This window comes from Gallinula chloropus (assembly GCF_964237585.1).
Source record: "Gallinula chloropus genome assembly, chromosome: 6".
Classification (NCBI taxonomy): Eukaryota; Metazoa; Chordata; class Aves; order Gruiformes; family Rallidae; genus Gallinula; species Gallinula chloropus.
This window is the reverse complement of record NC_140091.1, coordinates 2,947,346-3,154,957: the sequence shown is the minus strand read 5'-3', so window position 1 is coordinate 3,154,957 and position 207,612 is coordinate 2,947,346. Positions and strand designations below refer to the sequence as shown.

At 44.0% G+C, this 207,612-nt stretch overlaps 3 protein-coding genes across 3 annotated transcripts; 1 reads left to right on the top strand and 2 right to left on the bottom strand.

Annotated features, from left to right (window-relative positions):
* Nucleotides 1–7,155: 7,155 nt before the first annotated feature.
* TM2D1 (TM2 domain containing 1) lies at nt 7,156–26,314 on the bottom strand. The gene is made up of 7 exons (XM_084266263.1): nt 26,145–26,314; nt 24,929–25,002; nt 22,615–22,723; nt 18,205–18,296; nt 14,742–14,815; nt 13,418–13,536; nt 7,156–7,393 (listed from the first exon to the last, which is right to left on the bottom strand). Exons 1-6 carry the CDS (start codon nt 26,300–26,302, stop codon nt 13,426–13,428), a joined length of 618 nt encoding a protein of 205 aa, XP_084122389.1. The 5' UTR covers nt 26,303–26,314; the 3' UTR covers nt 7,156–7,393; nt 13,418–13,425.
* A 9,178-nt stretch (nt 26,315–35,492) lies between these two features.
* PATJ (PATJ crumbs cell polarity complex component) lies at nt 35,493–183,531 on the top strand (the record flags this gene model as incomplete). The annotated part of the gene is made up of 44 exons (XM_084265931.1): nt 35,493–35,514; nt 35,597–35,763; nt 37,403–37,594; nt 38,995–39,134; nt 40,931–41,129; nt 42,774–42,902; nt 44,656–44,868; nt 47,305–47,407; nt 49,215–49,303; nt 50,539–50,677; nt 50,962–51,084; nt 57,026–57,102; nt 60,148–60,204; nt 61,515–61,649; nt 65,488–65,652; nt 67,328–67,456; nt 82,342–82,551; nt 83,628–83,741; nt 86,634–87,005; nt 88,145–88,265; nt 89,208–89,364; nt 90,642–90,713; nt 91,591–91,768; nt 92,694–92,804; nt 94,232–94,309; nt 97,424–97,529; nt 122,408–122,604; nt 130,682–130,773; nt 139,894–139,966; nt 143,148–143,240; nt 148,227–148,298; nt 149,293–149,410; nt 149,986–150,119; nt 164,363–164,446; nt 166,410–166,603; nt 168,158–168,305; nt 169,420–169,503; nt 172,205–172,322; nt 174,284–174,324; nt 174,604–174,726; nt 176,187–176,291; nt 179,131–179,234; nt 180,917–181,040; nt 182,326–183,531. The coding sequence occupies 44 exons, from the start codon at nt 35,493–35,495 to the stop codon at nt 182,470–182,472; spliced, it is 5,649 nt and encodes a 1,882-aa protein (XP_084122057.1). The 3' UTR covers nt 182,473–183,531.
* Nucleotides 183,532–191,222: 7,691 nt separating this feature from the next.
* On the bottom strand, nt 191,223–202,296 carry KANK4 (KN motif and ankyrin repeat domains 4; the record flags this gene model as incomplete). Its single annotated transcript, XM_084266077.1, has 9 exons — nt 191,223–191,324; nt 192,115–192,315; nt 193,233–193,375; nt 194,994–195,213; nt 195,635–195,722; nt 196,294–196,524; nt 197,871–197,982; nt 198,925–200,856; nt 202,281–202,296. The coding sequence occupies 9 exons, from the start codon at nt 202,294–202,296 to the stop codon at nt 191,223–191,225; spliced, it is 3,045 nt and encodes a 1,014-aa protein (XP_084122203.1).
* Between the last annotated feature and the right edge of the window lie 5,316 nt (nt 202,297–207,612).

Below are 207,612 nucleotides of genomic sequence, written 5' to 3'. Positions count from 1 at the left end.
TGCTGGCTGGTGCAGCTCTGGCTTTTTGCCATCTGGTCAAGCCACGGGTCCTTCCCCACTGCTGCAGGAGGCTGCCCCAGCCAAAGTCCCGTGGTTTAGTCACAGGGAAGGGTAAGGGATGCATGTGGACAGGCAGAGCACTAGCTGGTGTGGCCAGGAATGTTTGAACCCCTGAGTTCAGCAGTTCAGTGTTGTGCTGTTACATGCATCCCAGATGCTTCATTCCTCATCACGAGACATTCCAGCGAGGGCACAGCTGGTTCCTGGTTTGAGGGATTTCTTCTTGGACAGTATGCTGGGAAGTGACTTGAAAGGATGCCACATCACTGTGCTGGAAGAGGACCGTGGGGCAGGTGCAACCTGGAAGAGGTTGGTTTGGTCATTCCAGTTCCAAAACCAGGGTAGGCGTGATGTCAGGGTCGCATCCCCTCCATGAGGAAGGGAGAAGGTGAGCAGAGCTGGCCAGAGTAGCAGTCACTCCCACACACAGCCCTTCAGAACCAGGGTCTTCAAACCAGTGGTGCTCTGGGAAAAGAGCTGATGGAGATAACCAGAGGTTTTGGGTGCTGGAGGCAGCTGGCCTTCACCTTCCTCACCACATGCATAAAAGAGATTGTTATCTTCCATCTGCTACGTACAGCCAGCTTTGTCCACTGTGGAATAGCTTTTAAGGATAGTCTCATCTTTGTTCACCTAGGAGAAAGTAATCGGTCAAATTTAATTCAGAGAGAGATCGGTTAGCGAAGGTTGTGATAGACAGTTAGGTCACCAGCACCTCCTATAAATCGGGGTAGAATTCCCTTCTCTGCCATACACCAGTTTGATGTAGGAAATGGCTCATTTGCAAGCTAAAGGTTTAATTAGGAGAAAAAAAAAAAAGGTCAGCACAGATCAGATGTGAATTGCAAAGTGCTAAAGAAGTTCACTGCAGCAATGCATCTACTGAGAGCCCTGCTGCAGCTCTGCTCCCTCTCTGCCCAGAATACTAACAGCATCCCTCTGAATTCCTCCTATCAACAGAAAATCGTGGATAATACCTGGGATGCTTGAAAACTGTTTGGCACCCACTTTCTTTTTTATGATAATCAAAGGGCTTTGTTAGGACCCAGAGGCTCCCTTACCAATCTCATTAACTGTGGATCCTTCTTTCCAGGTCGGGTTTCCAGAACGTGACACCCTTCGGGTCGCTGTTTCCTCTCCCCTCCATCGCAACATGAGCTTCGCAGAGGGTATTTATGCTCCTCCTCATCAGGGACACAGTCACCATGCAGATTGTGCCAGAAATACCAATAGGATGAAAATTCATGGTGTTTCTTCTGTGCCTCGCTGTATTCTGGATGGTTTTTATGGGTGTGCAAGCTGCAGAAATAAAAGAATCCTGCACAAGCTCCCTTAAAAGCAATGGGAGCAACAGTAATGTGATTACACGAGGTTTTAGCTCATCAGCCAGAGTGCTGAGCTGGCCCCAGGCAGCAGAGCCTCAAGTCAAGCCAGGCCATCGATCTCAGCTCCCAGGGTCGCTGTGGGCAGTGTTTGTTGCAATGACCTTTGGGGTCCTGGGGAGAGAGCTCCAGGGGGGCTCAGTGGCATTCCAAGTGCTACAGGCTCTGTGGGCAGCGGGAGGAATGGCAGCACCATGTGTTGCTTCAGACACTGGGATGTAGTGGGCCAGTAATACACTCTGCCACGCTGGTGCTCCTGCAGACAAGGTGGGAAGCATCATCCCTTCATCCCCATCTTGGGGAGCTCCATGAAGGCTCCATCCTGCTGCCCCATTCCTTGTGTCTCTGGGGGTTCCCACCAGTGGGGAACTGCAGTGGTGCTGCGGGTGAAGCGATGCTGCAGCTGCCCTTTGCTGAGGACTCACCAACAGGCACAGACACAGGTTCCAGCCCGATCTGCCCTGCAGCTGGGGCTGGGAGGACTTCAAGGGGTGGCCAGAATCACCAGGGCTCCAGGCATCCCACACTGTCACCAAGAACACCATGGTTTGGGGCTTCACTATGTGAACAAGTCTGCAGCAGCGCTTGGCAGGATGAAGGCTGGAAATGTCCCGAGATGGCCACCAAGGTGGAGAGAAATGACAACGGCAGCAGGACCTGGCTGGGAGAATGAGAGCGATTTTTCCAGTCACTTCCATTTGCTCCAGTATCACTCAGCCCCCACCCCCAGTCTGATGAGAGATTGCCATTTCGCTTTAAGCGCTGCTATATGAAAAAAAGGCAGATAGCAGATCGGATTGTAAACTGATGTAATTAACCAGGCAGCGTTAATTCCAGCACCTGAGACTCAAGCCCTCCGCGTGGTGTCGGTAACACTCATTTCAATAATTTCAGCAAAGCAAACTGTACCAACAATAGGCGGAGGACGGAGGAGGCTCTTCACCCTTCTGGAGGATCAGGAACTCGCAGCAATCATCAGCCAACGCTTCCAGCTGCCGGGTAAACTGTTAACACTGAAGTAAACACGTCGTGGCTCTGAGGCTGGAAACAGAAGAGCTGTAATTATTTTGAAGTTTTAACTATTGCCCCCATCGCCAGACACAGGGAACGAAGCGACACAGACCCCGACGCATCCAGCTTCCGACGAAGACGTTGTGATGCTCCTCGTGCTGAAACTCAAGTGTGCTTCTAGGACACTTAAGATTCAGGTGCGAGGTGGGAAAAGCATTAACCGTTTCCTCCCAAGGGCAGACAAAATCCGCATCACCTTGGGCAAGCCACCTTCCTGTTAGAAGTGTCGCCTCCATGGAGTCTCCTAAGAGGAGCAAGAGATTCCCTGGCCTTTGCTGAGCGCGTGGGGGAAATTCAGCTGTTCTGACAAGCAGATCATGTTCGATATCATCCGAGCTGACTCGATAGAGATGTCAAACGGGAGCAGATAGCGCCAGTCTGCCTCGCAGTTTAATTGGCTTACACTTCCACATGCCCTGTTTTGCAGTGAGGCCTTCGAGATGCAGTTTCGGACACGTGAGGTGCGCAGGGTTTTATCCTTCACAGTGCCAAAACCAGTGCGGCTCCAGGCACGGGCTGATATCCGGTCGGGTCTGCGGAGCAGTCGTTATTTTAACAGCACTTATTGACTTAGGGTCAAATATCCTTTCCCAACATTTTTTTATTTAAGGAAAGAGCCCGTATGTCACAATCTCATGCCTCATCTAATTGGATAAGTGTTTCCTTTGTCCTTGAAACCAAAAAGTAGACGGCGTATCCAGGAGCTACAGAATGAAAAAGCATCTGCCTTTGGTATTTGGCACGCCTCAATTGAAAAAACCCCGCTGCCTGGACTATAATTTCTTTTTTTTTAAATTCTGACCAGAGCCCTTCAGCTTGGATTCGAGCAGCCAGTCCTGAAGGTCGAGCTCAGGGCACGTAAAACAGCAAATCCTTTGGAACAATATATAGAACATTAATGTTTTACATAAGGCCCGAGTTTGGTGAAGCCAAGTCCAGAGTCATGCTGGAAGCACGGGAACAGCTCGCGTGCTCGCTCCCCTCCAAGCGTTGCTGTAAGCTGCTGCTGGAGCAGAGCTCAGGTCCGCTCTCCCGACGTGCCTCCCCTCCCTCCCTGTCCCACAAATCTAGCGCTCACTATGCACAAAACACTTCCATCTTTAAAAAATAATTGGAAAGGTGCACCCTGAAGTTCACTGGATCGATCCCACTGAATTATTTTATTTAGAAGACACTTCATTGTGTCAGAGATTTAATGGAGAGGTTACGATGCCCAGCCTTCGGAATGTCAATGCATTAAAGCGGAGCGTCGCGGGGAATGTTAAACTCCCCGGTAGCGCACACCCAACAAAACAGCCAGATTTAAGAAATATGGGAAGTATTAGAGAGAGTTTAGATAAGGTGTAGGCTGCCTGGACGAGCAGAACGGGGGACAGAATCCCTCTGCATGTAGCTTGCAAGCAGTGGGATGAGATCTCGCAGCCTCACTACGGCCTCACTATGCCGTTCCCTTCCATCCCTCCCAGCGCTGGCTCCCCAGGCTGTAGCTGTGGAAACACTCATCTTTCTATGTGGGCAGTACTTCCCGGCACACTTGATTAAATACTTTCCCTCGTTATTTATTGCCCATTCAACAACATCTCTGCTGCGCGTACCTTCACTGGGCAAAAGGATCTTTGCTATCAGATGCAGACCTCAGCACGTCTTAGGCCAGAGCAGTTGACTGCAACGATCTCCGTGCAGGGCTGCAGTGAGAAACCTCAGGGTTCTCGGCTTATTGAGCGGCGACTCTGGTAGTGCAGAGTTACCCCACTTCTTTGTGCTTCACGTTTCTTGGTGCAGCGATAGGGCTGTGACACAGAAGATGTTGAAAGGTTTGTTTTCCCTCTCTCTCTCCTTGGGGAACCTCTCTCTTGGGGTGCTGCAGGGAAGAATTGCGATCCGCCGAAGTACTTGGAGGCTGTAAAGTTTCAAGCGAAACGGAAGGGCGGGGGAAGGAATGACAAGTCCTTTTTACTGAAATTCTCTCCCCAAAATGGATTTGGCAGAGCCCGGCTCTGCCGATCTTAAAGCAAGGTTTATCATTTGTGCAGGCTGCTGCCTGAAGGGGGAAAAGATCTTTGAAGTCGCTGAATGATGGAAAGGTCTCCCCCCCCTCCTTCCCCGCTCCTCTCCCTCACACACATATTTTAAGGGTGGAGACTGGGAGATGCTCAACTGCCCTGAGTCAGGAAATTACATGACAAATTAAACAATTATGTGTTTTAGCACTGAGAGCCTGTTTAGCCATTTAGCCCCAAACAGGCATTTCACATGGATTCCACGGGCATTTATACTTCTCCCCATCACCTGTAATTCTACACGGCATCATTTTCCCACACGCCAAGAGCTCCCCTGGTCCCGTCCCTACACCTCAGAGAGATTTCTTTATCATTTAACTTTATTACAGAAGGCACTGCCTGGACACTGTTGGAGTGACAAGGACTATTTCCTTAATTACTGTACATTGATAATAGCATTTACTCTGGCAGCTCCAGTGCTATTCAATCAAGCAAGATTCAATACAAAAAAGCTGATTTGCCAAAAAAGAGATTAGCATAAGTGCCTACAGTCACATTCTATTTTTGAAGGTAAAGCTACTGTGTCTGTGAGCTTTCTTGTGGGAACTTTATAAAGAGAGATTAATCTAGTTTATCTCCTTCAAAGGATATTTGGGGAAATCGCAGAGAGTCACTGTTTTGGGCTCTTTGGGCAAGAATTTTCTATAAACATGTAAAATAAAGAACTGCACAGAAAACACTAATCAGCAGCAGGAAGGTGTAGGGGTTCCCCCCCCTCTTTTACGTGAGCATAGACATTTGTTGTGAAAAAACTCTCAGTTCCCCAGTTTGCTGTTGCTGTTCTTTGTCATTTAATCAAGTGGTGAGCGTAGCTGTTGCACTTTAAAATTAAACGCTATTATTTATGGTAGAACTTGTTCTGGTTAAAACTGCAGACCTCAGCACTCTGAGCGTTTGTAAGCAGAAGGTTAAGCAGGACATTTTAAATGGTAAAGCAAAGGGCTTAATCAAGGCTGAAGAGCAAAATGCAGCGGGATAACAGATATAGTAAATAGGCATTAATCACCATCCAGGCTTAATCCAGGTATTAGGCAGTCTTGGGACTAATACAAAGACTCACTTACATAAGGACTCGTTCTAGCAGCCCTTAAGGAAGCGAAGAACTTTATTCTTGGGAGAAACTTCCCCGCTGTTGAAGGCCAGTGCAATAGCAGGCCTGCATCAGGGCTCTGTAAAATGATCGTCACGCAATTGTTTTGCCTGGAGGGGATTTCTCCAGTTCGGAGGCACGTGGGGGTGTGGTTCAAGGAAGGGAAAATGGAATTGCTGGAGCATAAGGAGCCACTTTTCCATGTGGGGTTTTTTTTTTTTTCCCTGCTTGACACCAACTATTTACTGTGACATCAAAATCCAAGCTAAGCACTTCTTGCCAAGGATGGACGAGATAAAATCACGAAGCCAGTATCATCTCACAGGAGACAGCTCACTGTCTTAGTGACAAATTTAGTGACTACAAATCCAGGCTTAGAACATAGTCCTTCCCTAGTCATAATCCAGCACTTTGCACGCTGGATTTGCGTTTAACTACCGATGAACTAACATTTTAGTTTCAGGAAGATAATAGCACATCCAGAGCTACGAAAGCCACTATACAAAAGTTCTTTTATTAGATGCTTAGAAAGATTAAAGTGCTTCCACGTTTAACTTAACATGAAAAATTCCAAACCTTTACACAAACAGCTATGGCCCACGTACTGACACAGCAGCACACAAACCCCAGCCTCTGGCCCAGGGTGGGTTTTGGCATCCTGCTTGAGCTTGCCTTACCTAGCCATGAAACAGAAAGCCAGGCCCATGATAAGCACGACACAACCTAACCTGAGGAAAGGGGCAGGAGGTGGAAGTGGGGAATGGGGGAGATGGCCAGGGTTTATCTGTTCAATAGCAAAAAAAAATCCACAAACCTTTAATTGTAAATGTAGGAGAAGGACAGTGATGTAACTGTTCCCAGGGAACACTATTCTTATTTTGTAGAGGGAGGTGAGCCAAGATACTTAAGCTCTAGAGAACCTTTAACACAGGAAGCTATTTATCATAACAAGCTTGGTTGATACTGCTCCCATACTGAACCAATTAGATTAGCCTATTTCGTCATACTTCATAACTTGGGATGATAGGTTTCCAAGCATGGTACAGTGCAGTAATTGAATTTTGATCAAACACACATGGCCCATAACCCAGTATGTGAAACTTTCAGAACAGTTCACAGCTTTTAAATATCCAGTCAACATGTTGCCAAAAGTACAGGATGTACTTGATGCAAGTGGGAGAGGAGGGGGGAGCACGAGTCCACGCCGTAACTTGGTACAGCTGTAAAACAAACATTTTTTTGTTCCAATCCTGTTCCTACTTTAGCAAAGGAGCTGGGAGGAAGACAGTGAATGTCAAGTAAGTCGTTTTTCTCCCCAACCCCCACACCCCCCAGGCACACATTTCCCTTTTAACATTCTTAGATTACCACAACCTTTTAAATTCACTATACTGTACTTTCATACTGTATTAGACACACCAGCAATTATGTTTGTTAGCATGACACATCCATTGCTTACACTTAGTTAACAAAATAACTTAAAAGTCGCATGCATCATCCTCTTAATAGGGTTATAATCAATGGGACCATGGAATGAAAGCCCTAAAAATTACCCCCCACCTCTGCATTCCCCAGGCTTCTGCCTCTGCCAACACAATCCATATGGTGGGCAGCCTCGTCAGGCTCAAGGTGAACGCTCAGTCAGTTCTTTGCAGGCAGCGATCTCCTCTTACATGTTCTTGCCATGTTTTCCCCACGGTAAATCCAAGGAACTTTGAAGAAGACTCTGCCTAAAGGAAACAGAATACATGAATAAATTCATTCCTGCGGCTCCACTGGCTGGGGGGGCAAAGCACCCACCACAGAACAGGTTCGTGACATGGAAAACGCTGTGCTGGACTTTCTTTTGAGCTGGTTATGGCTATCCATATCAAAGCTGCTCCCTGGCCCAGAGCTAAGAGTCTGGCACGAGCAAGCAATGGAGCAGGGTATCACCAACCTCTGCATACCATCCTGCCAACTTCTTTCTCAGCTTTGAATGCTCTGACCTGTGAGGCAGCCAGAGGCAGCTCCAGGCATCCCAGCGAACCCGAAAGCAAAGTACCAGGGCAGCCAACACCTTTGTTTTCAGCCAGGTGGTGCAAATGACACAAAGGATGGGAATTGCTGCTGCATCCCTCCAAAGAGGGTAGGGTCTGAGGGTTTACCCAAGCTCTTCTAGTTGGACTTGGTGGATGGCCTGTCTCCAAGCTGTCTCACACCTGCTCTGGTGCACAGTTGTGTAAGAGGCGCAGCCACGGGTTCTAAGGGGAGACACGGTGCTTCTTGGATGTAACAAAACATACATCTCATTTAGTCTTGCTCTTGGTTTGGGACAGGTGTATTGTCTGATCACAGCCATCCCCCTGTCAGAGAGAGAGTGCAGAGGCTGTGCTGGCTCCATCTCCCTCCCCACTCCCCACTAAGTTACAGTGCTGCAGAGGAAAGAAAAAAAAAGGAAGAAAAAGAATTTGTTGTTCAACTTATCAGACTTGGACCAAACCTCAGCTCAAACCAAGGTTAAATGGGCCTGTCCTAAGCCTCTTAAAGATAGGATTTATATAGTAATTACAGTAATGGAAACTGATCTTTATAATTTTTATACTGCCTAAAATTCTGCTGTGTCATATGCATCTGCAGAGCCTGGGAACTGTGCGTGGAGAGAGCACTGCAGTCTTGAAAGCAGCTATTCAAATGTATAATGGAGAATTATCAGAGCATGAGTATGTTCGAGATTGTAATGAAGTACAAAGAGTAAGAATCAGAAATCCTGGGAAAAGCAAGGAGGTTTTCTTTGAGACAAGCAGTATTTTTAAAACACTTTCTTTTGTTGGGAGTTTTTTGGAACTAGATCTTCACCACCCCCAGTGCAGACAGCATTGAGACTGCCCAGTTTGTTCCTGTATTTCCTTTCTTTTCCTTTCTACATTCTGAAGTCTGGAGAGTGAGTGTAGTGCAGAATGCACCTCGGCCAGACAAAATCCTCACATCCACTTTCCAGTTCTCTCTGTCGTGCAAGGAAAAATACCCGAGTGCCAAGTCTCTGCTGTGCGATAAAGAACAACTTCAGAAGATGCGGAGATCTGATAGGGGGTTTGGCTCCACCTTCAGGAAGCAGAACGCAAAGAGACAACAGGGGTTGAAGTTTCATACATACTTTCTGCGGAAACTGAAGCCCACAAACCCTCTCTTATTGACAGCTACGGCTCCCCAACGTGTCTTTGCTTCCTACTAGAAAAGACTCCCTGATATGATGCCGTGATTCAGCACTTGATTCAGCTCCGAGGAGTCCAACCCCTCGCAGAGGTACTGAGAACTTGTGGCAGGACATCCAAAGGCAGCTGATACACGGACAGGCAGAGCTGATACACAAAGCTAAACCCGAAGCAGCTTTCAGGTGAGAAGTGGTGACACAGAGGATGTCACAGAGCTGTATCAGCTACTATCAGCCCTTTACACCGTCAGCACTAAGGATTCCATACAAAGTGCAATTTTCCTGTAACTCACAGGGATTCAAAGGGTTCTCTGGGTAACACAGATGGATCGAGAGGGAGAAAGACGGAAGAGGCTTGATAAAATGTCAGTCTAACAAAACACCTAAGCATACACCTGAAGTTGAGCTATTTTTAATCCTCAGATCCAGGCAGGCAACGCAAACAGAGTAAGCTCTTGTACTGCACCGCTCGGCAGACTGATGCTGGTTGAACTCAGAAGATAGCAGCTGGTTAAAAAGCATCATTTAAAGGGATTAAACTGATGCATTTCGTAAAGAAGCCATATAGTGACCAGTAATAATAATGGAAAGGGACAAGCATTTAAGGGTGAGACTACACTGAGTCTGAACGACTGTGTGATGTATTAGTGAAATAATACCCACAAAAAGTGACAGTCCTACGAGGCAGTGGAAACCTATGGTTGCCTCCAAAACACTGCCTTTGGCATTTCCCAAGCAGGGTGCTTAAGCACCCAACTTTACTGTACTCAACATCATTTTCTGGAGGAAACAGGTTTGAAAACTGCAGAGCAAGCAACAGGGATGGCTCTCAGTGCAGAAATGGACTAAACACCTAATGAATCTACAAATAAAATGAAAAAACAATGAGAAGAGATGCAAGAAGAGTGAATAGACATAGCTGTGTAAGCAAATACAACTGAATATACTCTTGAGGAACGAGGGAAACAATTCTTGATGGGGTGACAACAGATGTTCTCCAAAAAAAAATTCTACCAGAGTATTTCAAACACAAAAATCTTCCTGTGGAGCTAAGAAGTTTTACTGGCAGATGCACAGTGATACATGTTTGGAAACATAATAAAACCTAACACTAAAGGTGTTATCAGGTCCTGAAAGGAGAAGCAGTATCTTCATGTAATGAGCAGTGGGTGGTTGTGGGGAGGGAAACTGTTCGGGGAATGAAACAGGAGTCATGGGAAGTTGCCATGGCAGAGCTGCCATTTAAATCAGAGTTTGTTCTAAAATATCTCTAAATCCACTCCTTTGGAAAATGAGCTCTAAGCACAAGTGAAAGATGCACAGGTTGACCTAACTGAACAAACACAATCCAGAGTAATTTATTAATCCAGTAATAACACCTCAGCACAACCACTTCTGCACTGTGTGAGTGAATGCTGAGTGCCCACAGCTGAATGTTTCTACCAGCTACCTCTCCTTCAGACCACCCTTAAGCACACTGCAGAAAATCCTAAAATGGACCTTAAAAAAAAATGCCCAAAAAGCAAAAGAAAGGACAGTTTTATGGAGTCATTTCTGCAATGACTGAATTGCACTGGTACTTAGGGAAGATTTGGATTTAACTCCTGGCATGGATCTTGCAGCATCTTCAGTGAATAGCTTTATACAGGTTTTTAAAGGCCAGGCACTTCACATTCTTTTTTTAAACTCTGGCCCTTACTTTTTATGTTCTTTATTTTTACAGATACAGAATAATGCTTCTCTGTCTTGCTGGAATGCTGAAAGGATTTCTGAATATCTGCAAGGCCAGCAGATATCATTTTATCTGGGAACAAGGCGGGGGGATGACATAGTACATCATCTAATTATTTTTATTGCTTTGCAACTGTTTTTTGGGAAAACAATTCGGAGAGATGATTATTCCAGTGCAGTCAGAGCAATCAGAACTACCGAAACACTAGGATGGCCAACTTGATTGACAGGAGAAAGCTAATGCAGGCAGCAACACAGAAAATCATCATAGGACAGACATTTTTGATAAATATTACTGTAGCCAATTTATTATTAACACAGTGGGACAGCTTTACATCTTGCATCACACTTTTCACAGCCCTTATGGTAAACATGCCTTATCTGACAATTACAAGATGAAAACAAAGACCTCACTAACTCTCTACTGGCCCTGCAGTACTATCTGCATTCTCAGTTAACCCCCTCTAAACTTCAGCTAGGCAGCTGAACAAGCATCTAGAGACACAGATACGTGTGTTCAGATACAGAATGTAATTCCAACTGCACCCAATACAAGTTCCAAAGGTTACCCCATCTGTGTGATTTCTAAAAGGCTTTGCTGACAAAGGAGTGGAAAGTTGGTAGGACAAGATAGAGGATCAAGTGGAATATCATCTGAAGGGAAAGGGAATTTGGCTAATAAAAGAAAATTGAGCTAAGGCTCAAAATATTGCTCAGTCTGGTCACTCGTGGCTTCAGTCTGACTGCTGAAGCAGCGTGGTCCTGACAAGAGCACACAGTGGCATCACACACCGGAGAGCGTCAGGATGGCAGATTCCCACAGCAGTCTGTATTTCCTGGGTTGGTTGACACACTGCTGCTGTTTCCTACAGAAACACTTGGAATAACAGATCTTTCCCTCTGCTGGCTACTTGGTTTCTGGGACTAACAAACTACCTGATGGACCTCATAGCTAATGGTATTTTCATCTGATTTACACAAAATAGCGCCCGTATTCTTTTACAGATAATGAAGCACAAGATGGACTGCTGAAATCATTAAGTCAAGCCCACTGCTACTTGTACACATGGAGATACATTTTAAAATGAAATCTTGAGAGATGAGATGCCTGAGGCCATTTATTTATTATAACATCCACAGCATCTTCCTTTTTTCACAGCTATACTATCAGCTTCAGCATTACAAATCAAAAAGCAGACAAATCGCTGGGTGATCTTAGCCATGAGATTTTATTTGATTCAAACATTTCTCTTCCATCCACTTGCTGTCTGGTTTTGAAAGTATTTCAGGAAACAAAACTGACATGCACAAAGAGCATTCCGGGAAGGAGAGACAAAAGGGAGATGCAACAAGTATCAGGCAAGTGAGCAAAGGTAACAGAGTGTTCTGATCTCTTAAATCTCCAAGTAAAACACGTGCTAGCAAGGATCCCAAAACTACATCTTTCCTGTGTGAAGGGAAGAATTAATATTAAGCACAAAGTATTTCTTGTGGTTTATTCGCATCGTGTGATCTGTCAGGTTACACTGAACTTGAAAAAAAAACCCAAAACCAAGCCAGGACTTCTTTACAAAGCTTTCTGTGCTTGAGAGAGACTAAAAAAACCACAAATTGCACTTCTGAAAATCAATGTAAGGAACCTCACTCTTTGCAATTCCCTCAAAAACACCATTCGTGGACACAATAGTAACATTTTCGGAGTATCCTTTGAAAAAACAAAGAATAGCCCAAATTTTGGGGAAAAACCTATACTACAGTTTTTATCACGTGGATTTCTTGCTCAGTTACTGCCAGCTTTCCATAGAAGGTCAAGGGAATATCCATGAAGATTCTGTTGATATGCTTCCTGCCTCTGTGTGCATGTACTTCTCTTGAAAGAATCATTTAGCTAAATTTTTGGTTGTTCTAAACACTTTGGTCAGACAACTTTGAAGGACACAGTATTTATTTCACTGAAACACAACTGATCTAAAATAAGAACCTTTTAAGGGCTTAATTAGTGCAAGTAATTCACTCTTTTTTGACACTCTGTAGCTGTAAAACACAAGCACCAATTTCTTTTCAGAAAAAGGGGTGTGTATTTCATTGTGGGTGATTTGAAGGGAAGGAAAAAAAAAATCAAAATAAGCAGAATGATTATTTCTTATTCTAGGCTTAGGACACACCAACCTCCCCCCCTTTTTTGTGATGTGTCTCCTACAGTCCTGGATTTTTATACATCCATATTTCTACTGTTGATCTGTACCTTGTCCAAATTTGGTTTTGAAGCTTTACAGAAATAATTCTTTCAATTAATAGAATTTCATAGAACCCACCAGCACAAGATTTGGGGCCATCTGGATGTTAACTAACAGGGCAGAAAGGAAAGCAGTTTCTGCAGTTTGGGCTATTTCAGTTCATTTACAAACCGCCACACAGAGTTATGAAAACAGACCCCAAGTGTAATCCTGGCCCATCCATGCTAAAACTCATCGATTTCAAGGAACTAAAGATCAGCACAGCTGCTCTGAAGGACTCTCTCCATCTCTGTAACACTCCAAATTACACTTACAGACACACATCAGCACAAACAGCGTAAGTCTGCGCACTGCACAAAGGGTACAACCCAGCCACAAACTACACACTCACAGAAACACAGTGACCACAAAGAAACTTGCTGCTTTGAGGTAAACTCCTTCACTTGAGGAACGGTCACATTTTATCACCTCTGTTCAGGGTACTTTTAATTTTCGGTTCTGATCAAGTGAAATTAATGACTCATCAGCAATTGCAGTGGACGGCTGGATCCATCTGTAAAAAGAAAAGGCACCTACACACTCATGACACTTACTGCCAGGGTTAAGGGTAGGTCTGCATCTTCCTGAAGGTTGCATTGGTTATAGTGAGCCGTGTCAGCCTTGCTCCATAGTAATCTATAATGTAACTAGAGCCATCGGAAGGTCCAACGATCTACAAGAGAGAAAGAACCGAGACTTTTCAATATGAAGTGAAATATACACTTTGTGCTAATGTCTCAATTACTGCTAATTTTCCCATCATAAAATTAGTCATGCTTAATTAGTCAAACAGAAACTAGATTTATTTTGAAGTTATGCTGTAGTTTAACTATTTTAGCAAGCACTGTCTCGGAAGGAACATTTCCCTAGGGCTTCTAATCAACCAAATTACACAGCCAGGCGCTGGTACTAGGTTAAGCCGATGAGGATTTGAGTCACAAAATCAGGCTAACAAATGAGTGGGCTCCAAACCACTTTTCTTGAACAAAGGAGGGTAGGCAGGAGAGAATTAGGCTGATGACAAGTATCTTTGAAATACTGCACAGGTAAGGAAGGGAGGGAAGGAGAGAAGATCGTGGCTTTTTTGTTCTGGAAACACTAAATTGATTTGGGTTCACCAGGGAGATGAATAAGGAGAGATGAAAGGTACTCTCAACTCTGTCTGCAAGTGATCTGAGGCAAGATCACTGCAACAGCACAGAAAGGAATTGGAGAACGTGTATATTTTAAAAGGTATATATACAAAGATGTGTACCTTAATTTTTCTATAAACCCAGATAAACCATTTCTGTACCTGCAGTGCCTTTTAAGTTCATCATAGGTAATTTGTAATTCATGCTAAATGGATGCACTGTAGAGGAAGAATAATTTGTCACTTTCATGATGTCCCAGGATATCACCCCAGCTGGGGACTTAACTGTCACAGCTCTTGGGTGATATGGGACTTGTACTGGGAGAAGAAGCAGGAAAGAAAAAGCAGCAGTGCACTCCTGCATGCTGTATGGACACCCAGATGATGGGCTCCATCCAGAACTTCATGGTTCAGGACACAGCAGCAGATCTCATGCAAAGTCCAATGCTCTGTGTCACGTAGAGAGCTCACAGGTTCTGACAAAGTTAATTAACAGTGTTATAGCTTCTAAGCTATTCATAATGAGCATTTATAGACAGCTCATCTAATTTTTAATTCAAACAACAAATATACTGGTATTTGGCATCCATATTCTGAAACATCAATCTACAAACACAGCTAAAAAAATGCCTTTGTTTTTCAATACACAAGGGCTCTTAAGGCTAAAATGCTATCAAAGAATTAGCAATCATATCAAAGCTTTAACACACACAGATCTGCATCTTATTTTGAAAGTCCTGACTTACCTGCATTGAAATAAGTATGAAATCAATTAGACTACCAATTCCACAAAATCCTACTGTGCAGAACTTTAACAAACCTAAAAAAGGAAAACAAAATTGAACTGTAGCTTTAAGCCAGTTATGATGAAGTTCATAGGTTTCTGGGGGCAATCACACCCCACTGTATCCCCATCCTGCAACATATATATATATATATGCACACAAACACACACCTAGAAGCAGACCTAAAGATCCTTAGTTATCAGGGCAAAAACCACACTACATATCCTTATTTCTACATTCTGAATACACTTTCATAATTTTAAGTATTAACCTTTCTTTTTAACACATTAATGTTCTTAAACAAGGAAAGACAAAAGTCAATAACCAAGTTACTGGAAATTTTCCTTTCTTTAACTGAGGCAGACAGAAATAATCCCAACTTGAGCTGCAAAACTTAAGAACAGCAGCATGAGCTGCAGCACATGCTGATTTGATTTTCAGAACATGCTACTTTGGAGAACAATCCTCTGTATCATTTCTGTATTTTTGCTGAAATAGGAATTTATTTTGAATATATATATACACACACACACATATATAAGCACTTCTTTTTAACTGGTATTCAAAAATGTTATTTTGGTGTGAATAAATGAAAGATTGATAGAAAATATATGGGAATAGCAACTAACAGATAAATGTTTCATTGGAAGTTGCTGTGCAAGGCAGACTTCATTTGGAAAATGCTTTCAGAAGGAGAAGCTTGTCTTGAAATTTTTATTTTCTTTAATACAGTTTCTTGTACAATGAATATAATACAATGAGTACTACACATATTGTAAGTAACACATGGCTGAGTTAGGCAACTATCTGGGTTATTTTGAGAATGAGATCCTTATCGTGAAGATGTTTTTCTCTTTAGCCAGGCACAGAGTGTAAAGAGGAATGCCTTTGTAACTCACTTGTAGGCTGTGCTGCACAGGGAAAACACAGATCCCTGCTAAAAGGCTGATCTCTGCTGTGCTTACAGGGGCCAGCACACTTCTGAGGCAAGAGAAGCACGTTGATAACATCAGTCAGCGTGGCAGCCACAAGATGAGCTGTGCTGCATAAGACCTGCTAGGAAAGCTGAAGAACGAAGCTGCTCCCAGTCAAACACCTGAAGGTCTCCAGACCTCCAGCTCCTCCTCTGCACAGCCCCTCTCTGCAGCAGCAATCTGCCCCACGTACCACCTCCTCTCCCCCGTGCCCTGTTTATGAGGCTGCATATGGAGGGGAGTGGGGGAGTAACTGCACACACACAGCAGGAAGAGCATCCCACTGTCTGGAAATAGCTCCCACAGTCGACAGGATGATACCAGCCTGATTTATAAACTCCAGGGAGACAGTTTATAACCTCTCCATGGAACACCTCAGCAGTCAGAACAGGGAAACTATACCTAATGACCACGAAGATGGAAGAGTAGTAGCAGGATGGACTTTCAGCTGATTAGGAGCAAAACCTGTGTGTGTATTACAACTCAAGTGGTGCCACTTAAATATGCAAAGAACCTAAGTTTATCATTGTTTAAAACAACTTGATGCACAAGGCCTGCAGCAGCTGGACACAGTTGGCCAGGGTTTCAGTACTGGCAGTGGTGTAACACAAAGAGCAAAAGAAATGATAGCCTTAGGAATCCACAGGAGGATGGAATAATCTCAGACACTGCTGAGCAGTTCCCTTTTACATTATCTGCATCGAGTGCAGTCACATTTCAGGTATTTATATGTGATCCTCCTTAGTCCAGCTCCTCTGCAGCTCTGGTCCTGAACCTCACTGCCAGTCAGCATTTAAGGAACCCACCAGTTCCCTTACCTTGCCTCTTCCAGCAGCAGCTCCAGTTCCCTTGAGGAACTGGCTGCTCCATTATGCTACTGGATGGAGAAGAACTGTTTCTGAACATGGCATGTGTTTCTGGAGTGCAGGGTAAAGTTGATATTTTTTCAGTTCCCTCCCCACAAGCAGATCACACTGAGAAAATCAACTGCTCTAAAACATAGAGGGAAAAATAGTGCTCTTACACAGTAATAACTTATGATTTAGTTCACAGTGTGTGGGAGAGGAAGAGGTTGCCTTCCTGATTTCTTCATATTCAATAGCTTATTTGTATTTGTGCTCTCTTTAAGCAAGAGAAGGAAAAAAAAAGTAATCCAAAGAGCATTTACAGTCTTCATCATGCCTGCAAAAAATATTTCAATGCTACTACCTTTTACAAACCATTTTTAGCCAAGGCTAAAAATGACCTAAAAAAACTCTCCCACCCAATCAACCACTGTCAAGGAATCCAATTTGTAGATTTTTTCCTTCTTTCCTGCTCTCACCTATTTGCTTTTGTCTTTTTTACCTTTCAAAAGCTTGAAAATTTGACTGTGGAAGAGTTTAAGTTTTTCTTAAACTTTGGTTACTGGCTACAGTATATATCACCAGGGTTAACAAGCTTGAGCCATGAAGATCATCTGTGTAAGGACAGAGGGTTTATGCATATGCATTACTGTAAGATCTTGTGTAATAATTACTGCACTTATTACACCAAATCCAGAAAGGTGCACCTTATTGACTACTTCCAAAAATAGATATTTTGGTGAAACAGATGGACACAGAAAGTGCTGATTACTAAGTCTCACCCCAAAAAAGGCACAGACATTAACACAAGATTACCAAGAAGGGCAGAGAATGATATTAAAAAAACAAAGGTTTGCATTTAAGGGGCAGAAACTCCAAATTCTTAGCTGAAGCAACAGTAACAGGCATAGCTTTCTCCAATTCATTGCTCCATGACATCTAGGCTTACATTTACTCCATTTGTCCAGCTCAGAAGCAATGAAAATCCTAGCCAGTGACTGTAGTTCTAACACACTATGGTATTTCCATTAGACAGAAACCAGTGGCACCACCACCCTGGGAATCAGGTCCTACAAACACTAACCAGAGGTAAGTCTTACAAAGGTCCCAGCTTCTGCAGAACTGTTACTAATACTATGAGCCATCCTGAAGGAATGCATTTGCCAGAGTAAATTCCATATCCCCAAGCCCTAGGTTTACAGTAACGTTTGTCCTCTACTTTCCTGGTAAAATGAAGCATCATCTCAGTAGCTGGCACGTCAATTAAACCACTTCTGTTCCAGTGCCTCCCAAAGAATGCTGTGGGAAATGTCAATGTGAAGCAAACATAAAGCAAAACTATCAACAGCAATAATTATGTTTACTTATTAGGATTTCATCTGTCGGACAACTATATACCCTGTTGACACCACTCACTCCAGCAGAAGAGCAGCCTGAGGATAATTCAGGATTTCATCTTATTTGCCAATAAAATGAGGATTCTAGCTGTAAATATTAAAACTGTGGCTGTCACCTTGTGTTACCCAAAATACAAGTATACACATGCAACTCCCTCATAACAATAAGCTTTACCTCAAAGAGAAAAAAACCAAGAAATCAACTTACCTAATGCAGGGTAGCCCAGATAAAATCTATCTGCTCCCAACCATCCAAGAAATAAGGACAGAGCCACTGCCACTTTGTAGGAGTAACCATTTCTGCCAAAAGAAACAAGCAATGTAGACAATGCCTGCAGAATAGGTCCACTCTTACTTCTGAAAATTAAAGTAGTGACTCATTTGCCTGCTGCTTCAGTTAGGAAAAAAAAAACCCAACCCAACACAACAGACTTGTTATTTATCTCCAATTAACGGACACAGAATTGATCATTTCAAACTGGGTAGCCATCCTCCATAAAGCAACCTCAGCTGTTGCAGCTCAAGTACACTCTTGCAGAATACAGATTATTCTGAAACTAAATTATGATTTCTTGTCAAGAGAGACTCCAATCAGTTGCTGACACCTTCCCAGTTGTACGGAGCACGTCCTAACAGTTCAGCCCTACTGAGACAACACTAGGAAGCTAAGAGGTGTCTGCACACTGTCTGTGGGCATTAGTCTCATGTGCAGCCAAACCAAGAGGAACAGCATAGACAGGTGAGATGTCAGCAGAGACAGTATCTGCAACGAGATCTGAAGGAGAAATGAACCATGGCCACTGGCTGAAGAAGCTGCAGGAAGGATTCAAGAAGACAGGGATGTCATGTATCCATTTCCTGCACTCAAAGGGTGGTAAACAGTTCAAACACATGAATGCCAAGAACTGTTGGTGGTACAAAGAGGCACAGTGGTGGGGAGCTACTCTAAAGTTAAGCACCCCATGCTGAGTCACACAAAATACACAAATACAACAAATTTTCTGAGCTTCATACTAACTGGCACCACTCTTACCAGCAGCAGGAGTGATGGGGCCACCTAACAACCTGCAACTTTTGGTCGTTGCTGGTGTGCACTTTACACTAACAAGCCAAGTAGAAACACCCAGCTATCAGATACAAGAACTTGCTGCATCCTTTGCTGCATTGGCAAACAGCTAGCTTCTGAAAAGCAAAGCAAACCCAAATGTAATTAGAATTTTAAAAATATTCAATAATTCACTGTTTTGATACACACATTGCTATGTGCCAGCAATTACTTAACAAGCCCAAATTAAACTCTCGGCTGACAGTTGAGTAAAACATAGTTTCACAAAGACAGTAGAGCTAAGAAAGGTCCAAGCACCTTTATTAAGCACTTTCAAGGCCAAATAAAGATCTACCTTTTTGCTTATTGTCTAGATTTACTGACTTTAAAACTTAATGGCAACATTAAGTGATTAAATCATGACTCTTACCTCAATATTTGTTACTCAGTGCTTATTAGCAACACAGAACATACTGGGCATTCCTGGAACCTAATGTAACGTAAATTATCATCTTTAGAACAGTCTTGTTTCCACTGTAAAGATCATTAATGGCTTTATTTAAAAGTTGAGGTAAACGGCTGGAAATTGTTTATCAACTACAAAGTGTCAGCAGCCCTCCAAGGACACCAAAGCAGAGAAAGAGCTCTTGCATAAAAAGGGGGGGATATGGTTTAATTTGAGATGCTCCTGATCAAAACCAGTAATAAACTGAGTGCCTGCACTGGGAGGCTTTTAAAAGCAGTCTGCAACCCAGTCAACATCAAACTGAAGGGCAGAAGAAATGGAGGATGAAGTGGAAGTGTGCTGATACTGTAACAAGGCTGCATGCACCCTGTGTTCCCTTCCCCACTCTTACAGGTAAATATGTGCACTGAAGACTAAACCAGCAACCAGGAAAATAACACATCCCAGGCCTCTCAAGGAATTTCTACAATTGGCTAAAAGATGCAATTTCTTTTCAGCTGCTCTTCTGATTTTTACCTTGCTTCTCAGCCTCTTCCAATCCTTACTGGTTTTGAGTAGATTTCTTCCAGCTGCCACAGTGAAAACCTTTTCTTCCTGCTCTCCCACACCAGTCTATACACTAGGCAGGTATTGCTGTAGGTCACAGTGCCTTCTGTGCTTTTTTTGGGTCTCAGCACTGCTTTGTGCCCTGTCCACACTGAACGTCCTGAATTTCTCACACCAGCATTTTAAGGACCCCTTGTCTGGAATGGCAATACATGAACACACAAGCCTGGAGCATCAGGGCCTGTGCACATCAAACAAAAGAGATGACAGAGTGCCAATCTGGGGAATTCTACAATTTGGCCAAATAAAGAAATAATCTACCTCCAAAAGATCCAACTAAAACCAAACCAAAGCAATCCTGACAGTACTCCTTTGCAATACTAATAATAACAATATAAAAATAAGGAGCGACCTTATTAGCACTCAAAAGCTTTCTCCTTGAATAAATACTAGGAGCAACTTAAACACCCACTTCCATGAGCATACAACATCTCTGTGTCTAAAGTAACTGGATCCCAGAACTGTTACCTGGATTGCTGTGAAATTCCAGTTTTGACTAAGAACAACTTGCTGATTTGTGTGATAGAGATCAACCTACTGTCCCATGCTAAGACAACCCTGCTATGGGAAGATGCCTTCTTGAACCAATTTTCCAGTTAAATGATGTGCAGTTATTTCAGCCAGAGGACAGTTATGGTTTTTGTCACAACTCAGATAAGATGCTGGAAAATCTCAAAATAAATAAGCAGTAGAAAGGGCAGGCCTACTGCTGTAGTATCAAGCTGGAGATTCCTGCTTTAAATAATGTTTCTAACACTTGGGTAACATTAAAAATGAGTTTTAAAAGGTTGATGTACCCAGCAGTGATTAGACCACTTTTTACAAGCACCACTTCTTACAAGCATACATATGAAAGATGGTAACATCACTCTTGCTGCCATTTCTAACTGGCTTTGGGGCTTTATCAAGTTCATGCCTGTGTAACTGTCCCTACATTCACAGTTAGATTTTACCTGAGTTTTCAGCAAGCCCACAAAGTCCTCTTCCCCATCTGCCATACCAGCAGGCATGGGAGTGGAAAAGCCACAGCAAGTTGTTTTGGTAGTGTAACCATTGATTATTTCATCATAAATAATAGTCACTATCAAGTAATTTATATCATAAGAAAGACAAAGCTTTTCTGTCTACAGAGATTTATGCTTTTAATTAATAAATGTATAGAAAAAAATCTGCATTTTAAAAAAGTTTCTAGAAAATCCATTAAATAAAAAACCCAATAATTTTAAACCACTCCAAATTTATGAATTACTTTCTATTTTGAAGAAGAAGCAATTTTATTAAACTAATATAGCTCATCTTATTCTCAGTCCCCACCACAGATGGGACTGGAACGCAATTGTTTCTGGACAAAAATGTGACTGAAGTCTAGTTTGCTAGTATTTAAATTTGATTAGATGTAATAATATGTTTTCTTCAATTTGCTGAGCTTTGACTGTTGAGAAGACTAAATGCAGAGAAAATATTTATGAAACTAAGAGGCTGAGCTGTACTTCTGAGTTAGGCAAATTACTGAGCCGCATCACATCTGAGTTATTTGCCCACTAGTGTGATAAGGAATACCCAGTGAATATTACTGGAGTTGTAATTTCCAAAGATCCCAGCAGGAGAAAAGCAAAAGGCTCCTGCATGAATCCCAGAGAATGGAGAAACAAATGGTACTGACAGGTGTTTGCTGATCATTAGCATTGGCCGGTTGGAACGTTCATTGGTATCCAGAGCTCATCACTGCTCACAATGTGATTTAGAAATCTAGGTCTGTCATTTCCATTTTCAGAAACAGGTTCTTAAAAGACACACAGGATTTGATTAAATACAAAGGTTCTTTAAAAACAGAGACCAGTTCGTTTCAGAGAGATTCTTTTAGGGAACTGGAGAGACACTTAAAACTCCCCCAATCCTCATGCAGAACAGCTCAAGCTGCAGTTCCAGGCACGAACCAGTACTGCCACTCAACAGAGCAGCCCAGGCCAGCCCTCCTTTCCCCACTCTCCTACCCTTGAGTCGCCCTCATCCTCACGCTGGCACAAGCGCCTGCAGCAACTGTCCTGTGACTCAGGTTGGGGAACTGATCCAAGTTAGTTCAAACCCAGAGCAGTTCCCCAACTCAGTAGAGCGGGGTACAGCAGGGGAAGGGGTGGAGGGGTGTCCTCACCCAGCTCCTTTCAGCAGCTGTGCTGGTTTTAAGCCTCTGTGAAATGTAGCCTTAGTGTTTGGGGTGAATTTTTGTGAGGGTGAGTACAAAGTAAAGCAAAGATAAAATACTAAGGTAAAGCAAAGACATCACTAAACAAAGAATAACATTTCCAAGGCTGAAACAGATTTACTGATAAACATGCATGTTGTATCCTTATACTACTTAGTGTTTATTAGAGGCTTAAGTACTGAACAACATAGGCACAATTCTACCTTCCTTCTCTCCTTCCTCCTGCCCACACTGCACATTGTTTTACATAAACTTGGAAACAAAGAAAAACCATTACAAAACCCAGCCGTGTACTTACACATTGCGACACGCAATAGGCTTGTAAAATCCAACTTCACGTCCTGTAAAGACCTTTTCTATGCCCAGGTGGTCTCTGCAAGTAATATTTGGTGCTGGCAGACACTGGACTGAGGGGAAAAACATTATTTTTAAGAAATAACTGATTGGGCACTGTAGTGTTTTTTTGACAAGACAGAAGTGAAATACATAAATGAAGTTAGACTGTTCAACAGTCGATACACAGCCCTCTAGACACAAGCATATTACTTTCTTTAAAAAAAACCCTGTTTTTTAAGACAGTCCTATGACAAATTTGTCTTTTTGCAGGATACATGTTAAGCAAAATATACAAAGGTAATTGCTGCCATAATTCTGTTGTCATTTCCATTTTGGCTCCCTTGTAAGTCAATTGGAGATCTGAACTTGACACTCAGGAAACATTTCCATCATGAAAAGAGTCACAATATTGGAATGAGTTGCCTAGAGAGGTGGTGCCATCCCCATCCTTGGAGGTTTTCAAGATCTGACTGCACAAAGCCCTGAGCAACCTGGTCCGAATCCGGTGCCAACGCTGCTTTGTGCAGAAGGTTGGATTCTATGTCTTGCTGAGGTCTCTTTCAACTCAAATTATTCTATTATTCTAAGCTAAGGCTTGACTCTTATGCAAACCAAGGTGGAAATCACAGCAGAAAGACATCTGCTAAAAGTCTGCAGCATTACCAGAATGTTACTCACTCTCCAATGTTGAAGTCTGGCTTTTTAAAGGGAAAAAATCTCAGTCCTTTGCCCACTTTCTATCAGTTTTCAGTACTTGGGAGTCCTGTTGGCTCATCCCAAAAAGCCTGCATGCCAGGTTCAATACTACACACAGGCAAGAGAACCACTATTTTGATTTTTTTTTTTTTACTATCTATTTAATATTGCATAAGGACCAAAACAAAAATTAATTCATTTTGGCCAATCAGTTATCAGCCAAGAAATGAGAGTTATGTCTGGACTTAATTGCTGTAAAGTCCTACATGGATAATACTGATCAACATGCCTAATTATGACAATTCTTTCTTGTAACAACACTCAAAAAAGAAATAAGTGCTTGTTTTTATTTAGAGAATAGGCCACAGCTTTCTCATTGAGGTCATGACAGTTAGCTCAGTGAGACTACTTGGACACTTTGCCTTAAACCCCTATTTGTTTGGGTGATGGATCCCAGAAAGACACTCAGAAACTGTACTCCTTCAAGCAGGATCCAGAAGATTAACTTTTGATTACTTAGATGAAGCAACTCAAATACAGTGGGGACAACCCAGAAACTGCTCTGTGTGCAAAAACTCTTTAGAAACCTAAAACCCAACATGTGAATCAATTTAGCAACTTTCTCCACTGTGAAGCTTACCTCCTGTTCCAATGTGTAGTATATTCAATATAATCACGTGCTCGTTGGTTAGACAACTAACAATCTCAGTGGTGACCAACCTCAAACTACAGAATATTCTTTCTACTCACTGACTGGTCATTTACAATCAGGGACACAACATCAAAGGTGATGTAAAGGACCAAATAACTTTTAAAAAGATCCATTTTGGACAGTATTTTCATCCAGTCTCTGGAAAGTATTCAGAAAACTTTCACTACCCCTTCACTCTTCCCAGCAAAGAAAATTATTCAGCATTTATAGAAAGCAAAATATGAAAGATAGCAAGCAAGCACATACATTTTTAACATGTGCACACACAAAGCGCTTCTCTTGCGCTATCAGTCAACACAGAATATTTATTTCAATGCTTGAGAACATCAGAAAACACATGTAGTAAACCAAGCCATCAATTTAAGCATTTTTCTGTTGTACTCCAAAGTACATCAGAACTTATAATCAAAATGAATCTAAGTGCTTTCAAAACAGAGCCTCGTGGCACCAAGAACTCCTGATGATGGATGGCACCATGTTTCCTTAAAAAAAAAATAGTTAAAAATTAGAAGATTTTGAAGGCTGTTCTGTCACATGACAGTTGTTCTAATGACTATATGCAAAATCTGTGTGACAGGAATGGTTTGTTTTAATCACAGTAGCGCAGGCCACAGCCTAGAGGATATAACATACACTGAAGAGATTTACCAGAAACCTCACTTACAAATGTACCAATTGGAGACTACGTATTTCTTCATTTTCAGTAAAGCATCCAATCCACACAAGTGTTTTAGGCTTTCACACTAGTGATATTACTAATCCCATGTTGCATAAAGCTCATTTAGCAGAAAAACAAATGCAGAAATCGGACATTTCCTTGGGAAATGTAGTTACTGTCAGTACACCATAGAAGTTAGAAAATCCTTACCATATGCTGTGTGGTTTGTACAGTTCATTGGCTCTTGTGTACTATTGTCTATTTTAGGCTCATCGCACATATATGTTCAGGTAATTGAGGAAAACACTTTTTCCACATGAAACACTACAACAGGTTTAACAGTAATTTATTCCACTCTTTAAACCCCGAGGATTGAAGATGCACCTTGATATTAGTTTTCCTTCCTACCCACGCCCGAAAACAGGAGCAGCACATTACCATACAGCAAATCTGCTAATCCAATTTAATACACCAATATATTGCATAAGCTCCATGTTTAATTAGCGCTGCAGCCAGCAACACCTAAAGGAACGACAATATTTATCTGTCACAGCCTCTGTATTTGAAGGCAACAAGGTAGCACGCCCAATCTGGTCTTCCTCCCTTATTTCAGTAGCTGAATACTGTAAAACTGAGGCGCTTGGTTGAGAAGTTTAAATCCACAAAACACATAAAATTGAAGGAACAGCTAAAAATGAGCATCTGAAATGCCAGTTATTTGAAATAGACAAAAAAACCCGAGCAGGAGCTTATTTCCAGAGGTCAGAACTCCCACGGCCAAGCAAAGCAGGTGATGAAGTTAACTTCTCCAAGCTTTGCTTTCCTGACACTTCTGATCTGCAGCTACATCAATAACTGTCAGGTACCATCAACAAACATTCTCCGGGGAAGGCCTGGCACGCCTCTGTGGAGCCCGGAGCCTCTCAGCTAGCCTGAAACACCTGCGCCCTGCTCCTTCGGGCCGGGGAGGAAGGCTCAACACTCTGCAAAGCCCCCACGTCTCACTCGAGTGTCCTGCAACAAATAAAAAGGGAAAGGAGGGGTCGGGGAGGGGAGTTTCTCACGCCACGGGGTTTTCTCCTGGAAAACCGGACAGCCTGCACACAGGCACAGGCTGTGCCTGCCCCAAAATACCCCCACGCAGACATGCCCCCTCCTGCTCCTTCAGGGGACACCCCCGAGGGGCTCCTGACCCGAGGATGTTCCTGAGAGCCGAGGGGCTCCCCATCCCCGTCAAGCACCTCACGCACCCTCCGCTTCCCTCCTCCCCGGCAACCAGAGGCGGCGGGGCAAGCGGCCCCCTCCTCAGGCAAACCGAGCCCCGGGCGAGGCGCCGCCGGCCCCTTCCGCTCTCCGGGCCCCATCGCCATAGCAACCGAGCCCCCGCCACCCGCCCCGGCCCCGGTCCCGGCCGCGCTCAGGATATTGCCCCAGCCTCAGCTCGTCGCACTTGAGCGGCGGTTCCGTGCCCGCCGCTCCCTCCACGGCTGCACCCGCGAACCAGAGGACGAGCAGGATCCGGGCCTCCGCCGCGCCTCTCCGCCTCCCCAGCCCCGCCGGCAGCCGCCCCGGCCGGGCGGCCATGATGGAAAGAGCCGCCGCCGTCAGCTGACTCGCCGACCCCGGCGCCGCCACGGGGAGGAGCGGCCCCCGCCGCGGGGGAAGACCGCCCTGCCTGCGGGGAGAAGCTGAATGGGGACCCCGCAAGTCGCCCGTGGGCTGCTGAGGGGACAGACTTGAGGGGACTGATTTGGGGGGGGGTTGACCTCAGCAAATATGGCTCCTGAGACAGCTAACGGCCAGTGCTGAGGGCAGAGTGTGCCCCTACTCAAGATGGCGCTCGTACAGCCCCCGGCGGGGGAACCGGCCGGCCTGTGCCCTGAATAAATATGGCCGCCCCCGCACCCGGCACCTGGCGGGCCGGCGCACACCTGCCCTTACTTAAGATGTCGGCCACAAGGAGCTCGCTCTTGCTTTCGGTTCTTGTGGGGTGTGGGGCTGGAGTTAGCCGCTCCGCCCGCAGCAGCGGGAAGCTGCCGCTGCGGGGAGGAGAGTTACCCGGCGCCTTGAACCGAGAGGCGGGTGGGGGACGCCGGTTCGGCCCGGGTGAGGGCGCGTACCGGGCGTGGGAAGGTGAGCGCTCCCCGCTCCTCTACACAGCTTCGTTCAGAGCGGTGGAATCTGTGTGTTGGTACCTGCCTGTGCGTCCCTGGCGATGTCTGGCCACTTTGAAAGGCCATTCTAAAAGCGCGGGAGAGGCGAGGGCCGGCCTGTGAGACTCCCGCCGAGCCGCGGCTTAACCCCGAGCTGAGGCGGCTCGGCGGCAGCCGGGCCCACTCTGCCCCAGCCCCGCACAACGCGGCGGCCAAGCTACCGAAATCCCTCCAAATCGTTACTCTAAATTAACGTAAAATCGTGATTGTGTTGTTAAAAGTGCTTTTTGTTTTATGCAGGCGAATACTAAACGCGTGGAGCAGGCAAGATTTTACTCATGGGCATCTGCTCCCTTTCAGGGATTTTATGGTGGTGACCAACCTTTTTCCTTCCCTCGCTTCCTTGAAGGTTATCTCATGGTGGGTTTTTTGGGCTTTGAAGGTGTCAGTTTTCAGCCATGAACTGCTGGGGATCCTGGACTGCAACTGTATAGGAGATAAAGAGACCTTTTGAAGTAAACACAGCTCTAGAAGGTTTTCCTGGAAAATTAAGTAGAGCTGTAGGGACTGAAAAAGGCTGAAAGCAACTCCAAGATGGTATTCAAGAGGATATGGTTGTTCCCTGACAGTATTTTGGGCTTTTTTTGAAGTACTTTGGTTTTATTGGTCATCATTTTGGTGAATGAATGGGTGACTTGTACATGAGACTGTCAGTCCCGATGGAAGGTTTGTCATAGCCCCAGATAGTTAAAGAATTGGTGAAAGCGTGGATTTAAAAACGTGTGGATGGCTGACAAAGCGCTCGCAGCCAGCGATGTGAAATATTGCCATCTAACAGCTTTTTGGGAGATTTGTGTAAACTAAATTGGCAGCGTGGAGCTCAGCAGACAAAGCATGTAAATGAAAATTGATACTCCTTTCAGCAACTGGAAGAGAAAGGCCAGGGCCAGAGTGCACCCGCTCCGTAATGAACTCAGCCCTCCGAGATCAAGACTGAGGTGCACTGATGAGAAAAGTGCTTGGCTCTTTTGTCTGCAGTGCATCTCTCGGATGGATAAATACATGACTTGCTGTTCATCACTGTCAAGAAAATTGTCACTTCTCACGAGCGCTACATTAATTAAAATTGAGAGTAAGCGCTGGGAAGTTAGGCATTTGGAATCTGAAATTCCTTTTTAAAAAGGAGGGTGAAACCGTACGTTCTTAGCATGTTGCAAAGTGCAACTGCTATTGCTTAGTAAAATGAGCGCTGGGAAGAGGGGAAATCAAAGTTATGGGGTGAAATTAATTTTCAAACCTATTATAGTTCTTTTCCTATGCAATTAGCAGGCCTGTGTAAGTTCTACTGTAAATGAGCTGGTGAAGCAGTGTAGCAGAGTAAACATTGTTTTTTGAGAATTTCACTTGATGCTTTGTCCATGTACATAAATGTATTTTATAAATTAATCTGAAAGCAGACTGCTGCACAGGTTTTGGGGTGTCCTTCTACCTCTCAGTTCCCCCAATTCAACTAAAATGGTGCTTTTTTTTCAGTATTTTGTGACTAGCAGAAGGAAAACTTTGCTTGTATTCCCTCCTCTTGAGCTGCCTCTGCAGGGACTTGAGCCACAGCTCCCACATACTGGCAGTGCTCTGAAGTGTGTCTCTGAGATTGCAGGTAAGAGGGTATGTTTTGGAGTGCTGACAGGAACAGTGCTGGTTGTGGGGTGCCCATTGTACATCTGTTGCAGGCTTGGTGCTCTGGGGAGGAAAGCTACAATCCCTTAATTCACAGAATGATAGGGGTTGGAAGGGCCCTTTGGAGATAATCTAGTACAAACCCCGTTCCACACACATCCAGTGGACTTTGCTGTTCCCTTCAGTGGAGGTGATGGGGGCTGAGGGGATTTGCTTTCAGGAGGGCTCCAAATTCAGGTTTTGACACTGATTTAGTGCAAAGAGTACAAATAAAACTTTTCTAGTGAAAGTCTGTGCCTACACCTTGCCCTCACTGTGGAGTTTGGTGGCTGTGTCAATATTTACATCTTTTTAGGCCCAGAGTTTATAAATACAGGGGCAGTTCCGTGTCATCTGAAAACTGGCTTGGCTTTGAAGCTTGGCACGCTCGCAGGGCAGCTACGTGAGTTCCTCTGGCCAGGCTGAACCCTGACCCTCCGCCCAGGGCTCCCACCCGCAGGCTCCTGGGCTCTGTCCCCTGAGCCTGGGCTTCACGGAAAGGCCGGGTCCTCCCCTCCTCGGAGCCTCCAGCCGCACCCGGGTCACTCGCGCTTCTCTCCCCAACACCTGAGCGCTCGCCCCAGCTCCTCCGTACCGCTCAGCCCGAGCTGCGGGCCTCCCTCAGTCGGGAACGGGCGCTCCGCCGGTAGCGGTGCTTCTCCCGCCGGCCCAGCCCGGCCCAGGGGTGCCGGCGCTACGTGCTTCCCCGGACGCGGTCTGCGGGCCGCTCCCGCCCCCGCCGGAGGGATACGGCCCGGCCGTCCTCCGGGAGGCGGCTCTCCCGCCGCGCCGCCCAGGCTTCCTGCGCCGCAGGTGAGCCGCGTTCGCCCCCCGCTTCCCGCTTCCGCCCAGGTGAGAGCCGGCGGCCATCGCGCCGCTCCGACCGCCGCCGCCTTCCGCCCGCAGGTACCGCCCGGCGGGGAGCCCCGCACCCGCTCTGGCCCCTTCTCCGCCACGGCGGCTACCCGCGGCCCGGCCGTGCGGCTCTTCGGCTCCGTAGCGCCCCCAGCACCGAGGGGAGCCCGCCGCTGGCCCCCTCCTCCCTGCGTGGCTAGGCCTCGGGCCCCTAACGTTGGCGTGGGCGGGACTGTCGGTAGCGAAGCGGGGGGAGGCCCGGGAAAGGCAGAGGGGCGGCTCCGCCGGCCGGCGTTCCCCTCAGGGGCGGCCTCGCTGCCCTCGACGCCCCGGGAGCCGGCGGGTGTGGTCCTAGGGAGCGGGCGGCTCTCCGGGCAGGTAGAGCTGGCTCGCTACGAGGGCTCTTGTGGGGCACCTTCCTCCTTCTTCAGACACGGAGGCACTGCCCAGCGCTGGCGCTAGTTTGCGACATGGGTTCTTGGGGGAAGCGTTCCCGGCTTCCCTCAGCGCCTGGTGTGGTCAGGGCACCGGTTTGCACTCGGCCAGGGAGTCCCACCTCGAAGCCTTTAAGGTTTTGCACAGCCGGGGGGAACCTTGGTGGCTCCCGGATGCCCTGGGAAGAGGCTGAGGAGAGCCACGTGGCTCCTCAGGGTGGGCAGAGGGGAGCCCTCCAAGTGCCATGGTGTTGTGCAGACAGATTCCATGGCTTGGAGGGGCTGTGTCTTGAGGAGATGCTGGGGAAGTAACACACCGCTTACCATGCGTTCTGCCAGCGCCAGTCCGCTTGGAAATTCTTAACAAAGCAGGGTTTTTATTTAAGGGTTGATTAATATGGCAGATCTTTCACATTCCTTGTAAACTTCTGAAGCTTAGCAGTATCTCAGTGTGGTTCCAGGTCTCAACAACTCTCCTCCCTTGTAATTTGTTAATCATGTACACTGCCATCTTAATAATTCCAGGATTTATTGGCTATTTTCAGTCAACTGTGACAATATTTAGATCTCAGAAACAAGTTTTACTCAACCTTTGGTTTCTGAAACCACATTACTGATCTGCAGCGAATGGCTTCAGTGCAAGCTCACCCTTCTATTAGACATCAGAGAACCTCCACGGCACTTCCCTGGAGGCTGAAGTCCACAGGAATTCAGGTTCTGCTTGTTAAAAGTTAGCATGCCTTGAGAGTGAGTAAGTCTCCTCTTGAGCTGGTAATCACAGATGCAGAGTTGATTTTGGGTTTGGCTTTTTTTTTTTTGTTTGGCTTTCCTCATCTTGTGGTCACTAATCATGTAACAACAGGACATTCTCAGTTTGCCCATGGAGTAGGGTTGTTTTGGGTTTTTTTAATACATCTAACTATTTAACTTTGACCTAAAAAGGTCCTGCTGTCTTCACCCTGGAGATGCGTGGTGTATTTGTGTTTAGGTACTCACAGCACTGTTGGGTAGTTTCCTTCTTTCAAGTGCCTGGAGCAGTCAGCCTGGGCTCTGTAGCACTGTTTATGAATATTGCAGCGGGTGCTGGTGGTTTCAGCTGAAAAGGTGTCTGTGTGCTAAGCATACTTGGACTGAATTCTTCTGTACATTACCAGGATGGAAAACTGAGCGTAACATGTAGGACAGCGAAATACGTGTTAGAGTAGTGGTGTGTTTCACAGTACGTAGTCACTCGATGGCATGTAAGCCATATAATTTAATGCCTAAAGTTACAGGTGGTGAGTTGTTAGGATGATCAGGGATTAAGATCACACTAACAGACGCTTCTTTCCCTTTCTTTTGCTTCTATCAAGTTTTAAAGTGAGTTTAAATTTTCCAGGTTTTTTTCCTCTGATGAGGAAGGCGATCCACACTGTGTCAGTCACTCCTGATATCAGGGCCAGGAAAAATTACGACCACGTTAGTGCAGAAAGGTGACTTTGGATGGGGCTGTATCTTTGGCTGTTCCCATGGCTGGCAGCTCAGATTGGATGTGTTGGAAGCCTTTGAAAAACAGCAGCAGTAAGCATTTGTGCATTAAGGACTCATGGTGTTTAATGTCCCAAAAGATAACCCTTGCGCTGAGCAGGGAGAGCCTCCCATGAGGCAGGACTTTCCCTGCTGCAGGCACATCTCCTGGAAGGACAGAGGTTGCTGGAGGCTGAGTTGAAGGACATAGGGCAGAAGAGATTGTAGTTGTTAGGTGGGTGGGGAGAAATAGGCAGAAGAATCTGCTGGCTGAACTGTGTCCTCCTCCAGACCGCAGCAGGAAAGCCCTTATTTCTGTCTTTCAGCAGCCTTTGCGGAGGGCAGGTGTCTGTCAAGGCCACTGCCAGGGATCACGTTCCCCTCTGGCTTGGGGATGTGCCGGCGTTGGGCACCCGGTATCTCTGTGCAAGTGGCAGGTGTCTGACGGGGGCTGATGGCAATAGAAGACTTAAACCTTTCAACTCTTCTGATGACCTCTGCTGGCACCAGCATGGGGGAATTCCTTTTTTCTTAGTCTGCTTTTGAAGAAGATCCAAGTCTTAGCATTTCATACAAAACCTTATGAAACTTTCCCATTCCCTATCATGCGTTAAGTTCAGCTCTCAAAAGTGAAGACAGTAAAAACCCAGATGCGTGCTATGCTGGACTGTAGGGTTGGGGTTTTTTTTCCTCTGGTGTTAGAAAACACAAAACTTTTTGAAATTCAATTTTTTCTCAATAATTTTACGATGATATTGGGAGTTGTAACATACATTTTGAACTGAGGTTTGCAGTTTTGTCTGCCAGTAGGCTACGTGGCTTTAGAAGAGAGAGAGAGGGGAGCTAAAGAAGTTGAATGCAGAGTGGGTGAACTGATTTTAATAAGCAATAACCATCATGTTTTGGATTGCTCTTCAAAATTACCACCTAGGAATGGATCTCCTAATTTAGCAACTGTCTGTTGACACCCTGCTCAGCCTTAGCATCAGTGATAGGAAATTAAGGATAAGCTGTTTGGGCCCCTTAACATAAACAGCTCAGTAGTACGTGGAGTTAAATTATACATTAGTTAAGAACTTTTAAATTAGTTTATGTTTTCAGGGATCCCCTCACACCAGAAGAAGCTGTTCCCTTTAAAATGTAACAGGCTTTCTTTTCCCCCACTCTCTTTTTTATGAAAGGAGAACAAAGAAACACTGAAGGTGGTTTTAACATATTGTACAAAGAAAAGAAATATTGAAAACCATCACAAGCTGGCTGGAGGGAAGCTTTGATCCTGAGCAATCCCAAAGTGCTGTGTAAAAACTGTTACATGAACTGTACCTGAGCGGCGGACCACTTTGGTGTCCACCGGTGCAGGGTGGTCTGCAGTGGCTCTGAGCAGCAACGCCTTGCCGCAGCTCAAGCAGCAAGCTGAAACTTTCTCTAATTCCCCCCCACACACTTTCCTTCTCCAGAGGACTTCTGCCTAGATGGAGCCTAGATCTCTTACCTACGTTTTTCTGCTTAAATTTGTCTTTCTTGGATCCGTCCCCGTAGTCGTAATTGCTATTGTTACACCCGCTGTAATGGAAAGAAGATTAATCTTGGGGACTGTCAGCGCGGCGCTTTGAGGCCGGGTTTGAATGACGCAGGCTGTTCCTCATGGTGCGGCTCAGCCGCTGCAACCGCTTGCTGCTGCTGCTGCTGCTGCAAGGTGTGGTCCCGCGTCCCTGGCACGTCTCGCCCTCCTCCTGCGTGCCAGTCCTGGCACTGGAGAGCTAACAGGGCAAAAAGCTCACCCTACCCAAAGTGTGAAGGGTTGGGGTTTTTCTTTTTCTATGTGTTTAGCTCCCTGTGGGATCAGATGAATGAGGGCGAGCGCAGATGGAAAGGGAAGAACAAAATGCATGAAAGAAGGCTGGAGAGCTGGTCCAGCCTCTTGGCTTCAGCTATTAGATGGGCATGGTGTTGTCAAGTCGGCATTATTTCCTGCCATGCTGGATTTCTTTTCTGAGCTTAATCTTTTCTTCACCCTACTGCTGGGTTAAAGGTGTTTCAAACCACTTTTCCTTGTAGGAGTTATTTTACATCCCTTTCTGATGTTGGTTTGCGTGCTTTAAGTTGGGTTTTTTCCCTCTTTTAACTGTTGACATGAGGTAGAAAAACAAAAGAGGGAGGTTAAATTGGAAAGAACAAATTTCCATATTCTTTGTCCTGGTTTGTTAACATTCATGCAATATTTTTAGCCAAGGAGGTCAAGTTTTGTCTTTTTGGTTTAGATGAAGACTGAGGAATGTGTAAGGAAATGGTATTTTCATCTGTTCTTCAGAATCAGATCTCAGCACAGAATCAAAGGCTGCTGCGCTCTTAGAAGTGTTTTATTTCAAATGGAAAATAAAATAAAGCTGCAGCACTTCCAAAAGTTCAGATGCATTCCTGAAAATCTTTCAGGGGTTGTATGGGTTTTGCCGCTTCAACTCTTGCTCTGAGTTTGATTTAAAATGACCTCCTAAATCTGTTAATAGTCTTGCAAAAGACTCATTTTGCTTGGCACTGGGTGGAAACTGCACAAACCCACTGAGTTCAGCAGGAATCCCTCCAGGAGCCAAAGCTGCTCACATACAGTAAAGGGTGTGCGAATCTTAAAACGTGCTTTGTGACACACACCTCTGCTCTTTTATTACTTTTTTCCCACCTATTAGGTAAATCAACTTAATCTGATTCTTTAGGAGAAGAGAAGCTATTCACCTGCATAGTTAATATTTCGTTAAATGTAACAGCATCCTCCCAGAACTGAAGATGTGTCAGTGTGAGCACAGACAGTGTCAGAGGCAGAGCTGAAAGGATCAGAGGTCCTGCTGGGAGAGAGCCCTGGGATGTGCTTACCCTAGTGTTACATTTGGATGCATGTGACCCTTTCTACTCTTGAAATGAAAGATTAAAAAAGTAAAGAGAGAGCTGCTTTTATATGTGTGTGTGTGTGTATATATATATATACATGAACCCCCCCCTATATATATGGCTATTATATATATACACACATATATGTATGTATAGTGTGTGTATATATATACACACACATATATATGGCTATTTGTGTTCCAAAATAATTCCAAATACATTATTCTGAAATCACAGAGCTTTATACTGGGTAGACTTAAAATTATGTAAATTGTGCTGTTAAATGCCTGACTTTTCAGAGCAGCTAAGTGAGGAAATCTTGTTTCTCATGTGTGTTTTGGTATAACTGCCTTGACAGATTTCAGAATGACAGGCTCCACATCAGCGCAATAACATGCGAGTAAGGGTACAAATTTATCATCGCTGCTAATTGCAAGTCTGTTGTTTTTATGCTGCCATCTAGGCCTCAGCCCCAGTTGGAGACCTGTTCTGTGCAGCGCTGTAGACGAGTGTGATAAAGGATATTCTGCTCTTTAAAAGCTTGTCATGTGCGTAGACAAGAGACAGGCAAGCTCAAGTAGAAGGGAACGGACGGCTTTCACCTGTTCAGCACCAGGGCTGCAATTAGAACTGAGCTCCCTTAGGAACAGGTTGGAATAGGGATTGATTTGGCCAATTTTGGGCTGTCTCGTGAGCAGAGGGAGCCTCGTTGTTTTACAGGGAGGCGTTTCACCTATATTGCCATGAAGTGGGGCTGAGCTATCGTGATAAGAATACTGTCTGCAAATAATTAATTGGGTGGAAAGTATTTTCTCAATAGTAGGAAGGTTTTAGCTGCATGTACTTACGAAAAGATCACACCCTTAGTGTTCATATTCAAAATACTGCTGTTGAACATTTCTGTTTCTCAGTTTTCTGGGACAGTGTTTGCTCTTATAAGTTGTTCATGTTCCTTCCTGTATGTGGAAGAAAAAGCACAGAGAATAAGGGAAGATTTTTTTAGATGTGCTGAGGCTGCAGTGCAACTAGCTGTGTTGAGAGCTTTGTTGAATACTTGGGGTAAACAACAGGGGGTAATTTGTTATAGTTAGCTTACTATTTTACTGTTGTATTTATTGACTGTGTATGTGTCAGAATTCTGCTAGATATATAATTTATTAATTTGACTCTTGTTTTGTTTGACCCTCATCTAGGTTATTCTGAGTAATTAAAAAAATACCCTTCAAGATGCCTGAAAATCCTGCTGCAGGTATGTAGTCTGAAAGTGATTGCTTTTGTTAAGCAGTGAGAAATGAAGCTCTGCTCCTAACACGTACTACTTTGTGGTGCAGATAAACAGCAGGTGCTGCAGATCCTTGATCGTCTGCAAGCAAAACTGCGTGAGAAAAGGGATTCCCAACATAATGAAAACCTGACTGCTTTGCGTAACACACTCAGGAGCCCTTTGTTTAACCAGATCCTGACCCTCCAGCAATCCATCAAGCAACTGAAGGAACAAGTGAGTGTAAAATTAGGGTTGGTGTGATGATAACTATAGTGAACTTGGAACTTAAACCGGGGTATGTGGGCGTGTGTTAATGAGGGTGCTCATTAATAAGCTGTAGCTTGGTATGTGTGAATATTGTCCCTTTTTTTGTGTCAAGCTAATATCCACACAGTCAGTACTGAAATGAGAAGTGGTGTTGCCACAAATGGGTCACGGGGTAGTGTGCTTTGAGAAAGGTTGCAGAAGAGGCAGGCGCTGAGAACCACATCAGTCAGAGAAAAGCATCTGCAAAAGACATCAGCTCTAGTACTCTGAGTTCTGTTCTGAATGCAGCTGGAGCTGGGATCCTTTGTTTTTCACAGAAGTGAAATGCTGTTTATCAGCTAACTGGCAGCATCTTTTCTCCTTTAAAGACATCATCACTTGGCTCCTGCTGACTTGTACAAGAATGGTTAACCTGTTTTGGGAAATAAAATCTAGAAAACCACCCCTGAAGACTTGCCAAGCTCTGGTGCAGATGTAGCCAAGCTAGCTTTACAATAACTTGGCTCCAATGGTGGAAGGACCTTGTGTGGGTTGGTTTATAATACCAACAGACGCTGAGATCTTGTGGACATCGGTGACACATTGGCACAAACAGGTCTTACCATGCAGTCAGCAAAATCAGGCATGCAAACGTAAACCCAGGGACTAACTTGGCATATCCTGAGCAGCAGCAATCCTGTCTCTGCTGTGACTGCACCTGCCCAGCTGCAGATACAGAGGGTGGGTGTCAGGGGGACGAAGCCACCTTGCCAAAAGTATTGCACATGTTTCTGCCTGGGTGGCATGGTAGTGTTTGTATCGTTCATTCTCTCTTCTTCCCATGTTCACAAAGGTGCCATATCTGTTCCTGATCCTCCCATTCAAAGTCTGGATATGTCTCTGTAAGCTATTAAAAATGTATGAAAATACAAATATATTTAAGAGTGTGCTTTGAGCAGCATAATGGATTCTATATTCAGAAAAATTGGGTTTTCTTTAAATTCAGAAGCGTGTCCTTCAGGAGCAGTTTCATTCAGGTTGAGGTTTTTCAGTTTACGCTGAGAGTATTTCTGTGTTTCTTCATTACCTGTCAGGACTAGAAATTGAACAGTAAGTTGCAGTGGCAGCATGTTCAGTGGTAGGTAGTTTGTACCCTGGGCGTTCTCTTGGGCAGGAGATAATACAGACCAGGCCTTTGGCTCCTGAGTGACCAAGTGACTCTTAAAAATTTGGATTCTTGTGCCAAAATTGTCTAGGTTTGCCTGACAGTTGCAACAGTGCTTGAATGTCTTGTTAATATTTGGTGCTTTTGCACGTGCTGTTTCTGGAATATCAGAATGAAAAGAGGATAATGGGCATGGGCAGGGAAGAAGCATGAAAGAAATGGAGAAAATGGGTGGGGCAGAAACACAGCTGGAACATTTGGGAGCTCTTCCCTCTGAAAAACAATTTCAAATTGATATGGTAGCTTATATATTAACATTGCCTAATTTAGAGAGGTGAGTTTATCAGTGTGAATAGGCATGGAGGAACATATGTATGCTTGCTGCTTTGGCAGCCTTTACACAAGGTGATACATGTAGAAATCTCTTGTTTTTAATGGTTTTTCTACATCTTTGTTCAACAGCTTAATTATATGCCTCCTGACCGTTCAGTAGATTTTGATTTTACTAAAAGAGGGCTGCTAGTTTTTGCTGACAAATCAGTTGCTGCTGGGAGTGTGTACACACCTTGCAGTTCACCTGAACCCAAGGCACCTACCTTCACTCCAAACCTGGGAGTTAATGAATTTAACGCAATCATCCAGCAGATGGCAAAGGTAAGGAATTAGTGAACCAAACTTACTTTCCTTTAATTTCAAACTTTACATTGTATGCTTTTGGAGTATACTTTCAAACATGCTTTTCTGGGAGTGTGGTGCCTCTTAACCCTCAAGAGAGCAGAAGGGCTGAGGGTGACGTTTACTCATGAGAGGTAACGTCAGAAATGGAAAGCTGCTTAGTGGTGGTGGGGTTGTGTTGCTGTTTTTTTCCCCCAGATTTCTTTTTCTGTCTTACTTTCTACCAAACACAATTAGAAATTGAAAATTAGAAAACACACCAAGTAGAAAAGAAATTTCAGTTGCCAGAAAACTTTTGTGGTATTTGACAATATTTAATTGAAAATGGACATTGTCTGCAGAAACATGTTTTGATGGAGATACTTGTTTTACCAAGTACATTTGAAATTGGAAATGTACCAGCTTTGTTAATATATGAACTGTGCAAATGATTAAAAGAACTGGCATGTAATATTTTATTTAACTCTTCATTTAGTATGTCTTAACTTTGCCAGACAGATGCTGATTTCATTAACATGTGATGTAGCATGTACCAGATGCTTATGAAAGTCGTACAGGTGCAGACATCCACCCATGTGGGATTGGCATTTATACCACAAATGTATTGTTCTGTGTTACTTTGAACCATTAATTTAATTGGTTAGTCATGCCTTTCTATATTAAGTAACTGTTTCTAATTGACTACCTTAATGTAGCTGTAATATTTTGAGCATAACTCTTCTCATTAGTGTGTCATTAACTCATCAGATAAAAGATTTAGCAGTAAAGAGTGCACGTTATTTGGAATAAAACAGCTGTGAGAGCAGTGCATCCTCCAAGCTATATTCCCAGTAAACAACCCCTGACGTTGTATTAGAACTGAAAAGCAGGCAGCCACAAAAGCAAAGTTGTTTTAGCATTAAGTGTGAAGTTGCAGGGAGGAGGAAGGAAATTAATTTCTTTATTTAAAAACTTGCAATCTTTTGAACGCACACACACGCCTAAAAATCAGCATTAAAAGCAAGGGGAGCCAAAAGACAAGTAATTTATTTTAGCCATGCAGCATTTCCAGAGATCCCAAATATATTGCTCTAGACAGCACTTCGTTCATAGTTTTCATCCAGTTTGGAATTCATCTCATAATGTGAATGAAGTGTGAAAGCAGCTCTTAAATTCCCTGAGGTTTCAGAACCTCAGAGTGCTTGCATATCCAATACTCTGCTATATTAAAAATAATAAATGGAGGAGCTTTTATAGAAATAGCATATTCAGTATTTTGCCTTTGTTTAGTCTTAGGAGGAGAATAATTCTCCTGGTGTTTATAAATTTTAAACTAGTTCATTCTGTTGCATTAAAAATTAGTAAATCCTTTTTTTCTATTTTTTCCCCTATTTTACTAGGGGAGACAAATAGAATCAATAAAGATTGAAAAGCCTTCTGTTGGAGGTCTTGGATTTAGCGTGGTTGCCCTTAAAAATCACATCTTGGGAGAAGTTGGTATCTTTGTGAAAGAAGTCCAGCCAGGAAGCATAGCTGACAGGTGAGATCTTTATAATTGTGTTGGAAAATTGCACTATTTCCATGAAGGGAAAAGCTACACCTTTCACATTGAAAACTTGTCAGAATAACATGTTTGTCTGGGTTATCTGGTGGGATGGGGTTTTTTTTTGTGGTATCTCGAATTCTGGCTTTTCAATTAAATGGACTCATGTTTTGAGGGTCAGATTTTCAGATGAGTTTTAAATATCCAAGCCATTCATAAATGGAATTTCCAGAAATCATGACTCACTGAAGAGAATCTTGAGTACTGATTGAAAAACAAAAGAAAATTTAGAGAAGAATACAAGGAAAATAAAAATTAGCCTCTGTTTGAATTTTTCTGTATTGTGCCCCTTGAAAGATTTTTTTCAACTTGCTCCTTCATTTAAAAGCCTATGACAATGCCCTATTTATAGTGGGTTTTACTGTTTGTTTCCTGTGTAAATTTAGACCCAGTCTTCCTGACAGATCCCTGCACAGATGTCACCATAGAACCAAGGCTTCAGGCAGTTTCTTCCCGTATTGTCTGTGGGTTTTCACCCACCAACAAAAGACAGAGCAATCCTTTAAAAATAAAATGTGATTGTAAAAACCACAAGAGTTGGCATGAGACAAATGCAGAGCTTGGAATTATGTTTCAAGAAAATGTGTCTAGATTTCAAGTCATTGGTGTCACTTTTTAAGTAACACATGTCAGGAAGTGCCAACACAGGATGACAAAAAGAGTGGGGAGAGGTTGGAATGATAATGGCTATGGGCCCACAGAGAACACACCAGAGAACACTTAAAGAAAAGCATATTAGGCTCTTTCAAAGTGGAGACAGATGGACTGATCCGGATGTCAAAGGAGGGTGAATATCTCACTTTAGGATTTGATGACCTGCTGCTCACTTTCTTTGATGAGAGAATCTAAAATATGGTTAGTGCTTGAGGAAAGTGATTTCTGGGAAACATCTTAAACATGGCATGATAAAAAGGAAGTTTAAAACGCCTTAGTTAAGATGTGCAGTTATATTGTTTGGGAGTTTATAAATTTCCCCAGCATGCTTCCCGTTTTGCTTCTGAGACAAGATCTCCCGGAGACTTTTTGGATTCCTATAGAGCTTTGAAGGCACTGTCTGTCTATGTAACAGTTTGGTCTCGTGCTCAGAATGAATATTGAACAAAGGAGATGAGTGATGGTTTCTCTCTTGTCACAAATCTAAATTCGTCGCTAGGGTGAATTAACTGTGAAATTTTTATTCTCTTAAGGTATGACTTGAGCTGTGCATTCCTCCAAGAAAGTTTGCCCTCTGAAGTTTGATGCTATAGACTCTGAGTAAATATAAATGTGTGGCTCATCCATCTTTAGATTAAATAATTATACAAAACAATATCATAGCCTGAGTTGTGGGTATTTAGAAATAGTGTCGTGTAGTGCTGAACACAATGAAGAGCAGTTCCTAGTTTATTGTGTAACCACAAAAATACTTTTTTTCCTGCCCGGCAATTCAGTATCTTCAAGAAAGAATGAGAGGATTTCATAGAAGTTTGAACAGAAGCACAGGGAAAAAAATTAGCTTATTTCTAAAGTTAAATGATAAAGTTGGAAGAAAACATGGCTGGGCAGTTCAGTACCGTGTGCATTGCATGGAGTTCTTGTGTTGGTGAAGACAGTCTAATAAGCAGACTTTAAAAAAATTATATAAATATTTAACCTTGCATAAATGCATTTTGAATGTTCATATTTAAATTAACACAAGCCTGTTGTGAAGTCACTGTGCTGCATTTTCGTATTTCTTTTAATGTTTTGTTAAGGGATCAAAGACTAAAGGAAAATGACCACATACTGGCCATTAATTGCACCCCATTGGATCAGAACATTTCCCATCAGCACGCTATTGCCCTCCTCCAGCAAGCCACAGGATCTCTACATCTGGTTGTTGCTAGGGAGCCAGTTCAAGGAAACAGCAGAACTTCGTCTGTCTTATTAAGTGATATAAATCCACCTGAGACTGTGAGTTCTTGTAATACCTTCAAAATCAGATTTCAAACTATGCTGGTTTCTTGTTTGCCTTGTAGTTGTGTTCGTGTTTGCAAACTTACATATAGGGGTTTTCTTCTTTAATCAGATTTTAGATGTGATGGCATTTCATTTAGACTGATCATGCAGTAAGTGTTAGGCTTCCGTTGCAAAGCTGCATGAAGCTGTTATAAAATAGATCCTGGGTTTTTATGGGCTAGCAGAAGCTTTAGTAGATCAACATATTCTTAGCAGCAGGGTCTGTTCAGCATAGGTTGGGTAAAGCATTTTATGACTATACCCAGCTGAAACCTACTTGTGTTTAGCAATTAAAGATGCTCTGATTACATCTTAAAAGAGTGTAAAAGTAACCTATCATGAGCACTGCTTGAAATATCCCAGCCAATTTAAACTGCTCAAGCCAAAAGGCCTTGTCTTTGTTTTAAAAACAAACAAAAAGTATCTGTTAAAGAACTTGTCCATCCCTGTTTATTTATCAGGTGGGTTGTTTTTTTTTTATCTGCACATTTCATTGATTGGGAACCCTTCTGTTTTCTTGAACAAGGAGACATTGTCACCAGGACATGTAATAAACTAGGGCTGAACTTCCATCTGTGTTCAAGCCATATGGTCCAGGTGGCTTCACTGAATTGGTCAAAGTGCACACCTAAATCCAGGGTTTGCAATATTGGAATCTTAATTTATTATGCTGGTAGGTTTTGATGAAAATCTGGTTAAGAGCAGTGCTTTTCCTTATTCTCAGTAATTATTTCCCTCATGATTATTACAGAGCTAGTGAAATCTGAAGGTTTTAGTGGATAATCAATATTGTTTATTACACTGAAAATTTTCAAGAATTAAACTTTAACTGCTTTTTCATTGAAAGATCTGCACCGAACAGACTAACAAAATAAAATACAAATATATATCTCTACAGGGGGTCTTTAAACTTCTTTTATGATATTTAACTGGCTTTGGCAAAGATTTTCAGTGTTCTAATAAATCCTTTATTCATAGAAGACTTAAATCTGCCTACTTTGCTCCATTTTTGTTTCTATGAGATATTAATCTGACAGAAACGTTGGCTGGGTTTGGGTTGCTTAACAGCTTTGTTATTTTCAGATTGTCTTGTAGAACATAAGGTCATGGTACAGTGTAGCTTAGAAACAGGCTTCCAATTCAGTGTGGCAGAATATTGTACTGTGCTATTAATTCAGAGTGTACTGGTGGTGTTTAGAGTGTGTAAGTGAAATAACAGAAGAATTTAGGCCAGTGCAAACTCCTTCCCTCTGTTTTTCTCCCTTGTTTGCAGTGTTCTCCATTTATGAAAAACTAAAAGGAAAGTTTTCTTTTTGGCAAGAAAAATCTTAAAACTGTTTCTTCTTAGTTTAGTTTCTTTCCCTGGTATCCTGTGATCCTGAAAGTGAAGGACAAAATGTATGTTTAAAAACAGATGAGAAATCCCTCTGCGCGTTTCGAAGGAAACGAAGCTGGCTGAACAAAATCCAACAGATCTCCAATCCGTGGGGTGGAGAGAGAGAATAGCTTTGATTAATTCTCGTAATTCCTGGTAAATGCAAAAGTGAGAAACATTAAAGATTGACTGAAATTAAAATCTCCTGTTTTTATTAATTGCAGATTCACTGGGGCCACGTTGAAGACGTTGAGCTGATTAACGACGGTTCAGGATTAGGGTTTGGAATTGTAGGAGGAAAGTCGAGTGGAGTAGTTGTAAGAACAATTGTTCCTGGGGGATTAGCAGATCGGGTAATTTGTTATATTATGTCACTTCTTGTTTGGTTGTAAAGTATAATTAACTGGTTTTGACAGTCTTAAAATAAACTAATATACTTAAACAAAAGGAAGCTGATAGCATCAAAGTCTGAATGCCAGCATATACTTTATAAATAAATATGTTGAAGGTATGATTGAGGCAGAAATCAGCACCTGATATGAATTGTTTCTCAGACATGTGTTGGCTTTTGTAACATTGTTGTGCATGCAGAAGTTCTGAAAAGTTGTGTAACCTTCTAAGATTTTCAGTACTTTTGAAATTTTCACCTTTTGGTCAGGCTGGGGGAGGACAAACACTCAGGTTTGCAGATGCTCTGTAGAATTTGGCACATTTGGCAACACCTATAGGGACAAACTGAATAGGGACAAATGAATTGTCGAGCAGGAGAAGCTGCCCTATTGAAGATATTGTGTCACAAGGTTCAGTTTATAGATTGAAGATATCCTGGGTTTAGTGGGTTTCATTTTAAAGGGGTTTTGATCCCTGCCTTGTGGTCTGACCAGGTCAAGGAGATGCTTAGGTTTGATGTGAAGCCTCTTGAAGTTACCTATAGCTTTTAAAGTTGCACAGGTAACAGTTTGCAACCTTTGATTGGTGATCTTTAAAGACCTGGTGGTAAGTGTTGCTACATTTCAGGAGTTGAACACATGCAATAGCAAAGCATCTTGGGATTTTTAATGTGAACTTGGCCATAACAAGTTATAACATTTGAGTTCTGGAATCTATGCAGCCAAGATCCAGTAACATAGAAAAGAGAGGCTGAGTACTTCCTCTAGTACAGGATGGGAACAAAAAGTGGAGATTCAGAGAGCTTTACTGGAAAATGTTGGCTCTTGCTTGACTGCCTCCCTCTGAACCTGTCATGTATAAATGAGTATTTTTTAATTATTGTGTACACCTGTTTTGCTGTAAGGAATAAAGTGTTTTGGCTACAAGTGAAGCATGTAAGTTAAGAACTCACCCCATCATTCTCTGCTGAATGAGACATCATTAAGAACATGTGAAATAATGAGCACATATACATGTTAAAATTGGATGAGTTTGTAAATGAGTTTGAGTTAGTTCTGGGAATAAGTCTGCTATGATTGCTATATAAATCAATGCACCTAAGGTGATGGAACTGGGCTGATCAATACCAGCTGAGGATTTGGTCCTATGAATGCTTGCTTATAATAGAGATGATGATGTAGGTCATGAATCATAATTATCATGTAAAAAATGGTTTGTGTGGAGTCTTGTTACCTTTGGAGGATTTACTCACTTGAGTTGGAGCTAGTCGTAGAAGGAAAGAATTGCCAGGCTAATACAAAAGTAGTAGGAAAAACACTTTAAAAGTTCTGAATCAAAATGCTGTCTAATGCCTATCTGAGGAGGGATAGTCCATGAAACAGCAATACAGAACCTGTGAGACTATAAAATGTTGGTACTGTCTGTTTTCTCCTAAATGAGTTCAGTAACCACTTTCTTAGGAACATTCAATCTTACTCCGTTTTGGAAAGGTTGATTTACCACAGTCAACTACTGTGGGGAAAACAGTGCTTGATTGTGCAAATGCTTCCTTGAATTATTTACTGTGTTGCCATCATGGTTAATTTCATGCCATTTTCTTGCATTGCCTCTCATGGCCATGAATGTGCCTTTACACACTTTGACTTTTGTAATGGAAAAGATAATTTTATGCATAGACTGGAAACATTTTTTTTCAATTTTATTTATGTTTTGAAGGATGGGAGGCTCCAGACAGGAGATCACATCTTAGAGATTGGAGGGACCAACGTGCAAGGAATGACCAGCGAACAAGTTGCTCAAGTGCTGAGAAACTGTGGGAATTCTGTTAGGATGATCGTTGCAAGAGACCCCAAGTGTGAAATAGTGGAGACTCCTCCAGCTCCTGTGAGCTGGCCAGTCAGTACATTACCTTCCTTCCAAAATGGAAATGTAAGTATCTGGCTCTTGCTTGTGATATTTTCAACTATGTTTGTGGCTTGGGCTCAGAAAGGAGGAGGAGAACAGAGTGTTCTTGAGACCTAAAGTGCTTCTCCTCTTGCGAGTTTCCAGCTATCATACACGTGTGTTTAAGTGGTCGTTATTCCAGCTCTGCCTTCTATAATTTTCCCCCTTTTCCTGTATGTTATTAATACCTGCAATCTTGGGATGGGAATGACCAGCTCTACAGAATTTATTTCAGAATGGGTAATTTAATTACCAAGACCATAAACGTTATCGATAAATGGTACTTTTATTTCTCCTTCTTAGCTCATTACATTTTTGCTAATCAATCATTTGTAAGTGGATTTAAAACTTGACTGTGAATTTCCCAGAGTGCTGTGGCCACACCAGAATTATTCAGCACAATCATTTTTTTTATGAAACATAAGTGTAATGTTTTCATACTCTACGCTACTGTCTGTGATAGGAAATATATCTAAAAATTTTGAAACTTGTTTTAGCAAATCTTATCATGGTCATATCAAAGTCTCTTGTTTTTGAAGTCATTCTTTTCAGTTTTGAGTAATTAAAATCAACAAATGCTACACTAAGTGTACAGTAGGTCTCGAAACATAAACAAAGCTGTGCTTGTGTACCATCTGCTACTACTGTGCTGCTTAGATTTAGGTGTAGAATCCGAGTAGCCTTTTCTTTCTTGTCTAGTTTCTTGCATGTCAGTGGAGAAAGCTATTTCCTTGGAAGGACTGTTTTTAAAGGTCAGCCTGGCAGTCGTATTGGTACAAACTCACCTCCTCGCTTGCTGGGCATAGTCACTGCAGAGGCCACCATGAGCTCTGTCTCTTGCATCCCTTTGGAGGACTACTCTGACTGAAGCTGTCAGTAAAGTATTTTGGGTCCTTGTCAAGCTCCTGTTCTCAGAAGAGGGACTGCTGTAGTGGGAAACGTCAGTGACAGAGATGAGAGGCAGTGATCTATGTATATAAGGTTGGAGCCTTAAAAATGGGTTTGACTCATGCTCTGAAAAAAAGGCTTTCCTAGAGAATCAGTGCCTTTATGAAACACTTCTTTTCTGGCTGCATCAGATTTTACAAGACCTGTATTAGGAAGAAATGCAATGGTCCTAGTTTTGGTTCCTCTGCAGAGTACTACTTTTTTTTAATGTTACCCATCTCAAAGGTTGGTCTATTTGTCAGTAATCAACCCCGAACACTGTAGATGCTGCAGCCCTTCTCTGATGTCATTCCTTCTGGATGCCTGTTCAGTGTCCTCCTTATTCCTGCTGTGTAGTTTAGAGGGGAAAACAGTCATGTTGCAGTTTCATCTATGTATTTCTGAATGTCATCTATTCTTTCCTTCACTGAATGATGCCTTCATGTTTAGATTTGATGAAAAGCGTCTTTCTGATTTTGAGAGATTTCCTGAAGTCAAGAATAGTGGCTAATATGAACGTATTTACTAACTTAATGATAATTTTAATGATCCACCTCCCAGTTTGTCTTGTTTACAACAGAACCTTTTCCTGTAATCTGATTTCTCACCAGTTTCTGAGCACTTTCACTGGCTGTGAGCTTTGGAATAGAAATTATTTTCCTTTTCTTTTTTGCAAACTACCAGAAAGGCATTTTAAATTTATTGTTCGTTTCTAAGTTTTATATTATTTGATTTCCTTTAAGTTTTTTGCAGTAGAGAATAACTGAAACAACTTAGGCCTGTGCATGGGCACAAGAAAACAGTCACCTAGTGTCCTACATTTGCATTTAGTAGACAAGTGCTTCCATAGTAAAGATGTGCTTACAGTGTGTACACATGGCTTCTTTCAGGGCATGAAAACTGTTTCTGGTTTTGAGATCCCTTTCCTGTTGCCCCTTTGCTTTGTTAGTAGTGAATAGCAGAGATGTAAGGGTTGCTTTTTCTGACAGAAATGGGCAGCATGGTAACTTTCTGTATTTATATAAGGAGCAAAAAAGCTTTTTAACTGTCCAGTAGACAAGGCTCAGGCAGGTGGATTCATGACACTATTTATCAGGACTAACACATGAAAGGGAGAGGAGAAATTCTGAGGGCATTCAGGGTTTCTGTTGTCTTGTGAGATTGACTGGGGAGTTTGTTGTGACCAAGTGACAGTGGAATCCAAAGGGAAATGTCCCTCAAGCAGTCTAGCAAAGACTGTTGTTTTCCATAAAATATAAATATTAGACCTCTGACAAGTATGGGGAGAAAGTATTAGGAAGGAATTTAAAAAGCAACTAATGACATTGGGAAACACCTTCTTTTCAGCAAATCTTGGGTATATCATGCAAATGTGATCCCTCCTCAAATAGGAAAATCAAACCCGCTGCTCACTTCTGAAGAACTTCACCTGAAATACAGTAGTGGTACTGGGAAACCATGAGATTGTTCTACTGTCTTGTTCTTTATTTATAGGATAGCACCAACCTTTTTGAGACCTATGATGTTGAACTTATAAAAAGTAATGGGCAAAGCTTGGGAATCACAATCGTTGGATATGCTGGCACGTGTGATATGGGTGAGTTCTACAGGATTTAGTAAAGCCTGGGACAGGATCTTCTCAAACACCCTTTATTTACTATGGGGAAAATGGGTAGCACTTCTTTGAAACTGTAGTGTACAAAAGCCTATGAAGAAAATATTTGGACAACTTGCTGCAGAGTGAAATTGGGCCAAAAACCTTTTAGAAAGTTGTAATGAGCTTAAAGAAATAATTCCTACTTGACTGCTGGACTGAGAATGTTACATGCTTGTGTTGTTACTGTGCAGACTGTAACAGAGAGTTCCTGTATGTACAGACTCTTAACACAGGCAGGTTCTTGTTTGCCCTGTTCCTTATATTACCCCTGCAGTACATATGTGACACTATTCAGTTAACACATTTAAAGAAGAATTTCAAAACCAGAGTATCAGGTGTCCCTGGTTTGCATTAACTTTTGAATGGCCACTTTGGTATGGACCTCATTGCAGCCTTCCAGTCCCTGAAGGGAGCAGAGAAACCTGAGGGGAATCAGCTTTATAAAAGGGCAGACACTGGCAGGACAAGGTGGGATGGAATGAAGCTGAAGGAGGGAAGGTTTAAATTAGGGGGAAGTATTTTACAGAGAGGGTGGTGAGGGGCTGGGACAGGCTGCCCAGATTGGTGGTGGGTGCCCCGTCCCTGGGGATGTTCAAGGCCAGGTGGGCTGGGGCCCTGGGCAACCTTGTGTAGCTCCAGGCCTGGAGGTTGGTGTCCCTGCCTGTGGCAGGGGGTTGGAGCTCTGTGATGCTTGGGGTCCCTTCCAACCCAGACCAATCTACGATTCTATGATGACACCTTTAAAATTGACTCAGCTGAATATCTGTTTTCACACAAAAGGGGTAGAGCTTTTATTCCCTCCTCTTCCTTGTGGGTCTTCAGAAAGTATTTGGGGAATGTGGTGCAGCTGGGGTTGTTCTCCAGCCCCCTCCATTCCCAGGACATCCTCTCATGTTGCCCCCCGTGCAGCATGCACTGGGAACTGGGCTGGGGAGGAGCATGTGCCAGGCGATGGGAAAAGGCAGGTTCGAAGCACGGGTAAAGGGATTGTGCTGAGCATGGACAAACCATGTTGGGCAGGTGTCTGAGGACAGTTAGCCTTCAGAAAAGGGTTGATGAAGTGTGAAGATTCACCAGAATTAATGATCAGCATCTCATATTTTGCAGGAGCTTGTGGAAGGGAAGGGTTAATTTTCAACCAATTATTGTTTTTTTTTACTGTTTTGTTTGTTTTGTTTTATTTCCTTGTTCTAATTGGAAGTTAAAATTAATAATTAAATGTCAAACATGACAAAGGACAGCTTTGCTGATTTCCATGTTTCTTTCTTTTTTTTTTTTTTAAATGAAAAATCCTTTTTCATTAAGATTTAAAGTACTGAATTCTTTAGCTGTAAGAAGATGATTGAAGTCCTGATCAAAGTACTTAAACACATACTTTACTTTTAGCTTAGGTAGTCCTATTGAAATCAAATGCAGCATGGATTTAAGTGATTGTGGTTTAAAGCCTGGGTAAGCACAAGGATGAATCCTTGGAGGAGGTGGCATTTTGTGAGCCATTTTAAGGAGGAAAAAAAATCAGGCCACTGTACACGTGGTTGTGTCAGGGCTGTTATTTCCATCAGAGATCTTCAGTTGTACTATGTCAAACTGTGTGAATGGTTATGTGCAAATGTTGGTGGTTTACAGAATCATAACTTTGTGGGCAGAAGTATTGTGTGAAAAAGGCTGTAATTAAAAAATCTTACTAAGAAAAGAAACAAATTAATGGAGTGACTTGTTTCCCTTCTTCCTCTTCCCCTGCCAACAGAACCTTCAGGGATTTTTGTGAAAAATATAATACCTGGTAGTGCTGCTGACCATAATGGCCAAATTCACGTTCATGACAAAATTGTTGCTGTAAGTAAAATAGTCTGTATACTATTCTAAAACTACTACTTTATAACAACCTCAGCGTTACAAGAACCAAGTAATAAAGAGTAATTAAACCTTCCCTGCTTTGCAGAGGAAACAATTTGAGGGTTCATATCTGTTTAGGTAGACTTGTAACAGAAATGGGTTTTGGCTTGCTGTGGTTAGAATATTATTTTATATTCAAACTAGTAGTAAATAGTAGTTAATGATAACAGAGACCAGCTTTGGGATTAAAATGTTTCAGAGGGGAGAATCTTGGCTTTTGGCCCGAAGTAAAGATGAGCAGCATTAGCTTCTATTTGAATCGAATGGCATTTGAGGGTGGTTAAGGTTTTGCAAGATGTGGCACACTGTTTATGGTCCTTAATGACTGTGTAGTGTAGTGTGGATACAATCAAAATGTTAACAGTCACAATTTACGTTTAAAAACCCAAAGCTTTATGTGAGGAGAAATTAAAACCCATTAAATAACAGTGAATTGAATAATAGCCAAATTTGCATGCACGGTACAAGCAGGAATGAATTACACAGCCTTTTTGTTTTAAGAGATAATATTTATAGAGATATGATTTTAAATTGCTTTTAAAATGTGTGCTACACCAGACCTTCCAAAGTCAACTTCTCCTTTGTGAGAACAAAAATTGATACAACCTTGTGCTTTTATCTGCAGTTTTGCAGGAGAAGCCCCCACTGATGCATGATCTAACAGTGGAGCGAACAGAGTATTTTCTGTGTAAATTAAAACATCTGAATTAATGTAAGAATTGGGCTGTTCAGAGTGGATTATATGAACACTGATGTGTGTAGGCTTGTGTGGGGCATGTTAGAAATCCATGAGGAAACGTAACAGTGATAATGAACTGAGCAGAGCTGTAGGTTGACTGCTCTTTCTGGGAAGCTTCATCTGCAGTACTCCTGAAGCTGTCTCTTGTAAGCGAAAAAGTTGTAGGAGGAAATCAGTGCATGCTGAGATTAGTAAATCCTGTTTTGTGGTTGCCCCACGAAGACAGAAGAAATTACTGTGAGTTTCCTTTTAAAATGCATTTTGAAAATCTGATCTAATTAGGGGAAGGCAACTGATTTAGTGAGATTGTTTTGCAAATACTGCTGTCTTAGGTGAATAACCATATAATTTCTGCACAAAATAACATGGGTGATGCTGACAGTGTATGGTACAGCCAAAGAATGTAGTGTGATTAATGGTATCTTTCTTGTTTTAGGTTGATGGAGTTAATATACAGGATTATACCAACCAAGAAGTGGTAGAGGCATTGCGTAACACAGGACAGACTGTACGCCTTACCTTACTTAGAAGGAAATCTTCCTCTGTTACTTCTTCAGAAAGACCTTCAGATAGAGGTAATCTTTTTTTAGCAACAGATTTTATTTTTCACTCAATTTACAGTTACCTGATTTAACAATTAGGACTAGATACTGCACTAGCCTAGATTTATGAGGTCACATTGTAGAAAATGAGATACTTGAAGAATGGCAAGAAATGGAAATTCAGGAAAAGTGAGTGCCAAACCTCTGTGTAGCCAAAAAAAACCCCAAACCCAAGTAGGTAGTGAGATGGTGTTACTACTTCATGTGTTTTGCAGCATCTTGTTAATTGTATTTTTGTTTTTCATCTGTTTTCACAGTGCAGCCAACTGTTCTAACCTTTGCCTCCCCTGGAGCTGTAGGGACTGAGACCAGTGTGGATGCTAACCAAGAACAGAAGGATAATCTTCAAAATGAAAAGCAGCAAAGCCTACATAAAAAAGGTAGATAGGTTATCTTGCAGTGTCTCTTCTGAGCTTTTGGAATTGTATTTAATCCATTTTCAATAATGATTGGATATCATCACTTACTCCATCTTCTGAAGTACAGCTCTACCTGTTGGTTCTATCAACTCTTTCACCCCCCTCTATCCACACAATGTCTGCAGGTTTGCTGAGAGTGCATTCTGTGTCATCACGGGGGTCACCGTTGAAGATACTGGATAATATTAGTCCCTGTAGCTATTGACCATCTCTCATAACTGGCTGTCAAGCCATTGACTAATGCTCTCTTTGATTCCAGAGGTCCATCAAGTTTTCAGCCTTCTTAGCAGTTCAGTTTCCAAATGAGGATGCTGACATAAATGATGTCAAAAAGCTTTGGTAAAGTTGAGGTGTGTTACAGTCTTCATCCATATAGCATCTTGGCAGTCAGGTTGGTCAGCTATTTAGCAAGTAACTGGAGAAGGCTCTAGGGGAGACCTATAGCAGTCTTTCAGTACTGAAAGGGTCTAAAACTGGAGAGGGACTTGGTTACAAGGGGTTTTAGAGTGATAGGACACCTTCCTCTGCTGCCAGGGCCCCGAATCAGTCTGCAAGGTGAACAGAATCAGGAGTTGGAGTTTGCATTTACTTTCGGATCCAGTGTTACCTCAGTCATATCTAGCTTCTTGCCCTCACAGGTCTTAGGCTCCTACATCCCCAGAATCTTTTCAAAATATTCTGTTGGCTTTCTATGCATCCTCTCTGCCCATTGGTTGCAGTTTGCTCTCTTCATCAGCACTCACCTCAGCTGCTCAACGGGGCCTCATAGAACATGTAACCTGAGCTTGCAGCGTCCTCCCCCAAGAGTTTTGACTGAGTAGGGCTTGCTGAAGGATCAGAGGTGGCTGCAGAAGCAGGGACAGGGGATCATTTCTTGCAGATCATTTTCCACACAAATGCCTCACTCCTGTTTGTTGGTCCTGCTTATAGTGACATTTCCAGGAGTGGTAGAGAAATAGGAAGCCTCACACAAGTTACATCCACCAGTGAGATTCCCTACTTGGCAACAAGCCTCTCCTTGCTGCCTGCTGGTTCCCAGACCCACCTCATTTATTTCATGGTAGTAGTATTGTTGCATACTGCTTCCTCTTGTGCTACTGTTGGAAACTAGAGTTCAGCCTCTAGGCATAAGGTTTCTGGCTTCCTGGTCTGCAGCTTACTGGCCAAACTGGAAATTGTTGCTGGTAGATGAGTCACTGGTCTGGCAAAGGCATAAAAGGTGTGAAGACCTGGAATTGGAAGCTGGACAGGAGTTCAGATCTGGCATGTGTTTTTAACAGCAGTGGCAATCAGGGCTGGGGGCAGATCCCAAAGGCAGGGATTGCTTTGGTTGTTAGCTGACTTCTGGAGGTTGGAGGTCTTTCCAGAAGGCAGGCTTCAATTCCCCTGCAGATTTCTGGGCTCTTCTACAGGAACTTCTGGGTGAATTTCTACAGCTTGTGTTAAAGTCAGCATAAATTATCCTTATGCCTTGTAGTTTCTAAGATATGTAGATGTAATAGAGGATTCTAAATTATGGCTGTCAATGAATAACAATTTTGCTATGATTGTGGAAGATCTGTCAGTATTAAAGACAACCTGGAAACGAGAGAAATGTAGCAGCTCCTATGTTCTGTTCTGTTTTACTTTTCTGTCCAAGCCTTGTAACCAGACATACTTTGTTGTGACTTTTGCATGTTCCCAGAAACAAGAAGCCAGTTGAGTAGCTGAGATGTGAGGTTATTGGAGCATTGTTTTAGCTGGGTGAGTGGAAGAGCATATATTGCTCTGCAGTTACAATGAAAGAATAACTCAAGGATTTAGCTGTAGGGGCAGAAGAGCCAGAAGGACTTAGACTTGCTTTGAGAGAGGCTAGAAAACAGCAGCACATGCTGCTCTGTGTCACTTTTACTGTGGAACTTCCTACACATGAAGCATTTTCTACTGAAGCGAACAGTATCTCTGTAGTCAGTCCCTGAGTACCTGGGATTGGGTTATCTTGTGTCACAGGCTGCAGGTGTCTGTCTGCCCTGGTGCAGAGAGAACTTTCTGAGGAATTTGTTACCTAATACCTAGTGCTGTGCAAATATGGCATATCAATGCCAGGATCAGTTTATGCTGGGAAATAAAATTGTTTTTACTTGGCTTGAAGTTAACAACCTCTGTTAGGCTCAAGGTGTGTTATCTAGATATGCCTTACTGATCCCTGCTCTGCTGATAATCAGCTTAGATCAGACTGTATTTTTGAGCCCTTTCCACAGCAGACTCAAAGTGCTTTGATGTGGATCTGCTGCCTTTCCATAAACACTCCAAAGCCCTTCGTTTCAAAAGGAGTTTGTAACTGAGTTGTATGTGTGAGTGACTCCACTTCTAGTATTGTGCACATCCCCTAATCCCCTTCCTTGGAGCTCAGTGGAGTATGGTGCAGATGCATCTGGGTCCAGCAAAGACTTCTTGCCTGGAACCTGCAGCTGCCAGTTGGGCCCACACTGATTCCTCTCAGGGGAAGTGTGGTGTATCTGCAGTGTTCCCCACTGCAGAAGATAGCAAGTATGCTACAAAATTTTTCTTCCTTTCTATGTATCCAAGCTACCCATACCCTGGGGATTCAGGATAGTGTGTTTGTATGCACTATGCACAGTATCCCTTGGGATACCAAGATGGGAACAGCGAGATACTGTTAGTTTGCATTTGGATACTGCCCTTCATACCATCTAACAGTGCTGGTCCTTCCTGGACTGGCCAAACAATGCAGTGGGCATGGCTTTGAAACTGGGTGATGCATCAGGAGCATCTAATGCAATGGTGAGCAGGTATCATTGCTTGATTAAAGCGAGCTTTTCCATGGTGAAAAACCACTTAAAGCTTTTGCAGATCCTTGTAGCTTAAGGTGACTGTAAAGTGTGTGTGTGTCTGTTAAAAAGTTGAAATACTTAGTTGCAAATTTTACTTGCACTGAAATACGATGTATAAGATTTCACCTTGGAATTGACTTTAATGGCCAAGTTTAAATTCCAAAGTTAGGTGCTTATTTTGGACATGGTGATGGGCACTTCATTATAATGGTGCTAACATAAATATTGCTAATTTAAGGCTCTGACTAAACTCTGGAAATGCTTTTAGAGGTTTAATGGAAAAGGTATGTTTTATAAAATATGTATTACTTCCCTTTAAGCCCAGTTGTGTGAAATTCTTATTAAATTGTGTTTCCTGGAGAGGTATTAAATAGTCATTCTGGCCAGGCAAACCGTGCTTAAGCTGTTCTGTTACAAAGGCAGCGTGGTTTGGGATGTGATGTGCACGAGGCCTGAAACTTTCTGCTAGCAGGCTAGAGGCAATTAACTTAACAGCTGCATCTGCAGGACTGCAGACTGGGCAGAACTGCTTTCTTTTGCCTTGCAGCAGTATTCAAAACCCAAAGATAATGATGATGCTAGTCAGGCACTTAAAAACCGATGGGGGGGAAAATATCCAGCAGCAGGCCAGATGAGGGTAGTGCCCTGATGAAGAGCACAGTGCACATCCTCCCACAGTAAGTTTGTGAAACTAGGAGGAGATTGAAGTAAGATCCCAGTTTTGTGGATGCCACCAATTTTGACCAGGAAAGAGAAGTTTTACAAGACACTTGTCATTTATTCTTGATGCTTGCTAATTAGAAATGAAAAATGTTGTGGAAGTGCAGGCAGAGGGACAGACTAAATATGTTGAAAGCTGTTGCTAATAAAAGCTGTCCCTGGGAAGCATTTTCAGTTCTGAGGCCTTGCATATTAGAGAAGACGTTGTATGTATGTATCTCAGGTCATGAGAAAGAAATCCAGCTGGATGAGAGACTAGAAAGAAGAAACTTCCTATTAGCTGCCATGTGGTGAAAGCTGTTTTGGGAAAAAGGTGTATTTTAAGTGAACAGGGTGATACCCCTGGAATTGAATATATTTAATCCAAATCCCTCCAGCCAACATTTCTGAGGAAGTTATAAGCAAAGACTTCAAAGAGGTTTGGGGAAAAAAAGAAAGTGGGAAACTTCAAATGAAGACATGCATCAGCACCTGCTCTGAACAACCCATAGATTTTGGTAATGTGTTTTGGAAGTGACAAAAAAATCTGTATTCAGCCAACCGAACACAGCTTACAGTTACTGAACTGAACTTTGAGCTTGACCCTAAAGATTCATTACTCCTGGTGAACCTTAAAATCTATGTTTGGCTTGCACGGGGGATTGCAGGTGTTTAGGCCCTGTGTGTTCATGCTGTAACTTTGTAACAGCAGAAAAAGAGACCAAGGAATTTCTGCCCCTATGTATTTCTGCAACTAGAAGTAGAAAAATGCATGGGTGTTGTGGTTTTGCTGGGAAGTAACAATATGTTCAGCCTGTGCTTGATAAAAAGGCTCATGAAGATGACTATTCCTTAGGTAACTTCTGGTAAACACTCACCTCTGAAGAATTACATGACATTGTGTCTTCCCCTTTCTTTTTTCAAGGAGATCATTTATTTCAGAGAGAGCTGTGGGCTGTGTTTACAAACCCAAAGTTTTTATGGTGACAGAAAATAGTTCTCTGAATTGCTGGAATCCTTGAATACCTCTATCTCCTTGAGCCAGTAGGTTAAAGATGCCCTGGACATTTCCAAGTGAAACCTCAGTTGTTAGGCTCTGAGGCATGTGGTTTCTCAGGTCAGAGAGAATTTGCCTATCCAGCATGACAGAAAGCGAGTGGAAGAGATGCAGCGATGGGCTGTGTTGTTATACAAGTTAACTTAAATCTTCCTTTTAATGAGAGGAAAACTTCAAAGTTAGAAAGTGATGTAATGAGGATTGTGTTGCACAGCTAATGTTTGATCTTTGCAGCCTACAAAGGTGTTGATAGAGGCAGCTTGACGTGCCATTTGTGTTGGCTTTTGCTAGTAGGTAGGCTCTGAGCCTCTCTTGGTGTCTTCAGATTTCCCCCAGGAGGTATTTTACTTGTGAGTTTGTGTGCAAAATGTGAGGTTGAGGTTTCCATTCTAAATTTTAGTGTGACACAACAGCAATACTAAGTGGTGTGTTCCTCCTATAGACACCTGACAAACTGTATGCAGTCCTTTAGGGGGAAAATGAGTTTTTTTGGTAATTCAGAGCTCAGTTGCTGCTTGCTGCTGTAGCTGCTAGATGGAATTTGCTTTAGAGCTTGATTCTTACCAGTTAAACATTGCTTCAGCTTGGAACTTTATATGTGCACTGAGCTTCTGGATGAGGTCAAATGCAGGGCAGCCAGTCATTTTATGCTGTCTAGCTCTGTCAAATTGTCTTACATGAATGTAATACTGCCTTGGTTGCATAAGAAAGCAAGCTGAAAAGATATAAATGTCAAGATAGCCAAGTTCCCACGGAAGACTGGTTTAGAACTGGAGCTTATATTAAAGCTCATGTTACTTACTGGCCTAATTAAACTAGACAAGGCTTTCTACCTGCCAAATGTATAAATAAAGTCTGTGACTGCATTGTGCTGACGCAGCCCCTCACTAACAGCAATATCTTGTCAGGTGTTTTACTTCTTAAAGGGGGTTCATTTTGGTGGGAGATGAAGCTTCCCTGGAGCAGCAAGCGGTTTTATAGCAACAAATTATGAAGTCGTGTGAGATTTGTTTTGCAGCCTCAAAGAATGATTTATTTACAGTCCTATACAGTACAGAATTCACATCTCATCAATGTAAGCATCACCTCTTCTGCTTCTCAGCTGAATAAATCACACTTTAGCAGTAGCTGACACTTTGCATTGTTTTCCTAAGACTTTCTTTGATTTGCACTGTTTGATAGGCTCAGCTTAATGCACTTTCCTTTTTGGAATTATCCTCCCTAATCTTCTATTTACACTGAACTTTTATGGAAGTATTTAGAAGTGAATGTACAGTGTGCTTGTAAATTTAATATTCACTTTCATATTTAGGAAGAGCCCCACTCCCTCCAGCACATGAGCTGAAATCCAAGTGGGAAAACCTGCTGGGACCTGAATATGAAGTTATGGTACGTCATCTTTCGATAAACTACGTTCATGTATGTTGTTCCTTTAAATTACAGACCTGTGAGTTTAGCATTGCAAGCTGTTTATAGAACAGTTTAGTGTTTGGAACAGATCAGTGACATCAAATTTTGTTTCCCCTAACATCAAGGTTGAAATACAGGAGTGTTATAATGAGTTGTTGCATGGTTGGGAGTATTTTTTCCTCCTTCTGCTTACATAGATGCTATTGTTACACAGATACAAGACAGGAACAGTGATTTAAGAAAATCAGCTGTCCTTTTAAATCTGCATCATAGAAGTCACTTAAAATATGTGGCATTTTTATGATTTCATTTATGATTGATTTGTTTTATTGTGCACTGGGATAAAAAGGCTCAGGATAGAGCTCCTGTGTTTCATAAAGAACCTTACAATTTTATTAGAAGGATGAAAGAATGATTTTCAAACATGCTGGGAAAATAAGAAGTAATTCATGGTAGTGTAACTTCGTGGTGCCAGCGTCTATTAGATATTTCTTCACTTCATATTAAATAATTGCCAAGCAAAAGATTGTTTTGATGAATCATCATAAGGAGTTGACTGAAATTGTAATTCACTGCAGCTTTTCAGGGCTGTGTTAGCCAATGAGTACAGATAAAAGACTCCAGCCGGTGTTCTTTCCAATGACTTAAAAAACTCTCACCACCACCCAGAAAATGCCCTGTTTGTCTTTGCAGTGCTTGTCCAGTTGATTTAGAGACACTTATTTTTACTACTTGGAGTAGCCATCGTTCCAGTCACTCCCTGGAAGATTTAAAGTAGCTTTAAGAATTGCCTTGAGAAACTCACTTCTCTTCTTTCCATTAGCACTCCTTTAAGATCTGAAGTTCGTGTAAGATTATGTGTATGATGCAATAAATCTGTTTGGCTCCCCACTTTAGTTGCTTGGTATTCCCATCCTTACATTTCAAGAGTCTGATATTACTTCCCTTAGCACCATCACACTTCCCACAGAGGATGAAAACCTGCTTAGTTCATGAAATCGCCCGTTTCTAATTCTTCTTTAGCTGCTGCCAGTAAAATGTCAGGAGTAGAAATGTTAATGATTGGTCCTTTTAAATAATAGAAGGAAACTGTTGTGGGGATCCCACTTTGAAAGTTGTTTTTTGGTCCTTCCAGACCTCATTGTCTGTACCTACCTCTAGTCTTGCTTGGCTGCGTTCAGTAACAATGCTTGTTTGATTTCAGCTTGATAGTGTAGTCCCTGTTTCATGCTGTCTTCACTCCTACACTCAGCTCCCAGAAAGTCACCCTTAAGGTGCCTGTGGGTTTGAGTAGTCCATCAGAAGGCCAGTGGCATCCTGGGGTGTATTAGAAAGGGTGTGTTAGTAGGTCAAGAGAGGTCTCCTCCCCCTCTACTCGGCCGTGGTGAGACCACACCTGGAATATTGTGTCCAGTTCTCAGCCCCTCAATTCAAGGGCAGGGAATGACTTGAAAGAGTCCAGTGCAGGGCCATCAGGATGATGCAGTGGAACACCATCAGGTGTGAACACCATCAGTAGAACACCATCAGGTAGGACAGGCTGATGGAGCTGGGTTTCTTTAGCCTGGAGGAGACTGAGGGGTGACCTCATCAATGTCTATAAATATGTAAAGGGCGAGTGTCAGGAGGATGGAGCCAGGCTCTGCTCAGTGATGTGCAGTGATAGGACAAGGGGCAGTGGGCACAAGCTGGAGCAGAGGAAGTTCCATGTGAATATAATAAAATTTTTTTCACTGTGAGGGTGATGGAGCACTGGGACAGGCTGCCCAGAGAGGCTGTGGAGTCTCCTCTAGAGATATTCAAACCTGCCTGGACACATTCCTGTGTGACCTAATCTAGGTGATCCTGCTCTGGCAGGGTGGGTTGGACTAGATGACCTTTTGATGTCCCTTCCAACCCCTATCACTCAGTGATTCTGTGAAATAGCTGTTTGGAGAGAGGGTTTGGTGTCACTGATGGCTTCTGTGTCGCTGATCCCTTGTGGTACCGGTGGAAGAAGCTGAGATGCTGCTGAAGCAGAAAGAGACCCTGGAAGTCTGTGCAAGGCTGTGTTACTCCCTGGGATTTGTTGCCAGGTACCTAAGTGTGAGCTGTCAAGCTGAGGAGTCAGAGATTCATTTAGTTACAACTGAACAGACATGAAATGGATTCTGTCTGTCGGGGAAAACACCTGAGGTACTGGAAAACGAGATGCTGGAAGCCCTATTTAAATTTAAAGCAAAAGAAAAACCCAAGGCTTAGTATTGTTTCCTAGGCACTTTGTTAAACTAGAAACTTCCAAAGGAGCCTGTAGGTACCTGATTTTTTTTACAAGTCTATTTCTAAATGAAACTAGTGTAGCAATCCTCCCAAACATATTCAACTTCAGTGTCCTTAACTCCAACCCCAGGCCATGGAACACCACACATCAGCTTCTTGCATTTAAAAATGAAGTAAACCTAAGATTACAGATTGAATTATGTTAGGGGAGAAAAGAAAACTAGTGGTGAACGTAGTTAGTTTATTAACATAAAATATTGAAGATATTTCTTGCCATTAGTTCTTGAATAAGCCAGTTTGTGTTCAGATTTGGTCATAAACCTCTTGTATTTCAAGCCATGTTAGAAATATGCTGCAGAAGGTGGTGGTTTAGCCTAGATGTTAGCTGGCTGTACTATGGCCTGAGGTAATAACTTAAGCTATCATTCTTTTTGGAGTCTGATTGGCAAGTCAGTTGGGGTATTTGTGTCAGACATAATGGCATTTTGTGCTTATACCAGATTACTGAACTTGACTAAAATTGGCACTCAGGCTTCAGGAATAGGATAATATTGGAGTCTGCTAATAGTGCCTAATCACCACATTCCTAGTTGTAAATGTTCCGTGATTCTTCTAACATTTGTTTAAAATTATTTTACATCAATGTGACTCTGGTTTAGTACAGTTTATTTTGCTCATCGGGGGGTTTCTTGCCAGGATTCATCATTCCAGTAAAGTCTTTGTTGTCCTGCTATTGAAAAATGTTCTGATGTATAATTTTTTTAGGTTGTGAATGTGGATATGCCCATTACAGATGATTCAGAGCTCCAGAAGTACTCAAAGGTACGGCTTACCTGATGGTTTCCTTTGTGGTGTATGTTGGCAGACTAATCCCAGGAGGGTGTGACACAATTCCAGACTTATGAGTTTCAGAAATTTAGTGGCTTTGTGGCTCTATCTTACTTTTCAAAAAAAAAAAGGCAAAAACTAACAACTTTTTAAAATGAACCTTTTAAAGCCCTCAACCAACCAAACAGAAAATACCACAAAAAAAATCAAACCATACAAATAAACCTCAAATTTTGGGTTACTTATTTTCATTGAAGTTCAGTTCTTGAAAACCACTGCAGAATGGAGCAGAGGTTGAAACTCCTGCACAGCAGCTTGCCATAGTCATCCTGGCTTGGGGAGAGGGAGATCCGTTTAATCAAAATGGTCAGAGCTGAAATTAATTTCAGTCTTCTGAGAGTTTTGGGAGGTTTTCAAGAAAGGTGTGTTAATATTGTGCAGGAGAAGTCTGTGGAGATGATGTGTACTTGTGGGGATGCCTCAGTGAAGAAAGGCGTTTAAACTGATAATCAGACATGGGTGTGAGGAGCCATGGAGGATCAAGGGATTGCTCCTTTTACTTGAATTTCAAGAATCAGTTTGGAACCAGAAGGACAGTGAGTGTTTCAACTTAAGTAATAAAAAGCCAAAAAATGGCCAAGTACCATTGATCATCCCTTTTCTCTGAGTTACTGTGATCCTGCTGGCCTGTACAAACAGAGTTACCAGTTTTATGCTAGTCTTCCTAATATTAGCAGACCTAAGACACTGATGGTTGGGGAAACCCTAGAGAAACATTCCAAATTAAGGAGGCCCACTGGGAAAAGGCTAATGGAAGATCAGTGATTTCACCTTGCAGAAACAAGGATGCCAGTGTTATGAGCTGTTTGCAGAGGACACTTCATGGATACTTTTCCCATCTCCAAGCAGTGTAGCTTCTAAAGGAGTTAGCTGATCTTGTGATGAGATTTTGATGATTGTGGAATTTATTTCACTGTTGTTGAAAGTTTTGCTGTCTAGCCTATCCCTTTAGGTGAGACAGACTTTAGCTGGGACTTTTCTTGGCATTTTTTCCAACGTGGTAAGCATATTTAAAAATCTAGTTCAAATCCCCTCAAAGGGCAGATGAGTTGTTTTCATCTGTACAATTAATTTGTATAAAGAAATTGTGGACACTTGTGCTGTAATGCAGATTATGTCAGTATGAAGACTTAATCATCTCACTGTGTGCTTAGTTTTATTTGGTGACCTACTGAATCCTAAGTGTGTTTATGTTGTGGTAGATAAAGATCTATATGTTCTCAGCAATACTTATCTTTTGGCAGCTATTACCCATCCACACTTTGAGATTGGGAGTTGAGCTTGACACGTTTGATGGACATCATTATATATCATCAATTGCTTCAGATGGTCCAGCTGCAACACTTGGTCTTCTGCAACTGGAGGATGAACTTCTGGAGGTAACAAAAGGAAACAATCCCCTCAGAACTGATGCATTTGCTGTTTGCTTTGCCTTCATAAAGATGCTTGTGTTAAATTCTAGTTTGGCTGCTGAGTGTTCAGTAGGAGTACTCAGGAGCTGGCTGTGGAAGCAGAGTAGAGCTTTGGAAGTCACATTAGTTTTCTTCACTGTTTCATTCCTACATTGTGGACAAAATGTCAAGTTCTTGTGACCTCTTAGTGACTTCATAGAGTTTTTTGCTGAAATGCTTCAGCATGAGTATCAAGAGCTGTCAGGGCAGAGATGGTATTTGTGTTGAATGCATTTATTTCTCTTGTCCTTAAGCTCAGTCTTTTGGGCAATTTGGCATTAGCTTTTGTGGTGGATAATCTTAATATTTGTCACTCCTAAAAAATTTACAAGAGGCTCAGAAACAGTGGTTCCTGTTATGTATTGTAACTGGCTTGTTGAGCATGGAAGGACACTTGTGTGTCTGAGCCAGTACATCAATTTGTTTAAATATGTATAAAGAGATATTGGGGCAGCTTTGGAGTTACCAGAGTCAGAGCTATTACTCAGGAAAAATATTTGTTTGATAGTATTGAAATAATACCTGTTTTGAGTGTGTATCTACCTGTATCTCAGCCTGCAAGTGAGAAGATACCAATTCCTTATTGAATTGGAGGTTGGACCTGAGGATCTCTCAAGGTTCCTTCCAACCCCTACAATCCTCTGAATGCCTGCTTTTTATGGAATATTTTGAATTTCAACCTCTCTTCAGTGGATGCAAAGAACATTTAATTGACACCAATGGAACAGAATTAGACTTTCTGAAACATTAATTTATTGGGTGTGCAGCTTTCTTGCATTTACTTGTTAGTTCACCCTTTAACATCAAAAATTCATAGTGATATCACTAAGACCTAGAACTTTTTCTTCAGTTACTGCTTAATGGGGGAAATCTTGATTCCTAAAGGAAGGGATTAATGGAATGCTGGAAGTGATGTTTGAATTCCTTGGCCACTAAACAAAAAAAAAATTGTATACAAAAAGCAATAATGCAGAGCCATAGAGTAACTTGGGAAACTTTAATTGTATGTTTTTAACAGTTTTAGTTATTACTATGTACTTACAATTAAGTTCACAGATATGTCCAGACCTACTGAGTATAAATTTTTTTTCTACTCTATAGCTGGAAAAAAACCCCAAAACCCAACAAAATAAAAATGTGCTCTAGGGCTAAAGCTATATATGCCAAGTTTAGCCCAGAGTATGTTTTTGCAGCCAAGTTATAAATCCCCTTAACTAGGGGTTTGCAATGGAAAAAGTGACAGCCCCACTCCCCAAACAAGCAGCTCTACCTGGACCTGATACATTTGGGATTAAAAAGTGATCAGCAAGGAATTTTTTTAGTATATAGTGAGGTTGAATGTTGATTATTTTTAATGATGTGTTTGAATTATGATAGGGAGCATGGTATTTTCTCCCTGCTCTCGATTTTAGCTAATTTCATTGTGTTCTTTTTTTAGGAGTAAATTGATTCCTTGTGTCCTTCTAGTTTTGTTAAAAAAACTTCACTCCTATTTGATGGCACAACTAACCAGAGTGGTGTGGGGAATGAATGGGGTGCTGGGCACCTTGTGTTGTTTAGAGGCTGATTCCTGGCAGCTGCAGAAGGAAAAATGGGAGTCCCCAAATCTGCTTGGGAGCACATGGTGGCTCTTCTCCATCAATCACAGTACACTGAGAAGAGCTGGTAACTTTCCACCAGGCTGCTGCTCTCAATGCATTAAAATCCCCTTACGCGTAGATCCTTCTGCTTAAATAATTAACTAATGGGTTAGCCTGATAGCTCAGCAGTTGCTGTAATTCTTACAGAAAAAACCAAGAGCAGTTCATCTTACCATGTTGGAGGCCAGTTACACCTCTCTGGATTTTTCTCCTTGGCTGGGGTGTAGTGTGAGAGGAGCTCTGGGTTTCCCAGCACTATTAGCTGTACACACACTGTAAAAAGCACAAAGGAAAAAGTGGGGGGAAAATTAACAGGGGATCAGGAAGAAAATGGTTGTGAAAGTGAGATTGCTGTGTTGTCTTGCACAAGGTTGAGTCCCTCTAAAGAACAAGGAGATCTTGGAAACGTAAGAATGGGCTTTACCTCTAGTACGCATGTACAGAGGTGTGTGTGTGTGTGTGTGTGTATTTTATATGCTGGCTGATTTCAAGGGTCACATGTGGCTTCCTCTACATTAGCATTGCAGTTTGGGTATGGAGTGAGGTGTTGAAGAGGGTCTTTAATCCTACTTAACTGTGCTCGGATTTGTGTTGTAGAATGGGCTTGGATGATGTGTGCTAGATATTGAGTACAGCCTGGAGGAGGCCACAGAGATAATGTGAGGGTTGGAGCATCTCTTCTGTGAAGGCAGGCTGAGAGAGTTGGGCTGGTTCAGCCTGGAGAAGGCTGCAGGGAGACCTTAGAGTCCCCTCTAGTGCTCCAAGGGGCTCCTGGAAAGTTAGAGAGGGACTGGTGACAATGGCAGGGAGGGACAGAACAAGGGAGAATGGCCTTCAGCTGCAGGAGGGGAGATTTAGATTAAGCATTTGGGAGAAAACCTTCCCAGAAAGGGTGGGGGGCCCTGGCACAGGATGCCCAGAGAAGCTGTGGCTGCCTCTGGATCCCTGGCAGGGTTCAAGGCCAGGTTGGATGGAGTTTGGGGCACTCTGGGTTAGTGGAGGGTGTCCCTGCCCATGGCAGGGGGTGGCACTGGGGGGCCTCTGAGGTCCTTTTCAACCCAAAGCAGTTTGAGGTTCTGTGATTCCTAAACCAGTGGTGACACTCCAGTGACTTTGGACATTTGTTTGCAACTATGACACCTACTGACATTCTGCTTTCCTCATATGTCAGGAAACCACTATGGTGCAAGTAGGTGTACCCTTATGATATTGCAGGATATAAAACAGATAAGAGGATGAATCACTGTACTTATTTTTCTGAGGAAGTACAACTGCAGTATCCCATTATTAAAACAGCCTTATTATCTATCTATCCATCTATCTTCTTTCTTTTTTTTCTTAAGTCTGTGGTTTAAAACATCCATTAGCAATGGCCTTACAGTCTTCTGTTGTCACTCAGGATCTAAAGCTCATGGGATGGTAAGCTTTGACCCTTGTCAGGGTTTTCTGATTAATTGCTTACTGTAATTGCTTTCGTTCTTACTATATAAACATTCTTGCATGTTTGCTGGGGGATCTATTTTAGTTTCAACCACTTTGTTCCATTTTAAACAACTGACCAAGTTCTGCTAGTTATGATTACGAGTTACTCAAGTTCAAAAACTGTGTTTTCTTAAATATCTTTCAAAATTAAATTTTTATCTTTTTCAATTCAAACACATAAGCCTAATGCTAAAAAAAGAAGAATCCCCAATAAAGGAATGGGTGAGAATGAAATAAAAATTCTACAAAAGATTTAGGCTGGGGAAAGTAGTGAGTGAGTAAAAAAAACTAGAGGAAGCTGAAGAGAGCAGAGACATGATGTGGCAGTCAGCAGTCACAAGATCTTGAGGGACATGGTTTAGTGGGAGCTAGTAGTAATAGGTGAGTGGTTGGACTAGATGATCTTTTAGGTCTTTTCCAACCTTGATGATTCTGTGATTCTGTGATCTTGCAGGTGAAGCTTGTCTTACAGTAAGGCATGTGTAGTTCAGAAGTATATGTTAATAAAAGTACACAGGCTCAGCCAGAATCCCAAAGTAAAATTAGAGCTTCAGAGACATGTATGCAAAAAAAAGTAATACAAGAATCTGGCTGATATCCTTTTAATGCTTTTAGTGTGGATGTGTGTTTCCCCTCCTGTGTAGGTAAATGGGGTTCAGCTCCACGGAAAGTCCCGCCGCGAGGCAATCACCTTTCTGAAGGAGGTGCCGCCCCCTTTTACACTGGTTTGCTGTCGGCGACTTTTTGGTGATGGCAATGAGTCTCTTGTGGATGAACCCACCGGGGGAGTTTGCCCTCCAGAACAAAAGGTAGGTGACTTATGTCATTCTGTTGAGTGCAAGACAATAACCTCTGCAAAAAGTGCATGTACTTCTGAGAAAGTGGCTTTGCTTTCTGAAGGTGATGTTTCTGTTTTCCTTTTGCTGTTTGATCCAGACCACTTCTCAGTCTTAAATCACATTTCCTAAAATGTGTAGTTCTTTGAGTCAGTCTGGTATTAAATTGTCCTATAAAGCTGCCTTGGCCGTTCACTTTGGGCTCATAAGGGACAGCTGGTGTTTCAGTGCAACACAGTTCCTGTTTGCAACGCTGGTACTTTTACTACAGTTTATACAGGTTGGTCATGAGAAACTTGGTTGTACTATAAATACAAGGTAGGTAAATCACTGAGCTAGCACACCGACTACGTACATCCCATTCATTATTCTTACACTTAATAAGCATGTGAGAGCTCTGAGTTATAGTAAATCATATCCTTGCCACCATTAGCTGATTGCTTCCATGTTCTGAGTGGGTTTTTATAGAACTGGAAAAAAAATGAAACTTAATGTTTCTTCCTGTTACAGAAGTTTTAAAGTCTCAGACTAAAGCTTGGCACTTGTAATGGTTGTTCCTATTTATACAAAGTATTTACACCTTGACATCTCATCCTTTCTGATATTTTCTGATCTAATTTCCCCTAAGGTGGAGAGTTAAACGAGAAATATGGATCTTTCATGGAGGAATAAGGTGTTCAGTATTGCACCTTGCTGTAAAAGGCCCTTTCTGTCACAGTAGAACTTGTTCCACTGTGTTTTTTTGATGTTGCATTTTACTGAACATTTTCCATGTGCATCCTGCCAGCTTACACACCTTTGCCATAAGGTGGTACTGAGTGAAGAGAGGTTGCCTCCTCCTTAGTTCAGTCTCACAATATTCCTGCTTTCTTCTGTAAAAGCATCAAGAAAGAGCTTGTGGAAGAAAAACTTTTTCCTTTTGCCTCATGGTAGTGCTCTGTTTAACAGGACTATTTGTCTGAAGAAATAAAGTTAAATTGGTGGGATGTTAATGGTACAAGATTCAAACATGATACATTGGTATTTTGTGAAGTTTCTGTTGATAAAATAGTGGTAACAGTAAAACATGTGTTTTAAGTTAGACAACAAATTATGCTTTTTGGGAGATGTATGTATGAAGCTGTCCTTACCCAACAAAATAGGATCACTATATCTCTTTCTTTCATACATAGCCCAAAAATCATGAAAGAAACTGCTTTTTCAAATTAGATGCTATTTATATAATTACAGTATAAGAATCTTTTGTTTGCATATTGAACACCACAAGTATGAGATGTGTCTGGTCTTTCTATCAGCTGTCAGTGGTTAAATCTTTTGCCATAAAGATATTTGTTTTTCCTTTATGCATCTAACGGGACAGCTGAAGTTCATCAACATGTAACAGGTTAGTAGTATCATAACAACTAATACATGGGTATTTGTATGCCAGGTTGGGCCCTGATGCTCAAAACATCTAGGCATAGTCCCAGGGGAGTACCCAAGGCAGCAAACTGAAGAAAATTAGATGCAGAATATTCAGTGAAGTTGTAATTCCATAAAAGGGCATATTGCAGGGCTTGTATTAGCCATTAATAATAAAAGTATTGAAGGAATAGTGTTTGTAAAGAACTGAAAGAATAGTATGTGAATCAGAGCTTTTATTTTTCAGGTGAAACCCGAAGAAGACATTAATGTTGAGGAGGAAGAAGGGGAATTAGCATTATGGTCTCCTGATGTGAAGATTATTGAACTGGAGAAAGACAAAAATGGTTTAGGATTCAGCATTTTAGACTATCAGGTATACTTTTCTGTATTACTAAATACTAACAATCCCTTTGATCCTTTGTCTTGTGTGGTACATTAAAATACTTTGTGGTGCTGATTACTGGGTAATCGACTTGGCATTTGGGTCTAGAAACTGTGTAGGGAAAAGTAATTTATTTTGAGGCCAACCCTAGGAAGTATCACATAGAGCTAGCTCTAAACCAGTCTGATTATTGGATGGGGTAAAGTGCAAAATCTTTAATCAAACTCCACCTCTTAACTCTGGATTTAATGGCTAAATGTTGGGAGGATGTTGGCTTTTGTTTTATTTTGTTTTACCTTGCAATGACTTTTCAAGTACCAGAGTGGCAAGCAAACATTCTTAAGTATTGCAACATAATTTTCTTTGTACCAAATTTAATGAGTTTTTTGCTTTTTTGCCCTTCACTGCCCCAAATCACCTTTCATTTATAAATAACCCATGCTGGTCTGCAATCTGCAGACCCGCTCAAGTCGTGGAAGATTTGCTTAGGCTCTGAATCAAGCCATGAAAAGTAGACTTTGCAGAGGTAACTTTACTGGGATGGCCCTTCACAGTTAAAAGGGAACATCAGGGCTGACAGCTGAAGCAGTGTTTCAGATTCCAAGTTTCTGTAAACACAAATTTGCTTTAATGCATTTATTTAATTTATTAGTATAGCAGTAGTGATTGAAGAACCTAATTAACATTTCTTTTTTGCATTTACACTTATCTGCTTAAACTATTAAACCATGCCAGAGATACTGGTACAATTTGGGGGAGAAGTTGACTTTCACCAGTCCTTCATAGCTTAAAACTTGATTTGCCCAAGAAGAAGCATTTTGGGGTAGATTATATACTTAATTGTTAAACACCTTAAAAATTGACAGACAAGTCTTAAATTGTGGGAAAATTGTACTAAAATGAATGAATCCTTTCAAAAATATTTGCTTTGATTGAATATATTGAAATTCTCAAAATCTGTAAGCAGAATGAAACGTTCTCCATGCTTCTAGTCAATATGATGTATTTTTAAATCTCTAACCATCATGTTTTTAAGGAAATAAAATAGCTGGATCACTCCTCATAATAATATACACATCCCATCTGAGCACTGCCTAAACATTGTAGTCTAATAAAATGTGTTCAACTGTTGTGTGTAAATGTCAAGTGACATCAAATTCAATTTTTTGATACAATAAGGAGTGAATTGGGAATGAATTAGAATAAAAAAATACTCAGAGTATTATGCAAACCCATTAATTCTATATTTTACCAGCATGATTTAAGATTACTGAAAATAGATCCCGTTAGTCATTTTCGCTGACACATGTTGTGTTGCGGTGCCAGCTTCACTGTAGAGTTGCTAGGAGTCTTTACAGAGCAGTAATACACAGATTTGCTTTTAAGTTCTCATATAATCAGAATTAATGAAGGCTTTAATAACAGGCTTTTTATTTACTTATTCGCAGATGCAAATACATGAGCAATGTTGTGGTACTTTCAGCTAAATTTAAATACATTCTAATCAATTCTAAATGAGTAGTAAACCACTTAATCTCAGATCTTTATAATTTCAAGATCTTTATGTATAAAGTATGCTCTTTTGTTTGGGATTTGCCTCTTAGATCTTGCACACTTTTCATCATCTGCAGATTAATTTTTATAGAGAGATATCTGTGACTGGGTGTGTGTTTATGTAAATATGTCCATCATGTTCTTGAGTGCAGGGCAAAGAAAATAAATACTTGTCCGTGCTAGATTGGAGGAGGGAGGGGTGGAAAAGTGTGTGGTTCCTGGGAGACTGTTCAAAATTCTTAAAGCAGATTTGCAGAGAAGCACAAAATTGCAGTGAAGTCTTTAATTGTGTTTTAAAGGACCTACAGACCTCACTCTTTCCTACTTTTCCTTTTGCAGTTTTACCCATCTTTAAAAAAACTGAAAGGCTGGTTTGCTGGTGGGTTTAGGCACATCTTTTGCAGGAAAGATTCAAGCTGTATTACAGCAAGTGGCACTCCTTGCACTATGTTTTCACTGTTGATTTTGCTCTTTTTGACTAAACATGATTTTGGTGGGTTTTTTGGTTTGTTTTTTAAATGAAGGTGGGTTTTCACATGGCCTAGCTTCATGGATCAGCATATCAGTGAGGCACCAACCTTTCTAGGCTCCCGTTAGTGTTGATGGAGGGACAGGAAAACACATTTTAAAAGGTGCTTCTGAGCAGAAGGCCTGTTTGTGGTGCTTCCAATTACACAGTAATGACTGACTGTTACCACAGAAACCTTGGTGTTGTGTGCCCATCTTGGAGGTGAGGTGACTGTATTCTGGGTTTTGAAGATCAAGTTATTTCTGGCACTGTTGGTTGTGGCCCTTCAGAAAGATCAGTAGGATTAGTGAAGTCATGTTATGGTAAAAAAGTGATGTGCTGTTACTTGGGGATTCTGGTAGATGAGAAACTTAACATGAGCCAGCAGTGGCTCTTGCAGCTCGCAAGGCCAATGGTATCCTGGGCTCTGTCAGAAGAGGGGTGGCCAACAGGGGCAGGGAGGGGATTGTCTCTCTCTACTCTGCCCTTGGGAGGCCCCAGCTGGAGTCCTGTGTCCAGAGCTGGGGCCCCAGTACAAGAAAGATGTGGGACTGTTGGAGAGGGTTCAGAGGAGCCACAGAGATGATCAGAGGGCTGGAGCAGCTCCCCTATGGAGAGAGGCTGAGGGAGCTGGGCTTGTTCAGCCTGGAGAAGAGAAGGCTGTGGGGGGACCTCATTGCAGCTTTCTAGTACCTGAAGGGAGCAGAGAACAGGCAGGACAAGGGGGAAGGGATTAAAACAAAAGGAAGGAAGGTTTAGGTTAGGTATTAGGGGAAGTTTTTTACAGAGAGAGTGGTGAAATGCTGGAACAGGCAGCTCAGAGAGACGGTGGATGTCCTGTCCTTGGTAGTGCTCAAGGCCAGGTTGGATGGGGCCCTGGGCAACCTTGTGTAGATCCAGGCTGGAGGTTGGTGGCCCTGCCTGTGACAGGGGAGTTGGAACTCTGTGATCCTTGGGGTCCCTTCCAACCCATGCCATTCTATGATTCTATGATACTCTGCCTTACCTCCCCTTGGGTCAATGTACGATAACATCTTTGAAAGGCTCCTGCAGTACCAGCCCGGTTCAGTCTCCTCTTGTGAGAGGATGGTGACTGTTATCTTCAGAACTTAAGAACCCCTGAAATCCTGCTCATACAGACGTGTTCATTTATGACAGTGAGCGATGCCAGATGTGCTGCAGAAGGGGAAGAATGCTAAGCAATTAGAAACCAGGCTGCTTACGGCGCTGCGGAAGGCTCTTCCTACTGCTCACTATTTGTGTTTGGTGTTGGTTTTGAAGCATGAGGCTTCTTACCTTTCCATCTTACTTTTCATTATAGACTTTGACATGGTGCTGAATACTCCCCCATGGTATATAATTTATAGTATTTATCATTTGTTTTCTCAAAATTGACATGCAGTTGGTGTAGGGGATGTTGTGCCTCAGTTGTCTGAAATGCTGTGCTTCCCCAGTCATGCTCTGAAAAACAGTGTTAATCAAAACTCCTTGTGAGGTAGAATAGGAATCTGAGTATGGAGAAAACTGAATGCTGAGATCAAGAAATTATTACTCTGGTATATTAATTTTTAATGGGCTGTCTTTCTAATAATGTTTCATCTATCAAGTAAATGATAAGTATATCCCAAGTGACTTGCAGGATATTCCCAGAAATGTACAAGCATAATTCCAATGCCTATATATTTTAATGAACTAATTACAAATTAATTATACCAATTATGCGTAATCAATAGTATTTCTACTTTGTCCTGTGTTTTCTTTTCTCTGTCTTTAGAGATTTAAATGCTTAAAACAGAGCTACTGCCTTTTTTTTTTTTAAATAAGGTCCTCTTGGAACAGCTGTACCCATGTTCCTAAAAGTTTGGGATTCCACCAGAGAAATAAGAGTGCACTTACTGTCCTTGCTGGAACAGGGCTGTGTTTATACAGGATGCTGCTCAGCTTCCCATGATCACTGTGTGTGTGTGTGTGTATATATATATATATAAAAAATCCTCTTTCTTCTTTGCTGAACGTCCTAATTTGTAATTATGTGGTAGGAAATCTAAAATCTTTGAGGCTGCTCTGCTAGCAAGGTCAGTGCTCAGCGAGAGGGGAGGTGGATGGGGGAGGCTGATCCTGTGTAGTCTTGAAATGATCAGGTTTCGCCGGGCGCTTTTTGATGGCTTATTTAAATAAGGAACAGCGAAGAGGTCTTAAAATGAAATCTCTGGTGTATTTTCCTATTGTCACCGCTGTGTTGGGATCTTGTCAAAGCTCTTAGGCTAGGTATTGCTGTTTCTTGATAATGCTCAGATGAAAAGCCTGCAGAAGGAGAGGCGGCGGCAGCAGCCGTGCCGCCGGCGCTGCATGCGGTGTGCTTTCTTCAGCTGATAACGCTTCCTGCTCAGCAGAGACCTGAGGAGCTGTGTTGCGCTGCTGGTGATTCTCTCTCTCAAACAGGGACCCTGCTGCCCTTTTGGCCGTTAAATAGGTGTGCTGTTTGGTCCTCTGACCAGCTTCTCCAAGGAGTAATATCTTTGACCTCCCTTAGCTTCCTTGTCATTTCACTTGGAGAAGTTGCTCTCTTTTTTCACCTCTTTGCTAACTTTTATGTAGTGTTTCTGGCACAGTTAGCGGTGAACAAGGGACCCCGTACACTGTTTGTAGAGTGCTCTGGGGTAATCTGTGATGCAAGGGGCTGTGGTATGTGTATGTATTAATCTTTGTCAATAGATGTGAAAGTATCCAGCTTAGGAATAAGTTTGTCTAGGCTAAAGCTAACCCTCATAGCCAGCAAGCTAAGAGCTGTTTATACCGAGACCAATCCTTTTTCTTAGAATGATATGAAAAAGGAAGAGAGCACAGTATGTCATCAGGTTAAAACAGAGGAGAAATACTGCATAAAAACAAGTGATCCCAGAGTGTTAGAGCAAGGCTGGAGGGTTGGGGGGTTGTAATCGTACAAAATGAAAATTTCTAGAGAAAAAGAAGAGATCACAATAGCATGAAAGGGACTTAGGTCCTCAAACAGTGTTTACCAAAGACCTGATGCGTGCAGGCCAACAGATTCTGTCAGTAATGTTTTACAGAAATATTGGAAAAACCACAGGTAGCTGAATTGCAGATTTCTTGAGGCAGTATTGACCAGAAGGTAACTTGGATGGTCTGATGAGCTTTTATCAAATTAAACAAAAAGCTGAATGGACTTTATGTGGAGCTTAATTTACTGTGGAGCTTTGAAGGCAGAGTATTTTTAAGCAACTGTTTTAAAGTGCATGAAACTGGAGAGGGCTAGGGTTGGAAGAGAGAGGGTTGATGTTTTACATAGCTCTTGGGGACACTGGTGAGATGCTGTTTTGGTCTGTTTGTACCTGAAAGGTAAGTCCCCAGTGCCCTGCTGCGTTTGCTGCCTTACGGACCTGCGGGGCTGTAGAAGCTCATGGACTCACCTGCTCCAAGTGGTCTTTGCCATCATAGGTGTAAATATCTACCCATCCATGGATGCAGGAACAAGCATTTCAGCACTGTTAACGAGCTTCACATTACCTAAACCAGCATCAGTGTGCCTGCCATCCTCAGCCCAGGTCAGCACCTATGGGGCTCCTACTGTAGCCTAGCAGTAGGGACTCCATGGCTGCCTTATTCCTGGGCTTATCCTTATTATCCTTGGCAGGTTTTTCATACTGGTGAACTGAACTCCTTTTTGCTGCACATTCAGCAGGTTATGTTTTGTCCTTCTCCCAGGGAGCATGGGAAACAATTGTTTTCCTTTCTCTAACGAAATCACTGCGTAGTCATTCACGGCAGGAAGTGAAGCAATTTAAGCATCTCCAAATATCTTTCCTCTTTTCTCTATGCCCCAAAGAAACAGGCTCCAGATGTAGAGTTACAAAAAAGCAAAACCGACTTCTTACTCGTATAAGGAGGTATTCAACAAGATCAGACTCCTTTTTTTTGGCTTTCTTGGACTGTTCAGCAGTGAGATGCGGGCTGGAATGCTTTGACGTGTTGCTAGTTAAACGTTTGCCCTCTTGTGATAATTTGAGCTTTGTCTGTCTTGTGATAAGTTTGTTATGAACAAAGGAGCATGTTCACGTCCTTGTTAAGCACATTTTCACCTGATCATGTGATGGAAACCTGTGGCTTACTGGCAAAAGCTGCACAGCTGTATTAAAAAGCAGTTTTACAATGGCTATCAGCTTGGTACTGGGAAAACCGATAAAGGCAGCTTTTCTCCCATCTCTACAACCCATCCACATTCATTAACATCAAAGTTCTGTAAGCCTCAGTACCAACTGTGTTGGTACTCATCTCACGGAGGATTTGCTTCTCTCCCCCTATGGGAAAGTTCTGCATCCTTTAAATCATATTAAGCTGCTTCATTTGTAAAATAATTCTTAATAGTGTGTCATGAATTGAATTCAATGTAGCTTTTTGAAAAATTCTCTTGGAGTTCAGCTTAAATACTACTTTTCAAGACTGAAGAGCTAGTGAATGCAACTGAGCACATTCCTGGTAAAGTTTCTAGGGTGTTTGTGATTAGAGGTTTCCAAAACCTCAGTGCAGCAGTACTAAAAGCATTGGGCAACCAGAAATCACTTTAATAAGAAATCAAAGAGACTGTGTGTCTCAGCGTGAGGTACAGACAGATGCACAGGAATAGCTTGCTGAGGTAGCGGAGCTGGAGAACTTGGATGTGGGAAGTCACATTAGGGCTTGGGTATGCCCCAGTGCTGAGCTAGAGGTCATCAGTCTGAGTCTTTAAGTGAGAAGTCAGGAAGGAACCTTGTACAGAGTGAGGTGGTGTATCCTAGGGACAGCTCTCCTGTCTTCTATGAGCTGTGACAGCCTGCGTTCTGGACAATACCTGAGCTTGCAGAGAAACTGGAACATTACTGAGAACATCTGTTTTTTCTTTGGTTTGTCACATTTCCTTGAAATAAATACTAAGCAGTATTATTATTAACCTTTAGAAATATTTTCCCTATTCCCCCAAATTCTACCAATCTGGTTGTTCTTTTTCATTTCCTGCTAGGAAGAATAGCTTTTAATAAAAACAAAAAACCCCAAACCAAAGAAATTCATTATTATTCCACAGATGTCTTTTGCCTCTGAGAGAAGGCAAGCTTTTAAAGGCATAAAACTGTAGCTAGATTTTCTGTTGAACACTTGGCAAATCTCAGCAAGGGTTAAGATAATGTAGGCAAGAGGAAACTGTACAAATGAGTGCTGCTTATCTAGAAGTTGCATTAGTCTTTCAGTGAGCCTGTGGAGACGATGGAGCAGTGGGCATGTAAAAGCTCAACCCAGGCAGCTCCGAATCTGTTGTTCTGAACCGATGAGATTTGAGGTGTGCTGATGGATAAGCATGAAGAGTTCTGAAAACTTGTGGAAGTTATGAGGTATTCTGTTTTCTTAAAGCCTCACCCTTCCGGAAGATGCTGCTCCCCAAACACAAACAATACTGTTACACTTGGATTTTTTCTGTCTCTTCTCACTAGGTTTCATGGTGAGAATCATAGAATCATAGACTGGTCTGGGTTGGAAGGGACCCCAAGGATCACAGAGCTCCAACCCCCTGCCACAGGCAGGGACACCAACCTCCAGGCCTGGAGCTACACAAGGTTGTCCAGGGCCCCATCCAACCTGGCCTTGAACACCCCCAGGGACGGGGCACCCACCCCCTCTCTGGGCAGCCTGTTCCAGCCCCTCACCACTCTCTCTGTAAAGAACTTCCCCCTAACATCTAATCTAAACCTTCCTTCCTTTAGATTTAATCCATTCCCCCTTGTCATGCCATTGTCTACCCTTTTAATAAGCTGATTCCCCTCCTGTTCCTCTGTTCCTTTCAGGGACTGGAAGGCTGCAATGAGGTCCCCCCTCAGCCTTCTCTTCTCCAGGCTGAACCAGCCCAGCTCCCTCAGCCTTTCTCCGTAGGGGAGGTGCTCCAGCCCTCTGATCATCTCTGTGGCCTCCTCTGACCCCTCTCCAACAGTCCCACATCTTTCTTGTGCTGGGTCCCCAGCTCTAGACACAGGACTCCAGCTGGGACCTCCCGAGGGCAGAGTAGAGAGAGACAATCCCCTCCCTGTCCCTGCTGGCCACCCTTCATTAGGACCACTGAGTGTAGGTGATACTGCTTACAACTTTTCCCTTGGCTCACTGGTATTTCTTTTCTTTATTCCCACACATCTCTTATCCCATCATTATCTCATCACATAGTGGCTTTCCTCCATTTCCTTATGAGTTCAGAGGTGTATTTTCCCCTTATCTCTGTGGCTTTTCCCTGTAGTCAGCATTCGGTGTGTTTTTTCTGGAGCTGGTAGGTCTGAAAGCATAAGGTATTTAGAGAGTCTAATGAATGTAATCCCTGTGACTTTAGCTCTGTTGAGAGCAAATATAAAAGGCGGGTGAAACCTTAGGTTGATTGAGAAGTTTGATAAATTAAAAGATAGTGACATGCACCCGAGTCCACTGCACAGTGACACTCAGAACTACCGTAGTCAGTGCCTATCTTTGATCTTTTTATTTGAGAATAGCAGGAGAGCCTAAGATCTTTTCCTTTTGATCATTCCCTGGAGGCACTTTCGTCCCAACTATCTGCTGCATATCCCAGTTCCGCAGCAGATGAACGCTGACTGCGTGCTGCTTGCCAGCCCTGCCAGACCTACGTGGGTTTGAGTCATCGCTGGCCACCGTGTTGGTTCTTGCTGGAGAAGACTGATATGATTTCAGATCGCAGATGATGAAAGCCCAGTGTGGGAAACCCGCTGTGCCACCTACTCTTGTTTTGCCATTCTCGCTCCTCCTTTGGGTGGGGCTCTGTAGGGTTTGTTTATGGGGTTTCTTTTTCCCCTTCTCTATGAATTCCTGTTTCTTTGCTGACATTTCCCACAACAGAAGTTTTGATTAATGCTGCCTGCACTCTAGAGCTTCTGAAATTCATTGCTTTATTCCCTCACTGCAGATCAATAAATACTTATGTTTTATTTCCAGTGTTTTGCCTTACATCACAGAAAAGTTCAGTGTTCCTCCTTGAATACCATTCTGTATTTAAGTTTGTATTACTTCAGCACGTCAGCCTGCAGTTTATTTCTTCGCTACAGCCGGAGGCTGCAGGTTGCGTAGTCGTCTTCCCAAGTAGTCCTGCTGACTCCAGTCTAATACCAGTGGAAGAGGCAGAACCAAGTCTTAAACGCTTCAAATTTCAGCCTGATTGCCTGTGCAGTGGATCTGATGAGACCTGGTTGAGTGCTTTCTCAGGGATGTGTTTTCAGGCCTTAGAGTTCCTTTGGCCAACTCCTGTAAATATGTTGGAGAGAAAGAACAGAAGGTTTGGACCTTGAGTCTCAGTCCTAAATTGAGGCCACCTTAAGGAGGGAGTTGGACCTCACTCACAGCTGGCTCTTCCTCTCTTCCCCTTCTCTTGGAGGCACCTGGTACCTTTGAAAGGGCTGTTTATCCTTCTTGACTCTTGCATCCCCTTGGCATTGTTGGTGTGTGCGGAGGGTGGCTCTGCAAAGGGGACGAGTGGCACTTCACGCAATGAGAGCGTGGATGAGTATTCTGAGTGATTTCACGCCGCCAGGTGTACAGGTAAAGCCCTGGGTGTGCAGATCTGCGCCGAGACGAACGCAAAAGGCATTTGGTCCTCCTCATGGGTGTTTCCTGTGCAGTATGCTGCAGTGTTGTGTTGAAGTGTCTTTCAGTCTGGTGTCTTACAAACTGGAGAGCTTTAAATATGGATCTGTATGTTAGACCTGGAAGTGGTCCCATGCAAAATGTAATGAAGCTGGGTTGCTCTGACCTCTGAGCTCCAACATGTGTTTGTTTTGGCTCTCTGGCAAAACCCTGCAGCATACAAATTGGCACTTGTAAAATTGTTCAGATAAATCAAAATCGGTACAGGGAAAAAGTTTCAAACTGTTTCTTTTGGGATCCTTTGCCATGCTATTTTTGACGTGTGTTTTCTGAGGAGTGTTTTTGTGGCAGCAGGCAGTTTGTTGCTAGAAGAAAGCTAAAATATTCTAGGAAGCCAGGCTAGCTGAATTTAGATCCTAAGCAATGCCAAAACTAATATAGCCTGTAACTAAGCTAGAGTGGCTTTGCACAGTTAATGTCAGTCACCCGCAGCTTTGTCTTACATTTTTATACGAGCCTTTAAAAAAAGGAAAACACAAACAAACCCCTCTGAAAACGTGGTAGCTCCTTACATCCAATCGAGCTATAGGTGTAGGAGAGGCACTGTTCCTCATCCTCTGCGCGGCAGTGAAGGCTTCGGCGCTGGGCTGGACTGATGGGGCTGGACTGGGACACGAACCGCCTCCAGGCTGGCTGTGCTGGCCTGGAGTGCCCTCTCTTGGCTGCTCAGACAGTCAGGATTAAAGTGAGGATGGGCAAAAAGTCAGCCGGGTGTGTTCCCAGTTTAATTTTCCAGAGATAAGCTGTACAGGTTATAGGTCCCACTTGGCTTTCAAAGGACCTCTGATAGCCCAGCGTGACTCTCTGGTGCCCGTGGCGAGTTTGAATCCCTCACCTGAAGCCACCATAAAGTTACGTGCTCTGGCAGTGTTGCACGTAGGACTCTGGTAACTTGGTGCTCTTGGGACTCTTAACATTTTAGCAGAGCTGAGGATTTTGAGAGACTTCATACCACTCCGAATCCAAGGATCCCAGAGGCAGCAACTGCAGTGGCCCCTGCTTGACTCTTTGCACTGCTAAATGAATCCAGAACAAATGAGGCTCTGAAAATAAGAAGAAAAATTTGACACCTGTGCTCCAGGAAACATTTGTGGATTTTGATGAGGGAGCGGTAGGGGGGAAGGGGAAAGCCTATGGTTCAATGTAGTTAAATATACGGTGTGCTAAGTATGAATAAATTGTAACTGTTTTAAACAAGTTCATATACTCTGGCTGGCTGGAGCACAAAGGAAAAGGAAAAGACAACAGCTACAAGGTATGAGTTCCTCACAGGGTTACCTGGAGGCCAGCGTCCCAGGCAGCTGCTGGTGCATGGCAGCGGTCAGCTTTCAGCCCTTAGACAAGTGGCAAATCTTTTTTTTTTTTAAAAAAAAAAAAGAAGAATTTGTGTCAGTGCTTATGAGCAAAGGGGCTTTGTCTCCTGGTGGCCTTACTTGGCAGTCCAGTTCATTTCCTCGTTGCTCACAAATGATTCATTTGTGTAAAAGAAGCCTTTACTAAACTGAAGTTAAAAGTTCCTCTAAATGTAGCAGCCCAGCTCATGCCCATTTTCAGATGACTGAGTCGCATGGGGCTGTCTTGTGCATGCTCTCTCTCCTGTGATGTGAAGTCATGTAGTAATTACTTAGACTAGTGAGGCTGAGTCACTTCTGTAATCTGGCTGAGTTGTTACAACACCACCTTAGCTCTGGGTTCAGGGATGGAGTTTGTTTCCAGCTTGTAAAGTTCATCCAAGTAAATAAGCCTTTCGCTTTAAAGGAGAGGCTGAAATCTGGTCCTGACTGCTAGGGACTGAAAGTCACCGTTACTTGGCCTAATGAGAGCCAAGTAATGTGAATGAAGAGCCTTAGGTAGGTGTGCAGAGCTGCTTTGTAACCTCGAATGGCCTTGGCCGCTCTGTTAACATGGAGGTAGCCATAAAGTCCATCGGGGCACTGCGGGAGCCAGGTTGCCTTTGCAGTTAGCAGAGAAGGTCAGAACCTGGAGTTTAGGCTGCTGTAGCTCTGCTTTCTTTTAACAACAGCAACAACCCACACATTCCAGCGGCACTCGCGGTTTACGAGATGGGAATTCAGTGTTTGCTGCCCTGTTTTAGCAGGTGTCGTTCTTCAGGGTGCACTTGGGTTCGGGTGTAAATCCTAAGGCATGGCTCCAAAAAACATTTCCCCCTTTGTTTTGATAAGAGGAGCACTGTGTGATCCTTAGTTACGAGTTCCCCCATGTTAAATTACTCAGAATATGTATTAACAATTCCACCTTGAAATCCAGTAGGCTCGTGCCTTTGCGTGGGCTTTTGTTGCATTCCAGTCGCGTCGGGATTCGGAGGCACTCAGGGGTTTACAGCACCGCTCCCCTTACTGCCTCTGCCCGTCACTGTGCGGTTCATATCGCGCTTCTCTTCCTGTGCAATAGCTCCCTCTGCTTGAAACCAGCAATGTCATTATAACCCCGGCTTTGTATTATCCTGATCAACAGATTTTCAGATTGGCCCCTTTATTTTAAAGAAGATTTCTGTGAATCTGTTCCGATACGTGGCTTATGCTTGTGCACTGAAGCAGCGAAGATAACCAGGCTGCTCTGCAAACTTTGCTGCATAGGCACTGCCTGGGTTAGCAGGATCTCTGTCCTCATGTTTAGCATGCTGATTAAAGCTGGTTGGACTGCTTTTTCAGCCTAATTCTATCTTACCAAAAATGTGATAGTTTAATGAAGCTACAGTGGTTTTATTTCAGTGAAGACTTACGTTAAAACAGGACTTTTTCATGTCAGAAATGTGGGAATTAGGTCACTGACCTTGAATATCTGCAGAGAAACAGTTAACAGTGAGATTTCAGTGTCCTGCTTAAGTGGTTCTGGTCTGGAACCCCCCCCAAAAAAGCAGCTCTGGATCAGACAGAGCAGGGATTTGAACCTGGTTCTCCCACATTCTCAGCCAGCACCATAATTACCAGGCCAGTCATTCACTCACAAATTTTTGTCAGCTTATCTGCATCAGTAAGGGTGAGTGCCGGTTTTGTTTGGTTCATTTTTTTATCGATACAGCTAAGCCAGCAAAAGTCATATTATAAAAGCTGTTGTGTCAGCAGAGGTGTAGTTTTGCTGAGAGAGCTCTCACCCATTTAGGGAACCGGCATAAACCTTGCTTGCCATGGCAAGATGAGCCCACGATAGGAAAACTTGCTGGTTTAGTACTATTAGCAAAGCCTTTTCTAACGTCAAACACCGCCTTACTTGCTCAGAAGTGGCTGTCTCAACACAGTCCTGGGCTTGCAAAGAAGTCCAAAAGGTTTTTCTTCTTTTGCATAGGGGCAAAACATTTCCAAAGTCTGTGTTGAATGGTGTGTTTGCGGTCAGCTGTCATCACAGGGTGGTGGTTGGGTGCGTGGTTTTGTTGGCAAGGGCAGGCAAAGCTCTCCACACAAAGCTCGACACGCTGAAAACAAAACCTCTCCCTTCTCTTACCGCTTGGAATCCTTTGGTCTCTTCTCCTGGACTCTCTGCATTTGGGTTCCTTTTGTTTCTAAACATTTCCAGAGAACCTGGAAATGCAGAATATGGGTGGCTTGCTGCTCGAACCGAACAAAAGCCTTTCCCCTCGGCGTAGCGCGAGGCGGGTTTGAGCACAGGCGGTCGGACAGCCCGAGGACGCTGGCGTGGGTTCAGCAGGCACAGCACCACTGTGCAGCAGAGCCAGGTCACTGGAATTCGTTATCAAGATCCCTCTTCCCTACAGTGTGGATACCCAGTGCTCGGGAAGATTGTACATCAGGATTAAGCAGTGGAACAGGAGAGAATTATTAGTGGGGTGTGTTCACTGGCATTCGGCTTTGAGACCTAATTTTGGGTCTCAAATTTCAGCCCTTTACAGAAATTGCATTCATTGCCTCGTGAGTTTGCACATACCTTCAAAAGCATGTTCACTTGCAAAGTAACGTCTAGCTCTATAAAAATAAAGAGTTAAAAAGGCAGTCCTGTTTTCAAATTAACACGGAGGTGCCGAATTCGTGGTGGTCTTTGTGATTTGAGTTTCCCCCCCTTATTTATTCATTTATTTATTTTTAAATCTCTCCCGTGCCCTGAATAAGATGCAAGTCCTGAGGGAAAAATAGCACATGATTATGCATTTGGAGCCCCAGTGCAAACAAGGAGTGTTTCTGAGCCTTATGAGCCCTTAGCAAGGGGGAGAAAGGCCAATTCTCATCTTAAAAACAACCAAATAAACAAAAAAAAACCCTCAATACTTTTTTTTTTCTGTATCTTTATGCCACTATATAATAACTTAGAATCATTTCACTGGATCAGGGAAGGAATTTTAGATGGCTGAATGCGTGATAGAAATGGTACATGACACAATGCAAAGGCTAATACTGGGGAAAATAGAAGTGAATGTCTTTGCATCAGTTTACGGCCTCTAAAGTGCATATGTTTTATACTTTACATTCCCCTGTATTCAGCACTACAGTCTGCCTTGTCTTCAGCAATGATCTTAGTGACTGTTCTGTTGCTGTCCCCTGTATTCTTCTGTTAAGGAAGCCTCAAGGGTGGAGAAAATGTCTTTTATAAGTTGTCCTGTAGATTTAACAAAGCAGAAACCCTGCAGTAATACAGCAGGTTATACTGCTATTATGATTTGTTTGGGGTTTGACTTTTAATCTTAACTTAGTACTATTCTTAGTGAATTATCAAATGTTGTGATTTCTTTTAACATCAGTTTTGACCATGTTATGAAGCTCTTGAACAGCATGCAAAAAATGGTTATTTTATGTAACATTTGCACGTCACAGGCTGGATGGAGGCCTGTGGAAAAGTGCCAGTGTTGTTGTTCTGTTCACAGGTTGGCCTGGCCATTTGTTTCGCTGTGTGTAAGAAGTGGGCAGGCAGGGTATCTGTCAGCTTTCAGATCTTGAAAATTTTTAATGGGTCAGGCAAGTGAGGGAACATCTTTCTGCTGCAAGCCTTTCTTTTTGCAAACTGCAAGCCTTGGCAGCGTTAGTGAGCTCAGACATCTCAGCAAGGTTCAGTTCTGTAGCATTAGATGATGAATGTGCTTAAGTGCTCTTTACATATTCAAAATCAACATTGTCTTTCTGGGAGCTTTGACTTTTTCTGTTTTCTTTTTCTTTTCCCCCAGGATCCCTTGGATCCAACACGAACAGCCATCGTGATCAGCTCGTTGGTGGCAGGAGGAGTAGCTGAACGTGGGGGTGAGCTTCTGCCAGGCGACCGCTTGATGTTTGTGAATGAGAAATACCTGGACAGTGCCACTTTAGCAGAGGCAGTGGAAGTGTTGAAATCTGTGCCCCCGGGTACAGTTTCTCTTGGAGTCTGCAAACCTTTGGTGGTAAGGACTCATTTTAACCTTTTTCTCTTTGATTCTGACATGTGTAGACTGGGTTGCTGGTTTGGGGTGCGGGAGGGATTCAGGGTTAGGAGTATGTATGCATGTGGAAAGCAAATAGAGAAGTTGTGGAAGCCCCACCTCTAGAAATGTTTAAGGCCAGGTTGGATGAGGTAACCTGATTTGGACAACCTGATGTAGTGGAGGGTGTTTCTACTCATGACAGGGTGTTGGAACTAGATGATCTTTGAGGTCCTTTCCAACCCAACCCATTCCGTGCTTCTGTGAACTGAGTTGCTATGCATATACCTTGATACACTCAGAAATTCTGTATAGCTGGCAGATTGGCAGCTCAATGTTCAGGAGGTCTTCCTTGGAAAACCAGTGTTCTCCAGTTCCTCCTGAAAGAACATCCACATGGAACCAGAAGACATGTCTGGGCAAACCACTGGCCTTACGCACAGGTTTAACGTGGTTCAAGCAATTCAGAAAATAGGTTAAATATCTGCTGAAGTCCATTTGACTGTTAACACACTGTTAAGTGCTTGCTTGAGCTCCACTGACTTCAAAGAAACTTAATCTGTTTGAAGTGAAGACTGTAAATTCAAGTAGAATTTCCTTTTTCTGGAATCAGGGCTTTGGAACAGACAGTGGTTTACTTGAGAACACTGCAGTATTGTTCATCAAGGGCAGCCAGGCAAAATTAATTAAAGTAAAGCACTATCTAATAGAAAGTGCTTGTAATTCAAACTGGTAGAGGAGTGGTGAAATACAAGTGTAGGAAGGCTGTTAAATATATTCTTTCCTTTTCTAAAAAGCTATGTTTCATTGTTCATATCCTTGTGTTGGTCTTTTTTTATTTCCTACGCACCTCTCTCTCTTTTATTTCTATCTGTACTAATGTTTGAAAAGAATAAAAGCTGTTGTCTTCCTCTTCTCCACTTATGACTTCCTTTTTTTATAACTGTGTCACTTTTCCCCACTTCTCTGATGGCTGGGTCTCCCTCTCCCTTTTGGTTTATTGAAAAATGTGGGGGTTCTTTCTTTTCCTGACTCACTGTTTTGATTGCCTTTCTTAGGGAGAAAGCAAAGAGGAGGAGAACATGCACAGCGTGGATTCCAGCAACATTAAACCCAGCCCTGGCTCTCCAGAACCAATAGATAATTTCTCAATAATACTTGAAGCACCACAGGTATTTGGTTACTCTTTTGGTTCAGTTTAAGCTTATGGCAAAGGAAAATGTGTTTTAAAATAAAATACCTCAGATAAGTCTTGGACAGCCTCTGGAAAAGACTAGCAGATAACTCTGTATTAATTGTGTTGTGAGCACTAAGCATATGCATAGCACTCATCAGTGCAGTTCCCAGGCTGCCTTATCAAATTTACTATGCCATTAAAATCCCTTGGGTTACCTTGGATATGAAATGGGAATGCTGTGTTATTTGTAATATAAGTAGTTGGTTCAGATTTGGGAGGAAAGTGAGGAATGGAAGCAGAAGACTCTTTATTAGAATGAAGTGAATAAAATAGTAGTCTTAGGGTGTAAGGCAAGCTTGAAATCTGTTCTTTGTAAACTTCCTGTGTAGTCTTGAGTGATCTCTTGACTCTCTTCCTCAATTCTCCTCTTTTCTTCTTTTTTGAGAAATAATTCTTTTTATTGTGGGAGGATGAGGCACTAAAGTTAGTGAGAAACTCAGATACCAGGGTATCACAATAAAATTATCCGATGACACTGCAATACTGACCCGTGTAGTGTGTGAGAGGTATGGATATTTTTAATCTGATCTCAAGTGCTTTGCAAATTTACATTAATTCACATTGGTAAATGCATCCTTCCTACACCAGAAAAGACAGGACTTAAAGGATCATCTGGAACTGCAACACAGTCATAAAAATAAATTCTAGATTTTCTCATTGCTGAACATGTCTCCCTGTCTCTGGAGACAAATGGAGCTTTATTGCTGAAATGGTATGCTGGAACCACCAAAAGGAGGGATATTACAGGGCAGATGTAGGTATGCTTATGCAGGAACGAGCTTGAGTAGGGTATTTCCTGATTTTCATGGTGTAAAGTGGAGTTTGTTGCTTTCTGGGTGCAGAGGAAGGGTTCCCGGCAGAGCAATTAGTCCTCTGCCAGCTCAGGTTGTGTCTCTGCTTCCTAAATCAAACTAATGTTATTAAGTATTTTAAAGCAAAGTATTTTATCTAAAGGTCCTGCTGAATATAGAAGCAGGAATGATGGATTTGTACAAGATACACAGCGAGAGCTTTGCTCTTATTTTCTTTTCCCTTACGAATGACAGTTGGTTGTAGCTTAGAGCAGCAGCATAAAATTTCTGTGTGTATTTATCATCTTACCTGCTCATACAAGAGCCAAGAGAGGTGTGTCACGATGGCTTCCACCCTTATGCACTAGCACAGTGCTGACTAAACTGCCTTTAAAAAAAAACAAACCAACCAGAAGAGGAACTCTAAGAATTGATATGCTACACCAGTCGAGGTTCCTGTGGTGTTTGCAGCGTTCCCTGTGCCGCCGGTAGCGCCGGCTGCTGCAGTGCAGCACTCTGATGATCCATACCCAAGTGCTGGGTCAGGAGGCGGCGATACAAATTGCCCTGTGGTTCAGAGCGAAGTCGACTGTTTTTATGCAGCGGCGAAGTTGGTGCCTCTCACAGAAGCGTTGGGAGAGCGCCGCTGCCGAGGCGAAGGGAAATGAGATGAAGTAAAGATGGAGAGAATTAGAATCTCCTCAGACTGGGTGTTTTTTGAGATCGAGGTACACAGGTCAAACGTGTTAAAGGAACATTTAATGCTTATGAAAAATGTGCTAATTTCTAGATTGCTAATGCTCTGTGCTGCTGCCAGCTAGCTTTCCTGCCTTGTTTCCTTACGCTCTCGCCTGTCTCTTGTTCTCTCCTGCCTTTCATTTGAGCTATGGGAGTGTTTTGGCAGCATCCAGGTATTTTTTTCTTCTGTGTTTATACAAACCTAATGAAACAGGATTGTGACACTAAAGGTCAGAAGTGGGGAAGTACCTTGGGGAGTCTGGGAAGGGGCAGGAGGCAAAACGTTTTGATTGAGGACCCCTACATATGTAGGTGGTTTCAGTGCTTGGGCTTTTGGTGCCTTGAAGATCAGGTTTGGACATACTTGGAGGCCTGAAGAAAAGAGGAAAAGGTGTCTGTGTGTGGCAAGCCTTCTGGTAGCAGTGTGAGGTGTAAAAATTTAGATGCCCATGCAGACTCTCTCCGTGAGCCAATGGACAGCACCCTGTTTGGAGTGGGAGGAATGTGGGGTTCTGGAGATTGGGAGGCATGCACCAAAGCCCAGAAAAAGAACTCAAGTGAGATCTTGGAGAGTGGGTTTTAATACCTTTTCTTTTGGTTTTGTTGGGATGGATTGCTTTTTTTTTTTTTTTGTGGTTTGAATTCAGTAGAAAGTTGAGAACTCTTCTAATTAAAACAACAAGGGTATTAAGTAATGAGCAGTCAATTATGGTGGATTTTTTGAGGATATGGGTCATGGCCAAGTTAAAATATTGTGTGGACTAGCTAAGGGAAGGACAAATGAGTGTGGTTTTTGGGTTTGTGTCTTGGGTTTTGTTTCTTGGTGTTTTTTTAATTGCTGGTACTACTGCATAATCAAACTCTTGGGCTGGTTTTTATTTAGCTGATGTTGGTGTTGTAAGAAATATACATGTGTGTATAGAATAATAGCAGGTAAATCTGGAACACAGAGAGACTTCAACTGGATTTATACATACTTTTTCCTATAGACTTCTTAGTGTTATTTAATAATTCCCATTCCCTAACTTCATTTTGGTTATTCTGAATGGTTAGATATTCAGCAATACCTAAGCTGTGCAACTTAAATGTCTTTATATTTTCAGAAGAGTGCAATGTCAACTTTGGATGTTTAAATCATACATCAGACTGGATTTTCTTTTAGAAAAATGCAAAAGGTAGAAGATTTTCACTTTAAAAATCAGGTTGTACTTTGCTATGGGCCCAATGTAAAACATAGTTTTAAAAGAGTTAGCAAGAAACATGATGTAAAATCTATATTCCTGTAATGTTTTATGCAGGGTTTCAGAGATGAAACACCTTGTAAAGAAGAACTTGTTGATGAACCAATTCTGGGCTTTGGAAGGTCATTTCAGCTGTCTCAAAATGACAGTGAGTATGAGAAGGAGTCTTGGGAGATGCGGGAATTCCTGAAACCCAGAACAGAAGAAATGGATGAAGAACGGGAAATGTTGGTGGATGAGGAGGAAGAAGAACACTCAGACTTCCTGAAATACAGTGCATCATGTGGACAGAAGGCAACTTCAGCGAGAGACCTCGATACGGAAAGATGGGCCAAGCAACTTGAGACTACTGAAATACAAGACTTAAGATCCAATGTTAACTTAAGTCCAGAAGAGTCCCTGGAATATCCATTCGATGAAGACCAAATGGTAAGGAATGCTGCCTTGGTCTTGGTGCTGTAGCTTGACTATGGGACCTATAGATCAAGACAGATTCCAAACCTAAGCTCTGTAATGAAGCTTTCTGGTGTTTTAGATACTTGATGAGACCTGGGCACCTCTAACAGACACCAGTCTATCCTTTTGTACATTTTGGAAGGTTCTTGTGGTTACTTGTGTCTGTGTACTTAACTGCTTGAATGAGATATGTACTATGGTTGGTGTATGTACAAGCACCCTGTTCTTGCCTCACCTTTCCCATCTCTGCCTCGTGGGCTCAGTTCTTTGAGCAAGCTGCACTGATATGAGGCATGTCAATCATAGCAGAATGTCAGTTCATGGTTTTAATAGTCCAGAGGCCTCAGCAGCAATATCACTGAAAGGAGCTCCCTCTTTCCCTCATTATTTTTAATCCAAATGAGTTCCTTGAGCCAGATGATAGTGCAGTTGAGCGAAAAATGATACTTTGGAAGCAATTGTAACAAGCATGTTGGTGGATGAAGGAGTAGGAGGAGACAGAGCTTCAGGTAAATTGCAAAAACTCTCATTTCTATATCCTCCTCAAGGATTTTGAGAATTGTTTTTGCCTTTTGAGTCCTCATTCGCTCACTAAACAAAAAATGGTATTACCAGCCTTCCACGTACCAGCTTCCAAGGTGTATGCTTTTATGTGAAAAAAAATGAAGTGGAAAGTTAAATAATTAAATAATATCCCAGCTGCAAAGAATTTCAGGTTTTGTTTGGCTTTTCCCCTTGTGCACTATGCACACAAACAGGCTAAAATGCAGCTTTTAGTGATGGAGTGCACAGTATTAAGTATTAAATTTATACATTTGTTACTTAAAAACAACAAATGAGCAAAAGTTAAGAGTTTCTTGTCTGGATTACAGGTGAGTAGGAAGATGCAGTTGCTTTATATTGCAATTGCACATAACATCTTTCATGCCTCTAATTAATATAGCACATAAGTGAGCAGTTAGTACTTCATAGTTACCTGAATAAATATGAATGTAGTTGAGAAAATGTGAATGTTTTCTGTAAAAATAAAAAAAATCAACATTTATGTCAAATGCCTCTGTATAAGTTGACACCACTACTTTCTATTCACCTTTTTCCTCTTCTCTGTGAAGCATAAAGAAAATGCTGCTGGAAGTTCACCGTTTTCTGGAACCACAGCACACAATGGCTACCAAAAAGACATATTTGATGCTGAAACTACCCACTCAGGAACAAAAATCATGATGGATACAGGTTTGTAAGAAGCTTTTTCTTATTTCATAATAAATTTGTTTTACACCAAAGCACAGATTCTTTCAAATGAGAAAACATTCATGTGAAGACTTCTGCAGGCTCGAGACAGTCTGGTTTTTAATAGGTTTCAGCATCATGATCTTGCTTCCTTCTCCAGATCTTTACCTACAGTTGTCACAAGTGATACTGAAAGCGGCTGCAGCTTTGTCCTGCTTGTGGAGAACCACTTTTTTCTGTGTCCCCAGTAGCACTCTGTGCATAAGTAAAATAGGTTGTGCCTGTGTTTTCTGTCAGGAATTTGGCTCAGTCACTTTGGATTATTGTTTTTAATAGATTTTTGAACTTTTTTTAAAAAAAAAGTGAGATGGATGTTAGAGTTGTGTAGATCATCAGGGAAATAAATTTATCAACCTGCCTGAGATAACACTCACTGGTTGGGAGAAAGGGGGTTGGATTGTTTCCTTTCTGTGGCATCTTGTACAGCAGGCACTGTGTAAGCTACAGTGGCAGATTGATTCTTGCAAGGAGCTCTGTTGGTTCAGTTAATGTTGGTTCTTATATCACCAAAATGACATCAGTCTTCCCCCGCGGGATGGGTTTCCATGCTGGAGTAAATCTCCCTGCAGAAAGGGTGGATTTGCTCTTTCTAATCATGTGTTTTTGTGAGGAACATGTCTTGTGGAAGTTGTACCTAAACATATCTCCGTTCCACAATGGTTTGGCACCTCTGATATTTCTTGAATGCACATACACTGGGAACAAAGTGTTCAGTGAGGTTTAAATTTCCTCCAAAAATTAATGTTCTCTATCTCTAAGCCTCTTGGTCATCACACAACATCCACATTTGGAACATGGTGAGCTAACAGGCTTATTTCCAAGAGTGATAACTGGTAGGTATAGGGACAGAGGAATTAAAAGTTCCCATCTACTTTTCTTCTTCAGGGGCAAAGCTTCGGATTGATTCTAAAGGACCTGGGCTTGCTGTTGATCTGGAAGCTATTGAGAAGGAAGAACTAAAATGGGAAGATGATGCTGCTTCCAAGAACACAGAATCTAGGAGAGCAACCACCATAACTCAGCCCAGAACAACATTGTGCAGGTATGAGGAAAGATTCCAGTTTTTGGAAAATTTTTATTTAATTATCTCAATGCTGTTCTTGCTTTCATTAGCTAATTAATCATTAAAAACTGTGTGAAACAGCAAGACATGCATAGAAGGCAGGTTCTATGACTTTTACCCAAGGAGACAAATTTTGCTGTACAACCTTATTTAATCTTTACTTCCCACATTTCCGCTCCTGAGTACCGGGACAGAAAAGTGGGAAAGCCTCTGCTACCTACTTCAATCACTCCACAGTGAGAGGAGTATGGATGTGGCCAGGGGAGAGAAACATAGCCTTTCCTGGCAGCATGGGTCATTATCGCTTGAGGAGCTTTCCCCCTAGCTCCTTAGAGCTCTGTCCTCTTGCTTTTCCCTTCCCTTTGTTGTTCCCTTTAAGAGCAGTTCAGCCATGGCTCTCAGGGCGGTTGCAGGAGCTTTCAGGCTTGCTGGAGAAACACTGAGTTGACACTGCTCATAGCTATTTGCCACATCTGTCAAGTGTCCCATTCTTTCCCCACCAGTTTGGAGTGAGCAGGTAGTGGGTCTGCTTTTGGGGCCCATTGATTCAAACTCTCATTCCTTCCTTATTCCTCTGTAATCCTCCCTCAGAGGGAAAGCAGCTCAGCAAGAAGGTGAGGGGATTATTTCTCCAGCACAACTTCCTACTTCCTTTTTGCATTTTAAGAGTAGCATTTACAGCTCTCAGGGCCTACAGAAAATGTGTGCAAGGCTGTATTGTTTCAACCTTTCTGAGGGGGGGGCATGTAATTCCATACTTCCATTCCCAGTCTGTGAATAGGTGAGTCACATAAAGTATAAAAGTTTAATTAACACTGTGTTCTGGAGCATTTAATGGAACATGTAGGATCAGTTCTCCCAGTTGCAGCATGATCTGCTTTCTGGTCAGCTAGACTACTTTATCCTGTTTATATCCCTCTATAAGAATCGCAGCATATTTATCAGAAGGCAAATGTTAATTGCTTAAATAATTATTTCAAATGAGTAAATGCAGTGCAGATTTGTATATCACAGAGCAGCTTATAAAATTTGGTCTGGCCATTATGTTTATTTCTGGAGCATTCCTTAAGTACATTCAAACCTAAATACAAAAATTCCTGTCTAGTCTGTTGACTCTCCACATTTGGTTTAAACTGGACAGTGAGAGGCAGCGTTGCTGTCTCACTGCCAGATGCAAAATATGCAAGGAATTGTGACCTGGCATGGGTAATGCTTCTTTTATTTTTTATTCCTCCCCTCCCTCTGCCCCCAATTAGTGAATTACCTGAGAGAGAAGAAGGAGAAGGAGAAGAAACTCCTAACTTCAGCCACTGGGGACCACCACGGACGTACGTTCATATGAGTACATTATTTCTTCCCATTTACCTTATGTCTTTTTTTCTGTGAGCCTGATTAGTTCTTGTTTTGGGTTTTGGGGGCTTTTTTTTTCTCCCCTCCTCTACCAATAACTTTAAGTTACTTGGGTACCTTGGGCTTTCTTAGGTACAGTGAATTTTTAACAGATGTTCACCAGAATTATGCCTTCTATTTGTACAGCTGACTTGGGAAAGCCTGACGGGTTTACGTTGTGGATGACCTACAAGTTCTTGCTCATTTAATAACTATTAGGTGTGAACAATGCACATAGTGCTGCTGTCTCCTTTTCCATGGCTTCTCTGCTAAACTTAATGGCAGAATTCCAAACTGCCAAGCCAAGTTTTAGCCACATCCTTGTATTGCTAACATTTTTAGGTGAATTGTTTTTGTGGTCCATAGTAAAATATGATCAGAAAACTTCTGCCTAAATTGATTCAAATGCATCTGATACACTGAAGTCAGTGTTCAAAAGTTCTGTGAAATGCTTTCTTTTATTATTTGTCTAGCATTCCAATTGCAGTTTGCCATTTCCAGAAAAGTTGCTCAAACTGAAAGAGGATGAGTGTTTACTTGAAGACCTGCCTGCTTCACCCTGACTTGCTCTGAAGTTAAAGCCTGTGCCTCGTGGGCATGGGTTGGCAGCAGAGTTTTGTTCTTTTTGTGGGGTGAGGTCTGCTCAGGGTAAAAAACCAACTCTGTTCCAAACATTCCTACAATTCTGACTTTATCCCTTTACTCTATTAAATCTTCATGAAAGACCAGAAGCTTACATTTATTTAAGGCTTTGTATTTATAGTTTAAAAAAAAAACCTGTTTCAAGCTGTTAAACTACCACATGTATTTTTTCAGCGTTGAGATCTTTAGAGACCCTCATGTGTCTCTTGGAATCAGTATTGTTGGTGGACACACTGTCATAAAGCGCCTGAAGAATGGAGAAGAACTTAAAGGGATCTTTATCAAACAAGTTTTGGAAGACAGCCCAGCAGGAAGAACGAGGGCTTTAAAAACTGGAGATAAAATACTTGAGGTAAATGCAGATAAACCTACCCTTTCATTCTAAGAAATAAAGATTGACTCAAACAGCTTTAGGAGGAGACAGGGACAAAATACTGCCACCACTTCATGAAGTATTGATGACACTGTGTTTAGAAAACTGAAAGAACCCCTGGTGTTGTCTTTTCTTTTTTTAAGATCTGATTGTGGAGCTTTTTTAACACTCTCATTTACATTTAAGAAAAGATAAATCCTGGTATCTGATGGGGAAGGGGGAAAAATGAGAGTGCCCTCTTCCCAGAGAAATGAGTAGCAAGTTATAGTATACCTTTATACACCTAAGTTATAATATATAGGAGAGCTTAGACTCTTCATACTGAAATTTGGGCTCTTACTCTGTGCGTGTGAATTTGGAGCAGCTAATATCTGATTAACTACTACTTGGGGTAAATCCTTGATTCGGGCAAGTGCTGTAGGGAAGAACACCATTCCTGGCTTTCATCTTTGTCTCCATGCTCACTTCTTTGCTTGTTTTTCTCCAAATTAATGCTTCAGAACCTGGCTTTCCAAGCTGATGATAATGCCATTCTTGCATGTGCTTTAAGGTTCTGTGTGAGGTTTTGAAACAATTTTTAAAACAGGTTTAGTTCACAAACAGGTAAAATCTGAGCAAGTTGTACTATACCTAGTGTTATATCTAGCAGTCTCTGACAGTCTTATTCCTTCTGCTTCTCTCTAGAAGAATTGCTTTGGGAAACATATGGCCATCTTTTAATTATGAACACTAAGTAATATACTCTTTCTCAAACTATCATGGAAACATACTTTACAAATAATTTCTTTTGACTGCTTTTGGTACCTTCCTCAGCTGCTCTAATCTTCTGCAAACGTGTGTGATCTCTTGTAATGACTCTGTGGCAAAGACAAGCTATCTGATATAAATAAACATTTGTTGTTAGGTTTCTGGGATAGACCTACAAAATGCCACACATGAAGAAGCAGTAGAAGCTATCAAGAACGCAGGAAATCCTGTTGTGTTTGTGGTTCAGGGCTTGTCCAACGTACCCAAAGTAAGTTCATTTCTATTTTTATTCCAAAACTTAATAAATGTCTAATATGCATCTTTTTTTTTTAACTTGGCTAAATTGCTTTCAGCAAGTTCCATCCATTTTTGTGTCCATCCTTTCTGCTTATAGACCACAAGATTGATTGATTACTAATCTGGGCTGCTTTGAAACCTTGTTTCTCTGATATAAATCGAGTAGATGTAAATCTGTTCACTAGGTGTTAATTCAGTTCTCCATCTGTGAAGTCTGGCCCTCTATATATTAATTTGTTCATATTCCCTAATCTAAAAATATACTCCATTGTCCAAATGAACAAAAGTATAATTAAAATTAGTCAGATTCACACTAGAAACTCCATGTAAAATGCGTCACCAAAGGGACCTGAAGTAATTAGTGGGAGCAAGTTAACTTTTGAGAGATTCTAGGTGTCTCTTCGTTTTGGAGGCCAAGGCAATAAACTTTAGTAATGCCCTAGTAAGAAAAGGCATACAGTTCTGCCTACCTTGAAGTATCCACTTGAAGACTTCTACATACTTTTGGTATAATCTGATAAGTTAATTGGGTATTTTGGAGGTTTAGTAGACCCAAGGAGAACTTTTTGACCACTGTAGACAAATTCAGCACAACTGCCTCCATTCCAGTTCTCCAGGGAGCCTTCTAGAATTTATTAAGACTTTTGCCAACTAAGCTGGGAAGGTGCTCAAGCAGTGATGGCAAAATTCACAGTGAAGGTAACTTGAATCAGCTCCCTTCCTTACTTTCCCAGTCAATCTAGATGAGATCCAGGGAAAGCCAGATAACTTGACATTTGAGTTGCGTTGCTTTGAACTGTAGGAAACCAGACATTTACTGACTTGCAGCCATGCTGCACAGTCCCACCTCCCATCAGCAAAATAAGGTGCTGTCAGAGGGTTGGACCCAATGATCTCTGGAGGTCCCTTCCAAGCCCTATGATTCTGTGATTCTTACTTTGAGCCTAAACTATGTGCCTGCCACTGGCTGTTATCGAAATACCCAAAACGTTTCCTCTTGAAAGAATAAGGAACAGCAAGGAGGAGTATTATGCTCTGTTTTATAAGGGGTCTGTGTACATGGACACTGGTTTCTGTCTGAATAACCAAGAACTGACACTTCAGGAGTCGGTGCTGAGCTCAAGGTTCTGCATCCGTATCGTTGACTTCAGAGTAATGTTTAATTGAAGGAAGAGACAGGGCAAGACATCAAACAGCAGGCACTAAAACCAGGCAGGCAATGTTTGGAAATTCAGGAAAAGAATGTAATTTGAAGATTGTACTGCAATTCCCTTCTACAGGGGGCAAAATGAAGAGTGTGCTGGGTAGCTTTATCATTGTCATCACTTAGCTTTTGGACATCATTTCCGTGGCTGTAATGCTCTTTCTAATGTGTGTAACGTGTGCCCTGGTTTTCAGGTGGTTTCTGCTGTACAGCCTAAGGGGCTCAGAGCCAGCAAAGATCAGGATGCAGACAAAGAAAACAAGAGTGAAAAGGTATGATGCCACTCAATGCTGTACCCAAGGTTTAGGAAATCAGGTGGTACAATAACATGCATTATAGCTCTGTGATAAGCCCCTGCTGAAGTCTGAAATGAAATTTGAATTGTTTTGTCGAAATATCTTTGATTCAAGTAATTTTTGCTAAATTTCTGCCAAATACAAGGCAGGTTTCTGACAGATGTTCTGTGGGGGTCTCCCCTGGGTGCTGAAACCCTGTACTTACTCCAGCTCTTCGCTGGCATCTTTCTGGAAGTACCTGCTTTGCTCCATGCAGAGGCAAATTGATTGTCTTTGTTCAGCTGAAACAGAGAAATAATAACTTGTACACAAATGATATCCTTAATGTGAGGCTGGCTGAAACTCACTAAGATTATGTTATAGGATAATTAAATCCACCAAGTCTCCTACATTTCCCATTGCTGTGTAAAACAAGGAAATGACCGAGTGATCTGTACCTGGCTGGCTAATTGTGAAGCACTTACTGCACAGTAACTCTCAAGCAGCTTCACAGTATGTTGAAAAGAGAAAAAAACCTGTTTGGTCCAAACCAGTGGATTTGTTTTAATCACTGCAATAAGGGAAAAAAATAATTTCTCATTCCCCTCCATATTTCTCTAGCAGCCTGGAATTTTCCTGTGGGAACTGTGTTTGTGACTGATGAGTTTAGGTCAGGTACTTTGAGGGTGTCAGAACTGGAGGAGCAAAAACAGAATAAGTGTGGACAAGAACTTTTGCCCGGTGCAGTTTAACATGCCAACTACAAATATGATGAACTTCTCATTTGATCCTGCTCAGTAGTCTGGTGTGTGGTGGATAACCAAAAAGGCTCTCTTGCCTCCAGAAGTTTCTGTACGACTCCTTTCAGATTCTGTCAGATACTGAAGATATGAGGCTCAGTTATTAGAAAAAAAATAAATCAAGGAAGGAGTTGAAGTCATGCTTTCATGCCAGCAGATAATACTTATAATGAAGCAGTTACAATCCCCTTTTCTTGGTTTTATTATCTGTATTTCTCATCTCAAAAGCACTCATCCTCTTGCAACTTGCTGCCTTTAATCTCTAGGACTCCAGTGTGTCGCATTCTATAGTGTTGGGAGGTTAAAGAGGGAGCCTAATCTTTTTCAAACCTTTTTCATCTATTGGTGCTGTAAACTGGTGGGTGGAATATAGAAGAGCTTCAGTGCATAAATATGTAGCTTCTTTTTAGCTTTGAAGGTTGATTCACAAAGCAGTCATACTGTGCTACAGTAGGGGTATCTCTGAGTTGGAAAGAGTTGCTATTAGTGGATTACTAGTCCACGTCCCTGTGGGGAATCAATGATATTTCTAGTCCAGTCTTCAAAGTGTCACAAAAGAGTTTGGTTTGAAAGCAGCCACATCCAGCTGGAAAATCTGCCTTTTCCTTTATGATGAGTTATCTTTTCAATACTGAAGTTTTTCTCTGATTTGTTGGTGTTTATCCTCCTCCATTGAGCTGCTTGTTTAGTACTGATCACTTGAAGTCATTTATATAAAACCACTTAAAAGAGTTGAGCTTCTTGGGGACAAACCAGATAGCCAACCAGCAAAATAATGTTAATATGTAAACAGCATTTTTGCCTCTGTGCTGGAAGGAGCTGTGTTAATACAAAAAACATGGTATAATGGAATATTCTGGCACAATTTACTCACCTGGCTTTTCAGTGGGTCAGAAGGGATAAGAGAAGCTTGTCCTTCTGAGCTGTAGTGAATTGTTGTATAAGCTCAGGTGTCTCATGTAGTTTCACTTGGACTTTCTCACAGACATTTAAGGTCTTAAAGCCAAAGGGTCATCGCTCAGACTGTGAGTTATTACTAGAGTGTAGTGATACTACAGATTCATCATAGGCAGCTGAAATGGGGGCTGCAGGTTTTCTGTCCTTACCTGCTCGGTGTTGTAGGGTGTGAGGCCCCTCAAGCTTCCCAGATACGGATTTTGCATGGTTCTACCTGTGTCAGCACCAAGTTAAAAGTGTCAGGGACATCTGTTGTGTTGTTATCTTTGGGGAAACTGCTGTTGTCTTTCCAAGTTCTCTTACTACACCCTCTTACTACTGTTGGAATGAATCAATCTAATTTATTGTTGTGCTGCCTTCAATGCAGCACTTTCCCGTAATGTTTTTTTAAGCAGCTGGGATGATGTATGTCTTAGCTCACAAAATCTCTCTAGCTTACACTGCAGTTTAGTCTATCATACTATTCTATCTAAATTTAGGCTTGAGATTTTAGAAATCCATACACAGGTTCAGCTTCCACAGTATGCAGGGAAAAATTCCAGTTTCAGTTGGATGTTTGGGTGTTGAGTCGTATTTCCCAGCTACAGAAGAAATTCATTAGGGGCACTCTGGTTCCTCTAATGGCTCATTGTACTCTGGGTGTTCCCTTTCTAAAGTGCATCCTGCTATTAGTAGTGGGACTGCATGGGATACAGTAGAATGTAATTTAGTGAAATCATCAAGCAAGCTGGGGCACGATCCAGTTACTTGGAGCTATAAAAACAGTTGCTCAGATGAGCAAGCGCCTGTCTTCATTAGATTCAGAGCTGATGCTGTATGCCTGCCATGCGCCGCTATATGCATCATTATAGGAGCTGCCTGAATATATGTGAGGTAATAGAGTTTTATTGTAACTTATAAGTCAAAATCTTTTAAATTTGAGCAAAAATACAGACCAACTGTTAAGTTTAAATATTTGTAGATGCACTAAGAAGTTTGAGTTCTTATTTTGTGTTTAATTAAAAGTTTGACTTTTATCTGTGCCAGGCAATTTTGTTGTTGAGTTTCTAATGGGAAATGGAGTATAATTTAATGCTGAGTTTTAACCTTAGCTTAATGTTCACACTTTGATATTTGTGATGACACACGAGTCTCTTGTCAACAAGTAAATGTGCATGCAGAATTGTATTTTCTTTTTTTTAATGTTCAGTGTCACTTCTTGTTCTGATTTCATGCATAAATAGCCTGCCCTGCAGAATTTAGCATTATAATTAAGTGCTGTGGACATACACATACAGTGTAGTAAACAATAGGATTATTTTTCTTGTGTGTGGAGGTTACAAAACGTGTAACTATTTGTCTTTGAATCCATTAGAGAAAATACGGGGCTCCACCTCCTATGAAATTGCCACCTCCTTACAGAGCGCATGCAGAGGAAGCTAACGTGGATGAAGAGGAGGATGAGGATGCCTGTGCAGAGAGTGAGTAGTGCCACAGTCATTACCTCAGAGGGCGTTTATGGGACACAGTCAGATTGTGATAAACAAATCTGCCGTTTAGTGCTTGTATTATGAGAAGTAGTGCTCAGCCTGGCAATAGTATTTAATCAAACTCATTCTTGCTCCTGATTTGTAGCTTAGACAGTCTTCTCTTCAAAGCCAGGCTCCTGTAGCTCGGCTCTTCTGAAGAGGTGTAGAAAGGGCTCTGTTTATTTTCAGTATAAAAATGTCTAAGCAATGTCTAGAGGACTTGTTTTGGCAGGGATGTCAGCAGTGAAAGGCAGATGTTGTGCTTTACTCTTGTAATTGCACTGGTAGTTGAGCAGGCGTAGGTTGAGAACCACTGGTGCATGGCCCACAGTTGATTTCAGACAAAAAGTATTGTTCAAGGAAATACTAAGAAAAATCTGCCTATGTATTGTCTCAGTACTCTACTGAAACAAAAAAGGATCCCCTTTTTTGTACCACCATTCATGGGATAGGTTCTGCAATTGCCCACTTCTGGGTTTTGCAATGAATTATGATGATTTACACTCTATAGAATAGTAGAGACCTATGGAGTAGGATGCAGGGAAACTTGAGAGCTTCCAACAGCATGACTTAGATTCCAGCATACTGCTTTGTTAATTCCAACTTCAGTTAAATGGAATGTTGTTGTCCATAGCTTGTCTTCCAGTAAAATATTTAGGAATACTAAAATTGCAGCACGGAGTCCTACATTATTTTCTAAATGTAGTTACTTTCAGGTTTTTTTCTTTACCTTTCCTTATACCACAGCATACATGTGGGATCTCTGTTGGGTGGTTGGGTTTGTTGTTGGGTTTGGTTGTGGTTTCTCCCGCCCTACAGTAATTTTTTCCCATCATCTTCTGTTTTGGAGAGGTTTCTGTTTGCCCTACTTCTGGGTAAACCAAAGCAGAGAGATGCCTTTGTGGCTTTTGATCTTGAAGTGATCGTGGCTTCCATTCAGAGTGGAAGCTCCTAACTTGGGGCCTGCTGATGGGAAAACTCTTCCAGCTGCTCTTGCTGATTTTCTTGGCAGTGACATGCCATTGAAACCATGATAATTAATGAGTTTGGTTGGTTTGCCACTTTAGGGCTGCTTTGGTGGAAGCAAGAAGGATTTTGGAAGGTTATTCTCATGGAAACAGTAATGGGGACACAGAAGCAAAGTATTTGGCTCTGGCTTATGTTGCTTTAAGGGAAAGCTGTGAGTTTGTGAAGGATGGAGCCAGGCTTTTCTCAGAGATGGCAGCGACAGGACAAGGGGCAGTGGGTTCAAGCTGGAGCAGAGGAAGTTCCATGGGAATATCAGGAGGAACTTTGTCACTGTGAGGGTGATGGAGCACTGGGACAGACTGCCCAAAGAGGTTGTGGAGTCTCCTTCTCTGGAGACATTCAAAGCTGCCTGGATGCATTCCTGTGTGATTTAGTCTCGGTGATCCTGCTCTGGCAGGGGGGTTGGACTAGATGAGCTTTTGAGGTCCTTTCCAACTCCTAACACTCCGTGATTCTGTCATCTCATCTATTTGGAGTATTCCACAGAGTTACTGTAAGAAGGTTTTTCAGTATTTTTGAGGTGGAGCAGTAGCCAGGAGGAGCATTTGACTGGAGACTCCTGGGCTGTTGGATTGAATATATCTTGAGCTTTCAAAGGAACTCTGTACACCTCCAGTGGTAGCAAACAGCTCGTTATTAACGTTATAATTCCTGGTTAAAGAATATACTTGATAAGTAGCCTGACACTTGAGTTATCTAATTAGGATATGCCTCAATCTGAGTGCTTGCTAGGCCTGAGTTAATACTCTGCACAGAAATAATTTCTTATTGATGGGCTTGGTCATTTTTTAGGTGTTCTGCCATCCCTCATGACATTGCAGCTGAGCCTGATATCGGAAGCAGCTTTACCTTTTCAGCTATTAAATTCATCAACCCTACCAGATTTGGCAGTGGCAAACAGATCTATTCAGATGAATCTCCCTCTCTCCACTGTTTTTACTGACTAAAGATAAATGTTTGGCAGTACCTGTCTTTCCCATGAATTTTGGAAAACCAAGATATGTGTTTTCCATTTTATTCTTCCCCACCTCATTCTGATTCCTTAAAATAAAAACCAGACTGAGGAAGCTTAAATGAAGTTTGTACCTCAAGCCTTGAAGTAAAAAACATGTTAGAAATGATCTAACCATACTTAATGATATTAAGCATCTTGGCAGCTGTGGAATAGGCTTTTACAGAGTCTCTTTTTTGTGATTGCTTGAAAAACAACATTTTCTCTGTCAATTCCAGCACAGTGTTGTTTTTGGGAACCACTTGCTGTTCATGATTTCTGTCCTGAGTCTCGAGCACCTTTCCCAAAAATCTCAGTCCAGGCCCATATCTGCATTTTCATGTTGACCTCTTCCTTACCCACTTATCTACTAATTCTAATGGTTTTCTAACCTTACCTAATAATTTTCTGAGCTTCACCAAACAGGTGAACTAGATTTCTTGTCTTCCTTGTTTAGATGACCAGGTATTTGAAAAGGAAGAAGCGGTGTCAGACCAGGTAAATTCCTGTCAAAACCTTTCCTCCTTTCATTTACTGCCTGTAGTTCTCTATCTGGGCTGGTAATGTAGAAGGCCATGGTAGGCATTTTGAAGTGGGACAGCTGTTAAATCTGTCCTCTGGTTGTGCTCCTGATGGGTTTTATTTCATTACATTCTTATTAATCCAACTGCAGTGTGACAAACCTGCTCATCAATTTCTTTCATGCTCCAGAAATTCTTTGCTTACCCCACATGACATTTTTTCCTCCTTGCTTGTCACTTCCTTTGACCCATGCTTCCATCTTTTGCCTCCATGTCCTTCATCATCCCCCATGAGGAAAATCAAAGCAAAGCACTGGTAATCCTCCTCCCATATTTAGGAAAATTTTTCTTTCCATTCTGTCCCATCCATACTTCCTTACAGTCTCCTGTTTTGCCTGTTTTCCCCTTAAAGTGGCTGAATAACCTTTTGGTATTGATTTAATTTCCCCTGTGGGATCTAAATCCACTTGCCTTTTGGCAACACTCCCTTTTATTTCTGCTTTCCCACCACTGAAACTGCAGCTTTCATTGCTGACACAGGGTAACCAACAGTCTTGTCTTGTAGATACTTTGCCTTTTCTTTTCAAAGGTTGTTTTTAACTTGAGTGAATCCTTACTGGGGATAGAACTACTGGGTAGCTCTTGATTTAGAGGAATTCTCTCTGTTCTCTACGTTTCTGTGGTTTTAAAAGCTGAAAGAAGTTCCAGGTGGGTTTTTTCAGACGTGTCTTCTTGCACCCGTGACCCTTTGTTTCAGACTGCATCTCCTTTATATTTCAGTTTCATTTGCACCACCATTACTTCAATATTGTTTCTGAGAGTTTTTTGCTAGACTTTGAAGGCAAGTTGGACATAGTGTTTCCTCTTGTTTTATTTCTCCTTCCAGTGGTTCTGTCAAATCTTTATCAGCATTCAGTTCTAACCCTGTGTGATGTGGGCTTTGTTTACCTTTTGCTTTGCCTGTGTTGCTTTAAGGCTTTCAGTTTAAAATAGTTTTGTAAAACTTGCAGTGTGTGCATCCTGCTGCAAAAAAGAACCTTCCAAATGCTTCCCCTTCCAGACCTGAAAATGTTACAACATGAGTTTGGAGTTCTTCCTCCCCACACTGGGAACGCTTCCTCCATGGAACACGTTATTTTAGAGGGGCTCACTCTCTGTGAAGAGGTTTTTTAGGCTTCCCAAACCTCAAAACCATCAGCTTTTTAAAATCAAAACAAGTAAAAGGAGGGGGAGAGCATTACAAAGGAGCTATTTGTACTTGTAAGCAGCTGTGCTGCAGGCTGCATCAATAGGCATCGGTGTGTTTTCCTTTCGTGGTGGATGGCTGTAGGTATGCACTAAGAAGCTGCTAATAGACTAATGTGCACCCTGTTGTGGCTTATTGCTATAATGAGGGGTTAGTAGTAAAAAGAAGCAGAGGAAATGGATGGGCAGAGTAGTTTGTAATGGAATGTTTTGTAAGGTTTTCCTTGGGCATTCATATCTGTGCAGTTTAGATAGATGTTTGTGATTGAGTTGAAGCAATCATAAGTTTAGATAGGCAAGACCTTAAAAGCCATTATAAGAAAGCTGAAAAGACAAGTGTTGAAAGAACTTAGAATCCTTCTTTTCAATTGATAGAGCGTTTTTTAGTAAAATCTTTTGTCTAGTTAGTTGGCTGAGATTGATCTGGTTGCCTTCAAATGAGTTTAGAATAATAAAAATAGATAATAATAAAAAATTTCTGAAAGGTGGCTAAGATAATGGACTAGATACTGCTGTGCTCAGACTTCCTGTCTGCAAGGATATTTAACTGTATCTAATAAGGGGATAATAATGTCCCCTTTCTTTTATTTTGTCTCTAGATAATGTAGAAATCAATGAGGTTTAAGAAAGCATAATGATTTATCTTCCTAAAATGCTTTTTGAGGGATGGTGGTTTCTCTACCAGAGGAAGAGGTTTGAAAACTTCTCTAGTGTTTCAACTTTACCTTCCCTGTTGTGGTAAATTTATGGCCACGTAGGGTGCAAGAAAGGTGAGAGTGTGGACACACAAGTGTAGCTTGGTTCAGACAAAGCCTGGTCCCTAGGTAGGGTTGGGGATAGAAAGTGCCTTGGGCATGTGAGCAGAGTGTCCTCACCACACCTAAGGTGTTAAGCAGCTTCTATAGCATCGACAGTGCCCGTGGACACCTGAGAGGATGGCAGCTCTCAGTACAAACAGAAGACAAACATGAACAATAAGGAAGTTGAGGTTGAGTTGAGACTTTGTAGAAGGTATGGCTGAGTCTAAGGGGTGTGCTTTAGGTGGAAGGCAATGGCCTGGGGAAGTGTCTGTGTGCTGCTCTGAGGAGGGAGGGAAGCCGATTGTTGTCACTTTGGAAAAACACCAGAGTTATTAGCAATAACTAAGAACCAGAGCCACTGATGGATATATGATTCTTCAGAATCTGACTGCTCAGAGTTGGTTTTATCTGAAGCTGTGCTGAAACAAAGGGGAAGCAAGTCTTAATTTTATTTAAAACTTTTTTTGGGGGGGGGGTAGTGAGGGTGGTATAACCCAAGCCCCAGTGATCTTCAGGTGAGGCAGCTTGTGTAACCAAACGCTGCCTCTCCAATAGATGTCACTGCAATCAACAGCAAATAGAGATGATGTTCAAAGAGTTAAGATGTAGCCTGGAAAAACGCTTCCAGCTTTATGGAAAAAAAAAAAACAACCAAAAAATCCCTTGAAAAAAAATAATTGCAATATTTAATTATTTTAAATATAGTAACAAGTGGATTTAGTACAATGGGTTTCCAAAGATCATGGAAGAGCCAGGATTAGACAAACAGAGCACTGACTTTCATTTTTTTTAGCCCTGTGTTAATCTCTATTTAATATGACTGTCCTGCTAATCTTCTCCCATTCTTCTTTTGACCCATAATTAGCTAAAATATGTAGGGTTTGTATCCAGCCCTAATACCAGATCCAGAAGGGCTGTACATGCTGTGCAGACTCGCAAGCTGTTGTGCCACATGAGGATAGATTACGACGTCGGTGTCATTGTAGTTTGTGGTTGTGGGTTAGTTTGGGGGTTTTGTTATTGGGCTGGGCGGGTTTTTTTCACTCTATTTGTGAATCCCATGCACAGTTCTCCTCGTCTGATGAAGTATTGCAGAAGGAAATTACATTTTTGATGAATTAATAGTAAAATTGCAGCTGGGACTTCTTGTGCCTTTTACTGTGTGCTTGTACATAATGCACTGAACAGATGGCTTTGTGTGTGCTGCGATACATATTCTAAAGAAAGGACAATGAACTTTAAAAATGAATAAATTAATGGTATTAGCAAAATAACTGACTATTTTGAGTTGGTTTAAATACAGCGTTTGGAAGAGCGAATTAGTGGGGACTTCCCCAAATAACTAAGTATGTTTAGAAATTTAGAGAGAGATTTTTTTCCTCTTTGCTTTTTTTAATTGCTAAATGAGGGATTTTAAGTCTTTTCAGCGTTTCAGTTCAGCACTTGCTGCAGTAGAACCGATCCTGCTTGTTTAGAGTTTCAGCAAAATGCAAGTTAGGATGAAGTTTGATTCTCTCTTCTGCTGCTAATGACAGATTGGTTTTGTTTTCTGACATTAAAAAAAACCCCAACCACGACCAAACGCTAAGCTGTGAACACGGATCAGTGTTGGGGAAACTGCAAGACTTGCAGCACTGGAAAATAACACATTTAATGAAGCCATTTGACTAGGAGGAATTAATTTTTTAACCCCTGTAGCTTGCAGGGAAAAGCTGCTTAGATAAATAACATCGATTAACTGCTACTTTGCCATGCAGCGGGTCATTAAGCGCGATGGTAGCGGCAGGTAACGGCGATATAAACAGCCGTTTGAGGTGACTCGTGTTTGGGGATAGAGATGTCATTCGAATGCTCGCAGAGCCAGCCAGTGCACAAACAGCAGCCGTAGAGCATCAGTGGGTCAGATGTGGGAAACCAGAGATCTGCTTCTCCCTGCATACTTCCATAGGCAAGCTTTTCATCTGCTGGCAGATGTAACTGTTAGCTTGTGGGTAGCTTGAAATTAATATAATTGATGGCATCTCATAATAGAACCAGACAGACGGTTTGCCCTTAAGGAGAGAAAAATCTCAGAAAAATAGGCCCAAGGTCGTCAGAAGAAAGGCAAGCGCCGAGTCTGTGTATGATGAGGATTTGAGCTGCTTACAGCAGTGAATGTTTGTCAGGAATGCAGATATCTTGAAGTACATGCTGGTACAGCAATGGTACAAGGGGGTTTCCCAGGTAAGGAATCGCATCTCTCTCTATATCGGGTTCGTTTCCAGCAAGTCATTTTAAGTATTTTTAATCATCATTTAGAACTAGTGAAGTGCTGGAGATAAGAAAATAATAGCACAGATCATTATTTATATTTTTTTTTCTTTTCTGTTTGAAGCATGGACATACAGCATGATTGGAATATTGAATGCATTTAATATCTCTGAAATATTTTGCCTTGTGTTTGCTTACAAATCATTGCTTCTGTGTGTGGTGCTGTTCAACATTCTTATATACAAAACTGACGTGAGCTTGCAGTGCTTAAAGTATAAGAATTCCTTGCATTAAATTTCTTGCTATATAGAATAATCGACTCTTCCATAACTGTTATTGTAATGTAGAGACAGATGGCTGAATTTTCTCTTCACTTTGCTTGTTAAGAATGTGTTAGGTAAATGTTTTTAGACTAAAATAAAAAGCTGCTGGGGAATCTAAACTGAATATTCAGCATTTTCATGGTATAAGGAGGCAAAACAAGAATAAAGCAATGTGATAGTAAACAAATGAGCTATTTGCAGTGAAGGATAATCTAATCTTTAAATATTGCCTTAGATTGCATTCGTTCTTAGGTATGATCTTTTCTTCCAACACAAGCCAGGTATCCAGAGAACAGCATTAAAATGCTCGGCATGAAGTATACTGATCTGATGGTTTAAGGTTATTACATTGTCTAAGGCACGGTGCAGGTGGCTTATGTTGTTTGGGACCTTTGATCTTACTCAGGCATTACAGATAAGTAATTTCATATAACTTACAGATAAAAGATAACGTCTGGGGTGTAAATCTGCATGCGCAGGTATCGCCATACAAACTTGCCAAGAGAAGGTAGTATAAGTAGATCTTTCTATTGCTCTCATTGAAGAGAGCTGTACATCACTGCAATGACTTGTGCCTAGAAATATGTAAAGGAGATGGAAATGTTTAAATAAGTAAACAAAAGGCAAACGCTACCCCGGAAAAGGTGGGTCTGTGTTTATGTTCTTTAAGGTCTGATTTTTAGACAGGAAGATATCTTTTGTCTTTGCCATCATAAATGATGTTGCTCCATTGCACACACACACACAGAAAAAGAAATGAAAAGAAACTCTGCTGTGCATCATGTCTTGTCCAGACTAGCACAGTATCACTTGTAGTTACCATACAGAAGACATTATTTGCATAATAGCTCTGCTCCAAAATGGTCTGCTTGGTTTAAACAGTAGCTGCTCCAAACATGTTGTGGAAGTGAGCCTCTAGCAGAAGGGAAAGTAAAAATGTTAAATGACAATAATTTTATCCTTTACAGATGTTACCTAGTTTTCCACAGTATTACAGTAATTGAGGCAGCTGTCCAGAATAACTTCTTTAACTGTTTGAGAAAGTTATCTTTTGCTCCTCAGCCTTAACACCGGATTCTCCTTTACTCAGAGTAGTGGCTCAGGGGCTAGTCATCAATTTACCTTCTGCTTTGAGTAGGCACGTAATTGGTCTGTATCTGGATAGCTGGCATTTCAAGAGCAATCCAGAATATTTATCTGTGGGCATGCTAGCTATATCACACTGACAGACCAGTGCAAATTTGCTTTATGCCTTGTAGTGACCATATGCATGTCAGAAACTACTGGGAAGCCAATGACATTGGGAAAGAGATCTATACACATAAATATGTGTGCGTGTCCGAAAGGGTGATAGTCTGTGTTGGGTGAACACCCCTGTTCTATCAGCAAATTCAAAATACTTTTGTATATCAAAATGAGACATTGTGATGAGTGGCTAAAGGGCAGGTTCTTCATTCTGCTACCCCAGAAATACTAATGAGCCTTTTATTATTAATGTAAATGATAATGTAATGATCGTCATGTCCATCTGCTTCATCAGTGCTTAGAGATCATGGCTTGTGTGTTCCTGTCTGTGCTTCCCCAAAAAAGTTACTAGAGGAAACGTTGGAGCGTTGAGTTTTTGGGGATCATTGAGGAAATGGCAAATTTCTGCTGCTGCCAATGTAAAAATTGCACGTGTGTGTGTGCATGTGTGCTGGGTGGAGATGGAGAGGAGGTCAGAGGGGCATAACCCTCCGAAATTGAGGACCCTGGGCTGTGCTGGCACCCCTCTGCAGGTCACTGTGGGCAGACCCTGTAGTCGTTGTGGCTGTTCTGCATGGGCCTTGTGGGCTCCTGAGGGCTGAGCACCTCCATCGATACACCCCCTAAGTCAGGTTACCTGGATGGATGGGAAAGTGTTACCAGCAGGCAGATGGCATGTCAGGTACCACTGACCGGTGGCACTTTGGTGCTGTGTGTCCCCAGCTCTCCCTTCCCCTGCCTGGTGCTGGGACAACCAGCCACTGTCACAGTCCACAGCTTGGATTCAGGACCCAGGGGCACGCTTGGTGTTGGCATCATTTTCTGGAGTCATTTTGTGAAGGTAAGGGAGGAGGAGGATGTGGTAGCTGTAGCTGAACAAGCTAAATTTGGGAACTTCTGTTCAGGTGATGAGTGTGATTCTCCCAGGGCACATTCTACAGGTGGATTACGGACGTTGTCCAAAGCCAGGAGTGGTAAACCTCAGCTTCACCGTACTGTTTTGTGATAGTGTAGTAGAAGCCAAATGCTTTTAACAGTTGGTTTGGATTTTTTTTAATGCTTTGTGTAGTTTCACAAGGGTTTTTGTATCCCTTAGCTAATGCACTCAGTTTTCAGTTATCACACATACATATAGAGAGTTACATCTTACCTGTGATTTCAGGAATGTAAGCTAAAGAAGCTGTTTTTGACCTGTGAACATTGAACTTAGGTAGCATACTCAACTGTGTCCTCTATAAAGTGAGGGAAGTTGTCGTTTCCATGGTGTGATGATCCTGGGAGTATTCTGAGACATTGAACATAAGTTCTTTTATCTATAATGTTCCCCTACTTCGAGGTGAACCATGTACCTAAACTGGGAGGAATTTGGAGGGAAACCCCAGAGACTACATAGGTACAAGGTATTTACTTCACGTGTGTATATGCATGAGGAGGTGAGTAGTGGCTCTGTATGTTGTGTCTGTGAGGGCAGAGAGGGATTACACCATCCAGATGGTCCTTAAAGATATTATGCTGCTATGTCTCCATCCCTCCAGGTGCTCTGGGAGTAAACAACAAGCAGCCACATTTGCTGTACCTTAAAACGACAGCAAAGTGTACCCTGTATTACTACAGTGTGTAATGGACCTGAATTTGTCTGGTCTGGTTGAGCCATGATGTTTGGTAATGCATTCCTGGGGCCGCTCAGCTGCGGTGGGTCGGCTGGATGCCCACAGAGGGAGGAGGAACAGGGTTTTCTTGGTGCTGGAGCCTCCTGCTCCCTGCGCTGGGCTCACCTTTGATTCAGGCCTTCAAATGTGGGCATTTTTCTGCACTGACTTGCAAACCTTAGTGCAAACTGTGTGTTCAGAACCAGAAACTTTCATTCTTTCAAGCATTTGGCAAAAACCCTATTTTAAACCCCGCAAGGTTTGGCTCCTCTTCCCTCCATTTTGTAACCTGCAATTCCCTTTGGGATGTAACCGGGTATTTGGGTATCATTTTGTTGTGTAACATTAATGTATTTAGATAAATGGCACAGTGATTTTATAGGCAGAGCTCATTTCAGGACCGAGTTGTTAGAGGTATGGGAGATGTGAGCTGTGAAATGCTGCTTTTCAAGGGAAGAAAAGCCATTAAGTGAACAGTCTGACAGCGTGGTACATCCTGAGGTATCGCTGAAGGGCTGGGAAAAGAGGGGAAGGAGGAAAAAATGAGATGAGGCTGGGATGTGATGGATGAGGGAGTGCGTAGCACCATATGCAAGGATGAGCATGGGCAGCTTCTGAGTGAGGGCCAAGAGAAGAGGTTAAAGGGATTTTGCTGAGGGATGGGGAGTTCAGCGAAGCCTTTCGGGGCCGGAATGATGCAATCGTTCTTCTGCGCGCGCAGGAGGCATATTGTGGCGCTGTAAATGAGTTGGACTTGCACGGTGACACGCGTCAGGGAGAGTGCTGGCTCCAAAGGGCAGAGCGAGCGGGACCCGCGGCAGCTGCTGGCAGAGCCAGTGGATGGCTCTTGGCATCGCAGCAAACCGGCGGGTAACCCTTTCGGCATCCCTGGACAGGTCTGTACAGCAGCCAGTTGGTACATCTGCTCCGGCCCGTCCTTCCCGTCCCCTGATAGCCGTGTGTTGGCAGACCTTCCCCTCCTCCTCCTCCTCCTCTTTGGCTGGTTTCTGTGCTCTGCTCAGAGAGAGACACAGAAGAGGCATTTTAGGGGGACGACAGCACCGGTTGGGTGCTGTGTGCTGCCTCCAGCCAGGACTTGAGTGCAGAGTTGTGAAGAGTTTAACGAGTACTTCTGTGATTACTGCAGCTAATGAAGTTGGATTCCTGCAGATTCGTGTCTCCCGTTCCACTGACTCGGGTGTCGAGAAAGGTGTGAGCTCCCATTTAAGCTTTTCCTGTGGCTGGAGCGTTTCTAAGGGCTTTCTCTCATGTGAATTCTTTGACGCTTTAATAAAGTGTGATCTCACACCGAAGCCTTTCCCCCCAGTCAGGGTATTTACCAGGTTTCTCTCCTCGGCACAGCTGCCTGTTTCATGAACCTTTTATAATACCTTTGAGACCCCCTACTCCACCAACAGATTTCCTTCAAATTGGTCAGTGGGTCCAAAGGTTTTGGGGCAGGAGCTTGGACTGTGCAGGGTATGGATGCATAAAGTGTTTTCCTATAGGAAAACAAAATTAAATGCTTTACCATACTAAAATTAAACTTCATTTATGTTATGAGATTAAAATATAATTAATAAACACTGGAGCATGCCCCCAGACTGCAGTTTGGAAGACCTGGCATCTCTTCTGGCTTGGTTATTGTCTGTTGGATATCTTGGTTAACCATCTGTCGTAAGATACACAAAGCATCTTGAGCCTTCTGGAGCACCATGCCACAGCTTCTAGGGGTTAGGTGGCCCTTTGAATTTAAAACTAAAATAGAAAGCAGGATCCATCGAGTTCCAGCTTGCCCAAAAGACAGTTTGTACCTCAGGAGCAAGTCATGGCTGCATCTGAATTGTCCCTTTTGAAGGCTAAATCTCACAAGAGAAAAACGATCAGTTGAATATCAACCCAAAAGAATTACAGTGAAAATTACCTTACCCTGCTCTTATTTTTTCCTCAAGCATTTGTTTTTTAACTTTCCCTTAGTTGATTTCCTCCTCCAGTCTGAGTGGAAAAAGCAAGTCTATTTAATATAGTGAAGTTTATCCATTTAGTTCCTCTTCTGGGATAAATCCTTGGAGATGGATTTCTTTTGCCAGAAGGAAAAGCAAGAGTGCTTGATGTATTGCAAGGCTCTGTTCACATACATCATCAATTTCCTGATTATAATTGTGTTCATTTAAAAAATGCCCAAAGCTTAATGCATTAATATCTTTATTTCATTAAATACATACAAGACAAGCTATTTATTACTTAATAACGTATTTTGATGCTAAAAAAAAGTCAGGTGAAATATTCTGTTCACTTGTTTGTGATTTTATTTTTCTTGTGTGGAGAAACGAGGGCTTTGCTCATCACCTCCTGTTAGAAATAGGGGATAAGCAAAGGTGCCCGACCCTAATCCTCTTATTTTACCCTTTGTTGAAGAGAAAACAGGTCTGCCAGACTCTGTCCTTTGGAGAGATTAAAAACAATCAGAATAGAATTTCTGATACAAAATATTGCCTTATTTAATCAAGTCTGTCAAGTTTTATGATGTCATAAGTGCAGCATAAACCTGATTAACTTCTTGAATAGACTCTCAAGACAGCTGATTAAATAAGATGTATGGCTTATTTAGGGAGAGTGTACAACTGTTGTATGATTTCACGGTGATATTAAATGGGGATTTTTGTGTGGGGAGGAATTGTTATCTGTTCCCCTGCCCAGATGCCCCTACCTCCCCTGGTAGAAGAGGAAGCAGCCAGTTGCCTGTGTAAATGCAGGAATTGCTCTATGCCTGTTACTTTCCGTGGCAGAAAAAAATCTGTGTTCTCATTAGCACATTGTACATCTTTATTTTCAGTTAATATTGTATGGGACAACATAAAATGATTCCAATCAATAAACCCTTGCTTTCTCATTTTCAGAAGAGACAGTTGAGTCAGTTTGTTATGTGGTTGGTGCCTTTCTGCTTTGCAGTGTTTGCATTAATCAAATACTGCGGTGTTTTACCTGGACGTTTGTGCTTTAGTTGTTCAGTTATATGGTGTTTGCTTTGTGATCCTCCTCCAATGTTGTGTTATTTCTCAGGTTGAAGCTGCACAATATTGTAGCATCATGGAAGGCTTTGGGTTGGAAGGGACCTCAGAGGCCAGCTAGTTCCAACCCCCTGCCATGGGCAGGGGCACCTTCACTAGACCAGGTTGCCCAAAGCCCCGTCTAAGTTGGCCTCGAACACCTCCAGGGATGGGGCTCCCGCTGCCTCTCTGGGCAGCCTGTGCCAGGGCCTCCCCACCCTCAGAGTAAAGAATTTCTTCCTAACATCTAACCTAACCCTGCCCTCTTCCAGCTTGAAGCCATTGCCCCTTGTTCTGTCCCTGCACTCCCTGGTGAACATCCCCTCTCCCACGTTCCTGTAGGACCCCTTTAAGGGGTAGGCTGTAATAAGGGGAGCACCACTGACCTTCCTCTACTCCACCTTCCTCAGTTGTTTCTGGCACTTGGGTGCCTGTTGCACTTCCCTTCCTCAGCCCGATCAGCTCATTTGCTGAGTGTAAAACTGCTCCACCATTAAAGAGGAACAGTTTTCTGGTGGGTTGGTGACCTGCTCACAGAGGAGCCTGAGGAGTATGAGAGCTGACTTGAATGGTGGAGGGAGGGAGGACATTTGCCTTCAGCTCAGCTTCATGTGGGACTTCTCATGGGCTAAACCCATGATCAGAAGTTAGGTGCTGTGCTGTAGGTCCCTTCCTTTCATTCTCTCTTCCATAAGGCTGGAAAAGGTCTTCACTTGGACTACAGCCTGAGCTAAGGCACTGCCTCAGCATGAAGGTGCAGCTCTCTTTTGGACTTGAAGCCATCAGTTGCCCAGTGGTAGCTATACCATTAGTGGTGCACCTGTTTTATGTGTAAAACTACAATTAGGATGTTAGAGATTGTAAATGGAAAATACACATCGTAGCTGGAGTTGTAGTGGAATAATTATTGGCTTGTAATTAATAGCAGAGGCTTTAAAGTGCAACAATAGGTATGTGTGTGTTGTGTTCCAAGGCCCAGGAACTGGAGTTCTGCAGCATGGCCCAATGTTGAGTCATTTTTCATTTTCATTTCACCTCAGCATTCAAAGCCAAGCTATGACATGGGGAAACTCCAGCTTACACTTAAACAAACAAAGCCTCTAAGCATCACTTGATGTTGTAAAACACTTGACAGTGACTCAAATGCAATTTGATAGCTCAAAAACCCAGGACTTAGAACCAACCTGGACTTCACTCTATTGAAATCTCTTGGCTCTGTAGAAGCTTTGCACGATACAGGGAGGTGTGGGGAGGTTCCTCTCAACTAGTATTTTATTTCTTGGCTTCATATCTAGAAGTGTGCAGTGATGAGGTGGACACATAACACACCAAACACGGTGCTGGGATGGTCTTCAGGTGGCTGAAAGAGCTCTCCACAGCCTTGGGGAATTACAGAGCCTGGTTTGGGTGTCCTGTGCAAAAGCAGAGACGATCCCAAGAGTCATCAGATAGTTTGTAAATGTTTGAGGGGCTGTGATCAGCTTGATGAAAGGCCAAGCAGGTGTGAACCTAGCAAAGTACTGATTCTGTATAGCTGAATTAAATTTAAAACAAAATAAAATAAATTAAAAATAAGTAAGAATTTAGAAAAGAGGGAAGAAACAGTACTGACCAACATTGTGGGGCTGGCCAGGTCTGTTGTATTAGCTGAGTATGTGCTATCACCTTGTGTCCCCTAAAAGCTGGATATGCATCATTTTTTTAATATTAAGCTGCTTTTTTATTTGAGTTTGATTCACACAACTGCAATCCAACCTTTTCTGCTTTAACGTGCACGCAGTTTTACGTGGCAATCTACATAAAGATCTGAGTGTGCTCTGACCTATTAGTGTAATTTGAATGAAAAAAAACATGTGGGAAGAGTATGTGTGCACCAGGAGAATTGAGAGGAATCTGGACCCTGAGCTGATGGTAGTAAAATCCCAGCTTTTGACTTTTCCTTCAGCAGCCTGAAACAAAGCCCTATTCTCTCTACAGCTTACTCAACTCCTTCGGTGGGAAGGAAAACAGCTTATCAAACTTGAGCAACTCGTTAGGAGCTGAAAAAGGATATTTTTCTTTTCTGGCCTGTGAATAAAAACCAGGAGTGTGAAGTTGAGAGTTGTCAGTTGGAAAATTATGGAAGTGTTTGTGGCTACGGTGTGATGGCAGAACCTCCTCTGAGGGCACTGCGCAGCCTTTATCCTTAACTAGGTGTTGGTGAAGGCCCCAAGACAGACAAAAGGAAATCTTTGACAAAGTGGAAATGAGACCATTTTAAAACGTTTTTGATCACCACAGAGCCTCCATTATCTGCTGTGAGCATAACAATGCTTTTGTTCAATATTCCTGGTTTAAATCAAAACATTTCAATGGAAATATTTTTCTTATATGAATCACAATTGGTGGGTTTTTCTATGCAATATTTTTATTAGGAAGCTGTTGCTTATGTTTTAATTGCATTCTAATTTCTGTCCAAACACAGACAGTATATATTGTTTGGAAAAATTATATATAGTGTAGAAGAAACGTTGGTCACAATATCTGGTGTATGTGATAAATCTTGAGTGTTTCAGTGGATGTGCAGTAAATTTCATATTTCCCTAAATACTTTTATAGCATCTTATGCCCATAGGTGGCATTTTAAAAGGGTAGATAATAGCAGGACAAGGAGGAATGGATTAAAGCTAAAGGAAGGAAGGTTTAAATTAGATATTAGGGGGAAGTTTTTTACAGAGTGGTGAGGGGCTGGAACGGGCTGCCCAGATAGGTGTGGATACCCCATCCCTGGGGGTGTTCAAGGACAGGTTGGATGGGGCCCTGGGGCCTGGAGGTTGGTGTCCCTGCCTGTGGCAGGGGGTTGGAGCTCTGTGATCCTTGGGGTCCCTTCCAACCCAGACCAGTCTGTGATTCTATGATTCTATGGCTTCAAGAGGTAACACATGACATAAGTACATCTTCTGTTGCAGATAAATGTATTTTTGTAGTAACTTCCTAGTTACAATCCATCTTTAGTTGTGATCTAATCCAGTGGGACCTTAATGGTAAATTTATATCATGTTTGATATTTTTAGGCTTTAGTTATTCGGCTAAAGTAGCTGGTCCTGACCTGTCTTCTCCCATTCTTCTCACTGTTAAGCCTTGCACTGCATTTTCCACCGTAGCTCTGTGGGTATTTACAGTCCCAGATGACTCAGCCAACTCGAATCTTTACTAATCATTGTCAGAGTTGCCATACAAACAAACTTCAGCTGCTGGGATGGGTATTTTTAATCCAGAAATTTAATTTAGTCCTTGTCAAGCCATGCTGATGTTACATAGCTCTGTTGGGTTGTAAGGAGTGCTGTGATGGAGTGAGTGGTCCCATTAGGTTGGGGCACTCTTCCTGCCACCTCCTCTCCACCATCTCTCAGCACAATATCGTTTCCTCCTCTTCACCTACTCTTTCACAATCAGGAACTTAGTCATTTTTTATTTTTATGGCTTATTAGGGCAACTGTTTGGGGTTTTGGGGGTTTTTTTGAAGCTTTGTGGGTTTTGTTTACTTGTCACAGATGGTGGTGATTCCCCTGGAGACCTTCCTTTAAGGGTTCTCCTTAGATCTTTGGGCTCATCAGTACAGGATGTGTTTTCTGGGCAAAAAAGTCTGTCATTAGGACCAAAGGTCTACCTGTTTTCTCATCCCACCTCCCTCTAGACCAAGGAGTCTCAGGCTCTCATTGCAGGTTCTTAAGAAGGAAGGGTGGGAAGTGTCTCATCACCTTGGCTTCCAAGAGGTGCCCTCTGCACTGCCTTTCCTGATTACTTATCACTGGGAAAGTCAGCACTTGGGCCCCCAAAAAACCTTTGTTAAGTAACAAACTTCCCATTCTTGACAACAGTCTGATGCCATTCTCTTTAATTAGACTCAGCACAGAGAGATTCCAAGATAATGACTGTGCCAGTCGCTTTGTGGGAGCATCATTATTTAAAGATGAAACACTGTCAGATCAAGTTACACTGCGTTACTGTCAGGGGAAGAAGAATTGAAATGTTCATAATATTCCTTTGTTCCTGTTGAGGTGAAGCAGGAGAGCAATGGATTAGAGTTCCCCAATATTCTTTGTTCCATCTCGGGCACTCTTGCTCATCCATCAAATGAATGAGTAGCTTTCAAATACAATGTAGGCGATGGATCCTGGGATCCTAGCAGAGCAGCGTGAGTGGGAGCAGGCCACAAAACCTGCTCCTATCAGGAGTAGCAGCTTAGAAAGGGCATTCCTATTCCAACTATGAGATTTTTAGTTATTTATTTTCCAAAACTGTGTTGTAAAACAAGTCGTTAAAACATCATCTGTCACAGCATCTGGGAATCTGATCTTGAGCGTGCCCATCGTGTATCCTCACAGATCACTCAGGCGCTTGGTGGCACATCGATGCCAGGTGATGGCCACTGTGCCAGAAGTGCAAGCAAAACCATTTCCAATTTCCTTGGGACTTTGCAGATGGGAATTAGTATTTTCTAATGTTCCTGGGCTGTTAACATGCCCTAGGTTCCCAGAGAACTGTGCTAGCAAGCCTCAGCAGAGCAGGAGCAAGACTGCTCTCCTCTCAGGAGGTGCAGCATGCGGGGGCCTGGCAGCTCTGGTAGCTGAGCCTTCTCTATGGCTGCTCGGTCCCGTCACTGAGTGGGCTGGGAAGCTCTGAAGGCTGCAGTATTTTGGCCTCTTAGATGACTTCAACTGCTTGGTACAGTATAATATACTGCAATATTATACAGGAGAGTGGGGTTTTAATGGGTTTTCCTCAGTTATCTCTTGAACATCTTAAAAATGGGCTCTACAGCAACTGTCTTCTGAGACTACCCTGCATTTTAAGGATGTCATTAGTTCAGAAAGTCTTCAGTTGGGCCTTCTGTGAGCCCAAACACCAACTGTGATGTGATATATTTTTGCACATAACTATTTGCATCCTCATAGAGGAATTCATCAAAAGAAAAATGCCACTGTTGGTCTCTGACTGTATTTAATCAACGAGTGGCAGTAGGATGCCCCAACAACTCACCCGTTTGCCATGTCTCCTGTCTAAAGGAAACAACCCATTTATCAGTCCAGGGCAGCTGGTAAGAGAGACATGGGCATCTTTTGCTGGTCCTTTCCTCCTAAGCCTGTAAGGCTGTGGGAGCATCAGCTGGTGTGGAGGCACTCCCAGCTCTGCATCAGAGTGACTGATTGCAAGATCACAGCACCCAGAGGAGGTCACTTCTGAGGAAACCCAAGTGCTCTGATGAGGGGATGAGGGTTAATGCATCATTTGAAAGGCAAATGAGTGGAAGTGTTGTGTGCAGGGGAGGGCAGATTCCCTTATAATCAGCAATTATTAGCATCAGGATGTTCTGCTTACCACACTTTCACTAAATGTCCGTTAATAAGTGTTAAAGATCTCAGATAAACGTTGGGATGAATAGCCTCCTCATGTCCTTGTCATCTAATTAAAAAAGAAAAACACAGTATCTCTTCCTCTGAGAACTTAATCGTGTGACACATCTGCAGCTTTAGAGGGGACCTTTGGGCCTGGAATATGGAAAAAATGATTGGTGAGACCTGTGTTTGTTCAACATGTTGCCGTGAGGTGGTACGAGCAGTGGAGGTGCCCCCTGATGCTACAGCCTGTAGTTACCCTGGTTTTCAGCTGAGGCTGAACGTCGCTCTTCTCTTGAGTGTTTTCTTGGGGTGTGATAATTCCTTGATTATAGGAAGAAAAAAAAATGATGGTAACTGTTTCTAAATGTCACCTACTCACAAGAACAAAATTAGGTGGTACTTGAAGAGGATTCTGGAGACTCTCATTATACCCTTCTTCCTGGATTAAAAATCACTAGCAGAAATTTTTACCTTCCACTGTAGCAAAGGTGCTGTGAGGGACAAGTGGGATTTCAGGGAAGCGTTGGAGGACGACAGTTCTCTTGTGTGAGTTGAGAAGCTGCTGCAAGCGTGTGCGTGGCGTGAGAGGAGTGAAATGAAGTGGGAGCCTGAGCTGAAGGAAGACATTAGAAGAATAGCAGCTCAGAGATCCCAAATAATATCCTGAACCCTTCATGCACAGGAAAGAAGAGGCAGCCTTCAAGTTAGGGTAAGAATATTGTCTCACGAGCGTGCTTGTTTTCCATCTGAGCTTGGGTGAGTTGTATTGGTGAGAACATGAAAGCCCACGGTTCAGCTGTTCATCCGGAGAAGGCTTTGTCTGTGTGACACCTCATGCGTGCTCGTTCCCTCCTGCACTTAAAAGGGATCTCATAATATTTTGGGGAGGAAGGGGAGAGATGCAAATACAGATCTCTGAGAATCATTGCTTGAGTTTTGGTTAATGACTGGCAACTAGTGTATGTGAAGGAAACTGTTAGCAGAGGGATGGCATGGCAGCCAGAGGGAGATTGTAGGAGATGCTGAGTATTTGGATCAGATAAGGAACCCTTGGCTGCTCCATCCCATGGCAGGGATGCAATAGCACTGGAACAGGCTGCCAAGGGGGTTGTGGAGTCTCCTTCTCTGGAGATATTCAAGACCCATCTGGATGCTGACCTATGCAACCTGTCCTAGGGAACCTGCTTTGGCAGGGGGGTCGGACTCGATCTCTGGAGGTTCCTTCCAACCCCTACAATTCTGTGAATCCCTGCCCATGGGTTCAGCACCAACAGCATTCACAAAGATATGAGCCCCAGCAGACTCGGATGTCTCCACACACCACCCCTGGGAGGGGGACTGGTCATTACACAGTCTTTGGCTCTCCCATTTAGATCTGCCGGTTTGGAATACAGCTGCCCTATATCTCTCATGCATGTTGATCACTGAGAGAAGAATAGGAATGATTTTTTGGAATTTAAGAAAGCGTTACAGAAATTCTCTGCTCCCTATTTATCAGTTTAAAGCTTATGAAAACAGGCGAGTGCATCGCTTTCGAGATAAGGCTTGAAGAACCGTCTGCCTCCTTGGAGCTGAATAGACGACTAGTGGGAAGATTAAAACAATAAGCTTATTATATTATTAGTAGTGGGAGAATTCTAAACCCCATTTGTTCAATTATGGTCCCTTCAATATGCTTATTTAGGTTCTTGTAAATTGTAATCAGTAAATTAGACGTGCTGCCCTCACAGCTCCAGGGTTAGCTTTCAAGGGACTTCCTACATTATTATATTTTTTTTTAAATGTTTATAGTGAAATCAAGAAGGGAATTAGTTGTTTGATATGCAAGGTTGGCTCTGTGCAGCTGACGCTGGCTGCATCCTGATCTCTGTCGTTACCGAGTGAACACCAGCGGTGGTGATACCGCAGCATTGCTGTCCGAGCAGAACGAGCTCGGGGAAGGCTGAGCCTATAACACTGTTAGGTGTTAGAGGGAAAACCCCCACCTAAACTCAGGCTGATAAATGAGACCTCTGTGAAGTCTCCCAGGCACCAGCTTATGTTGCTAATAGTTATCTGGGGTAGCACAAGAGGCATGTAAAACCCTCAGTATTGCCTTCTGTATACGGTGTCATCTGTCATCTGGGGTTGGGGTGGTTCTCCTCCTCTTTTTTTCTCTGTGTTTTGCCTCTTGATGGTTTTAATAGTTAGTGTTTGGTATGACAGCCCATCACCTGGCTGAGTCATCCGGAGCCTTTTCTTTCCTCTCTTTACCTTTCAAGGTGGACTCTTAATTTGCATCGTCCAGAGGCACCATTTTCAAAAGAAACACCTCTTCCCTTTCAGCTCCTTTAGCCAGAGGTTTCAGCAGGTTTGGGAAACAGCTTCTCAGCTCTTTGTAATTTAAAGCCCCTTTTGCCTCCCTGAGAGGTGGGGGTGGTTTCAGGTGGGTGTGGGTTTTTTCCATGTGTAGGATAAGTTGTGTATTTGTTGCGATGCTACATCGTGCAAACTCCAATATCCTGGCAGTATTGACCCCATTTATTTCTTTTATCACCCTGTTTAATGTAGCAGGAATAGAGTCTGGAGCAGGGAAGTGTATGCAGCAGCACGATCATGTATTGTTTGAAAGCAATTGTCTTCCATTTCCAAGGTTCCTCTTTGAAATGTAATTGTCTGCGAACATAACTGAGGAACAGGATCACAGGGGTGATTGCTAAAGCACAGGCTCGTGCTTTTACTCCTTGATACATCCGTGGAGTCTTTTTACACGACCTCAGCCAGCTAAATATCGTGGGTGAGAGATGTTTGCCCCAGTTGCGATAGGCGTGTTGTCACCGAATGCGGAAACAACTCGTCGTAGTGCCAAAACAAGGAACGTTGTGTCCCGTGTGTAATGCGGCAACAACAGAATTACAATTGCCTCGTGTAAAGTGCCTGGTAATGAAGGCAGATAATGGAATTCTTTGCAAAAGCAGATGCTAACTGGCTCCCCAACGCTAGGCAGAGGACTGAAAAGTGATACCAGCTGGAGGGGAGAAAAAACCAGCTGAAAAAGGCATTAAAAAGAAGACGCCTTAGATGCACGTTTGTTTAAGCAGTAAATACTTGTTTAAAATAATCTTGTGAGATTCTTATTAAGAGGCAAACTGAGAATACGATTACAATGTGATAGGAAGTCAGCTAGATGCCCGAAGGATATTTGTATGCAGATCGGATGAGTAATGCAAGGACACCGCTGGGAATAGGGCGTTATCATTTACACCGTGAGGCTGGCTGGCCAGGACAGCCCTTGGAAGCAGTTAATTGCAGGAGGTGGGGCTTGGAGAGCCAGAACCTTCTGTTGTTCAGTGAGGAGACAGCGTGCTTGCTCGGGGAGGCTTGGTTTTAAAAGCACGGGTGTCTCTGCTTGTCTCTACATGCATGAACATGGACATGCACGTTGTCTCCGGCAGCACTCGATAAGGATGCCCTCCTGCCGGGCTGGAACCGGCGCTCGGCACGTAGCATCTTCCTTGTTTCCTCTGTAATCTCCCACTGTTTTACCACTCCGGTCACCTCAGCCATTTCAAATCCGGGCTTCGTCAATCAATATGGTAATTTAATGCAGGGCTTAGTCCACACAGAGGTTTCCTTCTGTTGTCTGTTTTTTTCCAAAGGCATGCAGCAGGGAAAACCCTTTTTAAAAATATTTTTTTTTAAAAAGCAAGCTCTTAAGAAATAAAGCACCTCTGGAGTTGGTCTTGGGTTTTTCCCAGATAATTTTTTCTCTCCCCAAAGAATTGTTCCTTACTGGCACAGCTGGAGTGCTGGGTGGGTATCAGCTCACCAGGTTTCCAGTCCTGGCCCAAAAACTTTAGTGGGGCTCTGCCTCATCCCAGGCAGTTGTGCTAACTACTAATTTTTGGAGGACTAAAGCTGACTTTTAATTGGAGCCCAGCACGGAACAGGACTGTGTGTGATTCTGAACAGCTGTGGTTTTTCTCATGGGAGAGAAAACCTTACTGCTGACACAGTCTCCAAAGGTGCTTCTCGGAGCCAGAGGCCAGAGCTGCATCTCCGTGTTATGGAGCTGCTCCTGCATCAGGCTCCTCCCACTGGGGAGTTTGGCTCAAGGAGTTTTACTGACAAACGAGTTTTGAGGCAGTCTCTGAAGATGTGCAGCTTCCTCCGTGCGGGTGGCTTCTCCTCGCTTTTTCCTTCAGTTCTTTCCTGTGCATCTGACTGCTAAAAACCTGCTTTAGGCGTGTGTTTCGCCCCAGGAAGCGAGAGTGGGATGTGCTGGAGGGAACCATGGCAGAACAACTACCAGGCAACTGCATCCCCAGACCACCAGTTCTTCACCTGACCCACAAAATCACTAAGAAACCACTTTTCTGCTGATGACCTCTTTGTCTCATTGTGGTGGCCTCCAGATGTCTCAGTGCTTTTCAGGCCTGGACTTTGCTTAATGAGAAAAGATGGGTAAACCTCAGCAGTGGGAACAAACCACAGGTGGCTGTGGTGTGTTCGCATCTACTGACCTTCCAGAAGTGCTGTTGTTGAGACCATTCCTCAGGTGCTGATTTTCAGCAGGAGGTATCCTGCATGCTAAGCAGGAAAACAACACTGCCTGAATTCAAGTAGCCATTCACACATCTAATTACGTTTTGCCCCCATTAGTTAAGAAATATATTAAAGGATTGTGCAGCTACCACATTAAACAGTAACCCACGTTATATGAAATTTCGGTGTATCACTGATAATCACAAGTGAGGTTTCTAATTTTTTGATGATATTCTGATTTTGTGCAGACCTCTGGAAGGCTTTTTACAGCTTTCCAGGGACAACACCGCACCCTTAATATATATCCCTGGGATTTGAGACTCAGGCTCCAAACCACCAGGGATTTTGAGTGCGGCAGAAAAACGCCAGCCCGTAACTACAGCGATGGGAGAGCTGGCTCTTGTCCCGGGTCACTCTGAGTATAGGCAGTTCTCTTGGGTGCATCTGAGGTTGGAGACAAGAACACTCTCCCTGTCCCAGCAGACTCTGCCAAAGCATGCGGAGCTGCTGCAGCTGGAAGAAATTCCTTGGGAAGGATCCTGCCGGGGTGGCCTCAAGTTTGGCTAAATCACCCTGGCAGCCTGCAGTGAAAGGAACGCCTCCGCCTCATCGTCTGTCTTCTCAGCAGTTTTTATTCACTTTGAGTTGCTTCGCTCTCACCTTCCCTGGCTCTTTCCCCTCTTCCCTGTTGTCATGGGAACATTCACTACGGTGGTTAAATCATACTATTAAAATACGCTTCCCTGGTAGAATGGCAGTCACTAATATTGATCGAGCTACTGCTGCTGACTCAGGGATATGGCTGAACATATAATATCTCTTATTTCTCCTCTTGATGCATAATGCAGCAGTTTCTTTCACCTTGGGCTCTGTTCTAAAGGTGACATCCAGGCACAGCAAAATATTTGGACTTGCTTTTTGCTAACTACATGGCCCAGCTGAAGTGCTGGATGCAGGTGGTGTTTTGGAGCTGAATTTAAAATCTGCAAAGGACAATCAGACGAGGCGGGGGGGGGGGGGGAAATAAATTACCCTTGTTGCAATTGACCCTTGCAAGCAATAGTTATAGATGCTGTTATGCCAGCAGTGGGAAGATATTCAGATTAAACTGTCAGCATCCGCAGACGTGCAGCGTGCTCCAAATAACTTTGCAAGTGTATTGAGCTCTGTCACAGACCCGCCTGAAATGGAGATGAAAGACAAATAACTACCTTAATATCGAGCGCGGCTGCGTTTAAAAACGCAATCAATCATCTACATTGTCGCTGACATCTGCTTTGAGTAATCATCCGCACGGTAGCACATCATGCTAAGCAGAGCGTGGTAAGCCTGTCCCTGAGTCACCAGAAAGAGCCAGAAGTAACAGGTTCTACCTGGAGATGTGAGCTTGCAGTACGCCTGCAGCGTAAGCGTTTCGGTTCCCCGCGGTGGTTAATTAAGTGGCCCTCGCTTTACGAGCGTTTCCTGAGATGGAGAGCTTTTGTAAGGTAAGATTGAGCCGCCCTGGGAATCACCTTTTTTACCCTCCTTCCAAAATGTATTTGGTTTTGAATCAGGCTGTTGTACAAATAATTAAAATAGCATGGATTTGGTGTGAATGGTGTTTGCTGTGTGAGTGATACAGGCCCAGAAATACGGTATTTTGGAGTCTGTGTGAGTGATACAGGCCCAGAAATACGGTATTTTGGAGTCTGTGCTGGAAAGACCTCTGTTACCAAAGGGCACGCGCTGAGAAGCCATCAATCTCTAGTTTATTTGTACGTGGTCTTCAACTCATTAAGTTCTTTAATATGATAACTCCTTTTATTTTTGATCTTTTCAGAAAAAATCAGGCAAAGATATGCAGACCTTGCCGGAGAGTTGCACATTATTGAGCTTGAGAAGGATAAAAATGGGCTCGGACTGAGTCTCGCTGGCAACAAGGACCGGTCTCGTATGAGCATCTTCGTAGTTGGTATCAATCCAGATGGACCTGCGGGACGAGATGGGAGGATGCACATTGGCGATGAACTTCTAGAGGTGAGTGTTTCCTTTAGTTACTAAGCAGGGCCTATTGAAGAGAGGGAGAGGCATATGTGAAGCTATCATTGGAACCGTAAATAAAGCCTGCAAGTGGAATTAGGTGGCTGAGGCAAGGAGCTGTGCTGATTTATGCCAACTGAAACCTTGGCCTTTGGCAGGTAAACGAGTTTTCAGTGAAACAAAAATCATTGGCCTGTGAAAACTAATGTCTTGTTGGTGAAGTCTGTGCTCTCAGCATGTTCACAAGCCACGCTTGGGGAGGGACTGTTGAAAGGCAGGAAGGGGACAGTAAATCTGCCCTTGTAGTGCATATGTGGTTTCACAGGGAAATTCACACCTTACGTTAAGGAAAATGAAACCCCCCTCAAAGTTCCCATATGTGTTTTTACAGATGATAGGGATATTCCCCATCCTGAAAATAAATGTGATCTGTTTTGATCTCTTGCAACTTAAAATACTTCCCTTCTTTATCTGTTTCTGGCCCAAGTTCACCCACCAGGCAAGAGAGCTCGTTCATGAGTGAAGTGTTTTGTCTTCACATTTTCTCCTATCTCCTTGCTTCACCTTCAGATTGAAAATGCAGATTTCCTACACTTCCATCTGATTTTGGGCTGTTGCAAAATGACACTTTGCTGCAGCATCTGCAGTGGTTCCCCACGTCATGATGGCTGTAGCGGTTTAAAAATACCAGCCATCCCTGGGGATCTTTCCTTTAGACAGAAGAGCAGGTAGATGCTGACCTACTGCTCTCTGTGGGTGGTGATTTTTTGATCTTTCAGCAACTCCCCAAGAACCTCCTATTTTCTCACGTTTCTTGACTTGAGAAAGAGCAATTTGACTGCCTGGGGTTACCTTGGGAGTACTCAGAATTGTCTAAGCATTTGTCATTGTCTAACAGTTCCATAATTACGGGTTTTCAATACACACAGTACAAGACAGACTTGTTTTGCTATAAAACTAACACCATCTGAAGTTTATTATTTTCATTTTAAGTGTGATAAATGGCATGAAGGTCTATACCACACTGTTGTGGAGTAAGAAAATTACTTTCTTCTTCAATTTTATGTTCTTTCTCTCTCTGGCACCAAATTCTAATGGTAAAAAAAATTCAGATTGTTGAATTTTGGGTGCATACCAGTTCAAAGGACTCACAGTCCTGTTTTCCAGTAAGCTCCTGGCAGACAAAGGGGGGTAGAACCTTTCGTATCAATATTTCCCCACAAAGAAGGATCCGCTGACTGTAGCTTGTGAGTTATTCCTTGCAGTGTTTGTTTGATCTGATGTTAAGTATTGCTAGCAGTACTTGAAAGATGCACCATCTGTGATTAATCACATATATCTTGAGGCTTGGGATTTGCATGAGCCGCCTTACAAGTAGCATTTTCCGAAGTGGTGGTGCTGCCCTACTTTCTCTCCCTGTCAAGTTGGAGATAAAATGGTGTTTTTCTTTGGTGGAAGGAAAGAGACGTTCACCATCTCAAAAATGCCAAGCTTCAAATAAACTGAAGTTCAAAGAGACTTTAGGAACCACCTTTGCAATCAAATTAAAGGTGTGTCACCAGTGGGCAGAAGCGCAATTGCATACGTGAAGGGAGATGGTGATCTCATTCTGGTCCCTGGTGAGTATGTATCTGGTGTCAAAACATCCTCTATTACGAAGGAATGGGTAGTGCATTAGTCATGTGTGCATGTCTCATGTTTACACCAGTGGTCAGTCATTCACAGCTTGGGGTTTTTTGTCTTTTAAAGGCATTTTGGTGTCACATGAATAGCACTGGAATGGAACTAATGGGCATTTACACTGGCAGGCTCGATAACTGTTTCAGTAGCCATTAGGATTCTTCATAGCCAAGAAGTGCACGGGTCACTGCAATAGGAATATCACAGAAAGGTTGGCCCTGGAAGGGACCTCCAGAGGTCATCTGGTCCAGCCCCCTTTGCTTAAGCAGGGCCACCTCAAGCCAGTTGCCAGCACTGTGTCCAGATGGTTTTTGAATATCTCCCGTACAAATTTGTGCTACTTCCATGTCAGCGATACATATGCCAGGGTGATCAGCTGGCTGTACTATCAGTGTCTTTTACAGCAAAATAAGTTAAAAGAGCACTAACAGCAAATTCCAGAAGGGAGGAAATAACAGAATGCAGATTGTGTGGTTTTCTCCAGTTAAAGACAGTGAGTATGGTTGTCGATTGAAGAAGTGTTTCATTTCTCCCATGGTCTCCATCCTTCATTCAGAGACCTGGATGGACAATCTTTACTGAAAAAGCAACTTCTCTTCCTTGGGGAGAAGTATTAAATTGCTCTACCTGCAGACTGAGCTGCTGGCCATTGCCCATTGGTCAGGTATTTATTTATTCCATAGAAAAACAACCACATACCCATGTGAGGTCATTTCCCCTGGTATTCTCATCTGTTCCTCAGTAAATAGTCCACCCTCAATCCTCATCTAACCACAAGTTTTTAATATATATTTGCATTTGCATCTTTGACTGCACATCAGTTTTGAATACTAGAGTGAATCAGCATGAGAAGGGATTCACATCTTAGGAAGCTACTCATAGTTCTGTGTTGTCCTGGGCGGTCCCAGTGAATCCTGTTGGCTCCATTAAAACACCGGATGCTACTTCAGTGTGTGCAGGTTATTCCCTGTGCCTGTTGGTGGGGGTAAGGTTAATGGGATGGGGAGATGGATAGATGATAGGTAGATAGATGATAGATCATAGAATCATAGATTGTATTGGTTTGGAAGGGACCTTTAAAAGTTATCTAGTCCAACCCCGAGATAGATATTACCTCTTCATTTTTCTTTTGAACTGGAATTTGATTGGGCTCAGTTGAAGGATGTGGGATGCTGCCAGACTGCCTCAGCACCTTATTCATAAAAATCTCCTAGCACTGAATTACTGCTGAAGTATCATCTCACTTTCAGCTTCTGCAAACAACTGTACTGTTTTGGGGGCATGATCCTGGCTTGTTTTCAAAGTTAATCCAGCCTATACATTGAGCGAAATGCAGGTCACATACAAAAAATGGTAGGTAATCATTTTTTTAATACATCTTCTGATGTATTTTGGATGGGTGTATTGCTGGAGAAAATAGCTTTTTGAAGGAGAAGGTCCTTTCATCCTACTTTCATGAGTGGAGGAAAATTACTTGGGTCCGAATTTGGTCCCTGTACAAAAGAATGTATTTTTTTACGTGACATGAGTTCTGCTTTTCTGTTCTTTTTCCAAGCAAAGGAACCATCTGTGGTGCTCCTGCCTTGTGCTCTTGCTGTTTTAGTGCAGGTGTCTGCACTGCTTCGTATCTTATTAGTTTGGGCTTAGTCCTGCGGCTGATTGTGCCCAGCATGGCCCGCAGTGCGTTCACATGGTGCTGTACCTGTGCTGTTAAGCCCCGCTGCTCGTGAGCTCTGCATGGGTCTGTCCTTTTGGGAGGTTTTATTCACACTGAATAATCAACCCTGTTATTATTATGATTATTATTATCATCTCTCCATAAGAGAGTTGACTGTGTTCTATTAATAAACCGAGCTGTACAGAGCCCTGTTACGCTAAATTACTGGTGGTGGCGTTTTCTGCCATCGTCCTGTCCCAGCTTGTCTTGCTGAAAATGGGGTAGGAGGTGGAAGGAAATAGCTCCTTTGGATGTTTTGCTCTAGGAGGCCACAGCACTCCTTGAAAGAGCAAAAGCTAGGCTTTGTATTCAAGGGTCAGTCTACAAGTGTCCCTTCTGGACTGCTGTGTGAGGGGCTTTTTTTACATTATTACTCCTTTTTTTTAATGCCATTTCAGACATGTCTCAAAGCTAGAGGGCTTTTGTGCTAAAGGTCTTTCTATTCTGATTTTCTTTCCCACATCTCAGATAAATATGTTCTGCTACAATAATAGATGCAACAGTATTTTGCCCGAGTTATGGAACTACCCATCCAACTTCATGATGTCACTGGCTTCAGAATGTGGGGAACTGTCATTTCATTCAGAGCTTGCTTGCTGTGGGGTTGTTTCAGGTTTTTTCCTGTTTCAAGGCAGTTGGTTTGGATTAGGCAAGTGGCACTATCCTTCAGTAATACTTAATTATTGAATTATCAATATAATATTATATAAATGTGTAAAGGGTGAGAGTCAGGAGGACAGAGCCAGGCTCTTCTCAGAGATGGCAGTGACAGGACAAGGGGCAGTGGGTGCAAGCTGGAGCAGAGGACGTTCCATGGGAATGTCAGGAGGAAATTTGTCACTGTGAGGGTGATGGAGCCCTGGGACAGGCTGCCCAGAGAGGCTGGGGAGTCTCCTTCTCTGGAGACATTCAAACCTGCCTGGATGTGTTCCTGTGGGATTTAGTCTGGATGATCCTGCTCTGGCAGGGGGGTTGGACTAGATGAGCTTTTGAGATCCCTTCCACCTCCCAACACCCTGAGATTCTGTGATTCAAGAGGGACAGTAACTTGAACATAGAGAGCTGGGGCTTTGCATGAGAAGAGTTGCAACTCCAGTAGTTATATATTTAAATTCCTATTTAAATGTAATAGCCAGAACTTCTGTTCTTGCTCTCAGGTTCATTTACTGAAGGTATCGTTGAGTATAGCATCCTTTTGGTCTTTCTGTGGGAGGATACAAATTGCTTTTTTTCATGTACTTCATGTTTGAACCTTTGCTGGGAAAATCACATTTTAACTAATTCCTTTTTCTTTCCAGTGTTTTCCTCTTGCTTTATTACTTGGTGGTTTGGTGTGTTGAAGGTTTCAGTCTGTGTAAGTTGACTGATCCAAAAGTTTGTGAAACTTTTCCAGTTGTTTCAGAGAGTCTGGTTGTATCTCCAAATGCTCTAATTCCTGTGGTTAGAAGGAGCCTAATGCATCGGTACAAAGAAATAATTATTATAGACCCCTATGCCAATTCTTTTACTAGCTTTGGGCTATCATTTAACTTGATTTTTCATAAAAATCAGATGATACTAATTTTATGGATTTCCATTACTGCCACATAGTAAAAACAGTGCTCATTTTTCTTTCTTTCTTTTTTTTAATATCCATATCTAATGTTTCTCTTCTGCAAATTAAAGTTTGAGAAGCAAACAAGCCTTTAAATTCTTTTCTCCCAATTTAAGAGTTTGGATTTCAGTGAGTTTGTACTTTCTCCTACTTTAGTGTATGAAACTGTAAAACAAACCTGTAAAACAAAACAATGGTACCATTGGGATATAGGATAATATCTGCAGTAAAGCAGTGTAGGGTTATATTAAAGATTGAATTGCTTGACCTGACCTCATACCTGTAGCATGTTTTTATCTTTCTTCCTTCTCTCCTGCCATTCCAAGATGTTATGTGAAGAGATGTTTAAAGAAGAGCCAAGGTTGATTTCAATCAGTTTATCTCTCCTGCTTAGTCAAAGCTTTGTTTTTCTTTCCTAATCTGGAAGGAAAAAATTAAAGCAGAGATTTATAGGTTTTGACTCCCAGAGTACTCTGGTTAATCTGATGTGTTACTTTATTTCATTTGAAAGATTATAAATGGTGTTGCTTGTGAAATCCTAGAGGTTCTCCTTTTTTTGTTTTATTTAAGTAGGCTTTTGTGCTTTGCTCATCACTCTGGTATCTGAAGCTAGTGGAAGGTTCACTTACACTGCAAAAGAAGTAACCTCTTTTTTAAAGGGAAAAAAAAAAGAAGAAAAATTAATACTGGCTGTAATAACTACGTGGGACAGTCCAAAACCTTGTGGAGATATATTACTTTGATTATCCTTTCATTTTGGTGTAATTAAATAATTATAACTTACAGACCCAGCTCACAGCTAATTAAATTTGGGTCTATTTGATACATCCAGTGAATAGGATTAATTTAGTCAGAGTCAAGACTATAAATTTTAATCTAAGAAGTCTGCTGTTTAGAAAAATTGATGGTAATTTAACTAAATCCAAACAATTTGTAAAGCACACCGTATTCCTGGTGAATAATTCATTTTTGAACTTCGAGAAATAAAGCCAACAAACTTGCTGAAAGCTCAAAGTCCAGCTCAAAGCCAGAATGCAAGTGAGCATTCATTTTTGCCACTGGCCTTTTGGATTTACCTTGGATTAACAAAACGTGGTTTGGGCTGCTGCTTCTTGCCTGCAGCCAGGCAGGTTGCAGACCTGTATTAAACTCCTACCACTGTTGATGTGATCCCATTTCCTTGGTGCTGATCGTTGCAGGCTCTTGTAGACCTTTCTTGGTTCTCTTTGTGCAGTAAGCAGCTTGGTAGGTGAATGGTTTGTACATCAATCTTCATGAATAATCAAGTGTTAAGGGGTTTATCCCTCACCTTATATTGTCCTTATTTAACTGATGAACTTGTGTTTTATTTTGAGCTGTTGAAAATAAGATGGGAATAGTGTGAGGCTGCCAATAAGACCAACCAGCCTGTTTGCCACGAGGCTGCAAGACTTGGCCAGTTATTTCTTGTCTGAATGGAAAAAAAAAACCCCTATCTTCTAAGAACACAAACCCCAAATCCAATGCATTTTCAGTGACAAGAAGTCCTTCTGTAATTACTAGTAAATTGTTCCTGGGCTCCATTATCAGTATTGTTTTAAGCAGCATTGGTGTATCAAACAGGAATGTAAATATTATGTTGGAAATGAGGAGTGGGAGGGGAAAACTGCCGTGTGGAGCCGGAGCTGGCTGCTCACGCTGGGGGGTGTATGAGCACTCCAGCTCCAGAGTCCTGTGTTAATCTGATCAAGATGTTTGGAGTGAGGATTTTGACACGAGTTAACCAGCAGATTATTCTGCACGCTCAGAAGCCTCCAGTGCTTGTTTCATGGCAAGACCCAGGATGAGCCAAACCATGAACCTGAATTAACATCATGCCTCCAAATTCCATTAATTTCAATTTATTTGGGGTTTTTTTCTTCATCTTTACAGTTTTTCCTTTGTTTTTGGACAAAACACAAGATGCTAAATTAACCTTTGAATTAGTTTCCACGGTTGTATTTACAGATACTCTGGTGTAGGTAAATCATTGATCGTTGTCATCTTCATGCTTATTCCAGTCTGAATTGTCAAAGCTGATGGAAGACAGCTCTGCTAGTCCTGGTCCCTGCTGTCAGGGGAGGATGCTTTCCTTCACCTCCTTGCTGAGAGTTTGCTTCAGTTCAGTCTTCAATCTGAAAATCATCAGGGTACAACTATGAAACTGCTCAAGGGTTTTGTTATTCTTGACATAGTGAGGTTTTTCCCATCATAGACAGCTCTGCTGTTGCTTTCCTTAGATTTATTGTCATATTTCCATCTACCTTACATTCTGTGTATGATCTTTGTGGCTGTAGTTTGTGCAGTGCCTGGGCTGAAAGTCAAGCATCCTCCTGGGGTACCTCTGGGGTGGGATGCATCGACACAGGGGAAAGCCTTAGAAACACAGGGCAATTTCCTCAAACTGGGAAAAGGCTTCTAGTTCCTGCAGAAAGAGAACTCCTGAAGCACACAGACTATTAAAGCCCAACTGTATTTCCTCCTTAAATGGTCTTCTCTCTCTCCCCATGGTTGTCGGTTCTGTTTCCTTCAGCGTGGCTGAGGAGTCAGCGCTGCCTTAGCAGCAAGTTTTTCCTAAACTAGCAGTTGCCATAGGTAAGTTAAAATGAAGTTAAATCCTAACTTTTCAAAAGGAATGGTAAGAAAGCTGACCAGAAGTATTTAAAGCATTGCAGCTGAGCTGCAGGCTGCACCCCATCTTCCTCCAGTTGCTGGTTGAGGAAGGGGCAGCAGCCTGGGTCAGTCCAAGGCCAAGCTAAGTTGTGCCCATCTCCTCCCCTGTGCTTATTGTAGCATGGCTTTCTGCAGCACAGCTCTGCCTGGAAGAGGCTCTCAGTGCCTCAGCTCTGGTGTTTCTGTCTCTAAACCACTGTACAGGTATATCTGTCAGTGCAGCGTTGGTGTTCCTGTCTGAAAGAACCTCAAAAGTTATGTGATGTATTTTGCAGGCATTTTCTTTGAGTCTTGTCTCTTTATCCCACAGTAAATTTGGAAGTCTTGGTGGTGTAAATTAAAGCAATGCATGCTTCTCCACTCACACACAAATCTCCCTCTTCTTTGGACAGATAAACAATCAGATACTATATGGGCGAAGTCATCAGAACGCCTCTGCAATCATTAAGACTGCCCCATCAAAGGTCAAGCTCGTTTTCATACGGTAAGCACAGCTCTCATGGACACACTTTGTGCTATGGCCTGATCTGTTGCACAGTTACATACCTAACCTGTTTGAAAATGCTGACCTTAGTCCTCTCTAGAAGGGAACAAAGCCTTTTCCTTGGCTACTCAGAACAGTCAAAGAATTCTCTTTAATAATGGTTGTTTTTAAAATGATTCCTGTTTTTAAAACGATCCCTGGTTGTTTTAAAAACATCCCTGGTTTAGGGATGTCAGGTGGAGGCTCAAGCTAGTCCCTCTTGGGCTTGAGAGCACCTAGCAAAGACCTGCTGCTCCCACGATGTAAAGCACTTCAGCTTCTTGGTTGTGCTAGCACAGACACGGGGTGGGCAGCTTGCTGCAGCCAGACAGCCAGAGGGGAGGGAGCATGGTGCAGAGGCTCAGGGCTGGAGAGGGACCTGCTCTAAGAGGGGCCGGCAAGTGGGGCTGGGTGGGTGTGTGGAGGGTAGTTTGGTGTGGGTATCACAAGAGGGTTTAGAAAGAGAGCTGGAGCTTGTTTGTACAGAGGAGAATCTGGCTTGGGCAAGGAGTGTTGGGGTGGCTTCTGCAGCAGGGAATGTGCCCAAACATCCTTTCAGCTGCCTAAGAAATTAATGTGGGCATCTGTGCTTTTACTCCAAGCATGACAACGTTTCCTCTTGGTACATGAATTAAGGACACTGCTGTGCATTCACTCTGTAGTTCAGGAGGTGTTACTCTTGTGACCCTGGGCAGGAGATCTGCAAAGAAGTCTTGCAAACCTTACAAGGAGTGGCTGAAGGAGCTGGGGGTCTTCAGCCTGGAGGAGGCTGAGGGGAGACCTTCTCACTGCCTGAAGTTACCTGAAAGGAGGGTGCAGAGAGGTGGGCAATGGTCTCTTCAGCCAGGGGACAGGAGATGGGACAAGAGGAAATGGTGTCAAGCTGCGCCAGGGCAGGGTCAGATCAGACATTAGGAAAAAATTCTTCACAAATAGGGTTATCAGGCATTGGAACAGGCTGTCTGGGGAGTCACCAGCCCAGCTAGATGAGGTGCTCTGGGATATGGTTTAGTAGAGGATGGGTATGGTTGGACTCAAGGGTCTTTTCCAACCTTGTGTTTCTGTGAAGCTTTCTCTTTCTCAGGACAAATATGTGCTTTAATGTATTGGGTTTTCATCAATGCATCTATTCCAGTTGGGACTTTCACCAGCCACTTATCCCCATGCAAGTCAGAATGCAGTCTTCCCTCCAACACATACATCATACTCGATGCTGTTTAATATTCTTTGCTCACACACAGCTTACCTGTGAACAATGTAATAATCTGTGGGTGAATGCATATAAATGTGTACATTTACTGGCATGGCTCTGTCTGGTACAGCATACACAGAAATGATGGAAGAGCAGCATTAGCACAGTGAGGAATGAGTTGCTATACTTGGCAGCGCAGAGGATCCGGAGGAGATTAATGATCTCGCCTGCAGCTCCCGTGTTACTTTCCCCAGCTATTGAAAATTAAACGTCATGTACAACAACTCACTCACCATTACTTAATTGCATGTGGAAAATGTGTCTGGTTGGAAGCTCCAGAGGCAGAACTATGGCTTATGAAACCAAAACCCAGGGCTGGGTTTAGCACGGAGAGTGGGGGCTTCTTACAGCCTGTCCTGCTGCACCGCAGCTGGCTGCAGAGCGAGTGCTTCGCAGAGCTACAATGAAAAAAAGGGGAGATTTAGGTTGGGTATTAGGAAAAAGTTCTTCACTCTGAGGGTGGTGGGTCACTGGCACAGGTTGCCCAGAGGTGGTGGAGGCCCAATCCCTGGAGATATTCAAGGTCAGGCTTGATGGGGCTCTGAGTGGCCTGATCTAGTGAAGATGTCCCTGCTTACTGCAGGGAGTTGGACTAGATGACCTCTAAAGGTCCTTTCCAACCTAATGCATTATGTGATTCTAAGAAAGAGCAGCAACAGGCACCCTTAATCTCCATCCACCTCTCACACGTGCAGTAGCTTCCCAGCTGGGAACAAAGTGCTGAGTGCAGCAGCCTCAGCTCTCCTGGCAACTTTGCTGCTCCACTGATTTCAGATGTGTTCCTGGGGGCTCTAATGATGCAGAAAGAGCAGGGTACCATTACATTTGTTATGCTTTGAAAACGAGGTGGAGCCAGTTGCAGGAAGGCCGCTTTCCTCCTCCCCAGCACTCTTACCTGTGTGACTTCTTTCAAAGGCAGAAGGTGCCTCACGTAATGTGGCCAAAACATGTCCTGGAGCACATTATCAGAAGAGACCTCAGCTCGCTGTAGCAAAATACCACGTACTGCAGGACTTATGAGAGAAATAGATTTGGTCTTCATGTGGATGAAGATATTGATGTTCAGGTGCCACCATTGAAGGGCCTGAGTAGGTTGTAGCTGTCCAGAAACGGGTCATTCTGCAGCCTAAAATCTTCCTATGTGCCTGGCTGAGCTCACCTAGGATGTAAAAGCAAAACTGGTGGGACTCTTGAGGTGTTACTGAAAGTGCCCTCTTTGGTATTTTGAGGTCTTATTTCCCTCAGACAAAGGATGCTCAGTGATAAGCACACTGCTTTTCACTTTGAAGCAGGAAGCAGTATCAAGGTTTTCCTATTTCTGGTGCTCTGGTTCATGTGCAGGGCAGGGGGATGTTTCCATAAACTCTGGAATCACGAAAGAAGCCCAGAAATTCCTGGGCAGAGAAACCCCTTTCTGTGGAAGCTGCAGTATCTGGCATTAAAGAACTTAGATTTGGTTGCACCAATTTTTTTTTAATTTTCTTTTTTTTAAGGAAAAAATAAAGACTTGGGGGTGTCCTCAGCCTTTTTGGCTTCTTACTAAAATGCCAGCTTGCCCCCTGCACTATAACAATCTGTTCAGGCTTTCTCTTTGTACCCAGGTAGCGTCACAATTCCACTCCCACCCTTTCCTGACATTTCTGCTGATGAGACGTAGTGCCTGTAAGTGTCATGACAATCACAGACATCCCCTTCCATTTGAAGGCTTTTCACTCTCATTTGTAAGCATCCTTTCCTCAATTAGGTTGACGATGATTATTTAAAACAGTTGATTTTGGCCAGATTCCAAACTATAGGTCTTAACGCAGCGCTGTTTCCCAGCGGTCTCGTTAATTACATGAGCTTGTAATAGCATCTAAAAGATTTGCAGTTACAGTGTCACTTTACTTGTTGGAGGTGGGGTTTTTGTAGCTTTGTAGCCTTATTTGAAGGCGTTTAACCTGCTCACCCACTTTTACAAACAAACAAACCAACCAGTTGCCTGAGCACTACAAGGTTTTCCTGAGATGAAATGACTGGGTCCGAGTGCTTCCTTTGATTAGTGTCCAGTGGAGCTTTATCTGACCTCAAAGTCTTACAGCTGCTGCTGTAACTTCCAAGCTACCACAGCAAGTACCAGGTCAGCTTTTTGATTTCTGAATATCAGAAGTTAAATAATAATTCAACCACAGCTTGGCAAGGCGCAGAAGGAAGCGCTGGCGGAAGTCAGGGTACGAAGAGGTCTTAGCTGCCTTTGCAGAGCCCTGCTCCGAGCCTCCAACAAGGGGAATTAGTCAGGTAGTAATAGAGACAGGGACTTGTTTTGTGTAGGAGTCTGTGCCCTAGTTCCCAAAATAGAACCAGGGTTTGTATCCGCTGCGGTTTTTGTTCGTGCGTTGCAAGTCCACCCTTTTAAGATGCCTAATAAAACAATGTAATTAGATTTTGCATCTGTAGTAGGAAATCCAGTTTACATCAAAATGCCCTTTTACAGTGAGAATTTTATGATTCAGCAAATTCATTTGTTTTTTTCCATGCTCAATTAACTGCCTTTATCTGTTTTGGTGCTGCAGTGCTGGTATAATAAGCAGATCAGATATGGTCTGAATGCTTCAACCAAAGTGAGTGCCCCTGATTTCAGACCATCCTCCTGTTGTGCTCCATTCTGGGATTCATTCTTCAGAGCACCTTTAGTCCTTGAAAGAAAACTGTCTTGTGGCATGATGAAACATGATAAATGCTTTAAGACCAACATAGGGTAGGATGTTGCTTAGTTAAATACCATCTGTTAGCCGTCCAGCCCTCCTCCCACACTGCAGTCGCTCATTCCGTTATCACAGCTTCCTCATGATGGGATTGTAGCTGCTCATTGAGATCCACAAATCTCTGTCACCTAACCCCTCCCCTGGTTTCCAGGTGTAATTGTAGAGACAGATCTCTTGTTATTGATGGTGACGTGCAAAGGAGAAAGATCTTTATAGTCTGAGAGCAGTGGCTGGGCCAGACAGTTCTCGGTGCTGCTTAACACTCGCCCTTGCTGTGACTTTGCCTTCACTCTTTCAGGCCCTCTGTAAGTAACATCGTATGTTGGACGCCAGAGCCTAAAATACTGTCATGCTTTAGAAATAATTTTTTGCTTTAAGTTTGTTCTAAATTACATAATTGGTCATTTTGAAATAGCAGAAACTCTTGTTTTTCCTTGCTTTGATTGTTTAGGTTCTTTTATGTGGGAAAGCTTTAAAAATAAGCCCTTGCCAGGCACCGTGTGTGCAAGTTTGAACTTTTTCCTGTTTTCTTCAAAGCTGTTTCCTCCTTGCTGTCATACACGTGTGGGAACAAGTGCACGGCTGAGGAAGTTTAGTAATTTGGGCTCTTTCAAACCTTTGATGACCTGAGCTGCAGTTTATAGGAACATTAGTTGTTCGTTTATAATATCTGTATTCATTTGGCTCTCACACAGTTAGGGGTGGATGGAGGGGAAGTGGAGAACAAGACGGTTCTTGCTGTTAGTAGGAGAGATTTTTCAAGGAGATGCATGATACAAGTCTTGCCTTGACCCAGGTGAAGGAAAAGCCCAGCGTGTCTTTCCAGCGTGCAGCTTTCCTGCAGCTCCTCTTTTCCAAAGGAATGTCTAGAGGAAAACAAAGATGAGAAAATATGAGATCCTGACCGGATTTGTCTTCAGTCTTTTTAATTTGTTTTGTATTGAATGGGATGAGGGCATTATAGGCTTTCAGTAATCCGCAGGACTTTATACCCCGGTGTCGAAACCAGTGGGAGTCCTAAGGGGTTACTGGGCAAACATTGTTCATTCACTTGCTCTCCGGATCTGTTCCAACTAAGGTGCCCGGCAACTGTGTGCAAGCGGTTGGGCTTCTGTCCCGATTCTTGATGTACTTTGTGTTCCCAGAAAGCATCCACAGCCCCTTACAAAGCTGATGTCAAATGGTCTTTCAGCATTGATGATGTGTGTATCAGCAGATCGTTTGGCAGGAGGTTTGTCTCCCTTAGTGTAAACATCTGGAGGTCATCTGGACTTGTGCAGTAAGTGAATGGCTGTCCGGAACCTCCAAAGAGCAATTCAGTTCATCCAGTCCTAAATGAGATCTGGTTTGGGATTTGTCTTACTTTTGCCTTGATTGTAGAAGTTTGGACACTATGATCTGCTTTAGGCAGGTAGCAGACCTCATTCAGCATGCTCAACAAGGACCTTCGTAGCATTGTGTGACAGCATGTACCATCACAAACCTGAGAGATGCTAAGAGCCAGTAAAATGGAAATCAGAAGGTGTCCTCAAATAAAGCAGGGAACCTCAACTGGAGAATTAAGACTGAGGTTGATGAGCAAATTAAAAAAAGACCCGTGGATTTGGCTGAGCCTGTGACTTCTGGTTATCGTCTTTAGAAAGATAACTTTCTGAATGCTTCATGGACCACTCCAGCTGTGTGTGACATTCCTCCAGCGTGCCAGAGACAGCTTTCTGATAAGGGCAGCGCAGCGTTGCTGGGCAGCTTAGCTGCAACCTTACAGCACACAACTTTAACTTCCCTTCAGGCTTACTTTCTGCAGTGTGGAATGAGTAATCCCCATAGATTTATATTTGCATATTACTCTCTTAAGGCGCTTTTTTTGTGCCAAATGTTTATGGCAGTTAATTATTAGCCAACAATAACTCTGTGTGTCTTTGCTTAAGCTGCACATCTCCCACTTCATCAGAGGTGTCCTTGTTAGATGGAGCAAAACACCAGAAATTCTTCTCTTTGGTCAGTGAGAAAGGACAGGGAATGTCCAAGGGTCCTATTTAAGCAAGAAAGGGAGGAAAATGTAGTAAAATACAGCAATCTAATCAAGTAAAGCTGAAAAGGTAGGAGCTTTTCTAAAGTTTAAGGAGCCTTTGCCCCTGAGATACTGCTTTGATCTTGCTTCCTGTGACCATTTGTGCTGAGGGAAGCTGCTTGTTTCTCCAGCATCGAGCTGTGGGTAGTGACGTTGGTGCAAGCAATGGGCACTCTAACCTCCAAGCAGATCTAATTCCCATTTTCACTCAGAAACTCATCCGGAGAGGTTAGAAGCAATCAGAAGTATTTGTGGGAGGAGTGATGAATTCCTTCCCTGTTCAGTTTATATGTAGCTGATGAAATACAAACAATGCTCTGGTGCACAAGCTCAGCAAGGAGGTGGGCTGCCATCCCAGTATCTTACACAAACCAGTATGAGAGCTGGAACGGGAGCAGTGGATGTTTATAATTCCTGCAGATAACGGAGCTGGGGGGAGCATCTGAGCTTCCCTGCTCCATAAAATGCCTTGTAGGTTGCTTTGACCCCGTGAGTATGAAGCTGTGTCTTGACTGTGAAGGGTTTAGACATCTTAACCCCAAGCAATATTGAGCACTGGTAACTGAGAACAGCTTTCTCGGAGGTGGTTATGTAGCAACTATTGGCAAATACATTGAATGCTCGTTTGCAGTCACTGTAATTTGAATATGATGTTCAGACTTCTAAGCTGTCTGCTCCAGCATCAAAAGAAAATGATTGCTCCTTTTAGTTGTAAATAAATTCATGTTTTAGTCGAGGACACTTAGGGAAGTGGAGAGCAGAAAGAGCAATTTATTATTAGATCTGTCACTTTAAAATATGTTCCCACTTTGATTCTGCTTTGAAGCATTCTCCTTTGAAGCAGCATTAAAGTATTTAAATATGTACGAGCCCTAGCAGGGGGAGATTACAAGTTGTGACACTTTGTAACCTTGGGTTTTTTAATTTTTTTGCATGTTACTTTGGTTTTTCCCAGGGAATTACTGGAAGTGGTTTTATTTTTTATTGCTTGGAACAAAACTGGCCATCCATTTAAACCTACATAAAAATGGTTGCCCAGTGACTGGGGGGGCAAAAACCCCGTTTTGTGTGTATATATGAAGTAGAAACCAGTTTGTATAATTAATTGCACCCCACTTTTTTATGCAGATCATGACGCTTCTGTCTAGCAATTTTTGGAGCATTTCTTACAAAGGTTTATACCTACCTTGTTATTTTCAACTTTGCTCCTAATTGCAAGGTGTGTAGTGTGTGTTGTAGCTCCAGAAAGGTTCGTTTTTGGGCTGTTTGTGCTTTCTGTGAACTAGTGTCAGAAGAATCCCTGAGGTCAAGTACCAACCACCAGGTCTCTTAAAACAGCATAAGTAAGGACTCTATTATTATAGGTTGGAAAATCAATGCAATTACATAGATGAAGGTAAGAGGAGGGAAAATGCTCCTGCCTAACATGCCTTACAGGGTAAAATGCACTTGGAAATGGGCTCAGTTCCATGTGTTCCTGGGATTTCTCTCTTGGCCCTGTGCAAGTGTGTCTCTGCATCGCACTGGGTCAGGTCTTAGTGTGGCTCCTGCCTCCTGCAAGGCTTCGAGCATGGCTGGGAGGAAAGGCTGGGAGTGAGAACAGAGCACAGAACCAATTCCTTTGACTTGGATGGCTGTTTGGTTGAAGATAAGTAAATGAATTCACCAACCTTTGCCTGCAGGATTTATCCTCTCAGATGCCTGGGACTGAATTTCCCATGCGGAGCTCTGCTGAGAGCTATTGATTCACAGGGTTGTCTTTCCATGATCAGAACACACTGGCTTTGGGTGTTTAACTCTTGAGGGATAACATGAGACTTTCAGGTGCTTCCATAGAATGTTTTTAAACACCCTCTGGTCTAATGTGTTATTTCAGAAAGAGGAAAAAAATCTGTTTTTGTTACAGTAACCTGGGAGGTAGTAGGTAGTAGATTGTAGGTAGGACCAGAAATCAAGCCCAGAAGACCCCACCATGAGAAGTCATGTCCTTTCATCTCAAGATGAAGCACCAATATTACTGATTCCTCTTCTGTCATGTTTTGGCAAGCAGAGGCTGTGTCTTTGTACTGACTCCGTATCACAGTGGGCTTTGCATCATGTTCCTGGATTGTGGATTCTGTCAGAGCGGTTCATCCCCAAACCAGAGGTGTATCAGGACAGTTTTTGAAGCAAAATTCAGAGTCTGTATTTGCTTAAGCCTCAGATTTACCTTGAACAGTATCACTGAAATCATGTTTCACTTGGTTTGGTTTTAGAGGCCAAAAAAAATGCAGAGTTGATTCCATGAACCCAGTAATTTTAAATGGTAGTTGAGCAAAAACATTAGTGAGACAGAATGCAATTTAATTAAAAATTTTAAAAAAAAAAGCTTTGGAAAGTTACAAAGTAATCAGATGCCAGCTTAGGAATGCATTTTAAAGAGGCTGGAGGAAAAGGTGCTTAATAAGCACCTTTTGAAAAATAATGCACTTTATATGTAGGAGGAATAAATGTTCATCTGTTTCCTTCTTCCTGTATTTCATAAAAGTTCTTTCAAGTTTTTTGCACTGACTCTTTTAGAAAAGCCCAGTGCAAATGTGAACACAAAAGGCAAAGCAGTCAGTTGAATAAAGCAGGTACTAGGTTTCAGCTGGGTGAATGTTAGACTACAAGCAAGCAGTTTACAAATGTAGACACAATTAGAAGAGGCTAACGAAGTATTAGCGCATCTATTGATGTGGAGGGACCATAAACTCCAACTGCATCCTCTGATAATCCACACAAAATTAGATTTCCAAAGAACGTGATGTCAGTGTGTCCCAGAAGAAATTACTGTGGTCCCAAGAAGGGACATAATCTGTTTGCCAGCAAGGAACAAAAGCAAAAATTAAGTGCTTTTCTAAGCTCTAACTTCTGGTAAGGGGAAGAAACAGGTACTTTTTGTGCTACTAAGAGGGTTTCTTCATGGGCAAAAGCAACTCCAAAGTTTGGCTGTTATGGTTTAGTGTGTAATATGTTGTTTGTTTGTTTTACAGAAGTGAAGATGCCGTCAACCAGATGGCTGTTACTCCTTTCCCATTACCTTCCAGCTCCCACTCTTCTATTGAGGTAGGGTTTATGGGTTGTTTTTTTTTTTAATTAAGGATTGCTGAATTAGATAGATTAATCATAATTAGCAGTTCATTATAAATTCAAGCACCTCGTCTAATTAAACCTTGAATCATAAAACGCATTGGGTAGGAACTTGACCTAATAGGCATATTTTCCCCTGTCTCCTTTATTGATCTCATCATTAATGAAAGGGCTGGCATGGCATTTATGACAGGTATTAAACAGGTTATTGCTGCACAGGAGGAAGTCTCCAAATGAAAACCTTGCCATCTCCTCTCCTGCTCCTTTTCCAACTGGTTAGATTAGCTGTGGGGAGGATCTTTTGCATAGGACATGGATAATCCTCCTCCTGAAGAGAAAAGAGTGCTTTTCAAGGGAAAGCTCCCACTTTCTAAGCTTCTTTTCCCCCAGAATACCCTCCCATCAGCAACTCTGAAAACAAAGTAGGGACAACCAGCAACTAGCTACTGGGAAAAAAATGTCTCTGTGTAGGTGGTTCACATTTCAAGAGCTCCTCAAGACTATGTGAGACCCTGGTCCAGCACTTTTCCCTGTGCCCCAGTCAAGGCTCTCTCATTCCTGCCCCTCTCCCTGCTGTAGGAGCAGGCAAGGGCTGTTTTAAGCAGTGAGCTTACACAGCTTTGTAGCACATGATCTTCCAATGCAAAAATTTCCTTAGTGCTGTGATGTTACCCATGTTTTTCTTGGTTATAGTTATCTCAGCCTCAGTGTAGACTGATCGCTCTCCTGTGCACCATGAATCCCCGTGGTGTCACCACACTGCTATCATTCTGACATCTCAGTACGGTGTAACTAAATTTTCTAGATAAAGTGCATGGTTAGCCTTGCTGTTGCTTTTTAATTCTATTTCTCTTTGAGCTAATAGAGCAAAAGATGTTTTATAATTCAATTGGGGTTTGGTCTTGCCTCGAATTGATAAATTCACGTGCAGTGAACTCCTGGTATTTCAATAAGCATCACTGTGATCCCACAGCACTGGTCCACACTAGGTAAAGCTGGATGGATCTGCTGTTTGCATGCTTGCTATTACTTTTCAGATTGTATTACCGCTGATGGCTGCCTCCACACAGGCATAGGGGTGTACAGTGCAGGAGCTGCTCGGGTTTTGTTTGGATCAGAGTCATTTGTGGACAGTGCTTTGACTCCGTGCTGTGGGCAAATGACTGTAATTAGACTCTACCAGCATGTGGAAAGCAAAGCACTCAGCGTCGCGGGTGATGTTTGCCTTTCAAGGTAGATGCTTGTGGGTTGAGTTTCACATGTTAATGGCAAGCTCTGACTATTTACATTATGCTTGTTTTATAAGTAAATGCAGGTTTTTACTTCTAGCTAGTATCTTTTCATTATATAAAGTCAATGTAACCAAAAGATACTGTTATTGTCTAGAAGTTTCCATTGCTTTCCTTTGTCAGCTGCTCCTGTTTTTAAATAAAGCAGAACAATACTGTCTTTGTGTTCTATATTGGAATTATATCTTCAAATATCTTTGAAATGCCAACTAAGTATTTAATATTGTGTTACACAGACTGCAAATGAAACTTGTCAGATGCCATTCAACAGCCTGGCTAGGAGTTGGGGTATCAGGGTGCCATAGTTACTGGGTACTGCTCTGTTAATTTTCTTCATCTTTTTTGTTCATTAAGGTACTTCACAATGGAAAGTCATAAATATGCCTTAAACCAGGGTCTGGCTTCATTACATGGAGTTGTAGGACAGGATAAGACTAAGTTGTGGTGTAATACTGCGGGCAAAGTACCACAAGCAAAGTGTATTAAATATTAATTACTATAAAATAACTTTTTTAAAAGTTTCATTAACCAGAAAGCCACAGAATGAGATATTTCCTTGCCATAGAGAACAGAAGGAGCCTTTGTGCAAACGCAGAGGTACTCAAATTGCTCAGGTGTCCATCAAGACAGTTGTGTAGTTCTCATTGTACACCTCAATGTAAAATGTCTAATGAAAATTCAGACATAATTTTGTTTTTGGGACTGAAGATCTTGAAATTCAATTTGTGGTGCATAGTCTATTTTGCTTTACAAGAGAGAACAGTTCCAAATTTGCATCAAAGGCTTAAGCGTATTAAAGCTATCTGAAAATAAATCAAAATAATAGATCAAAAAATCTTTTCAGATTCAGAACTGATTGGTTTGAACAAAAAAAAAAGGAGAATTAGCACATTACATTTTCCATGTAATGGAATGAATGATACTCTAACCTTTGAATTCTAGCAATGTTTTTCCTGAGAAGATGTAATTTCCAATCTATCTTAACTTGGTACGGGAAGGAAATAATCTTTCTTGCAAGCATATGCTGCTTAAATATATACTAGCTAGTTTCCAGAGAAAAGACCAGCAAACCCTGATCAGACAAGCTTTTCTACTTAGTATGGTGCTGTTCTCTGTTTCAGGAGCCATTTTGGTGGGGGGAATCCTGTATGGAAAGAGAAAATCTTAATGCAGGAGAAAGTTCTGGAGATCATCTTGGTGAAAATACTTGCATCTTTAGGACACTCTACCTTCATTTGCTGGTTCTCTGGTAGTTGCCATTGAGTGTCATTTGCAGTATTCTCACAGTAGTGTGCAGAAGTACCCGAATCTTGAGGCTGTGTTTGCACTTGGAGCTGGGGATTATACTCCAGGATTGGCTTAAACCTGCAGGGCTTGGTGGCCACGTGCTCTGAGCAGAAGAGCTTCAGCTTTTGATTCCTCCAGGGTGGAGCACGAGGTCCTGCTGCTGCTGACCCGTTCAAACTGTAACAAGGAAACTGGGTTTCTTTCAACACATTGAGCGTGTGTAAGACTCTCCCTCCTGACAGAAGTCTGGAGAAGGTTTCTTAGTACAAACTCAGCAGTTTTTAGAGTCGTCAGGGATTAGTCTGACCTTTAAAGTTGACCAAGCCCCTAAGTTTCTAGTGTTGGACTACCTCATGGTACTTTGGGTTGGCCAAGTGGAGACCGAAGTCTGTCTTTCAAAACTTGTATGGCTTATTTGTCTCCTGATATTAGGATGCTTTAATTATGGATCTTTTTACTTTTTCATGCTGCTACTTGTTTAGAAAAACAAAAGAAAAGGTAAAATTGTCTTATTTTTTATTTTAGCTGTTATGCTACATCATAGCTGTGCTTAAAAAGTGTTTACCAATCCTTTCTCCCAGGATCATGGTGGCACTGAACCTGCCAGCAGCGAAGACGACCCAAGTTTGGAAGTTGTCATGAAAAGCTTGACTGATGAGGAATCCAGCAAAGCTGTAAGTGACTTTAATCATCGTTAAGTGTCACTTTGAGATTAGAAAATAGAGGCTCATTGGCTTGATTTTTTTTCTCTCCACTATTGTATTGGAGTATTATAGTGCACATTTGTCAGATAACATCCAGCATGTTTAAGAGCAGAATCAAGCTCTGAGCTTTGCATCCACAGACTGTTTTCATGAACCAAGCAGTCAGGATAATTTGTTAAAATCTTGAGATAAGAGTTTTCATACAGCATTTTGGCCTTCCCTCACGTTCTTTCGCAGTGAGGGGATTGAATTTCCTCTCTTGCCATCCATGTGTGACAAACTTCAGAAAAAAACACTGTCTGTAAATCATATTCTTATTTATATTCATAGCTCCATAAATTCTAAGGCCAAAATGTCTATTATCATAATATAGTCTTGCCTCCTGAATAGCATGGCTATATAGTTACTCTCAGTAATTTCTACATCAACCCCATAACTTGTGGTTTAATGTGGTGCTGTCAGTGTGTGCTGTCATAAATACTGAACTTCTCAGTGATACAGATGGACTTTTTTGTTGTTTAATGTGTCGGGACCGTGCGTTATCAGGAATCTGAAAGTCCTGCAGGCTGCAGCTCTAATCTCTCTTCTTTTTTTGGACTCTATGTTAAAAGTTTAATGGAAAACCAGTAACCATGCTGAAGAGTGACTAACCTAGAGGTACATAAAATTTGCTGAGACAGTCTTTTTGTCCAACAGCCCCCTCCTTTCTTGGGGAGCGTGTTGGCTGAGACTTGCCCTGCGTACTCAGCTGGCCTCAGCTAAGGGAACCTGACATTTCTGGGTACTTGCTTCTTACATGTTTGCTTCCAGCTCCATCACATCTTTTGCAAAGAGTGTCCTGGGTTTAGCAAATACAAATTGAATATACATAATAGTAAGAATTTAATTAACAAGCCTGTGAACTCCAAGAGTCAGGAAGTGATAGGTGCTATTCAAGCATCAGAATTAACCACCCGTGTAAAATGGATTGGTTTGTGTTCCTAATGGATTACAAAAACCTTGGATTATTTATATTTTGTAGCCTTGTGGAGAATCCTCCTTTGATGCACCGGAATATAAATGAATCAGAGTTGTATTATATGTATTTACAGGTGTAATTCACCTGGTTTTATTGCTGTTCTTGCTCAGCTTGGCAAGAAGCTTTTGAGGGATTATGGGGTGATATGAAAAATTGCTCAAAGACTGAAGTGGATAAAAATATATAAAATGTATTGTACAAAAATGAACTCTTGGTGGAGGCTATTGTGTTGTGCAGCTTTTTGAGAGGTATTAGAGAAAGTGTGAATTTAATGGGAAAAAAATAGTCATAATTTGCAGCAATCTGAAATAGGTGTGGAGGGAAGATGCTGCTGGAACAACAGGGAACCCAGAATGTATTGGCAGCTTCTTTTCAAACTTGAGGCAAGAAAGAAGGGAACTGTGGAGCCAAAGGGTAGAAGTTACAGGATTTTAGACTGAAAGGTGAAAAAAAATAAAGAGAGAAAGATTTGGTGGTAAGAGTTGTCCAGAACAGAGCAGAACAGAGAAGTGGCTGAAAGGCAGGAGAAGACAAAAGCATGGATTTTCTGAAAGCATGTGGGTGAGGAGAACATCAGTACAGTACTTTAGTTTTGTTTTCCCACTGTCCGTGCTGACTTATCTCATCTCTCCACTTAAATCATTCCTGTACAGCAACCAGCTGCTACAATTAACTTTTTATCTTTGGGATTCAGAGCACTTTCTCTAGCAGGTCAGTATTACCCACGCTGCAGCATGGAGGGGAAGCGACCCACCCAGGTCACTGGTGAGACCAGTGTCACTCCTGCCTTCCTTCAAGGGATATTTGCTTAGAGATGACTCACTGATTTTTCCATGAGGAAAAAGGGCTGGGAGGTGGATTTAGAAAGTGATTTGGATGCCTGTAGATCCAACTGCTCATTCCATGATGCCTCCAGTTGGGCCAACCTATGGTCTAGAGACATAAGTGGATGAAAAATAGTGGTGAAAGCCAATTTCATAATGTCCAAGTTTTCTTTCAGTCTTTTAGACCTACATGGCAAATACTTCTAAGTGTATCTAACTTTTGTAACTGCTGCTGGTTGTGATCAGTCCTTTTGGACCAGAAGGCCATGGGCTTGCAGGCATTGCAGCGTTATGATTTCACACCACAGGGCAAGGCAGCTCATTATTTTGAAGCAAAGAGGTTTCTCTTGCAGTTTTTTGGGGACTTTTGAGGGAAAACAGTGCCTTGGGGTTTTTTTTCATAGCATGATGGTTGCTGCTAGAGCGTCATGCTACTTCACCGTTGTGATTGAATTTCTCAGTCATGTGTCAGGAGAAATCAGGAAGGTAAAAGTCAACAAGTAAGATCGAGTTTACTGAGAAAATAAAAAGTATGTGCTTATCAGCAGAGATCTTCTGCAAGTACATACAGCTCAAAGCATGGGCAAGATCAGGATGTTTCACCAAGTGACAGCTGTAATTAAAATATATATATATTTAAAAACTGACATCATTCTCTTTTCGTTTGTTGCTGATAAACTTGTCAAGATCCCTGTTGTTGTCACTTCATCACTTGAAAAACTATGAAGTTCTATAATGGACTTCATTGTAGACTGGGATGATAAGAGGAGGGAAAGAAAACAACTTTGTTGCTGAGCTGGAGCCAATGGAAGTGTCAGGCAAAGTCTGTGTGTCCTAGCTGAGGTGTGAGGTGGTCCAAAAGGACGTCTTGGTTTGCTGAGGACTGTAGCTATCTTGCTTTCCTTAAGGTGTCACCAGCAAAGAATTGAGACACGTGGCTTTGAGATGTTCTCAAACCTTTTACCTTTACAAAGGTGTAGATGGCTTGAACAGTTGCTGTGCTTGCCCTCTACTCTGCCCTGGTCAGGCCCCACCTGGAGTATTGTGTTCCATTCTGGGCTGCCTGGTATAAAAAAAGACAGGAATGTCCTGGAAAGAGTCCAGAGGAGGGCTATGAAGATGAATAAGGGCCTGGAGCATCTCCCCTATGAGGAAAGGCTGAGTGAGCTGGGGCTGTTCAGCCTGGAGAAAAGAAGACTAAGGGGGGACCTTATTAATGTTTATAAATATCTTAAGTATGGGATGCAGGGGGAAATGGCCAGCCCGTTTTCAGTGCTCTGTGGAGACAGGACAAGGGGCAATGGCTGCAAGTTAGAGTATAGGAAGTTCTGCACCAACATGTGGAAGAAGTTTTACACAGTGAGGGAGCCCTGGGACAGGCGGCCCAGGTGGTGTGGAGTCTCCTTCTCTGGAGAGATTCCAGCCCTGTCTGGACGCCGCCCTGTGTGCCCTGTCCTAAGGACCCTGCTTTGGCAGGGGGTTGGACCCTATGGGCTCTGGAGGTCCCTTCCAACCCCTGTGATCTGTGATTCTGTGCTTTGAAGCTCCTTGCGTCATCGGTATCCTGGCAGAGTGGGGACGTAACACAGTGTTCTCACTGGGATATCTAAACTCCTGCTTGGTATGTGAGAAGGGATCCGTTTGAAGGGATCCATTTGAAGGGATCTTTTGAAAGAATCAAACCTGGAGCTGTACTCTGTCTTTACCACAAAAGCACCCCCATGTCCCCAAAACACCAGAGAAGAGGAGGGGCTTTGTAAGAACGTGTTTGGGTGCATTTGCAGGAATTGAATTAGATGAAAGCAGTTGGGTTGCAGGCTTGTGGCAAGTGATGAGCCTGCAGTTCCATGCACGCAGGCTCAGAGCTCTGCTTTGTTCAGGTACCTCAAGTATAGTCCGAGTGAAATGGAGAGAATTACTGAGATTTAGAGGTGATGCACTTGCTGTGCAAGATGAAGTTTCAGACTGTAGTCAGACATCAGCCTGACAGAGGGAAATATGAAGTGATTTTTCATCGCTCATTAAAAACAGGCTTATAAGGTGACAAAGCAGTCTTCCCATGTCTCCCCTGGCACCTCTGGTGACACAATGAGATCACCACTTTATCTTTTTCCTTGCTATCTGTGTGGCTGAGAGTTATGGTTGTGTGGTTACAGCGAGCTTGGAGAAAAATGCCAGGGGAAAAAGAAGAAAGTCTATGGGGCTTGGCATGATCTAACATCATAAAACTCCAGGAAACAAGGCCAGTATTTTCAAGCTTGGTTACCTAAAGTTTGATTTACATAATTTATTTATTTTTTAAATGGATGAATTGTCATCTTAATTAGAAATTCCTTTGAGATGCAGAATATGTCTGTTATCCTTTGAAGTTGGTACTCAGCTTCTCTGAAAACTAGGCTCTTTATCAGGCTTTTTTTAACGTGGGATAAGATAATTAATACTGTGATCAAAGTGCCCCAAGTTTGGCTAAGAGCTAACAAGGGGAGGGCACTGTAACTGTTTGGAAGCAGTTGCAGAGATGGGAAAGAGGAAACATCTTTTTAGTGTATTCAAGGCCACGCAAAGAGGTGAGGATACCCATGAAGCCCATGATAGAAGTGCCGTTGTTTGAGGTGTTGATAGTAAGGCTGGATGATGCATTTTAAATGTTTGCTTTATTGAAGTGCTGACAGGATGTTCGGTGCTGCTGAGGGCCACTGAAAAAGGGGAAAAGAGAGAAGGGATGACTCTGACCCTCTTCCTCCTGTAGGCATCAAGGGGTCAGTACAGCTCCTGTGTGCCAGAGGCTCAGCACATGATACCTGCGTGTTCCCATGCAGATGGGAACTGCTGTCCCACTCACCCAAGAGGATGCATTCCCTTCTTCTTCTTAAGAGCTTGCTGTTGCCCAGGAGCAATATGGACCATGAGTAATAGTCTCCTCCAGACATTCCCTACCAGCTTCTCCTCTTTCAAATTCTGGCCTTCCTCTTTGTGTTGTGCTACAAAGGTGCCTACACGCAGAACCACTGCTCTGTTTGCCGAGAACCGTCGCTTTGATTTTTGGAGGATATTTTCTTTAAGCTCATGAGCCATTTTTAATACACCTTGGTTTTGTTTTCCTTCACTTTTTAGGATGTGAAATGTAAAGCTGACAAACCAGTGGTGGCAGATCAGCAGGAAACAGAGGAGCAGCTCCCAGATAATGTATGTGTAACGTTAACCAATAAGGGGAGGCTTCTGGGGACTTGATCTAGTTGAAGATTGAGTGGGAAGGGGTTAACTGGGAAGATGTTAAAATAATTTTCTTGAGGGAAACTTAAAAGATCTCTTGCTTCTCTTTAAGTACTTGGAAGTGATCACACAGGCTGACGTCAGTGATGTTCTTTGCTGTTTAAAAGTAAAAACAAAAACTAAAAAACCAAACCAGGCTAACAACCCTGGGCCCCTCAGTTCAAGAAGGGCATAGAGCTCCTTTAAAGAGCCCAGCACAGAGCCACCACGATGATGAAGGGATTGGAACACCTTCCTACTGAAGAGAGGCTGAGGGAGATGGCCCTCTTTAGGCTGGAGGAGAGGACACTAAGGGGTGACCTTACTAATGTTTATAAATATGGAAAGGGGAAGAGTCAGGAGGATGGAGCCAGGCTCTGCTCAGAGAGATGGCAGCAACAGGACAAGGGGCAGCGGGTTCAAGCTGGAGCAGGGGAAGTTCCATGGGAATGTCAGAAGGAACTTTGTCACTGTGAGGGTGATGGAGTGCAGGGACAGGCTGCCCAGAGAGGCTGGGGAGTCTCCTTCTCTGGAGACATCCAAACCCACCTGGATGCATTCCTGTGTGATTTAGTCTGGGTGAACCTTCTGTTGGCAGGGGGGTTGGACTAGATGAGCTTTCGAGGTCCCTTCCAATTCCTAACGCTCTGTGATTCTGTGAACACCACATTATTCAGTATGAGAGGCACAGAAAAGTGAAGTCCTGTCCCTAACTCCCTCATGAGTGTTTCTGGAAGCAGTTTTCCAGTCACCCTGATTTATTTATGAAGAGAATGTTTTCGGTTCGTCTGTGCTTATTGTTTTGTTTCCTTTTTGTTTAATTAGTGGATTTTGGAAAGTACAGTAATCCACAGCTGATGGTAATGTCCACATCACATGCCTTTCTGTGACTGGTAACCAAACTCTTTTGCTTCTGCTTTGCTTTTAGGTCCTCAACCAGATCAAGCAATCCAAGTCTTCTACAAAAGTACCAGTCAGCTTACAGGAGATACCCCTGGTGCCAGCCCCTACTTATCTTTCTCCAGAGACGGAAGTCACCAGCCGTAGTATGAACCAGTTCTCTTTTCCACAGTGCAGTGGATATTTAGCACTCTAGCCTAGGATGGAATTTTTTTCCTTGTATTTTCCCAGACAACTTTTGCTGAGATTTTTTTCTTTGAACATCCAGTGACCTATTTTCAATTATTTTATAATTTATTTGTATTTTTCTCTCATTTCACAGTTTTTGAGAGCTTGAAGGTGCCTTTGCATGTTTTTCTTGACTCTTACCCACAAAGGGATTATTCCTTTTTTAAATTAAAATAGAAGGAAAGGCAATCAGGGACATCCTGTCCGTTCCATGGTGCCAGCACATGGCCTTACTTGTCCTGAATGGAATACACCTTGCCATCCTGACCTGAATTGATTAGGTTGTAGCTGAATGTCCTCCCAGACATTTACTCTGAATGTTTACTCCCAGAACAAACTAGACTTCAGAAGTGACTCAGAGCAGTCTTCTAGTTCAGTTTGGATTGGTAAAGGTGAAGAGCAAAATACAAGAGCTTAATTACATGCTCTCCTTTGATGGTTTTCATTTTCTCACTGAATAGTGTGACTTAACTCTACCTTTTCATGTTCTTAGGTGTCTTTCCAACCCCACTGCCTGTGGATCCAGCAACGTGTCCTATAGTTCCAGGGCAGGAGATGACCATAGAGATATCTAAGGGTCGGTCAGGCCTAGGACTCAGCATCGTTGGAGGGAAAGACACCCCGCTGGTGAGTTTCTGTTACACTGATATCTGCTGTCTCTCTTAAAGAGTAGGAGACAAAGAAATTAAAACATAAAAACTAATGATGTCATTAATCCAGAATTGCTCTAATGAATTGTTGAGTACAGGGAGTAGAGAGAAACCAGCAGCTGCAATCTCCAATAACAAATTGGTAGTTTTGCCTTCTATTGGATCCATTGTTTTCTCTTCCTGTTTAAATGAAAAGGTTGGTATTTTGGTTGGGCTCTTCTTATGTTCAGAGTTTACAGATACATATTCTCTTTGTAACCATTGTGAATTTAGAGATTCAAGTGGGTAAGTTACCAGAATGGTTGGATTAGAACTAAATGTCCCAGAGACAGAACTGCCTCAGCAAGGTTACCATCTCTGTCTTGAAATGCTTAGAAGTTCTTTAAACAAATAGTGATTTATCTCCCTGCCAGAGAAACCCTTGCTGAATCTTTTATTGTCTTATGTTTTTTTGCTTATTCTTGCTCTTGGCTATGTTTCTTTTTTCCAAAAAATGATCTTCAGCTAAATTAAAACATATCAATTCAAATGTAAACTCAGCAAGTCTGTTATGCTGAACCCTTCCCCGCCGCTGCTGTTGCTGTGCCCACTCCACTTTCCATTTAAGTGATGCTGTGTCATGGTATAGCAGAATGTCAGGCTGGCTTTTTTTAAATGTCAAATTCAGTTCTTTGAGTCAACAAGTCTGCTGCAGAGGTGTCTTAGCTGGGTTCTCCTCCATCCCCCACCACAGAAACACTTAAGGTGATAGAGCTGCTCTGTTTCATGCAGCTGTTCCTGAACATAGCGTGGTGGTGCATCATTAAGCAGTGAAGTGCTGCGAGTGTCAGCAGCCACAGGCAGTTATAATCCTGTTCCAGGCCAGGAAAAAGAAGGAAAAAGTACCCAAACCCTAAGGAAGTTGAAAGGAAAAGGCAAGTTTTGGTTTGCAAAATGCAGGCTATATCTTTTACAGTATTAAAGCTAAAGCTGGAAGAGATTCAGCTTTTGGTCTCCTTTAATCCAGGTCTCCAGTTGTGTAGAGTTTGGATGGATCGCTGTGTTTTGCACAGGCATCAGTCTGGGTTATGTTGAAGGCACAGATCAGCCCGGGTGGTTTTCACTCTGTCCAGCCACACGCTGCTTTGTACCCAGTCCCCTTTTTTGCCAAGCTCCTCAGCGTCGAGTAAATTCAAATACAAAGTTCAGTGTTAGACATCTCTCTGCTTTTTCATTTAAGAAGGATTTGGAAGCAATACATGGCACTGTCAGACGCAGTCTGGTACATGTCTTTCATGAGATTTTAATATAAATAAATTAAAATTATAAATTTCAAATATCTGCTTTACAGAGCATATGAGAAAAATGCAAAGGGTTTTATTCGTTGAGTAAATGGTTTTGGTTAAGTATTATACTTTCATTAGTTTATTCCTGAAAGAGGCCTCCTAGGAATTAATTTTAAAAACACCAAACCCTTGATTGCAGTAACTGAAATTCATGGAGGGAGGGAGGTCTGACTTCCCACAGTTCTGATCCTTGGCGTTGCAGGACCTACAAAAACGACTCCCTGATTCTTTTCCTGTTTCTAAACCTTCTCATCCAGCGACAAGCAGTGTTGTTTCATAGGAAACAAGTTGCTTTTGTGAGACCACAGTCTAATGTGATCACTTGCCAGGTGCCAAGAGCCTCTCTGGCATTCCAAAGCAGTGTGTGCCAACCCTTCTCCTCAAAGCAGGTGCTCAGGGTTGGGCCTTTAGCTGGTGAGGTTGTCATTGCTCTGACTACACTGTACTACTGATCTCCCCCAAATTATTTTGATGCCTGCCTTTTTTGTTTTCTGTGAAGTCAGAAAACCTTCTGTTAAAGAATTGAGACGAAGCTCACATGACATAGTGAGGAGGAGTAGAAGAAATAGAGATATGGTTTAGCATAGGACAGGAACGGTTGGACTCGATGATCTTAAAGGTCTTTTCCAACGTAGTGATTTGTGATTCTGTGAAATTACTACCCAGGGCTGTAGGGAAGATTCTGTCTTTCTGAGTTTTGTGGACTAGAGAGGAAATATAACAAAACAGGGACGTGGAGCTGAGTCACATATCTTAGCATGCTCCCTGCCATTTGCTTTTAGTTCAGTTATATAGCTGGATATCTTCTGTATTGTTTTAAAGGCAAAATATATTGATTTACAGCTCCACAGAATCACAGAGCATTAGGAGTTGGAAGGGACCTCGAAAGCTCATCTAGTCCAACCCCCTGCCAGAGCAGGATCACCCAGACTAAATCAGACAGGAACACATCCAGGAAGGTTTGAATGTCTCCAGAGAAGGAGACTTACATGTGTGTGTGATGCTCATGTGCTGTAAAAGTTCATCACTTCTGAAGATCTCATCGTGTGCCAGAAGTTGTGTATCCAAGACCCACTGTTTACTACCGTGCAGAGAAATTAAAATGAAGTTATAATTGGCTTCAGCAGTTTATATGGTTTGGGTTTTTAGCTGTTTTTGAAATGGGAATTGTCAGATCAAAGTCAGGAAGAATGGAGATAGCACTGTTTGTAGCCTGTCTCTGCAGGCGTGAGGCAGGGATGCTGTGTCATACTCAGCTGCACAGACGATAGAGGGGTGATGCCCTGAGGGACCATGGCAATGCACTTCCTTGGGAAGGGAAATGGTATGGCAGCACAGGGTGAATCTGCAGGAGCAGCTCCAGGGATCATTTTTTACTTTCTTTCACCATTTTGTCCTCTGAGAATACAAGATGTGAACACCCATTTCATCCTCCTTCTTCTACTGAGGTATCTTTATTTGGTACCTGTGCAGGCATGTAAAGGTGTGTGAAATGATGAAGGATGTGAGCCCCAGTTCCTAGGATCGTGGAAGGACTTAGTATGGGAGATACAGAGAGGCTGCTCCTTGCTGGAGCTTGTCAAATCTAAGGTGGCAAGAGTCTCAGGGCCTCATCTACATGTGCTTGATCTGAAAATGCCTGAGTGCTGGTAGGCACCACTGAGGCACATCAGCAGATCCCGTGTGATGGGAAAGCTCACTTCAGAATAGCATGGATCTGTCTTAAACACAGCCCCAGCCTTTGGAGTAATAAATCTGGCAGGATTTATGGCTGGAGGAGTGCACTGCTTCAAAATGGAACTTAGAATGCAACTTGCAAGGCATAACCTCAGGAATCTCATTGGGAATCACCAAGTGGAGACTGGAAAAATACAGCCTGTGAGCAGGGAGGTTAATTTGCTCAGGAGGCTGGAAAATGATGTCTTAACCCCCATGAGATGTTTTTTATTGGGAAGATGACCATCCCGTTCAGCTTGCAAAACCTTTCAAGTTGCATGTATGATAAGCATGGCCTGGGGCTGGGAAGGCGGGGCGGGGGGGGGAGCAGGAGAGTGTCAGCTGTAGAAATGGCACAGGGAAGGAAGGATTGTCCTGGAGAGTTGTCTTCATATTGTTGATCTTCAGATTGCTGAAGCCCTTAAGCAGTCCTATTTCATTTTATTCCTGGGGTTGGGGGGTTATTTCTATTTTTCTCTTCACCGCCTTTCGTTTCACCTTCCCCCGTACCCCGAGAGAACACAACACATGGCCTCTGCTTTAAAGCAATTAAAGCACAGAGTGGAGCTGGCTCAAGTACAGGACTTTCAATTTGCTAGAAGATCTTTGTTGTTGCCCCAGTCCAATCAAACTTGTAAAAGTAACCTCAGAGTGGGAATTAAAAAAAACAGTAACAAAGTGTTTTCAGAAACATCCCAAAACCAAGGTTTGAGGCTCTGTTTCTGCTCCCTGCGACACTGTCGTCCCCTGTTGCTGAATGATATATAAATGCTTGTCAGCTCCACTACCACTAACAACAGCCATAAACCTGACATGGGTGTCATTGTCACTTGGCAGCTGCCGATGCTCCCAGGGCGCTGAGCTGCTCCGGCCGCGGCACGCCGGGGGTTCAGGAATGCAGCAGACCTGTTTGGGCCCCGGAGAGCCATGGGCGCCACAAAACCCAGCAGCTCTGAGCCTGGATGAGCTGTGACTCTTGGTGAGACGTGGAGTTTGGTGTTCAAACTTGGACATTGAGGGCAGCAAGCCAGCGTTGGCATGGCTGGCTGGCCCGAGGCCGCGCAGGCTGGCTCCGTGCGGCTACGAGTAACTGGCCCTGCGGGGTACTGGACTGACAGCGCCAGGTAGTCCAGTTGTTCACCATAAATTTAGGAAATGTTCCTAAACATTAGATTCATTGCATTCTGCTCAAGTTGTTTGAAGTCAAATAATTTAGTTTGAAGTAATGAGCTTCTTCCTCTAAAACTGTTTTGCCAGAAAGTTTCTGTGAGGTTTTTAAATTCCCTGAGTACAGGTCAAGAGGGCAATGTTTAAAATAGCTGTCCTGGTACCCCTTCGGTTGGCACGTGGGGTTAAATCATCCCAACCCTGTTACTACCCCAGAGAGACTGAATGCTGCCATGTCTTGTCCTGTTTGCCACCTGCAATGAGCCGTTCTCTCTAAAACAGGACCATCAGTTCACAGGGATTTTATCCTTGGCAATACGTGGAAAACCATTGCTCTAAGACACAGACATTTTCCTAGTAGGTGGGAGCAGTATTTTGCTTCCAGCTGAATAATTTAGTAATGGTTGAGTTGATTACTCATAGTTATTGACTCTGTATTTGCTGCCTTGGTGATTAAGACGCTCAGACATGCCAGAGGGGATTCAGCAGTTCGGAGGCCAGCGGAGGCTGGTACAGGGATGTTCCCTCCAGGCAGAGATAGAAAACCCTGGGAGGGGAGGAGAGGGAGGAGGCTCAGCTGGGGCTTGAAATAACAGTTAGGTACTGAAGAGGAGGCCCGTGCTATATAAAAGAAAAGATCTCAGGAGCAGTAACCCAGGGGCTCTTTGGAAGTGGGGTGACTTGGAGACAGTCACTATCTGAACCCTACGTAGAAAGGAAGAGCTGAAGCATGCTTCATCTAGTGTCTTTTGTGTTGAAAACAAGGATGAACCTCATATGCAGGGTTTTTATACTGGGCTGTCTACTTAAAATTTGTAAAAAAATATATATATAATTTTTTTTAAAACTTTTGCTTTCAGCTGACTTTAATAAAAAGCGTTTTCAAGGCAATTAACAAACTTTAAGGTACTCCATCTGTCAAATAAATTGATCCACAGAGCCAGGGAACTGGAACGCTTTAGCAATGCTCCAAAAAGTAACAGAATATGCCTGGGCTCAGCTAACACTAGTTGGTGTGAGAGCTGGTAACGCCAGAGTTGGAGGGGAAAAAGCTTTTCTAATCACCTCGGTTAGCCCAGAAGGCTTTCTGGCTTGCAGCGGAGCAGGGGGAGCTTCGTGATGGTGGGGATGCAGTTTGACAGAGGAATATTTAGATTCATTCTGTCAGTCCAGGTGAGTCATACCTTGCATAAACCCCATCTGTTAAGGAAGGGCAAGGGAATAATCAAGAAAACTGTGACTTTAAATTGCAGCTGTTCAAGACCCGATGTTTGCCCCTGGAGCTGTGAGGGCTAATTACCCTGCTAGGATCTCCACGCTGCCAAGAGCCGGCTGTTACTAATACCAAAGCCAAGTCTGATATCTCTGTTTTCTGCTGTGCTGCAGTCAGTGGAGGGGACCTGCCTAAACGTGAGGACTGATGTGGCTTCTGTGTTACTAAACAAACAGGATCTCCCTTGGTTGAGTTTTCCCCCCTCCCTCCCACCTCATTTATATCTAGATTCAAGCCAAAATAACTTCATCAGCTACAGACAGACGAGTGATTTTGTAGACAGCCATCAAGTACAGCTTAAAACTGAAACTGTTTCAGTGGAATATGCTTCCCTTGTAGGTACAAATGGAAAGCAAGATATCGGCCTTGGGGGGCTTTCAGTGATATATTGGCTATAGATACTGTTGGGTATAGCACACAACGAAGGGAACAACGGAACAAGGAGTGGTATTAAGTCCTGGGTTTTTAATTGTGGCTTGGGCATTGGAGAGGAAAACTTTGTGGTTGGGAGGGAAAGAAATGCAATCGTTTCTTAACCATCCCCTGCGTTTACTGAACAGAAGGCAACTGACTGATGGAGTGGTAGAGGCAGTTAGCCTGAAATTGTGAGGAATTGCTGTGACTCTTGGTTGGATAGTGTTAAAATGAAGTTGGTGAATTCATCATAATTCTGAAAGGACATTAGCTTGCAACAGCATGAAGAAACCACGCGGCTCCTTACATGAGTTATCGCAAACGGGAATTAGAGTAGTAAGTTTTGCAAATCATGTATTTGATAGATCTTTGGCAAGGCTTTAGCTGACTGCTCAGCTAGCTTGCATTGCACTGCCTTGCTTGAAGAAGCTGGTGTCTTCCAGGAGAGTAAATCAACCATAAAATTTGAGCTAAGGATATACAAAAGCAGTAGGACATGTCAGAACGGACTCAGGGAGTATCTTGCTTTGCTGGTAGTTGTAACCACCGGCTTTGGGCTTCCTGTCTCCTGTGCATTCAGGATCTCCTGCATTCTTTATAACCTGTGCTACACACCGTGCACTGTAAATTTTCATAATTCTTTTTATTTAATAAAATAATGAGAGGGAGAGAGTTAACATTTTAATATGTAGTTCTGTGTTTTATGATTCCCTCTAAAACGAGCGTGTATACTTTTCGAGCAACGTTGGTTTGCTTTGGCATGTGATTCATAGCAACATAGCTCTTTCTATCATTCTGACTTGAGTCATATATTTTTACACTAAACATCTTATTACCTTAGTTTTATTATTTCAGAATCAAAGGAGAGCTTGCAAATGTCTATGACTGCAGACCAGAGGAATGTTAATGAATAGTGCTATTGAATTTTCAGGTTTTAGCTGTTCTGATCTTAAAGAATATAACTGTAAGCAAAAATATTATGCAAGCTGAATAAAATTTAAATAAATACGGACCAGATGTAACTATAGGGGCCTATAAAATGTAATACAAATATTATCCACTTCCTTAAAATAAATCTGTATTTTAGTATGAAAAATTATATTCATATTGATGTTGTGGGTTAATCTTTTTTATGAAAGTTGGCAAGTGATCACCATCTCTTGCAAGGGCTTGTTCTTAAATGGGAAACAGACCTTTTGTTTTGACCTTGAGTAGAGGAGTTTTTTCAGTCTCGTGCAATGTGAAGCATTTTTACATTAACACAGTAATACATTTTTACATTCTACAGCCTGTTTTATTACAGTAGTGTTTGGCTTAGGATTTTGGGGGCCTGTTAATGGTTTGTGAATGCTAGAAATTGCAAAATATTGGAGTGTGTTAGAAGGAGGTATATACAACCCGATGCCATTAGACAAACCCCTTCAAGAAGTGATTTGCTTGGAGCAGACCTTCAGCTTTTGTTGCTGAACTGTTATCTTTGTTAGATTTCCTTTAGATCTGCAAATGGAAGCTCACAGATCATAACATAACAGTTGTCATTTCAACTGCCCCCAAATAACCAGCAGCTGGCTTTATTTTAACTACTGAGAGGTTCTTAAACAGGGCTAATTCTGCGGCGAAGCACCGTGTGCAACTAGTTGATTTCTACTTTATCTGTGAACCAGCCTGTAAAAATGAAATGACAATTTTACTACTCTGGACAAAGTATTATCAAAGTGGAAAAGGATCTAACTAATGATATTTTACTTACCCTGGGAAAGAGATAAGCCTGTAATCCTGCAGTCAGCAAAAAAAAAAAAACCAACCCAAACTTGTAGCTTTATTATCTTTAATAAATGCTAATTCAGTGTAACATTTGGAAATTTGTTGGAAACGTGTGATGTTATCTTAGGATAACACAGTTTGTCAGCTAAATTAGAAAACGTCTTTTCCTGAATGTTGTTTTATATGTAGCATACTTTTTTGCATCCTTAGGAAAGTGCTTTAATCCATGCAGAAGGCTCATTTCTTACACCAGATTCAGAACGATGGTTAGTGGTTAGTTTCATTCACCCCAACTACAGACCAAACAGGGATACAGGCACATAAAATTCACACAATTCCAACAGTTTGCCCTGCCTGCTTTCCAGCACTGCCCAACCACATAGGTTCCCAAAAATCTGATGTCTCTCTTTTGACCTGGATGTTTGGCGTGGTTGTCCCTGTGTGCTCAGAAGCACCTGTTCTGGGGGACAGGTACCTTTTCCCCATATGATGATCCCCTTCAGTGTGGGACAAATGGCTGGTGATGGTCTGGTGGTAGAGATCCTTGTAGCTGGAGGACAGAGCTACAGATCTGGTTTCTTCTTTCAGGACTGTTCTGGGATTTTTTTGTCTAAGGATTAGCACCTTAGAAGGCACATCTTGGAAATGTCTGGGATTTCTTACCCAGTGTCATTCTGTGCTGATGGTTATCGCAGTCCTCAACATGTAGTGGTTCACCTTCCTTCTGTGAAGCGCCTTTGATCCTCTCAAAATGATGGCTGAGTCTTGTAGACTGAAACAGCACAGCAAAGAGGAGCTGTTGGTTCAACAAGGCTCAGTGCTGGGTCCTGCACTTGGGTCACAGCAACCCCAGGACACGCTACAGGCCTGGGGCAGAGCAACTGGAGAGCTCCGTGGAGGAGAAGGCCCTGGGGGTGTTGGTTAACAGGCAGCTGAACATGAGCCAGCAGTATGCCTGGGTGGCCAAGGCCAACAGCATCCTGGGCTGTATCAGCAATGGTGTGGCCAGCAGGACTGGGGCAGGGATCATTCCCCCAGGGCACTGGTGAGCCTGCATCTCAAGTGCTGTGTTGTTTTGGGCCCCTTGCTACAAGAAAGACATTGAGGTGCTGGAGTGGGTGTAGAGAATGGCAACAGAGTGGTGAAGGGTCTAGAGAACAGATCTTATGAGAAGTGGCTGAGGGGAGACCTTGTTGCACTCCACCACTGCTGGAAAGGAGGTTGTAGCCAGGTGGTTGTTGGCCTCTTCTCTAGAGGAACAAACAATAGGATGAGAGGAAATTACCTCAAGTTGCACCAGGAAAAATCTCTTCATCAAAAGTATTGTTGAGCACTGGACCAGGCTACCCAGGGAAGTGGTGGAGTCACCATCCCTGGAGGGATTTAGAAGATGTGCAAGTGTGGGGGCTTAGGGATATGGCTTAGTTGTGGGCTTGGCACTGCTGGGTTAACGGTTCAACTTGATGATCTTAAAGGCCTTTTCCAACATAGATGATTTTATGACTCTATAAAAACAAAATTAATGTTATCTCAGCTGAAGAAATTGTTGTGCATTATCTGCAGCAGATAAGGACTACCCAGTACTATGCAAGAAGCCTCTTTACCAAAATTTTTCCAATGACCTTTTTCCTTGTCAAATCCAGCCAGCACCAGGTACGTGGGGATTTCTCTGCTCCAGTTCTTTTGAAATCTCCCACCCATTGCATACTGATGTACCTTTTATCACATGATGGAAATTCATCAAAATATCCGTGGTATTTAATGTTTGAACCTCCTTCATGTCTTCTGTCCTTCTACTCTCTCACCCTCTACTCCCAGCATTTGCAAGTAACAGACTGGGGCTGATTTTTGGTGGCAAAGGGTACCTGCATTGAAACCTCCTGCTTGTCCTTCTGAAGAACAGCTGCCTAGAAGAAAAGAAACCCTGGAGAGGCTGGCTCAGAAGCTATAAACTTGCAGAAAACATGTGAGCAGTCGGAGCCTGAAGCCAAACAGCTCGTGAGCCTTTCTCACCAGTGTTTACAGTTCCATAGGCTCGGTCAGTGATTTTCCTGAATAGGAAGCTGGCTTTACCACCTTCCTCCCAAAGGCTCAATCAAGACAATGCTATGTGGTCACTGCCTGGGGCCTCTGCTGTACCAGTTCTTGACATTTGAGATGCAAAGATTAAGCTGTCATTCTTCTGAATTTAATTCTTAACGTTAGCGCTTCTATTTCTGCTCGCTGCTGATGGGTGAGTTTGACATTCTTCCCCCACCACGTCTCTGAAGTTGTTATAAATCAAGCAGAAAAAATATCCACAGCTTCAGGGGGGTAATTGAGATCCGATTCCCTGAGAGTTCAGGGCTGTCCCCCTCCCTCAGCTGGAAGGAGATGCAACATAGGTCACACTGCACATGTTTTACAAGCTGTGTTTTCCATGAGTGGCTTCCCAGAGTGGGTGCTGATTTCTGTGAGGATGCCTGGCCCTCGCTGTTCAGTAGCTGTGCACCAGCACTGTTCTTGCAGGTGTTGACCAAGAAACTCCCTGAACTCTTCTACTTGTCCACCATTGCCTTCTCTTCTACAGCCAAAGCCTCTTCTATAGAGTCAGTGTGAGAGTTGTCACTCGTGTGCCTTCCCCTCGCTCAAGGAAACTGTGCAACAACCGTGGTATTCTGCCAGTAAAGTGAGAGTGAGGAGTGTTGCTGCCCCACAGCTCAAATCTGAACCTCACAAAATACCCTCTGATGTACTGTGTATCAGGCTTGGTAAGCATTACAGCTTGTTAACAGGTTTGGTGCACACCATAGATGAACCAGGTATGCTTTTGACATGCTTGGGAACTATTTTGGCTTGCAGGTGATATTTTTTAAGCCACAAAGCCATTCGGCTTCGTCTTGTGGGCCCTTCAGTAGCCTTCAGTATTCAGCCCAGGATGGCAGTCTCAGCAGTAGCAGCTTCCCTTCTGCTTTGTTGCTCAGTGTTTGCATGGTCAGATAGTCTTAAGTTTACACCTGCAACTTTGTTTAGCACAGAAAAACGCTGTTTATAACCCCTGGCTTGTATTCTGCATCCTTCCGTCCCGGTCAGGAATGTCCAGCTCTGCAGTAATTCCCAGTTTGTGTGACTGCCCCAGACTGTTCTTTGTCAAAATATACAAAGATTAAAGCTCCAGTTTGTTGAATGGATTTGTAAACCTTATGAAGTATGTGCTTTCAGCAGCTGGATATCTTTCTTTAAACAGCTGCGTTCCTGATATGGGAGTGTTTTTATTGCCCCCTTCTGCACAAATGGATTTTGGGACTTGCCAAGCAAAGTGCCACAGTCTGTATGAAACTGGTAGGGAAAGGAGATGGGGAGGGATGGGAGCATTGAAACTGGTAGGGAAAGGAGATGGGGAGGGATGGGAGCGGAGATGTGTCCAGAGCCACCAGGAATTCATGAACTAGGTGAGCACTGATGCTGCTTTCCCTTCTTCCATCTCTATTGATTAATTGATTTTGAATCATTTAAGCCTTGACTTCTAGAGATATCAAGCATGCAACTGAAATTGAAGCTAGTGAACAGGAGCTGCAGACATTCCATAACCAAAACCCATCCTTTCAATAAATGCATTATGTTGTTTTAGTCACAATAGAGCCTTTTTTTCTTACTTATTTTCCTTTCTGAGGCCCCAAGAGGGGGGTTACAGCTTAAATCCATAGCGTGTTGGTAGAGTCCTTACAGACTAGGTCTTAGATGGTTGGAGAGTGACATTACATCCCATTACTGGGTCAGCTTCTTTTAAAATATTGGTATAACTAAAAATTTTCAGCAACATCAGTAGGGTTCTGGGGGGGTTTTGGGTGATTTGTCATGGATGAGCAAAACTAGCTGTCTTGTCCAGATCCCACTAGATCCAGTGGCAAAAGATGACTTCTGGGTTAAGTGATCCCAGAACTACCAGAGGAAAGTTGTCTCTCTGTCATAGTTTATAAGTGAAGGAAGGTAAGTCTCTCATGTTTATGGACTCTCAAAAATCTTTGCAGTGCAACATGAACGTGTTTCTTCATTCCAGTTTTAATGGATTTGATAAGCCTGATTCAACTATATGACTCTTTCCAAAAAAACACAACCTAGTTAAGAAAAACAGTGCTTTGGCAGGTCAGTGAGATGTTTCCTTCTTCAGGGTAGACACAGACCGACCAGGAATGTACCTTTTCATGCCATATGTATTTTTAGTTCTAGGTCTGGCTTCTAACACATGCAGGAACCACAATGTCATACTGAATTGTTGCCTTTTCAAATAGATGATGCCGATTATCCAAACCGATAACACTCGGTGGTTCCTGAATCTGAGCTTGAGGAATGTGCAGTTTTACATTTAATAATGCAGCACTGGGAGAAGCTGGTAACTCCAGTTCATTGACCATTTCCAAAGCAACCCGAGATGGAAAATTAACTTAAAGAAATGTGATTGAAAGCTCAGAGCAAATACCAGACTGAATGCAGTCTGAACGAGTTCAATTTGACCATCTTGTGTATGTGCCCCGTGTACTGTTCCATGGTCACGTTGCCATTTCATCCCCTGCCCTAGTGTCCTATGCATGATACTGTCTTAAACGAGCTGGCTGATGTTCTGTTATCTCTTTGGCCACTTCTAAATGCCTCCCTTTGTAAAGAGTTTAAACAAAAGTAAAGTGAAGCAGGCTGTGGATGTTCTAAACCACAGGCTCAGCTTTTTCTCAGAGTTACTGGTGATCAGCCTCAGGTGAAAAAACACACCTCACTGTCACCCTCCTGGCTCTCACCCAGGCAGGAGTAGCTTGTGTTGACTTAAAGTTACGTGATCGTTTTTAGAACAAAGGTAACCCCCCCAAAAAAACCCCTCCCAAACCAACCCACTCCCCAACCAAAACCCCACAACAGAGAGAAGATGTAAGACGTGTAGCAGGATTTCAGCGGTGCTGCCGAGATGGATGTGCACGTGTTGCTCTGTCCCACTGGTAACAGCCATTCTGGTTATTTCAAGAGAACCCCACAGTTGCCAATGGCAGATATATATAGATACATTTTTCTTTTCTCAATCAAACCATTCTTTTGATTTTCCTAATTACTTCAGGACACAGCTCATAGTGTTTTGCCTTTCTTTATGCAGATTGAAATCTGTTTTTCCCCCCATCTGGGATGCTGGTATCAGCTGTAATCCGTTTGTGATTAAAATCCTTCGGGCTTTTTGCAGTGGCTGGTGTGTGTGTATCAAAGGAGGAGGCTCGTGGCAGTGGGGCTGTGATCTGGTGGCTGTGGAGCAGCTCTGGATACAAGTCCACATCGTGTGGTGGGAGCGAAAGGGAATGATGCCCTCGATGTTGTCTTGATCAGAGTGCTTGCTCAAGGGCATTTGAGTTTTCTTTCTGTTCCACATGCACCATGTGTGCTGGGAAAGGATGGCAAGGCAACGCGAGGGGCGAGGAGGGGGGTTAACTTGGTAGTGAGAGATGCAGTATCTAACAGTGCTTTCAGAACACGGCAGCACTGTGTTCTACCCCAGCAGCTATTTCCTGCCCGTGCTCTGGGGAAGGCAGCTCACAGTGGGGCTCATGGGCTGCTAACCTTACGCTTTTAGTGGTGAATGCCATGGAAAGGCTCCTTTCTTGACTGGTACATCGAACTGGTGAAGGACCACACAACCATAGCATTTTTGGAAGGTATATTTGCCTGGGGATGGGTTATCTGGTACCTACAGATCTAAAAATCACTGGTATTTATCCAGAGCTGTTATGGAGTTCATGGAGAAGTGGGTGTGCTGGGTGTTTGCTGGTGACATGGGAGGAGAGGAGCGTGTCCCATCCTTGTAGCTGTCAGGACCGCAGCTGGAGCGCTGCAGCAGGACATTCACCTATTTGTTTTAGGGGGAAAAAAAAATAAAGAAAGAAAAAGAAAAGAACCAGAGCAGAACAATGCAAAGGGAAAGCACCAGCAAGAGAACAGTATGTTCTTTGTAATGCTTTTTCTTTGGGGACATCTATTGCTGGCAATAAGATTAAATCACTGAAACCTTCCCTGAAGCTACATCTGCCACTGCCTACATTTTCCAACCTCAGTAATAAACTAACATTTGCCATTGTTCGTTTCTTCTGGATTTCATTTCTTACAGATTTAACCAGCGCTATTTACCACAAGGCATTCGGTTCTCGCTTAAAGCTGAGATCTGTGCCAAGTCCCTAAAAATATTCATAGCTCCAAAGAATCTGGTTTTAAATAATATCATAAAAAGTAGATGATATTAATGCAGCGGTTCACACTGAGTTCACGTACTGCTGATGCCAATGTAGAAAAATGATGGAAGCCCAAGAAGCTCTAGACAAGTCTACCTTGAAAGTGGTGAACAAAATCCCCTTTGCCTTTTTACTGGCTGTGTTTTAACTGTGGTGGTGGTTTTCTTATCTCAAAATGTGAATGAAAGTAAATAAATCTGTGTTATGCTGGCCCTGGAGCGCTGCGCCTCTCACTGAGGAGCTGTGGGCTGCACGGGCCGTGGCTGGCGACAGTGCGGGGTGTTTGGGAGGGGAGGACTCATTGCACCCCTTCTTCCCACAGGATGCCATCGTGATCCACGAAGTTTATGAAGAAGGGGCAGCAGCCCGAGATGGCAGGCTCTGGGCTGGTGATCAGATCCTGGAGGTAAGCCAGTCTCTTGGTGTATCAGCTTGTTTATGCCTTTGTTATGTGTACCCATGTTCGATGCAGTGTAGGGTTCTTGTAGGGGAAGGACATCACTTCGCAGGGTCTGGACTTGAAACTTCTTCTCTGTCACTGGGAACATCCTGGCAAATTCCTATTTCCTTATATATTCATGTAAACTGAAGGTACAAATTGAGAATATATTAAATTTAATTGAGCAAGGCAGTTCTCGAATTACATAGTTCAGCTGTCATGTCCAATAGCTCGGTATTATTCATCTGTTTAATCTTTCATTCGGGGGCCTGTGCCGCCGCCGCTCCAGTATCTCTAGGTACCTCTGCCTGCAAACCAAGCACTGAGCTGGGCGAGCGTGGGGCGAGAGGGTGCGGGCGGCCACAGCATCGCTGCCGAAAAACCCGCGGTGCCTTCGAGCTGTGGTTCCTAAAACTGATGAACACATGGAATTATTTCTGTGAATAAACATGGTGGGGTTGGGTTTTTTTCTCCATTCCCCCATCCCCACAAATAAGCATGAAAACAGAGGAGGGAAAGGGTTAAGGACGAAGTGTTGGTCTGCAAATGAGACTTGCGTCAGGCCAGGGTTCAGCGCAGCTGCTTGCAGCGTCTCGCTGTCAGATCAGGACAAATTCCCAGCTTGGCCATTAAGGCTTCGGTGTGTAGGGTTAGAAAAATAGCAAGGGGTACTTGGGGACTTGTCTTTACAGCTCTTGCATTGAAAATATTTTTTTTAGTGCTAACGCTGACTGTTGTTTTCGTTTTATAAATAACTGTGTATTAACAGAGCCCAATAATTAGGGGATAAAATGGGGAAGGTTTATTAATTCTTCTCTGGCCAAACAGGAAAGTGCTAATGTTTGTGTGCCATAATTTTGCTGTTGGTTCAGCTTTTAAAAGCTGTACTAATGAATCAGAAAGATGGCTCTGAGTCGGTTTGGGATTAGCATGATAAAGCACATGTACGTGCCCATGTTGAGAAGAGAATACCAGTTTGGTGTATAAATAAATGTGTGTGGAATTAGTTCTGAAAGAACATAAATACTGTAGATTGGCCTTAATTATCTTGATGTGAAATTAAGTGTGATTATAACTTTGCATATCTAGAAATACTGAGAAATATTTTCATTGCCTTAGAAGTTATTACGTTATCTAAGTGGATTACCCTTGTATTGTTGCTCAGTCACAGTGCGTGCCGCTTCCCAAAGAGACTGCAAATATTTAAGCCTTGATATTTTTGCTATTAAGAAATAAAGGCTGATTTTGTCAACAGAACATTGGCAAACGCCCTAAAGGGTATATCTGTGGATTAGGCTTGGCAGAATGAGGAGATGAGGTTTGAAGATGCAGGAGTGGGTTGATGGGGTGGCTTTTTTTCTTCTTTAAAAACTTGAGCGTTCGCTCCGAACTTCTTGCTCTATCTGATGTTGCTGAAATCCTCTCAGCACTTTCAGGTTATGGTAGGAGAAATGTAACTGCACACTCCAGGAGCGGTCTTGTGTGCCATCTATTGGAGTACAGCAAAATAACCATGGAACGTGTCCCTCCTGGGCCACACCGTGTCTGTTTCCCATCCTCTGTGATACCTCCTGTCCTCGGTGATTTTGGGAAGCCGGGAAGAAAAAATCTGAGCAGTGAAAGGTAGAGGAAAAGCTCAGAGGAACGCGTCCATCTTTGCCTAGTTGTAAGAAAGCAGAAGGGCTTGAGATACTGGCATTTAAAAAGGGAAGAACACCCCCAAAACTTCCAAGCCAAAATGTTTCAATAGCTGTGATTTAACTCCAGGCAGTGGCACAAAGCACCAAGCTCTAGCCTCTGGAAATGGGAGCACTAAATTAGAGTGCCAAGGGGTGTCAAATTGACAAATTCACCCTCTCACACTAGGGTAGGGTGTGAGGGAAAGATCATTTATACATGTCGTTTGGAAAGAAAACACTGATTATTTCAGGTGAACGGGATCGATCTGCGCAATGCCAGCCATGAAGAAGCCATCACCGCCCTGAGACAGACACCCCAGAAGGTCCAGCTGGTTGTTTACAGAGATGAAGCACACTACAAAGATGAAGAAAACTTAGAGATTTTCTATGTAGATATACAAAAGAAAACAGGCCGAGGACTAGGGCTCAGCATAGCTGGGAAACGGTAAGAGGGTCTCTCTCTGCACCTCAAATGAGAAATATTCTGCTTTCTGCCATAGAAACAACTACTGCACTGTTAAATGGAATGTGAAATAAAGGGAAAACTCTGTAGGGACTGGAATTTTGTATCCATATAGTTTCAAGGATGCTGTGGGGCTGTGGTCCTGGCTGCTCTGTGTAGAGCACACAGGACACACACAGAACCGGGAGCTCGCTGTTGTGCTGGCTTCAGCGCAGCCGTGTTTTGGGGCTCACAAGCCCTAGCCATGGCTTTTCAGTTTTCAAAATGGGGAGAGAAACCACCTTGTTTCCACACACCGGGATACACCTTTGGAAATGCATCTGTGAGTTAGATTGAGCTCTGACTCAGGTTCTAAGGGAGCAAAGAAAGGCAAGAGGCTGAGTTAGACCCAAATCCTGAGTGCTGTCAAAGTGGAGTGCAGAACTGGGGTTGGTGACGGCTGCTGAATCCAACGTGCCTTTTTACTGATGGATTTCTAAAGCATCACTATTACATCACTCGAACCAGAGCACTGACAGATTTAATCTTTCATGACTGGAAGAGATTTATGGCATGAGGCTGGCGAGTGCTCACTTGGTCTTAGTGTGTAAGAGTCAGATTGCTCCTCTTCTCTATTGCCAAAAAGAATTTCTCTTCCCAATTACAAATCATCATCTCCTCATGCTGACTGTGGATGGTCAGCAAAGTTTCCACAGCAGTTTTGGGTTGTTTTTTTTACAAGAGTGGCAATGTTTAAGCCAGGTGTTGTGAGCAGATTGCAGGCTGGGTAATTAATTTAGCTTATGTAAATTACCCTACAGATGGTAATCGTGGTCTCCAGCCCTCCAGCCTTTGCTTCTGTGCAAAACTTTCTGTACCACTGCTGGTAACCACTTTGCTGTGGGGGTTTCTACCTTAGGGGTACCCTGATTTGATGACACACAGATATAATTCAGGTTGTGAAGTGTCACGTCCCTTCCCTGCGATGGAGCTGGGAAATAAATAGGTTCCCCTCTTTTTCATGGCCCATCACCCTTGCAAGGCTCGCTGCCTGCTGCAGGCACATCACCACGTTTGCTGCCACATACCTCCTGTGCCAGCTAGGAAAGTCTCCTCTGCAGATTTCTCCCTGTTCTTCTGTTGAGGAGGGGTCTCCAGGCTTCTGGAGAGAAACTGAGCTGAGTCTATGGGGGAATAGAGAAAAAGAAATATCTGAAGCTGCGTAATTCATATTGGGCACATCAGGAGATGATTTAAGTCCATCTTAGAACGATCCTTGGCTTTTTATTCATACAAGGGGTATTTTTCATGAATCTTGAAGGATCATGGAGTCAGAAGTAACAGTTCAAGGGAGATGACAGCATTAATTATAGCAAAACATGCCTCAGTTTTAAAACTCATAGGATTTTTTACACTCAAACCGTTGAACAGGGTGTAAAACTAGTTCTTCCTCTGCTCACAGGTTTCTTTTAATGTCTTTTAAATGCAAGTAATCTAAATTGGTCTCCCAAAGAATATTGGATTGTGTAATTAGCCATATGCTTCTTGCATTGTTAGAAATGGAAGTGGAGTGTTTATCTCTGACATTGTTAAAGGAGGAGCCGCAGACCTAGATGGAAGATTAATTCAAGGAGATCAGATTTTGGCTGTAAATGGAGAGGATATGAGAAATGCCTCGCAGGAGACTGTTGCTACTATACTTAAGGTGAGTACATAACATGTTTTAAGATGCTGAATCGCAGTTACTCACACTGTGCAAAGTAATTATCCTGAAGTGCTGTTTGCACATAGGTGGGACCGCTCGAGCTGAATACCAAGACAGGAATTTCATCCCAAAGAACTTTGGGAGATTGGTTTAAAATCGCTTCTCCGTGAATATCCAGAAGCAGGATGATAGGAAGCAGGAAGAGACAGGCACTTGCTTGAGAATGTAACTGTCTCCTTTGTATGTTAGCAAAGTATTTTGAAACCTGAGAGTCATATGGCACAGAGGCGAAATAAAACCCCTTGGCTTTGCTGCACTAACCTGCAGCTGTAAAATAGCACCTGCAATCCCTTTCCATCTTACAGGGGTGACTTTGTACTCTGAAGTTATATGGTCTGGGGGAAGTTGCCTTTTTCTGTTAAGAAGCATACGGCTGCTCAAGCTGGAGAAGCAGGCAGGGAGTTGCCTGATGTTGCCCCTCTGCCCCCTGCAGCTCCCAGCCTTACCCAGAGTGAAAGGGTGGGTGGGAGTGATGCTGCAGCCCCGTTTCTGTTTAAAACTGCACCCCGAGACAAGGGCTTTCCCCCTGCTATTGCTGCTAGTGTTTCTGCATGTGATTTCTGCCATTCTTGAACAGAAAGGCTAATTATTTCCTTGCTTTTTCCATTCAGGGTTGGTACCTGGCCAAAAGTTTACCTATTCAAGAACTGGAAATCAGTGATCCAAGGGTGTATTATTAAGTCAAATCCATATGCGTTAAATTCACCCTTTTCCGCAGCATTTTTCCTCTGAGGTGTTTTTCAGGAGCATATTTAGCAGCAAATGTTGGGGGAAGGTGTGTATTTATTTACTGAGTAATTCCCCATCTACAGTTTGCCAGCAGGACGATTCCTACTGACTTCAGTAAACAGGATAGAGCTTCAGGATAAACTTAAACCCAGGGCTGGGTACTTCTCCTGTTCTCTAGACACAAACATTAACGTTTTGAGCAGTCCTTGTGGTTTTCTTCCTAGAGTCATGGTGTTGAGTATAAACATCATTCACTCTGGAGGAGAATGAAATACTTTACATCCACATAAATGCTTTGTTGTTTTGTGTTTTCTCTTTTCCCAAGTGTGCCCAAGGCCTAGTGCATCTTGAACTTGGAAGATTGCGAGCTGGATCGTGGTTATCAAGGAAAACATCCCAGAACAGTCAGGTTAGTGATGAATTCATACCTATAAGATGAAGCTGGGAAGGGCAGGGCAGGGGGACAGCGCACAGGCTTCCTCCTTCCATGGGCACTTACTGCTGAGGGCCTGGGACAAAGTCTTGATCACAGTCATTTTCTGTGCTGAACTGCAAAGTAAGCGCCGTGCTGATAAAGTAGAAGAGCTATTCAGTGCGTGGGTTTGTGTTGTTTAAGGAGTGTCTTCCTGAGACACACCAAAACCTCCTAACAGCTTTTCTCCAGTGGTGATGCCCGGAAATTTTTTAGACCTGAAAAAAAAATGCTGAATGTATTTTCTGCAGCTGTTTTGTCAATCAAAATGAGTTAATGAAACTGAACTGTATCTTTGCCCATCTTGTGGCAGAACCACAGGAGAGCTGCTTTGCTCTCAAAGAAAACACAGAGCAATTTCCTGCTTCGCTTGCTTTTTACCTGAAGCGAGGACAACAATTCATTTTTCAATCAGTGCAGGGCTTTTCCCCTCTCCCTGCACCCCCGAATCAGCTCAGACACTGATACCATTCCTATTAAAGCCTGAGTACTGCAAGGGAGAAAAGCAAGGCAAGATGACTTCAAAAACTTCTCTTTTAATGGATTTTCCTTCCTCAGCCCAGCTGCATTGCCATGATATTTAAGCTGCCAGTGTCCCTGAGACAGATGGGCTGTGTTTCTATTGCTTTGGTGTATTTTGCCCCCTCTCTGCCCAGGGGCAGCTGTTGGGGGCCCTGTGGACATCACCCACTCACCTCCCATGTGTGAGCGGGCAGGGGAGGCTGCACACAGATGGGATCCAGCCGTTGCAGATGCTAAAAGAAAGTCTCCGGTTTGGAAATGGGGAGGAGGAACCATGGGGAGGGTAAAGGGGGGGATGTAAGTTACATCAGGAATGCTTTTAAAGGAGGTTGGTAAGAGGGGAACTTTGTCCTTGATGTTGTGCATGAACGACCCAAAAAGGGGTGCCAAAATCATCGTCCTGTGCTGTGATTTCTTAAATTCCCGAAGGCCAGCAGTGATCCAGCCTGCTGTATGTGGGGGTGTGGTGTCAGGAGGGGCCAAGGAGCCCATAGCCACGCTGAACAGCTGGGCTAAGCCCAGCTTTAAAAATAATGTCTAAACATCATTGGAGAAACATCTGTGCTGTGTGCAGTGGGCAAGGAAACATGAAATAACAGAGGAAAACGATACTGGTTGTGTTAAGTAAAGGCAGAGGTCTTGACTGTTACTTTCTTTTGGTTGTTTTATCAACAGCTAGTCTGAGGGAGAGCAAAAAGTAATCAAAAGGTGATGGTCAAATATTATCCACCCAGTATAACACGCCGTAACATCCAACATGATTCTGGGTGGAAAATCAGATCAAACAGCATCATCCCCCTTTCTTTGCAGCACAAGAGACTCCTGCAGATAATTCCACAGATAATTTCTGTCTCCCTTTTAATACAAGGAGCTGTAATTGCTGTTCTCTGTGCAGAGCCACTCGAGAGCCTTCCTCTTGCTGCCCCTAAGTGACTTGGGGATTTTGAAAACTGAATCAATGTTTCTCAGCAAAACCATTCCAAGAGTTATAAAAATATTGGCAGGGAATACAGCAAATCAGCTTGAATGGTTCATACAACTGTGAGCAATGTCTTAGAAGCCACTGGCCAAGAGCATCCAGAACTTTTGTCCTCACTTGGCTTTTCTTCCTGGTCCGTTGCATACCTTGAACAGTAGAAATACAGAGCTCGCAGTGCAGGACAGTGGTTTCTTTCACACACATTCCAAATTACATTAACTGACCCATGAATTGGCAAGTTGAGGTGGAGATTGCACTCAGCCTGTTGTTGGTCACCGACAGCTGCATGCTGGTCAGGATGGATAAGAGCTGCCAGAGCTTCTGATTTGCTGCCTAATGCGTTTAGAAGGGAGAAAGCTCTGCTGGGGATGGAGAAGTATAGGCTGGACCTTTGTTTTGTATGAGGCAGAGTAGTGGAAAAGGTCTGGCATTGGTGAAACCTGATGTTTGGATGCATTTCCTAAGTTGATAATGATGTTTTCTTGAGGGGCAGAGTCTGAAGGTAAAGGCAGATACAAGACAGGGGAAAGGAGGGCCAGGGAGGGTTTGTATGGTGCATAAGCATCTGTCTGCAGACGCTCTCCCTTCTGTCACCTGGCATGTTGTTCTGGAAATAGGAGTAAGGTCTTGATCCAGTGAAAGGAGCAGGGACAATTTCAGGACTTGTAATAAGACAATATAGACAGCTAAAATAATGAAGCTGGTAGGTTACTGCTGCATACCAAGATGGGTGGAATTGTTCTCCCCAACGGTGGGAGAGAAGCTGTTACAGGTCTTGCTGGATGACCCACAGGGAAGATGCCTACAAGCTTCAGCAGCAGCCATCATCTCCCCTCCTCCTCCTCTTCTCATCCTCAGAGCAGGAATAAGCAAAGGAGGGGCTTAATCCTGCTTCCTCCAGACCAGATCTGAACCGTGTACAAATGGGATGCTACAGGTGTGCCCACAGCTCAGGACAGGGTCTGGCAGGTGGTTCTCCCTTCTGGAAGTGAAGTTGGAGGGCTTTGCATTGTGAGACCGCTGTGGGATTTCCAGGCTGGTTGGCACAGAGCACAGCTGCTCCCGTATGCTACAGGGACTGCTTTAAAGTTAACATTTGGGTTTGACTTGTGGGTTTTGATTTATTTTTAACTTCAGGTGAGCCAACAGAGTGTCCACAGCCACTTCCACCCAGCGCTTGCTCCAGTCCTCTCTACCTTACAGAATTTTGTCAGCACGAAAAGATCTTCAGCAGATGTATCGCAGAGGAACTCAGGTACCATCTGGGCAGCTGTCAGAGTAGCTGCACGTTATTTGCTTTGTGTTTGAGCTGGTTTAAAAGCCACGCTGAATCACAGACTCACAGAGTTGTAGGGGATGGAAGGGACCTTCAGAGATCGAGTCCAACCCCCCTGCCAAAGCAGGGTCCCTAGGACAGGTCGCACAGTCGGTCTCCAGATGGGTCCTTGAATATCTCCAGAGAAGGAGACTCCACACCCCCTGGGCAGCCTGTCCCAGGGCACCCTCACCGGGAAGAAGTTCTTCCCCAGATTGGTGGGGAGCTCCCTGTGCTCCAACTTGAGGCCATCGCCCCTTGTCCTGTCCCCACAGACACTGAGAAGAGGCTGCCCATGTCCCCCTGTGTCCCACCCTTCAGCTATTGATCAACATTGATCAGATCCCCTCTCAGGCTTCTTTTCTCAAGGCTGAACAGCCCCAGCTCACTCAGCCTTTCAATACCTAAATCTGGTTTTCCTGCTCAGCCTCCCAGAAGACTGATATTTTAAAACCCAAACACTTTCCAGCAGATGACATTATTTTTACACCTGCTAGTGGAGTAACAGCTCCTCTGCTTTAAGTGCAGAATTCCTGTGCCCTGCTATTCCCTGGCACCCTTGTCGGAGGCTTAGCACGGGCAAGGTTCTCACATTAGAAACCCTTTTCCCAAGGAATAAAGCTGCCACCACTTCATTTACACCGTTGTTGCGAGCGTACAAAGGGGCGTTTTGTGCTGAGAAAGTCACAGTGCTCACGCTGCCGTTTTCAGATTGTAGCAAGTGCTAAATCTACAACCTATAGTAGCTTGCAGAGAGCCCACACGTCTCTGCGCCCCAACCTCTGTCAGAGCCGGTAACCTTCGCTCACGTCCCAGTAGATGATGTTTCTTCTGCCAGTTCACATGCGCTGGAGGAGGCGTGTGGCTTTTTGGGCAGCATCAAGAAGGTACATCTGCGTACCCTGCATCCCCAGGGCTGGGCTTTGCACTGCTGCAGACCTCCCTGTGCCCCAGCCATCCTGCCCTCCCTGCGCGCTGCAGGGATCTGCACAAGCACACGTGGTGAGAAATTAAGAGGCATTAACTCTTGGAGGAGACTAATTCTGCCTGCCTTTGGAAAGGTTCTGCGCATAGTTTCATTAAACCAGGTAGAAGTGGGGTTGATAGAGCTGAGTTACACCATCAGCTTTTAGGCTCTTTAGTCCCAGTTCAAACAATTCCTCTGAAGCATCCTTTTTTGGTATTCTTTTTTTGGTCTTTTTTGGTATTTTTTTGGTATTTTTTTTTCTTTTTCAAGTCTTTTTATTTTTCTTTTTTTAGTCTTTTTTGCTTTGTTGTGTTTTTTTCTTTTTTTTGAGGTTTTTTTTTTTGGTCTTTTTGGGGTCTTCTTTGGGTCTTTTTCTCTTTTTTTGTCTTTTTTAGTCTTTCTTTGGTCTTTTTTTGGTCTATTTTCACTCTTTTTGAGCACTTTGAAATGCCCCATGACTAGATACGTGCCAGCCAGACTTCCCATCTGTCTATTATTTCCTAATACAGCACAAATTTGGAAGAGGAAACCAATGGAGCCTCACCAGTCCCAGACCAGCCGCGTGCCCTACCCCTTTTTTTGTGGTAGGGACGCAGTGATTTATGAATAATAAGCCAACCTCGAATGGAGTGAAACACACAATAGGGCTTTTCTTTGGAGCACTGCTATTCAATTCACAGTGGTGGCTGTGCTACAATGGGCGTCACGGTGGCATCCGTCAGCCGGAGCGATTACATCCGTATTCATCGCTGGATGAAACAGAAATCCCGGCCCCCTCACGTGAGCAGTGCTGCCTGGTTTGGCACAGGAAGGCTCTGCTTCTGCCTGGTGATAACTCTGACTAGGCAGCGAGGGACTGTTGTCACCTGACAGTGTTATCTCTTAATTATATTATCTCTTAATTACAGGAGCTAATTGTTTGTTTCTTTATTAGGAGGAGCAGATACGGGCCCAAGGACTGTGGAGATAACGAGGGTCAGTGAGTTATTTTCCATGAATTCACAAAGCTGACATCTTTAACTGAAGTTGTTGGGTTTTGTAGTGTTTCTCAGAAGTAAAATTGGTGTTATTTATGTTTGCGATGGGTTGTTGGGTGTGTGCTGGTAGAATGGGACCTGCACGTGTGGGCACGCGTGTGGCTGTCAGACCTGTCCCTTTTTTCCCCTGTTCCATAAGTCAAATGAGTGGGTTGTGGCTGTACCCCAACTGCTGACCTCTCCATCACAAATGTTGTTTTCTTTCGCTTCGTTTTAGGGACCAAATGATGCACTTGGTATCAGTATAGCAGGAGGGAAGGGAAGTCCATTGGGAGATATCCCCATCTTCATCGCCATGATTCAAGCCAGTGGTGTGGCTGCACGTACCCAGAGACTTCGAGTGAGTAACGGGGTCCCCTTGGTATTTCCTATTTCATCTTCTGGGTATCCCATGGAGAAGGGCCCTCAAGCACTTCTGTGTATGCCATCACTTTGATAATTCCTCCTGGACTGCGCTGCTTCTTTTTACATCAAAACAAAACCAGAAAACCCAAACCTGCCCTTCTTGTCCCTTTCTAATGATGATATTGTATCTTGGGATAATGGCAGTTGTCACCCACATGGTGATGTTAAGAGAAAGAACATTAATGCATTTACGGTTGTCTTTGGATCTCTGTGTTCATCCAGACCCAGGGAGGGCAACGGCAGGTTCTCTGGAAACTACTGGTGTTTTGGGCATCATTTAGAGCTCAAACCAGGCAGAAACCAGGCCAGGAGTTAGTTGTTTGATCTGAAGGCCCTTGCAAAGAAATGCCAAAAGGAAACCTTTATATCAGACCCATGGGATATCTGGGTTTCCAGGACTGACCAGGGTGAGCACTGTCAGGTCTGGAGAGCGTTTCAAGGAATCCTTAGGACTGAAAAGAAAACATTATATACATACAGAGTGTTGCTTTGGCCCATGAGATTGACCCATATGTGGTGCTATCTTCATGCCATGTCCCTGCTAGATTTACATGATAGCACTAAGTGCCAGGGTCAAGATCATTTTTATGGAATCACAGAATCATTAAGGCTGGCAAAGACCTCTGAGATCATCTCACCAAACCATCCCCCTACCACCTCTATCACGCATTAACCCACATCCCTGAGTACCTCATCCAACCTTTCCTTGAGCACCCTGAGGGACGGTGACTCCACCACCTCCCTGGGCAGCCCGTTCCGATGCCCAACCTCTCCTTCTGAGAGGAAATGTCTCCTCATTTCTAACCTGAACCTACCCTGGCACAACTTGCAGCTGTTCCCTCTTGTCCTATCATTAGTTTTCTGCAAGAAGAGGCTGACCCCAGCTCACCACAGCCTCCTTTCGGGAGTTGGAGAGAACAGTAAGGTCTCCCCTGAGCTTCCTCCTCTCCAGACTGAACAGTCCCAGTTCCCTCAGCCACTCCTCATAAGACTTGTGCTCCAGACCAGGTTAATGAGATGAGGATCTCATCTGCTTTCCTGTGCCACACTCACATTCTGCAAGGGCATGAACTTCTCTGTGCATGAGGACACGCATGAGGAAGCAAATGAACCCTTTCTGTGTGAGAGGGTGGCAGTGAGAATCTCACTCCCTGCTTGCAGAGGGGAGGAGTAAAACCCAAGCCACCTTTGTTTCTCTGATGGCTTTGTTGCTGTTTAAAAACCCTCCTTGTCCTTGCTCTGAAGAACGATCACTAGCGATGCAGGATTCTCACAAAAGGGACCCTGCAGAAGAGAGCCCTGGCTGCACACTGCCAAGTTCACAAGGAATTTTAAGCATTCTTAATTTTAATTTTCCCTAATGCTAGTAATTTTCCATTACTGTTGTACTTTTAGGTTGGAGATCGGATTGTCAGTATTAATGGACAACCTTTGGATGGGCTGTCTCACGCAGATGCGGTTAATCTACTAAAGAATGCTTATGGGAGCATTATCCTGCAGGTACGGTGATAAATTGAACATGCAGCTGCGTGAGGGTAGATAAATGGCATTTGGGGGTGGGAGGGGGGGAAAAAATCCCCTAAGCATCACTGGCACAAGGCATCACAGAATTGCAGGGTGCTTCCTGATGGGAATTACACAGAATGAAAGCGCAAAATCATTTCCATTCAGAAATTCTTTATTGCCACTCACGCAGGCTGCGAGCCTGAGTCTATAAAAGCCTAACAAAGGGAACAGAAGAACTTGTTGCTACACATGAGGAATCAACAAGCTTCCAAGTTTTGTTGGGTTGTTTTTTCATTTGAAGTTAACTAGGAACAAGAGATTACCTCTCTGTGTGTACCTGTGCGCACGCATAAGCAGTGTGCAGCCACACTGTCCACAGTCTTTGATGGAGGGAAGGGAAGGGGGAGAGGGGAAGGAAAGGAAGGAAGGAAATGCTGGGGATGTTTAGTAAAAATGACAGTGTTGTCATTAGGACAGTGCTGCATAGAATTGATTATTCAATGATTATTCCATTGATTAATGAATAATAACACGAGAGAGAGAAAACAGTGTTTCCTCATGAAAAGAAGACGTGTTCTGCCCCTTCGGTTTTCATTGCTGCTCACCAGGATATTCAGCTTTAGTTTATTTTCATGTTTGCACAAAGGAATGGGATGAATACTTGCCAGAGAGAATTCAAAATGCTGCTCGTTTGCAGAATTATTGGAACAATTGGGAAAGGAGCGTAAGACGCACCACTAAAACCTCCTCTAACTTGCTTTATCGTCACAACATCTCGAGAGATTTTTACAAGCTCTTTTTTCTTCTTCCTTGCATTACAGCAAAAATGTGACCATAAAAAACTGGAAGGGGGGGGGGGGGGGGAGGGAGGAAGCAATGAAATTATAATAACCTTAGTTTTAGACTTGCTTATTCCTTGTTTTATCTGTCTGTGAACCGCTGACCTGGTAATGCTGAGCCGGTTCCGGAGCAGATGGTGTATTTGTGGTTCTGTTGAAGTCAAAGGGAGTGCACAGATTTATACCAGCTGAGGAGTTTCTCTTAAATTATAGTCACCATATCAGTACTAACACTGAGTAATTTCACTTTCCATGTCAATGGCATTCCCTGAATAGAAAATGAAAGCTCAGTGCAGAACCCAAACCCGCTGATCTGGAAAGCGGTGATGCAGCACCTTCTGCCTCATCACCTGGTTTAAACTCTTCCCCGTGAAGAGCCCTGTCAGCTGGTCGCTCACATGAACAAAGAGGTTCTTCCAGAAACAGCTTTTGGGGTTTGTTGGTTGATGGGTTTTCCTCCACATTTCTTTCCTCCAAGTTTCCTCCATGTTTCTGCCTATTTCCTCCCCGTTTCCTCAGCGTTTCTTTCCTCCGAGTTTCCTCCGCATTCCGCCTCTAGCTTAAAATGCCCCTGATACTTTAGACAGGTGCTGCAGGTTTATTCTCCTAGAGCAGACTCTGTTTTCCTCTCTCAAAAATCTGTGACGCTAAGGTGGGATGTTGGGTATCAACGCCGGCACCGCGTGGCGCAGAAGCCCTTTACCGTAAGCGCGGTGATGCGGTTACCGTAGGCGCCAACCCCAGGTACTTCACCACCACAAGCTTGCTTTTCTTTTTTCCCTTTTTAAATGAAAACAATCTAAATGGAATAATCCTATCGCTGTGATGATCATGACTGATGTGTCATTAAGTAATTCTATTTATTATCGGGTTAGACCACTTCACGGCAAACTGCTTTGAAAGGTCAGATAATTGCGTTCAGTGGTGTGGAAAGGCTTATTATCCCCACGTCCTGGGAAGGATGGCAAAAGGAGTTTGCAAATGCTGTTTGCAAATGGGAGATTAGGGTCTCAGGGGAACAATCATCCCTTTCGGCTGTTTTGATGCTTTGCTTTAATTTAATTTCTTTTCTGCAGGTGTAGTAATGAGATAAGGGGAAGCTTTTTTACGAGGTTGTTGAACTCTGATACGTTCTTACTGCCAACTGAAGATTTTTGAATATAGATTTATTTTGCCCTCGTTTTATTTAACAACAAAATATGACAAATACTGCCTGGCACTCTTTCCCCTGCTGCAACAGGAAGGGGAACTTAACGGAGTCTTTGCTGGCTGAGCCAGGTTGCAGCTATCTTGTCTGCTGGACCCCTTCATTTTGGGCATCCAAGAACCCAAGTCCTGGGATGCAAAACCAGCATGAGAACTAATCTTCCTTACTAGAAAATGCCAGCACCTTCTTAGCTCCAAGTGATTAGAAAGAGGGAAATAATGTTGTGGAAGAATTGTGAGCCTTCATTTAAAACAGGGGATTTATATAATGGTTTCTTTTATTTTGGAGAGGTGCGTTTTCCTGAAGCCACGTTCTCACAGTGGGAAAAGTACCTGTCAGTTGTGATGAAATGAGGCCATAGATAGCTAGAGGAAATGCTGAAAATATACATACTGGGTGTTTCTCACTGTCTCTGAGCTGAGCTGTGTGGTGCAGCAAGCGCCAAGCAGAGAGGAGTGGTTCCTCAGGAGTAGATAAAGCCATGGCATGGTAGATAACCATGGCACGTAGCTGTTAGGAAACTGATGTCCTTTCAGTGGCAAATACTGCAAATCCAAATCCAAAATCCAAAACAAGTGCTTTCCTTCAATGTTTTCCAGGAAAAAAAGCGTTATCTGAAAGTTGAATTAATGGGGAAATTCAGAGAGTGGGACTTGTGTTTGAAATTCCTTGAAACAAACATCAACGACCGATTTCCCTAACGTATTGGGGCTATTTTCATACATAATTAGCCAAGATGTCTTTAAGTGAGCACACTCATGGTACTTCATTGCATCCTTCTGTTTAGGTTGTGGCTGATACCAACATCAGTGCCATTGCTACCCAGCTGGAGAGCATGTCTGCAGGATGCAACCTCAACTCGTCTTCCGAGCATCCTTCTGAAGATCCTGAGTAAGTTTGTCCTTAGTCTGCAGATTCGATCTCTGTGCCCCGTGCAAGGGAGATGCTTAGGCTGGTGAAGGAGGTCTTACCCATTGCTTTTCTCTCTCATTTTCCATCACCTTTGAAATGGTAAGTGTGAACTTCTCTAGGCTGATTGCAGACTCACCTGGTGACAGAAATTGCTTGAGTCAATAAGTGCAAACTGTGGTTCTAGTTCTGGACATTAAAAGGAACCCAAAAACCTAACAAAAAACAACTAACCAAAAGGAAACTCACCATAAACAAAACCCAGAAAACCCCAAACCTCCTCCATTTTCTAATTTGTTATACTGACATGATAGTTCTGCCCTTGTCCACTGGCTTCCTTGCCTGAAAGGAGGATTGTCACAATTTGAAATAATTTGTCATTGGCAGACTAAGGCAAGGGGTGTTAAAAAGCCTGGTGTCAGAAACAAATGTTTCAAAACACCTCCCAGAACTTTCTTTGTACAAGTCAAAAAAAAAGTGATGCAAAATTTTCTACTTGCAGCCCTTCTGTGTGGTGATGGAAGGTGGAGATCTAACCCTCCTCCCATCATTCTCCACCATGTGCTTTCCAGGGCAGCTTAGAGCATTCCAGTTATCATTCTGAAATGTATTTGATCTTCATTTTGGTTCATTAGCTTCGTTATGCTCTTCATTTTCATTCTTTGAGGCATTATATTTATTTTAAGAACTGAGATGCAAGTTGCTGCCCTACCTCAGGGGGTTTGGGGTATAGAAGTTAAGCTATTTATGCTGCATTCTCTAGTTTTACAGTGTAAGACACTGCTTTTATTGCTGGTCCCAAAGGAGATTGCTTACTTCACAAAAGGATTTGTATTCTCTGTTCATATTAAAATGGAAAGGAAATATGAGTGTAGAAAATACGAAGCAGAATTAGGTAGGGATAAAGAAACAGCAAGATATTATTCATCGTAGGCTGCAACTTTAGATAGGTGGAAGACACCAAACAGCTTTTGCCCACAATAGTTCTTTCTAAATATGTAGAAATTCCTTTTTCCAATTGGAGTTGGATATGTAGCTACAAGTGGTCTGAATTCCACCAAGAAAAAACTCAGCCTCTGCTCCACACAGACCATAAATACCCCCAGAGAGCAGTTCAGGGATTCAGGTGATGCAGGGAGCGAGGGGCTCTCGGGAGTGATGAGGCACAGGGGTGTAGGTCCGAATGAACAAGAAACCAGCCTGAAGAGTCTATATTAAAGCTGAGACTGTAAACACAAGTGGTTCTGGCTGCACCCTGTCTATTAGACTCTGTCCTCTGAAGTCACAGAACAAAATTGTGCTGTAAGAAATGTGTTGCAGTTCCCACTTGTGGAGAGTAATGATGATGGCTTGGCCGGTAAGAAAGCGAACTCTCCTCTCCGTACGTGCAGCGGCTGCTGCTGAGGGCAGTCTCACTTCTACACCAGAGATAAGTGTTCTCCTTGAGTTCCTATTAAAAACCAAGTATCTTCAGAGTGTGGAACTGAAGTACACAGAATAGTGTTCCCTCTCTGGGCTGCACAGGAGCAGGTTTCAGAGCAAGGGCAAGAGTCGGGGTCTGTGAAAGTCTTACCACTAGCTAAGTATCTCTGTAAGTCTTCCTTCTACATAAAGTCCCCAGAGACAGACATTGCTGTTCTAAGTGATATTTGTTGTGTTTTCAGAGCACCTCAGCCTAAGATTATTACTTTGGAGAAAGGCTCTGATGGACTGGGATTTAGTATTGTAGGGGGGTATGGAAGTCCCCATGGAGACCTGCCCATTTATGTCAAGACTATATTTGCCAAGGTATCTTTTTTGTTTTGTTTTGTTTTTCTCCCTTTTTCTCTATTATCTTCACAAATAAACCTTACTAAGCTTTGGCTTGGATAATATATTACATAATAGAAAGCAAAAATATCCTAGGTACACCGATGTGAGTGCATGGACCCCAGTGCTCACAGCTGGGTTCTGCATTCACTGGTGGCTGAAACGTGGGACTTTTATCTCTGCAGAATTGCTCTGTGTACTCAGGAAACTTGGGGTTTATGCATTAAAATATTTATAAGGCAGTTTTATATCCATGTATCTCAAAGAGCCTTCCAAGAGGTAGGAAGGCATCGCTCCTCTCACTGTACAGGAGAGGGGATGGTTGCAGAGATGTTGTATCTTTGTCACTGAGCTTCGGCTGCAAAGCCAGTAATAAGCTCCTGTGAGAGGAATGGGCATGGCCATGCAAAGGGGGGTTCTGGAAGTCAGGGAAAGGCAAAAACAGTGGGAATTTGGAATATTTTACGTGAAGTAGGGCAGGGTAGGTGACACAAATGAGAAGAATTCACCCAAAGGTACAGTGGAAGTCATGTCCCCTCTGCTTCAGGGGTCCAACCACAGATATCCAGGCTCGTTACAGTCTTCGATGATTAGCTTGGGAAGGTACTGTGCCCTTAGAGTGATGTGTAGATTTACAAATTTCTAGGTGTAAGCATGGCTGAGGCACCCTAAGTTGAAGCTAGAAGGCATGGCAGTCACTGGTGGGTCTGTGGAGGAGAAACAGACACCATGGGCCTACCTCTGGGCAGGGCAGGGCTGAGGATTTGGCCAAGAGCTGCTCTCTGGAGAACAGCCCTTTGTAAAGGAAGGCTCTGTGGGAGCTTCTCAGGACCTTCAGTGGGGCCCAGCTCTGTGCGGGGCTTGGGGCAGTTGCACTGTGTGAGCTCTTGCGTCCCCCTCCACCTTTTACCTGGTTCCTCAGTGCTGGGCACAGAGGACATTCAAATGCTGCTTTTAACAGCCCTCCCCATAACCCTAAAAGCCAGAACCAGCTTTACACTGCAGTTTTTATTCAGGGAAGAGCCAATTCTCTTCCCAAGGGCATATCACCCTCCCGTGCTGCCCCGGCCCTGAGCGGGTCAGGTAAGCAGGGCTCGAGCGATGGTCAAAGCTCCCAGGGAGACTTGAGCCCTGTCATCTCCCACCTTCCCCAGCCAGTTCCAGTGGGATTTCCAGTGCCGCATCCCTCCTCATTTCATCCATCAGCATTAGGAGAGACGGGAGGGCTCCGCCGCGCTAACGAGTGTCGCCTTGCCGTTTGCAGGGCGCAGCTGCGGACGATGGCAGACTGAAGCGCGGCGACCAGCTCTTGGCAGTTAACGGGGAAGCGTTGGACGGTGTCACTCACGAGCAAGCTGTGGCTGTTCTCAAGCGCCAGAAAGGAACTGTAACGTTAACGGTGTTATCGTGAATGTCGCTTCGCTTGCGGAGACACACACAGTCATTTTAGAGCTATAATCCCTCTGCTCGGCCCTGGGCGGGACGTAGAGCAAACCCTGGCACAAACCGCCCGCTCACCGCCCCCTTGCCAGGGAGGGCAGCGTACATCTGAGCTTCACGTAGCCTTCCCCATTTCTCTCAGCCTTTCTCCCTGCCCTCCCCTACTTCTGGTGGCTTTTGAGGTTTCTCTGGGTGAGTTGAATTAAGGAACTGGAAAGAACCCATACCCATTTTCCCTCTGTTATACATGGGTTTATCCCCGCTGGTCCAAACCCCAGTTACAACCACCCAACCTGGAATCAACCCGCACGCAAAAGAGAATTTAGATCATCAACCGATCGCATCTGATGAGCAGAAATAAATGCAGAGTGACTTGTCATCTCACTCATGATTTACTTATGCTAATTGTCCTTTCAAGTATGCCAGAAAACATTAGCAATGTAATTAAATTACCACTGTTCCAAATGATGAAATATCAAATTCTCCTCTGGGAAATTATTTGTGCTCGGCACAGTAAGTCTGCTAGTCAAATGTGAACTTCTCATGTTTATCTCTTTGGGTAGGTCTGTGGAAGTTAGTCAGAGGTAATTACTGTGATGTGTCAATTTGCAGCCTTTAGCACGAAAAAATAAACGAGGGGAGAGGGAAATGGAATTTTTTTTTTTTAAATTTTTTTTTTTTTTTAGGCTTTTAAAACATTTGAGCCTTTTCAGATATTTAGGCAGCATGAAGAACAAGCACCTATCTCGTTTGATTCCCAGTGTGTTTTTAAAGAAGGAGGAACGTGCTGACAGACACCGGGCATGTTGCATCCAAGGGCAGTCGTCGTGGTGCCAAGTCACAGCGTAATTGTTCATCACCAAAACTTCACCAGAGATAAAAAGTTTGTGTCAGCAGCGCGATCCTGTAAGTCTGGTGATGACTCTTTAGGGTTAGTGGAAGTTAGTCTAAGCCAGGAAACTGTTTTACTTTTCCAAGACCCTCCCCTGGGTCAGATACTGCAGGAAGAGGCTTTCACGGATCACAGAGGATGCTTCCCCCTTGGGGCTGCTGGAATCCAAGTTTGGATAATACTGAGTAACACCAGGCAGCAGTGAGATGGTTGCTGCAGAAGTCTTCTGAGATGATGTCCTCCTGGGGCTGGCGGCTGTGCCTGCCCTCCCTGGGGTTCCTCAGCCCCCTCTGGCTGGCTCAGTTGAACCAACACAACATATTATTTTTGGTTTAAGCTAAGCCAGGCAAGGGCATGCTTAAGCCCATGAGGAGCCTTCCCAAGGCCTGTCCCTCTCCATGTGGTGTAGAGGTGGGATGTGGGAGCATCCAGCCAACTGCTCCTGACCTCATTCCATGTCACAGCCGTTCCTGCAGTGATGGTACAACCGCAGCCACAGTGATTTAGCAAATGAGTTTGGCGGGCAGATCAGTGGCGATGCAGAAGTCACTGTGGTTTCATCCTCCTGTCTGGGGGAACAGTCGGGTTTTAGAGGGAGCAGCCCACCCTGGTCTGGAGTGTTTGGTATCATCTATAACGGTGATGTGGCTGGGAGAAGTGAAAGAGAGGTGTGTCTCAGAGTTGGCTGCTCCATTTACCTGAAAAATCCCTGGAATTAAATGGAAAGAAGGTTCCACATCGGTCATGTGGTAACTGGGTAGCACAAGGTGCGTGTTAGAGGGGCTGTTGTTCAGCATGTGTTACCTGTGGGCTTGTGTAAAGACTGTGGAGATGAGCTGCACTGAAAGAAGCCAGCTGGGACCAGCTCTCCCTGAAACACTTCTCCTTGCTCCCTAGAGAAGTTTTCTTTACCTTCAGGTAATGGTGAAATGTGTTCCACCTGCTGGAACCACGGGCAGGTCTTTGGTTTGTAGTGCCTGGGGAAGAGGTCTCAGGTTTTCAGGGGGTGCTGCTGTGTTGTTTGGTCTGTGTGAAGTGTTAGTGGAACCTCCGTTGCAGACACTGGAGAGGGGTGGCAGCAGGGACAGGGAGGGGATTGTCCCTCTCTTCTCTGCCTTCCCAAGGCCCCAGCTGGAGTCCTGTGTCCAGAGCTGGGGGCCCCAGTACAAGACAGATGTGGGACTGGTGGAGAGGGGTCAGAGGAGCCACAAAGATGATCAGAGGGCTGAAGCAGCTCCCCTATGGAGGGAAGCTGAGGGAGCTGGGCTGGTTCAGCCTGGAGAAGAGAAGGCTGTGGGGGGACCTCATTGCAGCCTCCCAGTCCCTGAAGGGAGCAGAGAAACAGGAGAGGAATCTGCTTGTTAAAAGGGCAGGACAAGGGGGGTGGGGTGAAGCTGAATGAGGGAAGGTTTAGATTAGATATTAGGGGGAAGCTCTTTCCAGAGAGAGTGGTGAGGGGCTGGAACAGGCTGCCCAGAGAGGTGGTTGATGCTCCGTCCCTGGGGGTGTTCAAGGCCAGGTTGGATGGGGCCCTGGGCAACCTTGTGCAGATCCAGGCCTGGAGGTTGGTGTCCCTGCCTGTGGCAGGGGGTTGGAACTCTGTGATCCTTGGGGTCCCTCCCAACCCAGACCATGCTGTGATTCTATGAAATGCATCCCAGGGTGGCTACTTGGAGAATTTTTAACAGGCTGCCTTTGGCTGCAAAAGCACCTGAGGTGTGTGGGAGGTGAAGGTGAAGCCAACCCTCAGAAACTACATGTGGAATTCATGACCAAAATGCCATGGTCCCTTCTGTCTGTCCATGTCTTACGGCAACCGCTGCGTTCCTACCGTCAGGTGTCACTGTGTTTAACCTATGAAGCTGTACATGGCTGGCTGTCAGCCTCAATGCACGTGGTGTTCATATACATAAGGAAGAGAATTGATGGGCTGAGCTACTTTGCACTTCGTGTTGCTCGGGCTGAGAGAACATTCTCTGCTCCTTGTCCTTTGCACTCTGTGTTGCGTATGGTACTGCCAAAACCTGTATTGCAGCTCATTGGTACCCAGTGGCTGTGCAGGGAAGCGGGTGCTGTGTGTGCAGGACCAAAGGGAGGTCATTAAACTGGCATTACGCTGGGCTGGGCTGTGCTGGTTGGTTTGAAACTTTATTTTGGTGCAAGGGAAAAGCAATTAAACCTCTGGATTGTGTGTCTGGAGAATGAGAGGGGTTCTGACTTCCAGGATTCCAAATAAAGCTCAGTTACGTACGTAGCTGTGCATTTATTTTATTATTATTATCTAAATTTCAGTGTTAAAATCTGTTCCATGAGTTGCCTGTCTGTCTGTCCCAAGGAGGGCTCGTGATTGCCCTTCTCAGGGAGCGGTGATTTGTGGGGACAGGACAAAGGGCGATGGCCTCAAGTTGGAGCACAGGGAGTTCCCCACCAATCTGGGGAAGAACTTCTTCCCAGTGAGGGTGAGGGAGCCCTGGGACAGGCTGCTCAGGGGGTGTGGAGTCTCCTTCTCTGGAGATATTCCAGCCCCATCTGGACACTGACCTGTGTGGCCTGTCCTAGGGACCCTGCTTTGGCAGGGGGTTGGACTCACTGAGCTCTGGAGGTCCCTTCCAAGCCCTACAATTCTGTGAATCTGTGACTCTGTGATGTGCAGGTCGCCCATTCTGGGTAGGTGGTTTCAGGTCTCTGGATGAGCCATGGGTTTCAGTGGCATGTTGGCAGCTGGTTCTCACCCCCTCAGCACTGGAGCCCATCCTGCCAGGCTTCTGCAGTGACCCAGGGCCCAGACCCTTCATTCATTATTATGTCAGCCTGTGGTCTCCTGCACAGAAACATCTGCCCTTGAAGACACAATATTCCCCGTGAGTATTGCCAACCAAGAAATCCCGCAGCAGTTTTGTTACCAGCTTCATCCTACCTCGCAGCATACGGAGGCAGCATGTGCCCCAGCCCCCTGCACGTGGCTGGCATCAGCCCAGGGATGTCACCAGTGCTGGACCAGGGATGTCACTGGACCATGACTGGGACCTGGTGCAACCTCACCGAACGACTGCAGACCCCAGACGGGAAAAGCTGTGAGGCCCCAGCTGTGGCAGCTGCTCCAGCTCCATATCAAGCTCCTGCTGCTTTTTCTGCTGGAATGGCACTAGATGGAGCAATTGACAAAATATTGCATTTCTGCTTCCTTGGGAGGGGCTGGTGGGCCTGCTGCCCCTGGGGGATGATCCCAGGATGCTCCATCCTCCCAGCCCCAACAGGGAAAGACAAACTCTGGCACCTCTGAGCCGTTTTTACCCCCGCAGACAGGTGTGTGCTGCCAAAAGGAGACGCCTCAGTAGCACCATGGAGGGTTTCTAGGAACTGAAACGCCGTGCTGTGAGGACAGGATGGGGTGCCTGTGGCCCCACAGACCCTGAAGCGGAGCTGTTGCTGTTGTGCCTGATGCTGCCCCTGCTGCAGGAACTAAATCTGCCCTCGCTGCCAAGACGTTCATCTCATCTACCGGTAAACTCTGCTGATAGTCACTGAGCTGACACCATCCAAGCTGCTGATGGGCTGTTTTCTGGGTGATAAACTGAGAGGTGCTGATTTTCCCTGCCACCTGCATGGGTGAGACTGGGGGAGGAAGGAGAAGGAAGAATTTATTGTGTCTCATGCCCCCTGCTTCCACTCAGACCCGAGGAAGCCATCGGTCAGGGGCTGGCGCAGCATCAAGCCTCAGAGGCCCATCCCGGCACCCAGCAGTTGCCCCGCACAGGGATGCAGTGGGCAGGAGCTGGCCGCAGATGTCCAGGGAGCTGAGCCAAGGCACGTCCCCACCGCCTGGGAATGGCCAGCTAATTTAGTGTAATTAACCACAGAGGCTGTGTTCACCCGTCGTATGGGGCTCTGTGCGCACGTGAGGGTGGTCTGCCCCCCCTCACGCTTTGAATGCGGCCACAGCCACGTCTCAGAGGCAGATGGACATTTCTCTCCCTGGCTCCCCTCGTGCCCAGGTCCCCCCAGGTGAGAGCAGGGTCCTCCCTGGCACCATGGGATCAAGATACCTGGTATTTACAGTGCAATGAATGGGTTAATCTCCAACTGACACTAACCACAGCATTTAAAGTAGCCTGGACAACGTTATCAAATCACAGTGGTAATTTCATCCCCTTTCCTGCTCCATCCACCCTCCAGCCGATGCCGAGGAACCATCTGCATCCCGGGAGCCGTTTCTTCACCCCACTGGAGCCCCACAACCCCTCACACGAGACCCGTGATGGTTTTACCAGCGCAGAGGCGCAGGCGCTGAGCACAAGGCAGCCTTTTGTCCAGGCCTGCCGGATCGCGAGGCCTGTACGTTTCGCCACGGACCAGGCGGTTTCATTCCTTGCATATCTTACAGCTGATGTCAGAGCGGCTGTGGGGGTGGCCGTGGGGGGCCCCAGCTCCAGGGGAGCACAGTGTGGCTGTGTCTCTGTGTTCCCCCCCAAAAAACACGTCTGGATATTGCCTCCCTACCCCCAGTGCCCCTGGGGACGCATTGCTCCCACGCCTTGGCAGCTCACGCGCAGTGGGAGGAACGATTTGGGATCATCTGGGTTTTGGTGGGGAAGGGGGAAGCTGCCAGCTGTTTCCTTTGTGAGTTGTATCTGGTGTGGGCATTGCCACCAAACCATGTGTGGAAGACAGCTGGCTGGGGTGAGGAGGTCCATCCGGGGCACAGCTGGAGCCCAGGCACAGGCCTGGGGGGCTGGGGACTCTGTGTCCCTGGAGGTCCACGCCCCAGCACAGCCCCTGCGTGGCCGTGAGTCTGTTCACAGGTTGCTTCAAAATCAGTGTTGGTGCTGGAGCTGGAGCCTGTGGCCGTGGCTGAGATCCCCAGGCATGGGGCACAGAGCCACAGACCAGTTTGGGTTGAAGGGACCTTTAGCGCCCGTCTCATCCACCCCGCTGCCCTGGGCAGTGACAGCTTCAATCACATCAGGTTGCTCAGAGCCACATTCAACCCAAACTTGAATGTTTCCAGGCATCTGGGGTCCCCATTTCCCAGAACAGAGTTGGCTGCTGTTCCCCTGGCACCTCCCCTTCGGCACCATCACCCCCACCCCGTCCCATCCCTGTTCTGTGACACTCAGGGGGCAGCATCGCACTCAGGTGACACCAGCATCCCTGGGGTGTGCAACAGGCTCACTGACACATGGGTCACAGACAACACCTGGGTGGCAGAGGGCTTTCTCTGAAGCAGAGCCGTTAATTAGAGGGAAAACCCAGGGGACCACCTGAAGTCATCTTGTTTTCAGTTCCAGTAGATGCCAAGGACTGCACAGAGCGACGTGGTTCCCCACAACCATGGAGTGCTTCGCGTCAGACCTCAGAGACCCTGCTCCCCTCCTTGCAAAGGAAAAGGGTGCACTAGGAATGGAACGGCCATAAGGAGAGTGGAAAAATCATGTTCAGACAGGTTTGTTGTCATTCTTTCCCCTCAGAGCTGATCAGCTCCTAGATGGCCACCCCATAAAGATCATAAGATTGATTTCTTTCCTTGCTGTGACTTAATTTTCTCCATTGGATGAAGACAGCTCACACTGGGGATGTATTTTTGGCTGCCTATTTTTAGTTTGATCTGTGCTGCGATATCAGAATATATAAATGAAGGCTGGCTCTCGGGTTCTTCACGGTGCTGAGATCCCACAGATGATTTTTCTGGCTGTGCTTCCTCGCTGCAGAGCCCCAGTGCATCCCCAGCAGAACATGCCCTCTCCCTAAATAGCACTGTGGGGGGCTCGATGTCTCAAGGGGCCCACAGGCCAGAGGAGGTGGATGCTTCCCAAAGCCCCCTGGTCCTTAGCAGAAAAATCTCCCAAGTTTATGATGCTGAAGTTGTGACATTTGTCTCACTCTGGGAAGCAGCAGCAGAGGGAAATTCCTCTCTGCAGCTCTGGAGCTGCCGGAGGCGAAAAGCTCCATCACAAAGTGGTATCGTGTCTCTCTCTGCAGCTGGAGCCTGGCGGTGACGCAACGGGTGCTCACAGTGTGCTCAGTGCTCAGCACCCAGAAACACAAATCGGGGTGATTCCTGAAAAAAAACCCACCCTCACCACATCTGTGTGGTGATCTGGGGCCACAGGACCTCCCAAGGAGGGGTGAGGGGGTCACTGGTCTGGAGAAACACCTCACAAATGACTGATTTAAGGATGAGTGTGTATGTGCAGGCACCATGGGTTGTCCTTCTCCAGCCTGCTGCTTCCAGGACCACAGTTGGTCTGTCTGTCTGTCCGAGCATCCCTGCTGCCTTGCACCACGAGAGCGCCATGGCCATGGGGACAGGTGCAGGAGCAAACACGGGTAAAGGTTTAACTTGAGTTTATTTATACATAAAGGAGGTAACTGCACTTTGGGAGAGAGTTAAACAACCCAACCCCAGGTGGACAGATGTTTGTGACAGCAGAAGCGTGGAGAAAGCAAAGACAAAGGATTTTGGTGGCAAACGGAGGAGGGGGGCTGTGCCCCCTCCCAGGCAGTAAGTGTTCCTGCAGCGAGGATGGGTCTCTCAGTGGATTTGCAATATGTGGGAGGGGAAAAAAGATTGAGAGACACGTCATCGTGATGCGAATGGACCTAGGAGGAACCCAAGTAGTCTGGGATTTGCTTCTGCTTAGCAACAAAGAAAAGTCATTAGCTAACGAGGGAGATTTGCTGTTAGTGCTGGTGAGTAGGTCTGGGTTTAGGATGTCAGATTACACACCAGCTCGACTGGTGGTGGACTCCAGGTCCATCAAAGCCTATGGAGAGTATCCACTGGATCTCCCAAAGCAGCACAGCCAGGAACTGGCATTTCCCAGCACACAGCGACTTAACGACAGTTTGAAGGTGTTTGGAAGAGTGGGGCCTGTGCCCCCCCTTTGTCAGCAGCAGAGGGATTTTAGGAAAAGCCCTGCCCTGTGTATGATTTGGGGTGATACTGAACTGACCCTATGACAGGGGAGACCCTGGCAGAGGCCGGCTCCAGCAGCCAAATCACGGCACAGCTTTACAGGGGAACAGTTTGGGCATCCAAAAGTTGAGCACGAGGGAAAGCAGAGAGCAGATGTTGGCACAACCAGCATCTGTCAGCAGAGTCACTCCTCAGAACTCTGGAGCAATGTTAATGGATCTGCTGTGATCTTCTCGTACCGTGCTCGGGACAACCTGAGCCGCCCCAGCAGCGCCTGTGCTGACGCACGGTGCGTGTCAATGGGCTGTGCTTCCCCGTTAGCTCAAACTTAATTAGAAAAAAATAAGAGCCATATGGTAATTCCAAATAGAGGCAAAACAATGTCTGCGTGTTTGGGTCTGGTGTGCTCAAATATTTTCCTAAAGCATTAATTTTTAATTCTTACATCAGACCCACATAAGCAAATATAAATAGGATTTTATACTTTACATAATCCACCCAGCTTGTGTTTGTTGTGACATGTATGGAATAATCACTGCCTGTCACTGCGCACAGAAGAGCCAGTAATAAATATTAGGACACAAACTTACAAGTTAAATGAGATGCAGTTAAGTAGTTGATTAAAAGGACAGCCATAATCTAAGGGTACAAAGGACTAAGTATTGCTTTTCTACTCTGCTTTCCTCCTCGTTTCAGCCGCTCGCCTGCCAAATGTATACCGGGAGAAGCACCTAGGAAAGCCTGGAGTCAGCTGGGGTGATGCTCATAGGCTGGGGGTGAACGGGCTTACGGTGAACGTGTGCAGGTAGCAGACAGGGCTCCTACAGATGGAAACCCACGGTACTGCAGCGGGCCCGGGAGGAGCTGGTCACTCCCTGCTCCCCATCCCGGTTTCTTCTCCCCACTCACCCGGTCACACAGAGAGGGATGGGCTCTGCTCGGCGTGGGCTCGCAGGAGCGCTGCGATGTCACCGTGGGCAGCGCGCTGGGCCAGCGACAGGGCCGAGTTACCGCCCTGCGGAGAGGGAAGATGTTACTGCCCAAAATGTTGCATCTTGCCCTGGCCACCCCCATAGCGAGCCCGGCCCCATCCTGAACCACCTCCACGTCCTGGCCCCATCACCGCTAAGGGAGCCTGCCAGCTCTGTGTTTCCCTCCAGCAAGCAGTTTGCCAGGGTAGTTTGCACCCAGCTATTTACCCCCAAAACCTCCCTCCCTGCAGATACCTGCCACTTCCCCACACACACAAGCCCACAGGGGAGATTAATTCCACTGGCAGCTGTGCTGCTGCCAGCTGCCAACCTCCTTTCAGGGGCTCAAGTCCAGCCTTGCCCCTGAAAGGAGGCTGTGGTGAGCTGGGGTCAGCCCCTTCTCACAGATAAGTACCAATAAGACAAGAGGGAATGGCTGTGAGTTGGGCCGGGGAGGTTCAGCTTAGAAATGAGGAGAAATTTCTTCTCCAGAAGAGCAGTTGGGTGTTGGAATGGGCTGCCCAGGGAGGTGGTGGGGTCACCGTCCCTGGGGGTGCTCAAGGAAAGGTTGGATGAGGTGCTCAGGGATGTGGGTTAGTGAGTGACAAAGGTGGTAGGGGGACAGTTGGGCGAGATGATGTTTGAGGTCTTTTCCAACCTTAATGATTCCATGACAAGGTACCCTCCTAACAGCATTCCTCTGATTAGACAGTGACCCAAACTTGTATTTCTTCACTTAAAACCCCACCACTTAGGGATGGCTGCCTCTGAAGCTCTCCCTGCCTGGTGCACATGAGGTTGAGTATGGGACTGAGTGCGACGCCAGAGCCTCACCTTGTCCGTCAGTGCGACCTGGCAGCCAGGCTGGGCCAAGAGCAGCCTGACGATGTCGGCGTTGCCCTGCCGACAGGCCACCATCAGGGCCGTGGTCCCCTCCTCGTCCTGCAGGTTGACATCGGCCTGGCAGGCAAGCAGGGCTCGCACCATGTCGTCCCGCTCGTGGCTGACCCCCAGCATCAGGGCGGTCTGGCCTCCCTGCAACCACAGAGGGAAAGGCTGAACACCCCTCACCCTCCAGCCTCCTACAGCCTGCTCGTGCAGGCTGCCCAACAGAGCAGTATTAACCAGTGTTACCAGTGCATGCGTGCCATGAGATTGCCCATCATTAACACATGGTACCTATATCACAATGATTTGTATTACTAATGCATCTTGCATACTATTAACCAACCGAGGGGCTCTTCACCAGGCATTGCAAGAGGGGGCTCCTCTCTTGCACCGCAGCCCTGCAAGCCAGAGGGTCTTTGGAGCAGCATGGCCAAACCGCCCAACTCCCAGCTGCCCCCAAAGGTAGATCCCCTGACCCCTCCTGGGCAGTTCAACCTAAGTCATGACCAACTTTTGCAGCTGTTTGGAAGAAGGGCTGGATGAGGGCACTGCCATCTCTGGGACCATAATATGCGAGACGATGGACAATGTCTCACCAGTAAGATCCCATACCCTGGGGTCCACCTCCTATCACTTCTTCAGACACAATTTTTAGCTAACACAAATTGGTTTACAACATTTTCAGCCTTCCTTTTGTCTCTTCATTTGGTCCATTTCTGCAGCTCTTTGCAGGGAGCTGGTGGGTGGCCACACTGCAATTTAGCTGAGGTTGCTTTTGTAACTCTTGCGAAATGGCAACCCCAACCCAATGTCTCCTCCTGAGTCTAAGTGTAAGGAACCCAAATTATACATCTCCCCCAGTCCAAGTTCTCTATGGGGACATGACGATGCCACAGCTTGATCTGACATCACAGTGACAGCCATAAATAGGAGGCTACAAGCTCAGGAGGAGTCACTTTTAGGATGCCTTCACCAAAGAAATACCCAGTGCAGTCTGGCTGCTCTCTGCCCATGCCGATCCCACGCTCGCTTTGCAAAGAACCAGCAGGAATACAGGGACACACCTGGGCAGCTCGCAGGTTGACATCCCCCTCCTTCAGCAGCTTCATCACCACGTCCATGTCCTCTCCAGTCTCAGCAGCTGCCAGCGGGGTGAGCATCACCGCTGTGTAGCCAGCGCGGTTCTGCAGGTCCAGGCGGCACACGCCTGGCGGGCCGTGCATGGTGCAAGGGAAGGATTCAGCCCAAGATGGATCAGGTGGAAGGGGGGGGTGAGAAAACAGAATGCAAATAGAGAAGATTATTATTATTATTATTATTATTATTATTATTATTATTATTATTATTATTATTATTATTATTATTATTATTATTATTATTATTATTATTATTATTATTATTATTATTCAGCACCTCACACTCCCAGGAACATGAGCTTCCATAATTTATCTGCGTTGGGTATCTTGTGAGCACTGCATTAAAGGATATTTGGTGCTACACGTTGCTACAGTTAATTACAATTGCTGAGGTCAACTCAATTAACTTTGAAGACCATAACAACAACAAAAGAAAGGGGGGACAGTTACTGCTTTGGGTATGTGCCAGTTGTGGAGCTGTGTGGGGGCTGTTTGCTTTGACTCTGGCAGTAAGGGCACAGTTGAAAGACGACCCTCACCCAACGGGCAGTGTAAATCCATCCTGGCCCTACTTCACTCTCTTTTCACCTCAAAGAGTCCCTTTCCAGCTCCACCACAAGGAACTAACTGAGTCCAACATGCAAGGGCTGGGGTCCAGCCTTGCCCCGGGAACCAGGCCACCTCAGGAGCTGCCCTGGCTCCCTGCATGACTACAGCAACAATCGGGTTATAGATGTGTATGATAATCTGCCATTTCCCTAACACTTAACAGATTGTCTGGCCCATGAGGAGAGGCCAAAGTGCCTTTGTTCTCGCTGAGCACACACACATTTTTCCCCTATACAAGCTCAGCTGAGATGTTTCTTTCTTTGTGACACGAGCTGAGAAAGTTCAATAGTTTCTAACTGAGTTTCCTGCAGTGCTCTGGGGTTTGTTACATTCTCAGGGGTCGGATCCTGCAGCTCCAAGCCATCACGTGGCACTTGCTGCTACAAGAGGCTAGAGGAGCCACCCTGTCCCACCCAGAGCAGGGCATGAGGGATACCCCTTACCCATCAGGACCTTGAGACCTCTCCAAAATCAAACTGCAAAGTCCTCAAGATGTGTTAGTCACTTAATGTCACTGATGCGTCTCAGTCGGGACCTCCACCCATGTCCATGGCACCAGGGCTGAGCTATGGCAAAGGATGCTGGCCTTCAGGTCAACTGCATCTCTGGGGTGGACCCTGTCCCCACGCTTGTCACATCTAGTCCCATTTCCTTTTGCTCCTGACTGAACTCCCTGGGAGGACCCTGGACCTCAATTACTTTCTTCCACATCTGGGACTGTTGCTTGATCCCCGTTACCTGGCTCTGCCTGCCATGGTCATCTCATATGGGATGTCCCATTGGCAAGAGCAACCTAAAGTAACTTCCATACCCACACCCACCAAAAGCTATGGCTGAGTAGGAAAGTTAAGACATATTACAGGGATGTTGGAACAGAAGTCTAAGGGACATTGTGTATCACTCAATATACTCCCTAGCTCCTCATTAAAATTTTTCTACATAAACTTATCCAGGTCTGTCTTAAAAAGAAGTAGGTTACTGGCCTCCAGGCCTCTGAACAGAACTTTGTTCCAGTATCTCTCTGCTACAGTTAGGCAACTTCAATCATAGAATAAAATAGAGTAGAGTAGCTGTTCCTACCTGTGTCCAGCAGAAGCTTTGCAATTGGGAAGTTGGAGTGGGAAATGCTGTAGTGAAGAGCCGTGTTGCCGTTCCTGTCGGCCAGGTTCACCACCATTGCCAGGAGCTGGGGCTGGATGGCCTCCAGCGCCTTGAGATACGCTGCGACCACCTCTGGGCTGGAAGACTTGTGGCTTGACACCCGGAACCACTCCTGGCAGACGGTGCTCAGGTCCTGCCGCTGCAAACACCAAAGGCTCACTGTTACTCCTGGGTCGTCACCCTGCAAACCAGCTGCTGCCCCGGCTCCTCGCCCCACACCACTTTGCCCTGTGCTCTGGCATCGCTCAGCTGCTCTTTAGCATGTGGTTTTGGGATTACTGCTATAACTTAAGGGAGAAAGGCATTTCCTGTGGTAGCTTGAATGAGTAAGCAGAGAAAGCCTTCATCTTTTTCTTTTTTCCAACTCCCCCTCCCCCTCCTTTTCCTTTCTTTTTGGCTGTTCTAAGCCTGACTCTGAAGGCCTCATTCCCCCCCCCCCCCCCCCCCCCCCAAAGCTGTCTGGAAGGCACTGCCTGTGATGCACCCTCAGGATCATCTTATCCACTGGACATAACCAAGGGCAGAACCGCATCTGAAAAGGTATCGCAAATTATCTGTACCAGATGCTTGTTGCTTGTGGTCCTGATTTCTGAGAGGTGCTTGCTGAGTAGCTGGCAGCTGGCAAGGAAATCTTCTGATGGTTCACATCTAGAGGGAAAATACTCCTGTAAATCCACCATGAGACAGAACTTGCAGGAGGCACTGGAACAGGAAGGGGATCGTGCAGCTTAGGTCAGAGTACGTTCAACACTTACTCAAGTGTTTGACTTTACCAGCACAAGTTGTTCCATTCACTTAACATGGATTTTTTTAGGTACAAAGTTAAGCACTTAAATAAGTGTTTAAGTCCCAAGTCCCAGATCTGTATGGTCAACTTCAGCTGTTATGAGATGCCTTAAAGTGTGTGTGTGGGACCTTATGCCTAACTCTGCAAAGAACTTTACTTGCAAGAGGAGAAATGAGCTAATTCTAACCAAGTATGACTCACTCTGCCTTTTCCACGGTCGAGCATGGGGCCTGAATCAATCCTCATTAGGTTCTGTAGTAACTCAGAAAATATTCACTCTGTAAAGCCTTTTCCCGAGGCTGGTGGCTACGTTTCCACCAAGCAGATGAAGCCCCAAGCCCAGCACTGTAGGAGCGACTGAACACAGTGCCATGCGTTCTGTGCCTACAGAAACGTGATGGAAACATGACCAGGGCCTGGTTTTGTGGTTACCTGTCAGCTTTGAGCTGTGTGCAAGGTGCTGCTCCAGCCGATGGCTCCTGCGGGTTGTCATCGTCACGGCTCTCCTGCGAGGAGGTCCCTGCCAAAGCCCCCTGGCTTTCACCTCCGGCTTTCTCCTGCACAGGCTCCAAATCCTCGGCTCTTCTCTCCGTCTCGCTCTCCACGTCCCCCTCTGATGGGCTGTCTTCACAACTCGTGTCTTCACTTGAAGTCGTTTCGTAGCTATTTGAGGACACCACACGTTACTCACTCCTTCCCCAGCCGCAACCACAGGGCCTGACTAAGACTCACGAAGACACCCGCTGACTCCACGGGGCCGCGGATGAAGCCCAGAGTGATGCATGAGTTAGAAGGTTAGAGCCACAGCCAACTTTGGGGTTAGTCTTTGTTTTGGTTTTGGCTTAAGCCAGCAGGAGTGTGATAGAAGCAGTTAATGAGCAGCAGGCAAGGTTACTTCAGGGACAACTCGCGTGGTTCGGAGGGATGTCCATCACACAAGGCCCAGCATGGCCAGGCAAGAGCTGATGGGGAGTTGTGAGACACACAGACCCTGTGGCAAGGTGGGACAGGCAGCATGTTGGCAACCTTGAGGACTGCTAGACAATAAAACTGTGTTTGCAGCTCCAGGCCAGGCCAGAGTCCACCATTAGAGCAGCTATGCTAGAGAGCCGGTTGTCCGAGGGTATTAATAACTATAACATCTTCCCTGAGACACAAAAATCTCACTCCAAGGGATCCCAGAACTTTTCTCAAACTAGATGAGATTCCTCTACTTGGTACAAGTTGCACCCATTTCAATGACTACTGGTAGAAGAAGCTTTACCCAACAAGCATGAGGAACACACAATGAACCCAACAGCAGCCATCAAGCTGGAACATCACAGAAGCATTAAGTCAGCAGAAACCAGCATCCAAACCTGTTCACAAAGAGGTTTGCACAGCAAAGGGACAGGGAAACATGTCCTGCTCTCTTTATGCTGGCACACATACAGTAGAAGATGTGCCAGTGCTGCTCTTAGAGATGCATCTACAGCTCATGTTGTATCTAGTTACCTCAAAGGCCAAAGACTGTACACAAGGAACCCGGTGTTGGAGCACAACATGAAATACAAGTCTCCTTCACCCCCAGATAATTCCTTATTTACTGCAATAGTCTTCTCTCAGTCCCTGAACCAACTTCTGTTGGCTGTCGCTGGAACGTGGAGGCAGGTTAGCGGCAGTGTGCCCACCCAGGCAATGCTGACCCCCTCCAAAACCCACCAACGTTAGTGGGAACCTTCCCATGGACCCAGCTGGGTTTTGGGTGAAGCCCCAAAAGATGGGTGTGCAGAGAGTGTCAGTCCCTAGGGCGTCCCTCACTGCATTGAAAACACCAACATCTTTACTACAGGGTTACTTACAGGTTATCAGTACTGGATTAAAGAAGGGAGAAAAGAAGTTCCATTTCAAATGGCCTTTTAATCAAGAGGTTTGGATGGGAAAAGGGGTGGGGGGAAGAATGACTTCTTCAGCGATACAGAGGACACCACATGTTAAAAGGCAGTTTTATCTTCTGAACGGATGCTTACCCACCATTTACCCCAACAAACTGGAGATTCTTTTTGGTCCCATTGCCTCCTGCATGGAAACCACAACCTTTCTTTTTCATGATAGACTTAAGACTTGTGGATGGAGAGATTTCTAGCAAAATACAAAATAACAGATTAATTAAGCAGATGTGTCATAACTATGAACAATTATGCCCAACCTCTAGCAACACACCACAAATCATAAACGTTCACATCTCAGAAGATGCTTTTTAATGTCTTCCAAAACTACCAATGCACCTGGCCACAACCTGAACCTGCCCTGCCACATCTCAAACACCTCCAAGTGACTGGGAATATAGAGACTGGGAATTACATACGTGTCCTATGAATATAAGTAGGATTTACTTCTGTAATAATGGGGTTTGGGGGGGGGGGGGTGGGTAGGCTTTTTTTTCAGTACTAATGCATGGGAAATGTCCTATATAAATCTCCTATAATATTACATGGATGATTCTTTCCATCAGAGCTTGAACAGTCTCACACATATTGCTTACAAGTTAACAGGTCACTTATCTATTTGCAAGCCCCCCTCTGACAGTGACCAGGCAGCCTTCAGTTTTGGATTCTTCATATCACCTAAAACTCTTTCAGGAGAACAGCTGTGAGTGGGGACAGGTCTTTTCCCTGCCTAGTTGCTCAGTTAGCTTGAATTGGGTTTGGTTCTGGTGAACTTCATGCTGATTTCCCCCAGAAGGCCATGCGTCCCACATCCTTGTAAATTGAGATTGCCCAACCCAATTAAGAAAACCAGTTATTTGATAGAATAGCCACAAATACAGTGGCTTTTGGAAGCTGATCCTGCATGAGCAGAGCTTTATCAGCTCCTACATGGGTTTGCTTTTTCTATTAAAGATCACATAGCTTATGAGGGGCAGAGATTTGTCTTTCTCATACACATTTAGGAGGGGTTACTTCTGATCTGACTGATACTAATTACACTGCTGAGCTCCACTGCATCACCCCTGCTCAACACTTGAATAAATGGGAAGAGCTTCAGCCCAGACACGTTGAACCCCAGGCTGGTATTATTTACCCAACTGTTGATAGTGTGTGTTCGAGTTCTCCGTATCTGCAGGCCCTTGAGTAGAGTAGGCAGACAGCAACGAGTTTAAGGAATTAACTAATTGGTTCTGGATGGAGCTGAGCTTGGAGGCTGGCTGCTTAATAGCGCTCGCTAACTCGGGGTAGCCGTGCTCCAAACACAGCCACTGCTCCTGCAAAAGCTCCTGGATTTTTTTTACATATTGGCCAATGGGGTCAACAGCAGGGAGGTCCTCGTGCTCAGGAGGACTTTCCTCTTCCAGCCCATCTCGAGGTTTATCTTCACCAAAGCCTGCCTTGTCTTCTCCAGCGTTTGAGCTGCTTCTTGCTCCTCGATAGCTTTCTGCAGTCACCCCGTGAGCGGCGAGACTCTGGGTGTCACAGTTATTTCTGTGATTTTGATTGTCATCACTGAGGGGCTCATCGATCTTCAGCTGGGTGAAGCAGGGTGCACCAAGGCCTGCATCAGGGTCAGCTTCACCAAAATGTCCGGTGCGAGCGTCTGACAGTCCCTGATCTCTCTGAGCACCCAGTTCCATCACCTGCACGTTCATGTTATCTGCCCTGTGCATGCTGCATCCTATGGATTTGGTGGAGACTGGGATATTTACGTTGATGCCTTTATCATGGGCTTGCCTGGTTACCTGTGAGATGTCGGTGTTCACCGCAGCATCGTAGCACTGCAGAGCCCCGCTGCTCCGCCTGGACGGCGCCTTGGCCTCTGCGGTGCTTTCCCGGCACAGCCTCTCTTCCAGCTGAGCTTTGGAGCTGGCCAGTAACTTAATGCTTTTCTCCTTCTCCTTGATCTCATGATCCTGCCGCTCCAGCACCACCCTGATCTGCTCAAGTTCTGCTTTCTTCTTGCTCAGCTGCTCCTCCAGAGCAACAATCTGCTGCTTCAGCGCAGAGACCCCGCCAGGCTCTGCAGCATCCTGAGGCTGAGGACCACAGCTCTCCTGGTTCTCTCCAGCCTGGACACTCCCATCCTCAGTTTTCTTCAGCACCTTCGGCGCTATTTCACTCACACTTAACTCCCTTTCCCCAGGGTTCACAGTCTCCTCTGCGATCTGGAGGGCAGCCAGTGCTGCTGGTTCACTCCTGGCCAAGGTGGCGCAACTGTTGGCATCGGTAGCATCGCCCTCCTCACCTCCGCTCTCCATCACCACCTGCAGCTGCGATGCTGTGGGATGCTGGCTCTGCCACAGCGGCTGCATCTGAACCAGCCCTGCGCTGCTTCCATCGGGATGCTCCTTCTGCCCCAAGGAGACCTCTTGCTCCAAGCTCCTCTCACCAGGCAGCTTTAACACGATGCCATCAGAGCCAGGCGAGTGCAGCATGGGGCGAAATGTGCTTTCAGACCTGCTCTGGTCATGGCAGTGCTGGGGAGGTGACCAGAGAGGTGAGGGCACCCGACCGTCTCCTGGTGGGGGCTGGCTGGGCAGCAGTGCAGCGGGCATGCTGGAGGCTCGCAGGAGCTGCGGCCGCCCCCGGAGATCCCCCTCCTGCCATCCCAGCTCCGCCTGCCGCCGTGTCTCTGCCAGAAGGGCTTTTCTCCGGTAACTCGGCTCATCGGACACGGGTAAGGGTGTCTCGTTGGGCAGGAGGGGGCGGGGGGTCTCCTCCACCCCCAGCGATGCCTTCCGATGGGGGAAGGAGCAGGTCGCCGTCCAGCTCTTGCTGGGGGCAGATGTGCACCCACGGGAGCCGTTCTCAGGCAGGCTGAAGTTTCGGGGCAGGGTGCTGAATTTCGGCTGCTTGGCTTTCCGGTGGATGTGAACCCTTCGGATGGTGTTCCCTTTCTCGATGTCATCGACATACTTCAGGAAGTCCAGGTCCAAGTGAAAGCCATATGGCGTCTCCACAGAGTAGGGGAGGCTGCGGGGCTGCTCCCTTTCCCCATCGGGTTTGGGTGGCTGGCTGTCTGCTGAAACAACCCAAGAGAAAAAAAGAGGCTTGAGTTTCAAAGACAACAAAAACATTAACCACAAACGTTACTGCTTTTGTCATCTCCGTTTCAGGCAGGTGGGGGCTGCAGTTTGTCATCACAGAAGCTCGTGGTGAAGCTGTGCAGGGAGGCAGCAACACATGCAAAGGTTTGATCTGGTGTTCCAGAGGTGAATCAGGTAATTGTTACGCTGAGGAAGCCAAAAATTCGCTGAAATCATGGCTCTAATTGGCAATTAAGCAAACAGCAGGTTTTGCAGGCAGAGCTACGTGTCTGTGTATGTATAAAAAGCTGGCCCACGTACACTAAATCCAGCTCAACACCAGAAGGTGGAACCCATCTGTGACAATTACATTTGTCAAGGCTTTTGGTTTGATTTTAACTTTCCAGTGGCAGCACGAAGCGCCATGCATGCGAAGCAGGAGAATCACTGCATCCTTTCATCTGCAAACGCCAGGTCACAAATTACTCCTTGAAAATGATGAGCACAGCAACGGGCAGAGGCCAGACACAGCCAGTGCCAGCCCGGGCTGCTTCACAGCGCCGCATCCATGCGAAACACGTGCCTCCCAAGGTGACCGGCTGCGCGGTACCGAGCATGGCTTTTAATTGAGGAGCGTCGCCACCGAACGCGTGACTGTGTTTGCCCACCCATCCATCACAGGCAAAAGGCACAGCTCCATCAGCACAGCCTGAGAGTCCTAGTTTAATACAACTTCATATGGTCAGATCCAGCCTGCAAAAATTAACAGCCCCCCCGCCCCCAAATTTCAGCCTTCAGGGTCTAAATAGTTTAACTCCTGCATTGGTGCTCGTTTTCAGGGCGGCAAGTCCCTGAAATCACTGTGGTTTGGGAGCTGCTTTGCACCTCTGAACAAACAAGCCATGCTCTGTGAGGATGAGGAGGAGCAGCTCGACCAGGAGAAACCAGGTTTCACAGCTGCTCCCTCTGTCTCCATCCTGGTGCAGCAGCTGCGTGGGGACTGGGAGAATTTGGCAGGGTTTTCAGTGCCATTTGTCACAGAGCATCACGGAGATGCAGCTACCACCTTTGTGATGGGAAGCAGCACATGGAAGTCAGAGGAATGATAGAGACAAAACATCACGTAGGGTAATACAGCTCAAGAGCAAAGCCTGGCCAGTGGGAGCAGAGCAGATCTGTCCTGCCTGGAAAGGACAGGAGGACACATATGAGCTGGACTGACAGCTGTGGCCATATTTGTGCTGTGGTTTAGCAAGTCTGTAATGAATGATGCATTTTTCATCTCCTGGCCCCACTGCGTATCTATACAGAAAACAGGTCATTTACAGCATTTCTGGCAGGGAAATTACTTCAGGGGTTGGTTGGGTTTGGTTTTTTTTCAAGAAACAATGAGCAAACAAACATCCCATAGTCTCCATACCATCTGTCTTCTCCATGGTGTGGGCTAATCAGGCTGTCAGTTACACATCCTCTGACAAGCTAGGGCAGACGAGTCGCTTCACCCTTGAAAAAAAGAAACAGATATTAAAATAAGAAAAGAAATTTAAAAAAACCTCCAACAAAAAACCAACTCAATCTTCTGAACTTAACCTCTCCTTTAAGCCCCACACCTCTTCCCAGGACTTTCCTCCTCTTTCCCATATCCTGCAGCCTGACCAGGTCCACCATGCACGTTCAAGCTGCTGCAATCAACAGCTCGTTTTCCAGTGGCAACAACTCCAGAGACACATCCCAGGTAGTCCTTTCTTATAAAACATCCCCTGGATGACAGACAGATTTGACTGCAAATGAGGAAAGACAGACATTTAGGATAATTACTGTTGGGCCTGAGCTAGATGGCACAAGGACTCTTCATTGACTCCTGTAAGCTGGGTACATGCAGCAGGACACACCAGCTCTGAAATCAGCAGGGGATAGAAGGGATCAAAGCTGCACATGGGAATGGCTGGTTTGTTGCTCCTTTTTTTAATGCATAATAACCACAGATTCAAAATTACTGCCAAATCTTATTAAATGAAAGCCATTATTTCAGAGCATGTCCATAATGAGACAAGGAACCTTCAGGAAACTGCACCAAGACACAATTTGCTCCCATATCAGGGAAGACCTTCGACCAGAGATCTACCCCAGCTACATCTTGAACTTCACAACCAGCCTGGTCTCTATTGCCCTCCAGCTCTTTCCAATCATGTGGACACAGGTTAGCCTCTCCTAGAGTGCAAGAGGAGATGAAGGCTGGGAACAACCAAGGAAAGTCCTGGGTGAAGCTTCTCTCCTCTGTGCCCTTTAGAAAAACACAAGGAGTAGACAGCCAAGGGCAAAGGAGGCTGAGGCAGCTGGACATCACAGTATAAGGCTTCCTGACCTGCATGAGAAGGGCAACACTGCACAGTGAGAAGGTCTGTCTTTTAATTCCTGCTCCTGGGGGAAAATTGTGGGTTCCTTGGTGAGTAATTTCTTGTTTGGGGTTTTCCTTTAAGCACCTAACCTCGTTTCTGGTCACACAGCAGCTTAAAAGCCCATCCCTACTTCTCCAGTGCAACCCTGAGCTCTGTAAGACTTTCAAGGGTAGGACCAAGGCACACAGAGCCTATGTCAATCAGCCCCAGGCAGCTGAGGACATGGTCAGGACTATTTATTGCAGAATCCAGCTCACATTCATCTCGATCAAACAACCAGAGTCTGAAATCCTTTTCTGCTTATGTTACTGTGCCTAAGTGAGGATTTTAGCACTTGACCACACTTCCAGAGCTCCCTGTCAAGGGGCTCCAGCCAACCCTTACCCCTTGCTGTGCCTGGCCCTGTACTTATCCAGCACCCTGTACTTATCCAGTCTTTCCACTTATTTTCTCTTCTGCAGCATCCACCAGCAGAACTGCTTTTTGAGACCCCTGTCCCATTCACCATCTCAGCAGAAGTTCTGTCCTGTTGGTCTTCAGTACCAGTAAGGATTATAGAGTATAGAGGTGCTGCTGTTATTTTCCCTGGGCAGCACTGAGATGATGTGGCTTAACTGCAAGACCAACAGGAAAACAAAGCCAAGTCCTGCTGTGTTGTTATCACAGGACTGACACTTTGAAAGATCAAACCCGTTTAAAGGAACAATTAGTTCTGTCATCCTGATAGATAAGTTTATTGTCAATTTAGTGCCCTGATGGGAAGTTTGGAGGATTCCAACATCAAAACTCTCAAAAGCACCTCCAGGTTTGGTACCTCTTGATACTCATGAAGCACTGTGGACAGCAGTGCTGATGCCCTCCCCCAATACCAAATGAGCTTCTAAAACACCTTGAGCAGCCTCCTGCTGAGCTCTACAGTTAACTGCACCTCTCCTATAAAGGGCAATTTCTTCTGTCTCCCCCTGCCAACAAAAGGGATGTGCCAAAACAAACCCTAATGTCTTCCTCAACATTTTTTGTAAATTTTCCAATTACAGGTAATTACAGAGCACTTACAGATCCCAGCTACAGTCCAACCAGCAACACTTCACTCTTTCAGGTAATTTACTTAGAGGAGTAGGGGGGAAAGCAGTAAATAAGATGCTTTCTAATATCTAGATAATTAAATCTAATCAGTTCATTTATGAGCTGACTGGGTCCCAACTCTGCAACTGAAACTGATAATATGACTTTTCTCTTTTGACCAATCTACTACAAAATTGCCTCATAAAAGGATGCTGAATGTACCCTACCAGCTTGCTGATGTCCCCCCAGGGCTGCTCAGGCACGGGGCAGATGGCTAGGAGCCAAAGCCATGGCTCCTTGGACCCCACAGGTGCTCTCCAATGCCTCTCCCTAATAAAAATGAGATTAAAAAATGAAACGATCTGCTAGAAGAAGCATACCCAGGGTCCAGCCCAAAATTTGGGGGAGGGCAGTACTTTAGATGAGGTCTCCATCCTCCTCATACCTGACCCTCTGTCGGGTTCTGTATTTGCTGAGCTTTCCTCTATTGAATGAGTCTGAAGAACACTTATTTCCTCTCCAGGCAGGTGACACCACCACGTGTGTAGCATCACTGATTTTTACCTTTACTACTCAGGAAGGCTGGGGGGAGGATTAATCCAGATTTGAATTACATTGCTTTTCTCAAGGCAGGAATAAATATATACAGAGATGGAAATTAAGCAGCCAAATATGTGATAAGGCAACATTGCAAAGTGAAATGGCTTTATTCCCTGGGGCAGCCCATTTGCAGGGACACTATACTGTCTTTTTAACTAGCCCTGTCTCAAAGACTTGCTCTTTACAGGCACATTTAACCCCTCTTTGACTCTGTCCCTCTTGCCAGGCAACACAAGCGCCCGCCCGCTCTCCCATCCACCCCAGCCAGCAGAAAGAAGAGCAACATTACACCCCAGAAGATTTAAAGAACAAATTAACTCAACCACAAAGACAAATATAGATGAATTCCATTCTCCCAGAGCATCCTGCTAGTAATTCTAAATTGGAAACATTTAACCCTGTGCCTATAAATAAGAAGATAATTCATCCCTGCTGAGCAGCACATTAGCACAGTCTCATTAGCTATAACACAAGGTTTGTTGAGCTCTGCCTGTCGTGTTCTCCTGCACTGCAGCAATGGCTTTAGCACTTCACAGTGAAAGGAAAAAACTACCGTTAGGAAAAGCATCTCATCGTGTTACCTTCTCATGCTCCCACCCACAAGCCCAGCGGGGAGCAGAAGTGCTTGTCTTCCTCAAAAGCATCTTTTCCTGTGCTGAAAGCCAGCAGCGAAGGGTTCCCAGACGCAAAGGTGCCTTTTCCAGGTGTTAAAAAAGTTGGTCAGCTGAGCAGTGACCTTGCTCAGAAAGCAAATACAAGTTTAAACCAAGAAGCACAAAAGAGGGATTAATTTTCCAGTAAAGCAGCCCATCGCTCTCCTCTGACCTTTCTGAGGACAGTTCACGCCCACTCTAGAGAAGTCCTCACTTTTCACAGCGCAGTTATCTTTCCCATAAAACACAAACCACTAAGTGCTGCTTGGGCTCTCACCAGGCTGCCTCCCTTATCAGGAAAGATTCTTGAAAAGACAGTCAATTATTAACGACAGGGCTCCTATTATACCTGATGCTGCAGGCTGCAGCCGGAGCTCGCCCTCCGCATGCTGCACCTCCCAGCAGAACGCATTAGTTATTCTGCTGAGCACCTCTCCCGCGGCAACGCAAGCGGCTGCTGCCTTTAAGCAGCAGCATCTTTAGGAGAAGCTGCAGAAGGTCTCGATGTCTGTAATTAATCCTGCCCAAGTCCCGTTCCCATGCGTGGAGCAGAAACAGCCCCTTGGCCCTTCACCCTTCTTCCTGCTGCTCCGGCCCCTCATGTCGCGTCCATCCCATCCGCCGTCCCCAGGAGATGCGGCGCAGGACGGGGGTGACGGTGGGAACGCGGCTGTGCGTAACCGCGGCGAAGGCGGAGGATGCCTGACCCTCTGTGCCGTGCCGTGCCCCGGCTGCTGCGAGAAGGGACAGCCAGCCCCCTGCGTGCCCCTGGGACTCTCTGTGTAAAACGCTCCAGCCCTTTGCAGCGGGGACAGCAATGCAAACTCCGAACTGCAGGCAGGAGAGGCAGACACGGTGTGGTTTCGGGCAGGGTGTTACTGGTGGCATATGGCTCGGTGATGGGCAGAGCGCCCTGCCCAAACCCCTGCACTGGGGTTCTTGTGGGGCAGCCTGGATTTCTGCACCCCCAGGCTGGCAAGAGGGGAAAAAAAACCCCTTAGTCTCTGCACTGAACTTGCAACAACTTCACGCTTGCAAAAGCAGAGGGGTTCAGACACTGCCCAGCACACTGCAGCTGGGCTGTGAACCTCTTCCAGGGCCAGGAAAGAAAATCCTGGGAAGCGGAGGTATCCCACCAGGACCTGGGGGCTCTGGCAGGGGCTTCCACATCACAGACCAGCACCTTTCCCATCACGTAACAAATAGCACAACCAAATTCCTCACAGCAGCAGGAAAGACCCCATTTCATTGCTCTCCACGTCCCAGAGCTGCTGGCACTCCCGCAGCCTCCCTGCGCTCCCAGCTACTAAATGTGACTTTAACAGATTCAAGTTTGAAGGAAAGCAGGAAAGTTTTGCCTTTGCAGGAAGTGAAATAGCCAGGCCACGTACAGAAAGAGGAGCAGTTTGTCCTTGATAGCTCTCCCTCAGGCAGGGATGGGTTAACTTCTTACCCAAGGAATGAAAAATAACCCCCTCATTTCAGCAGCCGGTTAAATGCCGTGAATGCCGCCTTTCCCACACAGCTCCAGCATCCCATCCCACACCATGCAGGGCCCTGACTTCTTTCTGCTTTCACAAGCCATTACTGTGCTCAGGGTTCAAACTGAACTCAAGAGCACGTTGGCTCATTTAATGTTTACTCCAAATATTTTCTGTCGCAGGGGTTAGTAAGGGTTTGCTGCTTGGGTTCTCTGGACAAAGCAGCACCATGGAAAGATGGGCGTATTTCTATATGGTGCTGAGTTTAAAGTCAGCCTAAAAGAATTGTTTTGGTTTCCCACTGGAAAGACCCAGGAGGAAAGCTTTTATCTGGCACATTTCCTCCTTGTGATTGCTCACATAAGACCTACAGTTTTTCTCAGATGTCATCCCCATGGGCCTGAAAAAGGTCTTGAGGTCTGTGTCCCTCTAAATAAGCTTGAATTAGGATCTATGAATACATAGAGTTTAGGCCAGGTTGGATGGGGCCCTGGGCAACCTTGTGTAGATCATAGAATCACAGAATCATAGAATCATAGGGGTTGGAAGGGACC

Bases quoted from the DNA above. Each gene is read 5' to 3' on its own strand.
- TM2D1 (XM_084266263.1), bottom strand. From the start codon at position 26,302: ATGGCCGCCCGGCCGGGGCGGCTGCCGGCGGGGCTGGGGAGGCGGAGA. The intron at 25,003-26,144 runs ATATCCTGAGCG...AATTACCTGAAC, and splicing joins GACGAGCTGAGGCTGGGGCA to ATATATGTGCGATGAGCCTA. The intron at 18,297-22,614 runs GTAAGTACACGG...TTCTTTTGGCAG, and splicing joins CCTATTGCGTGTCGCAATGT to AAATGGTTACTCCTACAAAG.